Below are 208,201 nucleotides of genomic sequence, written 5' to 3'. Positions count from 1 at the left end.
ATAAATGTAATTTATACTTGTTATTTTTTCCCCTCTCATTTTGCCATTTTTCTGAAATATCATTAGAGCATGTTTTTGCTGGGAGCAGATTTGGTCCACTAGGCAGGGGCTACTTTTGAAGAAACTGACAAACTGTAAAGAAACATGCTAATATTCTTTATGCTAAACTAGGACCTGAAGTCAGAATCCAATTTTCACTGCCCACTGAGAGAATGGGAGAAGTTTCCTTTATGTTGACTTTGGTTAAACGCAAGACAGTAATACCGAGCACAGACTCCGGCCCTCCAGAAACTTAATCCCCTTTCACCTAAAGATGTGAAAGGTGAGTTTTTTTCCCCATCTCCTTTTCATGTTCATTGTTCACTTGAGAGAGAGTGAGAGTGAGAGCGTGTGAGTTGGGCATATAAACTATGCTTAAGTGCAAGTGCAAGAAAGCGCACATTCTCTACGATAATAAAAACCTGGCCTTTGTCCAGAGCTTGGATTGTTTGCACAGCAGGCCCTCATCTCGCCCACTCTAGCCTTAATTATTTACACCAAAACCAACTCAGAACAGACAGTCAGCCAGCAGTCACTCTTTCTGCCAAGGTGAGAACAGTGGTACACAGAATCAACCGAAAAAATCAAACATGCAAAATAAACAAAATCAAGCAGCAAGGATTGTGATTTCCTTGATTTAGGTTTCCCAGCTGACAAAGCATGAAATACTGAATATGTAATGGCGTCCTTCATGGCAAATTAACCGCTTAACCGCTCCGTAATGACAATGCCCGGTTCTAGCTAACATGCCTCAGACAGCCTGTTTACGAGTGAAATTAGGCTAGAACAGATGGCCAAATGGTGGGATGGGACAGCGTGGATGATTATTAGGGGTTTCAAAACAGAAGCTGGGCTTCTCAGTATCTGTGCATTATATCTGTCTCCTTTCTCTGTATGTTACTGGCTGAGTCGATTTAGTACCAGCATAGGCACCAATGGGGACTACTGGTACCCAGGGACAGAGCAACAAACAGCACTGGCAATTGCTAATTGTTTACACATAGCGCATAATACAAAAAAAACCCCACCATATACACAAACACCTTATTAAAACCCACAGAATTATAACAAACAGAATAAACTAAACCTGGTTGATTATTTGGGATATAAAATGCATAAAATCTCAATCTCAACCTGCACAATTGTTTATTAATTTCTCGAAAATCGCATGTGCCTTATTATGTAATTTTCATTGTCATTTCTTTTATCTTGCCATTATTGTTCACTAAATTTCAACACACTTTCAACAAAGTGCATTTTCATCAGTAACTTTGGTAGTAGTGATATAAGCAACTTAATCAAACGGCCAATCAGACAAAGGAACAATGTTAATCAATGAAACTTCTTCCATGTTGAACGTAACACTGGTGTCTTTACATGCCCTAATCAGGATGTATCACTTTAACTGTAACCATTGTGAGTAGTCTTGTTGCTAGAAGGAAAACTAGTATATGTAAATGGAAGGACTAGGGCCGTTACCACCAATAAGAGCAGGTCCTGAAGTGTTTTATTCCTCTTATGCCACAATAGTGCTCCAATGATACAATTTGTAATTTATTAATGATAGACTTTTTATCCCTTTAATGCTGTGAAATGTCCACAGAACAAATTATTCACTTTAATCACATATTATCATATCAGTTATAAACAACATTTGTTTTGGAATGTGTAATGACCAGTACCCTTAAGAACATGTTTATGTGTGTGTGTGTCTGCATGTACTTGTGTTGGACACATGATTATTCGGTTCCAATATCCATGTAACATCTTTACATTAAAATAGACATCTGGGCATGAAATTAAAAATAAACATCATGTATGTGTACTGTATATGTATGCATCTTGACTATGTAAGAATGTAACACTTTCTAATGCTCAAAGACCAAATTGAAAATAGCTTTATAATTTATTACCCTACTTGGAAAATGGCTCTATCAATGTATCTGCCGCCTTTCTATGCCTTCCTAAGGGATGCATCTGTTTCAAGTCACACTCCCCCAACATATGGAGATGCTTTAATGACATTTAATTACATCAGTAGACCACCCAGAAGTCTTGTGCATTATAGTGGTCTTTGAACCAGTGTACATGCAAAGACTCCTTGTATCCAAACACCAGAAGTCACATGAAAGATGACTCAAATGGCCACGTTTTCACAGTTCATGCTCTCACGCTCACACATTTTTGTGAGTGACACCATCTTGTCTTGAGCTTTTCATTTGCGGAGTCAACATCATTTTGTGGCAGGGTAAAGTTTGGACAGAGTCCATCAGGTGACCAGCTGTGTTTGCCTTGTCAGCAATAGCAGAGCAGGACGCCCAATAGTGTTTCCAATGCACTCACATGCCTATATAAACAGTCACATAATAAGCTCCATCAAATGTCAGAGGAGAAGAAACTGGCTAGTATGTAGACTGAGCGCTCTTCAAAAGTCCTTGCCTGTCGTCTGGAGATCATTTTTGGCTACATGCCCCAGTTGTATGTTGGTAGATGTGTAGCCGAAAGCAAGAAGAGGCTCCACAAGTACAAAGCTTAACATCTGTTTTCACAACATTAGCAAGTGGGATCCTGTACACCAGAACTATGGCGCAATGGCACCTCTGTGGAACTCCCAGGAGGAAGCTTTGAAGTGATGCATGGGGTCAGTCAGAGGCTGGGGGAAGGGTGGAGAGCCAATATTGACGGGTGAAGCTTAACAGCTGTTAGATACCCCACAGTGACAACACACCTTTCCATAAACAGTCACATACTGAGAGCTATCAAGGTTACAGGACGAGAAACTTCCCCCAAATGTCATCAGCAAAAGATATTTGGTGTCTAATATTTGCTTTAGTTTTGCAATACTGCTAAGTGTCTAATGTAACTAACATGTGATGGAAGCCTTTGTCAGTAAAAATCTTTTCTGTAGCCTCAAACTATATCCAAAAGACTTGCTGCTATGGTTCAGGATACAGTGTCACTTTAATCTATGAACATGTACACAACTTCACAATGTAGCTAAACTCTGGGGGACAACAAGAATCGCTTTTTCCATAGTGCAGTTTGGTATTATTCTGCCCCCTATGCCCCTCCTCATAGCTATTTTACCCAACAGAGATTAAAACTATGTTGCTTGAAGCAAGTACATGAAGATTTGGGTGTGTATTTACAGAAAAGCGTTTGTACAAATCTAACAAACCAAACACATCTTGGCTAATTTCTTACAATATTACATAAAGGAAAAACTTGAAAATTGTTAGATTATATGGGTGTAAATCACGTCAGGGTATGTTTCATATCAAGGATGCGCCATACTCGGAATTGTTCCTCTTGGATATGCTGATTCCCATTAGTATATTTGTACTTGTTGAAAGCATAGAGTCCTTGAGTATTCCTCAGACATGTACTGCATCTGGTAACTGTTGAGGCTTGGCTGTTGAACACACTCAGCTTGTTGACATAGCCACAACTAGCACAGCATAGCGATAGTCGGTTATGGCAGGCCAAGGCCACTTGAAAAGAGAATCAATTGTGGATCAGCTGTAAGAAGACTGCCTGTGGCCTGGAAAGAAAGGTTATTTTTCAAGCAAATGCCTAGACACACTCTTCTCAGACCAGACCACACGCCTCAGGATTAGAGTGTGGCCTACACCCAAATGACCAGTCTTCCTGAAAGTTACACCTCAGACACAATTTTGAGGCAGTTGCTGTGAAACATGATAGCTACTGGGGTGTTTTTCTTGATTACCCCCCCCCCCCCCCCCATTCATTTCTGAGTGTGCAGTGGGAAATCTGGCACTAGGAACTTGGGGGGAATCCTTTTCTAACCCCTCCTGCCTTCCCCCTGTGTGAATAAACTCAGCTGGAGTTGGGAGATCAGAGCAGAGGAATGTAGTTCTCATGAACACCACCTTGTCTCTGACAACTTGTCTTTGTTATGGGACCCCTCCTTGATAATGGCCATGCCAGATCAGCCCCAAATTCCATCTACAGGAATTTCTGATGTGTTGATGAATAGTAATAGATACATGGATGCAGAGCTATTCTATCTCAGTAATATCACTGATCAAGAGTTTACCTTCAAGCCAAGGAGTTACCAATGCACGCCTTTGTTATGGTTGAGCCTGCAGGGTTTAACTGTATTTAAGTGCTAATGAGGCATTGTTTAACACCTCTCGTTACAGGGTTGCTAACTCATCATGATAAGTGATCATGGTCACACCAGGGTGAAAAGTAAACCCTCAAGGTCAGAGAACACAGGTGTGAGGAATAATCTTGCTATCTGATACAACTTGCTAATTAGCCAAAGAATCTAATCATGTCAGACCAAACACATAATGTGCCAACCCTCTAGGGCATTCATTTTAGAAAAAGTCAGTTGTAGAACAATGGTTAAGTTCTGTGGTAATGTCCAGAATCTTGTGTTCAGTTTCATCTTCTGAACAAGAGCCTTAACCCTCAGCTACTTACTAGCAAGTTGCGTTGTATAAAAGCATCGACTAGAACCGTAGTGGGACATATTTTCAGTCCTCATGGAGTTATATGATGGAGACACCAATTTTATTTTATTTTTTTGAAGAATTTTTTTAAAAAGCGCCTCAAATCCATTGCCCATTTTATTTATGAAAAGTGCTAATAGCCACTTCTATTAGCCAGTACCTAACTTAGCATAGAAACTTGTGTTCTAATGGATTTACCACTAGAAATTTCTTCATTCTCATCCATTCTAATCTCATTTATTTCATATCACATGATAACTGCTTCCCCTTCCCCTTCCCCTAACCCTTAATAGTTGTATGTAGAACTGTACAGAGGTCTCTCCTTTAAGAAAATGCTTCCCAGTAAATCACCATTAGAGATTAATTATAATCATTAACCATCCAAGGGACCTTTGATGAGAGTATAAGCATTCTTCGTACATCCTTCTTCTATAAAAAAAAACTTGCTTTCTCTAATTCATCTTTGTTCTGTCTTCTTGCTGCTGATATCCAGCTATAGTAATTATCTACACTGCATTTCTTATGCAAATGACTGCAGATGCCGAAACTGATCATCTCTACCCATTCTACTCTGAAACTCATTAATTGGCCAATTGTGATTCAAGACAACCCAGTAAAACCAATTGAGAAGGGGCTATTTACTCTTTTAAATGAAGGCAAATATAGACATATATAGTGTTTCCTATAATAGACATTATAGTATATGTGAGCATTTTTTTGTGGAAGAATCCTGGCTCTTGTGGTGAATTCTGTCTCTCAAACCTCCTCAACCTCAGTCACATTACTTGAGTTCATAATTGGTGTCAACTAAAGATATGCACAGGACTGTATTGTTTAAATAGTTATGATATTTTATAACAAATTTGGTTCTACTTCACAAAATATAGACCACTCTTTCCCTGACCAATTCCTGATTCAATTCCTACTATGTAATATTCCTTAATAATAGCACTTCCTCCAAACCTTATGCTTAGTTATTGTTTTCTCTGCTCTTCATACATTATTTTGCACTTGATTAGTTAGTGGAAATTACGGAAAACTAAGGTCTGGTCTGCAACATTTATATCACTTACACCTCCTTTATCACAGGCTTCCCCAAAGCAGGCCATCACAAATGGCAGACGTTGCACATTTTTAACGTCTTTCCAAGGGAATCGGTGTTCCTTATTGCTTGGTTAATTATGTGGGGAACTGGAATAGTGCAAAAAATTGTGGCCTGTCTGGTACCCTGTTGATTACCAGTTTGGGAAATACAGCTTTATATGACAGATGCTTGAACTGCATTATGTTGCTTCACTTGTAAGTTGCTTACAGTATCTGATAAATGAATACATTTTAATGTAACACACTGGGCAACACACATCTTTAGTTGAGACCAATTATGAATTATGAATGACCAGTTGTGTTTCTGAAGGCAGACTGGTAGGGTTCATATTCAATAATAAAAACAAAAAAAAAATCCCATTACACCATTCCCACTTTGCATTTAAATCCTAATACAGCTACAGATACAGATATTGGGAGCATTAAATAGATACAGATGCAGATTGTATCATCGGGTTACACCCCTATTATAAAAATGATTAAAAACAGTTGATTTTTTTCATTTTGTATATAGGATCCCTTAGGCATATTGGTACACTGACACTTATTTAGCATTCAAAGCCAACTCTCACCATATACATATTTCATATAATTAATTAAACATTATAATTATAACCATATAATTAAACATACTCATTAGTTTAGAAATTGCATTCTAGTTCTAAATTGCATTTAATTTCATAATGTTACTTAAAGTTGTTTAGAATCCCAATGTTATAGATCATGATTTTGTCATAGCACAACCTTCTGTTTTTATTAAAAATGAAATAGCTTAAAAGTAACATTCATGGAAGAATAAATGCATATATTCAGTATTTTTCATGCTATACACATTAGTTGTTGTCAGTCATCACAGAGGAATGTGGATGTGGATTGGAAACACTTTTCAGAGCACAACTTGAGAAGTTTAACACTACCATCTTTGTGCTGCTCATACTGTAGTTAACGAATATCTGTTGTCTGCAATCATTCAAAGGGAAGTCATATAAATGCTTGCTGAGTGAGTATTGCTTTCAAGTTTTTTTTTTCAAGTTCTTCTGCTAATTTGTAATGTCCTGGCACAGAGGATAACAAAACCATCACATGAACTAATGTTTGCCTGTTAATTAAGGCCATATAATTGCAGATGAGACTTTGCTTGAAAAGGATGACATCATGACCTCCTCAACGTTTGTGTTTTAGCACACACACACACACACACACACACACACACACACACACTCACTCACTCACTCTCTCTCTCTCTCTCTCTCTCTCTCTCTCTCTCTCTCTCTCTCTCACACACACACACACACACACACACACACACACACCTGGTGTACAGTATCATATGGATTCTCCTTAACGAGTGGTTCTGTATTGTGCCTGTATAAATGTGTCATTTAATACATAAATTTGTATATGGTAATATTCTATTATGTATCATTTATCTCATTACAGATAAAATTAAAACAAATGTTTCTGTCTTAGATTTTTACATCTCCATCTTTACTGTTTTCCAAATATTATTATTTGGTCTGCAACAAAGTTTAGGTAAGTGGTACTTGTCAAAGTAACATCCACATGAATGCCAAAACCCAATGTTTCCCAGCAGAACATTGCCCAGAGCATAACACTACCTCAGTCTCTTTTTCCCATAGAGCATCCTGGTACCATCTCTTCCCCAGGAAAGTAACGTACACGCACTTGGCCGTCCATATGATGTAAAAGAAAATGTGATTCAACAGACCAAGCCACCTACTGTTATTGCTCCATGGTCCAGTTCTGATGCTCACGTGCCCATTGTAGGTGATTTTGCTGGTGGACAGGGGTCAGCATGAGCACTCTGATTGGTCTGTGGCTTTGCAGCCCCATACACTGCAAGCTGCAGTGCACTGTGTGTTCTGACACCTTTCTATCATAGCCAGCATGAACCTTTTCAGCAATTTGTGCTACAGTAGCTTTTCTGTGGGATCACACCAGATGGACTAGACTTCACTCCCATGTGCATCAATGAGCCTTGATCACCCATGACCCTGTCGCTGGTTGACAGGTTATCCTTCTTTGGACCACTTTTGGTAGGTACTTACCACTGTATACCGGGAACACTCCACAAGTCCTGCTGTTTCGGAAATGCTCTGAATATGATCACGTAATATATATATCCATACATCCATCTTCAACTACTTACTCCTTTTCAGGGTCACGGGGGAACCTGGAGCCTATCCCAGGAAGCATCGGGCACAAGGCGGGGTACACCCTGGACAGGGTGCCAGTCCATCACAGTATATATATATATATATATATATATATATATATATATATATATATATATATATATATATATATATTGCCATTGTAACAAGATAATCAACGTTATTCACTTCACTTGTCAGTGGTTTTAATGTTATAGCTTATCAGTTTATGCTTCCTACCTGTCTTCCTTTTGTATTTTTCATCACTTTGATAATTTTATAATTTTATTAAAAAAATTTGCTTATACTGGCTGCAAGGCAAATCAATGGTATATATTAATGCACTCATTATTTTTTTTTCTGTCTTAACAACTTTCACAGGGATATATGGTGGATGCTTCATATAATCTAAGCATAATAATACTCAAATTAATAAAAGGAATAACACAAAAATGCATAATCATTGATATGGTGAAGTTTTTTGTAAGGAGATAATTATTCAACATTTATGGAAGGAACCGCCATCACAAGTTTTCCACTATGTGAAAGTCTTCAGGACAGAGGAGTTTGCGGTTTCTCTGTAACATGACAAACACTGGACTTTTAATGGTTCTACCTGTCTAGAAAGGCTCCGTTCCGAAAGATAAACCTGCTGTTGTATGTTTCCACACAAAATATTTGTAACAAACTATACTTTGACGTTTTCATTCTAGGGTGTAGTAAGCAGAGTTAGCTAGCTCGCTAAGCATTTAGAGGTGAAGATTAAGCAAAAACATCTAATCTAAACCCTTTATTAATTTAGGTTAGGCATGTCATAATCATTCAGTTAAGTCAGAAATAGATTCAGATCTTTTCCTAAGGTTGTTTTTTTTGCCAGATGAGAACTATTTGACATTTGCTAGTTGGTTTTTGGTCAAAATGTAATCGTTTAAAACTATCAGACTGTGGTTGTGTAATGACCAGCTAACTGCACACCAAGGAGGCACATTACCAAGCGCACATGTTTAAATCCTCCCCTCATTTTCCCATTTCACCATCAGTAGGCTGTTAAAAAAAGGCTGACGTTCCTCAAGAAATGGGTCTGATTCCACAGCTGTGCTATCTATGGCTTGAGGAGATCATATTTTATTGTTTGAAGTTCACTGATAGGTGTGTCCATATGATGGAGCATTCAGAGGGATTAGATGTAGATTTAATAACTCTGTGAAAGAGGATCAGATGAGATTTTTAAAAAGATCATAAAAATTATGTGAGAATGGATACAAATTAAAATCCCAGATCAAGGAATGTCAGGAATGTAGCGATACTTGGGAAATACTTAAATAAGTTTTTATCAAGTTCCTTACTTAGATTAAAAAAACAAAAAAACATTTATAAACCTGCAGCAACTCTGAGGAATGCTGCTTCATACAACCAATAAATGCATTTGGAGTAAAGGAATTTTTGAAGCCTGTGCTTTTAAGAAGCATCATTAGAACTGGAGAAGCTATTTAAATATGGCGTAAGGTGAAGTTGAGGAATGAGATCAGTGTGTAGTCTGATATGAACTGCAGCGAGGACATTAGACCACACTCAATACACTTTCTGTTGCTGGTGCAACTTAAAATTGGCATACGATAAGGATGAATATCACGTTATCTAACCATAACAGTATGTGGAAAAACTCCAGAGTAGATAGGATGAATGTTAAAGGACAGAGATGAGTTAAAATTATATTTTTTAAATACAGTTTAATTTTAAGAGTTACAACAGTACTAAACAGCAATCACAGAATCATCCATATGCAGTTTCTGAATGTGTCCCAAGTTTCTAAATGTGTCATAAGTTTCAGGATGTATCCTGAGTTTCAGTATGTGTCCTGACATTTGTAATATAACATTAGTATGCTGTCTACATCTTGGTCTTATTCACATTTTCCATTATAAGACAAGTAGTTCCACATGATAAATAATTCAGCAAAGTACATTAGTAAAATTGCCCTCTCACAATTACACACACATGGTGTTAGAATAAATTCAAAACCCTCTCATTAAACTTCCATTTAGCCTACAGTTATGTAATGCTTTGTATGAAGTAGCATTCTTATTTACTGAAATATTTCCAAAGAAAGCATAAAAACCATCCTCAATCACTCTCCTGTCAGTTGTCTCTGACAAAACTGAACTCTGTTATGGATAAGGTTGGGGGAAACCAATTCTGTCAAAGGCTGTAACATGCTCGGAAAGCAAAAGGAGAGCCAATCTCATCTGAGAAAGCAGAACCACACTCCAGGTCCAAATGTTAACTCCCAATGAAGACTGAGCTATTTTGGGGGGATTTGAAGGTTACACAAAGCTTCATGGTGATTCATTGTACACGGTCAAGTGAGGACTCTAAGAACAACTCGTGCCATAAACTAGTTATTGCCTCCTCCCTTTTACAGTAATACAGTTTTACATTTTAACAAGGCAATATAATTCCCATCCTCAACAACTGGAACCATTGCTTTGTTTAGATATACACTTTGCCTGTGTTCATGTGATGACATTATTTTTTTTATTTTTTTACAAACATTAATATATTTTACAGACATTTATATAACGAAAGGGTCTTTATTACAGAGCACATTACTGAGTCATTTCTTGAGACCCTGAAAGGATGTGAGAAATAAAAGCAGTACCCTCTAGTGTTGAAATGTTGAACTGCAAGCTTTTTATTTCTCAAAAAGTGATGAGAACCTAAAAAGTGTAAATTTAGCTTCCTACCTCACTATCCACACCTCAACACCTCAAGTCATCAACTCAAAAAAAAAGAGTTGCCAAAAATCACATTTTCGATCAGTGTTTTTACTGATGTTTGCTTCAATAGTTGTACATTTGCGTTCAAAGCGATATCACTAAGGTAGCTAACCAGTGAATGAAAATCTCTCAGCCAAAATAATTTACATAATTTTTTCTGAAAATATTTTAATGCTCATTAAAAGAAATTTCAGTAATGTCACACAAACTTGCCAGTGTGTTTTTAAAAACAGTACAAAAGATACTGGCTATAAGATAAATTTACTTTATCTCAGTGTTTCATTCATCTTAGACTACAGCAACCTGCAGCATGAACAACTTTTTATCTATTACTTCTCTGATAAACAGCCTCTATTTTCTCTCGCTCTTGAAGTAAAAAAAAAAAAAAAACGCAGTTTGTCACATTAATGAGAAACCACAAAGCACTCCATCTTGAAGACTGTCCCATTTTGGATAAGTCGCAGCATTACCGTACCTCCGCCTGACACTGCTGACACTGGAGACTCCTTCCATAAATGTAGAATAAATGCATTGAAAGCTTCACCATGTTAACAATTGCACACCTTTTTAAATCAGTGTGTATGTGGAGGGTCCACCATACAAGTTCTTGTGTAAGTTGTTACAGTGGGTATGATGTAATTCGGTAAGCTCTGCATGTCTCGACTTCTGACAGTTTTAACGCAGATATATATTTAGACAGATCAGCTCTTTTACAGCTCTGGAGCAGAGATTGTCAGTGCCTGGATAAACAGAAGGTTTGCATTATTAACACCTGCAGCATTCCAGAGGGAATATACTACTTTCTCTCTGGAGGAATCTCTGTCTCTTTAGGGTGACACACTGGAAATTGGCATATGTACTACCCAGAGGTAACAACCACAATTTATTGTTTCATGTTATATCACCATAGTTTGAGTGTGTAAAGCACGCAAGGGCTTTTTTCTTTTGTATAGAGAGTTGTGGGTGGTGGGTGTATAGTTGCTGATCTGTTGGGGTTCGGCAGCTCCTGCCAAAAAGAACAGGAAGAGAAATAACAGTGGGTGGAGGCAGGTTTGGCGGTGACAGCAGTGGGTAAAATGAGCAAGAATTTTCTCCCTTGGTGAGCTCACAAGCTTTGAAGAAATGCCTTATTTCTAGACTAGAATAGAGGCGCCATTGTGCTGGGAGTCTGAAAAAAACAGCCAGCCGTCTGGCAGAGGGAAGCAGGACTAACTCTAGTGCAGGGGGTGGGAACCTTTTCAACTACCAGACCCAAATTAGTCCAAATTATTGGAGCCAATGCATTTTTCAAATAAAAATATAATAACAATTATTTTTTAAAATGACTTTATCATTGGTAGATTTTTATTAATGGCCACAGTATGGAAACTAGAAGTGCACATTGTATTATTTTTCCTTAAAGATGCAATTAGTAATTTTTTAATTGCATCAAGACATATTATTATTATTATTATTATTATTATTATTAATAATAATAATAATAATAATAATAATAATAATAATAATAATAATGCCGACTACCCCTATCCAGTCCTTTTTGATTACACAGTCTAATTCCTGATCACTTGCTTTCACTCAATTCTCATTTCCTACACTTTCCCATTCTGTGATGAAGAGGGCTCACTCTGTTTACTTCATACCAAGCTTATATTTACATGGCTGAAAATTTGTCCACCCTCAGATGAATCACAGACTTGAGCACAGTGGTCTCAAATTTATGTGATAACAACAGTGTGTCTGGGGGGGATGTGTTTCCTCTCTGGTCCATATCTTTCACTGAGGTTCCTGTGGAAAAGACAAATCTCCCATGTAGACTATGTAAAGGATGGGTGTATTGGCAGCTGAGCATGTTGTGAAATACAGTCATCCTCTTGGCATTTCTTGGCATTGCTGGGTGTTGATGGGGCACCAGACGGGGCCGCCCTCCTACTGTAACTTTGACGCAAATTCGCCCCACACAGCTTGAAATTCGCCCCACTCCAGCATTTGCTTTGTTTTACCAACACATATGTTTTTCCTTCTTTCAGACCGTGTCTCACTTGACTAGCTCTAACTAGCTGAACTGAGATAACCTCAGGATGGAGCAAGAACACAAAGAAAACACACCCTGGTGCAAATTATTAATGTAAATCTTTTGTCTTAGAGTGATCATAGTTCTCTTTGATAGTTGTAACAAATAAGTCCATAAAATCCATAACTAAAGAAACACCATTCTAATTATGTGATCTTCATTCCAGAGCCAGGACGTCCCCATGGAGTGGGTGAAGACGAATTACAGGCGGTTTCCACAAACCAGTGCTCTCCAGGCCTTCAGATTTTTATGGCAGGTTGTGATTGGCTCTGGGTCAAGTTATTTCCTCTAGAAAGCCTTACGTCTGGTTTACAGCTGCTTCTTGCTCAGCCATCCAGCAGTGCTGAACCCCACACTGACTCACTGTGGCTTTATGTTGCACCAAAAACACCAGAAATTGTTACAGTGACACACGCCTTAAATCAGGATGTGTCAATGCGCAAGTCCAGGTCCAGTGCTCTGGTGTGTCTATATGTCAGGTTGAAGAATTTGTTAGGACGGCAAAATTATTTTTTGTATTTTTAGCTCTATCATAAAATGGCAGCTGTAGTTGCTGTCTAACATAAGCTAGCATTAGTATATTCAATAAGCTGAAACATGAACTAAATTTGAATAAAGGACTTTTTTTTCTTTGCTTGGAGACTGTAATGAAATGACCCAGGGTGAAGAAATCTGAGCCTTCCAAAAGCTCACAAAATTCTGATTCATTAACAGCTTTTCTCAATGAGAACATGTTAGAGTTAATCACATAGGATGTGAATGTAGAATTTGTGGCTAACATGCTAGGAAATATCCCCCCGTATGTCTGGACTGTAGTTAATGTAATGCTAGTATTAACTATCGCTAGCCTTGCTAGGCAACAATGACAGAATAACAGGAGATAAGTCAGGACAGAAGAGGATACTGATGATGTAGTTAGCAAACATAATCCATCATTAGCATATACTATGTTCACTGCCTGATTACTGTAGCTACCATAACAGCTAATTTCCCCCATTAAAAAAAAAAAGGATCATATTGCTACACAGGAATGATGCAAGAAAAGTAAGTCAGTACAAGAGAATTCTTTTGTAATAATTCTGTTGGTTGGTGTACTTATCAAAATTTATCTAGCATTAGCATGTGTTCATGTTAAGCCTTAGCACATAATTTCCTAAGCTTTATCATACCTAAAGCAGGTTGTGATTAATTATAAAGTGAAATATGTATTAAACACGACCATTTTAATATTTTAAATTAATGCTACAGCAAGTTGGATAAATCTGGGTTCGTTTCTCCCAAAATTCTTACTAGGATGTTGATGTGAACAGTTTTCAAATCAGTCATTTCACTCACTCCTATTTGACATGAATACAACATCTGTGGCCTACATGTCCAGAGATATCCCATGCACTGTATAGTTCATGTAGCAGCTATTTTTTTATTTTATTTATTTTTTTTTTATGAGAATGTAAGTCAATACTAAAAAAAACAACATTTTACATTAAAAAACATCAATCTAGTCACTATGGGCAAATAAATCATTTAATTAAAGTACATGGTAAATTACATTATTACCCTCTAACAGATCTACAGGGATATTGTGCTTGTGTTTATTCCCGTCTTGTCTCCTTACACTGTAGTACAGATACAGAGGTCCAGTGAAAGTGTAAGCTGCAAGCTGTGTGTCCTTTAAGAGAACTTCAAATTCAGTCTTGGAGCCTTTATTGCTTTTGTTACATGACTTGCTCAGTATAAAAAAAATTACAAAACACTACCATGTATGTGGGACTGGGTCCCAGATATAAATTTGGTTTAATACCAGATGTGTCTTGAAAAATGTCTTTAAAATATTCCAGAGGAAATTATTCCCAAAGTCAGCAGGTATCATAACAGTGTTCATGTCACGTGATACCACCAAATTTTTTTTTGTTTTTGTTTTTTTTTTTTATCTGAAAATTATAAAGTATTGTACCTTTCAAAATAATTTAAGCTACATCATTTGTCCTTAAGGGCAAAAAGGGCAAAAGTTTGTGGACACTTGACCATCACACTCATATGTGGTTCTTCCCCAAACTGTTGCCACAAAGTTGGACACACACAACTGTGTAGAATGTCTTTGTATGTTGTAGCGTTACAATTTCACTTAACTGGAACTAAGGGGCCCAAGCATATTGCAGCTGTGCACAAACCTCAGCCAACCATGTCCATTTTGACATGGTTTACCAAGGTTGGAGTGGAAGAATTCGAGTGGCCTGCACAGAGCCCTGACCTCAACCCCAATGAACACCTTTGGGATGAACTGGAACACTGATTTCACACCAGGCCTCCTCACCCAACATCAGTGCCCAACTCTAGTTGAAAGCCTTACTTAGAAGAGTAGAGATTATTATAACAGCAAAGGAGCACTAAATCTGGAATGTTAAAAAAAAAACACACATGGGTGTGACTGGTCAGGTGTCCAAAAACTAAATGTACAACATATTTACCCTTCATGGTACCACCCTTGCAACAAGGGAAAGTAGAGTTTGCTAGCTGTGATGTTAGAAATGCACTAGCTTAATTATGCGTGTGAGGATTTAGCCATGCTAGTTTCCATGATGCTAAGCCTGTCGCTATAGGCTTCCCTTATATTTTAACTGCATTAGCCTCAAAGTTCAAGTGCAAAGTTGAAAAAACAAACTCTGCACAACCAAGATATACTGGCTGATCAACTATATTTGAGCTCAGTGTAACATTGTGCAACTTACATTTCAATTTCTGCCAACTGTTCCTTTAACTCATGAAACAGGTTTTCGCAAACAATACCAATACACCTACTGGTGAGTCACCTCCAACATACCAGTATCAAGAATGACAGGTAAACTGCCATGTTTGAACAATAGTTTTACTTTAGTCTGTCAGGTGTTATAGCAATAAAATGCTTGGAATTCCTCTGAAGACGAATCTTGAGGATTGAGAAGATCTACACTGATTACCTTGTACATATTTGTGAGTGTATACATTAAGATAATAGCCAAGCTCAACACCAAGGACTGCAGCTGATGTTTAACCTGCTCCAGGGATTATTTTGTACAATTAGCAATTAGCTATCTCAGTAAGCTCACCTGACGTTTTAAATTTGAATTCTAATATACTTTCATTTAATTGCACAGTAAAAGTACAGTACATTCCCAGTGTGACGTAAGGTAATGTACTGCACTTTTACTGTACAATTAAATGAAAAGATATTAGAATGTTTGTATGTAATGTCTGTTAATATTGTGTAGGGTTTTATTGTATTGTCCTTTGGAGACAGGTCTGTTGTACTTGGTGAGCATTTGAGCTGTTTGAATGCCAATTCTTTGATTTTGTAATCTTGTATTGGTGACTGATTTCTGGTGTAAAGTCTGAGATTAATCAGTGTGTTGCGGTGCCATAACGAGAGAGGATTTGGGGCTTTAGCAAGTGTTTCGTGTCATTGGTAACCACACTGACTAATAATAATGATAATAATAATTAGGGATGCACCGAAATGAAAATTCTTGGCCGAAGCCGAATATAATGAAAAACTTGGCCGAAGGCCGAATACCAAACATGTTTTTTCCCGTTTTTTCCATTTATTTTGCCATTTTTTCACCATTGCATATATTAAATAGTCAAAATGTGCTTTTTAACAATTTTGTCTTGCTTTTCAAAGAAAAAAAAATCAATTACAAAAACTACAATTTCTAAATATTTATTTAAGACTGAACATTTTTTTTCCATTCCAGCAGGCATAGGCTACCAACAAGGCACGATATAACTTTAAATAAATAAATTAGTAAAATACAAATATTTTCATGTGGTCATCTTTGAGCCCCCCTTGAATAGCCTATGTTAGGACTATAACTGACTGCTGAAAGAATGGAAAACTCTGTAGCCTACAACAAAAAGTGCATTAAAAAGTGCATTGACAAGAGTGCAAAAAATGGTTCTATTCGGCTGATTATATTGGGGATATATACCGCTCGCGTCCCTGTACACCTCGCGGAGTATTATAGTAGATATAGTATAGTTAGATACGTTGTTAATGTTATGTTCCTTGATAGATAGTTTATGTCTGCCGATCGCCCGTCCCTTTGCCTGTCTTAACTACGTATTTGGATTACGATTTGGATTTGTCTGCCTGCCCTTAAATAAATACGTCTTTACCTGCTTCCATACTCTACTCCCTTACATCTCGCGACGTAACAGAAACAAATCAAACGCACGTTTACAGAGTAAACAATGTCACGGTTGTCAACATCCGAAGAGCATACGCTCGATCACCACTCGTGTACGTAGCTCGTGCATGCGCGCGCCCCCTCACCTCTCCGAGCGCGCTGCCGGAAGTAGAGGTCGTGACATTCGCGCGTCTCACTCTGGTTGCTAGGCTATTTAGTCGCGTCATCAAACACGTCACTATTCTGTCAAATTTATTCGGCCTTTTCACTTATTCGGTCGAACACTGAAAGTGCTTTTTTTCTTTTTTTTTGCTATTTTCGGCCGAATAATTTCGTTTGCCGAACATTCGGTGCATCCCTAAAATAATCATCAGCATCCTCATCACAGCACCAGATTCTCCTGTTTGATCCTGATCCTGGGTTACTGTCTGTGCAGGGTTTCTGTGCATATTCTGCCTTACCAGGATTCATTACTGAAAGTAAGTGATGATGTTTTACTGGGGTGGCCATGCTTCATGCTAGAGTGGCACTGGCCACCTCTGCTCACCCCTTGTCCCGTCTCATGCCTGTCCCTCAAATGTCTTGCGTTGTAAGTCAGAATTTGTTACTTGGGTTTATACCATTACTGGCCAGCAGATGGCGCAGAATATCACCTGCACCGAGAATTGCACCTTATACTAATGAACTGAAAAGGGGGTGAAATTCCATCGTCTCCAACACCCTTTATTTCGCTCTCTCTTGCTCTCTCTCTCTCTCTCTCTCTCTCTCTCTCGCACACGCAGGATATTGCTCATTTTATTCGGTTTTATTTTGAACATTAAGATTATATATTTTGTGTATTCGGGAACTGAAAGACTGTCGGCGCGCGCGTGTGGGTCGCGAATGTTCCAGAGAAAATGACGGTTATTTATTTATTTGTTTTAAATCGTTTATGAGAGTCTTGGAATAAAAGGTTTATAGAGGAAGAAGGTGATAACGGTGAATAATTCAGACTCTTCTGTTTTACTCCATCATCACCATAATCGAACCGTGGTCAGGTAATGGAATTGAAAATAATCGTTCTGTTATCTATAGTAGGTAATAACAGGCCATTGGTATTGACTGAATTCAGCAAGATGTTCATGTTATTCGGGGATTACATTCCCCCTGAATATGGTTTGTCCATATTTATTACCTATATTTTATAAAATGGTATGTTAAATGTTGTTGCTATGATGTACACGAGCTGTGAGGGTTAAAACTCGCAGGGTGGTGCTGACGTCATGGCTTTGACCTGCTCTACCAGCAAAAACTGAGCTGTTACACAAGTCTCTTTTTTTCTTTAGATTATGTCTCTTTTAATGATATTATTATTATTACTCATTACTATGTCCAGTAAATAATTCATTCATTCATCTTCAGTGACAGCTTTATCTCTGTCAGGGGTAGGAGACACTGACAAGATAGGACATTCTACCCTGGATGTCAGTCCATTACAGGGCAACACACACACACACACGCACACACACCTTCCTTGGGGCAGTTTGAAATCATCAGTCCATCTAATGCCATGTTTTTGGGAGGCGTGAGGAAACAGGAGTACACTGAGGAAACCCACATGGACACGGGGAGAACGTGCTAAAACCCCTGTTCCAAAAATAAACCGAGTTTAGGATTGAAACAGGGACCCTGAAGCACTTGAAGCCACAACACTACACACTGTGGCACTGTGCTGGTCTTAAAATAATTGATCCTCTAACGAGTCTTTTTGTCTCCTATCTGTTTGTAAGATGGAGAAGCTGCTGAATCAGTGGTTGTGGTCGCAGGAGTTCTGGCTTCCTCCAACTATTACATGGCACGACATTGACAACGGCACAACGGGGGGCAATCACCAGCCTCTTCCCCGCGACCTGCTTGTCGCTCTTCCTCTGGCGCTGGGGTTCATTGCTGTCCGCTTTGCTTTCGAAAGGTCAGTAGTTGCTGGTATGGAGGTGTTTATGCAGATGCGTTTAGGAAGGGAAACATGATTGTCAAAATAAAAACAACAATATTTTTTTGAAAATACAACTGGACCTGACAACAGCATTTGCGTTCTTGGAAGATTTGGAAATTAACACACAGTACAGCCATTGGTTTTCAGTCCAGCCGACTGGAGATGTATTTGGCTACATGTCTAAATGCATGTGGTTGATATCCTATCAGGATACAATCCATATACAGGAGCAATGAAATAGGCAAGTGTACATGCAGTCCTAGTATCACTATACATTAATGTAGTTGCTCAAAGCAAGCTGGGATTCAATCTTAAAAACATGTAATGAAGTTTTGGGTGATTTTAAACAGTGTTTAATGTTTACAAGAAGAAAAACATTCTTTAGCTTAACACTTTTAGTTAACAACATACAGGTTGTTTTTTTTTTTGTTTTTTTTTTTACTGAAGTTAGCTAACCGAATTGGCTAGACCACAATCAAGCGGTCCAGTTCCTGCCTTAGTCCTGAAACTGGAGCTCTCCCTGTAACTAACCTTATCACCAGATCTTCTGATTGCCTACTCTCACCTAATCAAGCCTCTTGAATTACACATACACACCTTGTCAATCAGTGTACAGGATGCACTTTGAGGCCATTTTAGTTTTAAGCAAAAATGTCTGTACTGATGTAGAGGAGAAAGTGTCAGGCCTCAGTGTGTTGAGGCACTGAGACATTAATTTGACCTGTGGCAAAAGTTTAAGTCTTTTAATGCTAATCTGTCTGTTTTCTCAGGGTGGTGGCTCTGCCCCTAAGCAGGAAGCTGGGAGTGTTTGACAGGGTGCAGGTCCGAGTGCTGCCCAACCCCAAGCTGGAGGCTTTTTACATGCAGAGGAAGAAACACTTTACACAGGTCAGTGGAGAATAATGTTGTAGTTGTGAGGGATTCTATTCAGGGGGTTGAATAATTTTGAAACTGGAGAAATCATTATAAGTTGCATTTTCAGTTGAATTTGGGGAAACAACTTGAAGCATTCATCGTGTTTAACTATTTCAATTGCTTTTGTTTGATTTGTTCATTGCAAACAGCTGTAAATTTTGACAATAAACCTGATTTTCAATGGGGGTTGAATAAGTTTGATTGCAATTGTACATATATATATATATCGAATAAGGTATTAAATGTATCTATGTGGGCTGTGCTGTACAATGTGCAAAGTGGTAATAGTTTAAATACTCCATGCTGTACTTTTAAAATGTGTCCTGCTTTGGAAATTGAACAACGAACTATAACTGCATAACAGGACTCATGAGTAACTGAGTCATCTTCTATCACATTGTAATGATCATGTTTTAATTAATTTAGTTTTTAGTTTAAAAAAATATATTATTAAAATTTTACCTAATTTGAAATTGACATTTCCATAACGGTCTCATGACTGTGCTAGAGCAATGTACAGTGCTATGATAATTGTAACTTAAACCCCTGTGCTTCAGTCTTATCCAGCAACATCCTGCAAAATAGTTTAGCTAGTTTCAAAATTAAAGCCAATATTCGTGGAAAAAAAAATTGAAACAACTATACACAATATAGCTCTCAGCCCACATGTATTAAACGAAGCGCATTAAACATGATTGGTGACAAAAGTGTGCTTTTTCAGTTTGCACTTATTCTATAAGGCTAATGTTACAAATCATGCAGTCCCCTTGAAAAACATTGTATGGCTCAAAGCACTTCTACTTAAACACTTTCATAAAATGTTGCAATAAGGGTTTATTTTACCAAATAAATGTACGAATCATGCTGAAATTAGATAACCATCTAAAATCACTTCTATTATACAGATACACCTTTCAAAATAACTGGGTGGCTGTGAGAGAAGTGGCTGTCACTTTCATTTGTATTTACACCCATTTTCAATATGAATTCTGCTGTAAAACTCTCATAAATTCCCAGGAAAGGTTGCATCCAGAATGTAGTACCAGTAGTGCAACTTGCCCACAAGTTACAACAAGGCATAACTTGCCCAAATTCATGTGCAAGATTGTAGAGACTTTCTGTGTGATTTGTTAGTTTGTGTCACTCAAAAGCAAACTTGCATAATTTATCAGCTATTCCTAAAACAGGACTGTAGTGAGACCTTTTTTTTTTCATTTGACTAAAGTGTGCTCTGAGGTAAAGGATTCTTCGTTCTGCTAAGCCTTGTTGCTTATTTGCAAACCTCATATTTTAAATTTCTGTTTGCTCATGGATCAAATGCTCAATGCTGAACAGAGCAGTTTGTCATTTTAGTCCATATTTGACACTGTCAGATTCTTCCTGGCATGACCTTTAAAGCACATATTAGCAAGCAATAAAACATGCCTTCTGTTGGAAATATAATCAACAACAGAGTGATGTACAGCCACTCTGGAGTGTCTTCTACCACAGCAATATGCCAACAATTTGCACATTTATAATTCTAACAGATTTGATCGCTTTAAGGACAACGCATCATCATTTTTACAATCCATTTGTAGTTACATTTAATGTTGTAAAATTGCCAGAAAAAATTGCCCCAGTTATCATCTACATTGTAACAGCTATTAACAGTCATTCCCTCACCAGCTTTTATTTTTTTAAGTTAATGAGACAAAAAAAAATGCAGGTTGTCATGTCACTGAATCCCCACAAAACACAAAGGTATTTGCCCTGCAGACTTCCCCTACACCATGAAGTTTAGTTTACATGAGCAGCTTCCCATTTCACTTAAAAAGTCCTAACACTGGAGTCTTCTTACATCCCATTGTTCATCCTTCCTGCCAAATTCTTTACCATATCAACTTGACAATGATTCTACAGTTTTCTTTAAAACATTACTTTAAAAATGTATTTTTAGGCTTAAATTATGTGTGCCTCTGCTATGCAAATGCCTAGAGAAATGTCTTGTAGCCAGAACTACCCTGAGAGCTGCTGTTTAAGAAAATGAATCAACAGCTTCTGACCAATCAGAATTGAGAATTTATGGCCCACAATTCTACAGGCCATTGCATAACTCTGATTCAGTGTTAATACAGGTTTCATGCATTATTAGCCATCAAAAACTACATTAGTTTGATTGCTGTAATAAAGTAACAGTGCCATTTTCCTCCATTCAGAGCGAGCTCATGGGCCTGGAGAAGCATTGTGGACTCACAATGCGTCAGATTCAGAACTGGCTCAGGCTTCGCCGCAACCAGGACAAGCCGAGCAATACCAAGAAGTTCTGCGAAGCTTCGTGAGCAAATTTAGCCTCTTCACACATTAAACATGGTTGTTAAGTTGAGTTGACTCATGCGATTGATGAATGAAAATGGAGGAAGAGAGCAATGGTGATATATTTCAAACAATGTGTCTCTGTCTCTATTTGCAGGTGGAGGTTTGTTTTCTACCTCATCGCATTCACGGCAGGACTCACCTTCTTGATTGATGTGAGATGTCAGATCTATCACCTTTTTTTCCTCTCTGGGAAATTTAATTAGCCACATTACAGTCTATGATGCTACCAGCACCATGCTTCACCGCTTTTTCTCAACTGCCAATGTACCTAAACATGTAATCTTGTGAATAGTTTAAATAGAAGATAAATAACCCATAATATTGAAGAACAAATTTTTTTTTTTTTAATGCAAAAAATGGTGCATAAGAATTCACCTTCATGGCTGTGAAACCCCTAAATTAGTTCTGCTAAGGGACTAAGTGTGAATTGTTTTCTTCTCTCCCACACAGACAGCCTGGTTTTGGCACTACCGCGAGTGCTGGCGTGGATACCCCAAACAAGTGAGTGGTCTTTGCATTTCGTCTTTTGTGTTGTTGGTATGTGCTGAGGAATTAAATGAGAAAGGCACAGCTTTGCTTTTTTGCTTTTCATGTGCTCTAAAGCAGCACATGGAAATCAGATCATAAAAAGGAGTAGGGTATTTATATCTAGCAGTTTCTCACTGTGCAAACTGCAAAATAAAATCCTAATAGACTTACCTCAGGAGATATCATTCGGTATGCAAGCACAGGTTTTGCAGAAAAATGTGTTTCTGGCTATACCTTTTTAACATTTTGTCCATCTTTAGGGATAGAGAAACAACAGAAGCATGTGTGTGAAGTGTGTGTGAGATCCAAAACAATATAGCAAGATTTAAGAGTGTTTGATGATTTAGGCATGCAGTTTGCACAGTCCTAAACTGGTAGCAGAATTAGAAGTATGGAGGATTCAGAATGTAAAACAATAGAAAAGAGAGTGTTGTAAAGAGCTGAACAGGTGAATATACACATTGTGTTGTTCATGCGTCATTCATTTTTTATTTCTTCCTCTGTCTCTCCCCTTCTGTTTGTGCCTCATTGTAGCCTGTGGCTGATTCGCACTACTGGTACTACATTCTGGAGCTCAGCTTCTACTGGTCGTTGCTGCTGTGTGTCTCTGTGGATGTCAAACGCAAAGTGAGATCAGTGGTGTATCAGTTGATCAGATTTTTATTAGGATTTTTAAGCTGACCCTGACAACAGACATCTGATGTCTAATACAAGGAAAACAGTGAAAGAGGCGTGGTCTCTGTGCCTGTCGGTTACAGTGAAGGTGGTGTGTCACTGTTACTTACAGAGACAGAGACCACACAACCTTAATCAGTACTGACAGACATGGAAGCCACACCTCCTTCACTGAGACTGGCCCATTGATAAGGTGGTCTTGTACAGTATCTCACAAAATTGAGTACACCCCTCACATTTTTGTGAATATTTGATTATATCTTTTCATGTGACAACACTGAAGAAATGACACTTTGCTACAATGTAAAGTAGTGAGTGTACAGCTTGTGTAACAGTGTAAATTTGCTGTCCCCTCAAAACAACTCAACACGCAGCCATTAACGTCTAAACCGCTGGCAACAAAAGTGAGTACACCCCTAAGTGAAAATGTCCAAATTGGGCTGAATTAGCCATTTTCCCTCCCCGGTGTCATGTGACTTGTTAGTATTACAAGGTCTCAGGTGTAAATGGGGAGCAGGTGTGTTAAATTTGGTGTCATCGCTCTCACACTCCCTCATACTGGACACTGGAAGTTCAACATGGCACCTCATGGGAAAGAACTCTCTGAGGATCTGACAAAAGAATTGTTGCTCTACATAAAGATGGCCTAGGCTATAAGAAGATTGCCAAGACCCTGACACTGAGCTGCAGCACAGTGGCCAAGACCATACAGCGGTTTAACAGGACAGGTTCCACTCAGAACAGGCCTCGCCATGGTAGACCAAAGAAGTTGCACGTGCTCAGCGTCATATCCAGAGGTTGTCTTTGGGAAATAGACGTATGAGTGCTGCCAGCATTGCTGCAGAGGTTGGAGGGGTGGGGGGTCAGCCTGTCAGTGCTCAGAGCATACGCCGCACACTGTATCAAATTGGTCTGCATGGCTGTCGTCCCAGAAGGAAGCCTCTTTTAAAGATGATGCACAAGAAAGCCCGCAAACTGTTTGCTGAAGACAAGCAGACTAAGGACATGGATTACTGGAACCATGTCCTGTGGTCTGATGAGACCAAGATAAACTTATTTGGTTCAGATGGTGTCAAGCGTGTGTGGCGGCAACCAGGTGAGGAGTTCAAAGACAAGTGTGTCTTGCCTACAGTCAAGCATGGTGGTGGGAGTGTCATGGTCTGGGGCTGCATGAGTGCCGCCGGCACTGGGGAGCTACAGTTCATTCAGATCATTCATCATGCCAACATGTACTGTGACATACTGAAGCAGAGCATGATCCTGGGCTGGGCTGACCCTGGGCTGCAGGGCAGTATTCCAGCATGATCACCTTGTTAAAGAAGCTTAGGGTGAAGGTGATGGACTGGCCAAGCATGTCTCCAGAACTAAACCCTATTGAGCATCTGTGGGGCATCCTCAAATGGAAGGTGGAGGAGCACAAGGTCTCTAACATCCACCAGCTCCGTGATGTCTTCATGGAGGAGTGGAAGAGGACTCCAATGGCAACCTGTGAAGCTCTGGTGAACTCCATGCCCAAGAGGGTTAAGGCAGTGCCGGAAGATAATGGTGGCCACACAAAATATTGACACTTTGGGCCCAATTTGAACATTTTCACTTAGGGGTGTACTCACTTTTGTTGCCAGCGGTTTAGATATTAATGGCTGTGTGTTGAGTTATTTTGAGGGGACAGCAAATTTACACTGTTATACAAGCTGTACACTCACTACTTCACATTGTAGCAAAGTGCCATTTCTTCAGTGTTGTCACATGAAAAGATATAATCAAATATTTACAAAAATGTGAGGGGTGTACTCACTTTTGTGAGATACTGTACATCTGTCATTTGTACTAAATGGGGGCAGGGCAGGCTCAGGGCAGGGAAGGGTAGGGAATTAAAACCAAGACATCTGCACAGTAGTGAATCACTTTGTTGTCATATTGCATTGTATCTCATCTAAATTTAACTGGCTTCTTTAAGTGTATTGCGATGCATCGTATAGGTTTATAGAGTCTTATAGACTAGAGATTAGGTTTATATGGCAAGTTGTTTTGTAACTACTGACATATTAATTAGAAATATGGCAGTTGGGGAGTTATTTAGACAATAGTAGTAGCATCACCATTTTTATTTAATACTTGTTAATACACAGGCTCAATCCCAAATAGATTTGTATTCACTACATATGCATACTAGATATAGCATAGTAGCATTGAGCCTATGTAGTGCATTATATCCACAAATGTAATAGTATTTGAGATTCAGACACAGTTAAAAGAGCCATAGAAAAAGAGAACACTGGAAAAAGCTATTATCTACATTAAATGTAACTATTTACCTGTAAGTTTACTTTTATTATATAGCTGTTTCGTGTTTCTTTTAAAAAATGTAATAATGCTTAGATGGGTTGCTAAAGTTGTCAGCTATGATTGAACCCATTACCACATGAGCTACAGCTTAATTTCATGTCTGATGCCTGCAGGACTTCAAGGAGCAGATCATCCATCACATTGCAACCATCTCACTGATTAGTTTCTCCTACTGCGCCAACTTTGTACGGGTTGGAACAGTTGTGATGCTGCTGCACGACTCATCCGACTTCCTGTTGGAGGTACTCCACGTTACATTCTGGTCGCTCCTTGTGACTATTTCTTCCAAAACCTGCTTTACCAAATTCTCTTCCCATGACAAATATAGTATCTAACAATTTGAACTATGTGCAGGTGGCGGAAATTTCAGCCTGTTTAAACTACTCTTACTGAAAGCCACAGGGAACCTGAATTACCTTCTAATGTGGTTAATGTTGGTATTTAGGACCACTATATGTAGTACAATGTATGAATAATTTATGATGTCTGCTTGTACTTTACCAGACTACTGTTATCAGTCCTGATCTTGTGTAACACTTGCATAAAAATGATCCCCTCACCACTAACAATGATGATATTATTTTTGCTGGGGAACTGTCCATAATCTAAAATATAAAGAACCTCAGTGTAATATTTCAGCAGGAATAAAAATGTATTTAAAGGATTAAGCGAGGAATACAACAGGACTAGGCATGCTGGACACAAAGTGTAGTTACTGCTACCACCCTGAAGTGGACTCTTTTCTTATAACAGCACATCCCAACAGGTTTAATTCTTCTTATACCACAGCAGTTTGCAAATAATTACAATTTGAATTTATTAATGAACGACACATTGTGCTTTTCAACCATTTCTAGTTACAGGTTAGTTCCTGTTATTCTCTCACGTCATAGCAGCTATAAACAGTTGTTCCTTCACCAGATGCATTTGTATCTCTTCTCTGTCCTGAAGACATTCTCTGAAGACTCCTTCCAGAAATGTTAAATTAACATCAGCTTACAGAAAACGTCTCCCATGTCAACAATTATACATTTGTCATATTATACAAGATACATTTTTTACATTATACATTTGTTAAATAACAACATATTTTAATCCCTTCATAAAATTTATAGCTATGAAGTATGTAGATTACATATGTAGATTATTCATTGTCTTCCGAGTACTGTAGTGTAGTAACTGTAGCTTTTATTGTAGAAACGATAACATATGAGAATGAGCACATTAATATAAACCTATCATATGAATTACAGCTGGCACTACTGTCAGAGCTGCTGTTAGAAAATTAATCACCGCCGAGAATTCAAAAGCACTGTGGTCTAATGAGGGTATGATAGAACAATGTTCAGGCATCAGATAAACTTGATGATCGGACAGATCTGATGTGTAGTCTAATATTTTAATGAGTAACCTTGATTAACAGCCCTCTATCCAAGAACCTCAGCCTGCTACACCACTCAGGCAGACCTAAATACAACAACACAAGAGTCTTGAGCAACCTACCCAATTATCACAGTAGGCTAGGCTTTCTGGGTTAGTGTTTTTTTTACTTGATAGGTTATCCTCAGCCCTCCTTGTAAATTCACTTGTAGTGATTTTATCTTTTCAGGATGTGCCACCTGCCTGTGATAATCTTTTTAAAAATCTCCCTGGTGATTACAATCATGGTAACATCTAAGTGTTTTCTGTGACAGTTAATTAAGCCTAAAAAGCCTGGTAATGTTTTTAAAGGTTTTTCCTCCATTCTAACTACTCCAATTTAACCATGTTGATGTTGTATACACTTTTTAATTGCTATGTTAGTTTTTATTATTTAAAAAAAAAAAACATTTTCATTTATTGGAAATTTGGAGTCATTTCAAATCTTTTTCTTTTTTCTGTTATGTTCAGTCTGCCAAGATGTTTAACTACGCTGGCTGGAAGAAGACATGCGACAGCCTCTTTGTTGTTTTTGCTGTGGTTTTCCTGGGAACTCGCCTTATTGTCTTTCCATGCAGGTAAATGTGCCAATATCACTGTAAATCTGTGAGGCATTTTCAGTCTGTGAAAAAAATAATGAGAAGACTTTTGTCTCTTTCAGAAGATACAGTCTGTTATTTTTTAGAACTGATCATTTTGATGAATCAACGTTTTTGGTGCTGCGACTTTGTACTGATTTCTATTATTTGCATTTTTCACAATGCCATGTTACCGCATTTTTGACTGCAAATAGCTAAAACAATTTTTAAAAAGGCGAAGGAACTGAGTTGTAAATCCAAATCAAATCTTTAGATTATTAATACAAACCAGTCCCTCCAGGATTTTTGGATTTTGCAATTGCAGAAATTAACGCAAAATCAAGCAAACTCCACAATATGTGGAGGAGCTTGCAATTTTTCTAAATTACCACAGAATTTCTGCAGATTTGAGCCAAGACACATCATGTGACATGCATTCAGCCAAAGCCCTCTTCGATTCACATGCGTCAAACGTGAGTACAGCTAAAAGGTCACATTTACCAACAAACATCACCACGAAAAACCATGCAAAGAATTTTGTGCAATTGCAGTTTTGCCAATTCAAGTAGTTTTCCACAAAAAAAAACCCCACAAAAAACACAAAAAAGTTGCATCGCAAATTTTGAAAAAAGCCGAAGTAAAATCAAGCATTTTTGACCACAACAATCACAAAAAAACTCAGCGAAATCCTGTACGGACTGACAAATTACTCCTCCGATGTATTATGTCCAACTTTTCAAGCCAGGGTTAATGCTTCTCTTGCTGTATCTGTAGCCCTGCCTCAATCCATGATGCAACAGGGTGCATTTGTTCCTCTGTTACATATAACTGAGCCTAACTGGCACAAATCTAGCATGTACAGTACATACCTGTGATATAAAGTCCAGTACTGCAACTAACTCGACTTGGACTTGCATAAATTTCACATGCTCTGATGCAGAAATATGATATGAAAATTATTCATTGTTTATCATAAGATAAAGACCACACGTGTCATTAAGGTAGCCATAATCTTACAGATAATTTAATAAATTAATGAGGCTCCATTAAGGATTTGATTTCAATTTGGCTTGAGAAGTAGTTTACAGATCTGAGATATGATGAGATATGAGAGCAGAGATAACCCTTTGTTCACACTAACAAGCAACAAAACAACATTTGTGAGTGCCATGATTTCAGAAACAGCAGCGAGAGACAGCACGACAAGCAATGTTTGAAATTTTTTTTTCTTCAATTCCATGCAAATTAGGTATGATACAGTAAAGTGATAAATGCAAACAACTGGCTCATATAATTCCTCTGACCAGTCCTCTGGAGCTTGTGGTCCGACGCTTCTTCACTTCCCCACTCACAACTTTAGTTCATACCTGCAGTTCCCATTTACTGTTTAATGAGGAAAAATTGAAGAGTGAACAGTTGTTCATCTTTTCCTGTCATATGGAACCTCTATTTAAATGGGTATACAGACATGACAAAGCAAAATAAAGCTTGGAAGGAAGTAGCAGAGATTGTTGCTGCCTCTGGTGTAGATAGCTAGTACAGTTAGCTTGCTTTGCTAATCGACCAAGAAAGCTAGTACGATGCCTAGTAATTTACGTGTAATTCAAACTTAATTATATTTTAAACAAGTGATGTTTACAAATCATATAGTGTGCTGTAGGCTTTACTTCTGTTTGTCATTGGAACTAAAAAAAATAAATAAATAAACGCTGTACAGTGCATGCCCACAAGCGACATTACCGGGGGCCACATGTCCACAAGAGACAAACTATGATTGACACGAGTGACTTGTTGCTTGCTAGTGTGAACGTGAGACTTGAGGGACTGGACTTGAGAGTAGGATTTGGTTCTTAGTTCATTTTACTGGACTAATCTTTTCTCTTGGCCCACTAGGGTGCTTTACTCAACATTCGTGGAGTCATTGGATTTCTTCAAGCCATTCCCTGGTTATTACCTCTTTAATGGCCTCCTGCTGGTGTTGCAGGCACTGCACATTTTCTGGGCTTATCTCATTCTGCGGATGCTCTACAAATTCATCTTTTTGGGCAAAGTATGGAATATTACCAAAAGCTGTTGTTATAAATGTAGCAGGCAATATTAGTACCACTGAGTTCATAACATTTTGTACTATGCTCAGGTGGAGAAGGACGAGCGGAGCGATGATGAGAGCGATGTAGAAGAGGAGGGAGAGGACAGTGGCATGGAGGGAGAGTGTTGCTGGGAGCAGAGCAACGGAACCCTCAACTCCAAGCTCGGCTCACTGGCTGACAACTGTGTCCTCAACAACCTGACCCATCAGAGGAGAAACATGAACAGCAGACTGCCCAAAGCCAGATAGTATTCCTCCTCCACTTCACTGTTAATATTTATTACAAGCCATCCTTACATAAAAAAGACACATAAGAGCATTTTTATGCACTGTTTTAACAGTATAAGATAGGAATTTCAGGTATTCTTGAAATCTGTTTATTTCTCATGAAAGGTACACAGCAGCAGTCTTTGCTGTGTTTTAAAGGGATACTCCAAGTCTTTTGAATCTAATCTCTATCCATTACATCTATATTGCATTTAACACAGTTCATCAGTTTGACACTTTTCCCTGTACTAAGAAAAGAATCAAACCCTTTTTGGGTTTGTGCAATTGTTATAATATATTGAAAATGTGTGAATTTATTATGTGAATTAAACACTACAGCCTTTACACAGTACAGGTTTTAGGATGAGGCAGACAGTTTAATGGAAGACTGGAGCAAACATTCATCCACTCATTTTTTCAGTAAAGGAACTTCAAAATACTCCTCCATGGTCTCATCCATGGCACTTACAACACACATGCAAAAGATTTAGTGTAAAAAAAAAAAAACTGGAGTATTCACGTAAACATTCTAAGCGTGTTGGTATTACTCTCTATTATAGAGAGTATTCTTACTCTATAAAAAGGTGTGTTAATTGTGAAATAAATCCAGCATATGGAATGCATTACATTCCTAGCAAGAAATAATGGCATTTTAAAAAAAGTACAAACAAAAATAATCCTACAATTTAGGCGTAGCTCAGAAAACCTTTCCATATAAACTTAATGTTGTTTAATTGTATGTTTCTAATGAAGTTATTCAGTGTTATAATGTAGAAAAGACAGATAGCATTTAGGTAGCTTTTTCTAACAGAGGGATCCCAGTATTTCATTCTTTGCACTGTTGAATTTTCACAATAGAAATCCCAAAATGGCACTGGTTTACCTTCTTAAAGCTGAATCATCACCAATGTTTTCCTACATATTCATATGTTCATACTTTTTTCTTCTTTTTTTATTTGAGAAGACTCATCCCCGCCTAGTGATGGACTCAGCACTGACCTTCTTGACTTGGCAACTTCTCTCTATGAAAAATGCCTTTCATGATTTATTGATTCATGAGATCTTAGTGCTTTGCATTATGCAGACCTGCTTGCTCAGCTCTTTCTGCAGTATCTGCAACTCAGCTTGCCTTACAAGACCAAAAGAGTCCTTGTTGTGTCCATATAATCTGAGCAGTGTGTTTGCTCTTAAACATTTGGTCATCTTATTATTACGAATACTAGGAATAATAGCATTGTCTGATAATTTGGACGGGACTGCTCATTTTGCTTCTTTAAAACAGATTGGCTTTGGAAACAGTTCAGGAGCTGATGGGAACAAATAATCCATACCAATATTTAAAGCATAGTTTAGTATGTGCCCTTACCTCAATCATTAACAGTATAGTTTAGACAAAAATGTTAACAAGGCTAGCAACAGTGAGTGTTGCGATTCGGACTGAACAATGCCTTGAATACTGATGTATAGCTCTAAAATCACCTTACCCAGAGCCATTTTATTCTGAAAAGTATTGGTATGACTGTGGTCACATAATGGCCCCCTGAGTTTAATTTGCTTGAAGCGCATTAAAGAGGAAGTGGTTTGTATTGTGCTATCCAATAGGCATGTGGCCGTTCTACTGCAGGTGCTTACTTAGCTTGTCTGTTATTTGCACTGTAGTTAATACTGAACCTTCTGCTTGTGAGCCACTATCTGCAGGGCCTTGTACTTATGAAATGTCTTAAGAGTACAGTGCTGGTCTGGGGTCAGTTTTGCCTTTAATGACCTAACAATAGGAATACGCTATGGAGCTGGTCCTGGCCCTTGTTCTTAACTGACTTGTAATTTCTTTCTGTATAAATAATCTCAGTTACTTCACTGTGTAGTTGAAGCCCCATGTTTGTTGTCATTTATATTGCAGTGATACCAGACAAGGCATTTATTGGTAAGTCTGTGAGGGAAAATGCATGGCTGGGTGTGGTGATATGCCACACCCGGTTGTTATACAAGTTCCAGGTGTATTCTCTTTATTTACTTTAACATAAATAAATCAGTACAAAAGTGCTAAAACAACCACTCCTTTTTCCTAATTGATAGGATCTGACTCTATATTTTTTTTAAAAATTGCAATTGAAAAAGTTTGTGGTATTGTTTAATCATGCATCTGAAAGAAATTATGTATAACAAAAACTGTAAAATGACCGATGAAGGATGCAGCATGGTATTGCTATTAATGTACCAATTTACAATCTGATTCATCTGTCCATCAAGCGTACCGTGACACAACCTCGTATGGGGACAGGGCATGGTATTGCATCATTTATTTCTATGCAAGTATCAGTGTACAGGTCCAAGAGTACCATGTTTGTAGAAACTTTGTTAATCTTTCTCTCACTAATCAAGTAGATTTGTCCATTCACAGTAGAACAGCCAGTGAAGAACTTTCTGTCTAGAAATTCCTCTTCCAGCACAGTCCACTCGTCAGTATCAACATCCAGCCGCAGCGCCTTACCTCCAAGCAGATAGATGGCACCATTGAGCTCAGTGGCAAGAAGGTCATAACTAGGGATGGATGAGAAGAAGCAAAAGAAACACCACAGTGATATTGTATCCATGTGCACAAGTAATTGACTGATATGAATAAGGTATCATTTTTTTTTAAATCGCGGTGGTGCAAGGAATTGAATAGAATATGACTTTTTTTTTCATTAAGCTGATTTGCCAAAGCAGCTTGGTAACATCTGTATATTTCTATTAGCTGTCAGTGGCATATGCTGTAGATTAGTTGTTAACAAAATACTACAATTTTGTTTCCGTACCGTGGAAATGGAGAATAGGAGACTACATCCCACTGGTCGACCTTGGTCTTATACCTCTGAATTCCACTGTATACCTCTCCGTTTTCATCCAAACCACAAGCCACATAGATACAGGAGCCCATAGCAACCGCAGCTGCTCTTTCTACTGCTCGTATCATGGGACTAACACTGTCCCAGCAGTCTGCTCCCAGCACTAGCCTCTCCACATCAGGTGCAAGCCCCTCATCCATGCTGCCTCCCAGCACAAAGACCTGGAATTCAAGTGCCACTGAACAGTGGCTGTGCCTGGATTTCTGCAATGCTGGACCATCCACCCAATGCTCGTTGCTGCACTCATAAATCCGAACCCAGTCCACACTGTACCACAGAACCTCCCGGAAGTAGCCACCAGTCACCACCACGTTGTTACCTTGAAGAGGTTGATGGTGTTGGTCAATCTGAGACAGCGAGAGCTAAGATGTTTTATGAAACAGAGTCCAATCCTGCCCCTGGAAATGTACTTGATCCAGTTAAGCAAAATATAGAGATGTTAGACTAGGTTGCAACTTAATGTAGCAAGAGTGTTGATCTCCTGGAGCAGGGTTGGGCATTAGTGGACTGAACAACTTTTCATATAAAACCATAGATCCAAAGCAGTGATGATGTCATGCCAGATATATAGTGAGTGGTAAAAAAAGATTTGTTACCTACTGCTGCTACTGAGTACTGTGTTAAGCACTTCCTCTGTAAAGGTGGCAAAGACTGCCACCTTCCACTGTGTGGGTTGAACTGGTAAAAAGACTGCTGGTCCTGTTCATGTGGTCCACCAAGCACGAACAGCGTCTCTCTTGACCGAGTTCTGGGCATTGATCTGCCCATGGTCCAGCTGGTGGGGATATGATTGTTCAGTTTGCAGATGAGCTTGGCACGAGGGTCAGAACTTTTCATCTTGGTCAGGAGATCTGTGATGTATGGCAGACTCAAACTCTCAGGTCTAACCAGCCCTGCCAGCTCCAGGAAGTCATCCTCACGACTAGGGTCATATGTCGCCCAGCGCAAAGTAACCTCAAAGGCCAAGTCTTCCCGTGGAACAAAAAGGTCATCACTAGCAAGGAGGTCGGCAATGGTCTCCTTGGAGAGGTGCATAAAGTCCTCCTCAGAAACTATAGCTGGCAGGTGGGTGAGAACCACTTCTCGTGCAGCAGCATAAAGCTCCAGACAGCCTAGCTGCCATGCATAGGCCATCATGCCTAAACAGTTGCTCAGGTGTAACTCTCTCTCCAGGAACTTGCAGCATAGAAGCCTGGCTTTTTCCAGCTGAAGGAAATTTGCAGTCTCAAGAACTCCCAGGACGTTCTTCCTGTCAAGATGTAATCTGAGGTTCTGAGTGTACTCCATAAGACTGCGGAAAGGGTCCAAACCTACACCTTTGATTTCAATGTGCCGCTTGCTGCTCTCTCGACCTCCACCAAAGAACAGTGCTTGGAAGTATGGACTCACTTGGGCCAGTCGCTTACGGTTTACAAAGAAGGACTCAGTCTCCACTTGAAGCACAACATCTGGCATCAAATCTTCACTATCATCTTGGACCTCTTCATGGAGCTCTTTGTCATCGGTCCCTGGACCTGGACATTTGCTCTCTACCACTTGCTTTTCACAAGCCATGTCTCTGAGCTAATACTCGTAAACTTGTTGCTTGGGGTACTCCTGTTCTCCGTAATATTTATAACCTCTCCTAGATGATCACTGACACTGGGGATGGGGTAAGCATGCAAGAGAAAAACAGGGGCTAAATATAGCCACAAACACTGCAATGTGATAACCCAATGGTTAAAAGCATGCTGCTTATTTGTATATGCATGTCTGGCATGTTCCAGAGATGTCAGGATAAGTGTCACTTTAACACATGAATCCAAAGAAAATGTAACAGCTAAAACAGTATGTGCAACATGGGTATTTTTTTAAAAAAAAAACTCTCTGGAACTCATGGCATTCATCTCAACTGTTCCAAAAAATGCTAAACAATATTTTCCTGTAAAGTATACTTCATGATTATTAAAATATAAATAAAAGGGATTAAAGTATTTGCAATATATATATATATATATATATATATATATATATATATTTAAATTAAACAATTCACAATAAAGCCTTAACTACACAGAGTACTCGCAGCTTTTTAAAATTTGTACTAATTTAATTTTATTGAACCAGCTAGCTAAACTACAGGCAAAAGGTAAATATATAAGTTTTAAAATGAAATGTATAGTGCTGAAAGCAACAATATATAAAGTGACATAAATATATAAAAGCTAGTAGTATGTTGATGAAAAAAAAACAGAGGGAATGTCTAGCTAATTCATTTGTTTTGGTATTTTTCATTTAAAACATAAAACAGCCGATTCTCATATTCAGGCGCTCCTGTTGAATTACTTCTCTGAAATGGTTAGGTCCATTAAAAAAAATAGTAAGAGATTGCCCTCAACAAAAATTAGGAAAAGGGTTTTTCTCCATATAAAACGTCTTTGGTGCATATGTTTGCCCTTTAGTGCATATATGTAAACCCATTCAAACTTAAAGAGTTACATGCAGGTGAATTAGTATGAGAATCCAGACAAGTTTTGGCATCCCTGTTTATTCAGGTGCCTAGATAAGACACCAAACACTGTCAAGACTTTTAGCAAGAGAGAATGGTTTCAATATAATTTGTTGTCTATTCACTGGACATGTGGTAGTACTGTGTTATTTCCAAGCCAATGTCATAAAATGTCAGTTCCTTAAAGAATGGTACATCCCATTTGTGACTACAGATTATAGAGCATTTGTGAAAATTATCAACAAAAAAGCAAGACCATGTGCCACACATACTGTAAGGACACGATGAGAGATCATACTCAAGGGTCTTTGGGTCTTGGCAGGATTTAATTAATAACTTAGAGCAGAGATAAAAACCTGTAAATTCACACGGCACGCTCAGCGAGAACAGCAGCAGAGACACGCAGCCTACAGTCTAAGTGAAATAATCTAATACAGGCAGAAATCTGATCTCTGATATTAGAGTAATTCACAACATGGCTTTTCTCTCCAACATAATGTACTCGCAGTCGCAATTTAAAATCTCCTCTCAAACTCTGCCACAAGCGCACACTACACACAAACTAGCACTCTCAGTCTCTCCAGCGCCCCCTAGTGTTTCAGTCCACGTTACACATTCACTCGTCATCGAAGGTCTGCTGGAGCAGGAAGTTGGCTGCTAGGTTCTCGTTTTTTTCACAGGCGAAATATGCCTGAATGACTAGTCCCTCAGGGAAGCCCAAAGCTTTTAACTGCAGAACACAAACAGAAACACAGGCATGAACAATAAGGGTTTGGGTAAAACATTTTCCTTTATATTAAATGTCTAATCAGGAATAGTCTATAACTGCTTTTGTTCTAACTCACATCTTATTCAAAAGCCTCTGTTAGAGCTGGCATAAATATATGACAATACTATTACAGTTTCAAAAGACAACAAATAGTTCTGTTTAGGCTTGCTAACAAAGTGCCAAGAAAACAGTAGTGGCAAATTTATATACATATGAAAGACTAAATGCTTTTTAAAAGATAAAAAAAAAAACAAAACAAAACAAAACAAACAAACACAAAAAAAAACACATTCAGGCAAAATATTTCACATAATTTTTCCTCTTACCCCAATGGTATTCGATCAGCCAAAACATGTTCTGCGTTTGATGTCTGTGTCTTTAGTTTTTCTCTTAAGCAACAAGTATTGGAAGCTTAATAGCATTGTACAAATTGCATATGTAAATCATCACGAACCTGCCTGTCAAACTGTGTGTATCTCAAAGACTTGCTTTACACAGCTATCTATAAAATGGACAAAATGACATTGAGATAAAAACAGTCTTGGCTCCAATCTGAAGCGGAATCAGTTTTTTCTCAGCACACAGATTGGTGTCACTCAACACCAGTATCAGACTCAGTTAGTGAAGCTGAATTTTATGTTGGACATGATTCAGATGATATTACAACCCCTGGCAAAAATGATGGAATCACCACACTTAGAGGATGTTCACCTGGATTTGTTTTTACTTCATAGCAAATAAATGAATAAATTCCTATATTTTTTTATACTACTTGATCTGAAATAAATTTGCCATTAATTAAAACAATTTCATTTAATTAGTTTGAGGTATGTTTCACAAAGCCAGGATGTTCAGCTATTAAAGGAAAATTGTTTTGTGTCATGTCTGTGATTTGTTTATTTGCTACGATGTGAAAAAGCCGAGTGAACATCCTCTAAGTGTGGTGATTCGGTACATTTTGCCAGGGGTTGTGGATATAGTATAAATATTTTTTTGGTATTTCATTTTTAAATGTTATTATCTGCTAGTACTTTGAAATTAATTATGTACAATTGGCTTTTCAGAGCCAAATGATTACTTTTGAATACATGCACTTTGCACAATGCTGCCAGATATGAGCTTCCTTACTTGTTAGCTAAATTAGGTTCATAACACCAACGCAAAACTAAAGAAGCATTCAACTACAAGTGAAGTAAGGGTGACATTACATTTCGTTTCATTTCTGGCTGAACTATTCCCTTAATGTCTTCAAAAAATACACTGGGAAAAAGTAAATGTTAACATCTAATCAAATACCTGTTAATGTGTTAAAAAATACAAAGATTAATCCTGCAAGACAGACCACTAGATTTCACTAGACAGTCTTGTACCTTTCGTCACTAAATGCAGACAAGAACCGCCTACTTTAACAGGAAGAGCCCATTTCACAGACTTTTCCAACAGCCTGCAAAATTTCGAGAGGATCGGCTTTAAACAAAATTCTTAATATACTGTGAACGATAGAATGCTGTGAACAGTTTTCAATCCAGTGACTTATGTTTTCGAACAAATCTGATGGAAGTAGTCGTACCCTCTCGATGGCCTCTTTCTCCTGCTGTGTGACCTGGATATAGTTAGTGTGAGGAGCTCCCTGTGCCTCTGCTGCCTCCGCTTCTCCTCCCAGCGGCTCATTAAGCATCTGGACAAATCGCTCCTGGTGCTGCGTGATTTGCTGTAAACAGAACTAAACACTGAGCACATAACTGGCCAAGCATTTGTGGCTAAAGATGGACAGCTCGGAGCACCAATCACCTGCAGGAGCTGAGGGTTGTCCCGGCCCAGTTGCTGCAGCAGGGCCGGGAGGAGCGCTGGGTTCTGCTGGATGATCTGACGCATTTGCTGGAACTGCGGCTGGTTCCTCAGGAACTCCAGGGGGTTAGCTGAGGCGGGCGGGGCCTGAGAGGGTGTAGCACCTGTTTACAGTATAGAGAGGGCTGTACAGGAGTGTGTCCCGGGCCCAAACAAAGCACCAGTGGACCAGAGTCAAGACTGTGCATTAGCGCAAATTGACAACTGTTGAAGTGTAACACATGTATTGTGCTCATCAGATATTTTAATTTATATATTTCAGATTTTGATATCAAAAGTGAGGCAAAGACTGGAGTTTCTTGCCCACAAATTTCTTCCTTTAATTTGAGCTCCACTTTGCCCAGATGTAGTCAAACAAGCAAGACATGTTTGGTATCTGATGTTTGCTTCATTCAAGCAATTGAAGTATATCTCAACCAAATAACTGGACCCAGGTTAAGGCAGAGAAATATTTTCAGTAAGGTAGACTTCCATTGCTTGTTAGCTATATTATCCTCGTAGCTCCAGTACAGAACTAAAGAAGCAAACCTAAGACATTGAACATGTCTTTACTGATTACATGTGCTGACTACAGTCCCCTCAGAAAGTACTGAAACAGCAAGGACAATTCTTTTGTTTTTGCTAGACATGGAAGACATTTGGGTTTGAGATCAAATGATGAGTATGAGATAACAGATCAGAATTACAGTTTTAATTTCCTGATATTTACATCTAGATGCGTCAAACAATTTGTGGCACCTTTAGTGCCAGACCACCCAATTTATAGGTGAGCAAAAGGAACAGATAGTCTTAGGAACAGAACAGTCTTAAAGTAAATAACACTTAATATTTGGTTGCATATCCCTTGCTTGCAATAACTGCATCACCAAACTGTTGCATTTTTCTTTTGTGATGCTTTTCCAGGCCTGTACTGCAGCTTCTTTCAGTTGTTGTTTGTTTCGGGGGGTTTCTCCCTTCAGTGTCCACTTCAGGAGGTGAAATGCATGCTGAACTGGGTTACTTTCTGGTGATTGACTTGGCCAATCTAAAACCTTCCACTTTTTCCCCTGATGAAGTCCTTTGTTGAGTTGGCAATATTTTTTGGAGCATTTTTTTGCTGCATGATGAAGTTCCTCCCATTTACACTGGAGGCATTTCTCAAATTGGCAGACGGAATGTTCCTGTAAACGTCTGAATTCATTCTGCTGCTACCATCATGAGTTACATCATCAATAAAGATTAGTGATCCTGTTCCAGTAACAGCGATGCAAGCCCCAACCATGACACTATCGTCACCATGCTTGACCGATGAGCTTGTATGTTTTGTATCATGAGCAGATCCTTTCTTTTCCCACACTTTGGCCTTTACATCATTTTGGCAGAAGTTAATCTTGGTTCCAGAACTTTTGTGGCTCATATTTCTTTATTTCTTTGCGAATTCCAATGTGGCTTTCCGATTCTTACTGCTGAGGAGAGGTTTACATCTTGTGGTTTTGCCTCTATATTTCTGCTCTCCAAGACTTCTTCAAATAGTGGATTGTGATACCTTCACCCCTGCCCTGTGGAGTTTCTTGGTGATGTCACTGACTGTTGATTTTTTTTCCCCTTCACAGTTCTCACAATGTTTCTGTCATCAACTGCTGCTGTTTTTCTTGGCCGACCTGTTTAGTGTCTGGTTGTTGGTACTCCAGTTAATTAGCTAAATTATCAGGGAATGAAAGCTGAAATTCTGATCTATCGTCTCATGTTCATCTTTCGATTTCAAACCCAAATGTCTTCATTGTATAAAAAATTGGCCTTGCTGTTCAAATACTTTCAGTGGGGACTGTATATTTGGGGTAAGTGGAACAACATGTACATTTGATTTGTTGCTGAATTATTCCTTTAAGCATCATATACCGTTTCTCATCAGAACGAGAATTTTTTACAAATATTAATAAATCTTGAACAATTAATCAAAACTATATATTTTTTTATTTTTGATACTGTTTTTGATTGAATTATCAAAAAAAAAGCAATAATAACAAAATTGATCTGATATTATGTTTAAAGAATAATAAGGTAATTAAAAGCCTTAAGGAAAAAATGTGTAAACCTGTTACATAAAATCCTGTGCGCACACGCCTGCTACCAAAACGCTTTTAGTGCTTTATTACCGTTGATATTTTTAGCTAACAAGTGAATATGCTTAGCCACTCCAATACGCATATGGAAACTCACCAGTGGCTGCTGGTGGAGGCTGAGGTCTCTCTGTTTCTTCAGCGGGTCGCACTGCTTCCTGTGCAGGCTGCTCTGGCTCAACAGGAATACCCTTGAAGACCACAAATCAATATGAAATATATGCTCTCAGTTTTCATAAGTGATTGCAAATCTATGTAAGGAACAAAACACTTGGGGGTGTGCATTTATAAGACAATAATCAACAACAGGGTGGTGTGATGTGGCCCAAACAAAGCAGAGTTACAGTTGATTACAGCTCCAATTACAACACTTCCCAAAGCGGTCTGTTTCTCTTATACCACAGCAATTTGCCAATTATAAATGTATGAACGGCATGTGTGTTTCGATAATAAATAAAAACATTGTAGTTACATTTAATGGAACATCCATGAAACAACCGTTAGTTGTTATCAGTTATAGCAGATAAAAAATGCCCTTCACAGCCTCTTTTTTTTTCTCTCTCTCTCTCTCTCGATGTTAATAAGGCCAAAGAAATGCAGCTGGTCATGTTACAGATGAACCGGAAAGCGTAATGTCGTCCTGTCCAGAAAAGTTATAGACTGTTACGAATCTCCTTAAAAAAAAAACTTCACCATATCAACAATTTCACATTTTTCATTAAGAAATAACACCACTTTTTAGTCCCTTTATTATCAGTCTTAGATTATGTATGAGCGGTTACTATAGAAACGATAACATTTGTGTCAGAAAAGTGGTTTTGGAGTAGGGCTGAACGATTAACCATCTTTGTATTGAAATCGCGATTTTCTTTAGCTAACACAATGTTGAATGAAGGTTTCCTTTAATACTATCCGGCTGTGTCGCCTAAATACCTCATTTAATTTAAATTAAAACTTTATTTTTTCACTCTTGCTAATGAGCTGATTAGAAATCCATTGAGCACACTTTCTATACGCTGCACATTTTATTTATTTACTTTATTAACAAATTTTGTTTATAATAATGTCACCACTTCAACAATGGTTCTAGTACCAGCTGGCCTCTGAGGACCCTGAGGTTCTTTTCATGGAGAAACAAGATTGTAATTATGTCTTGTAGATATATAAACCACTAACACAAACCTGGAACTTAATTGAAAACAAAATAATCGTAATTCTAATCACAGTCACAATTTTACTTAGAAAAAAGGCAATTACATATTTTACAGAAAAAAAAGTGAGCACCACTTTGGAGTGGTTAATTAAAGCGTACGCAAATGAAACAAACTAAATCCAAGCAAGAAGAGTAATGAGAGTAATCAGTGAGGCATGCGACCAGATCATGTGACTTGTGCTGCTGGGACATGAAGTCATTTTCTGCCATTTTGTGGCCGAAACAAGTGCTGATGCGACAATCTGAACGAGCGCCTTAATATAAACCATTATAAAATCGCTTGAATTACAGCCAATACTACTGTCAGAGCTGTACTGTTACGCAACATTAAGCAACACCTTCTAACCAATCAGATTTGAGAATTCAGTAGCGCTGTGGTATAAAGGTTAATATTACTCAGTGACCTAATTACGCATTAATGATACACCAGACAAGATGTGTGTCTCACCATGAGCAAGTATTCCACCGCTCGGTCAGGGTTGTTGAAGCTCGCTCTCAAGGCGGCGACGACCTGCTCCCTCTCATATCCCATGGACATGATCTCTGTCACCAAATTCTCATATGCCTGTCCTGTGACTAATCAACATGAACAAACATGATTCAGCGGAACAGTGTGATGTTTATAAGCTTTCTGTAATTATATACCTGGAGAAATCAGTTTGCATACCAAGTATTGATGCTGCTTCCTCTAAAAGGCCCAGTTCATCCATAATGCTAGAGTGGAGAGGAAAATAATCCCATGTTAAATTTAGCAACATACACTTTATAGCCTTTTAATTCTACAATCACAGTACAGATTAAAGGAAATAAAGGAAAACTCCACCCTGAAACATGTTTATAATTAAGTATTTATGTTATGTTTTGTGATTCTGGTAACCAATGTGAAAACAGACCATCATGTTGATAAAAGCAAAAAAAAAAGTGAACTCAGTATATTCATAACACCACTGAGGATCACGTGTTAATTATCAGGGTGGATTTTTCCTTTCTGTCATAGCTCGTACCTGGCAGCTGAGAGAGCTGCAGTGGGGTTTGATGGCTGCTCCGGCTCGGCTCTCTGCGGCTGATCTGCAGATGCAGCCTGGGAGCTTGCACACTCTGTCTCCGCTGACTCCACACTGGCAGCAGGGGCAGCAGCAGGGGGTGCTGTGGCTGGAGGAGCAGGAGGCTCCACAGACTGCACTGGTTCAACAAGCCCAGGTGTGGGTGTAGGTACTGGGGCAGGGGCAGATGCAGGAGTGACTGTGGGTGCAGGAGCAGTTGTAGGGGTGACTGTGGGTGCAGGGGCAGCTGTAGTGGTGACTGTGGGTGCAGGGGCAACTGTAGGGGTGACTGTGGGTGCAGGTGCAACTGTAGGGGTGGGTACAGCAGCAGTTGCAGAGGTGGGGGTGGGTTCAGGAGCTGCTGGGGCAGATGGAGGGGGAGCAGGTACAGAAAGGGGCAGAGGTGAAAGGTCAGGGAGAGGAATAGGAACGACAGGAGGAGCTGCTGGTTTCGGCTGCAGAGATACAAAGTAGCATTGTTCAAATAGCGAGTAAAGGCAGTCAGCAAGTAATGACCTAGTAATGGATGTTTACTTTAGAAGTTTATTTAGAAGTTTAAATATTCTAAACATTTACAGTGGCAATCAATATTATTCAATCCAAATCAGAAATCAGGTTTATTGTCAATTTTACAGACTTTCAGCTGTTTGCAATGAATAAATCAAACAAAAGCAATTGAAACAGTTCAACACAACGAATGCTTCAAGTGGTTTCCACAAATTCAACTGAAAATACAACTTATGACTTATCCAGTATCAAAATGATTCAACCCCCTGAATAGAATCCCTCACAACAGCACAAATATGCAAAACTGGTGTTTTCTCAAGCACACCTGATACAACTAATCAAGGGTTTCATTAGTTGCACTAGGTGTGCTTGAGCTGGAACACATGAAATACCTGAACTGGCTAGGGGCAGAAAATAAATGAAATACCTGGACGGGGCAGAAAAAGGAAGACATCAACAGCTGCAAGCAGATTTCTGAGAAGGCAGGTTGTGAAAAACTCTCGAGTGACTGCAAAAGACCTGCAGCAAAACTTGGTGGCAACAGGCACTGAGGTATCAGTGAGCACAGTAAGGCGCGTACTAAACGCAGCAGGTTTCCAAGCCAGAACTCCAAGACGTTCACCAATACTGAACCAACAGCACAAGAAAAGTCAGCTCAAAATCATATAAATAAGCCACAGAAGTTTTGGGATTCAGTTCTGTAGAGCAATGAAACAAAACTGGAACTTTTTGGCATGATGGACCAGCAGTATGTCTGGAGGAAGAAGAATGAAGAAAGAACACTCTGACCACAGTCAAGCATGGTGGTGGCACGGTGATGCTCTGGGGCTGCTTTGCATCCTCTGGCACTGGAAACCTGCAGCATGTGGAAGGCAAGATGGATTCATTGAAGTATCAGGAAATCCTAGGAGAAAATGTCATGCCGTCTATGCGGAAGCTGAAGCTTGGGTGTCACTGGACCTTCCAACGGGACAGTGATCCCAAGCATACCTCAAATTCCACCAAGGCTTGGTTGAAGAAGAAGTCCTGGAAGATTCTACAGGGCTATCACTGTCACCTGACTTGAACCCCATAGAAAATCTCTGGTGGGATTTGAAGAAGGCGGTTGCAGCACACAAACCCAAGAATATTACTGAACTGGAGGCCATTGCTCATGAGGAATAGGCTAACATTCCTCAGGAATGCTGCCAGAAGCTATGCATCTCGTTTGCAGCAGGTCATAACAGCAAAAGGTGCTCTACTAAGTACTAAAGATGCTTGCCATGAAGGGGTTGAATAATTTTGAGACTGGAGAAATTATTATAAGTTGCATTTTCAGTTGAATGTGCTGAAACCACTTGAAGCATTCGTTGTGTTGAACTGTTTCAATTGCTTTTGTTTGATTTGTTCATTGCAAACAGCTGAAAGTCTGTAAATTTTGACAATAAACATGATTTGCAATGGGGGTTGAATAATTTTGATTGCAACTGTAGAGCCTTTGGCTATCATGTGAAAATCTCTACATCACTGATAGTATAGTATGTGATGAAGTGGTCTGAAACAAATGGAGAAGGAAAGATTAGTCAGAAGCTTTAAAGAACCAAGGGCACCATAATGCCTGCGTTCATTCTTTGTAGCTGTTAGAGGAGAGCCTCCAGTGACTGAGCAGAGTATTACACTGATGAATCAGGACACTGCACTCAATGAACTTTATTTATACAGTGGGGTCCAAAAATCTGAGAGCACTAATGAAAATGCTTCTTCTATTTGCATTATTTTCTAATTTAATACAATACATTTCATTACAAATGATATTACTGCATTGAGTGAAAAGTAGAATATTTACATGAATTTCAGAGTTTCTTAGTGTTTGTTACGTCCCCTTTTTGCTTTAATGTCAGTATGCACTTGAGCCGGCACAGACTACACGAGTTTGTGCAAAACCTTATGTTCCATTTTAGATAAGATCCATCAGAGTGTCGTCTGAACACGTGCTTCAGTAGAAGAGATTAGACATGAGGAAAATCTGACCTTTTGTACAAAGCAGTTAACATGGTCAGTATTACACATTTGCTTACATTGAAATACAGACCTACAAATCTTACAGAATCTTGAACATTAAATATTCACAATACTGAACAGTTACTTTGTTTTTAATATTTCAAAATTCTAAAACCTTCTGTTTATTTCCAATTTTACATAAATAAATAAAACCCAGATTTTCAAAGTGCTCTCAGACCTTTGGACCCCACTGTATTTTTTTTTTTTAAAAAAAACAATAACAAAAATAATATACTAATATATTAATATATTAAATTTACATGTATTAACCTGAAATAAGTCCTACCTTAGTTACCATGACCACAACAAAATTCTTCTCTTCTATTTTGTATTCTTTTAAAGGTATGTCATCATTCAAGATTTTACCTAAAACGAATTAAAATGTTAGCAACTCAATCTGAATTCAATCAAACCACTTACACAATCAATGAGATAAATGCAAAAATCATTTATACAATCAACACAAAGTGAAATGCAGGAAATTCCAACACACAGAATCAAATAAAATGTTGTAACTTAAGACAAATTTAACATTTCCAAAAATAAGCCAAAAAAGATGGATTTCTGACCTGCATAGATGAGCTTCTGTCCAGCTATGGGATACGCATCCTGACCCTTTTCAGATTCAATCTTCTCTTTAAGAGCTCGTACCTAAAACATAAAAGCAAGCAGCAATGGAAATATACATTAGTAAGATTTTTAAAAATCTTAAAGCTATCGTTTTGTCAACAATTAAATGTATACATTGTTTGTTTCCCTCGAGTAGCCAAGATATGTTTGATGTCTGGTGTTCGCTCCTTTATGTTTTCCACAAAATTAACGGAAATGTACAGCCTCCAATCTGGCACCGTGTAAAATTCATACCTAAATCATTACACACTCACCTCAAAAGATGTTATTTGGCTCAGTTGTGTTATTATAATATAAAGTTTCATAACATAACAGAAGTCGACAATAAAAAAAAATATATGAACAATGTTATCTTCCAAATCACTTCTTTTGATTGAAGTATGCTGAACTAGGGATGGGTGATATCTTATTTGAGATATACCAGTAGAAATTCTCCCCACAATAAGAATTAGTCTTCACGTGATAATAACGATAAAGCCTAGTTGATGATGTATTTCTGTGTGCGACGGTCTGCAACCCATTCACAGCTCACGTGCAGAGCAAAAACAAGTACGGCAGAAGGCGGGCATGAAGCTGAGGAGGAGTTTATCTCTAAACAAGGAGCTACCTCTACAATCTGGAACTGGTTTTATTACAGAAAATCAGTTTTACTTTTAGATCAATGTTTGTTTCTGAGGCTCTCAAGACTGCATGCAGCTGTCACTTGTAGCCAAAAACAGTGGTGAATTGTACTATATTTATATCGTCACTGATACTGTTATCACAATAAATACCAGAAAATATTGCGATATAGTTTTAATTCCATATTGCCCATCCCTATACTGAATGCTAAACTGGTAGCTCTAAGCTTCCATTACTTGTTAGCTACATTAGCCTTGTCTCTGCAGCACACAACTGAAAAAATTAAACTTCCAAAACCTCATTTGTCTTGCATAACTGATTACATTTGGGATAAGAGACAAACAGTATACATTTATTATTATTTTTCACTGAATTATTGCTTTAAGTGTTACTGATGTTAACAAAAGTAAAACAGTCTTTTATTAATCCTAATTTTACTTCTTTCTTTTTTTTTTAATCATATTATATAAATTTAACATAATGCATCTACCGTTAATAGTTGCTCTCCCAAAAGCGTCTGAGATTTGTATGAATTACTTTATTACGTATGCTCTTATTATGGATAATATACACACAATATTTGATTAACTTTTCATATTATTGTCACATTTTTTTACTACCGTTTAACTGGTGGCTTTTTTTTAAGCAGCTGAATACACACATGCCTGAACAGTTGTGGCATTACGAAGTCTTAATCCTAAACATCTCCTTACTTCCTATATTGGAGCACTATAGTGGACATGAAATCATGGCGTTCTACACACTATTTAGTGCACTACATGTCCACAGCCGAGCCATTTGGGATTCCGCCTATAACGGAGCCTGATCTAATGTCAATAATAATGCGTGGTCATTTCTGAGGACAAAAGTTGGTATGTTAATAAAACTACACAGTAGTATCGCCATGACATTGTTAGTATAGAATATGAATTTAATATGTGACATGTTTAAAATAGGAATTTTAAGGCCCCTTGTTTTTCTCTTTCTCAGACGCCTCACTAGAACATATTTAGTCGAACAGGGGTAGCTAACTTCCACTTACCGTCAACTCTTCGTCTATTTGTATCTTAAAGGTTTGCTGCTGTAGAGTTTTCAGCGTAATCGTCAACATGGTTCAATAATAGCAAGAAGAAATAAACGCAGAAATTCCGTCTCCTTCGCTGTTAGCGTTAGCAGCAGCCGCGGCATTTAGATGTGACTCAGCTTTCTTCAGTGTGTGAAACGGCGCCGTGGTACAGCGCCACCTGCTGGCCGCCAGAGACAAGGGCAACTTCTCAAACCGCATACTAGCCTACCAGATAGTACGTTAGAATAGTAAGCTACCTGCAATGGTTTACTATACTGCTTAGTACGATAGTTTTAGGGTTCTGACGTAACCACGGAGACCTGTGAGAAAGAGACCGCTTAGCATTTGTTTTAAAGCGCTGTTATGAACAAATACTGAAAAAATGGCACGTGATGTTTACTAAACAAGCCCCAAGTAGTCCCTTACCCCGTTTTGATTAATAGAGGTGTCCATGATTCCACAATTAGATTTTATTTATTTATTTATTTTAATTAATGCCAATGTATCAAAAATGCAAATACATAGCAAAAATTAAAAAAAATTACATGCAATGAAATGATAACGAAAGCAAAGCATCATTTATACATATGCATATATATACACACTTATACATAAAAAAAACAGAAAACTTCACTGAAATAAATTAAAAAGGTGAAACAAGTTTATTGTCTTAATACTTAATAGCTTTAAGATTTTTCAATGATGAAATATTTTGGATGTACTGTTGGACCTCTTCAAAAAACAATGAATAAGCGATTTTGATGAGTGAATTTACTGCAGTGAATGTGGAATTTTGCAAGGAGCAATAATAGATTAATAATAAAGTATTTATTAAATTTTGCTTTTTTTGTATATTAAAGAAGCCAAACAGTACATACTTAAAAAATAAAAAAATTAAAAAAAAAGAGAAAAGAGGAAGCACACTGCAGTTAATAAACTTTTAATTTGATCCAAAATAGCTGTGTGTGAGGACAATCCCAGAAGATATGAAGAACAGTTTTATTAAGGGCACCACAAAAAGAACAACTTGTGTCTATATCTGACTTAAACCTTTTCAAAAAATAAAATAAATAAAAAACTTTAGCCAGGTAAAATTTGTGTAATAATTTGAATGAAATTTCTCTGACCTTGTTAGTTATTATGTATTTCAAAGGCAGAGTCCATATTTTTTTCCAGTCAATATGGTCAACCAAATTCTTCCAATATGACACCCCACATGGAATTGTTACATGCTCCTTTTGAAAGAGAGATCTAATTCCATAATTACATGATGAAGGATGAGACAAAAGCACAGTTATCCTACTGGGAACTTAAATGGGTCTAAAGAAATGGGTAAAGTGTTAGATGACTCCTTTAGAAGTATAACGACCCCTTTAGGAATAGTGCCTATTACAGTGAAAAATTCTTTGGGAGTTACTGGGAAACTGAATTTACATAAAAACACTTCATAATTTAAAATAAGACCTTCTGAGTTAAATAACTGGGAAACAGTCAAAAAAACTTTCTCAAACCAATTACTAAAAAACAAAGACTTATTCTTATATACAATATCTTGATTGTTCCAAATAACGTACTGATGAGGGGAAAATTTTCTAAAATATTTGCCGATTTCAAACTCCAACAGCTCCCACTGGCAACAATATGAATCTAGCGCTAAAGCTCTCTTCCAATACTACTCAATCAATAATGTAGTATTCTTTTTAATATTTAAACAGGAGAAGATAATTGTTCAATTTCCAATAAGGAGTTGCACTGAAATCAAGGGATGCTGAAAGACTTTAAGAGACCTTAAGAGAGATATCACTGTGGTCTGTAAGGGGCATAGCATGAATGGTCACGGAGTTACAACTGTTTGCTAGGCTTTGGGAAATAATCCAATAATCTATTTGAGACTGCTTAGAGTGGTCCTTGCTGCTCCAGGTATAGAGTCTCTGCTGTGGATACGTTTCTCTCCATATATTAACAACAATAAATCGCATCATAAAAGCATTCATAATTGGACTTACAGAAGCAGCTCTAGAAGGAAACTTATCCAAATCATTATTTAATATCATATTAAAATCCCCACCCAAAATAAGAACAGCATTGGGGTATTTATGTATCCAGTACTATATATTATCACTAATCACTTCCATTAAGGTGGCATTTTCCTTAGAAAAATTATATCCATACACATTTAATAGAACTGTGATGGTCCGGACAAGTAAAACAACTAACAAAATAAAATGAACATTGGGGTCACTGACAAGGTGTAATATTTCACCAGCAAACTTATTTTTCAAAATGGCGACACCTGCTGATCTCTCTGTGCCGTGAGACACTCATATTAGTGATGGGAAGTTCGGATCATTTTACTGACTCGGATCTTTGAATCCCGTTCAGCAAAATGAATGAATCTTTTTTCCAAGTCATTTCGTTCATTTCAGCAGAATATAATTAAAATGTTACATGTTAAATTCAAATCTAGTACTTACGCAAACGTTGATCACATTTGGAATAAAAAATCATCTATAGACTAACGCACCCAAGGCCGAATTATGAGAAACAGAAATGATTCATTAATAGTTTAGCATTAGGTCTTCAGACTATGCAGTCTGTTAGTTCACCTTACCTCCCGATCCGAGTCGTTCTTTCTTTTGTCACGTCACATTTGTCACGTATGTTCCCCGGAAACAGAAATGATTAGTTCACCTCTCCGGTCTTCGGGTTAGAGTCGTTCGTTCATCATGTCACAGCCCCACTGTATTCAGCCTATGGGGCGGTCACGTAATGAACGAACGACTCGAACCCGAAGACTCAAGAGGTGAACTAATCATTTATTTTTCCGGTATAGAACATATGGGGATGTAACAGCGCATGCGTGGTCAAAAATGAACGGATCACTCTGAGACAAATCGTTGTTCCTGAGTCATATTAAAGATTTGTTCAAAATGAATGAATCATGGTTGAACGACACATCACTAATCCCTATAATTACTGCCCCACTGGGAACTCCAAAATTTTGCATCATCCTGTGTGGAATGGGTTTCTTAAAATAAATAAATAAATAATCTGATGCGTGGTTTTTAACTAACAAAAAAGGGCTTTGCGTTTCACATTGTTTGTTAATCCCCTAGCATTGGGAGAACTTAACAATATCGACATTAATAAATGAATTTAAAAAAGAACAATTATTAACACGAAGCTGAACAAAGGCAAAAAGTCCAAACTGACTGGTAAATAAGAAGCAAATTGAAAAGAACAGAGCTTAAGTGACAATTTAAAATGACCAAATTAAAAGCTCCAGCTGTAATATGATAAAAGCTCAAATGCCATAATGACAGCTAACAGTCCCCATTTTAGAAAAACACTTAGGCCTTTCATATGTGACTCTCTTGAAGGAATTCACAAAGTGATCACCACACTTTCAATAAACCTTCAATAAACGCGCGCTCCGATGTAATAGGCAGTTTTCCCAGCAGCCCTCGCCTCTTTTACTCTTGGCCACAAGCTCTTCCGTCTCTCCTGGGCTGATGAAGGCGGACAGCCCGTGAAGTAAACTGCATAATAATGGCGGGGGCGTTGCACTGTCACCTCTCCTCCATAGCCAATGCACAGTGTCAACAACGTCAGGTTACTTGCTCTTGGCCTCGGGGTAAATCTCGCCGCAGATACGAACCACCTCGGATCTGATATCTTCCTTATGAGTTTCAGGCACCCCAGACAACATTCCAGATCAGAAATGTGTGTTTCACAGGTAAATGGCGCACTTATATAGCGCTTTTATCCAAAGCACTTTACACCATGTCTCATTCACCCATTCACACACACACCACTGGTAGCAGAGCTGCAATACAAGGCACTAACTTGCCATCGGGAGCAACCTGGGGTTCAGTGTCTTGCCCAAGGACACCTGGGCATGTGGAGTCACGTGGGCCAGGAATCGAACCACCAACCCTACGACTAGTGGACAACCCGCTCTACCACCTGAGACACAGGTGCCTGTGAGACGTTCTTGAGCTTTAAGCCTGACATCTGCATCTTTCACATGTATCTTTAGATCTTGAACTTCGGCACACACAAAGTCTATCGTCTGCTTCAGCCCTTCTATCTTAAGAGCACTGGTGCTAATCATTCCTTCAAGTGCGTCAGACCGAGTATTGATGAATGAGGAGAGTGTGGAAATGACTTCAGAATCAGCCTGCTCATCTAGATCTGCATATTTACCTTTTTAATGGACGGGTGCCTTGCTTGGAGTGACAAGGAGCGAAGTCGCGCAAAGATCTATCTCGTTTCCAGCAGGAGAAGCATGATCGTGGACATCCGTAATGTGACAACATCAGTGTCTAGTCGCTTTTTGCGGTTTTCAAACTTTGGCATGTTTGCAGCGCTCGTAATTTGATGTACTGACGCCTGATCCAGCAAAAACATTACAAAGTAATAGGCTATGTACATAGCCTTTCTAAAACAGCAGAACTCTGGAAACTTCGTCTTAATAATGCGCCATCTTGAACCATCCCTACACTTAGATTTTTCTGCACACCTTGTTTTCCTGCTCAGCATCAGAGGATGTTAGTGGTTTTTGGTTTTTTTTAAAAGGCCTATATCCATTTCTCCTCACACTGACTGTGAGCTACCGTTTAGCAGAATTGAGATCTGTCAGCCAATAAGACACGAGTATTTCCATGTATTTTGCTGTAAACCCTGTCTGATTGCTCTCGCCTCCGTTCACTGAAGAAATAAAATTACAGATGTTCAGTTCTGTAGTGATAAACCGCTCCAAGTGGAGAATTATTCGGAGCTAAAGAGAAAATCTTCAGGGCAAAACGAGATTTATTGTAAAAATGCATTTTACTTAATATTGTTTTCTTAACAATAAATTTGTAACGCAAGTATCGTAATTTTATTGACATCAGTAATTGTAATCAAAGTACATAAACTTAAAATGTAATGCGTTACATTACTGCTTTATTAGAAAAAATCATTAGATTACAGTAACGCGTTACTCTGTAACACTTTACACCCAACTCTGGTCCTGATGGCCATGAAAGCTAATTTCTGCAGATGGTAAGGGAAGCTCGGCATTCTCTGTTTTTCGGTGGTGTTTATCGCGCCTTTTAATTCAGCTACATTCAAAACATCTAACCCTAACCCGATTTCCCCACACCCAAAACATCTCAGGTGTTCGGTGGTGGCAAAGACGGTGTAGCTGTTGTCGCCGTCTTTGCACTTGAAATTTACCTCCAGTGTTTGGTCTCCCCTCCGGCCTCAGAGGCCATTGCGTCCCGCTCTCCCGCGCGCCCGCGCGCAACGTTTACCGGCTACTGATACTCACATACCTTAAAACATTCAATAATTAAATGAAAGAAAAGTAAAAAGACAAAGTCGCAGAAAATTTTGCCAAAACGCCAAACTGTTTTTACGCGCTCTATACACCACGCTCACCGCACAGAGAGAGAGAGGGAGAGAGAGAGTGAGCTAGATTGATTTGACTGAACAGGCCGTATACTCCAGCTCAGTTGATGGCGGTAATGTGCCCAACTCCTGAATCGGCATAAAACATCAAAGAAGAAGAGAGCAGGCGCGCGGCTCTTGTAGATGCACTGGCTATTTAATTGTTGATGTGAATTGTTTAATAATTGTAATCGCTAATAATTTAACAAGAAAATGATTGTGGAAGTAGTTGTAAATAGACTGTTCATATTCACCCTTTCTTCTGTTCCAGCATGTCTGATCCTTCTGTTCTGATGTCAAGTTTTTATTTATTTATTTTGTAAAGACTTATATGGCTTTAGAATAAAAGTACGTCAAAAATAATGTATATACGAGTGCAAATTAGAAAATGAGTGAATGAGTGAATTTTGCCTACAATATAAATAGGCTGCAGTGCATTTCGTCTTCCGCTTACGGCCATACCACCCTGAATACGCCCGATCTCGTCCGATCTCGGAAGCTAAGCAGCGTCGGACCTGGTTAGTACTTGGATGGGAGACCGCCTGGGAATACCAGGTGCTGTAAGCTTTTCCACCTTCAGAGTCTCTTGCAACTTTACAAACGCAAAAACCGTTTTTGTTTTGTTTTTTGTTCCACGAAAAAGTACACAAACACGCCATGGAGAGACACATCTGATAAAATCTAAACAAAATCATTCAAATGAACAGAAAATTCTTTTATAATCGTAAAATTATCTTCACATCATTCATGTTGCCTTTATTTAGGTCTTTCTTCATTCATTCCTTTCTTTTGATCATAGAATTTTTATTGAAAATTTACATTTTACATAACACCCCACCCAACAACCCCAACAAACAACCACAGCCAAAACCAAAAGAAAGGGCGAAACAAAAAACAATAAACAAACAACCAAAGAAAAAAAAAACAAACAAACAAACACACACACAAAAACCTAACAAACATAAAAACCCAAAACAACAACAACAAAAAAAGGGGTAAGATGATCAGGAATTACAGTCCACCTCTCCTCAATCCACCACCAGGGTGCGTACATCATTGAAGTAGGTAATAAATTATGCCCATTTTCCCAAAAATTAGTCACCCCTGCCTCTGATGTTGTACTTAATTTTTTCAAGTTTTAAAAAGAAGATTAAATCTTTAAGCCAGACTAATATAGAGGGGGGTTGTTGAGAGGTCCAAGACAACAGTATTCTGCGCCGAGCAAGTAACGATGCAAAGGCCACAACACTAGCTTGTTTATGGTTCAGAGGTTGACGCTGAGATGGAACACCAAAGATGGCAATTAAAGGACAGACATCTAATTTGATCTTAAGAACGTTGGACATAGTTTCGAAGAAAGAGTTCCAAAAGTTCTGCAATTTGGGACAAAGTGCAAACATATGACTGAGGTTACACAGCGAAAGTTTGCATTTTTCACACGTCAGGAACATTGGGATATATTTTAGACAGTTTACTCCTAGAGAGGTGAGCTCTATGGACCACTTTAAACTGTATGAAACTAAGTCTAGCACAAGACGTGGCAGTACGTATATTATCTAACGCTCTGCCCCAGTAATCATCCTCAAGCTCCAGGCCCAATTCCTCCTCCCAAGCACCAATGGTTTTGATATTGTAAGAATCGTCCTGTGACCAGATCGTTGCATATATCTGTGAAATAATGCCACCCTTATTAGGATTCAGCTTGAACACCTCTTCCCATGCAGACTTTGTAGGTAAGGAGGGAAAACCAGTGAATAGGGAGGAGACACAATGCCTAACTTGAAAGAAACGGAATAGGTGAGACGGAGGCAGGCTGAATGATGAGGATAATTCAGAAAAGTTTGCAAACACATTATTAATGAAAAGATCCTCAAAGCGTTTCAGACCCTTCTTTTCCCACAAAGAGAACGTGGAATCCATAAAGGAGGGGGGAAAGAGGTGGCTATTACATATAGGTGCCATGGTTGAGGCCGAGATGGATTTAAAATGACAGCGAAACTGATAGAAAATTTTTAGAGAGGTACATACTATTGGATTATCCGTGTATTGTGAAAGGGCTATAGGAAGGGAGGAGAACACCATAGCAGGGAGGGAGGTTGAAGTACAAGACTTCGCTTCTAAGTGGCACCATGGAAGAGAGGGGGCCTGCACCCAGAGCACCAGTTTATATTAGAATATTATAGAATATTACAGAATATTAGCCGCCCAATAATAATACATGAAATTGGGCAAGGAGAGGCCACCACTTAGTCGACTCCTCTGGAGTGAAAATTTGGAAACCCTGGGAGTTTTCCCTGCCCATACAAAAGAGGAGATTAATTGGTCTATATTCTTGAAGAAAGATTTGGGTAAAAACAAAGGGATGGACTGGAAAAGGTAGAGGAATTTTGGAAGAATGTTCATTTTTACTGTGTTTATTCTACCAAGAGGGGATAATGGCAGAGCTACCCATCTTTGGAAGGCCGACTTCATGTATGAAATTAAGGGTTTAAAATTCGCCGCCATTAACGCAGAATAAGAACGGGTGACATTAACTCCGAGATATTTGAATTTAGAGTCCTCCAAATGAAAAGGTATTTCAGTCTGTTTTATTTTTTGGGCAGATTGGTTTATGGGTAAGCATTCACTCTTCTGTAGGTTCAGTTTATACCCGGAAAATTTCCCAAAGTCATTTAATATGTGTATTATCTCAGGACTAGATGCAATCGGATCTGTAACATAAAGTAGTAAGTCGTCAGCATATAGGGCTAGTTTATGTTCAATTCCTTTGCGAATTATACCCTGAAATACAGGAAGAGTTCTAAGCGCCATCGAGAGAGGCTCAATTGCTATGGCAAAAAGTAAGGGAGACAGAGGACATCCCTGGCGCGTACCCCGTGACAGAGTAAAATAGTCAGACTTAGCATCGTTGGTATATATGGAAGCCTGCAGTTCCACATATAATAAACGGATCCATGATATCAGTCCATCCCCAAAGCCGAACCTCCTTAGCACCATAAAAAGATATTCATTCCTTTCTTAAGGTGTGAATTCCTCTAGATTGTTTAATTCTCTATATGTTTTTTAAGCACATTTTTGGGATAAAGTTAATTACTCATGATTGTACATCAGTACAATGTATGTGCCAAGATAAGATGGGCTTCTCGTCGCAGATATAATAGTCACAATTCTTGTGATTATTGTTGCTATTATTATTATGATTCTCTTTACTGGTAGTAGTAGTATATTATGACTTTCTGTTACCATGCTCTGACAGTGCCACATGCAGTCCAACACAGATATATATATATATATATATATATATATATATATATATATATATATATATATATATATATATATATATGTATGTATATGTGTGTGTATATATATATATTTTATATATATATATATATATATATATATATATATATATATATATATATATATATATATACAGTATCTCACAAAATTGAGTACACCCCTCACATTTTTGTAAATATTTGATTATATTTTTTCATGTGACAACACTGAAGAAATGACACTTGGCTACAGTGTAAAGTAGTGATTGTACAGCTTGTATAACAGTGTAAATTTGCTGTCCCCTCAAAATAACTTAACACACAGCCATTAATGTCTAAACTGCTGGCAGCAAAAGTGAGTACACCCCTAAGTGAAAATGTCCAAATTGGGCCCAATTAGCCATTTTCCCTCCCCAGTTTCATGTGACTTGTTAGTGTTACAAGGTCTCAGGTGTGAATGGGGAGCAGGTGTGTTAAATTTGGTGTCATCGCTCTCACACTCCCACATACTGGTCACTGGAAGTTCAACATGGCATATATATATATATATATATATATATATATATATATATATATATATATATATATTCTATATAAAGTTGAGGTCATAAGTTTACATACACCTTGCAGAATCTGCAAAATATTAATATTTTTTATTTATTTATTTATTTAAAATATGAGGGATCTTAATTTTTTTTATACTGCCCTGAATAACCTATTTCATATAACAGATATTTACATATTGTCCACAAATACAAGACACAGTAATAACTAAATTTACACAAATAAACCAGTTCAAAAGTTTACATACACTTGACTCTTAATACTGTGTGTTGTTACCTGGATGATCAACAACTGTGTTTATGTTTTGTGATAGTTGTTCATGAATCCCTTGTTTGTTCAGAGCCATTAAACTGCCCATTGTTCTTCAGAGAAATCCTCCAGGTCCTGCACATTCTTTGCTTTTCCAGCATCTTCTGCATATTTGACTCCTTTCCAACAGTGACTATATGATGTTGAGATCCATCTTTTCACACTGAGGACAAATGAGGGTCTCGTACACAACTATTATATAAGATGCAAACATTCACTGATGCTCAAGAAAGTAACACGATACATTAAACCGGATGATCCGTGTAAATTATAATTTTGTCTTCTGGGAAACATGTAAATATCATACGAGCTTCTGAAGGGCAGTACTAAATGAAAAAATGAGATCTTTAAACAAAATAATAAAATTATTTTTAAATTGGTGCAAATTGTTATGAATGTGTAGCTGAATGATTATGAATACTGGGGCAGCCATCTTGGACAAGTGGCAGATGATAATATAGCTCCACTTTGAACTTACATTTGTAAATACAGCCTCAATCATTTTGGGGGAAAAATAGCAAAGTATTAAAAGGAGCAGGACAATGTTATTTGAAACAAGGTTTTATAATAAATAAATAAATAATATTTATGCATGTATTGATTAAATAACTGGTTGTAATAGTATCCTCATAGCTCAAGTGCAAAAACAGACAGAAATGCTACACAAGAAACTTGCCTTGTCTGATGAGCTACACGTGTGGAAAGAAAATTTTTCATTCTATTCCTTTCAAGTTCTTATAACTATGTTTCTGCTAAATAAAATAAGTTAAATAATGTTTTTAGGTAATAAATGACAAAGGTAAGCCAGGCAATGGTTTAAGAAAATCATTTATTTAAAAAAAGTGCAAATAACCTAAAAATGATACACTCATCATTTTTCCCCCCTCAAGACATGATGGCAATAATCCAAACTCTGTCTAATTTAGTTTTACGTGTGACTTTGGGTGGGAATTGGAGAAGCCGGGTAGCAGCAGTAGAAAAAAAAAATCCAGGGCACGGCTAATATCTCACAGGATTAATTTATGATTGAAAACAAAGGGGCACGGCAGTGGGAAAACAATCCTCACCATCTGAACTGAAATAAAACCACAGCACACCCTTACTCTATTGTCCTGGTTGGGTAGTTAGAGCCCACAGAAAGAGCTTCACTGAGTGGGGGAGGATCAGTAGGTTCTCCTAAAATGCGCTCGAAAGCTCTGACACCGTCTACAATTCGTCTTTAGAAGGCTTATCTTCCTCATCTTCTTCATCGTCCAGCAGGTTGGGCTCCTCTGGAGTTTCCTCCTCCACGTCCTCTTCTTGTTCGTCTTCGGGTTCGTCGTCATCTCCCTCGTCACCTTCGCTTTCCTTCTTGTTCTTCTCCTCCTCTTCCCTCTGCTTCCTCTCCTCCTCTTCCTGCTTATCCTTCATCTTCTTCTCTGGGCCCTGAGGTAATGTGACCATTATGAATGTTTGTACAAAAACAATATGCAAATACTTAAAATATTATGAAGAATTTGTGCCAGTGGATATACCTTTGTGGCTCCCCACGTCTCTTTGCCAAAATCTTCTGCCTCCTTGACATCGTCAGTGATCAGGAAATTATCAAAGATGGTACCAGATTTGACCTACACGTATAATACAAATATGATTTATAAACACCATCACCACTGCATAGTATTTATGGTATATATCTAATAATGACAAATGAACTTTTATAGGAACAAAGGGAATTTGCTTTTGTGTATTGATGGCCAATGACGATCCATAAAAAGATTGTTGATACTGCAGGTTTATATAACAGATTATTTACCATTTTTAAATAATTTGTTAAATAATTGCCCATCAAACCATACCTGCCACAGGTCCAATCCGAGAACTCCAATATTGTCATATTTGTAAATTGAAGTATCTGGTGTATAATCTGGGTTGTTGATCTCAGGATGCTCCCACGTTCCTTTGTAGTTGGGGTTGTCGATCTGCTTAGGTTTCCATTCACCCTAAAAAAAAGAAAAAAAAAAGAAAAACAACCACACAAAATGGTGTTATTCAAAATAGCAGGGATTTGACAGCTGTACAGTGGGCAAAGGAAGCTGGAAATAAATCTGAGTTACTATGTAACAACTCAAACATAACCAAACTGGATTTTTAATATTATAATATTGAATTTGAAATATTTTGGGATTTAAAACAAACAAACAAACAAAAAAAGACAACAACAAAAAAAAAGCCAGTGAGATATGCCTTATGCGTTTGAAGATTAAATGATCTTAGGAGATGAGAAGTAGGTGTTTTTTTTTTTTGTTTTTTTTTTTAAAAGGATGTAAGGATAGCATCATTATCTTGGTGGATCTGTATGCTCTGTATGTGGTATAACTATCGTATATGATTGTTTTCATGATATCCTATTTTGCAGAATTGTTGATTCTGGCTGGTCAGAAGGATTTTTATAACTGCAGCTCTGACAGTAGTGCAGCTTCACAGCAAATCAGAGGTTTGTATTAAAGTACTCGTTCTAATATAGTATTATTTCTTTCATTTTCAACTTTCTTTAACAATTAACTACACGGGGGGGGGGGGGAGAGGCTTGTGAGAGAATAATCATTTATAGCTATTCATGGACACAAACTAGTTTTGCAGACATTCCTGTAAGATTAACTGTAACTATAAATAGATAAAAAAGTATGACATGTCATTTTTTAATCAATATAAATGTGTTACGTGTGTACTGTTAGTGGTATGAGCCATATAAAACACATCAGGACGTGCTGTTAAAGGAAAATAATTCACTTTGGGGTGATAACAGTAAATCATATCATGCAATTATTAATTATTTTCCCATAACAGCACACCTGCAAGATTTTAGTCCTTACTACCATTACATGATAATACGATTTGTGTGGCTATTATGTATACATTGCATTAGCGGGTTTTTCTCTATTTTTCATGTTTTAGCCCACATTCACCAAACTTAAACAATTATAAATTTCCTCAGCACGTTACACAAATTTTATGTATTCATTTTAAACATCACATATTTTTCATTTTACAAGTGATTAATCCGTCAATTAATCAAACAATCAAACTTTATCTATCCCCAGCGAGCAGTTTAAAGCTGGATCTATTCATCAGCAGGAATAGTTTTATTTTAACTACACTAACCACATTAACCACACTCCACTAGTCTCTTGTGTTTCGTTTTTCCTTTTGGGAACCTCGAACAAACGACAGCCTGACTACAGCCATTCACGGCTCAAAACAATATATGACAACTTGATATCTGTTTATAAAGAGACGTACGGGACCTCAGAGGAACTCCAATTATTTTGGCACACATGTGTCCAACTCCCTGAGAGCCAGAGTATCTGAGCCAGAGTCTCAGAAGAGACCTGCTTTGTATTGCTTCAAAGAACTCAAGCCCATATATCTAAGGAACAAACACAATTCAATTAGGATTGGATTTGTGTTCTTGATCTTAATAAGTAATTTGTCCTGTTTTGATCCTAAAGCATTATTTGTGGTCATAATTAAAGGGCAACACCAGACATATGATTGAAACCTGACACTTGATTAAAAAATATAGACTCACAAATATTCCTTTTCCAGCACGTCTGCAAAATCAGATCCAAATCACATACTTCTATTTGAAATTTGTATTTTAAACTATTCTTAAAGTGTTATTTAAAAAAAAATGTTGCTTAGGTGGAAATGTGAAATTGATGGAATTGTTAATAAAAGCTCAAAATGCTACATGATGTACCTTGTACTCGGGGTTAGGGATCATGGGTGGCTCCCACACGCCGTCCATATCTTCGTCCCAGTCATCGGGCTTCTTGGCATCAGGATCAGGAATGTTCTCGGGTTTATCCCAGTCCTGACACAAACAACACAGAGCAAGCAAGGTTGGGATTTAAAGAAATGTAATAATATATTTTGGGCAGCTAACTGATTAAAACAGAGCCGTGATGGACATGGCAGTGTTTAGCTTTTTTTGTTTGTTTGTTTGTTTAACAATCTCTTGCATTTTAGATCAGCTTCAGGTTTGTTCAAGGACCCCTTGCTGCCAAACCAAAAGTTCAGGGGGTGGAGTCAGACTTGATCAAGCTCCTCCTACCTGGGTGGAGTTGAACCAAAATTCAGGGGGTGGAGATAACTTCAGGGTGTTTTAGGGAGCGTGTCTGATGTTCCGTGTTGTACAGCATCACATGAGCTAGGGCTTAGAGATCAGGTCAAGTTCCACCCCCTTGGTTCTGCAGCAAGGACTATATCAATTTGTTAGCCAGTAAAGCCTATTGCACAGGGTAGCAAATTATTGCTGGTCAGAGCACCTATTTGTGCCAATATGAAAAAAGTGGCTCGTGTGATGCACAATAACCATAACAACGCTCTTAAAATTCCTAGTTAGTATCGGCTAACTAACTAGCCTAGCTATTATCAGTAATAAAGATCAGGGTATGAGGAGGGTGTTTGCCTTTCCTGTAGTTCTTGGGGAAGAAAATCAGGAGAAATTGCTCTGCTTGTGTGACTTTACTGTATGCAGCCACAGTTAAAGTGAGAGGTCACATCACATATTGGTGAATGTCCCAAAAATAGAGAAGTTGTTTTTTCGTTGGAAAAAAACCACTGGAATACTGGCAATAAAATATTTTCAATTCAACATTCCATAAATCTCCTCATATTTGCTCACAAACACATTTTTTTAAATCCAGCACATTTTCCTCAATGCTTGAAGTGTGAAAGCAGCTTATAAGTACTTAACACATAATGTTTAATAATTAGGAATTTAGATGTATGAATTTATGTACAACTTGTCTGAATTGCACTCCTGGCTGAGACTAACCTCTGGTTTTGTGTCCTCAGGATCGTCGATTTTGGCGCGGTCGTCCCAGTCCTCAGGCTTCTTTGCCTCTGGATCCTTGATCTTTTTGGGAGGAAGGAAGTCCCAGTCCTCCTCCAGAGACCCCGACTCCACTTTCTCATTGTTGATTTTCACTTCGTAGGTCTGGTCGGGCCGCAGGATCAGTGTGTACAGGTTTGTGAACTCGTCATCCTGATAAGAGAGAGAGAAAGGCACTACTCAGTAATTCCATTAAACATATCTTAAAGCTTTGCAAATTAGACAAATGAATCACTGATTCACAAATTTCAGTGATCCACAACCTTTTCATTAAGGAAAAACAACAACAACAACAACAACAACAACAGTTGTTCATTTTCTCCAGTGCTGCTGCTATTTTGTAATTATTGTTTATACTGCTTTTTGTGTACACAGCATGTTTTACATCGGTTTAATGTTTGTGAGTAGTAATCCACATATTGGATCAGGGCATTCAATTCTGTACTCATGAAAAACATTTACATACAAAAGGCATTTTTAAGAGACCGACCAACAGATACTATGCCCTGAGAGTCTACTCACATATATTATTTGGAATACAAAAATGGAAGCAGACATTTATCAACAAATGTAAGTTAAGGTACAAAACATTTTAAGTAACTTTTTGTAAAAATAACTAAAAGGAAGAAAAACAGGAGTGATGCAAAAAGTAACCAGTTCCTTGTTTTTAATCATTAACACAGGAAATCAGCCCTGAACCCTGTTTGTAGTACATGTACTGGATTGGTGAAGATCTGACACGATCCTGTTCTTCATTGTCCGTTCTTTAAAGCTTTGCATGACTTGTTACCAAGACAACAAGTATGTCAGCTGAAAACCAGGCTCAATGTAAACAAGACTAAATCAGTCCTCAAATTATTCATGAAATTCTTTTTTTTGTTCATTTCTGCTTGCTTTAAAAATGCCCACAAGCGCAAACAACCTTACAGCTTGAACGTTGTTCGTGTGTCATATGTTATGTCTATGGACAGATTTTTTAAATTAAATTTATAGCATGGGGATAAATATGAGACACTGCCATTGCTACCTAAAGCATAATTATAAGCATAATTGAACTACTGCACCTTATACACATTTTTCTTTGATGTGCAAAGATGAATTAAAACACTGACACAGATTTATTAATTCATGAAATTAAAATAGGACATTGCACTAAATCTAAACTTTGTGTAAGCATTATGATTCCCATTAATAACATTTTAAAATAAACTTATGCATGTTTTGTTATAATATGTGCAAGAACAAACACATTAGCCAATTACTGACTCACAGATCATGGGTTTGAGTTTCAATGCACTTGTCCTTTCAACTCATTCTGGCTAATGCAATGCAACTTCTCAGGTACATTTAAAAAAAACCAAATGACCCCAAAACATGATTAATAAATGTGAAATACCTCATCTTAGCTTGTTTTTTTGTTTTGTTTTGTTTTTTTGTGGTTGGGGATGTGGTTTGTCATGTGCGAAGAATGGGCCCCCTGAGTCATGCATTTGTAATTACTTGTATTTATAAATTATCCTACTAAACAAAGTCACACTAAGTGCAGTGTGTAAATGAAACTGGCTTGGGGATTTTTAAGTAGCATGGGGTATAGAATTATGATATTTGTTCCTGTTTGTGTGTCAGTAGGACACTTTTGGTTTGGTTTGTAAAAATGATGTCAAATTGTACTCCAAATAGCCATTACCATCATTATCGTTACTGTAATTGTGGTACAGCGAACGTAAAGACATTTTTACTTCCAGAACATTCTCAGCTCTAAAGCATGTGGTTATTTTTTTGACAATATTCCCTCTAAAAAAATATGCTTGGTAAGCTGACTTTTATAAATGTATTACGATTCATCACAACGTATTTAGAGTATTGTTAAATACAGTAACTCACTTTGCATCGGATGTCTTTCTTGATCAGATGGTTCTGTCCTTTGTAGTTAAAAATGACGTGCACTTTCTTGGTGCTGTAGCCACAGATGTCAGGACCTAGTGAAAGCAAAAATAATCCTCCATTTTAGGAAAAGAAAAATATTTATGCTTTTTACTTGAAACAATTATGCATAATTAAGCTAATGTGCTACTGAACAGATCCTCACACAGGTGTAATGAGGTGGTGAGCGTCATAGTCGTGTGTCATCACAGCTTACCAAACATGAGGTAATACTGAGATTCGCCATGCATGTCAGCCTGGTCCAGATCAGCTGGGAAGATTTTTACATAGCCACCTCCGCAGTCGATCTTCTGCTCGTGTTTCACTGTGAACTGAATCACCAGAGGTTTACCTTCATTGCTGAAAGGCTCAAACCGACTGGACAGGGCATAAAACCGGGCATCCTGGCTTGTCTGAAGACCTTTGGTACAAACAAACAGCAGAATTCAATATCAGGAAAAGCTATAATATACAAATTTGAATCAGTGGTGAATGTAATAAAGGTGACTAAGTTGCGTAAGTGCTCACAGTCAATTTGCATGGTTCTCTCTTTGAAAGTGAATCTATTTGCTTAGACAAAGTCATGAAATGTCTGAGTGCAGCTGGACGAAAATGAAACTTCACCTTTGTCGAGCTCTGCATCACCATAGAACTTTCCTGCAGAGAGTTTCCACTGTCCATAGTCTGATTTGTGCTTGGACTCCAACCATCGACTTTTAAATCCTTCTGCAAGAATAAAACACGTTTTATGATGTAAAAAATATGTGGACGTGAAAGATTCGTGCAAGATAAATATTATTTATCCTTACCGCAGCCTATAAATAAAAACCAAACCATAAGGCTTATATTTATTAAGAATTTTAGAGCACTGATACTTTTGTTTATTTATTTATTTAGTTTTATGTTGTGGGAAAAGTCTAGAATACAAACAGATCATTGACTCACATATTATTTTTTTTATTTTAAAGTCAATCAGCTGGATTACGATGCAATTATCTTAACTGATTAACCTAATAGATATTGAGGTCTATAAGACATGACATACTTAGTATCAGCTAATTTATATTCCGTTAGTTATAATATTTCCCAGGACTGGAGGGTCGAAATGAGTGAAGGAAAGCAAACAAGCGCTAACGTTACCTCCATCCAGAAACTGCTCCTTGAAAAACACCGTCGCGTCGACAGTGATACCGACAGCATATACGGCAAAAAGTGCAAGGGAAATTTTCATATTTGCACCTGTATATCGAGGTAATTTCTGACAGCCTCGGGCGACAAAAATGAGCGAGTATTAAAAAGGTAAAGAAGGGAAATGTGCCTCCGTCAGCTATCTGTTCCTGCACAGATGGCTGCAGTTGATTGGTCCGACGCTCAGCCAATCAGAGGAGACCACGAGTTAAACGGCAGCGTCGCGCGCAGAGACAGTGGGTGGTGATGTAGCCCCGGCCCATTAAAAATAGTATTATTACTATATTATTAATAACAATAATCATTTCAGTATTTTGTGTTCTGGTCTTTTGGACTTCTGGTATCTATTCTGTTTTATGCGTTTTTTGTGAGATTTCGTTATATTTTATATTAAGTTTTTTTTTCTGTAGCCCAATCAACGGTTAAAAAGCTTTATGTTCCATAAACATGCGCTGTTCATATTGTAGCTAATTTTTTACTGACCAATAAGTTCATTGGTCTGTAGTAACCGATATGCTCTACTTTTAGATGCATGAAAAAATATCAAATTAAATCATGTATATAATGTATAGGTCCACAGAAGTAAAGCACAAAGGATAGTAAAAAAAAAAAAAAAACCCGGCACATACAACAGAAACAAACTCGAGTAACAATATTGTGGATTTACTTCCGTAAGTCATGTGACGCTACTTCCGTTGTCCGGACGCTTTTTTGGTCGTTATGGTTAACTGGAAAAATCACAGTTCGACTTTTTGTTGTTGTTGTTGTTGTTTATCTTAATACAAAAAATGTTTAATTTAAGGATACTGTAAAAGTTGTATTAGGTATTTTCTTATCTGAATGCTAATGTTGCTGCACAATCATGTGAGTTGTCGTGATAACGGGAACCAAATTAGCTGGCTAGCTGAACTAGTTAATGTTTTATCCAATAAGGAAATGTTTTATCCAATAAGGAATATATAGAATGAGCGACATCGATAATGACAGATAAACATAATCCGTCACTGTCAGTTAGCTAACACTAGTCGGTAATTAAAATACAACGCAGTGTTTCTATACAGAACTAACTATCTAGCATCTCGTTGTAGTAATAGTATTGTGTGCGAAAAACAACAGTATTTATTATTTAAAATGTGGACTCGTGGAGGCATCCGCAGTTCAGCTCTGGACAGGGCAAAGGCTCAGCTCTCTGGACAGAGAGTCACAAACAGCGGAACATTAAGGGATGATAAAAGAGAAAACGTGGTCAGTGTAAGTAACTCAGCCTCATAACTCATCTGCTGCTGTGGATGGTCTCACATCCATGCCAGGGTTTGAAATTTTCACGGTTTGATAAACCTAGTCTAAAAATATCACACAATTAAAACCACACAAGCCAGTGGTGAAAAAATTATAACTAAATAGTTGTACAAAAGTATTTTTACACATCCTTGTATAAATACCATAAACAAAAGGCAACAAATATCCCCTAATTGTTCTTTTTCAGAAAGATGTTTGATTTAGAAGATATAATGAGAGTTATTTATCTGTAAAATCTCTTACACGCGCTGTATTTATCGAATTGTCCTTATAATTGGAAAGAGAGAGCGGCTTTAAGGACAGGAGGCATGCTGAGCCCAACAAAAAAACATCCCTAACTAGCATGACAGTGTACATCACTGCTTAAGCAAAAACCTAAGAACTTAAGAGCTGCTGCTGTAATCCTAAAGACTGTCCTGTGCTCTTATTCACTCGTATTCACAATAAACTCCTATTGAACAATTTTTCAACACACTTTCAATACTGTTTCACTTTACAGTATACTGTACTGTTGTAGGAGAGGAATGGTTTATAATCCCACTCTCTGGGTTTCCTTTTTTCCTCATGTGGTCACAGGGACCTCACCTCTGTTGCCTCTGGCTTTATTAGTGAACCAAATCTACATCTGGATCTCTATACAGCTGCTTTGTGAGAATATCTGTTAAAAGCGCTGTACAAATAAAATGGAATTGAATTAAATGAATTGCATAATGTGCTTCCTTTGTCAACAATTGAACCTTTCTTGTGTTCTCAGGCCAGCTTTGGAAAAGTCCTGCAATCCAGACAGATGCCTGTGCACAGCCTAAGTGATCTCTCCTCAGGCGCTGAAAGTGAAAAGCAAAATTATCATGCTCATCCTGATAAAACAGAGCCAGTAGAACAGTTTGGCATGGGTGGTGGAAGTAGATTTCTAAAGAAGAATGTTAACAGACAGTCGTCATCTGCTGACACAAGCAAGGACAAGTTCATCCCTCAGCGTGGCTCACAGAGTGTGGCACTAAGCAGACTCGTGCTGATCGAAGACCGCTTCAGAAATCGTACAAACAGCAAGCTTGGCGTAGACACTGTTGCAGACCACAAATCCAGTCTCTCTGTCCAGTCCAGCAGTGAGCTGAGTGCCACCAACAGGAGCCATTTCCTTAAAAAGAAAACATCCAGTCCTAACAGTCAGAAGGAGTCTGAGAGGCCACATACAGATATTTGCATGGGCCCTACACACTCAGTGTCTCTTATGCAAAAAGGTGCGAGTGTAGACAGCGATGAAGAAGACATGCGTAAACTCCTAGGAGAATCCTTCGAATCACCAGATGGAGTCAAAGACATGAGACGGACAGAGACGAGTCCTCAGCGGGCTGTTAAGGTAAAGCTACCTTTGCAGTGAATACTACACTTACGCTCATCTAGATAGACTGCAAAATGAACAAGCAATATATACTAAATTGTCAAAGATTTGTAGACACCTGACCAATCACACTCATATGTGCCTGTTGAACCTCTCATTGAAGATTTAGCCCCCGTTGCTGTTATACCAACATCCAGTCTCCTGGGAAGACTGCTTGGCTGTGGGGATTTGCTCATTCAGCTACCAGAGTATTATTGAGGTCAGTCACTGATGTCGTGTGTGGTGGCCTAGTGCACAGTCAGTGTTCCAGTTCATCCCAATTCATCCCAAAGGTATTCAGTGGGGTTGAGGTCAGAGAGCTCTGTTGAGGTTTGTGCAGGCCAGTCACGTTCTTCCACTCCAAGTCTTGGCAAACCATGTCCTCATGGACCTTGCTTTGTGCACAGGGGCATTGTCATCCTGGAACATGTTGCAGCATACAAAGACATTTAAGAAAAAAACCACATATGGGTGTGACGGTCAGGTGTCCACAAACATTTGAAGGTTGGAAATATAGTGTATTTCCAACCTTCAGCTGTCCAGTTTGGGTGAGCCTGTGATTCTTGTTTTTGGCTGACAGGAGAGGAAACAAGCCATCTCGAGGTTTAACGTGCATTCTGAAATGTTTATTTGTTCATTGTGGTTGTAATGTGTGCTTATTTGAGTTACTGTAGCCTTCCTATCAGCTCAAGCCAGTCTGGACCATTCTCCACTGACCTCTCTCATCAACAAGGCTTTGCTGTCAGCAAAACTGCCTGGAAATATTGTTTTTTTGCTTTTTTGCAACATTCTGTGTAAACTCTAGAGACTGTTATACTGTTATCCGAAATTCTCAAACCAGCCCATCTGGCACCAACAACCATGCCACGGTTACTGTCACTGAGCTCACATTTTCCCTCACTTTTTTCCCTCTGAGTATTGTAAAGAGCTTCTTGTTATTTATCTGCTTGCTTTTTATATATATATATTTTCTCATAATGTATTTCCATATACACAGACATACAGGAAAAATAGTAAAGAGGTTGACGTGCCTGCTCCCGAGCATAAAGAAAAGCAGCCAGTTCAGTCAGCATTCGCAGCACAGCATTATAAGAGCCCCTCTCCATCACCACCGTCATCTCGTAAAATCTCCTCACCCAGCAGGCCTTTCTCCCAGAGAGCTGACCTCAACTCGTCACTGTCCTCAGCGCCAGATCACAGTGAGATTAGGTCCCTTGAGGAGCTTTTCCCCATTGCCTCTGATCATGATGACACGCAGAGTGAGAGAAGTGTGCTATCTGATGGTAAGAAGCAAGATATACACTCTCAGCATTAATCCGTAGCTACAGATGAGTGACAAATTATGCTCAAAATTTTACATTCATCGAACCATTCTTGTGCTCTGTGGATGGGGGTGGGGTCATCCTGGAAGAGACCACACTCTTCAGAATAGAAATGTTTCATCATGGGTGATCTGTTGTAAGAACTGAGGGGACAAGTAAATTGCCAGCAAAATAAATTAATGCCCCCACTGCATAATAACCTTTAATTTGTCACCTGTTTGTAGGTCAATCAAAATAAAACACATCAAAATTGAATACTGTTTGACGTTGATCCAAATAAATTTCTCATTAAAGGGATAGTTCACCCAAAAATGGATCAGTTACTCACCCTCATGTCATTCCAGACTATCGTTCAGTGTCGGCACACAAATTAAGACATTTTTAATGAAACCTGAGATTTCTGTCCCTCCGTTTACAGTTCAATAACCAAAACTTTCAAGCTCCAAAACATTCATAAAGGCATCGTAAAAGTAATCTGTGTGAGTCCAGTGGGTTAATCCCAAATTTATGAAGCGAAACAAATGCTTTGTCTGCACAAAAAGACTAAAATTAAGTCTTTATTCGCAAAATATCTACACTTCTGCACTTCCTGCGGACAATTTTTGTCCGCTCTCGACAAAAAACATCTGCGCTTGTGTCAACACAACGAGCATGCGTCATGGTTCTCTCGTGAACATGCATCAGAGATCTATGCTGAAGTGACGATATTTTGTGAATAAAGACTTAATTTTAGGGGTTTTTTTGCACACACAGTATTCATATCGCTTCATAACATTGGGATTAAACCACTGGAGTCACACGGATTACTTTTAAGATGCCTTTATGAACTTTTTGGAGTTTGAAAGTTTTGGTTACTTGAACTGTAAACAGACGGACAGAAATCTCTCGGGGTTTCATTAAAAATGTCTTCATTTGTGTTCCGAAGATGAACAAAAGTCTTATGGGTTTGGAATGACGTGAGGTTGAATAATTGATGACAGAATTTTCATTTTTGGGTGAACTATCCCTTTAAGATGTGTTTATTGATCCATTAGATGGAATAATAATCACCTGTAAACCTTTGAACATGATTACTTTCACAGAATCCTTGTGTGCCTTCTCAGTATTTGCATCATGATACACAAATTTGAAAAGATTTATAAATGACTGAGGTCTTTATATTTTATATGATATTTAGGGAGATAGAACCAAGTTCATTAGAAAATGTTGCAGTTCGGTACAAACAAAAAACATCCATGGGATTGGTCAGAATTCCTTCAGGAGCGGAAGGGAGAGATTTTAAAAAAATTATTAAATCAGGTTTTAAAAACCTTACACCGTTTAACATCAGTGTATGTTCAGTTTTGCTGAGATGGAGATCATTTTTGGCTTGCAAAATAAACAAAACAGGCAGTTGTTTTTGATTGTTCATGTTTCCACACCTCTGCAGATTTCAAGTTAAATGTGATGACGCTGGACGATTTGGCTCCTGATACCCTTAATATAGCTGGATTATCAAAAGAAAAGGTAGACCCAAGATCATATAATAATATATTATTAGTTATTCTGATATAACAATGTAACACGTTGTGTTTGTTCATACACAGTCTGCTGCGAGTCCCCGGGAGCTCAGTGTGTTCTCAGCCGGAGAGATCCTGCACAAGCCTGTGGATGAACCAGCGTGGTACGAGAGTGACTTCGAGAGTGAGATCCAGACCGAAATGGCTCAGAGTGTGGACGACATCTCCGAGCATCTCTCTGGTGGAAGTGAACATTCCTTTGTAGCTTCTGAGCCTCAGTCTCTCTCAGCTAAATCAAACGGCGATGATGATGATTACATGCTCTCAGGAAAGCCTTCCAAGTCCGAGAGTGTCCATTACAGTAGATCTGAGTCCAGTTTAAGCCACGGCAGATGCTCTGACACCCCGTCCTACTCCAGTGACGCCACGCATACTCACACCAATCCACAGAGTCCCGGTGTGAGACGACCCAAGAAGGATGCCACAGTGCAGACGCAAGCAGAGGGACTCGCTTATATGTGGTCTTCTGGTAGGTCTTTAGTTGTTCCTCTTAAGTGAATGTGCTACAGAAATAACTGCAATCAGATGGACAAGAGAGTTCTCACTTAACTTACAAGTACATAATTGGGTGACTAGTTGGTCAGTTATCAATTAAAAAAAAAAAATCCAAAAAATGAAATATCCACAATTTCCACTTATCCCAAATGTAGCCAGTCAGCCATTTATAATATCAACTTTTTTTTTTAGGTACCGAAGCTAATAGGTTACTGATGATGACAAGGCTAATGAAGATAAGTAATGGAAGTTTAGCATCGTCCAGAGTTTACCAATGGTGGAACGATCCCATTAAATGTATTCATGGATTTAATGCAGAAATTGCCAATTGTTAAATAACAATCATATAAGTGAAGAAAAAAAAAACCCTTTGGGCAAATTGCAGGAAAATAATATAATGCCCATAGTAGCTCTGTCACGATACCAAAAATCTAGTAGTCGGTACCGATACCACCAAAAGTACACGATACTCGATACCACTGTATGGTATAAAAATAAAATTTAAAAAATTTAATTAAAAACTCTCCTGGAGGACATCCTCCTCTGGCTGATACTGAGAGAGAGAGAGAGAGAGAGAGAATGAATGAATGACTGAATGAATATGAATGAATGAATTGTAGTTATCAAATACTGTCTGACAATGATTGGAGTTGCACTCTTGAACGCGCGCGCGCGCACACACACACACCTTATACTCTGAATGCAAGCATTAGTTTAAATTCACTGATATGATGGCAGGCCAAAAAGATTTATTAAAAGCATGAACATTTGAATAATTATTAGTGACATTAGGCTACGTTTAGCTGACAGGACACGGGCTGAATGGCGATGTATGGTGGCCCATTCGGAGGTAGTCTATAACATTGCAATGCGTTGGCGTCATTAACAAATAACTGTCTATCGCAAACATTACATGGAGCATAACGTTAGCTGGTTTCACGGCCACAATGCAGCTGCCACAAACATAATATAGGACCGTCTTTCAGGTGCTTCGCCAAATTCCAGGTGTTTCCTCGCTTTGTTTGAAATGAACGATAGCATCTGTTGCCCACCGGAAACCGATACTAGCTTTCCTCTCGAGTCGGGGCGGAGCTAAACTTGTTAAGCTAAGCTAAACTTCTGTAGTTTTTCCCATGTGCTTGTAGGCGTTCCTCTTCTTCTTCACCACTTGTGGACCGACTAAAACACTTGCGCGTATTTGCTGCCCCCATCAGGTCCGGAAGAATCGCAACCTCGGTACCTCCATTAGAACCGGGTCCAACGCTAGTGCAGAAAAACAAGTACCGTCACGTTTTAAGAATGTTGGTACCGAAGTATCGGTTCTCGTGACATCCCTAGCCCAATGCAAAGACAGTTACTGTTAAGTTTGTTTTTGTTGTTTTTTTTCTTTGCAATAACAGCACATCCCAAAGTGTTTTTTCCTCTTATACCACAGCAATTTATAATTGAAAACAATTTTTTGTAATTAAAGAATGATCAGTCTGAATCCATTTATAGATACACTGAATATTGTAAATGGTCATGAGACACGTTAGTTCCTGTTATCACTTACGTTGCAGCAGCTATAAACAGTTGCTCACGCACCAGCCTCTTGACATTAATAACACAAAATGTAGCTTGTCATGTTACCAAGAAACTGGAAAGCACAAACTCCTGGCAGAATACTTCAGGAGACTTCTTCACCATATAAACTATTACCTGTTTTCATTTGTGAAATAACTGAGAAAAAGTAATATGTTTTTAAAATCTGTTTATTATTAGGCTTACATTATGTTGTGTGTTTGCCACAATCTCTGTGAATTAGTTGTTACTACAGAAAGAAGTGCATTGAGTTAACAACCGTCAGAGCTGCTGTTATAGAAAACTAATCAATCAATCAAACCTCTCAGATTTGATTATTTAAAAATGCTATATAGTGTGTATGGTATACAACCAGGGGATATATAAACCAAGTGGATATGTGACTGTTTCCTGAGCAGGTCAGTCTGTACTGGACCCATCAGTAGGAATGTCCTACACGGATCCAACGCCTGTGGCGAGTCACATGATCAGCACTGAAGCTATGGAAGGTAGGAGACCCCAAAAGCATGCTATTTTGTCATTTTCCATGATTCAGTTGCACAGCATTTCCTGTGACACATCAAATCCACACAGTGCTGTTACTCTGATATTTGAGGTTCATACTAACCAGGCTAGTTTCCACCTGGAAGCTTTCAACCCCGCAGTTTATGAACACAGCTGTAGACTGAACATCTGTGGGCTCTCTTCTGTCCTGCAGCATTAACGGCGTACAGTCCTGCTGTGTTTGCTCTGAACGACATGCTGAGGCAGCAGCTCACACTGACCAGGAGCTTCATCCAGTCCAGCAGGCATTTACACCAAGCCATGCTTGAGTCCCTGGGGCCCGCCGACTACAGATACACCACGCTGGAGGACACGAAGGAGGTAAAGATCTCTTAAGAAGGTGACTTTTTTTGGTAAGTGATGAGGAGAAATTCGCAAATATTTTGTTCACTCGACTGTAATGTCTAATTCATGCAGATGCAGTGTGTAGACATTTAATCCTTGCTAAGTGGTTTCAAAATTTGTCATTAATCGACATGGGGCTGATGATATGATTAGATATTCCCATAAATTATGTCTCAATATGTTTTCTGTCAGTATCACTAAGCATATCACAGATATTTCAGGATAAACATTAAATCTGTTTAAGTACAAATGCATTACTATGTTACTGACGAACCTAAATCTTGGGAGTCATGAAAAGTCTTGTATTGTGAAAGAGGTAAAATATTTCTGCCATGTCACCAAGTGCTAAATCTAATTACATTTGAGTGTGTGTTCCTAACTGGATCTCTCTCTCTCTCAAGTTTATCCGTTGTAACAGGCCTCCTAAGCTGACCTTGGAGGATGCACTGGAGGAGGTGCTGCAGGAGATGAGGGACTATCACTATATTTGAAGTGCACATTTACAGAATTGTAGATGGAACAAGCTGCACAAGGAGAAGCTCTCATTCACATACTCAATGCTTCTATGTAATGCAAAATGCAGGTTATTTTTTAAATTGTTACTTCTGTGAGGTTTTCTATGGTGAATTTTCCCATGCTTTAAAAGCAACAGTTAAAGTATACTGCATAAATGAGGTAAATGGAATTCGGTCTGGATAAGGGCTTCTACCAGATACCGTAAACGTAAGCAACATTTACACATAAGCATGATGATGCTCAGTGCCTTCAGCTAAATGAGGATAGGAAGGTCAGTGTTGTTCATTTAACCCGATGCAAACCGGAGGCAACTCGTGTAATCAGGGTGAGACTTCACAAGAATTATGTACCATACTTTTTGTGTAACATTTTATACATTGAATTGTTTGTTTATTAAAATATTTCTACATGAATTTGACTCTTTTCTCAATGTTATAATGTATAAATAATATATTATGCCAACTATAAATGCATCATTTGTAGATGTCATTAACAGACAAACTGTATGAAGGCATGATTAAAACATCTTTATTTCCTTGTGCTGGGTATTAAATCTAAGCTAAATCCATTGGACTGCAATGACACTGATGTTCATACTACACATGAAATTTTGATTTGGTACAATGAAAACAGCCAAAGGCCAGATCAATTTTCCAAACAAAAGGGCAACATCAAAGACTGGGGCTTTCTCATGTCTTTAAAAAAAAAAAGAAAAAAAAAGGGTTATGGAGAATTATTCTGTAGCTGGAGATTCCTGTGTGTCCCGACTCACTGAAAATAAAAGGAGAGGAAAAAAAAACCCAAGATGAGCTTCTAAATAAAAACCACTTACATTAAGATATTTCTATTGATGAATTAATATTATGAGTGTTTTATCTGTCATGAAACACAATATTGTTATTAAAGAAACATATCAGCATGGGAATCCACATTTAGCAATACATCAGATTTATTGTTTAAACTTTCTTGTATATTTCTTGCTATTTTTGAAGGTCATTAACTTGATAAATAAAATGGAAATGTGATTTGCACTAGGGACTCTGCGTTCATGAAGAAGACAAGGAAATGTCTTAATTTGTCTTAAACTAACAACAGAATATTCCTACTTTTTAATCCAAAACATTTTTTGAATTTCCATTCTTTTTCAGGTCTGGAAATGAGTACCTGTAAACATTTAAGTTAAAAGTTACAACACCACCAACAATGGCTACTGGTTATTTCATGTATGTGTTCATGGTGTTGTACATTGTTGTTTGATGCTGTACATATAGTCCAATTAATAACTAATATACTCCACTAAATATCCATCACAGGCTATTTTGTGGTTTGATATCTTACATAGTAAGACTTAACAAGGAACCAACAATGTGCAGCATCATTCCTCCTGTGTGTACTGACAAACAGTGATGCTACCTTTCTCTCTGGCTTTCATCCGCGCAACAAAGTTGTAGCTTTTGTTTCTTCTGTAGTTGACATATGGGTCATCCAAGGGAATTCCGACGCCTTTGAACTGATCCCACCTGTCCCGCACGTCGCCTCCCTTAATAGGATCCTGAATGCCCTGCTCTTTCACTCCGAGCCCTCCAGAGCCGCTCCAACCTGCATACAAAAACAGACTTTTTTGATGTTGAATTTCTCACAGGTAATTGCAGGTAAATAAAAATAGTGTTGCTGTATCTGCTCTAGGTCAGGGGTTCTCAAGCCTGTCCTGGAGGACACCCAGCACTGCACATTTTATATTTTGTCTTCCTTATGTGACACAACCAATTCAGGTCTTGCAGTCTGTACTAATGAGCTGAGGAGTTGAATCAGGTGTTTAGATTAAGGAGACATACAATATAAGCAGTGCTGGGGTTCCTCCAGGACAGGTTTGAGAAGCACTGCTCTAGGTCATACAAACATCCAGTTCATGGAAAGCTGTAGGCGTTAAAAGCACAAGGCTACAGATTACTGAGCAATGCTTCACACAGAGACTTTCATTTCATACACAAACAGTCGTAGCAACTAGACGAGTTGCTGTAACTCTTACCCATTTTCATGAGCATCTGATGGCCCTTGTTCTCCTCACCCAGCCTCTGATCTGTAGGTTGAGCTGGGGGTCCAGAGCCCAAGCCGGAGGTGGACCTGCGTAAACACAACCACACACAATTCTAGCCTCTGCGTTTTGTCTTAAATGTGTCTATGGGTGGTTGCTGTGGACACTTACGGTGGCGTAGGGCTACGGGACTTTGCAGCTTGTCGTCGTCGGTCAGGTGAGCGTGATCTAGAGCGTGATCTGGAGCGAGAGCGGCTTCTGGACCTTGACCTGGAGTGGCTCCTGCTTCTGAAAGGTGCAAATGCAAAAACACACACAATACATTGTTATAATGTGCTGCAACTTACAGAGAGATGCATTTTATAATCTTTTCATTAACTTATTGGTTGTCATGACACTGCATCAGTTACAGAAGGTTATTGGGGGGGACAAAATCTTACGTAACACCCATGATACACATTGTGTTGTCTTCCCAGAAAGAAAAATCAGACCGTGATGTCATGTAATGCTAATAAACTATTTTCTATCTTGAATATAGAAAGAATATGAATATTGGTACATGTTAATGCATACCAGTGGAAACAAACAGTAGCAGTGCCAATGAGTGACGAGTATACATAATGCAGTAGCATTACCTGGATCGAGATCTGGAGTAGGAGCGCGATCGTGACCGGGATCTGGAAGACCTGGAGCGCGACGATTTGGAGGAGCGGGAGCTGGAATGCGATGATGATCTGCCTCGACTACGGGACCGGCTCCGTGAGTGACTGCCTCGTGTGCTGAGGAGTCATTAAAAAAATTTTAATTATTCAGATTAACATGGCTGCATTGGAAAAAAATTATGAGGACATTGGAGAACGACTGAAAAAAGACCTATAACTAAACATTAAGACATAAAAAAAAAAAACCACAATCCACACCTGTGATTTCGACATGGATTTGATAACACCAATGCGAGCCTTAAATCAGCTCGATTTAAGAATGAAAAATATTTTAGCTTAAAGTATAAAAAGGCAGACAGTGAATCCTCACAACACATTTTGCCAGTTTCTGCAGTACTGACTCATCTGCTCTGATATCAGTACTGTACAAAAATGGACAAAACGGTTAAGCAGGGATGGAGCTACTCTTAACATAAATTTTTTTAAATTCACAACAATATTTTTTATTACAGCGCATACAAACCAAGAATCCACTGAAGCACCAATCGCACAATGCAATACTTCTCAGTCTAAAAGTCATACAGATGATTACCTGTTGCGTTTCTCTTGTTCTTTTTTTCTTCTTGCTCTCATCTTGGCTCTGAAGAACTCATACAGGCCGTTCTGCTCCCAGCCCTCACTGGAAATGACAAACAGCAAGAGTTTCATACACTGTAGTAAACAACAGCATAAACAGATTTACCATGTTGTAAAGTGTAGCTGGTGTAGCCAGAGGCAACATACAATACTTCCACAACAAACAAATGGTAAAGGGCTGTGGCAGAACGGCTTAAACGTTGTGAATATTAAGCTGCTTATATCGTTTTACTTGTAAACAGCAGTCGCTCAAGCCTGTGGTGTACTTCCTTTTTTTACGCATACGCTAGTGTAGGTGGTCGACGTGCATTACGACAAGTTGCACTACTCTCCTGGCCTACAAGAGTCAGTACAGAACAGTAAAGCAGGTCTTCTGGTGTGAAGGGCGACAACGAAGAACAATGCTTGGGCAATCTCTCACCACGTTTAGCACCCATAGACAAATCCTTATACACTTTAAGGCTAGAATTATACAAATGCCGGTACTTTCTAACCTGCACTTGTTTCCGTCTATTCTGCTTTTTTCTTCGATTACCTTGAGAATTAACATTCCTGGGTTACTGTTGCCACATTGTGGAACAACTAAATAGTGCAAAAGAATTAAATATGCATGTGCGACCTGCGCTTAAAAAAATCTAGCAGCACGTGTACAGTAGACCTGTACTCTGCTGATGATGAAATTTGTATCACGCTTCAGGCTGTATACGTGCTCACACGGGCCACATCATTAGACTGCAAAGAGAAAATATACGTGTGTGTGCTATTGCTAACTATTAGACTGAAAGACTGATGTTATGCCAAATACTGGAAAACAGTGAGGAGTGAGAATGTGAGTGAGGAGGAATTGGTACTGAAATTCGGCTTTTCAGTTTCAAACAAGATAACCATCTCAGTTTCAAGTTTTATGTAAAATGTGTCAGGCAGCAATGGCTTTGAAAAATAAATTGTACTTCTAAAAGTAGTGTTACTAGGAATCTTTAATAGAAACTTTTTAGTCTTGTTCGAGTAAATATGTAGAGAGAGTGAAGTACATTTACTGCGTACATTCGGTGCTATTCTCCATATTTTCAAATCACTCATATCTCAAATCATGTGCACTACAGTTTCTTCATGCAAAGTCCATAAAGGTCCTACAGCCTCTTTACTGAATCCTTGGTTAGTAGTACAAAGTGTGTTACATTAGGCTTGAAATAACTATTACAATTTAATTTACAAGCAGGACAGAAACCAAGAGGTTTTGTTACAGAAGTACAATTAAACAAATTATCATTTATTAAAAAAAAAAAAAAAACGTGTGCGTGCGTGTGTGAGAGGGAGTTAGAAAGAGGTGGTGACCTGTTCCTGGGTCTGTCATGGGAAGGTGGACTGTAAAAGGCCTCCACAGCAGCCAGCAGACGTTCACTGGGAGGCATGGGAGGAGGCAGGCGGATGTCTTTGGGATCCAGAGCCTTGTAGTCATGATCTTCCAGCTGGGCAGAAAAATATCATTACAGGTAAGATGCAAGAGAAAGACAATTAAAAAAAAAACCTGTATTACTTTCTACTACATTACTTTGATGGTTAAGCTCATAGATTTAGGCCAGATCTGCACGCTTACTTTCACAAGAGGGGCCATGAGGCCTGCGGGTAGGTCGAAGTAGGGAACGTTGGGCACCAGACTGGGGTCATCCTGGTTCACATGTGAGGGATTCTGCCGTCTCATGTGGTGTGACTGGCCATTAAAGCCGTGTGGTGGGGGCCCAAAGTCTGGGTGCTGGTTACTTCCCCATGGAGGATGTTCACCCATTCCTGGGGGAGGAATCCTCTGGTTTGGGTGGTGGTGTGGTGGACCCATTTCTTAAAAAAGCATCGTACCAAGCATCATTATTATTTAATACTTTAAATAATTAAAAAATAATAATAATTCTATATTCAGTGCAGCTACAGTAAGTATTTCTCACCCCCTGGAAAGTCCCCCTGTGGGTAATCAAACCGATGCGGTGGGAACGGTGGCCGGTCAAAGTGATGCCGGGGTGGGAAGTCATCCTGCATGAAGCGTGGAGGGAAGCGGTTGAAGTTGTGCGGTGGAGGTGGCTGGTTGAACGGAGGTGGTTGCTGGTGTGGGGGGAAGGGCCCCCGGAAGTGTGGGGGCCGCTGCATGCGGAAAGGCGGTTCTCTCTGGCTCCAGGGTGGCTGATCAGGCTGATTGCTCCAGGGTGGCTGGTCAAACTGTCCGCTCCATGAGGGCGGAGGCTCGTTTTGGCTACTCCATGGGCCTCCTGGACCTCCAGGGCCACCATCACGAGGGCTACTCCAGCTTGGCTCCCTCTCATTCCACATCCCCTCATGACTGTTCCAGGGTGGGCACGGAGGTGGAGCTTGAGTGGGGTCAAACGGTGGCTGAGAAAGGGAACAGTGCAGTTAGCTGTGTGCGTGGAAGCTGACAGTGAAGCAGTAAACTAAAGGGACTTCGGTTGGATTTAAACTGAGAGAAAATGTTCACCAACTGGTCTGAGCTGATTAAAATTTATGCCAAAAACAGCATTCGAAATTGAAAGTAAAAGTGGGCAAAATGTAAAACAAAAGAGATCCAGAAACTTGTAGTCATTATGATATACATTGTGTATCACAATATTTTACTTTGCTACAGTAGTAGTTATAAAAGACATCACACTGCACATTTTACAACCATTAGTCACCACAGCAATAATATATATACGTTCAGCGTTTTTTTTGATATAAGAAAGGACTCACAGGTTGCTGAGGGTTCCATGATGGCATTCCATGCTGGGGATCGAACCAGCCAGGCTTTGAGGATGGAATATCAGAGGAGGCAGAAGGATTGGAGTCAGGTGGTCTCGTCTGAGAACCATCATAATCACCCGGAGGTGGGCCTGTCATTGGAGGCTTCACATCTGCTGATAAAATCACCAGTAAAAGTAAATAACATCCTGGTTTCAGAACATTTCAGGTGGCATTAGCAGTCCAAGAATGATTTTTTTCCATTAATGCAAAACTATTTAGGTGCTGCATAATAAACGTTGGCAATACTGACATATCACTGGTTTAGAAAGAGACAGACTTCCATTACTACCGTTTAGCAGAGGTTCTTTTGTAAAGTGCCATCATGTCTCTCAGGAAATTTGCGGAATTTTTGCTGCAATGCCTATTTCAGTTCTCTAAAGCTCCGTAGCAGGATTTACTCACCGGGCTGAGCAGTCAGAGAGGACTGGTTCCCTCCTTTAACCTCAGGCTCTGATGGTGCTAACTGGCCTACAGCAGCTGCTGCGGCTGCCACAGCGACACTCTGCTGCTGCTTCAGGTTGGCCACAAACTCCTCGTGCTGAGTCTTCAGCACCTGGATCTGCTGCTGAAAGGCCAACTGCACCGGCTGCACCACAGCAGCATACTCCGTAATGAGAGATGCCTAAAGACATGGGACCTTCAGCTTTCATGAACAAAAATGCTGTCAACTTTTAGGAACATTATTTACAATAGATGCCTTTTTTGGTGATCAGAAACACCAAAAGTGGAAAAATGGATCAGGAAATATGTTTTCAAAAGGACCCATATTACTGTGGATTGTACTTTATAGTCAGAGTGAAAAAAGAACTAGCTAAGCTCTTATAAATACAGTGGGGGAATAAGTATTGGACGCATCAACATTTTTTTCAGTAAATATATTTCCAATGAGATTATTCACATCAGTATTAACTCAAGAAATCCGCAAATATAAAGAATTCACAACGCTAAAGTCCGTAAATAAAAGTTATGTGTAATAATATGGAATAACACAGGAAAAAGGTATTGAACATGCTAAGAAAAAGCAGTTCTCCAAAGCAAGATGAGGCAAGGATTCAAATGAAATCCATAAGTAATTATACCCCCTATCTGTGCAAATTAATATCAGCAGGGTTAGTAAATTGATGGTCTATAAAAAGGCTTTTTGTTACTAAGGTGTCACACAAGAAACGTCTCATGATGAGTAAAAGCAAAGCGCTCTCCCAAGACCTTCGCAAACTTATTGTTGCAAAACATATTTATGAAATCGATACAGACGTATTTAAAAGCTTTAATCTCTTTCTGGTTCAGTACACAACCACAATCATGGGGAAGATGAAAGTAAATTTTTACATTTAGACATCTTTAGGCAGACCGACTGTTTTTAATCAGTGCATTTGTTAATCTGCTTCCTCACACAACATTCTCTTTTCAGAAAGCCTATTTTATGAGTGTACCTGATACTGTCCCAAGCCCAGGGCCGGACTCTGGAGCTGCTGGATGGTGACCTCGTCGAAGTAACCGTTCTTCTCCCATAGCTGTAGCAACTGAGAACAGCAAACACAGAGTACGTGAACACACAGTGTGCACTTTGTAGTCTGGAAAACATGAAAAGAGAACTGGTGGTTCTCCGGATCACTATAATATAATATTAGTATCTTATGAGATATAAATTATAATTAGAATCTGTAGCCACTGGTGGTTCTCTGGATCACTTTATATATATATATATATATATATATATATATATATATATATATATATATATATAAAGTGATCCAGAGAACCACCAGTGGCTACAGACTCTAATTATAATTATCTCTCATAAGATACACACAGCAGGGAGGGTTCACATGAAAGTAAAGCACTGTGCATTTATTCAATGCATTCACTGAATAATACAACATTATATTAGGACATGTAAATTCAGGTAGAAATAAAATTAGAGCTGCAACAACTAATTGATAAAATCGATAATAATCGATTATGAAAATCTTTGTCAACGAATCTCACTATCGATTAGTTGGTCTGCACGCGGCACGGGGGAGATTTATTCATTACTTCTCTTCCGAAAACACGCTTCAGAGAGTAAATACTAATGTTGTGTCCCAAATGAAGTATTGTACACTTACACTGTGCACTCTACCGTCTAGTGTGTGGATTTTAGAAAGGTAATATCATCTCAAATATATCAGTAGCTGTTTTCTTTTACTAAACGGAGGTATAAGCCGCTTCTAGGCGACAGCGCATGAGGTCATACGCACGCTAGCATTAGCAAACACCCAGATTCACAGACAATTACTTTCTTCAGTTTACTTTCTGTCAGCTTTATCTTATATTCCCAACATGACCTCAGTCACCATCAGTGTGGAAGAATTGAGGAAGAAAGTCCTCTAAGGCAGGGAGCATTTTATATTAAACACAGCAGAGATCAAACAGTGCTGCACAAGCACAAAGTCATGTTTATATCCAAAATGGTCTACTGTGTGTAAGGGGCAGGGGAAACTGGTGCAAGCTGCTTAAAAGGTTTAGTTTAATATAAGTTTATTATATGTCATTATATGCTGTATTTGCATGCTTGCAGTGTAAATTCTGTTGTTTATTATAACGGAAGTGATGTGTTAGTAACGAGGCCGCATTGCTGATCACGCGCAGTGTAGACGCACTGATACAGAGTGTAGCGCGAGTAAGATCTGTAATGTCTCATTAAAACATTATGATCAAAAGTAAACACAAGTGAAATAATATTCCTAAAGACAGTGAGTAACAGAAACCACAAGGTGCAGTGAAAGTGAGATTTTATTATTAATTTAGGACTATACTTTAATTCAGTGCTTTTTGTGGATCCATAAAAAATAACATATAAAAACTTATATACAATATATACTAAAATAAAGGAATGAATAAAATAAATAAAAAAAATTAAAAATAAATAAATAAATAAGTTTTAGTCTGAAGTTTATATTTGTAACACTCAGTTTGTGGATATTATTTTAAATAAACCAAAATTATCGGCCAACTAATCGATTATGAAAATAATCGTTAGTTGCAGCCCTAAATAAAATATAGTCTCAATAGTACATAAAAGGTTAAAGCATTACACAGAACATGCAACACACTGCATCATACCCGTGTGATTTTCTGCTGCTTGTCTTCCTCCACTGCCAGGAAGCTGGTGCAGTAGATGGGCACAACAACCTTCTGCAGGGCAGCCAAAAGATCCCTCTGGTTCTTCCTCTGACTGAGAGACCACAACACCACATGTCAGTGTACTTGACACAACAAACACACTGCAACATTACAGTGTACTATTATAATCATTACAGGAACACAATGCAGCGCTAATTGTTATTTTTAAACATGCCGTTATGATATAGATGCTCTTACCAGTGGTGCAGGACATCGTTTATGAGATAGATAAGGTGTAGGCGGAGCTCAAAGTGCGCTGTATCTGCTGTGATGCGGTTGCGGAGGTGTGCCGTCATCAGTTCACAGTGTTGTGGGGACTTGGCATTGTTGAACATCCAGTTCTTTCCAGCCTGGATAGAGAAGTAATAAACATCTTATTATACAACAGTTCGTTCCGGTCCACTAATTTGATTGGTCGAGCGGCATTCCAAGAATGCTTATATTTACTATAACTGCACTGGGAAATTCGCCACATCAAATTCCACTTCCTGGGTTAGAAACAGTTTATGCAATAGCGTTAGCAACATCATCAGTGGATTTGGCAAACGATATTTTCAGGAACATAACTTTTGACTGAAAATACAAAAGCCTGTCTTTTGAGGCTAAAAAAGAAGGCGGCACGGCAATTTCTCTGGAAGCACGTTTAACAGGAATGTACAAATCAGTGAGTGTGGTCTCTTCGGGAACTATTTCCGCTACTGAAACAAAAATAAACAGAACATTTGGTAATATTGTGTATGAAATGTCACTCAATGTTAATTTCTTGTTTATAGACCTGTTGAATAAAAGCAATATTGCATTTGTAATCATGCTGTTATACTCAATATCGCCACGTCTGTTATAACCTACGGCCAAATCACAGCCATGTCGATATTCAATATAACTGCACACTTAAAAGCCATTTCACTAATGCCATGTTAGGCTGTAGTAACACTAGTGAAGTGTTTTGTGCCAATCTAAAAAGACACAACCATCTGTCTACATTTGATTAAAAACACAAATTATAATGATTATAATTATAAAACTTTAATTATAAAGGCTGGGTGTTTCAAAAGCACTTGACGTCATTTGGCACTTACGGAAATGGCATCCTTGGTGCATGTGTCAATGATCGGCTGAAGCAGGCTGTCAAACTCGGCCATGTCCTGCTGCGTTTCCACCAACAGTTTCTGCATCTGCTGCTCCATGGCAAGCACGACGGCTGCATTTACCTGCTCCTGGAGAAACAGAAAATTATAACCTGTTAGAAGCACAGAGGCAGATCCCTGTGGATTACAACAGAGCATTGTCTTTTCCAGAATTTCAATATTATGACCTAACTTCAAGATGCCTTTCATAATTTGAGAGCATGGATAAGAAATGTCAAATCAAGCTAAATACCTACAAGAAAACTTCACTACAAGTATAGGTAAATAAAACAATATGCAGGATCACACATAATTTGCTGAGCTGAACCAAACGGTGATGTCAGTCACAACATAGTACTCGACTTTCTGTGCCTGCCAGTAGCAGTAAATTAGGAGTGGCCTCTGTGCCTGTCAGTCACAGTGAAGGAAGTTAGTCTCTGTGCCTGTCAATCACAGCGAAGAAGGCTAAGTCTCTGTGCCTGTCAGTCACAGTGAAGGAAGTTAGTCTCTGTGCCTGTCAGACACAGCAAAGAAGGCTGAGTCTCTGTGCCTGCCAGTGAAAGTGAAGGAGGTGAAGGAGGCTGAGTCTCTTTCAGTCACACTGTAAGAGGTGTGGTCTCTATCCCTGTCATTCATGGGGAATGGACTTTCTGTGCTGGTCAGTCACAACAAAGGAGGCTGGGTATCTGTGCCAATAAGCCACAGTGTAGGAGGCGGGTCTCTGTGCCTGCCAGTCAATGTGAAAAAGGCGTGACTTCTGTGCCTTTCTCAGTGAAGACCACCTAATATCTAACACGTATTTTGATTAAGACCTACTGTTTGTACAATATGAAGTCATAATATATCATGTCATAGTTATACTGAATATATTTGTCATATATCCTGATGGTTGATATCACATCGAGATCATCATATCATATCAGAAGGGGACATATACATCACCAACGACATATAAACGCAAACAGGCAGTTGCAAATCTGACCACTTGCATTGATGTAAAGGCAAAGAAGAGTTACCTGTCGGAGACTGTGCAGGTGCTGCTCCTGCTGCTGCAGGTTCCACTGACTCTGCTGAATGAGCTCCTCTACTGAAGGAGTGCTGGGGGGGATAGGAGGAGGAGGAAGCATCGTAATCGGGGGTGGTACATCAGGAGCTTCTTTACCCGGTGGCTTACAAAGCACTGCAATTCAAAACATCCTCAATGATTATTATAATCAATAAAAATAAACGACAAACATCTGAAGATCACTGTCAAGAAAGCTAAAAGTAATTGAATGCAAAGGCTCCCTTAAAAAGATAGAGCACATCCAAGATTATGAACTAGGACACACGCTGGAAGAAGGAAAATGACTTTGTTGAATGTACATAGTCAAGCAAAGCCATTCAGCCGGGATATTAACATGCACTCTTATTCAGACATGCTGCCGTGTTTTTCACCATGTAAAAATTGCCCATGAAAAAACAGAACAAACTGTACAGGGGGAAAAAAATCAGCTGTGGATAACATGGGGCTCTAAGTCATACAATTCAACTGAACTATACAAAAGTAAATGACGTAAGTAGCAAAAAGAGAAAATTAATGCTGACTGTTTAGTCGGTTTTGTGTCCAAATGAAAATGAATTTTAGAAACAGGACAACAGACCGGCCCTTTCCATAACCTTGGACAAAACATAAGACAAAATGTCTGATAAAGCTCAATACGAAAGGAAAGTCAGAAGCATCAAGCACTGATGATGCAAAAACACCAAATTGCTTCAAATCACCAATCTAGTAAATACCTTCCATTTTATATTCATCATCATGAGTGGTTGGATCTATGAGGAAAGAATAGGATCACACATGTGTACTTGTACAACTTTAATAACAAAGCTACATTGGTAAAAAGCAGCGTCAAATTCACACACACACACCTGGGGTCTCATTTATCAACTGTGCGTACACATAGTTTTGTGTGTAAACACTGTATATGCATTTTTCTATGAATAGAATGTGATTCATCAAGTTTTGCTTAAGCATGAGGAGGTGTATATATTTCCACACACTCCTGACCAGGCATATGAAAAGCAAAAGTGTGATAGCAGCTAAACTGATTATGAGGAGCTTCCATTCCACCTGCTGTCAGTCATATCATCATAAAAGAGAACGTAACTACTGATTTCGGTGCTCACTAGCTGAGCAGAGAGGAGACAGACCAAGTTTAAAGTAAAATCGTGTAGACAGCACATCTAAAGATTGTTTGGGATGATGCCTCATTTGAAGATTTGGCTCATGCGGCTTTGTGGAGAGTAGAACGTGTTTTAGGCACCACTGGAAGTTCTATGCGGAGAGTGGATCATCAGTCCAGTTCTTTGCCCAGTGCAATTTTAGTTTATCTAATGCTAGGGCTTTTAGCCACAGGCACATTTCAAGAGAAACTGAAGACCAACTATGAGTGACAATGACATGTCTTATCTTCATTCTAGCACTTATGCTACATTACATTTCCAAAACCGGCAATGGGAAAGACATCAAAAACGACAAATTTGCACACCATTGCAGTTTCTAAATGTCACTGGGACAATACAATGCACATTAAATCTTTATTAGATCGTATTTATTTATATTATTAATTTATTAGACAAGCAGCTCGTAAAAGTGCCAAATAAACCATTTCTATTTTACTTTATGCAACGGAATCTCTACTTCATTGTTGGGGAAGTTCACATAGACTTTTTAACATGCTCCATGTCATCTCCTACAAGCAATGCCACAAGCCAATTACTGGGCTTTTTAAAGGGAAGTTGTTTATCATATATGCTGATTTAGTGGGCGTATCTTTATGCAAATGAGAGTGGCAGTAAATGAAAGTGCAACAGGTGTAGCCTTGTGGTGCTTATGTGCAAATTTCATCCTTGTGCTTAGCATGATTTAATAAATGAGACCCCAGGTCACATTGTTTTCTACGGCACAAAATACAAAAAGGAGACTACTTCAGTATACATACGCTGCTGCTGTTCAATCGCAAGCTTGTACTTGTAGTAACCAAAATACTCCCCTCCAAAGAGAAAAGAGAATTTTGGATTATCCTTCTGTTTCTCCATGGTCATCTTTTCAAACTCAGGTCCGTTGCGGGCCACGAACTGGGCCAGTTTGTCGATGACATTGCGAAGCTCTTGGTCTGTGAGGACACAAGAAAGTAAGCACAAAATTAAGTAATCAGGGACTGTGTGTAAACTCTATATAAGACAGTCATAAACATAGCCAGAGGTCAGTGATTTATTTTTTAAACTTAGTTACAGTGGTGGAAATCATGATTCACCCTTATCATATCATATTTAATACTGCGTTCCCATTGTTACAGGTGACGCAAAAAGAATGGATTTAATCCAAACCGCAGTAAATTAAAAAAAAACAACAAGTCAGCCTACAAATAATGTCAACTTGGAAGTAATATGTTCTCTCAGTGGAAAATTCAAAAAATATATGCCACACCCCTGCCGAATTTAAACACAGGTGACAGTAGCTTAACAACCTAGTTAAATAATAGCGTAGAGTTTAACGAAAGCCTTTTTTCAGCTGCGGAAGGTTTCTCACCACTGCCTTTACCCACACCAGTCCATTTTAACCAGGATGATATCCAGGATGGCATGTGTTTTTGGATCTATGCTGTATATTTTTGAGGTCAATTGTCAGTGGTGTTGATGGTTATGGAAAGCCACAGGGTCGTCACCGAGACCCATCTTACACGACTAAGTGTTAGGCTTACAGCTTAAGGGTTATTTAAATATTACGTTACTTTATCAAACATTATTATCACTCTGACTGATTAAAAAGCCATGACCATGTATAAATACCGAATACCAGTCTAGATCAGTCTGAGGCAGCAGCATTCCTGCATTAAACAAGCCCACTCTCATCCAAATAAATAAACTCCACCCATTTATTCTCAACCAAGCAATGGCTGGAAAAGGGAATAGTGTGCACAGCCAAAAACAGACCAAAGAACCATGTTTGCTGGTAACAAGCTGCTACTTTAGAGCAAGACACACCCCCATGGGTGGGACATATACAATCTAGACAGCATTTAATTGGATAAACACATGACTAGTACAGGTTGAGTCATAGAAAAAAAAAACTTTTTCCCAGAAATAATGAACTATAACATTAAAACATAAAGAATATCCCTGGTCACAATTTTTGTTGCCATTTTAATTCAGATTATACTATCGTATAGTGGTCCAGAACACTAAGAGACACGTACAAAAAGTTCTGAACCACCAGTTTTAATTTCAGAGGCATTTTATATAAATTTACATGACATAAATCTGCACTGAGGGACACTATTTCACTGTTAAAGTTGAGAACAGATGTCTAAATAAACACCGACTCTCAGTAATACGTTTTCAGTAAAAAGAATTCTTTCTCTGCTCCAATTCATTCGTTTACATTTATTAATATTAATTACGCTGCTCTTTTCAGTATAATAATAAGAGCTGATCGTCGAGAAGTGCGCTCTTGCTTTTAACATGAGTACTAAGGTATTGGCTAAGCTAATGCTAACCATTAGAAAAGCGCAGTGTCCATTCAAATAATTTAGACTGTTATAAACACGTATTTTATCCGTGTGGCTTTTATCGCTACTTATTTATTACTATTGCTGTTTGTAATGTAATTCGGGAATGTGTTGAATAAGTAACCTGTAACTATCACAACCAACAGTGTTGTTATTACGCAGCGCGAAATACAGAATGGCTTGGCTAAGTGTTGGCTAAGTGTTGGCTAAGTGGCTAACGTAATACTGAAGCTAGCAGTTAGGAAAGTTCGTTTAGCTGTTTTAGCGATTACCTTCTGGAGGCGTGGAAATATCCATAATCTTCAAAGCCGGTTGTGGTCCGGCGTAACTACTGTTCTGTGATAGTTACTTATAAGAAAAAAATGCTCTTCACCAGAGCTGGCTAAGAATTTTTTTTGCATGAATTAGACCCGAATCTACCGGAAGCAGAAACATCTGCTTCCTTCAGCGCTCAGTCTTCTTCTTCATCGCTTCTAAAATAAAACATGCTGCATATCGCCAACTAGCGTACAGCGGTGCAATTTACACAAGACCTCTTCTCTTCTCTTCTCTTCTCTTCTCTTCTCTTCTCTTCTCTTCTCTTCTCTTCTCTTCTCTTCTCTTCTCTTCTCTTCTCTTCTCTTCTCTTCTCTTCTCTTTTTCTTCATCTCTTCTCTTCTTCTTTTCTTCTCTTCTATTCTCTTCTCTTCTCTCTTCTATTACAAAAGGTGCAAACATTCACTGATGATCAAGAAGGTAACACAATACATTAAGAGCCGGGGGTGTAAACTTTTGTGCAGAATGATCGTTGTAAATTGTTACTATTTTGTCTTCTTGGCAACATGTAAATATCTTATATAGCTTCTGAAGGGCAGTACTAAATGAAAAAAATAAGATCTTTAAACAAAATTATAACAATTTACACCAATCATCCTGTTAAACTATATTGTTGTGTCTTATATATGTACTATGTGGACTATAAGTAAACATCTGTTATGTGAAATAGTTTATTCATATTGTCATGCTTTCCCTTCACGGTAAGCGCTGTAGCACCCAGTGTGCTCGAAAACCTGAAGCGCGAGCTCGAAACGCGACCTCAAAGCGCGAGCTTAAAGCAAGCGCACGCTTCTGGGTTTTCAGTGACCTTGACTTTGTTTACATTTGACACGTGCATCTATGAGGACTTCTGTCCTGTCTCTGCCCCTGTATTTTCACTGGTTGTTTCCTGTATGTGCCATCATTGTTCTCAGCTGTCTTGTGTTTCACCCCGATTACGTTTGTTATTTAAACCCCTTGTGTATCTATGTACGTCGAGAAGTATTGAGTGTTATCACCGTACCAAACATTTGTACCCTGTTCCTTGGTTTGTTTCATAGTCTTTGATCTTGTTTCTCATTACGTGCTTTTGACTTGCCTGTTTAATGCCTGTTTGCAGATCGCCTGACCCGTTGCCTGTTTCTGACCACGCTTTTGTTTCACAATTTGGATTTGTCTGCCTGCCTCTCTTTAATAAAGCTCTTACCTGCAACAGACAAATTTTCAAATGAGAACAACACCATAGACCACTACTGACCTACCTCTGCATATCTTCCATGTTTACATTTTCTTCCATGTTTACTTTTTCTTGCACATGTATTTATTTTGTCTTTTTTTTCTTGCACTATTTGTAATTTATGTTTTTGTGTTTCCTTATATCATGTTTAAATTATATCAGAGGTTGTTGGAGGATTCACAAAGTAAGAATCTCATTGTACTGTGTACCAGACGGTTTCCTGTATATGACAATAAACTCTTGAATGTTGACTCGAAACTTTCAATATTGCGTAATGTTATTTGAAATATAGATTTCAAATAGTAGTATTTAGAATAATACTATTCTATAATAATAATAGAATAATAATAGTAGAATAATTTTTTCACCCAATGTAGGCCCAGTTTCCTGGTTCATTTTAATTTAACGTCGCTTCATGTGTTTTTCTTCACTCATCCAGAAGAAAAGAGGACTCAAAAAACTGGCGCCAGTCCCCAAATCCACAACCTCTTCCCCCCTGTCCTGCCTGACCTCCAATTATGTCATGCAAGAGAGCTCTATTGAAAAACTCCCTCAATCAAACCCAATTCATTCCGCTCTTTTGCCTTATTATTCATCCCTGGCCCCTGAGAGCCAGGCCAAATAACAGATTAATAGATTAAACCATTCATTAGTCATTAGAGATTTAATTGTTCTTAATGAGTACAAGCTGGGGTTCATGATTCACAAAGTATACACTTCCTTTTTGTTAATCTCTAAGCAAACAATTAAAACTACTACTACTACTACTACTACTACTACTACTATTATTATTATTACTACTACTACTACTACTATTTACTACTATTACTACTCTAGTACTACTACTATTACTACTATTACTACTACTACCACTACTACTGCTACTACTCTACTATTACTACTATTATTACTACTACCACCACTACTACTACTACTACTGCTACTACTACTACTACTATTACTGCTACTACTCTATTACTACTACTATTACTACTACTACTACTACTGCTACTACTACTATTACTACTGCTACTATTACTACTACTACTACTACTACTACTACTACTATTATTACTACTGCTACTACTCTAATACTACTACTACTACTACTACTACTATAATTACTACTGCTACTACTCTAATACTACGACTACTACTATTACCACTACTGCTACTACTATTACTATTACTGCTACTACCACTACTGCTACTACTACTCTAATACTACTATTAATACCACTACTACTACTATTACTACTACTACTAATACTATTATTATTACTACTATTATTATTATTAGTAGTAGTAGTATTATACTACTATTACTACTACTACCACTACTGCTGCTACCGCTACTACTACTCTAATACTACTCTAATACTACTACTACCACCACTACTACTAATATGACTACTACTACTCTAATTCTACTACTACGACTACTACTACCACTACTGCTGCTGCTACTACTACTACTACTACTCTAATCCTACTCTAATTCTACTACTACCACCACTACTATTAATATTACTACTACTACTCTAATTCTAGTACTACTACTACTACTACTACTACTACTACTACTACTACTAATAATAATAATAATAACTTCAGCCCACAAATTGAGTCTGTGTGGCACTTTTTATTGCTTGTATAGCTGTCAAAATTATCATATCATTCCTTAAAAAAATCTGATAAATATTTAGGAAATATTTTATTTACAAGTCGGAATTCTTCTGCTGCTTCCTGATTACCCAACAGTAAAAGATTAGACAAATGTGGTCCTATTTAATGGAGAAAATATTATCCGTTGGAAAAAACTGATCATATGGGACAATAAAACAAATAAACAGACAGACAGACAACAAATGATAGATTTGTATAAATTATATGTTTATGTAGGAAACATTCTAAACATGATTAAACTTAAACTTTTACAGTAGGAACAAAAATCAAGCAAACAGCAGAGTCTGAACCTGTTAATACACGTGCTGCTTTTTTCCCATGCTCTTTTGGTGCCAGTGCAGCTGAACGCATGCCTGCCCTCGTGCCAGTGCGTCTAGGGAACAGTGGGATGGGGTCCTGGCCTCATTCCTAATCCTCACAGTGAACTCATCCTGGCCTGCAGAAAAGGGCACTAATTGGGGGATTTTCTTCATCATTAAGCCAGACAGGCACTGTCACCTCCCTCTGAATCCATTAATACTTCCTCACCTTGCTGTGGAATACTTCACCCGTGGCACAGGAATGTTAGTTTATGCTGACTGGATTGGTTACACTCTCGTTCAGTCTTGGCACAGCTGAGAAATACCTTGAAGATCTAAGAATCAATGCATTGTAACCAAACTGTTATGCCTCAACAAACAATAGCTACAAAGAACTGATTTAATTCAATTTATTTATCAAATATTATCAATTACAGCTGTACTCACATCACATACTTATTTATTATTCTATTCTAGATTATTTTTGAGGACACAACTAACTACTGTGTTTACATTACAAAATACAAAAAACTTAATCCACTTATCCTCGGTAAGCCCTTTATCCTGTTCAGGGTCGTGGTGGATCTGATGTCTATCACAGGAACACTGGGCACAAGGCAGGAATACACCTTGGCTGGGACTCCAATCCATTGCAGGGAAACATGCACACACATCATTCTCACTCTTTCAGGCTTAGGGCAATTTACAGTAACAAATCCACCTACCAGCATTTTTGTTAGGTGGGAGGAAACCAGAGAACCCCAAGAAAACCCATGCAAATTTAAGTATCATATGTGACACTCATTACATTACAAACAGTTACATGTGCTCAGGATCGAACCTGAGACAAAGAGCTGTGAGGTGCTCTGGTTCGATCCTGCTAGCTGCTGCATGTACGCTGTAATACGGTAAAAGGAGTACTTGCTAAACAAATTAAGTACAAAAGCAAAGGACAATTTTTGTACTAATACATTTTCATGTAAGGCTGTAATGTAACAAAAGTAATGCTTTGTTATTGGGGCTGGGTAAAAAATATCGATTCTCCGATTTTAATTGTGTCACGATCTTGCGGGCAGATGGCGCTGCGGCATCGACGTGCACGGACAGCTGGAGAGCGCGCGCGTGCACAAGATTATGTAATGAGGACTGTTTCCTATGGACACGTGCCTTTGTTTTGGTTCTCTTCCTGTTCAGGTGTTGGTTGATGTTCGAGGGTGTGTCATTATTGGTCCCAGCTGTCTGTGTTCAGGCGTGATTATGTTTGTTATTTAAAGCCCTCGTGTTGCTGTGCACTTCCCGCAGTATTAACTGAATAACTGAATGTGTAGGTGAATACGTTTAAGTATGCTAAGCGGTCGTGTTTTCGTGTCCTGTTCTTGTTTCATGTCTCGAATCTAGTTTCATGCTTAAACCTTGATTATCTCTTCCAGTCTAGATCACGTTTCATGTTTATTGACTTCCGTTGGAAAATAAAGACTTTGATCTGCGCTTGCTTCCGTTCATAGTCTCATTTTGTAACAAATTGATCTTCAATTTAACTAAACGATATCGATTCGGGAAATCCCGAATCAACTCTTAATGCGCATGCTTTACTTGAGAGGATGTGAATTTTATCTGTAGTTCGCCTCTTGTCCTGAACATGTGGCCATCTTTGTTAAACATGTTTTAAGTTGTTAATGAATTTCACTGTTGCACATTTACAATGTTTTTTATTTTTTGTACAGTAATGTGCAGTGTGCCGTTTGTGCTTACCTTGTGTGCATTGTATGCACATATTTATGATTTCTTGTTATAATGTTTGTTACTCAAAGTAAAAGAAACACTATTATATAAGTGTTTTTATTAACTGAAAGCAGATGTAACATCAATGTGTAATAGATGCAGGAGTGTATTAGCAAAAATCAGGTCTTAATCAATAAAAGATGACACTAAACCAGGGAAGCTTAAAAAAAAAAAAAGAAGCTTCAAAATGATTTTTTTTTTTCAGGGTTTTTCGAGCAGGGATGGGAATCTGTTTGTACCTCATAGTTTCAATTACATTTCCATTCAGTGGACTATAATGCCATTATAAAATGATTCTTTATGTTATAGGAATCGTTTAGGAATATTTTTCTCGATCCCTGTGATACAGATTTTTTTCCCCCAGCACTTGAAGGTTCCTCATTAAATAAGGTTTTTATTTAGTTCCTTTGGTGTTTAGTGATTTTCCATCAGAATGATTTGGTTTTATTGACCAAAACAAATTATGTATAAACAAACAGTATGTAAAAGTCAGATTATGACATTTTGTGCATTTATGCAGCACCTTTCAAATCATGATGCATATAAGATTTTTTTTTTTTTCAATTTTTAATAAATTTTGCACCAAATTCTGCAGATGGTTTTGGGACCCAGATGGTGGTGGTGAGACATCACTGTGGTGTCCCATCTGTCTGCGTCCACCACACGCACGGTAAGTGTGGCTACAACAGGACCAGAGAGAGCAGAACATGTGCTAAAGCAGCAAAACCCAGGGGAATTACCCCTAAAAAAAACCCTGCGAGACCTGATTGATTGGAGCTTCATCTTCCTAACAGGCTGGCAGTTTGCCAACAGTCAGGAGCCAGAGAAGCAGGGGGCGTGAAGAGGAAAAAGCAAAAAGTATGAAAGAGTTAGATGAAAGTTATGAAAGTTGAATGTTATGAGAGCAAAAGATAAAAAAGGAGAAAGACAGTACGATATACAGTGCCCTCCACTAATATTGGCACCCTTGGTAAATATGAACAAAGAAGGCTATAAAAATTGTCTTTATTGTTTAACCTTTTGATATTTTGTTAATACTCACAAAAATACTCTACTCTCATGTGTTTTGTTTGCAATTGTGTGCTATCCATGAGAGTAGAGTATTTTTGTGAATTTTCTGAACAAAATATCTAAAGGTTAAACAAAAAAGACATCTTTTTATAGCCTCCTTTGCTCATATTTACCAAGGGTGCCAATATTAGTGGAAGGTTCTGTAGATGTGTAAGAGGACAAATATGAGGTCTAAGAATTATAAATATTTGTTTATTCCATTAACAAATTAACAACAAATAAACAAATTCAGTTCCCAATGAGAGAAAATTAAGGGCAAATTTCTGTAAAGTATGCAAAACAATACAAGAACATGAATATTGCATTACGAGAAATCTATTGCATTTTTAAATGTGTGAATTGTGGCTGATTTACATGAGCCTGCTTAATTAAATTCATGCATTTTCTTTGTGAGAGTCATAATCATTCATCATAACTTTGGAACTTGAATGAGTGAGAGGGTAAAAAAAGGGGGAAAAAAAAATCATGTTTAAAAATACCTATAATGCCAGTATGCTGCAAATATTCATGTTGTACAGTAATACAGTTTGGTGTTGCTGCTGAGCTCACAAAATGCCCAAAAAAAAAAAAAAAAGGTTATTGCCCAGTCTGTGAGTTTCATTTCAAAATACGTTAACACTAAAAACATGGCTTAGGTCATAGTTACATAAAGCAACATGGAGCTTGCCAAAATATATAAATCATGGTGCATTGATAAACATAAGCATGGCTGGTGTTTGCAATATGCTATATTAAATTACATCATGCCATGTTTTTATTATTATAATGTGTGTATTGTCAGTACCTCTAGGGCACTGATCAACTACATGTTTTATTTCTAAAAGGATTTAAACCAGTTATAGAGCCTATTAACAATCAGTGATGTCACAATAGAAAAATAAATCTTCCTAGCAACAACTACCTGATTGGATGTTTGGATTGTATTTTCTTCATTTAAATAATTTGATTGTTGTCTGAATTGTTGTTTTAGAAAACAAAATAAATATTGTAATATACTATATGTATTGTATATCATAAAATTGTCAAGTAATATTTTACCATATTGTGACAGTTCTTAAAGACTATTAGAAAACTGCAGCATTTTGTCTGTAGTGCTAGTTGTAGTGTAATGATCTCATGCACCAGACAGAAATGGCAAAAACCCAGACAAACAAAAAAACTAAACAAGTCACACATTTCAATACCATGGTGAAAGCTCTATTATTTGCTTGATGACGGTTTTGTTTCTTTTTGTGTCAAAACAAAGAAGATGGGCTCGGGTTGTGTAAGCTGAACAGCTCTCTGCACGTAGCGATCATTACTGAGGGAGTGACCTGCCAACAGGTCTTCTCCTTTAATGAGCACTGAGGCGCACTGGCCTCTTTCTTTCTGAGTCATCATGTCTCTGCTCTGCTCGTTATGCCTGGGACAAGCTGTCCTCACATGTCCTCACATGCTGTGCTCATGGACAATCAAGACCTGATTTGACCAGTGGTGTGGACAGTTCTATGTGCTTTGTGTGTCTCTCTGAAGCAACTGAAGGACACCCGTCAGTTCTGGGAATTAAGAATGGATCACCTATAAGTAAGTTAAGTGGATATTAAGAGGTGCTGGAGTCATATGGTAAACCAGGACACTTTGTAAATCAGACCTCACCTTAAAATCACAAAAAAATCACTTATTACTCTCTATACACTGTAGCCTATAGATCATTCCATTCTGTGTGAGTGACATGTTTCATTTCATTTTGATAATGAAGTACAAATATAGGCTTTAGGTTATTGGTTCATCTGTAGTAGCAATTTGTAAATATAGGCCTAGTCTAAACCGTAAGTATATCATTTTGTCCTTATTTTTTTTCTCATTTTCATTTACAGTGTAGGCATCCCAGTATAAAAAAACCCCATCTTCCAGCCAATCAGAAAGAGCATTTTCTGTAGCCATAGCATCACGCAAGACATTTAAATTGCTCAATCTGTAGCACAATATTAGCTTTTCTGAAGTATAATTGCTGTGAAAAGAGCAAAATTATACAATTTTATTTTATTAAAATATGTATAATTTTATTATACAATAAAACATGTACTTGATCAGTGTTACAGAAGTACGAATGATACATCTGATATACACAGAAAAGTGTAATTTATTGCAAAAGAAACAACATATTGCTTTTAATAGATAGTTCAACAGTGATATAGTGGCTGTGCTAGCAAGCCCTTCTTTTGACTTGTTTTGATCAGTTTTCAGTTTTTGGGACATTACTGTGCTCAGCATGCTGTCATTTTCTAGATGACAGTGAAAAGCTGACCTGGCTACATGCTGGTAATATGTCTCAGTTTAGCTTTCTTGTTTCGACTTAAACTGACTGGATAACACATTTAGCTGATTTGAATGTTTGTTGAGTGGTTTAGAGATCTAACAAGTGCAACTAAATGTCTTCTTCATAGAAGAGAAGGAAATAAGCAATTAATTGGGCTACTCTTGAAGAACAGAATTAAGTATATTACAAAAGGAAATAAAAATGACAATATACACAGTTTCATTATAAATTCCAGCCATATGGCGAGCTCTATGGTTCGTTTTCTTTTTTCCAAGAAGCCACCTAAGGGCAGACAAAAATATAAATAAACATGGTATCCAGCTTATTACCATCAGATTCTTCACCTGAATTAACAGCCTAGATTGAGGGAGGAAGCAGCAGATTTAAAGCCTACAATACCATTTGGGTCAGCTTTCAGAAAATTAACACAGGATAAGCTCATCATAAAAATTGCTTTCTTATGTGTTCTATGCAGTCCGAATACCACACGTCCTTAGGTTTCATCATTTCACTGAAAGTTTAATGAGCTCATTGTTGTCAGATTTTGTCACTTTACTCCCTCTGTCCTCAGTTTTATCTGTTTATTTCATATACTGTTATAATGCAGCAAAGCATAACACCTTTATGGTTTTTGGCTCAGCCCTGTCACATGGACTGCCATGTTTTGTCCATGGATTGAATATGTTCCTTGGCTTTCATCCTCAGCGCGGTGATGCTGAAGCTGCGTTGGTCAACTTCCTCCAGGGAGAATTTATCAGTAAACACCGGAGGGCACTGATACGGAGGGGGTGCCATGGGCTGCACACTTTGGTTCATGACCTGAGGGGGGTTCAGGAAGCTGTGGCTTTGATATCCGGCCTGCAGACCCTGTGCAGACCCCATGAAGTCTGGAATAGCATGCATTGGTGTAGTGTTGTTCAGGGGAGACGCTAACCAAGGGTCCAGGGGCAGCGAGTTACTCATGGGGCTCATGCTGGTGTGCATGGGTGGTCGACTGAAGGAGAGCATAGGCGAGTCATGAAGCTTTACAGCGCTGGCGTCCATCTTCTCCTGACGCCTCCATTTGGCACGACGGTTCTGGAACCACACCTGGATTAAAACATGGACTTCAGAGACTTATGTAGCAGTCCCCCCTGCTAAGCAGGTCTTCTCCTGGACTCTACATGATGTATCATTGTGTTTGGCTACTTCACTAATGACCTCTTGGTGTTACAGTGTCTTGTCATATTTAATTACTATAATGGAACAATTTTGTGGCTTCTGCTACAGTATATACGTACCTGTACTCGGACCTCAGGGAGGTTGACCTTCATGGCGAGCTCCTCACGGCTGTACACATCAGGGTAGTGAGACTTCTCAAAGGCGCACTCCAGCTCATGGAGTTGGTATGTGGTGAAGGTGGTGCGGTTTCGCCGGTGCTTTTTCTTCGGTTGCTCCACATCCGACTGCTCTGGAGAATTCCCGTCACTCTCAGCCGTTTTCCACACCTCTCTTCGCTCAGACTTACATATGTCAGAAAATGTTTCGGGTACTACAGAATCCACAACAACAAACACACATACAGCATGAGGAAGACATTATTTACAGGGAAATGTGGCACTCTTATTACACTTTATTAATAAGTTCCAAAGGTAATACCTGCAACATCTCTTATGCATAACATAATAATAGCACAATAATAATAATAATACATAAAATATAACATTTTTTATGAATAAATTTACTGAAACATATGCATCCATAGTTCTTATTTAATTCTTAGTGTCTATTTGGTGTTAGCATAGCACAAATGTGTCCTTACAACAAAGGTCATTTTGGCTTGCTCTTACAGTTCCTCACCTTCTAATCTAAGTAGTAACAGATGTAGCCTGCTAATCCTAGTAAGATAAATGTGTCCAGGGGAAGGATACCTGTCTGTAAGAATTGCTTTTAATTAGCCATCTGCTACTCAAACAAACCTGAAATAAAAACGTACGCATATATTTGGGCTGACTGTGCTGATGTGTATGAGGGGTAAAAATAAATATATGATAAATATGTATTTGGCAAAAAAATATATATACATGTGGAGTAAAATATTGAGTTGATCAAAATGAATTGAATTAAAAAACCATGAATAGTTATTTTGATTTGATACATTATAAGATGATTTGATTAAAACAAGTAATATATATATATGCAATATAGCAAGGTGTGATCCACTGTGACCCTGACCAGGATAAAGCAGGTAAAGAAAGTGAGTGAATATATAATAAATATTCTTTGGCAATGGTTTTACAGTTTATATGATAATAATTGATTTTTTTGTGATACATTTTGACTAGATTGATATACCTAGTAATATTCTTACCTAGTTTACTTTCACTCCACATGTGTGCAGGTTGGTAAATCAACTCTCAAAAGGCTTTTATTTATCTAAATCATGTTCTCATTGCAATCACATTGCACAAGAAGGCTTGCCTCTTGCAAACTATCTTAAATTGTTTGTTTCAATCTGAGAGTCTGAACTCAAGTTAGACTGCTGTTATTTGAACGCACCATGGACACCAGTGGAATGGACAAAATACTGAATACAGTTCACCCTATAAAGGAATCGTAATTATTCTCTGCCTGTGGTCCAAACTGCTGGTTGTACAACAAATTAACAGGAGTCCAAAAGTATGTGCCCTGTTACACCCATGAGGAACTGACCATGAAAAGCAGGCAGCTCTGATTTGTCTCTCGGAGACACAGTGCCATAAGCGTGCACGATGTGATCTTGCTTTCCTGCATCCCCTGGACTTTCCACAGTAACTTCAGGAGGTACAACGTTGACTCCTGGATTGAGCAAGGGCACGGGGTCCTTTGTGAAGCCCAGGATCACATCAATGCTGTGGACATGGGTCCCAACAGACACCACCGTTCCTTTTACCATCTCATGGAAGTTGCCTGGAGAGGGGCAGCTGTCATCCACCATGTTAATAGTATCTAGTGATAAATGCATCCGAATGCTGGGACAGTCCTGGTGGAAAAACAAACATGTGGAAGCTGATCAAAGTTGGATTTCTCCTCTGAAATGTCTACTTTGGCATGGCAAAAAAAAAAAAGAGAATGAGAAAAAAAAATCATTAATGAAATATGATAGCTGAGACGTAAATTTTCTGTAAAAAAAAAAAAAAAAAAAAGAAGACTATTCAAAACTGTACAATCTCTGTGTTAGTATGACTAGGCTGTCAAGCATGATTAATAAAAATCGTCAATAATTTAAATGAACAGTGTGCCTGCTTTATTTATCTTTTAAAATAAAAAGCAAAATTAAAACCAATGTACTGGTATATAGGTTGTAAAAATAATAATAATAGTAAAATACTACTACTACTACTAATAATAATAATAATAAATTATATATATATATATATATGTATATATATATATATATATATATATATATATATATATATATATATATAGGCCACAAAATAATGACTAACGGAGTTGTTTCTCTTCTGAACGTATTAGAAGGCTATATCCCAAACCGCATCCTACACTGCTAAATAGTATATACAGAAGAAGTCTAAAAAATAAAGGCGTATACTTTTGAATAGCCTACTATTAAGCCCCCTTGTATGCGGTTTGAGACGCAGCGGAAAAGTATCGCTTTACCTGAGGCGGGAGGCTCCCGGCGCGCGCGCAGTTATCTTTAACAAGTGTTCACCTGTTTCATTCAGAAAGCTGAAGACTGGAGCTCACAAGAAAATGTACCTGGGCTTTTAAGCAACCATTTAACCTTACATTCACCATTTTGTCACGTTCAGAAGTTAAAATCCACTCTTCTCCGTTTCTCCTCCGGTGAAAAGCCGTGCTCTGTAAAGATAATCTCACGCGCACAGTGACACTCGAACGGCGTCCCGAACGATGCAGTAAAATACAGAAAAGTACACTTTCTGTATTTCCAGTTCGACCATTTTCACGCAAGTAAAGTACAATAATAAATACCTCATAGCACTGTCAAACAAGTATCTTCCTGAGCTAGCTAGCGAACCAACATTACAGTCTGTAATAGATGAGTACACCAAGTAGAATGTTAACAACTAACATCGGCTAGCTACCTATTTTGCGATCGCTTTTCTACTGGTCAGTAATAACGCTTTCACGAACACTAAACGTTGACCAATCACAGATAAAAACTTTCTTCACGAGCGTTCTACACTGACCAATTTCAGCGAATCAGGTTGAAGAAGGGCTTTGCGTGGGCGTGGTTTAGAGCGCCTCAGAAGGATGTTAACACTCGAGTAATTCCAGTACGAAAATGAACAACTTGGTGTTCAATCTGTGTGTTATTCACGCAGAACAATACGAATAAACCATTCCAAAGAATATAAAAAGCATCCCAGGGATAATAGGCGCTCATTAATTAGGCTTTCTTCCCTTGTAAGAATGACTGACAGCCGGTTTATGGTTGAATAAATACTTTAAACATGCCTGTGCTCGCTACACCAAAGGAAGACCAAACTAATGAAGCTACATAATAGACTTTATTTCACAGTTTCAGAGACAAAGGACACTGACATATTTTGCAAATCCTTTAATTGTAAGAACTTTCTACTCAGCAGAACCATGTACTATTACTGAATAAAATAAATGAAACAAACTGACATGCATAAAACCACAGCCACAACCACATCTATCAACACAGCCTATTTAGTGACTATTAATTCACAATGTGGCGTACAAGAAAATTAAACAATTTGGACTAATGATTCTGTTCATGCAAAAAAGAAAGAAGCAAAAAAAAAAAAAAAAAGAAAAAAAAAGAGGATTTTGCATCAGTGTGCATGTGAAGAGATGCAGCAATTAACACAATTAATATTACACCTTAGTGGCCATCATGGAGACTGTGTTAGGCAAATCACGATTATTAAAGCGATTAAATCAATCTTGCTGCTCTCTGACAAACTGAACAACTTATTTTAATCCAACTTGACTAACTGTTTAATTGGCAGTTTAATAATTAGCAATAATCCAGAGATGACCTCACACATTTCTTTACTGTAATATGAACTTATATTAAAGTCATACTAACCATGCACTGTTGTTATTTTTCTGTTGTTATTAGCAAATGCTTCTTATCTGAGATAATGTTAAATGTAGACCATGTGACCACTCCCCTGCTTCAGATCATTGAGAATGAACCAAAATGCAAGCTAAAATGCCTCTAGATGAGAATAGATAAACCAAATGCAGACCAGCTGTATGTGGTTATGTGGTGTCCCTCATATGAAAGTCATAGACCAATATTACAGTTAGGAGATATTATATTACAGTTAGTTGCTTGTATGATGCAGCGTCTCATGTGAAGAATGATGGGAAGTGACATCTCACATGCATGGTGGTCATGCCCAGTATAAAAAAAAGCACACTTTTTCTTTTAACAACGTACATTACATACAGTACGTTTCAGGTTTTTACCTAAACAACATGGTATGTCTTTAGTCATATGTTGTTTCTCATTCCTTGTTATTCAAGTACTCATATCGGAGTGTGCAGCCTTAATTTCCAGGAATGCATGCTCGATATGAGAGGATCTGTGGTCCGATCTACTTCACGTGTAATAAGTCACTCAAACACAGACGATACAGGCAATCAATCTATCAAGTTAATATATTTCCCCATGTTCTTGGCTTGTTTCCTCATTATGTTAATTGAGTTGAAATTAGCCAAGGTGCTGCGCAGCTATCAAGCGGCTTAAGTTTTATCAGATGACAGAGTAAGTACCCCTGATCCTATTAGTGGCAAAGCAGCTAACGGTTAGAAGTCCTCTGTCAGCTTAGGAAAAGAGGGGGGATGGTGAGAGAAAAGCAAAGAAAGAGAGAGTGCAACAGGAGAAAAAATTCTTGTCTCATCTTGTAAATCTGTAACTTTAATAGAATATTGTCCATTTACCAGAATTCTGTTGTCTCTTGTGGTTAAACAAAAACAGATATAGTTTCACTCTCTGTGTTAAATAAGATTCTTACTTTTTAATTTGAGAATTTAAAATGTTAATCAATCAATGAACCAAATGAACGCAGGTTGTGCATGGAAGCCATCTTGCAGGTAAAAGGTTTTCTGAGTATTGGAGATCCCACATGGCTGCTTTAGTACTGTGAGTGGCATTAGCATTTGAATACATGAACTCATTACAGTTTCAATTAAATGCATTATTTAAACACTCATAATTATATAATTTTATGATTTGACTGACAATCAGTTAACATAAAATGCACTTTGCCTTAAAATGGATGTAACCGTCTGTCCTTTTCGGAGTTGGTTCTTGCCTCAGTTGACCTTGGTGGAGTGTGGGTCAGTAGAGAGGCAGAAAGCACTACAATGAGAACAGCATGTGGGGTTAAACCCACTTCCTTAACACTTCATCCGATTCCCTTAAAGCCATTAAGAAAGCTCTTCCTGGAGAGACAGTGACATACTTTGGCAAGTAATTGTCTGATTAAACAACTCACCTGCTAGTCATGTTCCTCTCCTTCCACCATGGACCCCTGAACTCCTATATTGATATTATTTGGCCTTTTCAAGGTTGTAAACAAATTTAAAGGTGTATTGCATATGGCTTGCAGAAAAGAATCATGTGCAGGAAATTCATATACAAAATTTCTGAACCTTTATGGGCTTTGAAAAATGGTCTTTTCATTACCTGTAAATCATCAGGTCTGATCTCAGTTCAGTGCCTGAATCTCAGGTCATCACTGAATCACTAGACAAGAGGAAAACATGTTGGTAACCTACTGCAGGTTATTCTAGGTCAGCCGTAAACACATATTTTTACCATCTCATTCATCATTTTATGATGACTTCCTTCTTCGTATGCCTTCTGTGTAGTGGATTACAGTTCAGCCGGTGAGGATTAGGACCAAATCAGAAGGAAAATATAAAGATCAAGCCAAGAGGCTCTGCTCTAATCTCTCCTTCTTGTAAAACAAGGCCCCAGTTCTGTGTTCCCTTTCTCTTGCTGTTGTATTTGCTTTCAAACAATACAACGTCAATTAATTTACAACTGCAGTTATACTTAGTATCTTAAAAAGGGGTCAGGCATTAGCTGTACTCTGCTTTCATGGATATCAAACAAACACAACACAGGTTTATTAAAAAAAAAAAAGTGTTAAATATGTGAGCAACAATTATTGGCACCCGTATGAATTTATATCAGAAAAAAAATTGAAGTAAATTTTAGATTATTTAGTACAACTTTAAATTTTGTAGTAACAGAGAGGTAGCCGTATGGAAAAGTACATCATGCCCATGGTTAAATATGGTGGTGGCTCTTTAATGTTTTAGGGCTATTTTTGGACCTGAACATTTTGTTAGGATTAAATAAGAAAAAACTACAGCTTATCAAGATTTTCCCATGGCAGTAAACATAAAGATACAACTTTAACTTTAAGCGCTAACATTGAAGAGTCATTCCATAAATGTTAAATAAGAATAGTTGAAAATTTGTCTTTTTTTATCCTAAATGGAAATGAGTTACAATGTGTGGTGTTTGGGGTAAAGAGAAAGCTGTGTAAGTTTTAATAGAAATCCTTCAATCAATATCAGCTTCAAACCACATCCAGTTGTTCACTGGTCACATAGGCTTACTGATGTGGTTTACGACACAGTGTGATGTACTGTAATCTACAGTCCCCTCTGAAGGTATCGGTCTAAAAAAGCATCTGCCAAATGAATAAATGTAAATGAAAAAAAAAAAAGATTTGTAAAGGATAGAGCTGTAATAATCATATGAGAATGTCTTGGCTTGGTGTCTGGTGAACGTACATTAAGTACTTCACCAGAGAATAGGTGCAATCTGATGTTATTCTAAGATTCTGCATGGATAAACCACAGTGAGTGTAATTCCTTTCTTATATCAGCAATAACATTACAGATTTGTCATGTTAAGCTTAGCATATTCCGAGACAATTACAACATGAAACAAGCAGATACTCATGATCTTGAATTTTAATTCCCAGAAGAGTCTCTCTCTCTCCCCCTACATTTCTGCTGTTCACATTTATCTTCTGAAGACAGAAAGGGAGATGAATTATCTTAGAGAAATTTTCAAAAATGCAGTATAGAACAAAAGTTCTCAGCAGACCAAATTGTAGCACTGAGTGTTGTGATGTGTAGATTAAAGGGTGATTCTTCTCCACTAATTTCTCAAAGGTTTGCTCCTTAATTTGAACCTCTGCGTTCATCTGAGGTCATATTCCTTCCATATATCCACAATCCATAGCAACATTTTATAACCGTCTTTTCAGAGGCCTGTTTCACGAAGCGAGGTGAACAAACTCTGTGTTGCAGAGCAAGTTTTGAGTTGACAAAACCAAACAAATCCAATCCGGGTTAATTAAGGTTAACAGTTTTCATGATGCTGGTTATCAACTTTCTCAGCCAACCCAGGTTTAAACTCTAAATCGAGGTTTACTCAGCGTGCGCGTGCACATAAAAGCCAGACGTTTGCAACAAACAGCCAATAGCGTTCAACATGGAAAAATGCAGGTGTGCATACCTACTTCCGGTTGAAGAGAAAGAAATTATTATGCGAAAATATGAGGAAGTTAAACCTACACTAACCGCAAAAATCACACCTTTGCGGCTGCCAAAGCTCGGGAAAATTGATGACTGTGTAAATTAATCATTTTACTCTTAAAGGCTCACAGTGAGAATAAACGGATTGAAAACGTATAACCCCAACATATATCATTTAATATAAATTATTTTAATTACATATGAATAAATAAATATACATTTGTGACAATATATTAGGACAGGAATAATGCCACCACATAAAATTCTGTACCACTCGCAAAGAACCGCAAAGCAACGCAAACAGTTCGCGGAAGGCTACAGTAAGTGTGGCTTCAGTGTGTCAAATTTTTTATGTGAGGCACAAGAAGCCGACACAGATAAACTATACCATCTTCCGAATATCCATACCTTTCATACAGATGGTCATCAGGGAAAGCCAGGGGATTGTGACTGTCCCTAAAAGTTCTTTCCCTTCGAAGTGCCTTTATTATTTATTAATAATTAGCTCGCAGCTGATTATTCCAAGTTGGGTTTGAGTTTGAGCTTACCCAGAATAAAACCTGCTCTGGAGCAGGTTAGCTGTGTAGCACAAGTACCATGGCGATGAAACCTGCTAAAAACCACTTCACCTGGTTGAGACCGAAAAAACAGAGTTTAACTCAAACTAAACTCAAACTTTCCTGGGTAGCCACCTACTGTAAACCGGCTTCATGAAACAGGCCTCAGGTCTGCCAGCTTTCAAAACAAAAAGGAGCTTCATTCTGCCTTTTGCTTTGAGGTCTGCATGCTCATTTAAGTAGATTACACATCCATTATGAAATGCTCTTTTGAAATAAAGTGTTAGATATATAAAAATAATCTACAATTAAAATAAATTAGCAAGTGAAGTGTAGAGAGTACATTCCATGTCAAATCGTGCTGAACAGGTTTACAAGCAGGAACGTTGTTACTGTGTCCAGAACAGTATAGTGTAATTATTTGTAAATAAAATGTCTGGTCTGCTATGAAGAAAGCAGATGTGCGAATGAAAATAAGAAAATGATGTCAGGACTCTGTGGTGGACTCATGTTTGTTCAGCTCAGCCTGTAGATGCTCTCTTAGCTTATGGAATGATGGTCGCATTTTGGGGTCCTTCTCCCAACAGAGCCTCATGATGGCATAGATTTCAGATGGACAGTCTTCAGGTGACTCCATGCGGTATCCCGCCTCCACCTGCTCCTTCACCTCCTTCAGAGACTACAGGGAAGAACAGAAAATTAATTTTAAATGATTATACTTATTTATTAAAAAATACATTTAAATAAAATCTTTGCGCTGTGAATTCCATTATGAGCAGCGCTGTGGAAAAGCGCTTTAGAAGCTGTGGGTTACTCGTCAATATCCAGTCTTACACAGTTAGATTACAAAAGATCAGCAGTCAATACCAGCTCAATACAGACTCATGAGGTCACAGTTGAACACGGTTGAAAAACCTCTCAGACAGTGCTGCACACATCGCATCCTCTGTCCACCATTAGCCATAAGAAGCTTCCATGCTGCTTACTTTAATTTCACAATCAATTAGTTCAGCTGAGTTGCCAGCTCGTCCACAATCGCTTATTTTAAGAATTGGTCCATGATGTTATCATTTTAATCCATTACAATTTTCAAGTGGGGAAACTTGCCCACTGCTCCAGGTCAGGCTGAGCATGGATTATAGAAAGCAATGTGGAGAAGTCTGGTACACCATGGTTGGGATTTGAACAGGAACCACGGGTCACATAGTGCTACAAATTCAACCAACACAAACCTGTCAATCAACTCACCATTTTGGGGTAGGGCTGTCTGCCAAAGGAGAACGTTTCCCATAGAAGCACACCATAACTCCAAATGTCTGACCGTGTAGAGAACGTCTAGAAAGAAAAAAAGAGAGAAAACCATAGCTAACAGCAACAAATCACCATCTTACAGCAAACTGTATTATACAATATGAATATCATTTATATGTATTCCATGGAAGACTTTTTTTTATCCAAAGTCACCTATAAATGATGCTGGACATATGTAGTCTATACAGCGTAAATCTGAGCAGTTTTTTAAGTGCCACCTTGTGGCTATCTGGCACGCATGGGACTTACAGTACCTTACCCACTGAGCTATCACGGTCAATACCATTACAAATCATGAACAGATCATTAACAGAAAAACCCATTAATTATTTTTGGTGAAGCCACCAAATCATATGTTTTCATTTTTAGCAATTCATAATTTTCAGCAATTCAGAACTGCTTCCTAATTAGTGGAATTGTCTCACCTTGTTGTTTAAGGCCTCAGGTGCAGTCCATTTTACAGGTAACTTTGTGTTGTCAATGCTCTGACAGTTGTTCATGGCCAGGCCAAAGTCACTGACCTTGGCAACATTGTCGTCAGATATGAGGATGTTACGGGCAGCCAGGTCCCGGTGTACAAGTTTCTTTGACTCCAGATACTCCATCCCTTCACACACATCTCTTAAAACCACAGGAATACATGTTGAGACTCACAACCACACAAACAGGTACTATGTGTGTGAGCATTTAAATTATTCATTAAGTACTGTATTCATATTCCTGAGTTCTAATTCTATAGTGAAAGTGTGTTGAGATGTGATTCATGCAAATGTTCATGTATATACTGTAGCCTCTGGAGTAAAAGTCAGTATTACAAATAATTTTGAGAGTGAATGAGATGAATGCGATCACTTTGAGAATTAATTACTTATTTGTTGCTTTATAGACACCTGTGGCAATTTGTATAGTTAAAAATGTGGATGTGGTTAAATGCTTACAGAGCGTATTGCAGGAGTTCATCTTTGGTGATAACTGAGCGTCCTCGTGATCGCAGGTAATTCACCAGATTACCCTACAGGAAACATCACCGTTACTGCATATACTAAATCAGCAATATATACAGTCCTCTGTAAAAGTATTGGAACAGCAAGGCCAATTCTACTGTTTTTGCTACACATTGAAGACCTTTGGGTTTTGAGATCAAAAGATGAAGATGAGAATTTCAGCTATTTCCTCATATTTACATCTAGATGTGTTAATCAACTTATAACATGGCACCTTTTGTTTGAACCCACCCATTTTTCAAGTGATCAAAAAATATTGGAACATGTAACTTATAGGTGTTTCTGGCTGCTGTTAAATTGATTGATTGAGAATTAATTACTCTGAATGCCTACTCTTCATTTGAACCATAGGTTTTGCCTGTGAAGTCTGCATATGTTTTTAAAAAGGATAAATAAGCATGAAGACCAGGCAACTGTCTATGGGAGTAAAGCAAACCACTCTGAAGCTGAGAAAAGAATATATCAGTGCCATTCCATAAGTATTGGGCATAGCCAATACAAGAATTTGTAATGTCCTGAAAAATAAAGAAACCAATGGAGTACTAACAACCAGACATGGAACAGGTTGGCTAAGGAAAACAACAACAGTTGATGACAAACATTGTGAGAGCTTTGAAGAAAAACCCAAAAACAACAGTTAGTGACATCACCAACAACCTTCACTGAGCAGAGATGAAGGTATCACAATCCACTATTAGAAGAATACATCAAGTGCAGAAATATAGATGCCATATCACAAGATGCAAACCACTCATGAGCAGAAAGAATCAGAAGGCCAGACTGGAATTTGCAAAGAAATACAGAGACGAGCCACAAAAGTTCTGAAACCAAGCTTAACCTCTACCAAAGTGATATAAAGGCCAAAGTGTGGAGAAAGAAAAGATCTGTTTATGATCCAAAACATAAAAGCTCATCGGTCAAGCACGGTGGCGGTAGTGTCATGGCTGGGGCTTACATGACTGCTTCTGGAACAGGATCACTAATCTTTTTTTATGATGTAACTCATGATGGTAGCCGCAGAATGAATTCAGAAGTTTACAGGAACATTTTATTTGCCAATTTACAGAGAAATGCATCCAAATGAATTGGGAGGAACTTCATCATGCAGCAAGAAAATGCCCCAAAACACACTGACAACTCAATAAAGGACTTCATCAGGGGAAAAAGTGGAAGGTTTCAGACTGGCCAAGTCAATCACCAGACCTTAACCAAATTGAGCAGCATTTCACTGAAGGGAGAAACCCCCCAGAAACAAACAACAACTGAAAGAGGCTGCAGTAAAAGCCTGGAGAAGCATCACAAAAGAAAAAAAACAACAATTTGGTGATGTCACCGAGTCACAGGCTTGATGCAGTTATTCCAAGAAAGGGATATGCAACTATATTAAGTGTAATTTATTTGAATTTACTTCAAGACGTATACTTTTACTCTTCTAAAAATTGGGTGGTCTGATACTTTATGTTTTATGCTGTTTAACAGATCTAGATTATGCTAACAGATTATGCTGTTTAACAGATCTAGATATAAATACCAGGAACTAAAAGCTGAACTCCCAAACTCTCGTCTCATATCTATCTTTTGATCTCAAAACCAAATGTCTTTAGTGTCTTTAGAAACAATTGAATTGGCCTTGCTGTTCCAATAGTTTCAGAGTACACTGTAATAAAAACTCTACCTTTAACCCTTACATTCTTTTACATTTTAAATTTTGCACGATATTAAAACTACTTAAAACTACATTAAGACTTAAAAATGTTATTTGCTTGAGTCATCATCCCTAATTCTCATAAGAATGTTATGTCTGTAGTCCTATCTAAGCTGAAGCTACATGCAAGTGCTGGAACATACCGTACCTTTGCCATAAATTCTGTGATGATGTAGAGGCCATTGTGTAGAATCACTCCTAATAACTGCACCAGATTCTTATGCTGCAGTTTTCTGTAAAATAACAGTTTAAAGAGGTGCATCAGCATCAGGGAGACATATATACAGTAGATAACAGCATAAGTGATGGAAAGTTTCAGGGAAATGCATGTTGAGACACTCACGTCATAACAGAAGTTTCATCCAAGAAAGCTTGTGCAGTGACATCAGACTTTATGTTTTTCACTGCCACCGTCCTGCCCATGTACTCACCCTGAAACACAGCTAAAAATAAGAAGCAAGGGCTGTGAGAGTCTGGCCTATATATATATTCAAAAATTTATATATATATATATATATATATATATATATATATATATATATATATATATAAAAAATTATATTATATCAAAATTAATCATGAATTGAGCACAAAGCAACATATAACTGGAATGACTGATGATTTTAAGTGTAAACAAATGGGGGCGCTGTAGAGTTTTATCCTATAGGGTTGTGAGGAACTTGGAGCCTGTCCCAGGGAGCATGGGGCACAAAGTGGGGTACACCCTGGATGGGGTGCCAATATATATATATATATATATATATATATATATATATATATATATATATATATATATATGTATATATACACACACATACACACACACACACACACACACACATCTCTCTCTCTCTCTCTCTCTCTCTCTCTCTCTCTGTGGACATATATCGCCATCTAGTGGTAAAAGTAAATGTAGTTTAGACTGACCTCCAAATTCGCCATGTCCAATACTTTCTCCTAAAGTAAGTTTTGAGAGATCTAATAGCCAGCCCGCTGAGAGAGAGAGAGAGAGAGAGAGAGAGAGAGAGAGAGAGAGAGAGATGGGGAGGGGAGAGAGAAAGTAAGAATGACATTCAAATACAAACCTTATAAAGCTCATTTTAACAAAAGATCAACAAAACTATGGCAGTTACTTTTCGATAGCTGCAGTGCAGCTGACTTAGTTCCCTCTTTCTCTTTAGGTTTCTGCAGTGTGGTAGCAATAATGCCTTTGTTCTTCGAGTAGAACTGAAACAAAACAAAACAAAAATATTTTGATTTAATAAATTTATTGTGATATCAATATTACATTACCACATTGCCCTTACTGCCAATGACTCAGGCTCTTGGTAGGCTTGGTAGTATTATTATTATATTTTTTTATTACAAATGTCACATTAAAAGCATATTTTGTATACTATCCCATTGTAGAGAACCAGCTGTGTTGCGTAATTACTTTGTTTTACTCTGATTGCATAATCGCAACTGTGCATGTTGAACATGTGCAACCTGAAATCGGTTGTGTGTATTGTTTGTAAGTCCCTGATGGTTACCGCATGCAGAGATTTTGACTTTTGATTACGGCTTGATTAAAGGAGAATCGCAATGAGCTCTATTATATTAAATACTTTTAACATTTATCAGCCACGGTTGAAAATATGTATGAAAAACTGGACAACATGATTAGTCAGATGGAAAATGCATTGCACATTCCATACAGGATATCGCCGAGGTTTTTTTTGTGATTTCTGATGCCAAAAATGCTTGATTTTTGTGTTTTTTGTGGAAAAATATTTGAATTTGCGAAATTGCAATTGCACGAAATTGCTTAGCTGTACACATGTTCGACGCATATGAATCGATGAAATCCTTGAGGGACTGATTTAATAACCAATCAGGATAGCTTCCAAGCTCCTATTCCTTCTTCTTCTATGGCGTGTGATAATCTGCCTGTATACCATCAGCTCTCCAGGTCCACATTAAAATATGCAAAAAGAAGTCTTCTAAAAGAAGTCACTGCCTGACTATTATGTGATAGTCCGATGCATGACATCCCCACTGGGTGCTGACTATCTGGTCAGAATGTCACTTCCTCAGGAAATCAGTTACACCACAGGAAATGAGTTGCACACCAACTGTGCAGAGAAGATACCTACTTCAAGATGCTAAGCTACATCCAGCTACTAAACTGAGGTTATAATTAGTACTCTCTCCCTGCCTCTGAGCACTCACCTCCACCATGTCGATGAGGTTGTAGAAGTACTGCGTCCCATCAATTGTCAGCTTGGATTCCTGGTAGATCACATGGTAATGAAGGACCTCTTGTTTAAAGCTTACGCACAGGACGTAGTCACCGGGGTGCCGAATGGACTCGCGCACCAGAAACAGGCCGTCCTCCTTCGGCCGCAGTTTGCTGACAGCCTCCGGACCTGAGATCTTCCCATGGAACCATCTGGAATGTAAATAACAGCAACTGGAAAATTATATATCCTGTAATATAAAATGATCTCCTGGGATACTCTGAAGATTCTCATAGTCATTGTTTCATCTAGCTCCCTAAAGGATTCTTCAGTTTGTTGCTTTAGGGGAAGGTTCTATGTAGCATTATAAAAGAGTGGGTTTCTCTTTCAGGAAGCGTTTCAAGTAGAATGTCTGTACAAAGACTGAATCATTTCCTGTTCAACATGTTCAATCTGCAATTGTTGCAACGTGTTCAATCTGCAACATGTTCATAATAATATAAATAAATAAGAGGAATCATAAAAATAGATTTTTTTTATTTAGTGCTGCCCTGAATAAGCTATTTCACATAACAGAAGTTTACATATAGCCGACAAGACACAATAACTGAATTTACACAAATAAACATATGCTTGATTCTTAATACTGTGTGTCGTTACCTGGATGATCAACAACTGTTTTTATATTTTGTGATAGTTGTTCATGAGTTCCTTGTTTGTTCTGAGTAGTTAAACTGCTCACTGTTCTTCATAAAAATCCTCCAGGTCCTGCACATTCTTTGTTTTTCCAGAATTTTCTGCATATTTGACCCCTTTCCAACAGTGACTATATGACGTTGAGATCCACACTTAGGACAATTGAGGGACTCATAGACAACTATTACAAAAGGTGCAAACATTCACTGATGCTCAAGAAGGTAACACGATACATTAAGAGTCAGGGGGTATAAACTTCTGAACAGGATGATCTTCGTAAATTGTTACTATTTTGTCTTCTGGGAAAAATGTAAATATATTATGTAGCTTCTGAAGAGCAGTACTAAATGAGAAAAAAAGATCTTTAAACAAAATAATAACAATTTACATAGATTCCACTCCTTTCAGCCAAGTACATGAATCGGAGGTTACAGTAGGCCACAGTGGTCACAGAGCTTGTACTAGAGTTAAGCTAGAATAAAAATACTAAATCTAGAAAACCCAAGGGTTCTTTGTTTTGTTTCTCTGTGGGAAGTTTCAAAGGTTCAATGTAGAACTCTACAACAGACAATTTCCTTATCCAAGTGATCTAAGTAGAGCGGTTTCAGAGCCCTACAAGGCTCCACATCCAAATAACACGAACAGGTATGAAAGGACCTCAAATAAGCAGATGTTTTACAAGCACAATTAGAAATAAATGTTCCATGCAGCACCCTACCCAAAGCGTTACCCAAACAAGAAGCCTTTGAAGTACCTTTTTCTCAAACATTTTTAGACTCACACATGTTCCCCAGCCACCCATGTGCAACCTGCAGCCTTCCACCTACTAACCACACAACTAACTGAGACAGGAATACACGTGACTTAATTTGCCTACACACCTCTATAATTAGAACTTTTCAAAACAGATTATAATAAATCAGAGTATTAAAGCAAAGGCAGTGCAAAAGAAGTCCACCTTAAGGTGTTACTGTTAATTCTGGGAAACAGAGAATGATAAGCACAGGATTTTATTCACACTCATATAGCCTCTTAGCATTGTATGCACTTACCCTATCTAACACCTTTTGGCTCAGTAATACCATTTGTACATAAAAACTTTAATAAGTTTGTTTTTAAAAAAAAATAATTATGGCCTAAGCACCTTCAATAGTTATATGTGTGTGTATGTGTGTGTGTGTGTGTGTGTGTGTGTGTGTGTGTGTGTGTGTGCCTGCTTCGCACTGGCTAACTTAGCACTCAAAATCTCTATTAAATTAAATATGCGAATCAAACTGGAACTCACTTCATATGTGTAATTCCATACATTGTGGTGCTGGTGTGCTTTAACACCAAATGTGTGCTGAGGAAAAAATGTGTTTTTATCATGTGAAGTTGGCCTCTTAGCTTTGTGACTCACTTTTTCATTTTTATACATAACGAATATGTCAGAAACTACATGTTCACAGAAGTAAGTCTGAGATACTGAACAGTGCGACACTGAGACAAGGTGTGCAGTTTACAAAATGCTAAACTGGAGGCTATAATGTTCCTCTTGTTAGCTACATTATCATCGTAGTTCTCCAGTGCATTCTCGAGTGCTAATAAGGTGATATATTCAAAACCATGATAGTGATTTAAACAGTTAACATACCCTGGTTGTATCATTCTGTTTCTCAAGGTGTTTTGATTTAGACCAGACTTACGGCATAAGGCTGAGACTGGGGTCTACACGGAGGGCTTCACGTTCTCGCATGTTAGAAGCAAAGATCAGACCTTCTTCACCTGTCCTGTTGTGCTTGGCCCGGTAGATGGCCTTCCCCTGTAAAATAAAATGGCTTGAGCGTTCCTTCTGCTAACATTTCAGACTTTCAGATAATCTGTTTGTGGATTCAAGTCCTCAGAGCCTCTCCATCATCCTAATGCAGGGTAACCATTTATTTATACTTTTTGAACACCTTGTTCAAGAATGGTTTTAAGTTATATAATGTAGAATGAGAAAAACTAAGTAAGAAATATGTATAAGTGAACTGAGAAATGTTTGTGAGTTTTATTTTATCTGTAAAAAAAGCTAACTGGATCACTGTAATTAGTAGGGGTGTAAACCACAGGCTTCCACATGCTACAATACAATTTCAATTCATAAGTCAATAATTCAATATTTGACATTAACGCTGAATGATCTGATACAATACCATATGATTCTATTTATTAGCCTCTAATCAATATGTGACTAACTTTGTTCTGAATCTGGGGTTTACCTTCTCTTAATTCGCGACAATGATTTTGTGATGATGTACAGAATGACAGTCTAAAAAAGTATCAGAGTTATGTGCAAATCATCTTGCGAGCCTATTATATTATTTACACATTAGTTTCCATCCATCCATTTTTTGTACCACTAATCCCATGCAGGGTCGCCGGGGAGCTTGGAGCCTATCCCAGGGAACTCAGGGGACAAGGTAGGGGACACCCTGGATGGGGTGCCAATCCATCACAGGGCACAGTTGCACACATATTCACACACTACGGACAATTTGAACATGCCGATCAGCCTACAACGCGTGTCTTTGGACTGGGGGAGGAAAGTGGAGTACCCGGAGGAAACCCCCGAAGCACGGAGAGAACATGCAAGGTCCATGCACACAGGGAAGAGGCGAGAATTGAACCCCCAACCACAGAGGTGCGAGGCAAACGTGTTAACCACTAACCCACCATGTCCCCCCACACATCAGTTTAAAAAGATTAATTATTTTTATACATGACAGTTAATAATAATTATGAATAATAATTGATTTTATGATCGTTTCCTTGATTAATTTCAGTTGTTGCTAAATCATCCGATTGTTACGCAGCCTACTAATTAGGCACTTGTAGCACACAATGTATTTGACTAACAGTTGATATTGTCGCTGTTCTAATATCAACTGTAAGACACATTTGTGATTACAGCAACTGCTTCAGCAAACAAGTGCACTCGTCTTTAATAAAACATTAAGAGTCCTGTTAGAATCTGAGAGCAGATGATGAACAAAATTTGGATATTTGATGGAACACTTGCTTATTTTTTTTCCCCCTTATTTAACTGTCAATAGCAAGTAAACTGTAATGAATGAAAATGAGAGTAAAACCCAGCAAAATTGCAAAGTAGGTAATGATGAGCTAAGTGTTACAAATTGTTATTAAAGTCTTATTAAAGGAACAATATTGATAAGAAAGCTTCCTTTCTGATCTTCTTCTTCTTCTTTTTTAATCTGTTCCTAGAACAGGAGTTATAACAATCCTGCCCTTTCTTTCTTTCTTCTTCTTTTTTTTTTTTTTTTTTTTTTTTACTATTTTTAGTCAGCTAATTTTCAGTTAGGCTATTGTCAGTACTTGTTCATCTGTAAAATACAAAGTGACAATTAATATAATGCTAGCATCATTAGCAGGCATGATTTCAAAGCATTTTGAATCAGGATCTAATGTTATTCAACTCCTTTGACTTTTGAAATTTAGATGATTGTCTACATTAAAAGTGCATGAGAATTTCAATGTAGAAAAAAAAACGTAAAAGCTGCGATTTCTTCTTTATCATGTAATAACTGTTTTTATTCAGAGGATAATAAGGTTTCATATGAAATGCTAACAGTTCACACTAAACAGATATGACAACACTATTTGGCTGAGGATTTTAGCTTCTTAGCTCAGTGGTGTTCTATGCGTTATGGTTCTAGTAACTTCTGGTGCTAAGGACACTAATGCTATTTACATAATGCAATGTAGCTGCACATGTTTAGTTGTAGTAACATTAACACAAAAGTTTCCATAGTACCAGTAGTAAAAGATTATCGCAAAACGATTATCACAGCAGTTACAGTCTAACCTCCTCAGAACCTGAGGAGGAACCTGCTGAGAACACTTACTAAACATTCCAATAATGTACTCTGTTAGCTGGGCACATGGTACATCATGTACCACGAAACAACTGAGTGTCACATCAGTGATAATGAAATCTAACAAATTTTGATTTGGACTGAACCCAAACCCAACTGCTGTCCTAAAATCTCTCAGTATCACAAAAAAGCAGCTTACACTTTTCCACATTTTGTAGTGTTACAACCGGGAACTGAAATGGACTTAATTGGGGTTATATGTTATCTACATAAAAGTTGTGACTTTTGTAAGTATTCACCCCTGTTGTTGCTGTAAAACCTGTAACTTAGTTCTGGTGTAACCAGTTGCCATCAGAAAGCACATAATTAGTTCAAAGTGTCACATGATCTCAATATTAATTTACCGAATCCTGTAAGAACCTAGACATTGTTAGAGAACATACCTAAACAATCATGAAGACCAAGGAGCTATCAAAATAAGTCCTGGACAAAGTTCGAGAAAAGTATCAATCAGGATTTCCTTATTTTAAAAATATCCCAAACTTTCAACATCCTGCAGCGTGCCATTAAATGCAGTATTGAAAAATGAAAGGGATTTGGCATGACTGTAACACTGCCTTCAGGAGATCATCCACCAAAAGACTGAGTAAAGAGGGGATTAGTCAGATGAACATTTGAATGACATTTCATTTTTAAAATGTGGGAAAGTTCAAGGGGTGTGAATACTTATGCAAGCCACTGTATATGCTCTTTTCTACAAGAAAATAAAACCCATAGACTTACCATCAACAACTCCAAACTTAAAATGGTAAGGATGTCTCCTTTGCGATAGAAGACTTCATTGGGTTTAGGTTTTGTGTGGTCACTTTTGGCGACACAGTGCGTACCAGGAGGCCACGTTTTCTATAAAAACAAAATAGTCTTTAGATTATGTACACATGCCTTCTGCACTAGAAGCAATCATTGATGTTATAAGTGTATGTTTACCGTAGACATCGCTAGAGAGAGGAAGCTTAAATCAAAGTTAAAACCAGGCCAGCAGCATTAGATTTCCTGCAAATATAAAATATAAACATCCAGATGCAAGGCTTCTTTGACAAACAACAATAATAGTTTGATAATAACTAAGTATATAGGAAAATCAACCTAAAATCTGAAAAATAAAAACATAAATATTGGCAAGTTAGAACATTTCTTTCTTCTATCTCTTGTTTGTGATCAAATAAAATCCAGCCATAAAGTTAATACGGCTTCATGCTTTCCATGTCATTTTTTTCTCCCTGTGTATTTCCCACTTTAGTTTCGCCTTCCAGAAAGGATTTAATAGCTTCAGTTATTTTCAATTTTAAGATATATTTGTTTTTGGTTTTCTTTTTGTAGTGGCTATACTTCTATTATCTGTATTTACACTCAGCTAACATTGTAATAGGATTATCCAAATACACCAATCAGCAGTGCACTGCATACAATCATAGAGAAACAGGCCCATTAATGTACATATTAAACATCAGAATGGGGGAAAAATGTGTTTTTATGACTTTGGCATGAGTGTGACATGGTTACTGGTGCCAGATGGGCTGATTTGTGTATTTTAGAAACCACTCATCTCCTGCTGATCACCTGTTCCTGGAAGGCTCCAGAGTATGTTAGAGAACATTCCTAAACAAACATTATCATGAAGGTCTGGAAACGTATTAATCAGGGTTTGGTTTATATATATATATATATATATATATATATATATATATATATATATATATATATATATATATATATATAAAAGACGCATCAATAAATCCATTATTAAAAATGGAAACTGTACCTCTGAAGAATGTCTGCCAAACCTCACTGTCTAGGTAAACAGGGGATTAGTCAGAAAAGAAAAAATTCAACAAACATAATTAAAAAAAGTTTTTTTACATTCCATTTGACTAAGATAAATTATAGCACATTGAAGATGATTTCTTTTTCTTTCTTTTTTCCACACATGTAATTGTCATTTACCAGACCTCTGATTAATTTTTCTTTCCCAAAATTACATACATGTGACACAAAAAACATAAAAATTCTAGAGGTAGTACGTTATCCAGCATGAGATGGAAGTCTAACAGTCTAAGATATTTATTTATTTATTTATTTATTTATTTATTTATTTTTTTAAGAAGATCGCATTTAAATAAGCCTATTGTCGGAAAACATTAAAGAAGCCTACTCAAACATTTTTTAAATGTGAAACTGTATTTGCGCAGATGACCGGTTTCAGTTTGTCATGTTTAATTTGCATATTTTCTAACGTTTTAAACTAATTTGCGTTATTAATGTTATATTACGGCTTCCTTTTAATAGTACATCATTACTGTTTTCGTACTACTGTAATGATCATATCTGACACCAGTTAAATGTAACTCGAGAAGCTGCCTAAACGCCATCTCTCGAACTGACAAAAAAGAAATAACTAAGATCTCATTAGGAGCTGAAACACACAATACAGACGGGTTACGACTTACCACACACTGCAGACAGCTTACTACTCCATGTTCGTGCAGCGTTCAGCAGCGCACACTCAGGATATGATGATCTGAATGTGGTTATCTACTTCTGCTGAAGTGATGTCGTTCTGCTCACTTCCTCATCATCTTCATACCAAAACATCAGTGCAGTACATCACTCAGCCGACAGGGGCGAAGCACAGAATCCTCAATGAACAGGAGTGAATGGAGCTGAACTCCTAAAATTCCTGTGAAGGTTTAAGGTCAGTTATGCTGAAATCTGATTTTGTTCATGGGAAATATAATTATGTGTTTCACCAGTTAATTTCATTGACGGATGGGTAAAAAAATAGAGGAAATACAGTCATGTGGAAAAATAAGTACATCCCATGGAAATTGTTGGCTTTTTTTTTTGCATATTTGGACAAACAAACTTTTGATCCTCTTTGAATCCGTGGCTATTAATAAAGTTGATACACTCTATCAAATGACACATAAAATTAACATTTTCAATTAATTTTCACAAACAAAAAATAGATCAGTCACATGGAAAAAGTAAGTACACCCCTACATTTATCACACCTTCAAATCCATAAAATTAGAATCAGGTGGTGAAGATTGGGTGCCAGTGATTAGAACCTGCTTAGGGAGTTCAGGTGTAACCTGTCTTATTTATACCCCTCTCATATCTAGTATCTGGTGTTCCCTTTGCTATTGAGGTGTGTGGTGTCATCATGCCAAGATCTAAAGAGTTCTTTAAGGCCTTCAGAAAAAAGGTTGTGGATGCCTGTGAGTCTGGCAAGGGATTCAAAAAGATCTCCAAATGATTTGAAATACATCTTTCCGCTGTAAGGAAAATCATCTACAAGTGGCGCAGATTTAAAATGACCAATTTGTCCAGGACTGGTTGTCCCAGCAAATTCAGCCCAAGAGCAGACCATCTGATGCAAAAAGAAGTCTCCAAGAACCCCAAAATTTCATCACAGGATCTGCTAGTAAGTCTTGCAACTGTTGGTGTCAAAGTGAATGCTTCTACATTCAGAAAGGGATGCACAAATTTGACCTGCATGGAAGACGTGCCAGGAAAAAGCCTTTGCAAGACTACAGTTTGCCAATGAGCATATATCGCATGAATTCTGTGATGAGGGAGTTCAGTGGCTCTGTTATGCTTTGTGGGGCATTTATTTATTCATTTGGCTGGAATCATTTGGCACAGCTTTTCCTCTTAAATAGAAGAGTCAGTACAAATCAAACCAGAGTTCTTCTGGCTGATCACCAGGATGAAACATTTCTATTGTAATGGGTGTGGTCTCTCCCAGGGTGACTCCACCCCCATCCACAGGGCATAAGGGGTCACTGAATGGCTAGATGTGGATGAAAATGATGTTAATCATATGCTATGGCCTACACACTCACAGAGCTCAACTCATTTGAATGTCTATGAGATTTTGGTGAGATGTGTTAGACAGTGCTCTCTACCACCATCATCAAAATACAAACTGAGGGAAAATCTTTTGGAAGAACAGTGTTCATCGTGCCAGTACTGTTTCAAAATCTTACAGGGCTCACGTGAAGATGTTCTGATGGCTCACGGTGGCCCAAAACCAAGTGAGGAATAACACACAACAGGCCATGCTGTGGATGACATTTATATGGAGTTGTCTGGAGTTGTTTGGCCACTTATTTCCAGTGAAAGGAAATTGTAATGATACAAAGACATTGTAGACGGTTGTGTGCCTCCAACTTCGTTACAAAGGTTTGGGGAAGGCCCACATATGGGGTCATAGTCAGGTGTTGGTCATAAAATGCATCAATAAATAAATAAACTGAGGCAGAGAATTGGTAAGTTGTTTGTTTTCTTTCTCATAAATCATAAACAGAATCTAACAAATCAATCAACAAAAGTGACAATTTTGTGCATATAGGAGTTTAATATGTATAATTTTAAACAGAACTACAAAGATGTTCCAAATGGTTCACACCCTTTACCAAAAACATCAACAAAATCTGACTACTATAACATTCTGCATTTCTACAGAACAAAAATTCAGAAAAAAGATAATTGTTAATAATAATAATAATAATAGAGACTACATATTGCATATCTTATCACAGTATGAAACAGTTACTAACATCTTCACCCACTTTGTTTCACAAACTTAAAGTGCACTTTATTCTGCCCCTCTAAGCTCCCTTAATTTCACTCCATTTCTTTATGTTTATATAAATCATTAATTTTTGTCTTGTTTGTTAAGATTGCCTCACCTTTAGTCAGAATGAAAACGATACTCTACATTCATTTACAACAAAAAGAAGTGACTTGGATTTCAAACTTAATGACCAGGTATTAAACGATCAGAGCAGGTTTTTTAAGCTCAACCTTAACGTTTCATCTGTTTAATTCACTAAATTATACACTTCTCTTTTGGAGAAAACAAACGTATATTACTTTCAATAAGCTCTTGGTGTAAATAAACTAGTTTTCCTGTGATTAAATAATAAATAAACTCTAATCTCTTTGCAGTAGTACAGTACCCATACAAATTATTGACACTATTGTCTAGAAGCTAAAAATATTTTTAATCTCAGATCAGTCTTAATTTACGTCCTTATCAATGGACCAGACCCACTGTATAAAATGAAAAATAAAGCAACTGGGACTAAATAAGGGACTAAAGGTTTGTTGTTGTTTGTTTTTTTTTAAAGAAAGTGCAATTATTGAACTCAATCTGAGTAAACAACAACAGATTATCAGTCCTCAGTGGTTTTTAAAATGTAATATTTTCTCACTACTCTATAAACGGTATACAGCGACCTGCTCTGAAATTCTATTTTCAGTACAACTGTGATAAAACAAGAAAAGAGGAAACATTACTTCTCCATTTTTGTGCTTTGTTGTAAAAAGATGATGTCAACACCATTGCTTTCTTAGGAAGAAATACTTCTACATTATTAATTACGCATGATGTTTGTGGAATTTTTCAGGCATCTTAGAAATCTTTTTTGTTCCTCTTGCCCTCCCCCTCCACCTCTTCTGCTTTGTCTCTCTGTCTCTTCCGGTTGCAAGTGCTGGCCTTAGATACCGGTAGTGAGTCCATCCCTAAGAGCTTGTGGATGTGACGAAAAGCCAGCAATCGCAGGGCATGCTGAAAGACAAAATATGACGTTGGTCTCATGATTGCATATGGAGTGACAAAACAGGAAAATATGAACAATTGTTTTCCAGTAGTTAATGTCCTAAAGAACAAAAGGTTTGACCCTTGCACTGGTATAACATTTTCCATGACAGTGCGGGTGCTTGTTGGATTCTGACAGCTGAACCATCATGTTACTAGAAACTGATTTGTTTAAAAATATTATTCCACAGCACTGTTGAATAATTTTCTGTAACAGCATCTCTGACTATAGATTCAGACGAAAGATTATCTTTTCTATAGTAACAACTTAGCCTCCGGGACTTGTAGGGTGTTCACTCCACATGAACAGAATAAAAAAAGATGTGCAGTCATTCATATGGTGAAGTTTTCTGTGAGGAGGCTGTTATTTAGCATTTATTGAAGGTGTGTCTCCAGTGTCAACACTGACTACGTTTACATGGACAGCAGTAATCTAATTATTGACCTTACTCTGATTAAAATAATAATGTGATTAAGGTGTTTACATGAGTCGCTTTTAGAATACTCCTGTCATGTTCCCGTTTTACATGTTTTAGAACATAATTAGATTAACAGCACACGTCATTACGTCACCGTGCCACGCTGTCCAACGTCCCTCCAGAATTTCACGTATCAACATAAAGTTCGTCTTCGTTATGGTACCGTATACAGTTTTGGGTGTTTTTATTTAATTTTTTTTACAAACGCTTTAAGTGCAGTTAATTATTTGTCATGCTATACGTGCTAATAGACAACTGTTTGAAGCCGTGGGCTGCATCCCAAACCGCATACTTACCCTCTATATAGTAGCCGAGATACATGTATTTTTCCCCACTACAGGCCTATAGTAGGAAAATATGCGGTTTGGGACGCAGCCAAACTCTCTTCTTCGCCGTAAAACGTAAAACTGCCGTGTGTGATCGTGTCCTGTCGCAAAATGCGGTGAAAACTCTCACACGACGTTCATAATGTGATTAAGGTGCTTACATGTCTGTAATACACGTCCATAATGCGACTAAAACAGGAGTACTCCACCTGTCTTAATTCAATTAGAGCTTAATTCGAGTATGACCTTAATTAGATTAAGGCAAGTAAAAATTGCTGTTTACATGGTAGTTTCTTAATCAAAGTATGGTCTTAATCGGGTTAAGAGTGGATTACTGTTGTCCATGTAAACGCAGCTACTGTCTCCAACAGTCAGAGATAAAGCTGTATGTAACTAAGGCCTGCTTTGTGCTTTTACAGTAACAAGCTGTATTTTGTAATTAATTTCAAGAGAGAATAAAAAGAGGCCGATGAGAGAATGATTGTTTATAGCCGTCATAAATACAGTGGCAAGAAAAACCTTGTGAACCTTTTGGAATTTCATGGTTTTCTGAATAAATTTGTCATAAAATGTGATCTGATCTTCATCTAAGTCAAGGGTATTGACAAATATAATGTGCCTAAAATAATAACACAAAATAAATTCTGATCCCTCATGTCTTTATTGAACTCACTCATTCAACATTCAAAATGGCAGTGGAAAAAGTAAGTTAACCCTTACAATTAATAATTGGTTGACCCCCCCCCTTGGCAGCAATAGTCTCAACCAGGCGCTTCCTGTAGCTGTGGATCAGACCTGCACATCGTTCAGGAGGAATTTTAGCCCATTCTTCCTGGCAGAACTGCTTTAGCTCTGTCATACTCTTTGGACGTCTCATGTGCATGGCTCTCTTCAAGTCATTCCATAGCATCTCTATTGGGATGAGGTCTGGGCTCTGACTTAGCCACTCCAAAAGGCGGATTTTGTTTTTCTGAAGCCATTCTGTTGTGGACTTGCTCCGGTGTTTTGGGTCGTTGTCCTGTTATCATCACCCAACTTCTACACAGTTTCAGCTGACGTACAGACATTCTCACATTATCCTGAAGAATTGTCTGATATACTTTGGAATTCATCTTCCCCTCAATGATTGCAAGCTGGCCAGGCCCTGATTCAGCAAAGCAGGACCAAATCATGATGTTTCCTCCACCATACTTTATGGTTAGGATGATGTTTTCATGATGATATGCAGTGCCCTTTCTACGCCAGATGAAATGCAGTGTGGTTTTTCCAAATAGTTCAATCTTAGTTTCATCAGCCCATAAAACATTTTGCCAATAATGCTGTGGAGTGTCAATGTGCTCTTTTGCAAACTTCAGGCGTGCAGCAATGTTCTTTTAAGTAAGCAGTGGCTTCCTTCGTGGTGTCCTGCTGTAGATACTCTGCTTGTTCAATGTTTTACGTATTGTACACTCATGAACAGAGATGTTAGCCAGTTCCAATGATGCCTTCAAATCTTTGGCTGTCATTCGGGGTAGTTTCTTTACCTCATCAATGGAGTCTTCGTTGTGCTCTTGGTGTCATTTTGACTGAGCGCCCACTTCTTGGTAGAGTAGCAACAGTCCCAAAGTGTCTCCATTTATAGAATGTTTGCCTAAGTGTAGACTGGTGAATTTCTAAAGTCTTTGAAATCACTTTGTAACCCTTGCCAGCTTTATGTAAATCAACAATTCTTGATCGTAGATCCTCTGAAAGCTCTTTTTGGCAAGGCATGGCTCACATAAGCTTGTGCTTCTTGTGCAGAGCAAACTCCAAAAGTTTTAGGGGTTTTTAATCAGTCAAAGTAGCTGTAGTCCACACCTCCAAACTCATTTTCTTAACGAGACTCCAATTAGCTTTTTTGAGGTCATTAACTCAAGGGTTCACATACTTTTTCCACAAGCACTATGAGTTTTTTTTGGTTGTTCAAAATAAAGACATGAGGGATCAGAATTTTTTTTGTGTTATTATTTTAGACACATTATATTTGTCAATACCCTTGACTTAGATGAAGCTCAGATCACATTTTATGACCAATTTATTCAGAAAACCATGAAATTCCAAAAGGTTCACATACTTTTTCTTGCCACACTATAACATAACAGTTTTCAACTTCCATTCCACAACACTAAACATAACTATAAAAAGCACAAATAATTTCGTTCATAACTTCGTTTATTTAACAAGCTTTAAAGCTCTCTGCATTGTGAATCTTTTAATGGCAGTGGTGAAAATAGCTGCTCAGCTGTTGTTTTAGTGATAAAATGATCTGACATCTAAGTTTCTGCTGCCTGGAGCTTTCTTAAAGCCGGAGCAAATCTGAGTTTGACGTCCCAACACTTAATTGTGGAAAAAGATTAAGCGCCATCATGGTTACATAGATGGGAATGATGTATAATGTGTGCCTTTTATATTAGCAAAAGGTCTTTTTTAAATACCTGAGCACTTGCTGTTACATCCTCTCTGGCTTGCTTGGTCATGGTCTTGAGTGCATCTGTTTGAACTTTTTCACATGGGTCAATTAACCCTGGACCATCTGACAGCAGAAGGAATAAACATTTTAAATATTGATATGGACCAAATTGTACTGCAAGCTATGCATCATCTTGAGAACATAATTATAATCTGGCCTTTTAAATCCATGCACCTTGCAGTAGGATTCCACTAGCCATACACTCCAGAACTCTGCGCAAGGCTTTTCCTGGACTCAGAGGAGTCAATGCACTGCTGAGGGCTTTCTCAATCAGCAACTCCATGGCCTTCAACAGAAAACACATCATCATTAAGCGCAGTGGAGAATTTATTCCTCACTGCAGCTAATCTGAAAGGTGACTGATCAGAGTTCAGATGGCGTAAATGCCAAGCGCTCACCCAGTCGGGCATCTTGCTCCAGGTTGGCATGCGCTGACAGAGGTCTCGGAGTACACGGATGATGATCACACAGGACTGGAGACCGTTTGCCCGAGACTGCTGACAAAACATACTGAGACCCCATACATACAAAACAAACTACGCAGCTTCAGGTCTAAAAAGCAGCATTCTTTATTTTAAGTTTATCTTCTATATTCAAGATGTAATGTAATATTTACACAGGGCAAGGACATATTTTCTGGGATACGGACATACTGATGCATGTATGGTCATCACACTAAAAACTCCATGTGTACTACATGCAGCACAATTTAATACAAACTGACTGTTTTGACCTTTATTTATTTATTTAGGGTTTATGGTGCTTGATCACCTCTGCTAGGCACTCAAGAACTTACTTAAGTTACTTACTTCCCTGACAAGCTATTTTAAAAATCATCTATATTTTATTATTTTGCATTTTAATCTCAGCGAGTGTTAGGCTTTGGTTTGGCTTTGGCCATAAACTAAAAAAGTGAGCTTCATTTACCTGAAACCATTTGGTATGTCGAAGTGCAGCCAAATACTCGAGGCACTTTGTCCTGTTTAGAGCATCTGCAGGGTCTTCAGGCACTAGAAACAGACAAACAGAAAATATATTAAATGTTCTATTTTTATTTTCAGCACCGAAGTTTAAGGCAAAAAAATGCAGATTTTTCTGCTTTACACAGAACTGCAAACACATTTAATACAAACGTAAATCAATCAAAACGTATAAAATACAAAGAGAAAATTTGGCATTAAAGAGTTCTGCTATTAGCAAACATAACAGGAATAGTTTCCACAGCTCCTGGTTCCTAGAAATTTTTGCAATGGAACAAGTTATATAAAGACTGACTTATGTAAAGTTAGTTGAATGTTACATACAAATGAAATAAGAAAAAACTGATAAAACTCAATACAGCTGTATAGTTCCAAATGGGCTTCATAATAATGTTTAAATATTATCAATCAGATAAGCAATGTTTGGTGTCTGAGCTATCCCTTAGAGATACACCAAAAGAGGAGTCTCCTCCCCCCAATAAAAAAGGAGATGGACACATCTGCATGGAAATTTCTGTTGCACAGGATGTATTCATAATGCCAGCTTTGCCGCATCTTTTTTTATAAAAAAAAACAACAACAAAAAAAACACACCACCACTTTTCTGGCCACAAGCTTCAGAATCTTGAAAGTTGCATTTTAAGTATACAAACCTCTTAAAAACAAACATTTGAACATTATGATTTGCACAAGTTTTGAACTCTCCAATTCTAAACTCTCCAATGTTAGCTGCCACCGCCTGGAAGCCTCGCCCCCTTCCCCCCTTATATCCTCTTAAATGAACTCACGTAGGTTTTTGTCAAGGTAAATGGAGAATGTTTTGAGTTCATTAATGTGGAATACAATATATTAATGTATGTTTGACTATTAGACAAGTATATAATGGATGCCACAGGAAAATTATGGCTGAAAATGGTCAAAAATGCCACTTTCGGGTTTGGAAAAAAAAAGGGATAATAAAGGTTAAATAGCCCTAGAATGAAGTGTCAAATCGAACACTTAAAATAAATAAATAAATAAATAAATAAATAAATAAATCAAATTTAGAAAGTGGTACAAGACAGCATTTAAATATGCTCTCTTCAAATGGCAGATCAACAGAAAAATTGTCAGTCACGTTAACATTAAATAAGGGGTTATATGGAAAACGTTGTGATTTATTATTTTTTTTTTTTTAAATGTATACTGCGCATTACTGAAGAATCACCTATAAATCAATCATCCAGCTGAATTTTCACGATTGGTGCTGCTGGCAAGCAGTTCCTGACTACAAAGCTATTGTGCTGTCCTTAAACCTGAAATGCTCATTTTCCTCTCTTTTTTCAGGCTACTGGTTCTGGAAGATTAAATCCTTTATCACATGTTTAAAATGGTACATCACAACCAGGGAAAAATCATTACTGCACAAGCCTAATGTACACCTACTATAACATTGCAGTAATGTACAGCTGGGAAATGTGTCAAGTGAAATTACTAAAGTTGGTATTTGCTAAAATTGATATTTGAAATAGGTTTGTTCTTGACTCCTTCAATCCTTGTTTCCTTTCCTTGCGTGCGAGACATGAGACATGTTTGTTTAATGAGACATGTTTGTTTAATATGGATGGAAATCTGCATACTCCTTCTTTACATACTCACCCCATGACACATTACCCTTTCCTTGTATATAATTATAGAAGTCTGCCTCCCATACACTGAGTAAAACTCATCTGCATCTGAGTCATGGTGCTTTTACGTCAGTGGCATAATGATACATACAAAAATACAGAAAGGTCAGAGATCCAGCTTTAGACTCAATCAAAGCTAAATTATAAACCGAGGCTGGCCAATTCACTTACTAACAGATGTTGTAAATAGTGACACTGAGAAACTAGTTGGGACTGAAAGACATCCCATCTCAGTTAGAGCCAGATTTATTTTAAATTTGGCTTCTTCTTCTTTTTTTAATGAAAAGGAGACATACAGTGCAGTCGACTGGAAGCATGGGTTCTCTAACCTTTCTCAGGCAGCTTGTCACCTGCCTTTCCCTCCGTGTCAGGCGCAGGCTCCTCACGCATCACTGGTGAAGTGAGACAGACGGTCACCTGCATTTTTGGTTCCTTGCTGGAAATAATGATGATGTTGGCTTCCTCAGGCTGAGCCTGCACCACATACTGATCTTCAGAAAAGGTCTGCCGGTTAAAAGGACACGCTGCATTACTCACTACAGAGGAGACAGCCGGGCTGAACATCCCAAATTATATCAGGGCTGTAGCCCCTCAAAAAGAATGAATCAGAATTAAAAGTGACAGATTTCACGATCAAAGTTTTCACAGTCTACAAACTTATTATGAGAATGGAAATTTCACTCATGTTCTCTGCTTTCCGTTATTTCAACTTTGAGCTTGCTGTATGTTATAAATAACCCGGGCTCTCTCTGTAGGGTTTAGGTGTCAGAACCAGGCAGGGGAACTAAAGATCAGTTAATAGCACTTAAAATGTTTATTCATCACCATCTTCACATTTATTTGGATATAGCCTTGAATGAAGTAAGACCACAATGTAAAAACTTAAATAGCAACAATCTCCTCAACCTGCAAAAAAAAAGGCACATTACACTCAAAATTTGGTTGGTCGTCATGTTTACTACCACACTTTGTGTCATGGGACTGTCAAGATTTTATCAGGAAGTACAAAAAGGAAAACAGAAAGCAGAAGAAAACTTCATTGGTAGCATTTCTTTCGTAAATGGGACTTTTTAAAAAACAATTCCTAGTCACACACAAGATGCCATACATAATCAATTTACTAAAATAGGCATGGCATTTTTACCATAATGCATGACTACATGAAGTTGGAACATGGATGCACACCTTAATTTATGCATAAAAGACTTGTGAGCGTGCGGTTATAGGAAAATAATCAGTGACGGGGTGCTGCTACCCAAGTTACTATTACCACCTCAAAGTTGATTGTTTTCCAATAACAGGATGACCTGAAGTGTTTTATTCCTCATATATCACAGCAATTTGCCAATGTTAACCCATTTATTATTATTATTATTGCTAAAACAGTTTTAACAAGGAATTTTCATGGTTCCTACACATATTTTTTGTGTATAGAACCAGGTTATGCATATAATTTCTGGCCTTTAACAGTGTGAGCTGTGGTCTGTGCAACAACACTCCACATATTGCTTCTTCCAGTTAAACAGTTCTTATCATGCTCTAAAAATGAAGCTCCTTTACAGTGAATTTCTGTGTTAAAATTGTTGCTTGTCCAAGAGTTAATGGCTAACAGGAACAGGCTGCTGACTTACCCTCAGTTGTTTGGGAAGAAGTTGAGCGATACTGTTCAACAGGGTTATGGTGGGTCTCTTAGCAGTGAGGAGGATGAGCTGAATGTTCCTGTCTCCATGCAGCAGCAGGCCTTTGGCCAGGATCCCCACCCTCATCACCCCCTTCAGCAATTCGGCCCTGCTCCATCGGCAGAGACAAACAACAAGCTCCAGTCTCCACGAAACATATTACAGACTAACAGGTTACAAAAGAGACCAAATAGTGGTGATTTAAGTCAACTAATTGATTGGTTTTGCCGATTAATCAGCACCAATAGCCAATTGCTATCGGTTAGAAAAAATCCAGCAAAAAGCCACACTGACTGCGTCCGTTGCAGGACTGGCTGAGAAAAGTCTGCTGTCATTATACAGTACGTATTTAAAAAAGTACAGTACATTTTCATGGTACAGTCAAAACTGTTTATTTTTTAACAAAGTTTTATATATTATATATCACACACACACACAGTATCTCACAAAAGTGAGTACACCCCTCACATTTTTGTAAATATTTGATTATATCTTTTCATGTGACAACACTGAAGAAATGACACTTTGCTACAATGTAAAGTAGTGAGTGTACACCCCTAAGTGAAACTGTCCAAATTGGGCCCAATTAGCCATCCCCCACCGCCCCCCCCCCCCCCCCGGTGTCATGTGACTTGTTAGTGTTACAAGGTCTCAGGTGTGAATGGGGAGCAGGTGTGTTAAATTTGGTGTCATCGCTCTCACACTCCCTCATACTGGTCACTGGAAGTACAACATGGCACCTCATGGCAAAGAATTCTCTGAGGATCTGAAAAAAGAATTGTTGCTCTACATAAAGATGGCCTAGGCTATAAGAAGATTGCCAAGACCCTGACACTGAGCTGCAGCATGGTGGCCAAGACCATACAGCGGTTTAACAGGACATGTTCCACTCAGAACAGGCCTCGCCATGGTCGACCAAAGAAGTTGAGTGCACGTGCTCAGCGTCATATCCAGAGGTTGTCTTTGGGAAATAGACGTATGAGTGCTGCCAGCATTGCTGCAGAGGTTGGAGGGGTGGGGGGTCAGCCTGTCAGTGCTCAGACCATACGCCACACACTGCATCAAATTGGTCTGCATGGCTGTCATCCCAGAAGGAAGCCTCTTCTAAAGATGATGCACAAGAAAGCCCGCAAACAGTTTGCTGAAGACAAGCAGACTAAGGACATGGATTACTGGAACCATGTCCTGTGGTCTGATGAGACCAAGATAAACTTATTTGGTTCAGATGGTGTCAAGCGTGTGTGGCGGCAACCAGGTGAGGAGTACAAAGACAAGTGTGTCTTGCCTACAGTCAAGCATGGTGGTGGGAGTGTCATGGTCTGGGGCTGCATGAGTGCCGCCGGCACTGGGGAGCTACAGTTCATTGAGGGAACCATGAATGCCAACATGTACTGTGACATACTGAAGCAGAGCATGATCCCCTCCCTTCGGAGACTGGGCCGCAGGGCAGTATTCCAGCATGTTAACGACCCCAAACACACCTCCAAGATGACCACTGCCTTTGCTAAAGAAGCTGAGGGTGAAGGTGATGGACTGGCCAAGCATGTCTCCAGACCTAAACCCTACTGAGCATCTGTGGGGCATCTTCAAATGGAAGGTAGAGGAGCACAAGGTCTCTAACATCCACCAGCTCCGTGATGTCGTCATGGAGGAGTGGAAGAGGACTCCAGTGGCAACCTGTGAAGCTCTGGCAAACTCCATGCCCAAGAGGATTAAGGCAGTGCTGGAAAATAATGGTGGCCACACAAAATATTGACACTTTGGGCCCAATTTGGACATTTTCACTTAGGGGTGTACTCACTTTTGTTGCCAGCGGTTTAGACATTAATGGCTGTGTGTTGAGTTATTTTGAGGGGACAGCAAATTTACATTGTTATACAAGCTGTACAATCACTACTTTACATTGTAGCAAAGTGTCATTTCTTCAGTGTTGTCACATGAAAAGACAATCAAATATTTACAAAAATTTGAGGGGTGTACACACTTTTGTGAGATACTGTGTGTGTGTGTGTGTGTGTGTGTGTGTGTGTGTGTGTGTGTATATATATATATATATATATACACACACACACACACATATACACACACACACACACACACACACACACACACACACACACACACACACACACACTTCAGGCTGGAAGATTTGGAAATACTCCAGAAAGACACAGTGGAGCGACTCACTTGTTATCCACTGCTTCTTTGCCATCCTGTTCCACCAGCAAGTCGGACACCAGTTTGAGACCTCTCTCAGAGTGCGATACAATGCGCTGTACGGCTTCCAGCTCCTGATCTGCTGGGTAGATGCTGGCATGCTTGGCCATGATGTGGTGGTCATCTGGGGAATCAGGCCTGCGAACAGGCTGCAGGGACAAGAAACAAAATCCAGATCATATTAATGAGTCCAGATCATATTAATGTTTAATTATGACTAAGCCCTTCGCTACTTACAAGGTGCTGGTCCTCTGTGCCTGAACCTGAACCAAGCTATGCTCCTCTACCACAACGTTCTTGTCTTGCAAGATTTTTTTTTTTTTTTTTTTTTTTCTTTTTGTGTACCAAGAACTTTTGTGCTTTCCCAATAGGAAAATGCTGCTGGTCTGGAACCAAGAACTGGTGACATAAGAAGCCTGGTGTTGTAGTCATTATATTGCCACTGAGTCCCTTGCGAAAGTAATAGAATGGCAAGGTCAATTTTTTTAGCTATACATGGGAGATGTTTGGGTTTGAGATCAAAAGATGAATATGTGATGGTGGATCAGAATTACAGCTTCCATTTATTTAGATGTGTTAAACAACGTAGAACATGGCACCTTAGACCACCCCATTTTTAGGAGAGCAAAAATATAGGAATAGATCAACTTAAAGTAGATTAAACTAAATAATGCTTAATATTTGGTTGCATACTCCTTGCTTGAAATAACTGCCTCAAGCTACCGACCCACTGACATCACCAAACTGTTGCAGTCCCTAAAACAGCACCCAGTACCAGCGCCCTGCCAGTGAAACTTTTTTAATGAGGTATAGGAAACTATATGTTCCAGATCCAGAACTGGACTTCTGTTCACTTGCATGTAACAACTTATTCACATACTACAAAGTCCTGTGAGCCACTCAAGTACATGTATGTTTAGGTCTGTGGCTACCCACAAGATGAATGTGAAATGCATCAAGAGCAACAGCTTAGAGTCATGTCAGATGCATCCGCTTGCTCAATGTTTTGCCTATAGCTAGCGCTTGTGCTGTACAAAAATAAAGAAATGCATGCTTGAAAAAAAAGAAACAGCTGCCAAAAAATTAAGTTTGTTCTTGGTGCAGTCTCTGCCATTTTAGACCAAGACTGCCCCACCACAGGACACTGATAAGCAAGTAAAAAAACCTGATGCAAAAAGATCTATTACAAAAACTGTGTTTTGAAGGTCATTTTCTACATTAACCATTTTTTTTTAAAAACATATGGCAGTTCTACAAAAACATGTCCTGTGTTAGATAACAGGAAATATAATAGAAGCTCCAACTAATTGTGAAAGTCCCCAGTCTTACATTCCCCCACCCATTTCCCCTAACAGGACATTGCTGCACAGCCTACGTTTGCATACTGAAATACGACTGGCTCATGTCTATTGCACTCACTTGTCTCATGTTTTTTAGGCTCTAGATTTTAAAATGAGATTTTAGCTCCCCTGTTACTGAAACGTCCATGGCAAAAACTCTAGGTTTTAATCAGAATCATTTTGTGATGTTTAGGGTGACATTCAGGTTGCCACTAATGTGGATCAAGTTCTTACAGATGCTGTAACTTTTGTCCTTACCAGTAGAGGGGGCACAGGCATCCCAGAGTGGTTTGTGAACAGTGGGGGTGCTAGTCGGCACCACTGTTCCTCCCAGTACAGGTGCTCCTCCTCGACTCTCCTCCAGCACATGTCCTCCTCATATCTCCTGCAGAATATTAACAAACATAACATTTGACTGTATGCACTAGCAGGGTCTCTTTGTGATTAGGAAACCAAATGTCCATTTTTGTTAGAGAGCAACTCCAGCAGCCTTTTACCCTGTTGGCACACTCCCATATTCAAGCATCACTACAACTTCTGTGTACCTGTATTTTCCAGCTCGTCATTTTCTGCTCTGGATGATATACAAAATGGTTGCACACTGTACTCGTGCTGTAATAAACCATTATTTTAAACCCAAAGTGCAGAAAGTGGCTTTGTGCACCCTATTTTTAAACTTTATTTGATTGTGTACAGTAGTAATGCATGTTTGTAATAATAGGACGATCAACTACAGAGAATTTGCATGATACATTTACCTAGTCATAGTGAGAAAGCACCTAAATAAAGCCCCAAGTTCCAATGAATGAAAGACATCAGTCCATTGTGAAATAAATGAATGAGAAATGTAATAATTTTACTCAACACTCAATGCCAAAGTGTACTTCCTGGTTCTGCACTCTACAGAAAACCATGAAAGGAAGCAAAAACAAAACAAAACATATCTTATGGTGTTCAGAAACCACAGCTGTATGTGTAGCGGCTTTGCAAAAAGTTTTGTATCAAAACAAATAAGTCAGTTGCCTTTATAGTTTTCCGCTAGCATGGTAGAAACGGAACATTTCTCATTTACAGATTACCAGTAAACTTCTCACCACTACCCAAGTCTAAATCAGGGATCACCTTTTTCATAAAATGCACAATAATGGAATATTTATCAGAATTTATACGGCTTAAGGTCATGTTTTTGTGTGATAGGTGATGTTTCAGATATAAATTACACAGTTAAAACTCTGTTCTTATTTTACCACTGTGGTTTCACACCTATTTACACCTCTAGAGTCAGGTGTTAACCTCACATCACAAGAAGTGCTGTCAGAACTGTGTGAATGCTATTTGAGTTATGCAAAACATTTCTGCAAATATTAATGCACAATTACTATATATTTGATAAACTAAAAAAATAAAAATAAAATGGCATGAAGTTTTTTCTAGGATGAACCTCACACAAGGTTCGTTCTTGAGATTAGAGGGGACACACACACACACACACACACACACACACACATACACACACATACACACACATACACATTATTGGTTTCTAATAACTGAAGTGAAGGTCAACCTCATTTCAATGTGCCAGCGCTGCTCGTTCTCAAGCTGTCTCTTCAGCACGGCTTTCTGATTCTGCTTCCTCAGTTTATCTTCCAGGAGCTTCCGTGCGCGGTTGCTTGGCTTGATCTCCACCAGCAAGTCTGGATTCACCTTTTTCTGCAAAGGGTTAAGACAAGTGACTAGAATCCACATAAGAATTTTGGATTGCTTTGGATTTCATTGGATTTCGCAACAAGTCCCTCTGGACTTGCCCTAAATAATATAGGAAAACCTTTGCTGGTTACAATCCAGTACTGCTGTAAACACGCTACACTGCTACCTCTGCTGAGACTCCTTTAAATGTTCATAACACAAGATTTTATTTTTTAAACATTTGTAAAGTCATTCTCAAAAATGAGGAAAAAACAACAATTATGGGGTGTGATATTTGTTTCCTGTTGTTTTTTTTATACAAGGATGTGCAAAGAGACTTTTGTATAAAGGTTTCGTAATCAATTTGTGTCAACAAAATGGTGAATTTATATCGTTCTACAGTGAAGCCATTTTATATTTAGACCAAGTTAGCATACTGTGAGAGTGTAGTGTTCCATAGTAATATCTTTGTGTGAAGAGTGAGTGAAGAATCCTACCTTATACTGAAGCCGGTGTCTTCTGCCCTTTAAGTGCATGTCTTTGGCATTGGGATCATTGAAGCTGCACTCACACAGCTTACAATGGAAGCGAACCAGCTTTCCTTCATCACTGCAAATCTGAGAGGAAACAAACATGAGGTTTAAAGACCAACTGAAAAAAATAAAGGAAGTGTAAAAATGTAATATATTTACATTACGTCTAGGTAGTCTGATATACATTTACAAAGGTTCTTGCTATTTCAAGCCCCAAATAAAGAAACAGTTTAGCCTCACTGACCTAATAAGATACTGTCTACTTCAGTGATACTATTTGTACATACAGTACAATCCAATATAGAAGAATTTGAACTGTATTGAATAATAGATAAACAAGATACGCGGCGTAAATGAGAATTATATTATCATCCAAATCACATCTAATATACAATTCCACCTTCAATGTTTGGCCCATATCACCTACACGAGTGTGATCCTGGCACTAACTATGGATGGGGAAAGAAAGCGGGTAATTTGGCTTCAAGATGGAGCTATAGACTGCAGTGTCAGAAAACAGATACTGTGCAATTTGATTGGATGCTCATAAACTGGTGGCTGTAAGCAATCATTACTTGTTATGCTAGACTCGCCTCATAAGTCAACTAAAATTGAGACTACTATTGAGTTAAGGTGAATGTATATTTGATTTAATTACCTGGAATATATAATAAATGTTACTATAATGTGGAGCTTCCATCTCCTATGGCATCTGTAATCAAATATCCTGTGAAGAAAGTAAATTGTGACCTACCTCCTCTACATAATCATGGCCAACAGGTTGGACATTTCCCTGAGCACCACCTCCACATCCTTCATCTTCATTCTGAAGGTCAGATTTCAGCACTGCCTGCTTCATCTCATCAACACTCACCAGATCTGGAGCAGCTGCTTTGGCTTCAATCAAACAAGAAACCACATAAGAACAGTGCAATATTAGCAGCAATGTTAATTAAACAATCAAATGCAGTATATACAGATCCATCCATGCTTCCCTGCAAATCTTTAGATTAATTTAGATATGTGATGGGCAATAAACAAAACAGTGCACACTTACCAACAACTATGGTTTTGGAAAGAACACGTGTCTTCAGTGTCTCCGTTTTGGGAGGCTTTAAGAATGGGAGTTTCTGTGGCATTGCAGAGGAAACAGGAGCTGTGGCAGGTTTTGCAGCGATTGTTGTCATGGGAACAGAGGCAGAGTTCACAAAAACGGGCTCAGTGGAGGGTATAGGTTTGCCAAGTTTTGTGTGCAGCTTCACCACCTAGCGACAATTAAAAATGGAGCATGTCAGGGGATAATTCTTTGTGTGTATGTGTGTATGGGGCTATGTGGTAAGCTAAGATCATTATTAGATCATACATTATGAACAATATTTTTATGCAAATGTAGTTATAAACACTTGTTGAGTTTTCGCTTCTTATTCATGAAACAGAATACGAAAAATGGCATACACTTTGCAGATGATCACAATTAAAACCAAAACACAAGCGTAGATGATCCTCACCAGGGCTCAAAATAAACAATTTTATTTAAATAACACATCAGTATATAATTTATCCTCTTCTTTCGGATTCAATTTAACAATGATTGAGCGCACATAGTGCACAGGCTTCCATTCCTATGGAGTTTTACATTTTTTTTAGGAATGCTTGCCTCATCGTTATGGCAACAGTTTGTGCCCAGGTCAGATTATGTCAGAGTTTATTGGAAAATCATACCACACTGCTCAGACATTCAACAATCGGCAAACAACTGAACATGTTCAGTCGGTGAAAACAAACGCGACCAACGACAACAGATGCCAACAGGGTTAACACACTGATCCGACAAAACCCAACAAATGTGTCTGCTGGCATTGGTCAGTTACATTTTGCACTTTCCTAGACACTCAAAGTGCTTTACATAGTATGGGGGGGAATCTCCTCAACCACCAATAGTGTGTAGAATCCACCTGGATGATGCGACGGCAGCCATAGTACACCAGAACGCCCACCATACACCAGCTATTGGTGGAGAGGAGAGGAGAGTGATGTAGCCAATTCAGGGATGGGGATTATTAGGGGTCAATGAAGGGGAAATTTCACCAGGACACTGGGGTTATACCCCTACTCTTTTATGATAAGTGTCCTTGAATTTTTAATGAGAGAGAGTCAGGACCTAGGTTTAATATCTCATCCGAGAGAGACAGTGCTGTTTTTACAGTATAGTGTCCCCCTCACTCACAGGGTGAGCGCACCCTGCTGGCCTCAATAATACCACTTCCAGCAGCAGCCTTAGTTTTCCCAAGGAGGTCTCCCATCCAGGTACTGGCTAGGCTCAACCCTGCTTAGCTTCAGTGGGAAACCAGGTGAGAACTGCAGGGAGATATGGCTATATGGCTTAAGAAATCATAACACTACTGAAACCAGCCACCTTTTAGACCAGCTCATAAAATGTTCCTACACATTCTGCTCTGCCATTTTATTGGTTTCCCTGCTGTAACAAGCTTCATTCAGCTCAGCACATGAAATGTTTTAAGGCACTCAAATTTGAGGACAGACCTTCAGGTGCTTGGCCCCCCGGATGTGTGCTTTGTAGGCGTCCGCACCAGTGCAAGAAACATCACAGAGCTCACAGCGCAGCTGAATCTGAACACTGTGCGGCCCATTAGTGACCTGACTGCTACTCTTCTGCAACACCTCCTTCTTTTTGTGCTTCTGACCTTCCAGGTGCTCATGGTAGGTCTGCAGGTGAGAAAGAGGAGTACTGGTTATTATTTTAAATATCATCAGTACATATATTTATGCCATTTTTAGTCTTTAAGTGGTGTCTTGGAATGTAATATGTAATGTTCCTATGCATTATTCTGATTATATGGATATGGAGGATATGGAGCTGTATTGTCATAAATGTCATGATTAAACTGATCACATAATAAAGGATGATAATAAGCACTCAACAGGTATTTTGTTAACAAGCAATAACAGTCATTTCTTAGACACCATACATAATAATAATTTTTCATTCAAACCCTTTAAATTCCAATCCAAATCGAATAGCTAGGGACACACCAATCCAATACTAAGGATCAGCATCAGCCTGGTACTGGTCTGTAAAGCTGGACATATTTTCCCAACAACTATTTTAAGCCATGACCATGCACGCTGCTGAATTGATACCCTGGGGGTTTTATATTTCCCAAACTTGCAGAAAATTACCAAGAAAATATCAGTATTGGATCAGTTTCGGGTATCAGTGAGATATCAGTATTGTAATGGAAAAATGGAATCCATGTGTGCCTACCAATTACACGACACCTCACCATTTGTAAATTGTATTCCTCTAACAGACTTTAATGTACCTGTGAGCCAGCACAGCTTATTTTGCAGATATCGCAGTAATGAAGCTGAGGCTGTTTGGGAGGGCCTTTAGGCTTTTGGACTTTATTCTGACGAAATGTGGGTTTTCTGTAAGTACTGACAGCAGAACCAGTGACCCTTGAACTGTTCCTTGAGCTACTCCAGGACAAACTGGTGAGCTGCGTAGCAGGTGTCTGGGCTTGCTGTGGGGGAAGTGGGGGCTGGTGGGAAGAACCCTGGGGTTGATGGGAAGAACTTTGCGGATGATGGGAAGGACCCTGGGGCTGGCTATGGCACTGAGGGACAAGATGTTGGGTTGCTTGATAATATGAGGGAGTGGAGATGTAGCTGTCGGGGTCATAACTGGAGTAGCTGTGACCTGCAGAAACAGACAGAAGTCAAGTTAAGTAAATAAGACAGTTGAAACCGATGTCACAAAATAATTTTCATATATCTCACCATTACGACCAGATATGACTGCTTAATGTAATGTACTGTGGAAGTAAGCTGAAGCTAGCACACTGTACTCTCAAAAACAAATGGCACCAGGTTAAGAATAGTTTAAAAAGCACGTATTACTGCTCATACAGTATTTAAATTTGGACACCCCAATTTCATTTAACTTTTAAGCCTGCATTATGGATGGCCATTCATGCTTTCTGTGTGTTTGAATTTGCAATGTGCCTACTGTAATAAAGGCTTCTTTTTTATTATTATATATTAAAGCCTGTATCACATAAAATGGACTTTGAGATATTTTAAGACATTTTAAGAAAATGCCTTCCGATAACATTTTGGAACACAGGCCCAACCGTGATCTAGTACTATTAATTATTATATACAGTATTGTGTAAGAAGGAAACCTCAACTCACAATTGTATGAAGTGGCGGCTGTTGAGTTATAGGTGGAGCTGGGGGTAAAGGTGGAGATGGAGCTGGGAGGTTGCGGAACGGTTGTGGATACAGGGTAAACACTGTAGCTGGTGGACACAGAGCTAGTAGGAGGCAGGGTTTTGAGCACTGTGGCTTGTCTTTGAGGCGGAGACTGGCTGTACACTGCACTTACAGGCCTGTAATCACTTTTCACACCTGAAGGAACAACAGCAAATTTCATTAGTTAGCGGAAGAAAATCTGGAATATAATACTGAATAAATGTGTCCAAAACACCAGATTTCTTACTAGCAGCAAATACATGCATACATATACATTGATTATGAGGTATGCATGGTTGTCACAAAGGGTAGGAGAATGGGGCGGGGCTACATGAGCTAAAATTATAGTAAGAGACTGTGTGTGAAATTGAGGTTGTGATAAAACTCTGCAATAAGCAAGAAAAATGCTATGCAGACACTGAGAATTCTAACAAAATATTTCAGAAGCACTATTTTTGAAATCATTATAGATTAAGCATTAAATGTTACTCAGAGCACGCTTTACCAGACAACAAATAAAGCAACAGCTCATTTTGCTTCTGCTGGAGTGAGGCTGACAGGCAGTGAGGGAGGCGTGTAGAGGGGGAAATATTTTTGGCGATGATAGAAAGCGGTAACTAAAATAAAAAGAAGCCAGATCTATCATAGCACATATGAGAAATGATTGTGTTATTCATCATAGAGAATGAGTTTTCAATAGAAAGAAAAAAAAAACAAGGATATCTGTAATCACAGACAGGTTGCTCTGCTTTATGAAAAGCCCATTTTATTTATTTTATTCACTTGTAATGACCATTTTAGGGCTTAAAATTACATTCTATTAAATGCTATAGAAATATATGTCCTGTCGAGAGTACTGAATCCTATCATGTATGCATCCATTCACTCAAGATCATACCTGCATATCTTTCACTTTTCACATGAAATTTTCACAAGATATCAGCATTAACTCAAGAAATCCGGAAATATAAAGAATTCACGACATTAAAGTCCATAAATAAAGTTCTGTGTAATAAAGTGGAATCACACAGGAAAAAATTATCGAACACAATAACAGAAATTTATTTAATACTTAGTGGAAAAGCCTTTGTCTGTAATGACAGCTTCAAGATGCTTCCTGTATGAAGAAATTAATTGGCCGCAGTATTCAGGTGTGATTTTGGCCATTCTTCTAAACATATTGTCTTTAAATCTTGTTCAATTGGATTCAAGTCAGGTGATTGACTGGGCCATTCTGGGTCTTGCAAAAAAGAATACCACCCTGGGGCCTGTACATCACTTGAGACAGTTTCACTCCACTTCACTGTTTCACTCCACTTGTCTGTGTTTGATACATAAAATTCCAGTTGTAGCAATAGTTTGTTACACTGAAACCATTACAACATTTACTACAAGCTGTCAGTCAGTTGTTGCATGGGAACACACTATCCAGCTGTTACTTCTTTGGGAAGTATTTTCGTGAGGAAGCAAAAATAAACATTTGGCCATATGGTGTCTGAAATATCAGTTACTAATTCTTAATTTCTTGTTTATAGAACTGATGTATAAAACCAATATCACACTCACAATTGTACTGTTACAGTGAATATCAGCACTGCTGTGATTATCTACAGCCTCAACGAAGCCGTGCTGAAATTCAGAACTCTTGCTTGTGTGATGTTGCTTAATTATACAGTATAACAAAGTTGAGACCTCACAGAGGTATGTAGATATGTAAATGAGTATTAATTTGACCACATAAAGAAAAGAAGTCACCTGTTTGAAAGAAGGCATCCAATGGACTGCACTGAGGAGTTGTGTCATTCGTCTGATAGTACGGTTTATTCTCATAGCTGCTGACCAGTGATGGCTGTCCGTAGCTGCAGATCCCCTGTGTTTTCAGCACAATTTTTGTACAAATAAAAAAAAAACATTTAGAATAAAAGTGTAACAACGAGTAACATCACTATAACTATATTATGCGTCAAAGATAAATATTGAGGCATGCTGAGAAACTAAATATATTGATAGAAAAAAGAACATTAAAAAGTTAGTTCCCACTTAAACTAAGACATAAGTGTCCAAGTTTATGTAGCTAATAAGCAATGGAAGTCTATCACGCCCAAAATGTTTCTGTGTACATTTCTGCCTCAAACATCATCCAGTTCTTGGTATGATATCACAGACTTGCTGATGTTGTTTAGAATACAACGTAACTTTCTGTGATCTACAAACATGAACAAAACTTCACTGTGTATCTTAACACCGGAACATTAGAGGGGAGGCCATTACAGTAGGCACACTTTTTTCCTCAGCAGTTTGGTATCATTCCATCGCTCCACGTTTGAAGGCAGATTTGTACCAGCAAGCTGAAGAAGCCCACATGTAAAATCGACAAAAAGGAATTGTGTTACTTTCTACCCTGTGATTCAGAGCAGCACTGACCAAGCGTGGGCTTCTGTGAGCTCATATAAGCAGAAAAGGACATTTAGTGTATCCCTCTGTGTGCTCTCTGACGTGGCATGAGCAGCAGTTCGAAAAGATGTGCCTTGGTGAAAGCACATGCTAGCCGTCGCCCTCCCTGGTTGGTAGCTGTTATGTGTTGGGCAGAAGTAGCTGGTGGGTGGAAAATTGCAAATGACCAAAACAGGAAGAAAAATGTGAGGGAAAAATATAATGAAGTACACAAACACACACAGGAGTGCTGCAATATTCTGCACTGTGACGTGAGGATAATACTTATGATCTAATGCAAAAAAAAAAGATAGAAAGAAAGAAGCAAAAGTTACACCTATCGTGTCTCAATCAACTACAACTGCTGTCCTTTAACGCCACAGAATTCGGTGTATATAATCGGCCATATATACAGTCTATGGTGTACACGTGTTTATCCTCTGCTGCTCCATAAGCTAGTAAAAGAAAGACTGACCCCTTCACTGAAGATCTGATAGGTCTGAGAGGTGCTGCTTTGTTGAGGTGCCGCTTCTTGCTGGCCAAAGCTGTAATTCGGAGCTGCCTGTGTCTGGTACGGTTGATAGGTTTGAGACACCACTGGTTGTGGATTGTGTGCTGTGGCTGGAGAGAACGAGGCTGTGTAAGCTACTGCAGGTGCAGGCTGGACACTGTAGCTACCACTGGTTTGGTGGGAGTATGCAGGGGGTAACTGGATGCTGAAAGAAGGCAATACAGACAGTAACAATTAATTTCAATAAGAGCACATGTGAAATAAAGCCTGGTAAACAAACAACCAATGTAAAAAAAATAAAGGTTTTGGAGGGTATCAAATTGGACCAGTCATGTCCGAGATTAGATCATCAACATGCTATATTGTAAATTTTAACTGCAGAACTTTGGTGATTGTTGTGATACACTATATGGCCAAAAAGTATTTGGAGGAGGCCTGTTGTGCATTCAGTGTTCCAGTTCATCCCAAAGGTGTTCAGTGGGGTTGAGGTCACGGCTCTATGTAGGCCACTCAAGTTCTTCCACTCCAACCTTGGTAAACCATGTCTTTATGGAGCTCGCTTTATGCACAGGGGCATTGTCATCCCGGAACCGGTTTGGGCCTCTTAGTTCCAGTGAAGGGAAATTGTATTGTGTGGTAATAAATTTAAGACACAGGAAAGCTTAAGGGTAACAGAGTATGTAGTTTATTGAGAATCACTATCATACACATCATACACTGGGGAGGGAAAAGGAATTGTCAGAGCATAACCTGAAGGTGATGGGTAATATGGTGCTGTGTTTGTAGCAAAGCTACCATCATCATCAGAGGAAACAATAAATAGCCCCTCCACAGAGGTTATGGGAAACAGTTGAGCCTCAGTTTGAGTAGAAGCATGAGCATAAGTCACCGATGGAATTATATGATAAGCGGGAGGATGAGGAAACCCCGGTGGAACAGGTGAAGAGCAGAAACGTTCCAGCAGAGCTGCAACATCCACTGCCAAATGCGCCAGCTGAAGACGTAGATATTCACCCAGGCCCGAGAGATTAAGCAGCCGAGAGAGAGAAGGTCCAGCTGAAGGAGGGCGTTGGTCAGCAGGACAGAGATCAGAGAGAAAGAACAAAAATTAGATAAAACAGTAGTGGTAACACTTAAAATATATCCACATATATACATGTAAAAGCACATGCAAAGAATGTAGGAAACAGGTATCAATACATTGCATGGAATGAGCATAAAATTGAAAACACACACACACACACTCACAAGATGCTTAAGAAGCACCAAAAAAAGGTATAACAGGCTTAGGATTAGAGAATAAATATGTGTAACAATAGGCAATAATAAAAATATATCTCACCCATTATGAAGAAGTGGTAAAACATTCAAATTGTCCAGGACAGCGGTGCAGTGAGATGCGCACAGCTCAGTTACCGGAAGTGGGTATCCCAGAGAGGGACTTTTAAAGGAAATTTTAAATACTAGAAAGAAAACCATGGAGACAAAGGGATGTCCAATGGCTGAAAATGGTTTTTAAGGGGATTCCAAAGTGAGAAAAATTTATTCTAATGGTATTTAAAAAAGAGATAAGTAGAGTTTAAGGGGAAATCAAAAAGACATTATTAAAGCATACTGGGGTTTAAAAAGGATGAGATAATTGGGCGTAACCTAAAGATAAGACTGTATAAATAGGGCATTGAGTCTGATTGGATCTCGTGTTGTTTTTTTGAACAATAAACTGGATTTTTGCTTCTCTCATCCAACGTGTTCTAGATTTTTACTTTCAGTTGTGCTTTTGAGTATAATCACTTATGGAAAAAGGTCATTAGCACCACTAGTCATTTTTGACACGACATTTGCTAAAGCACACAAAGACCTTCTACACAACTGAGTTTTTACAACTTTAAGGAAATGGTTTGAGGAAGAACCGCATAAGGGTGTGATGGTCAGGTGTCCATACAGTTTTGGTCATATATTGCACATTTTAGGCAGTTGTATATAAATCCATTACAATATGATGATGCAAATCAAGGCTCACATACTGAACTCATCAGCACTGTGATATAAAATCACATGAATAAGTTTGTTATTCTGCACATATTGTTTTATTGTTTACATTAACATGTTCTGGGGTGCTTTGCAGATCACTATGCCCAAGCAAATATATAGATAGGTGACAAATTAAAAGAAAATGCTAAATAAATGAGTGAAGAAACATAACAGGTGCAGATCCTTTCAGACAGGTATACCGCATGATGAACACCATACCATACTCTATGGCAATTATACAATGCTGAGCAGGGCCAGTTGACCAGTTGACCAGTTGGATTATGATGGCAAGAGCAAAAGATCTAAAGAACATTGGAAGAGGGTTCATTAATGCAAGTCACAGAGACTCACAGAGAGTGCCCAATTGGCTGTGTTTCAATGGGAACAGTGACTAAGAACACACCTAAATTTGGAAATTGTGGTTGAAAGTGAAAACAGAAGTGCAACTGCTCTTTAGGTGACTGAGAATATCTCACACTATCAGCAAGATAGTATCATGCTCACATTATCAGCAAGAATTACACAGGCAGCAATACTGTAGTAGGGTTGCAGTGCATCCTCATTATAAAGACTACAGACCCTGGTCTACAGAGATGTGATGTTCTGGTGAGATGACTCGTGCTCCCCCATATTCTCAAGAAGTGGGAAACTGCATGTATACCAAAGCGGAGCACAGGCCTGAATGCTTGACTGCTATGATGAGGGGATCCAATGGATCTGTTATGCTATGGGGGCATTAATGTGTTTATTTTGATGGCATGATTTGGCACAACTTGTTCCCTTAAGCCCTTAAGGCTTAAGGGATGTGTCACTGCAAATCAGTGAAAAGTTCTTCTGACTGATGATGAAACATTTCTATCCTGATGGGAATCGTCTCTTCCAAGACATTTGGTGGAATATATTTTTGAAGAACAGTCTTAATCTCTCAGTTCATCTCTCTCTCACACTCACTCTATCGATTTAACCAATGCACTGAAGGAACACTGACTGAAGATGTTCTGGCAGCTTACTGTGGCCCAGCACCTCACTGACACACTTTTTCCCCCCATTTAACTTGAAAGGTGTGCATTATTTCCGTGTAACAACACAGTCTGTCCTGTGTTATTCCTTACAAATGCACTCAACCTGTAAAAATGAACTGACATTTAGACTCAATATTGCTTAACCTTTAAATTAAAATAAATAAATAAATAAATAAATAAATAAATAAATAAAAACAGATTTTAAAACCTGAAGAAGAAATGGTTGGAGGTCCCTTTAACGGTGCCTTAACACCTGCCCATTAAACAGCCCGTTACTAAAAGATATGTTGAATGTTAATGTTAATATTCAATTGTTTGCCCAAATTTCTGAAACTTCTTCACATTTGTTTAATTATTAACTTCATGATATAAACAAATTGAGAAGACATAATGAGAAAACCCTGAGGTCAGCTAGTAGCAGGCTACTTAATCCAACTGACTTTCCGGGCTAGTTTTGCTAGCTAGCTTAGCAAAATAACTTTGCTAACTGGTCTTTCTCCCCACGCCCGTATATTTAAAGCAATTATTGGCAAACGCCGCAGACTTCTTAAAACTGTGCAATAAATTCACCGCTTACTCTAGAATAAAATGCAACTCGCCCGTATTACCTGTATTGCGGTGCAACGGTTCCATATGCATATCCATAATAATTACTAGCAGCCATTTTAGTTCCGAGTTACTGCATTTCCCACCGGTTTTCCGATAAATCCCACCTTATGCGATAGGATTGGCTAGTAGGTCTAACAAGCAGTCTGTCTATTGGATAATGGAGACGTCATTCACCATAGCAACTTAAACACTACTAGTAGTTCATTCAATGATTAATTCAGTGGTACGATGAATTATGTTATTTATAATATGCTTGTATTGTACTGGTTTAAAATTTATTATAAATAATATACAGAACAACATAGATAAAAACCAACATCCAGCTATATTATACATTATACGTTTTTAAACTAGCAAACAACAACAACAACAACAACAACAACAACCGTCTTGTTCCCTACAATGTTACTTTACTTTATTGTGGAAGTGAGAAAACCTGGACGAGGGACTCGTTTATGAATAAAATGATTCACTGATTCAAACACAGATTAAACACTTGTGAGTCGAGACTCGGTCGTAAATGAACCGATTCAATGACTCATACAAATACGACTTTTCCCAATCGACAGTAGATTAAACAACATAGAGATATATAAAAATATGACGAAAAATAATCGTTCCAGGGAGTTGTGTATGTGTAAGGTGCTTGGTTTGGATTATTCATTTAAAAAAACTTTACAGAAAGGTGTAATTTATGTGTCAGCAGTCTACCAGTAGACCTCAACCATGCTGTTTCCATTTTTTAAATCAAATTTCAAATCATACCTTTATTCCACAGAACTTGGGGATTGTTGAGTGCATATTTTGTGTGTGTGTGTGTGTGTGTGTGTGTGTGATTTGTATGTATATGTAATGTATGTATATGTATATGTTGTATGTAAATGTAAATACGTTGCAGCTGAGAGCAGTAACTGGTGTCATATTTTTGTTTGTTTAAAGCACATCGTACAGCACTATGGTTAACAGACTGTGATGAAAGATGAATAAAGTTTGGTCAGTAAGTCACCAGACAACTTTTATCATTTAACCCTTATATTATTATTATTATTATTATTATTCAATAATTCATTCATTCATCTAGCCCAGAGGTTTTCATTCCAATCGAGCAGGAGCCACACCAGACTCCACCTGTTTAATCAGTTGATCTTGGCTTCTGCTTGGTTGGAATGAAAACTTGCACCCACAGCTTCCCTTTCCAGATAAAATTGGACACCCCTGATCTAGCCACTTTATCCTGGACAGGGTCATGGTGGATCCAATGGATATAGATTTTAATTACAAGCAACTCTGTACATTTTGGCACCTTTCATGAAGAAAACCAAACATGAATATTTTAAATGAATAAAACAAACAATGAGAGATATTTGGGAGACTACAGGTGCAGGACTGGGAAATCATTGTATGTGGACATTTCTTGTAGTTGTGCACCTTCTAGGCTTTGAAAAGAGGAAGTGCCAAAATTTATATGATCAGTGGGGAAAACAGAGAAAGTGCCTTCCAGTACTCCAAATCAGATGACACCTATTTGTCTTGGGTACTTACTGTATTTTATATCTTTTGCAATAATGTGTTTGCATTAATTTTAAAGCATTATTTTTTGTGAAAAACTGAACATTACACAGAAAATTTCATAGGTAATGGACCATATTATGTAATAAGCCATGCTTCGGACAAAAACATCATTGACGCTGCTTGTAATTTTACCTGCAGAGCCAGAAGAACTGTAATAAGTTCTTCAAGAATTGATTAGTCTTAGAAAACTGCACAACAGTGTACCTTTAAGAGAACTTGTGTGCTTCTTCAGTTTTACAACTCATAACTGAAGTCTTGAAATCTTATTCAGAAAACTTGTATTGAAATACATGCTTAATCATTCATTTATTTGTTTCAAACAATTTCATTAAGTGATCACATGATTAGTAAGTGGTCGTTAAGTGATTATGTAATTAATTATAAAACTATATTTTTGGGAACATTTCAGAGATAGTCTGTATTACAAATTGTATTTGTAGTTATACGATTATTTGTAGTTATACAATTACCCCCCCCCCCCTTTTTTTTTTCTTTTCTTTTTTTTTTTTTTAAGTTCTTTGCCATTCAGATTATTGGCACCCTTTATAAAATTAGCAAAAATGGTGGTGTAAAATGAAAAATCCACTCAAACAGTAGGGGAAAATATTTATCTGGTATCTTATAATTATAATTTTTTATTTTCTGTCAAAAAGGCTTAAAACCTATTGTCTGAGAAAGAGTGATGCACAAACCAAAGAGTATAAAGAAACACACGGTATGATAAATACACGGTAAATAAAACTATTCACTGTCCCTTTGATATTTGACCTCCACATATCATTTGGCATGTGTTATTCATTTTATACATATACATTTTTGCACATTTTTATAAAGGGTATAAATAATTTTGGAGACCAGTGCAACTGTCTAACCAGGTATTAGGTATTATCCCTAGGTATAGATTTTTCTGTCTGTTTTTACAGGTTTTCACTCCATAACCCCCGAGAGCATGCACATGCCAGACCTGTTGCCACTTTTGGACCATATAGAAGGTATAGATGAGTGGCAAGACGATGACGTCCCCAGGTGTGGACGGATTTAAAATAGTGTAGTGTAGAGTGGAAATGTATGTGAACAACCTTATATCAAGGTTTACATTACAACCACTATTTGCTTTCATCTTCACATTTTCAGAAAAGATATTAATGCAGAAGCAGTGTGAGGCTTGAATAATTTGTTGAGGGAAACCACAAAATATTTGTAAAGAGGGACTGAAAAGTCTTACACTCAGCCTTCATTAATTAATCAATACACTCTGATTTTCATTTTTTTACAAAGTGGGATAAAACTCTATCCACCCATCCACTACAAGGGACATTGTAGTTTCATTTATTCATCAACTAATAACATCATTAATTCGTTCATGACACGCTGCATTTTTTTGTCTTATTAACTTCCAGTGAGAGAAAAAAAAAGAGGCTGGTGAGGGAGCAACAGTTTAAAGCTGTTATAAAATAATTGATAACAGGAACTGACTTGTTTCACAGACATTCCACAGCATTAAATGTAATTATAAATGGATATACAGTCATGTGAAAAAATAAGTAAACATGGAAATTGTTGGCTTTTTTGAGATATTTGAACAAGCAAACATTTGATCACATTTGAAACAGTGCCTATTAATAAAGTTGATATACTTGAACAAAGCCAAAAGGAAAATTAGCTTAGAAATATCAATAGACCAGGCTTGCTGGAATTTCTGAGCACTCTTCCATGCAATATTCTTTCAATTGCAAGATGTTTGAGGGTTTTCTTGCACGTATTGCCCGTTTCAAATCCACCCACAACATTTCAATGGGATTCAAATCTTTGACTAAGCCATTCCATAACCCTCCATTTCTTCTTTTTGAGCCATTCCATGGTGGATTTGCTAGTGTGTTTAGAATCATTATCCTGTTGAAAGGTCCACTTTATAGTTCAACTTTTGGCAGATGGCAGCACATTATCTTTAAACACTCTCTCATATGATGCAGAATTCATAGTTGAATCAGTGAATGCAAACTGTCCAGTCCTTGATGCAGCAGAACAACCCTAAACCATAACGTTTCCACCACCGTGCTTCATAGATGGTATGAGTTGCTTCCTTGAAAAGTTGTCTTTAGTCGGCACCAAACATGTCTCTCCAGAGCACATTATTCCAAAAGACCTGGTTGTTGCCTATATGCTCAGTGTCACTGTAGTCTTGCAATGGCTTTTTCCTGGTACGCCTCCCATGCAGGTCAAATCTGTGCAATCTCTTTCTGATTGTAGAAGCATGCACTTTGACACCTTTTAACAGTTGCAAGACTTACTAGCAGGTCCTGTGATGAAATTTTGGGGTTCTTGGAGACTTCTTTTTAGATCAGACGGTCTGCTCTTGGGCTGAATTTGCAGAGACGGCCAGTCCTGGACAAATTGGTCGTTTGAAATCTGCACCACTTGTAGATGATTTTCCTTACAGCGGAAAGATGTATTTCAAATCATTTGGAGATCTTTTTGAATCCCTTGCCAGACTCACAGGCATCCACAACCTTTTTTCTGAAGCCTTACAACACTCTTTAGATCTTGGTATGATGAAACCACTCACCTCAATAGCAAAGGGAACACCAGACACTAGATATGAGAGGTTTAAATAAGACAGGTTCCACCTGAACTTCCTAAGCAAGTTCTAATCGCTGGCATACTATCTTCACCACCTGATTCTAATTTTATGGATTTGAAGGTGTGATAAATGTAGGGGTATACTTACTTTTTCCATGTGACTGATCTGTTTTTTGTTCATTTAAATTGTAAAAACTACTAAATGTCAATTTTATGTGTCATTTGATAGAGTTTATGAACTTTATTAATAGGCACGGTTTCAAAGAGGATAAAATGTTTGCTTGTCCAAATATGCTAAAAAAAAAAGCCCACAATTTCCATGAGGTGTACTTATTTTTTCACATGAACGTACATTATGACATGTTGTTCTTTAATAAATTAAAATTGTTAATAGTTGTCAAATAAAACATTTTGAGATGTCATGTTATAGGTAATAATCTACTTCAGCATGGTAACAGTACCTCTGCTTAGTGTCTGTATGCATCACACTACCACATTGTTGATTGGTTTACTATAACAGCACACCCCATTGTGTTTTATTATTTACCTATCAATATTAGGATATGAAGGTGATAATTAGTATTATATCTAATTAGTATAAAATGTGTAATAGTACACAAAATTGTAGATCATTTATGAAAGGTAATAAAGGTAGTTGCTTTATGACATTTAAAACATTTTAAAACATTTAAAACATTCATATAGATAAATACATTACGTAATATTACTTCAGCAGTACTCTAAGAGTAGAAATATTGCTTAATTCCTTGTTATGGTATTCATACTAAAATACCATTACAGCTTTAGTGTGGAATGGATTTGAATGATTTTATGATATTAACATGAATCAATACCATTTTCTTCATAGAAAATGGTGCATTTAATTTTATATATAGTCCTAAGAACAATACTGGATTATTTTATTTAAGGTGTGTATCAGATTTCTTCTATTTCATGACTAGTCAAAGAATGAGATCATTGGTTTATGAAGGTGAAATATCCATCGAAACATATTGGTGCTGGAATTTCCCCCTCACTGACTTGGCATTGGGCAGTGAATCTCTGATCCTAGGTCAGCAGCAGTGTGATTTCTGTGTATCATCACATGGTGCCTCTGTGTGTGAAGAGAGAGGGAGCAGGTGCAGCTTTCTCCTTAAATGGTAATGAGCCACGTCATGTGACGCAGGACAGAGCCAACAACACAGCATCACCAGGAAAATGGAGGCAGGGCACGCATAGAGAAACACACACAAACACACAGTTTCAGTATCACTGGCTAGAAATGATGCTCTAAACATTAACAACAATTGAAAAGATGATATTTTGTGATATGAGAAAGTAGTGAAGTGCGATTTGAAAAGGAATCAGTAAAATCTTCATTTCCCTGATACAAAGGTAAGTGATGGAGCAGCTTTGATTTTCTATATTTGGCTTCTGCTTATGGCCTGCACTTAAATCAAGCTGAAGTTGTGTGTTTGATATCAGGAATGTTTATCAGCTCAATGCTGATTTTTTTTTTTTTTTAAATAATGTGTTGATGCGGTGACCATGATTACAGGATTACGATTATAATGACATTGAGAAAAGCTGTCACACACACACACACACACACACACATATATATAATATACACACACACATACACACACACACACACACACACATATATATAATATGTGTATGTATGTATATATATATATATATACATATACACATACATACACATATTATATATATGTGTGTGTGTGTGTGTGTGTGTGTGTGTGTGCTATTAAAAGATTGGGATCATACTATCATACTGGCTTGTTTTGTTTACATGTGCATCCTGATCTCTCTCTGTCCTCTCCCTATATATTCACTGAATAGTGTGTGTGTGTGTGTGTGTGTGTGAGAGAGAGAGAGAGAGTTTGGGGATGTTGCACCCTGTGCAAGTTAAGCAGCTGCAGGCCGCACACCAGTGAACCCTTCAGAGCATGATAAGGCGCTTTCTCTCTCTCTCTCTCACTTTCAGGCTGCTCATTGTCATATCACTGTCTCAGCTTCATTAAACCCAAGACCCATTCAGAGCAAAGATGAGAGAGTTTGATAAATCATTCATCCATCTCTCCTTTTTTAGCCTCTTTAGTCTATCTATAAATGCGATGTTGAAGACTGCAGAGATCTAACTGGGTTTGGGTTGTCTGTGTGTTTGAAAGGCCGCTTCCAGAGGAGGGAGATATGGATTCTTCCTGCACACTTGGTGAGGAGAGAACATGTAAGTGCACTGTATGTATGCCTGATTCATCAAGCATGTGAATATGAAGCCCAGAGCTTTATTGACTCCTTCATGAATATTTAACCCTTCCATCTTTCTCTGCACTTCTTGTTGTCCAGCTCCTCCCAACTCACTTCACATCAGTGGAGCTGGTGGAGGTTCGGGTCACCGCAAACGCCGCACCCTTGTAGCCCCAGATATTAACCTGTCCTTGGATCAAAGTGAAGGGTCCCTGCTTTCCGATGACTTCCTGGATACACCCGATGATCTGGACATTAATGTTGATGACATTGAAACTCCTGATGAGACAGACTCCTTGGAGTTCCCAGCCAACGGCAATGACATGGAATGGGAAGGTGAGGTTTGGTGCTCTCTGTTTCTCTCTGAGCTTGTTCCTGGTATCAACAGATGAATGAATAAATAAATACATTTATAAATAAATTATTTTTATATTCTTTGTGTGCAGATGACACGCCAGTGGCCTCAGCCAACTCTGGGCCTGTTGAAGGGGCTGAAGATGAGGGGGATGTTGGAAATGGTCGTTTGTGGAGGACTGTCATCATCGGCGAGCAGGAGCACCGTATCGACATGCAGCTCATTCGGCCATACGTGCGTGTCATATCTCATGGAGGTGAGCCCTCATGTGTGAATCTTCTTCTCTTGTCTAATGCTTATACTGTCATTTACCACCATGTCACTGCTTTCCTTTCTTCTGCTCTGGTTCCAAAGGTTACTATGGTGAAGGCCTGAATGCCATCATTGTGTTTTCAGCATGCTATTTGCCTGACAGTAGCTGTCCAGATTACCATTATATCATGGAAAACCTCTTTCTGTGAGTAGCCACTTATGACATTTTATGTATGTAGAAATAGTGAGGTCTGTGTCTACCAGGATATATTTTAGGATCTTAAATAGTAGTGTGGTCCACATAATAAATAAATGTAAAAAATATATAAAAATAATAAGAAAATGATATTGTTGATATGGTTATGTTTTCTGTAAAGAGATGTTGAATCTTTTGGAGAGAGTCCAGGTTCAACACTGTAACAATCAGTCAGTTTTCTGCCATGTGTCATGGTGGAATCCATGGAGGTGGATGCAAATGCAGAACTTCATTTGCTAAAAGAACAGAGCACAGAGAAACAGACGCAAGGAACTAGAAAACAAGGAGGGAAACAAACTTAACCTGAACACAATGCTCCAGCAACAAATGCATGAAAACAGGGAACTTAAATAGGATAACTAATCAAGAAAAACAACAAGCAGGTGAACATGGTAAAACAGGAAATGAGGGAGACAACAGAAGTAGTAGTTCTGCACAGACAGTGTGCCCCCCTCGTGGCCCTAGCTGGAACTGCCCCTGCAGACCATGCCACCATGGGGATGTCTTCTGATGTTGCATTTTGCAGCATTTTCTTAACAAGCTGCATTTTTTAAATTATTAACAATACAACAAGATATATTACCGCAAGTGAGAGAAAAAGACAGGAAGGTGATTTAATCACTGTTTATAGCTGCTATAACGTAAGTGATAACAGGAACTAACTTGAATTGTGGACATAAGTGTCACATACTGTTCATTTTAAGTAAAAAATTGTATCATTAGCCAATTTCTGAGGTATAAGAGTCATTTGGGACATTCTGTTATTGGAAAGTGTTATTGGGGTGGTATGAGTACTTGTGCTTTTTGGCAGCCTGCAACATGCCACCCCATATTTTTCCACACCTTAATAATTACCTGATAAGATGTATCACATTGCAAGGGGTCTCTGGGATTGAGTGTGGATGTGGAGATGAGATTTCACTGTCACTCTTCCTTTCATCAAGTAATCTAATGCCCCCAACAAATTCCTCCTTACATTTGAGTGTAGGTATGTAGTGAGCAGCCTGGAGATGTTGGTGGCAGAGGACTACATGATAATCTATATGAATGGAGGAACGCCACGCAGCAAGATGCCTGGTATCAGCTGGCTGAAAAAGTGCTATCAGATGATTGACAGGAGGTAAAGACACTTACAGCTGCTTGTACATTCTGACATTTTCAGGCTGTGAGATAATGGTTAATATGATCATCACAATTACTCTGCTTGATATTTAATCATATCATAATTATTCATGAAAGAGTTATTCATGCAAATTAGGAGCAAAACTGGTTCATCTAACTTTTTGTTGTTTTAAATAAATAGAAAGACTTTTCACCCTGCACATTATGAATATATTCTTTTGTATACATATTGGAAAGATGGATGAATAGATGGATGGATGGATAATTAAGCTAACGAACACACTTGGTTTTGTCTAGGACCTACATATTATCTTTAGTTTGTCCCTCTAATAAGGAACCCTTTAATGATTCTATGTAAAACCCTACAATACTGGTTGGTCCTTTCAGATACAGCTACAAGCAGAACCACTTTAGAAACTATACAAAGAACTTTTTTCTTTCTTTCTTCCTTTTTTTCCTCCTCCTTCTCCTAAAAATTGCAATCAGTGAAGTGGTCAGAAAGAAAATGTTAACTGCATGGTTTAATTGTGCAGCACTTGATTTTAGACAACATTGTAATACTACGGAGATCATGTCTTAAAGCATTAACATTTTTTTAATAGACTGAGGAAGAACCTCAAGTCTTTGATCATTGCACATCCATCCTGGTTCATACGCACAGTCCTGGCCATCTCCAGACCCTTCATCAGGTAGGAGCTGTCATCGTCATCGTCATCTTCATTCTTAACTGACTATGGTAATAGTAATACAATCAGGGTTGACCTAGATCTTTTACACCAGATATATAGACAGTTATAATTGAATAACTAGTAATAGTAATAATACAAATAATTACAGGAGAAAGGTAGTGAAATGTTTAATGAAAATTCAAATGTAAAAGCAAATCTATTGTTAAACAATAATTTGACCAAAAATGTCATTTACACAATGTTCAATTTACCTAAAATATATGCCAAACATATTTGGTGTCTGACATTCACTTTTGAATTTTTATATTCAAGCTATGAGATTAAGGTAGCTAACAAGTGTATTGTGTATGCTTTGAACTACGTCAAGTGTTTAGTCTGTCTTTGTGCAGTGTGAAGTTTATGAACAAAATCCGCTACGTGCACAGCTTAGAGGAACTGGAACAGATCATCCCCATGGAGCACATCCACATCCCCGAGTGTGTCATACAGTAAGTGTTCTCACACAATGATCATTAAATCCTCTGAACTAACATGGCTAGCATGTTGGTGCTGTATATTTTTGATTTCCATGAGAAGTTGGTGGTTGTGTGTTGCCATGATGTCACAGAGTTATTGTTATTGCTAACGCAGTTACAATTGTGTTTTATAGGAGAACATTTACAATTATTTCAAACATAAGTTCTGATAATGGACAGGTTTCACTGTTCGCTCCTAAAAACAGAAGGCCTTCTTTTCTTACTTACCATTTTCCACTGATGTTCAGTGTCACATTAATTATAAGTCCAGAATATCCAGGTGTTCATGTTGAAACTTGAGTGTGCACTAGAGCGTACAGATGAGGAGGTGAGAGAGCTGGACAAACTAAAGGACTACTGCATCAATCACTTTATGTAGAGATGATGCTAGGGCTAATGCTGCATTTGTGGTGATTAATGTGCTCAGTGTTACAGATTTACGTTTATGGCATTTGGCAGACACCCTTATCCAGAGCGGCTTACGTTTATCTCATTTATACAACTGAGCAGTTGAGGATTAAGGGCCTTGCTCAAGGGCCCAGCAGTGGAAGCTTGGTAGTGCTGGGATTTAAACTTACGACCTTCTCATCAGTAGTCCAAGGTCTAAACCACTGAGATACCAAATTTAACCAAGAACTATGCCTGTATATTAACAAACTGTTCACAGTGTGCATAGCCATGTTGATTTGATGTTACTCCATAAATGGTGAAAGAACTGGTAGTAGAGAAGACCTCAAGTTGACTATTGAATAGCAGACGTTGATGGTGAGGGGTTGATTTAGATAGTTTTTACAGGTTGTAAGTGGAGAATTACAAGTTTCAACTTTGCCTTGAATTCAGCATAAATCCCACTGCACCACTTCAGAAGGTAGTTGAATAGCATTGTGGGTAATGTACGAAACCATTAACCAAGTAAAAATAGACCAAATCAATTCAGTCCTGGACACCACTGAAGATTACATGTTAATTAATATTGATAAAGACTAATATGTAAATCATTCATGGTGGATATTTCCTTTAATCGCACTAATGTATTGAGGTGTATGATTTAAGATGTCTTTCTAAAGTCAGTTATTTTGCTTTTACTGTGTTGCAGGTATGACGAAGAAAGGATCAAAGCACGAAAAGAACGGTAATCATCCTGAGATACAGTGCCCTCCACTAATATTGGCACCCTTGGTAAATATGAGCAAAGAAGGCTGTGAAAAATTGTCTTTATTGTTTAACCTTTTGATATTTTGTTAAAAAATTTCAAAAAAATACTCTGCTCTCTTGGATATCAAGCAATTGCAAACACAACACAATGAAGCTTTTTTTTTTTTAACGCTCAACAACCTTTTGCCGCACATCACTGCTATATTCCTTGGTCTTACCTGTTGTTATGAATGATTAAGGGAATTTGGCCTATGTGTTCCCTAATATTTATACCTCTATGAAACAGGAAATCATGGTTGAACAATTTTCTGTTCCTGGTCACCCAGGTGTACTAGAAAAATGTAAAATATCAATGGTAATATACTTCAAATATATTTTTCTCATATGAATTCATAGAGGTGCCCAGTTGCACACATATTTAACAAAGATTTTTTTTTTTTGGATAAACCTGTGTTGTCTTAGCAATTGTTTGATATCCATGAGAGAAGAATATTTTTGTGATTTTTTTTTTTTTAAACAAAAGATCAAAAGGTGCCAATATTAGTGGAGGGCACTGTAGATTGAATGAAATGTATTTGGAGGTGGGTTTGAACTGCACAGAATGCTACAAACACATTTACCCATAATGCCTGTGTGCATTTAGGATGGAAGAAGAGGGGGAGCATCAGCTGCAAGAAAATCAAGAGTCAACCAATACAGATGGGTATGTAGTTAATCCCAGTCACTGTCACTTTGGCTTCTTATATTTTATTACAGCTTATTCACTACTACTGCTGCAGACTAAGGCAAGATATTAAACAAGTGTTGCACCAAATACCATATCATGTTTTGGAGGCTTATTAAAAGGCTGATCTCAGGTCATTTTATTAAAGGCAGGTGCAGGAGGAGTAATAAGCAGTTAAGCCTATGAATAAAAGACTCACAAGTAGTGTTTTTGTGCTATTACGCTGGGCAGAATGTATCTGCCTACTCTATTTATCAATGACATTTATGTGGAAAGACGAGTAATTCAGTAGAGCTCACAAACCTTTTCTTCAACTGTACATCTAAATTGTTAAAGAAATGGCTCCTTGACTCTAAATCTCTAAATACTAAGACTCAGAATCACAATTTAACCCTAGTTTATACCTACTACAGATAAGTCCATTGGTTTATGCTTGACATAAAATATAATATAGGATCTTGATTGTCAGTGTAATTATTAAAATAGTATTTAGAGCATGGTCACAAATCATGCTCTGTTGACTGCAGAAATAACTCTAACTACTAACTAAGTTTTGTCTTTCTCAGACCATCAGCAACAACCACAACAAGAGTAGAAGAACCAGTCCTGTGAGAGACGCCTTTCCATAAAAGTCACTCTTATCTGCTGATCTAAATCCAGCTTCCACTTTCACTGGCCTGCTCTGGTCTGTAATCACACAATTCACACACTGGTTCCAGGTCAGCATAAAAGGGTCTCTTTTATCACAGGTTTCTTAAAACTCCACCACCAGGCGGCACTCCATCCAGAGAATTATTGCTGTATTCAGTAGCAGGATGTATGTAACCACAACCAGTGTATGTTCGCTACCGCAGCTTCCCAGTTAATGACAGACCCTGATGTCCACTTTCTGGCCAGTGCCATCTTAAAGAACATGCTGTCACCTGCCTATACAAATCATATGTGTGTTTGCTCAGGAGAGATTCTTTAAAGCGATGCATGCAAAGTTGACCTTTCCTGTCTGTGTGTACACATGCCCAGCTTGAATGTGTTATTAAACTCTGCTGCTTGTTCGTATGGCTATTTCATGTTTTGATTTTTTAAATGTTTTGAATGCTTTCTTCCTCCAACAGTATTGTGGTAAATTATTGCTTTTTAAGTTCCACAGAAGTGCAAACCAATACGTCCTGGAGAATATGGCTTGTCACAGATTTTGTTCGATGGTAATTTTATGTTGCCTTAAGTTCTGAATGTCAAAGTTTCAAAATTAAACAGTAGTATATGAATGACATTGACTCGTTTTATGCATTTCTCATACCAAAGTAATGTTGTTAATGTTTTTTTTAAGGAAACGAAAAGATCATACAAGATTTTATCCATCAAATTCCTGTCTGTATTTGTAAATTTTATATTATTAAAGATGTGGCCATGGAGATAGCTGGTTCAGGTTTGATCCAACTATGCAATCATCTCGTTGATTGCTCACTATCTGAGCCGATTCTCTACTGTAATGCAACCCAAATATGTTGTGCAGCTGCAGTGTGTTCTGGAAATTTTGCTGTCCCCTCTAATTCTCATAAAAATTAAATTGAACATCACTTTAGAATGGTGAATGAGAAAAGAAGCTCTTGCTCTTTTTTTTTTAAATTTTTTTTATTATTTATTTTTTTAAAAGAAGTTAACAGATGAACTGACCCCTATCCCTTATGTAAAAGAATATTTAAATCCCATAGACAATATTTGAAACAAATTTTGAATTTATTTAGATGTAGACTATGGCCTTTTGTTGTTAAGAGCAGTAGTAGTCATCATCCCTTAATCCCAAATCATATTCTGAATTCAGTATTTTTTAAAATTACACAATGAAAAGTTACATTGTTTCTGAAGGGTTGTAGAAAATGTATTATTTGTAAATATGCTTCATCACTATGCTACTTATGAAAGTATAAAACACAAGCTCAGGAAGTGCATATGTGGGGGGGGGGGGTCATAAGACTTATTACTATGTACCTGTGACTACCTAAACACTTCGCATTCTCTGACACTGGCTACTTCAGCATGTTTACCCAAGTTACATCAAGTGTCTGCATAAATAGAAATTTCACTCTCCCTGCCTTTGAGCCACATGCACAAAGAGCACATATACACCCACAGTAAATAAAGAATGACACTTACTGTCACAGACAGCACTTGGACACTACAATTAGCACCTAGCTGATATGTGAGTGATAGGAACACTTCTCTTGGATTATCGCTTGATTTATAGCCCTTGTCCTTTGGAATTAAAATTATTTTTTTCAGTGTTGACTTTAAGAAACATGAATTTAATTATTCAAAAACAGGTGGTAACACATCTCATACAACAATCTCTCATTTGATTCTTTTGCTTCACATTACCCTTAAATGAGTAACAGGGTTGAATTTTTTTTATAGCAGAAAAACAAGCAAATACACAAAATGTAGTTAACTAGCATTCATACTAATGGCATGAGGATGTTAAAGAACTTCTAATGATTTACATAATTCTTTTTTTTTAATTACTAATTTACTTTCAGTCTATAATTTGGGTAACAGGGTTAAACTTTAAAAGTGACCTCTTTGGTCGATAGCAAAATATTATTGAAAATAAAGAATGAGAGAATTACTTTTCTTATTATTATTTTCAGCAAAATTAATTATGCTGAATTATGCAACTTCCTGTTACGTAAATGTTTCAGGTAACAGCATTGAGTGAATGTCGTGGAACTAAAAAGCTAGAACTCTGCCACAGAGTTACAGTGCCCTTAGACCCTTTCACCTACATGCCATGTCTAAATAAGCATGGAATCGCTATATATAGACCTCCAGATCCGCCTGGAATGCATGTTAAACATTGCAGCTACAAGCACTGGCCATTTGGTCAGGTGCATACAGGTGGGGTGATTTTGTAAATGAGCAGTTGTCTATAACCCATCTGTTGCTATGTACAAATTGCATCTATCTTGTCTGTCAACCTTTTAGGTGCAACATATACATATAACCTGTGTCAGTGTCACGTCGGTGCTGAAAATTAATAATATCTATTTAGCTGGGTTGGTAATTTGGTCCTTTCCCCTGAAGCAAGGGATAGACATATCTGATCTACAGCCTCAGAAGCACATTGTGTACTCTTAAGTTTCTCTGTTTCTTTGTGTACTCTTCTGTTTCTCTGTTATTTTGTACACTCATCTGTTTCTCTGTTATTTTGTGCACTCTTTTGTTTCTCTGTTATTTTGTGTACTATGCTCAACTACAGTCACCCGTGATAAGCATTCATAATCATCTAAACTAGCAGTTTCTAACATAGCGCTTTCACTTTTCAGGGAAACAGGCTGGGTTGGTAAGGTAGTATTTTGGGGGTTGCCCGGCAGCCAATAGTCACGCCCCTCCCTGCACGTGATTTGTTGATCCTAGAGGGGCAGGCCTTTGAGTGACGTACCGTAAGCTGCTCATATAGCCATATGCAGCTCCATGTTGCTTGATGAAAGTGGTGTTGTCTGATCTCTTATAAGGTTAATAATACACGTTTTGTTTAATTACTTTCTTGCTGTTAGTGACGAAAACAGAACGGACAAAAATGAAAATTATTATAGGAATCGGCGGGTAAGTGACGAATTGTTCAAAAGCTTTAATTTCAATTAACTGTTGTAATCTATCGGTGATATTTCATATTAAACCTTTTTTGTTCATATAGAAATATAAGGTGTTTTTAATAGAGAATATAATAGATGTAATATTTGAATCGGCAATGTTTTCGCAGAATAATGTTTAATAATAACAGCTGTGAGTGAATGAGTGGAGCTGATGAAAGGAGTGGCGCGTGCGGTGGGAAGGAAGTGATTTTAAGCGGGAGATTTAAAACCGTGCGCGCGAGGACCGTGTTTAACACAACCAAATTAACGAAACCCAACTTAACTCACTTTGTTTTGTCACATGTTTTAAATTGTAAAACGTTTGTGATGTCATTTGTATATGAAATAACATTTTAAACAAAATTCTCACCTGCTGTTAGAACAAATGAGTTAAGAGAAGGCTCCGGGATGTTTGTTTATATATTATTGGCGATACACAAGTTGTATTCTGGCTTATTGATGACTATTCCTCGGTCTTTCACTCTAAATAATTTAATAAAATAAGGTCTCCACGGTAAATATGTTGGACATTTGCTAACTATTTTGTAATATTATTATAAAATATTGGGAGCTGGCACCAAGTATAGCTTTTGTCATGCCAGTTTTATTTATCCCGCCAAATTGCTGCATCTTGCCAGCTAACAAACTAGCACTATTATGTTCGTACAATTCACCTCAATTTAATTACCAAAGTTTAATGAAATTTTGTCCAGGTCTATCGCCCATTTTAAGCACTTTTTTCCTTTCTTTAGCGTGACCAATGGTGGAAAAACCACACTGACCAATAGGTTAGTCAAAGCCTTGCCCAACTGTTGCGTGGTGCATCAAGACGACTTTTTCAAGGTGAGTAATCAGTTTTAGAGTTGTGTTTTTCATTTTTATTGTATTTAGCTTAGAGATACAATGCACATGTGCAGTTTTGTGTCGAAAGGACAAAGCTATTGCAACAAGTATTTACTCCTTAGCTGCTTTTCACGGCTCTGAGGCCTCTGCAGTGTTTTATTGGTCACTGTTATTTCAGCCTCCGGATCAGATAGAGCTCGGAGAGGACGGCTTTAAACAGTGGGATGGTAAGAATGAGATTTGGCCATAGGAGACCAATAACTCCTTTCACTGTAGACACTGTCCTTAACAAAAGTCATCTCCAAATGTAATTCCCCATCCATTTCCCATCGACTTGTGTGCAGTGTTTCAAGAATGATAATTCTGCCTTTTATTGGATTTGTTTTATTGAACTTTTCCTCTTTTTCTTCTTAATAGTAATAACATCACTGGATATGGAAGCCATGGTGAATACCATCAAAGGCTGGATGGAGAACCCAGTCAAGTTTGCACGCTCTCATGGCATCCAGGTGACCCCAGTGACAGAAATGGGACCCCCAGAGGACGAAAACCACATTCTCATCGTGGAGGGATTTCTCCTGTACAATTACAAGTGAGTGTTACATAGCTGTACTTGCTGTACTTGCATGGTCATGTGAATTTTACTTAATGAAGATTATCTTCTTGGAAAGACATGTGGGTCATGTGATGCTGTGAACTTGTGGGGAGGAGGTTCATTGAGTGCATGGTGCAGTAGCTTCTTGGGCAGGTCATGTGACCTGCCTCTGCAGACCCACTGATAGTGTAGTATCAATGTCTAAGGAGTTTTCTGATCTGTGCCTCGGAACTACATGTACCCTCTTTTCAAGTGATATCTACTTAGTGACATTTTCGTTTCCTTGTTGCCCATCTTCAAATTCTGTACAACTGTGTAATACTGATAAATATTGAGAGCTGTGACCTGGGTTCCTTTAAACAGGCCTCTGATGGAAGTATTTGACAAGCGTTACTACATCACCATCCCTTATGAAGAGTGCAAGAGGAGGAGAAGGTAAGGGGTGTGTAAAATGAATGGTTGACCCTATAAGACACCCAGGCCTACACTTTTATAGTAGTGTATTAGTATACAAGTATAAAGTAATCCATGTCTGGATTCTATAGAAATGAAACTTTTTCAGTACTCATGATAAAAATTGAAAATAATCTAAATGTAGTGAATTACATGAGCAGATCAGAACAAAAGAGTAACATGAACTTTAAAGCTCTGTATGAACTAGGATGCATGGTAATGGCTAAAATGATTGCTTTGAGTACTCGGTGAAAAAAAACACTGTCCTCACAGTTACATTACAATTAATTGTTCAGTTCTGTTATAACTTAATAAAATGATTGAACACATGAACTAATTCTAAGGGTGCATCTGAATTGACACTATTTTGTCATCCATAGTACAAGACGGTACATCATCCCTGACCCTCCAGGCCTGTTTGATGGTCATGTGTGGCCCATGTACCTGAAACACAGATCAGAGATGGAGGAAAGCCTCTTGCCAATTGGTTTGTATTCATATCCTATAAATTCAACATATTTAAAGTTTTTTCTAAAGTAAAATCACTGAGATTCTAACTGACATTTTCCATCATGCACTAGATCACCTGGATGGTTTGAAATCTAAAGATGAGATCTACCAGCAGGTGTATGAAGACCTCAACAATACACTTTTGAATCATTTATAGGTAAGAGGAGACAGATCTTGGTGTCATTGCACAATCATTGAAGTGAATACATGTTGTTGATGGGACATTGAACAGGGAAAAACCAGTACAGAACATTAATATGAGCTCCACAATCTTAAACCTCACTGCTTTGCATACTAAATGTACCTTGAAGCAGAGTTGTTGTTACCACCCCCCAAGTTGATCATTTTCCTATAATGGCATGTCCTGAACGGTCCTGTATTGCAGAAATTTGCCACTGATTACAGGTTTTAATTTGTTAATAGTTGCATGTAATGTAGAACATCTATGAAACAAATCTGTTCCTCGTATCACTATATAATATAATAGCTATAAACATTTTTTCATATGACAAGCCTCTTTTTTCCTCTTCTCTTAAAGCTAATAAGATAAGAAAATGTAGCTCGTCACATTAATGAAGTAAATATCTGCTTAAAGAAATCTCCGGAGCAATGTTTATACTTTGCAGTTAACACTTTATCCTGTTTTTACAATTAAATTGTAGTTGCCCCCCATGCAAGTGCCTCATGACATTACTATAGAAACATACTTGCATGAGAACATTAAAATTTACCTGCAGTTTGCTCTATAGTGAACACTGTTATAGCTGTGCAGTTATAGAAAATTACTCGACGCATGAGCGATCAGACTGGAGAATTTAACAGCACTGCGTTATATCCCCTGTTAAACTGCACATCTTGAATTTAATAGTTAATTAAGAGTGACAAATTTCAGTACATGCAAAGCCTCTAATAGTTATGTGAATGTTTATTCGTATATTTGTGAAGTACACTTAGGGAAGCAAATTTTGAGACTTATACAGGTAGTAAACAATCTAGTCAATTTTCTGAGATGTAGCTTTAGGAGTCTTTGCATTTCAGTGGCAGTTGGTGGGGGATCGAGTGGATTGGCCCATTGCTCTGTAACTATGGAAGAGTAACGGGGCCGTTCCACTTAACTCCATTTGAATGATTTAGGCTACCATTGTTCTTGTGATGGGAGCTCTTCAAAGTTCTTTGATTAACATTTGACCCTTTTCTTTTCTTTCAGCAGCAGCATCCTGGCCAGCAGTGCCCATGTATACAATTGTAAATAGCCCCTCATGAAGAAGTTGTCTTTCTTTCCTTCTTTTTCTTTCCTTCTTATTTTATTTTTTAATACCTTGTTTTAAACCAAATGTAATTGTAAATATGATGATGGAATGTTAACTTATCACTTTTTTGAGGAACCTTTTTTATGTTTTGGTAAGCCTTAATGTTGTTCTGTCCATTTGAGGATGCTGTTCTGTGCACTATCTATGCTTATTCCATGCAGACAATTCAGTAATGGATTTCCAAATAAATTTCAGGTTACCTGCCCATCATTGCTTTGTTCTTGGTTATTTCTTTACTTGTGTTCTAACCGTAGAACATGTGAAACATGTTTGAATCCATACTGCACATGATGCCCAATTACATTTGTTGTTATTCTGAGGAGCATTTTCTATTCCAAGTAATCTTACATCTATGGAGTGCCCTTATGGGCTGATTTGATATAGTGTATGTTTCAGGATCCTCTGCTGTCTGTTGCTGTGGCTCAAATTGCAATTGCACAAAATAACTGGAAATTTTCTAGTATAATTTTAGTGTTGATTGGTTGCAGATTGCATGCATCATGTATATCTACTCTGGTGTTATTTCTGCCAGACAGGGATCAGTATTGGCTATGCCTGTGACACGTGTACACATTACTGAGGGTGTATATTTATCTTTAGAGCTTCCTGTCATGCTTAGACAGGAGAAATATTTATATAACAAGTGAGCATGTAATCTCTCTTTTCTTAATATGCAGTTTACCCTTGTGCGTCCTCATGGACATTTTTGTCTTTTTAATTATTATTTTTTAATAATCTGGTGTGTTAATGCAAACGGCATAAATTTTGCAAAAGGTATATATATATTTTTTTTTTTATTGGAATTTTAATTTCACCCTCATTTGCTTTCATAAATCTATTTTAAACTCTGTACACAAAATAGTTACACTCAGGACTTTAAGGATAAAAATGTCCCCACTGAACCCCATTCAAACTGAAATCTTTAATCCCTGAAGAACTGATGTTGGTAAAAAAAAAAAAAAATGTATATAATTTTGACAGTTTTTGGACATTTGTCTTCTATGGACCTGTGTAATTTTTTTTTTTTTTTTTTTTTTTTTTTTTTTAGACACACAAGGGTTAAATATTACTATTAACTGCTTTTTGATCATGTTTGATAGCATTCACTGCCTACACGTACTTAAAATCAGAAGGAATTTAATTTTTCAATTATACACTAATCTCCATTTTGGAATTGTGATCTAAACCAAATCTATGTCTTTCTCTTGTGCATTATTTCTGGGTTGATTGCTTTGTCTTTTTAGATTTGAATATTAGAATTAATAAATAAATTCCTCTTTAATGTCACTCACTATATTTTATTGCTCTTTGACAACCCTATATTTAAACCTGATGACCATTACAACATATTTGATTAGCCTGGAATAGTAGTGTGTGTGTATGTGTGTGTTATATATATATATATATATATATTATACACACACACACACTTGCATTTATGGCATATGGCAGACGCCCTTATCCAGAGCACCTTACAGAAGTACTTGGAAGTCTCTATCAAGAAATACATCCTGTATTGGTTTACTAGGTCACAGACTAAGAATTCCATCAGTCTTAAAACTCTTGGGGAGGTAATATAGTTAGAAAAACACAGAGATGACACTTTTGTTGTTTTTTTTTGGGTTTTTTATATGAAAGTGCTTTAGAAAGAGGAAAGGCTTTGGACGTGGTTTGAAGACTGCTAGAGACTCAGCTGTTCGGACATCTAGGGGAAGTTCATTCCACCACCTATAAGGTGCCAGAACAGAGAAGAGTCTTCGCCTTCCTTGTATATAAAATAAAAATTTCCAGAAAGATGCCTTAATATGTCATTTGTATCCACTAATTTATATAATTACATATCTACATTAACAAATTTACGATTTGAACAAAACTAGATTTTTTTCTGATAAATTTGTGTAGATTTTATTTAAAGCTCTGATGGTGTTTTGTTCATTTTACTTTTTTATTGTTATGCTTTTTCTTAGAGAAATTATATTTGTAATTTAACTGTTTAATATTATTGTACTTTAGCGTTATACCGTTATTGCTAAATCAATCAAGCAAGCAAGCAATCCGGAAGTGTTTAGTGAAAGAGCTTCTTTGCATGTCCACTAAGGCGTGTACAATTTAAATGGAATGTAGCTGAAGTTATCTTGCAGTTTCCACTACTGACCAGTAGATGGGGAAAGAGCGCTTACATCACAAGAAACAGAAATAATTAACTACTTTTTGAGGAACCCACCATATACAAATGTATATGCATACTTATTAAATAGCATATACACAGCAACAAATGATAATGTATAAAATATAGAAGACAAAAAAAACAAAATACTTCACGGGGTGCTGTGGAACGGAGTACCCATTGTTGGGCATGTGGAGAGGTGTATTCAAACTGCTATAAGAAAGATACAGAATTGGGTTTTGGAATGGGGTTTTCATTTCTCAGTGGCAAAAAATTAGGTGATCTGTTTTGAAAAAAGAAAAATTAGCACAACAATAAATATTAAAATGTATGGACTACAATTGGAGCAAGCATCAGTAGATTCCTTGGAATGTGGATGGATTCAAAATTGAATTTTAAAGTACATATTCAGAAAATGATAGATAAATGCCAAAAAAGCAATAAATGTAATGAGCATGCTGTCAGTCTCTTAAAAGTATATATTCTGCTCTAAAATAAGAGCTGCTATTGATCATGGAAATATGGTGTCTTGGACTTGGAATCTTGGAATCCGTTCAGTCGAGTATGACTCTCATGGCTTCTTTAAATTCTGCTATGTTCAGTCCAGTATCTTTTTTGATGGTATCTAGCGAGCGAGTTCTTTGGCGGCCTCTTCCTCTTTTGTCACCGATCATTCCAAGCATGACGTCCTTCTCAAGCGACTTACTTCAAATGATGTGACCAAAGTAGGAGAGCTTTTGCTTTGTTATCTTGGCCTCCAGAGATATTTTCAGTTTGATCCATTCCAGAGCTGCTTGGTTTGTTATTCTGGCTGTCCACAGAATGCATAGCGGATGTCTCCAGCACCACAGTTCAAATGCATAGATCTTTGGCCTGTCTGCCTTTGTCAGCATACATGTTTCACAGCCATATGTTGCTACTGGAAAAACTATCGCACTGACCAATCTGCATTTGGTTGCCAGGCTGATGTCTTTGCTCGTCCAGATGTTGTTCATACTGATCATCGCATTTCTTCCAAGTGCCAGCCGTCTCTTGATGTCAGGGGCGCAGATGCCATCATGGTCAATTTCGGAACCAAGAAAGATGAACGCTTCAACCACTTCAATTTCTTCATTGTTGGTCTCGATATTAACGTTCGCATTTTTTCTGTTGTCATGACCTTTGTCTTCTTGATGTTCATGCATAGTCCAGCCTTCTCATGTCTTTCTTCTTTTCAGCCAGCAGGGTGGTGTCGACAACGTATCGGAGGTTGTTGATGTTTCTGCCGCCTATTTTCATGCCAATTTTGGACTCATCCAGGCCTGCTCGCTACATGACAGCTTTTGCGTACATTTTGAAAGCTGCTGGTGACAGGATGCATCCTTGACGTGTGTCCTTTCCAATCTTGAACCAATCCGTGTCTCTGTATTGCATTCGGACTTTAGCTTCTTGATCTTGAAAAAGTGATCTTATGAGTTTGGTCAGGTGTGGTGGTGTGCCCATTTCCTTTAGGCAGGTCCAGAGCTTCTCGTGTGTGAACTTTGTTGCTCGGTTCCTCCATCTTCTGGCACTGTTCATTCCAGTAGTTCTCTTTGTCCTTTCTGGCCTCTCTTTGGAATTCTGCATTCAGCTTTCTTAAATCTTCTCTGTTCCCAGTAGCTTTGGCCTTCCTTCTCTCTTCTGCGATGCTGATGGTCGAATTGGAAATCCACTGGGCTGATTTCGATGGTTTCTTGTATTGGACATGTTCTAAGGCTGTTTCGACATGCTTTCACTTCTTCCCACAGTTTGTCTGTGTGCCTTTCTTCTGTAGTGAGGAGGTTGAATCTGTTCTTTACTTTGACTGCATAGCTGGGGCTGATCCTGTCTGTGTCAAATGACTGTGGCTACCAGCAGTTGGTTGATCTGATCTGCAATCAGCACCAGGATATGTCTTCACAGCCAAGATTGAGCTCTGCCACTTCTTCTAACACAGGATGTAGTCAATTTAGAGATGGACGAAATGCCTCTAGAAATTAGAAGGCTAAAGCTAAAGATGAGATACTGGACTAATATAAAAGGTCACTCGGATAGTCATCCAGTTAAGAAATTCTTGAATGATTGCTGGGAATATGAGTATAAACCATTAACAAGCTTACGATGGACAGCCAATAAGGAAGCACAGAATATAGGAATAAGTGATATCAACATCGTTCCTTCTGTAGCTATGTCAGAAATACCTCCTTGGTTTTTCCTTATGCCTCTAGTGGACATTCAGTTATATGAAGAAAAGCATAACAAGGAATGTTAGAAAGTTTAGCAGTACAACAATATATTGATGGAACATATTATAGCGCAGTGCAAATATATACAGATGGCTCAAAGGATACAGATTCTGGAATTACAGCAGCAGCAGTTTTCATGCCCCATTTTAAAGTTAAAATTTCAAAAAGAATCTCTGATCATATCCCTGTATTTACTACAGAATTAATAGTAATATTCCTAGCACTTCAGGGGTTAGAAGAAGTACAACCCACAAGGTCAGTGATATGTACAGACTCGCTTTCAGCTATCAATAATTTGTCAAGTGGAATATCTGTAGCAAGACAAGATTTGATATGAAGTGAAGAAGAGTCTATTTAGAATAAGACAATCTGGATGCATAAACTTTTTGTGAGTACCATCACATATGGATGTAAAAGGAAACGAGGAGGCAGACCATCTGGCTAAGCAGGCTTTGAAATATTCACAGAATAGGGAAACATGAGAATGATAAATGTGACAAATGTGGTCAAGAAGAATCAGTAGAACACGTAATTATAACTTATGAAAGAGCAAGATTTCATCTAACTCAAGCTTTAAGATCTCTGGGAGTAAATAATGCGTCACTTCAGGTTTTGTTAGGAAATGGCCCAAAGCAATCAAGAACTTATCAAGAATTATTTAATTACTTAAAAGTACTTATACTTATATTATATATATAATTCCCAATCATTTATCGCTCCACACTCCAATACAGTAGGTGGCGTCAGGGCTCTCAAGTTTCATGCATTCACCGTGAGACACAAGCGTTTCAACCAGTTCACACGCTACACCTTGTATTTCTCACGCTGAGAAGGGATAACTTGTCCCGCTATATACTGTATATATACTGACGAGGCGGCTGTGGCTCAGATGGTAGAGCGGGTTGTCCATTAATCGTAGAGTTCGATTCCCACATGATTCCACATGCCGAAGTGTCCTGAACCCTAAGTTGCTCCCGATGACAAGCTAGCACCTTGCATGGCAGCTCTGCTACTATTGGTGTGTGTGTGTGTGTGTGAATGAGAACCAGTGTAAAACGCTTTGAAACCATTAAGGTTAAAAAGCGCTATATAAGTGCAGACCATTTACGAGGCGCAGGTATACTGAGTTTTCTGCCGAGTTCATAGCTGTCTCGAGTCTTATAGAGACTGTTAAATACCACCAGCCAATCAGAAATTAGAATGTGTTGTTTCGTTACTAGGCAACACGGAGTGAAAGTTGGAAGAGCAAGAATGCCGTAGGTCAGAGGTTCTCAACCTTTTGTAACTAAAGCCCCCCCCCCCCCAAGGCTTTAGATACAAGGCCCCCTATTATGTGGCACGCCTACCCTCCCGCATATTGGAGGAGACCAGGTATAATAATGATCTATCTATCTATCTATCTAATCTATAATGTTTTTGATATTTTTTTGTGCTTTTTTTGTACTGTTTTAATTACTTTTCATAACTTTTATGATTTTTTAAAAATAACTTGTATGACTTTTATAAACTATATAACAGACAGGTATGGAACATGAATGATCAAAAATGTTTCTGAACACTATAACTACTTTGAACAAGAGGACTAGGTTGTAATAACGTGGACTATTTTACATGTAAAACATGTTGCATTACATTCGTCTTGCATTTTAAAAACATTTGCCTACGAATGATGTAAATTGGGACAAACGGCGCATCTTGTTATCCACGACATTCAGTACGTTTACATGGACAACAATAATCCAATATTAACCCGATTAAGACAATACTCTGATTAAGAACCTACCATGTAAACAGCCATTTTTAATGACCTTAATCCGATTAAGGTCATATTCGAAGTAAACACAAATCGAATTAAGACATATGGAGTACTCCTGTTTTAGTCTCATTATCGACGTGTATTACAAACATGTAAACACCTTAATCACATTATTAACATCGCGTGAGAGTTTTCACCGCATTTTGCGACAGGACATGATCACACACGGCAGTGCTCAACCGTTTTACGGCAAACAAGACAGCAGGCTGCGTCCAAAACTGCGTACTTGTCTACTATAGGCCTGTAGTAGGCGAAATACATGTATCTCGGCTACTATATAGTAGGTAAGTACGCGGTTTTGGACGCAGCCCGCGGCTACAAGCAGTCGTCTGTTTGCATGTACAGCATGACAAATAATTAACCACACTTGAAGCGTTCGTAAAAATTTTAAATAAAAACACCCAAAACTGTATATGGTACCAAATTGAAGATGAACTGTATGTTAATACGTGAAATTCTGGAGGGAACGTCGGACGGTGTGGCGCAGGGATGTAATGACGTGTCGTTAATCTAATTATGTTCTATAACATGTAAAACGGGAACATGAAAGGAGTATTCTAAAAGCAACTCATGTAAACACCTTAATCACAATATTGTCTTACTCAGAATAAGGTCAATAATTAGATTACTGCTGTCCATGTAAATGTAGTCAGTACTGTTAACTCTCCGGCTCTCAGACACTCACTGAACAGAGCAGATGCAGAGAGAGGTGTGAGTGCAGTGGGAAAGCAAGACCTCGCACTTGCAGTACTGGTGTCATTTGGAAAGTTGCTAAGGTTTGTCCAAAAAGTTGCTAGATTTGTCACTAGGCGCGTTTTTTTTTTGCAGAAAAAAAGTCGTTAAAGGGGTCTGAAAAGTCACCAAGTTGGTGACACGGGTCTGCACTGACAGCTAGATAAAAGGCAGGCTAATCTCCACCTCTCCTGAGCAAAAAGAAAATACAGAGGGATAAGGAACGTGGAATTTTTCATTTATGCACATTCTATTTGAAAAACAATAAAATAAACAGAGTACCCAAATGATGCCCTGTCTGTGTTTTTTTCTTGAAAACAATTAGCAACCCCTTCCGATCATGTCTGGTTGAGAACCACTGCGGTAGGTAACCCCTTCATTTTTCTTCAATTTGAAGAAATTTTACAATTCCTGGACAAAATCACTTGCCTGTGATCAAAGATAGTAAGAGCTGATGTTGGGGAATACAGCCAAATTCATGCTAAATTGTTTTATATGTCATCAGTGAAAAATAGTGTAAGATATACTCTACACCCCTTGACATTTACTTAATCAACTTAATGAATGCAAAAAAAAAAAAATTAAGAGAGCAATTAGGCCTCCTTTGTTCATTTTTTTTTGAGGGTGACCAGTTTGAGCAGATTTTAAAGGCTGTCTAAGTTGCTAAACTGGTTTTAGTCTTTCCCCACTCAAATGCATATATATATATATATATATATATATATATATATATATATAGAGAGAGAGAGAGAGAGAGAGAGAGAGAGAGAGAGAGAGAGTTGATTTACTTAATCAACTTAATGAATGCAAAAATAAATAAATAAATAAATAAATAAATAAATAAATAAATATAGAGAGAGATAGTTATTGATATTTATCCATGAATCCAAACAACAAAACCAAAACTAGGAACAGTTTGGCTCTGGATGGATTTCAATCATCCATCATGACTGTGAAAATGGCTGGCCTTGATCCACAGTGCTTTAAGTTGTAGCCCCCAACCCCTGTCATCAAGGCCTCAAAATGTGCAACAAACACTTAAGCTGAAATGTGTACTTTCTCTTTCTTTCTCTTTCTCTCTCTCTCTCTCTCTCTCTCACACACACACACATGGCAAGTTCTGAAATCCTACTGTATGTGTACAGTATGTACATTGAGCACTGCTGTTCAGTTGGCTCATTTGGGGCCAAATATCTTTTTATTTTTGATACATTTGTATTTTTGAAATGTATAAAACAATTTATTTTATTTGGATGAATTTGTCTGTCTTTTATGATATTTACCAATTGTTATAATTTCTATTTGTGCTGGTCAATTATAAACAACAGGTAAAATCGAACTCCTAGCAAAAACTTGAGAGAATTGGGTGGGCCGAGGGGCCGCTGCTGCAAATATTTGAGTGGCTCCTCCCCTAACAAATAATCTCACTCCAAACCTTTGATAAAATTTGAGAACCCTGGGTGGCGGGAATGCACTAGTTAATTTAAACCGCCATAAAACACCAGAAGAAGAAGATGGCTGTGTCCGAAATCGCATACTATGACAGTACGAACTAATCAGTATGTGTGTATTATGACTACAATCCCGGACATACTACATCCGCCATGTTAGCATTTGTCATGTGACCTTCGACGTCATCAAAACAAGTTAACAATTTATTCGGGTATTGTTCAGAAAAAGTCCTGTTCAACCAAGGTGTAATACTTAAAAAGAGCGACGCTGTCTTCCTCGTTTTTTACTGAGCTCATCCGCACCAGTGCCGTTGCATCATGGGATTGTAGCGAGCATCGGTTGCCTACTGCAAAATCTCGCCGGAAGCAGTACGCCATCCGGGTATTTCTCGCCTACTGAGAATTCAGACATACTACCCGTTCTGCGTACTGCTTTTCGCCTACTATATAGTAGGTAAGTATGCGGTTTCGGACGCAGCCAATACTTCCGTCTCAGAGTTTGACACTGCTCGCGCGTGACACTGGTAGCCAATCCTAACACAAGAGGCGGGGTTTTCCAGAATACGGGTAGGAAAGACAAAAACAACACCACATTTAAATAGAATGAGAGCGTTGGCTCGCTACATTCCGTATACAGCCATGGATTTCAGCAGCTCAGCTTTTTCGTTTTGGGCAAAATCGATCATTGTGTTATCTGTATTGTTGGCTGCTAATGCATCTAGTGAGAACGCTAAAACAGTGGAGTTCAACGTTAAGCCAGGAGGTGTGGTGCATTCATTTTCTGAGAAAATTGTAAGTAAGTTCCGTCTACACAGTGAAATTACACAAGCTATAGTGTTGAGCTATACAGTAGAGTGCATTTTGATAAATGTGCATTTTTGTGTGTACATTAAAACCTAAAACATTAAATTGTGTTAAACAAAGAGGTACTACAGGAAGCGTAGTATTGTATTACTCCTCGAATGCATCATGGGTGTTGCTAGCTGACAGCCAGAGTGAGACTGCATCAGTTAATGGTCCTTGTAAATAAATATGTTTTGAGGTGACTTGATAATTTGCTAACATTCAGTCCTATTAAAACTACTCAAAAAAATAAACGTCTTCTGAAATACTAGCTGAGAGTTGGATGCGTGTCATATCTTTGAAAAGCGTGTCACGTGGTTAGCGCGATGCCACAAGTCAGCTTCTGATTGGTCAGGAGGCGGGGCATCAGGACTTTGTACCAATCGAGTACTTGAAGTAAGATTGTCATACGGAAGTAAATTATCTAATGTCTTCATTAAATCGTTTATGTGTACACCTAATTTTTTTAAATTATTGAATGATAGTTTATTTACTTCCTTATTACGCATTTTATTTAACGTGTTAAATTAATTTAATTCTCTAAAACATTTCAAAAAAATTAGTATAAAGGTTATTTTCCCAGTCCCGCCGGGGCCATGTGTGTGCGGAGTTTGCATGTTCTCCCCGTGCTGCGGGGGTTTTCTCCGGGTACTCCGGTTTCCTCCCCCAGTCCAAAGACATGCATGGTAGGCTGATTGGCGTGTCTAAAGTGTCCGTAGTATATGAATGGGTGTGTGAGTGTGTATGTGATTGTGCCCTGCGATGGACTGGCACCCTGTCCAGGGTGTACCCCGCCTTGTGCCCGATGCTTCCTGGGATAGGCTCCAGGTTCCCCGTGACCCTGAAAAGGAGTAAGCGGTAGAAGATGGATGGATGGATGGTTATTTCCCCCTCGCTGGTTTTGCCGTCGCCTAAAAACTACACCTCCCATGAACACCCGCTCTTCAGCCTAGCTTGTGTTAGCGATTGACTAATCTCTACTAATGCAGTAGTCTACATAAACTTTCATTTTCTCACGTAAAAGCAGAGTGTATAGGGCATCGCTGTTATTACGTTCTAGCAGAAATACATAAATAAAAATCTCCAGCTTCAAGGAAGGAACAAGGGTGTTGAGAGGTTTGAATACCCGGATGATAGGGCGTCATCTGATTGGTCCAAAACGTCCCGCGAGGCTTCCAGGAGCTTTTGGGCTTGTGAAAATGAACTGCTTTATTTAAACTGTAGAAAGTGTATAAAGCCCGCACATTCGTGTAATTAATAATCTCTGTCGCGATTCTTTTCACAAGGGTTATATGCTTTGCTGTGCCAGCTAGTTTACTGAATACAAAAAACGTTGTTCAAGATTTTAAATTATGGAAAAACTGTTTTTATTTTACAGAAAGAGTATGAATGCACATTCACTTATGCTTCTCAAGGAGGAACCAATGAGGTAAGACAGATGTGTCTTTTGCATGATGTATATGTGTAAACTCAGCTGTGTCGACTGGCTGATCTACCATGTGTGTTTAGGTGTGTGTGTGTGTGTGTGTGTGTGTGAGAGAGAGAGAGAGAGAGAGAGAGAGAGAGAGAGAGAGAGATCGAGAGATCTATTTATAGATAGATAGATAGATCGCTTTATTCATCCCAGAGGGAAATTCACAAATTACAGCAGCACAGAGTGTTAGAAAGTATACTAACAGTAATTACCATTATAAATGAAATAAAATAAGAATAAATATTCTTATTTTCATATATTCATATTAATTCGTTCGTCTTCAGTAGGCGCTTTACTCTCATGGTGGACCCGGAGACTATCCCAGGAACACTGGGTTTGAGACTGGGTGTGACTCTACTTTGGATGAGATGCTAGGGCATGACACAAATACAGTCACAAACTCATTCACACCTTGGGGCAAGTTAGAGTAGCCAGTCCACCTGCCTGTGTGCTTTTGAGAGACGTGAGGAAACTAAAGATCCCCCAAGGAAACCCACTCAGTCACATATGGTACACCTCACAGACAGTAACCTGAGTTTAGATTCGACCCTGGAGCTGTGAGGCCGGCAACACAACCTACACACATCTCTGCGAGGTGTAATGCTGCTATCCAATTCATGAATCTATCTCTGAATTTATTCATGATGATTTTGTTAAATAATTATGATGTAGACATTTTGGCCAAATCTATAGAGCAATTATGAAGCCAATACAGTGATGTCACCATGTGGTCATTTGCTTTGCACAAATGAAAAATGAACAAAAAGAACCTCCCCACCCAGAGTATTCAAATATTATAGACATTATTTAAATGTGTAAAATTACATTTTGGGCATTTATATAAGCTAGTAATAATAAGAACTTAATGAGAACTATAACAGCATTGATAATGGTGGATTGTGATTTCCACCACTGAAACAAAAAAAAGAAAAGTAAAAAGGACTGAATCCTAGGTTATGCCCTCCACTTGGAGTACCACTGCATAGACAACTGGGTAGTTCCATCCTTAAGTATACTCTTACCTTTGCTACATGTATACAAACCGTGCCACCCCACTACCTCAGTTATAACTGGTGGGAAATGCCCTCTACTGCTATTCACACCTGTGACATCATGAGACTGACATCACGCTGCAGTCCGGAGAGGTGAATTGGTGTGATAGCTGCCATGATAAACGTGCCAGAACAAAATATTTATCAGCTGGTTGGTAGGGTGTAGACTTGTCTTGTTCAGAGATGATTTATTCTGGTTTGATATAGATGCCCTTCTTTATAACCCTTTTTTTCTTTTGTTTACCATAAAGTAGAACTGATTAAGTTTCTTGGATGACTGGCAAAACATTTATATCAGGGGTATTCAACTAAATATAGTGGATCAGCCAAGACTTCAGCATTACATTTTAATGCTTAACTGTGAACAGTGATTAGTTGGTGGCTATAAATGTGATGGTTTAAATGAATTGTTCATGTTTCATGTGACCATTTTTGACTAATGCTTCATGTTACTACTTTTGACTAATGCTTCTTGTTACTACTTTTGACTCCAAACAGATGACACCTCTGTTTTGTATTTGGAAATAAACGAGTTCTTTGTCTTTTCATCTTTAGACAAAGAAACATTCTATTTTTTTCATTGACATATTTTAATAAGTAGTAGCAAAACTAGCTAATGAAAATAATCATTTATGCACTTGATCGGATAAATCGCAGAAGAGGATCTGCATAAGATACAATGAGTTGTGTGGGGGAAAAAAAACACACACACAAAAATCCACCAACAACCTGGTGTTGCTGAACTGTGGCCTTTTTTTTGACGTTGATCAGTTCTGCTGTGGGATTTTTTTTTGCATGTTTGGTTCAGTCTGTTGAAATACTTTGCAAAGGCTGCATCCGCTGCATCCCTGGAGGACATCTGCACATTTTTTTTTTGCACTTTCCCTGATCACAAAGTACCTGACTCATTAACCAGCAGTATAGGGGAATTCCAGGAGCAGGATAAGAATGATAAGATCTAAGTGAAACAATTATAGTGTTTTTGTTTACACATGTCTGTGGTAACTGCAAAAAACAAAAAAAAACAAAACAAAAAATGAGACAGTAAGATTGCCCTTTGTTTTTGGCTCATTGGTCTGGGCCATATCATTCTCACTCCATGGCTTTTGTGATAATACTATTTATTTTTGCAGCTTTTATTCCTCAGAAATATCAACATTTCAACATTTCAGAAATTTGCTATTTAGAATGTGGCACAGAGAATCAACCCCCTCACCATTTAAATACTGATGCATTAAATTAACACTGTACAGTATTATTATATCAGGCAACAAATCCTCTTAGAACTTTCATGTGTATACTTCATTGGTTTAAAAATTTTTTTTGGTGTGTTTTATCAAATATGTAAATTCTACTTCTGTGTGTGTGTGTGTGTGTGTGTGTGTTTGTTTGTTTGTTTGTTTGTTTTCCCTGTAGCAATGGCTGATGAGTGTGGGTTTGAGTGATGATGACAGACTCTTCTCTTGCTCAGTATGGAGGTAAGAGTCCCATGTTGGTGTAAGGTTTGGGATCTCCAGGGAAGGTTTAATGTATACGGTCAGAATTGAGGTCCTGTACAGTCATGGTTTATTTTGAAAATGCACAATACATTATTTGCATAATGGTAATCGATGGCTGTTTGTATGTATTCACCATTAGGAAGATTAGCATTAGTTGGTCTGCTCCATTAAGACACCAGGTGGTGTGCTGATTCTGTCTCTGAAATGATGTGATGCACACAGAAGTTTGTTGACATCTTGAGTCTTTGTTTTGTTTTCATACCTTGTCATGCATCCTGCGATCGTGAGATGAAGGAAATATGATTGATTCTTTTTTTTTTTTTTTTTTAATCAAAGGCCCCAAGGGAAATCCTACTTGTTTTTCACACAGTTCAAAGCTGAGATTAAAGGAGCGAAGATTGAATACGCCAGTGCATATGTGAGTATCATTCATCCTGTGAACAACACTCAAGATGCGGCATTATCTTCAAAGTTTCATGAAGAAGGCATGTAACAAATCAGATCTAATGCATATTGTTAAATTAAGTGCTCATAATGGGTCTTGTTTACCAGTTTTTAGTAAAGTTGTGTCTTAAATGTTTTCGTAAGCTAAACCAAACAAAAAATTCCAGCCAGATTTACAAAAGTTTCTGTAACATTTATTTTCTTCGCACCCATGTGTGTATGTTAATAAATGTTGATCAGCTGTAAATGACCAAGCATGTTTATGGCACAGCTGATTTACATTTAGTGACCCCCACAAAACTCCATAAAAGGCTCACAGAGAGCCGAAAATGATAACTAAATAGTGAAAGAACACCTCCTAAACATGTGCACTAAAACTTCCAGTAGTGCAGCACAGCCATTACAGTGCATCAACTATCAGAGACAAACACTAACGCTTCCTTCTTTTATATTGTGGCTTTAATTTTGTTCTAATTAAACAGGTAATTTAATTTGTCTTAATTAATGGGTTTCTTTTGGGTCGCTTTTTCAAGTCATTAATATGAATTCCACAAAATATACATTACATTTGTGTGTGCTATGCAAATAAATAATTGATTTAAACATGACAACATAATATGTATATAAAATTAGAGTAACTAGAGTAATTTATGTGCTTTGAAGCCTATCACTCAAGCTTCATATTTGTGAGTCTCCATGTGTGTCAATTTGAACAAACTCTGGAGCTCTTGTTTTACTTAACTGTAATTTTTTTGAATATCACATTTCTTGTGTAAATGCTCATTGAATAGGTTTATGAATATATTTGTGTGCATCAGTTATGACACATGGATAGTGAATTCAGTAGACACTTTTTCATTGTGAATACATTTTATGTCATAACTTCTGCAAAGACATAACCCATTTACACCATTTTCCTCCCTGTAAAACCAAAGTAGACAATGCCAAGACATGTGCTTCTTTAGTTCAACACCGGAAGTATGAGGCTAATGGTTTGACTCCACTTGTACTCTTAATTTGAAGCATCACTGCAACTCAATATGATGTTCTTCTAGCTGATCATCTTTATTATATGATGAAACATTTCTATCCTGATGGGAGTGACCTCTTCCAGGATGACACCCATCCTTCTTAGTAAAGTGTTAAATGTTGTTCTTCCCTCCAGTACAGTTCCAGAGACTTATTAAGACCGTACTACTCTTTTGTTAGTTTTCACCCTCTTTAGCCTGGTAGCTCCAGCAGAAAACTAGGCAGCAAACTTCAAATCCCAAAAATGTCTTGGCGAAGGGACTATATATAGAAGAAAATGGTGTAAATTGGATAAAATTTTCCTTTTGAGCTTGGCTATGAATCAATCCTTCATTTGACTCCTAACCCTCGTTATGTCGAACAGATCAAACAGATGTGGGCTTTTCTTTGGAGCTATTTCAGAGCATGGCCTCATCAAAAAAAAATTAATTCTGATAAGAAATCAAATTGCAGGCGTTGTTTTCTCATGCCCCAGGCTTCCTTGGTGTAAAAAGAAAAAGACCTGTTCAAAAAGAATAGAAATAATGGAAGAATAAATCATATTCTCTCTCTCTCTCTCCCCTCCAGTCCCAGGCGGCTGGAGGAGGTTTAAAGGATGTGGCCCTGAAGGAAGAAGAGTTCATAATTGGTGACTCCACAGGTGAGCTGACTTCATTGCTGATTACTGCACATCCTGATGATGCTGTGAGTGACAGGAGTTCCTGAGTCACCAAGGGTGGAGCCTTATTGAAATGTGCTCTGTTCAATGTAAACCTGTGCTGTGTTCGACTGAATTTTATAACTGAATTTATGACCTCTTACTAGGAAGCACCTACTCAACTTGTAATTTCTACATGGAAAGTTGGGAAGGTGTCTTTGACTCCTGCGTTCAGCATATGACGTCATGTGAACATGGCCATTCACACGGTCATCACTAAATAAAATATCACTTCACAATGTGAAATTAGTTTTTATTTAATTTGTATAGCAGGACCTCTGTATCCGCGGGGGATAGGTTCCAAGCCCCCCAGCGGATGCTTGAAAACACGGATAGTGGCGAACACTATATACTGTACATACCTAAGATAAAGTTTAGTAATGGCACAATTTTTTTTTTTTCTTTTTTCACAATTTCACGGGTAGAAGATTTGTTCTTACCATACATCCTAGCTACCTCAGCATTCAGTTTATATTAATCAAGAATTGTCACCTTTTCATTAAAAGGAAGCACTTTACGACTTCTCTTTGGCACTGATCTGATTTGCCAGCTTCATTACTATTGCTCTTTGGGGTCATTTTTAAGCAAAATACGGGCTACTTGAACACAGGTACTGGGATACTGGGAGAGTTGATGTGGTAAACGAGACTGCTACTAAGTGACTTATGGCTGTGTAGCGTATACGTTTGCAGTTTTGAGAAAGTAAATATATCGTAAGCTCATGATCACTAATGTTAGCTGGTAGCTTCTTAATAACAGGAGGTGTTTTTTCCCCACTTTGTAGCTTGATCACACAGAGCTAAAAAAAGATGTAATTCTGAGTTCAGATTTCCCACATCCGAGTTGGAATGCTGTATTGCTTAGTGTAAATTACTGTTATTTTAACAGTATAATAAATAAATAAACAAATAAATACTAGCTGAACTTAATTGCACAAATGCGCATAATTGCCAGGGACATCAAGCAATGAACAGAAAAGAAAGACATTGCTGTTTTTTATGTTGTTTTTGTTTGATTTATGATCCTTTGTTGTCCCAGGTGTGCCTGTCATTTGGCAAAATCTGGATGTTGTATTGCTCTGCAACACAGCTTTCACTTTTATCTCTTCTGACAGTATGATTGTATCTGTGATTGAGAGCCACTTTGATCCTTGAAGCCATAGTTTGTGATGGATGTAATTGCAGAGAGCCCTGAGATTCACATTTACATTTATTCATTCATCAGACACATTTTAATACAAACTGTAATTACACAAGTGAAACTCAAGTCAAGTCAGTCATACAGAAGTGCTGTTTAGCATTAAAGCGTCTCATTCAAGCACCCAACATTGGCTCAGTGGTAGTGAACTCGTATAAACTTCTGTTCACTAGTGCAGAACCTTAACAGCTGAGATACCATTGCCTGCTGAGGTTGCTCATGTTTTTGATTTTTGTTTCCTTCAGTGACTCACAAAGATGGAAAATTCCGGGCTGAACTCTCCAAACTGACCGTCATTGGTAGGACACGTCATGACGAGCTCTGATTGGTTGAACTCTGAGACGCTTACCCTTACAAAAGGGGGAATAAGTGGATGGATGTTGCTCTAGTCCTGGAAGCTCTGTTACTGAACTGTTCCCTGACATCACTGAGCAGCAGAGATTTAGTCAGAAGAAGAGATGAAATATGTTCTTTTTTCCTCCTGTTGTTCGATTCCTCCACTTTCAAAAACAAGCATTATTGTCATCTGCCTGTGCCTGAAGGGGATTACAACAAAACAAAACAAGAGGTTCTACTTTTCTACCACACTTTGACATAGAAATATATTTTCAGTTTCTGTTTTCATGATCTGGTAATAGTGTAAACAGATTTGAATAAATAAGTTGATCATGGATTGTGGGATCATCACCCTCTTTTTAATCAACAGAAGGCTGTGGTCAAAATGTTCATGTTGGTACTTACCAAACTACAACGTGCATTTTTGACCGAAGATCTGTCTGATTTTGCCAACAATGTTTTTATTTTTTAACCATACTTAAACACAACTTTTAAGAAACCATAAATATATTTAAGCAAAACTGAATTTTTCAGCAAAAATTTTTTTTGTTTACTTTTTAATCTTGCCTAGGCTATCCTATTGTAAAGATCATGTTGTATAAGGAGCCCGTGTAATAAATGTGGTGGTAAATACAGTGTGATTTCTTCACACAGTGAATTTGACACTTTATTTTTATTATTATTATTATTATTATTATTATTATTATTATTATTATTTATTTTAAATCAAGTTGATAGCTATGTGCATTAGTAAAACAGACATGCGTCTGATTAATTCAGTTTATAATCAGATGCAGACTATCAAAATGTCAGTGATGGTACTGTGCTAAAGTCAGAATGACCTATTTAAATCCAATTTTGGAGTTAACTAGACTTTAAAATGCTATAACATTTACTCAGGGCAGTTTCTAGATGTAAACAGTATAAACCCTTAGGGACCCTGAGCATCATGCAAACTGACACTAAGGTACATTGACCTCATTGTTGTTACTGTGGTTCAGGTTTTCTTAGGGGGCCTCCTTGTGGTCTGAAACTTGAGAAGTATGACTGGGGTGGAGGGGGTGCTAAGGGCCCCCAGAGCTTCAAGAAACAGCCCTGATTGAACTTGAGTGAGATGCATGCAATGGAGCAACATGGTGGAAAATCTAATTCAATTCACTTTACTTAATTGCTATTTCTATTTGCTAATAATGATTTTAGGGTAGGTGTACTACACACAGCTATTCATTCTAAACAGCAAAATACTGCAGTGATGAATATAATACCACAGTGCTTTTGAATTCTGGAATCTGATTGGTTAGAAGATTTTGATTCATTCAAGATTTTGATTTCCAACAGCCACTCTGAAAGTAGTGCTATCTGTAGTTCAAATGCTAGGAAGGAGTCTCCAGTGTCAGTGGTTTGTAACAGACTACATTTTCATAAGAACGTCAGTTTCTTGGTAACATGAGAAGCTTTTTTTTTTTTGTCCCATTAACGAGACAAAAAAAAAAAACGAGTTGCTCTAGAGGAAATGTCTGCTTATATGTAATTTGTGTTGCAGACATTCCACAACATTAAATGTATCTTTAAATGTTTAAAAAGCACTACATTTCATTCTTTAATAAATAATCTTTGGAAATTGCAATGGTAAGTGGAACACGTTGGAACATGTTACTGGAAAATAATCCACTTTAGGGTGGCATCACACCATCCAGTCCTGGATTATTTCCTGTAACAGTACACCCACCCTCAAGTGTTTCATTTCTTACAAAGCTAACAATAATTTGCATGCAAAACTAATTGTGATCACTATAACAGCTATTATAGTTTTGTGATTCTAAACCACTTTACCGTTTTAAGCTCGAATGTAGCTTCAAAATGCCCTCATGCTTGCTGATAATGGAAGCTCATTCTTAATGCAAGCAGTGCTCACATACAGCTCTGTTATTTTGTTTGTGGTTTCATTTATCTGGTTTGGTATGAGGTTTTTCTACTCATGTCAGCAAAAAGTTTGTGCATATAACTGTGTTCTGTACAATAGCACATCCATTATTCCTCTCCCCCTGTGGTTTGGAGCCAAAGCTCTGCCATCTTGGTGTTCCTCCAGGTGTTCACATTAATCAATTAATTGTAAGATGCAGTGTTTCAGCCTGAAATATCCAGCTGGGCTCCGAATGCTTGACTGAAGAGGCCTGCTTTCAGATGATTGAGTGATTTGTAATGAAGCTAATTCAGAGTTGTTCACTTAAATAATAACATTTCCTATTTTTATTCCCGTATCATGAAATGCATAGCAATAAATGCTGCCCAGCTTTCGCACCATGGGATTTAAGTAATAAGCTCATATGCACGTATTTGATTTCCTGTCAAACATTTGGAGAACATACTGCACAACTATGGATGAGATCTCTGCTTCCAATACTATCGAATAAACAAGGCTTAATGCATGGTCTGTGGTCATTAGATATATTTAGTAAATTTATTAGTTTTAATGTGTTTTGATACCTTCAGGATTGTGCAACATTGATCTATCTTATTCCAAACATAATGTTAGTTTTGAGGCATGGGAGGCTACACCTTCTCCACTGGAAATGTCAGCCGGAGAGGCCATGCTTTCTTTGAGTGAGTACAATGGGAAAGTCACAATTCTTGATAACATTACTAGATAATAATATACTTATAAAGGGCGGCATAGTAGTGCAGCGGGTAGCGTTGCTCCCTTACAGCTCTAGAGTCCCTGGTTCAGTCCTGAGTTCAGTTCCTGTCTGTATGGATTTCTACCATAGTCTGTGTTGGTTTCTTCCTGGTTCTCCGGTTTCCTCCCACCTCCCAAAAACTGGTAGATTGGTCATGCTAAATTGCCCCTACATGTGAATGCATGTGTGAATGTGTGTGTGCATGGTGTATTGTAATGAACTGCCATCCCTACAGGCTGTATTCCTGGCTCACACCCAGTGTATCTGGGACAGGCTCTGGCTCCACTATGACCCTGACCAGAATAAAGAAGTTTCTAAAGATGCATGAATAGACCAGAAATACAAATGTGATGTGGTACATGTGGTGGTAGATTTTCCCAATACAATGACCCCTTAAATGATTCAGTCATATAAAAATTGAGATAGGTTCACCTCTAATCTGTAAACCTTGATGACTAAACTATATTGTAAAATCTCCTACTGTCAAAACTAATAGAAATAAAAATCCTTATTTCAGATTATAAATTGTTACTACCTAAAAAAAAAAGCAGTGATTATGTAATTACATACTTCTCAAAATGTCTTAGACTGGCACTAATGTACAAGCACCTCCTGACTTTTTGTGACAAGTTGGCCTCAAATAGCACAGCTGAACACATACATACAGTATGCAGACACACCATGGTGCATACTTAACATGCACTCAGAGTGAATCGTGTTTGAATAGTGAGGTGCTGATTCAGTCGGCTGCATGCAGAGACGCTCAGAACATACTTACTTAATACTACTGGTCTCCTTGGATACCAGCTTCTTCAAACTGTAATCTTCCCCTAGCTGCCCTCAAGCAGCTGCCCCATTACACAATTGTGGACAGCAGTCTTCTTCTGCCTGCATAACAGGGAGTTTTTTCTTTATTTGCTCTCCAGGTTCTGCTGTTAAGGGGGTAAGGAGGAGGCTTCTGGTTTCTAGACAGAGCACTGGCCTCCGATTTTGGGCCCTTAATTTGGGATGCTGTTGTTCCATGATTGAATTTCAGCCCTGAATTGTTTATAGATGAAAGTGCAGCTGGGTATGCTGGTGGTGCAACTCTAAGGGGGCCTTCACGCTGTGTATGGTCTTTGCTACCTGCTTCAAGCCTTTTGGCACCCCTTGGTAAAGTTGACACAAGACCTGGGTTGTTTGTGTACCCAGAATTGTCGATGCTGGTTTCCACATGCTTTGCTTCCTCTGATGCAGAAACTTGCTCACTGGGGCTGCAACGTCCAGAGGCCTCTCCGCTGTCCTCCTCTCCCAGGTCAATGATGGAGGTCAGCTGGTCAATTTGCTGGACCACCTGAGTGTCAGAGCAAGACATCACCATATGGCAGCTTTGCTCAAACCATCCAGCAATATTTGCAAAAGCCTGAGATCCCTGAACACGTTCCCAGTTTTATTCCAAACAATCAGTACCACATGAAGATAACATACAAGGACACCAATGGGATGCATTTGTGTAAATGAGATTAGGCCGCAGCAGCATGAAACTAAAAATAGGCAGTCGCCCTGCCTTCCAGCTGCCCCACTCTATTCGCTCCAGCTGACAATGGATGATAAAAAGGTGCAGCACAGCATCCTTTACAAGCACTGCATTCACCTCAGAAATGGAGCAGGTAGTTCAAATTTTTTTCAGTACTCCCTGTGTTTTCTCTCAACTACAGCACCTTGGAAAAAATTTTTTATTTTGTAATTCAAAACTCAGAGTGTAGTACTTAATTTATGGATTTTACAATGCTGTTAGAAGAGTAACTGATACATGATTACCAACTCCCATATTATGAATAGACACAATTCTACAATGAGGCACATGTCTCTTCTAGTCATTATCAAAAATATCTATTAGCACATCTGTAAATTTTACTAAGTCAGAGATTTTACCTCCTTCATTTCCAAATGCACTTCCTTCAAGCCACGGAGAACTTCCTCAAGATTCACAACCACTTTACGGATCTGGTCCTGGAGAACCCTCTGAGTTTTCTTTGATTTGAAGATGTAAGCATCTCCACTCAGGGACGTCCCCCTGTTGTCTGACATATTTTGCAAATCCCCTTTTTGAGAGCTCTTATTGTGGTTGATGGTGAGGTTTTGAGGAACTTCTGTAGAGAAGAAAACTTCATGCATGGACCTGTACCCATCACTGTCTTCTGCTACATGTCCCATTGAGTTAGGGAAATTCTGTCTTGCGCTATCCACACTATAGTGTTCTGGATTTCTACTGCAGCTGGTTTTTGGCGTCTGACGTTTGTCAAAGGTGTGTTCATTTGCCTCAGTTTGCCCAGGCGCCTGTGACTTTCTGACAGAGTCGGATTGTTGTGCCACCACGCAAACAGGCACTCCACAGTTTCTTTGACCTATGAACTGCGTCGGCAAATCCAGAGCACATTTCCTCAAAGGGAGGGGAGTCTGGGTTTGGTGGAAGTTATCCACAAAGCTGCATTCTCTTGAGCCGTCCCTCACAGAGGCGCTGTTGTGTTGTAATCCCTGCCCCTGACACTTACGCCACCTCATACTGCTCGAATCAGTTTGACAGCTCTCACCAGTCCTAAAGAGCTTCGTATGCCACTTCAGAGTGGTAAGAGATACCCTAGAATGGTGACTGTATCCATTATGCACCGTCTGCTTAGATCCATGAGAACCCATCTTCTTGTATTCCTCAGGCTCAAAACTAAACAAAGATTCCTTCGCAGTCTTTGCTGAGTGTCCCATCTTGGTCTTCTTCTGTGGGAGCCAGAAGTGACGTGGGATGGTATGTCGCCCAAGCCCGCTGGTATCAGTAAACATAACAGAGGCAGGAGAGAAGCTTCATATTGAGACTCCGGCACAGATTCGTCTTTCCTGCACGCATCGTTTCCCACCACTCCTGGCTGGATGGTATTGTCATGCAAGTTCTATCCCTCCTGAAGCCTGAAACTTTTTCGTCAGCATGTTCCTTGACTTACACCCCCACCCTCTCGCTCCGTTTCCCGTCAGTGCCTGTTTCTGATATTATCCCCACGTTGTTCTCTGCTGCTGGACCGTTGACAGCCTCCCTCCCTCCTCTTCAACAAGCACATGCTGCCTTTGCTTGTATTCCATTGCCCCTGCATTTGGCTGAGAGCCTCCGTATTCCACCGCTTCCTCCACTCTTCCTGCCTTCCAGGTTCAGTGGCTGTTGCATGTTTCCTGTCTCTCCATCGCTTGCTCTCCCCCACCCCATTCCCTCTCGCTCTCTCTTGCTTCCCCTCACGCATTGCACTCACTCCCTTTCTGGCGCTTTCTTCCTCCCACTCCTTCTCATGGCTGTTCCCTTTCTCTCTCCCTCTCTCTCCCTCACTTACTCAGTGGCAGGATCTAGTCGACTTCAGTCAGGGTTTAAAAAAAAATCCACCATCAGCACTGTCTGCGTGTGTTGCAGCTCTAATCTCTGATCTGTTCGAGTCTGTCCCTTGCTTCATATGCCACAATTAAAGCAAGGATAGCCTCTGGGAGGGAGGATCTCTCTCTTCCTCCCTCTCATTCTCTAAGGGATAGAACACGCACAGCTTCTCCGCAAGGAATAAAAGAAATTATTTAAAAAAAAAAGAATGTCTACATCTTGCCAGACTGGATCTTTCCATAATTTTTTCCACACCGCATTTTACAACATTTTCCTTAAAACTTTAATAAAAATAAGCTGTTTTCCTGCAATAATTGCAGACTTTTTTAGGCTTATTCTTTTCAATTTCAATTCAAAACCATTTCTCATGTTCTTAATCCTAATAAATTAATTCTCTTCATTAAGCCTCTTGACATTTTAATCATAGTCTAGTGCTAATTACGTTTAAGTAAAAACCAGTGGAGAAAAAGTCAAGTACAAATCTTGATTATTTGATTCAGTAAATTTTTTTTTTTTTTTTTTTACACAAATCAACATGGAACATATGCAGCGAGTGATACACTTTCCTGTGTAAATATAACTGTTTGAGGCAGAATGATTGAAAACTAAAATCAGCGAAAAATCCAAAAGCTACAATAGCCATCTCCATGAGTGTTGCTGATTTGCTCCTTTGAGGAAGCTCTCAAAAGCACGTTCTTCAGTCTTGCTAACCCCTCACAGCGATGGGGTCAAAGGGCCCATCTTGGGACTCAAGTAATGAAGCTCTGCTTTCTGTAAACAGTCAGCCTTCAAACTAATCACCCACTTGCTGCATGTGAGAGCCAGAAATAACTGGAAAGCTTCACACTGCACTTGATCACAAATTCAGTTTGGACAAGTGTGTGTTGTTACATGCTCAGCTGCAAAGGAAATATTTCTAACAGCCTGCCACACACAGTGTCCCGCTATAGCTACATTCCCAGATTGTATAATAAACCAACAGGTTTTGGCAACAACAATTAATTAATTGGACAGTCATTTTTATAACATAAAACATGACATTTATTTATTGCTTGTCTCATATTAGTCCCACTTATACTTTAAGTAGTCACTTTAATGGGACTGGGACTCCTGTGTGGTTTTCTTTTTTGCATCATGATTTGGAATGTCTGGTATTTATCTGCATGGTATGTGTGTGTTTGTGTGTGTGTGCGTGTGAAGACAAAATTGACTTGGGGGGGGGATACTTCAGTTTTGATTTCATAAGCCTGTGTTCGTTTGAAAGCTGTATCCTCTGTTTACAGGAGGTTGGGTAACTCTACACTTTCTGCCCGTCACTGAAGCACCAGGTTAATGATAATGTAAAAGAAAGCAGCATGCATTTTGCAAGTGAGGGCTGAACAAAGACTGGACCTTTCCTTGGAACTTGGCTTGCAAGCTTTATACAAATGTAGCATATTAGTTACTGTATATTGTTAGTCATTGTGATTGTGATATAGCCATAGCTTTAAAATGATGGAAATTGTGTTGCATCACAGTTTTACGGTTTGGGAGACTAATTGTTTTTTTTGGATCATCTAAATGTCACAATTTATCAAAACACCTACAGACAAGTTATCAGGAACCTGGAAAGGCCAAATATTAGTCAGAGCGCTCACAGAATCTGATTAAACATGCACTCATTGTCCACTTTATTAGGAACACCTGCACATTCTTGCAATTATCAAATCAGCCAATAACGTGGCAGCAGCACAATGCATAAAATAAAGGTCAAGAGCTTCAGTTAATGTTCACATCAAAATGTGATCTCAGTGAGTTTGAGTTTGGCATAACTGTAGGTTCCAGACTAGTGAAGAGTATAGAGCTATATTATCTGCTCAGATTCAGCCAAATGCTTACAAGCTCATTGGATGGTGCTTCACACTGCATATGGACAATGACCCGAAGTGTATTTCAACCCAAGACATCTTTTAAGGCAAAGATATGGAAAGTTCTGCAGTGGTCAAGTTGATCAGCTCACCTGAATCCAATTGAGGTGAGCAAAATGCCCCAAGAAGAAGCATATCCTGAAGACATCTGCAGTAAAAGCCTGGCAGAGCATCGCCAAGGAAGAAACCCAGTGTCTGGTGATGTCTATGGCTTCAGACAGTCATTGACTACAAATGATTTGCAACCACCTATTAAAGATTTAATTTAATTTATTATTGTTAGTTTGTCCAGTCACTTTTGGTCTCTTAAAAAGTGGAGGAACTCATTTAAAAAAGTACAGCAATTCCTACACCGTGCACCTGACTTGGATGTAAATAACCTTAAATTAAAGATGAAAGTCTACATTTTGAGTTCATATACATTCATTTTATTTAAACTCCACTATACTGTGGTAGACAGCTAAAATATCCATAATAATGTCCAAATATTTATGGACCTGCTCTATGTTGTACAGCACTACTGGGGATTAGAGGGTTTTATTTAAATAAATCTGAGACTTGAAAAAGAACCCCAAAATGAAAAGCCATCCAGCTTGCAACTACCAAGAACCAGCACCTTGTTCATTTTGACCTTGCCCTTCGTTCATAACTTTTAGAAAACACATTCAGAATATTAACAAATTTGCGAGTGCAATCCATCTTTTTTGCATCACTTCTGGCATTTTCTCAGCACTTTCAGCTTAAGACAAACATGTCAGTCTTGACTATTCTCAGAGGATGATCTTCGAGTTGAAGGAAAACAAAAAGAATTTGCCTGTCTTAAGAAGCCGAGTCTCAGGTAACCGTCACATCTCAAGTAGCAGCAGCCTGAGGGGAGAGGCATCGGCATACAGGATGGAGAGGATGTCACCTAGGCAATCCGCAAGCTGTGAGGGGAATAATAAATGACAGAATGCGTGCAGACGTTTTCATAGCCTCCTGCTTCCAGAAGCATGGCTCTTGGTTCATTCTTCACACTAAAAATGTCCTTTCGCTGACGTACCGCAATGCTATATTGAACCTTATCAACTGTTAAATGAACAGTATTCTGGCAGCAGTCTTGTTGTTCTAAATTGGATTCTTAAATACAGTGCAAAGTGACATGGACGTCAATAGGCAGACTCATTTTCAGGCTCAGTGGGTCATTTCCTTTTTCATTTCTACTTGTCTTTCAGGAACTGACTCACAAGCCAACAGCTTCCCTAAATATATAAATAAGTTAGCTTAAAAAGAAAGAAAGAAAAAAAAGAGGATTCTGAGTCATGAACTACAGCCTTTCTCAGTGCAACCTAAACACAGCTGAATAGGTAATCAGATCACATATCACTCGTTGGACCTGCGTGACCACATGAAGTTAATAAATAAATAAATAAATAAATAAATAAAGAGAGAGCCCAAGCTGATTTGCTTGAGTGAATCATAGCCATACAAAACAGTTACACAGTTTGTGGATTAGGAGGATTAATTCAGGCCTGACAAGCTATTTAGCCCTCATTAAGAAAAAGAGACATCAACAACAGGTCAATTAAAAACAAGCATTCCTTATATTATATTATATTTATATTTATATATATATATATATATATATATATATATATATATATATATATATATATATATATATATATATATATATATAACACATATACACACACACACACACACACACACACACACACACACACACTTCTATACAACAGGTCTGGAAAGATGAAAGCACATCAGACAAAAAACACCTACAAGTCCACCTACAAGTCTTTTCGGTGGTTAGCAATTCGGGACTCTTTAATCCTTTTGTGTGCAAGTCGGCTTCAATCCTGAGAAGAAGTGCTGTGTTTACTATTAGGTTGGTTTTCACTCAACTTCAAGCTTGTTGCCTTCATGACTATAAACTTTAGTGTCAGGTGGGGACAAATTCCATTTTTTTATTTTATTTTTTTTAAACATACATCATTTATTTAAAGAAGAGGAAAAAAAGAGAATATAACTACTGATAAGTGCATGCATGCTGTAAAACATTTATGGGTCATGTTTATCTTTGGATGGTGAGTAGTAATAACACCCATCATTGGTTATACAATAGATATGCAATGCAAGATGGTGATAACTTTGAAAGCAAACATTTGTTTCACCTGGATGCATTGGGCAGGATCTCTGCACACAAACGGAGTATCCTGTTCACGTAGGTCCGTCAACAGCTGCTCAATTTATCAGGGAAATGTAAGTGGTTTAAGATTCAAAATCAACTCTTACATCACACATCTTTAAATATATTAGGACACAGGCTGCTGAAGTGTCATGTGCTGCTTCTGGGAACTTGAACCCCTAGAGCAGCTACTGGGGTTTGTTCCTTCCTGCACTTAAAATAAAATGCTGCTTAGCATCTCTTTGGCAGAGTTGCTTCATTTACACTGTGTCTTAATCAGAGCCATGGAGGTGACTGTAGTAACTCACGGATAGCCACACACAAAAAAATTAAATAAAAGTATAACAAAACAGAAAAAGGCTCAGTAATAAAATATAAAAACAAACTTATGAAATAGTAGTAAAATTAATCATTTTGCCTTCATTCCCACTGAGGAACTGCATCAGGGTGAAAAGGTCATCCGTCACAGCAAAAAAATGAATCAAAACGTGACAGGGCCATGACCATTTCAGACTTCACTAAACCGGTTTCTCCTCCATATACAGCTCCATTCTATTCATGCATTCTCATGTGACTCACACAGGTATTAAACATGTAAAAGACTATGAATGTTTGCATTGAGAGATTGCTTACACTGGGCTTTTGAGGACAATTGGAGCTGACGTTTTTCAAGCAGGAACATGAAAGTGTACAATGTAAACCTCAATCTAATGCTAGAGCAAAACTGTAATATCTGCTTCAGCTTGATTATTTTAGCACATGAAATGACAAGTTTTGTAATGCATCTTCTCATCAAGGAGAAAGGAACTTTGGGAAAGCATGTCCATGTGCTACTTCAACTTTAAAACTCAACCAGCACCCTTGAACAATCCTTCCAGCTATGAGCGAGTGTTTAAAGTCTGGGTTATGCACGTCTTTTAATGGTTTAAACGAGGGTGTTGTATTGTCGCGATAAACACACAGCTGTTCAGCCCAGTCAGAAGGACAACAAGAAGTCAGAAAGAGCTTCGATGAAGGGTGCTGGGTGTGGTGTTAAAAATAACAAAAAGCCACACAACATAAAAATATGAATGTGAAAATATTCACATACAATAAAAACCCAACAGAATATAACAAGAGCTCAGTGAGAAAAACGAAGGGTCAGAGGTTGCCTTCGTCCAGCATTTTGTTCACGCCGTCACATATCCGCTGCAGGTGGGCGCGGTAGACCTCAGAGGGGCTGTAGAGTGCTGCCAGGAAATCACAGTCGGAGAAGTGGTTGAAGACGTGGTTGACGCGGGCATGTGATTTGGCTGTGAGGTGCCTGTTGATGGCCTGGTGCAGCAGCTCGCGGCAGTCGTTCAGGAGGCTGCTCATGACACGCCGGTCGAAGGTAAAGTCGATCTGGTGGAAGCTGACTGCAGTCATGGCCAGAGTGTGCACCTTCTTGCGGAAGCGCTCGATGAGCAGAAGCTCCTCACTGCTGAACTGGCCGTTGCGGTACAGCACGCCCAATTTGACCACCATCTTGATGAGGTTCTTAATTATCTTCTGCGCCTCCTTGCGGTTGCGCGTGTACTCCTTGGTAGCACGGTACAGCTCATCCAGCACGTCGCTGCTCGTGTCATCAATGAACAGGTTGGCCACCGTCTTGGTAGCCATCTTGCTCATAAGCTTCTTCTGGGCCTGCAGGGCCAGGTTCTTCGTGCTGAAGGAATCCATATTTTCTGGAAACAGAGGACAAATTGAGACATGATTATCCGGTGGGGACACAAAAAAAGATAGGAGTGGGAGGAACTGGGGCGGTACATATTTTTCAATTCTCATGCATCCAAATTGTTGTTTGGATGCTTTCCTCAGAATACCCTGTGTGAAAGCATATGGAAACAGGAGGCATACAGATAGATATATATAGATAGATGTACATGAGAAACATAAGCATGTTGAAAGGACATCCTATCTTGGAATCAGAGCCTGCAGTGTTTTACATGACTCATGCTTCAAGGCAAAGGGCAAGTGTGAAAATTCTCACCACACAGTTTCATTGACCAAGACTGACATGAAAAACCAGAGTGTTTGCAAAAGATTATGCATGTATAATTCATTCCTGCCCTCTATAACCCACAAAACAACTCTGAGGAGGCAAAAACGATAAGAGACGAGATGCTATCTATAAGCGGTGCTTTTTTTTCTTACTCCAGCTATTGCTCACATACACACAGGGTTGCTACTAAGACTGAACACCTCCATTGTGGAGAGCTGTGTCACTGGTGTCATTTAATTTTCTGAAGAGTTGGATTGATATTGATTTGCTCCCCACTCACGACATCCTGCCAAATGGGAAGCACACTGGTGCAAATTCCAGTTCTGTCTGTGGCTCTCTCTGATCTCCCACAGTTCTCTGCACAAAGCTCCAAAGCTATTCAATTCTTTACAGAGCTTTATACATGAGTTTGTGAGCTGCCTACAAACACGTATTATTACAGATATGATGAAATCCTAGCATCTAGTGGAGTTTTTTCTCCCTCATTACAAATCACACAGACTCAGACATAGGCTTTGTTGGAAAAAATGCTTCCCCCACCCTCATGTACTCCGTATCAAAAGCTGAAAGAAGGCTCCTGTACATTATCATCACAGTGAGGTCATGAAAAAGAGGACTGAGCAGTAATTCCAGTGTAGCTCTTTAATTTAAAAAAATAAATGTCTTAAATTGTGTCATTTCCATTTGAGTTTGGCATTATGTCCAAAAAATATTGCCATAACAATATAATGATTTATTTTTGCTCAAGCTGAAGTGCAAGAAGACACGACTCACTAGCAAAACAATAAAAGAGGATTTGATGTGCATCCAAAAAATGTATCTCTGAAGTGGTTAAGAAGCAAACCATCAGCCCCAAAAAAGACAAGTTCCTCCTTATATCAAAATGCAGTTGATCAGACATATCTGGTGTGTGACCTTTTCTTCTTTTGTTCTTCCACTGAAGCTACCGTAGATAGCAAATACAGGAAGCTTAACTCTTCAGGTTCTGTAAACTTCATGACTAAATCATCACACACTCACCTCAGAAAAAAAAAACAAAACAAAACAAAAAAAAAACCACCAAACAACCACTGTCTGGCTCAGTAACAGTGAGCTGTTCCAAGAAAGACAGCAAATCTGGTTTTAAGATGGCTGCAACGACAACTACATGTTCACTGTATTGGAAAGCTAACGTATACATGGATACGAGACTTCAAATTCTATTTTGACGAAAGATAAGCCCAGACATCAGTTGCAATAATATTCATGAAGGAATGTTGACTGCTTTTGGGAATGCAAATATGTGAAAAAACAAACATTTATTCAGACAGATTTGACGACTTAAGCAATGCAAAGTGTAATGTCAAAAAGCACAAGGCAGGCAATATGGGTGGAGAGAATATCTTAATTTTTTGCAAAGGAGAAGTGAATATCATCAGGCAGCAACCAATCAGATTATTGAGTATGCAGCAGTCAAACCATATGCTGAATTCAGTAAAAGACGGAAGAGACGGACAGCAGTGTGGAAGCAATTATCTGCACCAAAGCGAATCCATCATTACAACAGCACAACGACAGGAAGTGGCTTTATATCATAGCCAAGTCTAGTCCCAAAAGACCTTTAAAACAAGCAGAAAATAACTGCAGTATTAAAAATGTATTTTTATTCATACTAAAAAGGACACACTGAGCAGGAAATAAATAGATTAGATTAAAATGTAGATATATTCAATGTTTACAAACATACAAAGCAACACAAGTACATTGGGATGGATTTAATTAAATTTTCAGCAACTCCAAACATAATCCTAAAAGCTTCAGCATACTCAGTCCATTTTAAACTCTGTCCTGCTGGGAGACATAACTATTACTGCATGACTTTACTCTGGACATTTAATAATATTTTAAATCAGACAAAAATGGTAATTAGACAAAAATGCAACTTGTGTTTCAGAGAAACCACAAGGAGCAAAATCCTCTGCCCTTAAGACTTTGCCATGACAGAAACTTCCTGACTGTTAGAAAGCACAGACACTGAAGACTCCTTTCATAAATAATTAGATATCTCCTTACAGAAAACTTATTTTCCTTGATTTGTTTATTTTAATAAACAAGATATTTATTAGATTATGATCTTAGATCAGATTGAGTATGCCCCATACAAATCAGCATGTAAATTGTTACTTTAGAAAGGATAACGTATTAGAAAAATGCATTAGTAATACTATTAGTTAGCATTAGTGATGTGCCTTGCAAACAGCACTACTAAACAAACAGAGCTGTGGTTAGAGAAAATTAATCAACACCTACTAAGCCAGTGCTGAAGGCATCTGATTCAAGAATTCAGCAGCACTGTGGTATCACATACTGATAACATATCTTCATATTGCACCCATCTCTTATGTATTCATTTCAAAGCACAAGTCTAATCAGCTCTTGGTCCTAAATGGAGACAGAAACTGAGCTACACATGTAGACACGACAAAAAGATCTATCCTTCTGCTCCTTCAGAGAAGCCCCTGTTTTAGCCAGCGTGAATAACATCACCTGAGATCAAAGGGAGAATCCTTTGAAGAAATCGTACAAGGTGAGGTAAGGTTGAAGAGATATGAACTCTTCATTGCAAAAAGCAGAGATGAGAACAGCACAGTAACTTTAAAGGAGCACAATCAGGTCAAAACTTAAGGCTCACTGTATTACTCTGCTGCCATAAAACACCACTTATATTACATTTTACCTCAACAGTGTCTCACAAGGAGAATGAGGATCCCACCTGTGTCTGGAGCCTAAGATAAAGCCTGAGATTAAAAAAAAGAAAAAAAAAGGGGTGGTAATCTAAGTCAGTGCTGAATGCATTTTTAAAGAAGTTAAGGTAGCCATATAGCATGCACGCACTGTGTTGAAATTCTGAAGCAAGCTTCTACCAAGACATGAGAACATTGCCAACTGTGGTGCAGGAATATGGTTTTGAACTTTGTCCAAGCAACTACTGGGCAGCAACCAACTGTCAAGCACTGTCATTTGTGGTTAGTTTTACACAAGTGCAAATAAAAACATTTCATGGTCGTAAGGAATGTCAAGAGGAACAACAGCTGTTCTTAGTGTACTTATGTATAAATTTCAATTCTGCTACAGTAATAAAACTGTGAAAAGGAGCAATTGTGAGCTCAATGATGGGTATTAAACACCAAACTAGGCAACTAGCACTACCAGTTCGATATGCAGTATCTAAAGCATTTTATAGCTTGATTACAAATGCAGCTGAAGTTGTGCTCATACTTGCTTTTCCTAAATGTTTGACTGACCATAGAGTGATTCAAGGTAAAAGGCCAGTGGTAGAACTAAAACCCACCTTCATGGGGGTGTAATGCTGCCATCTCCACGTTAAAAAGCATCTATAAATAACTCGAATGGGAGCAAAGCTAGAAAGCTTCCAGGCGGGACATGTAACCTTGTGTTTGTGTGTGTGTATGTGTGTATACCTTGATTGCCTCAGGTGAGAAAGGGTGTGACTAAGTAGATGCACCTGATTCTTGCTTCCACCATCTTTTCTTGCCCTGCCCACTCCATACTCCTTCGTGGTTCTTTTTAAACAGTAAATGTATGCTTTGCTTGACTTTCAAGTATAAAACTACATGCAATAAAGGATGTGCTGCTTTCATCAGGTCTGCTTATGTAACCGAGTTTGTAAGTCATTCCTCATTTCCAGAGGTAGGAGTGTGTGTATTCAGACATCACTGTCTCTTCACTATCAAACAATACAAAAATATATAATATGCTTTTGTTCCCCCCATTTAGGCCACACAGGTCTACCGAAGCCTGGGGCATAATTAATTATTCAAGTGTGCCACTAAACAAGCCATAGATTAATAATTCATGCTGCATAATTTGAAAAAATAAAATGCCTACTAAGGATGTAATTAGCTAAAGGTGATAGTGACCAGAAGCTGCATAACAATGAGACACCAGAAACTGGGACACTCATCAGAGGTGTGATTTTGACTGAATGTTTGTTTCTCATGTGAGGAATAGCGGTACGTGCACACAGCGCATTTGTTGGGCAAATGTTATGGAGGAGACCACAGCCAAAAGCATTTCCTGTACTCTTTGCAGTTGCACAAAAGTATCTCTTGTGTGTGTGATTTTGTGCAGCAGAACAAATTTGTATGTTTGAGGAGGGGAAAGAAGTGAGCTTTCTATTCTACAATTTGGCTCGTGACAAAGCTTTCTCTCAGGGCTTTTAGGCTATGTAACAACACACAGAATAGCCTTTTTGTAACTGCCAGATGAGGAGGATTCACTGATCTTGCCGCTCAATGAGAAACGTTCATTTGTTTCGCCACACAATTAAATCTGGTGTATAAATACATAACATACAACTGGTGGTGTCGCACATCATGTTAAAGGAATACTTTAGTCAAAAAGTAGGGGAAAGAAGCTTTCTTCTTATGTGAAGGTAAACTGGTAGCTTCTGTTAAGCTAGTAAGCAGATTTTTGATTGTAGGAGTATAGCAGTCTTTTAAGATTATTACTTATCAGATTACATAAGATGATCCCAATAAAATCTTGGCTGAATTTTATAAGATTGTTCAACAATATGTGTACTCCATGTCAGATTATATGATGAAGATACTCTAAGGTAGTAAAAGTCTCATGCAGAAAACTGGGTTGCATAAACAGAAATATTCAAGGTGAGCTTGAGGTAATGAGGAATTTACAGTTTGCCATTTGTAGCTGTCCCATAAATTTTGCATCATCCTATGCTATCCCTGTCCTCCTATTGGTGGCTTTTAAACACACATCACACCAGAGGTCACTTTGAGATTTGAAGCAAATATTTCTGCCGGAACTTTGTCATTGGCTGTCTTTGGTCACTAAAGGCACTAAAAATAACTAAAAACTTCTTAATGTGTGACTGGAAAATCATACATAAAATTGCTGACTGATTACATCCAGGATAGAAGCAAAGATTTCATGCATATTTAATTTCTCTAGGGATGAAACGGTTACAGGTTTCACGATAAAATTCCCTGACGGTTAGTATTACAGTGTAACATTTATTTATCGCTAAAACTGTGCAAGGTTAATCATGATTTGTAAAACTTGCAATAATTGCTGTCCACACGCAGCCAGCATGAGTCTGACGCAGGCGCAGCAAGCAACATTGATGTTTTCTGAGCGTGAAAACATGGCAGAAGGCGGTGACAGTGCTCGGGAGATTTTGGAGAAACTTTTACCTCTCATGGCTACATGGTGCCACCTTTAATGTTATGTTTAAGCTGCTAATTTTATTTGCTGTTTGTTGATTTTCAAATATAAAACCTGTTTAAATGATTTCAGTGTGTGTATCGATATTTTTTGTACATTTTCACAATACCGTGATAATACTGATAACCGTAGTTTTGCTCACGATAATCGTGATAGGAAACTTTCATACCATTACATGTCTAACACACACATATACATATATACACACATAGGTGTTTCCTGGGTTACAGATGAAGGTGCAATGCACTTCGCAGGCTAGTAAATCAGGTCACGTCACCTCCACCCTGTAAATAAGTTACCCAGGTTCTCAACACATCAGGTTGCCACCGCTGTATAAGCCATAGATGCTTACTGCAGTATAAGCTAGGCCTATATTCCATATACACTCTCAGACAAAATGGCACTAAACTGTCTTTTTCCTCATCACTTAAGTGCAACTTTTGTATCATTAGTATGCATCTTTTAACTAGAAAGATGCTCGTATTATGGGCTACCTTTTAAAGCCTTACTATAAAAGCTAATTACAGTCTAATTGTGTAAAATAATTTTTAAAAAGGTACACTATATTGACATTTCCAGGTGAAATACATATTAACTGTACAAGAGATAAGGGCCAAGTAAAGATACAGTTGATCACTTTTTTGTTTTCTTTCTGAGAGCTGAGAGTGTAATAAGTGAGAGTTAAAAATGTAAGGAGGCTGCCATGACTGAAGATTTATTAGTAATAATATCATCATCATCATCATCGGAGTCTAATGAGGTGTCCGCATATCACATTAGCTGTGTTCTACCTATTCATTCAAAAGAAAATCACTTTATCTAACTTATATGACAGGGAGCAGGCTGTAGCTCATAAACTGTGTGATAATGTTATTTCTGCTTGTATCTTAAGTGCAGGATAATGCAAATGACTTGATCGCCAAAACACAAGCAGCTATTAAAATATGCTGTGTTCTAAGTAAGCCATTAGAAGTAGACGGCTGTAAATAGCTCCTGTAATCAGAGTGTAATGAGAGCTTTTCACCACCAGCACAAAGTTAAAGATAAAACACCGTGACCTCAGACTGTTTCATAGTTTTGCAGCGCACTGTGAACTCCATGAACTCCAAGTCTAACGCATAACGCTCAAAACTGTGTAGACCTGGCTATCTGAATAAAGCAAATATACCTTCTCTCCGACTGTTAAAGCGGATACGGGGGCCGTCAAATCCGTGATCCACTCCGCAACCTCCGCTCCTCAAATCTCCATCTAACAGCAACAGTTCGTGGCAGCCATCTCATAAGACCTCTTATAACCATTGGTTTAAAAACAACAACAATACCAGCTAAACATTCTAACAAAGATTAGTAACAAAAAAAATCCCCGCTGGAGAGCTCTGTAAAGCTGTTTACTGTCGTTGTGAATAATTGAAGAAGTTGTGGACCGTCCTCCGCCTCTTCAGATCGGTTACACGAGTTTGTGTTACATGACTCCACCTTTAACGAAAAGTTTCAAACTCGAAGCTCTTGGAGACCGGATGATTGATGTCATGTTTAACCAATAAACTGTTCGAGTCAGCTGCTACGCAACCAATCAGAATGAAGAACAGGACGTTAGAAACCAGTTGTTTCCCGCCCACGGCTCTAAGGTTTCCAGTGATTAGCAACCCTTTTAAAGTTCCAAAGCTCACAGTTTAGATTTTTGTTAGCTAGCGATAGTGGCAACCGTCTGTCATTCAGGTGAATGTAATAATTATACAACCAGAACATTTGTAATTGAGACAAATGTTAGCTTATTTCACTTAGAAATTGACATTTTAGTGCATTTTCTTTGTTATCTGTAATACCTTAAATTTTTGGCGTTTCATAATTATAGAACTTCTCAGTCTGTTTCTGCAGTGTTTTGTTCTTTACATGAAGGCTGAGAATTTCCCAGAGGAAATGGTATAGAGAACAATGAAAAAGGGGAATTCATGGACCCTGTTCACTTTTTTTTTTCTTCTACAAAACAATTGGATGAAGACTATTTAGATGAGTGGGAGGAAGGAAATGACATTATGAGCTTTTATAAATCCCTCTTTTGCAAGCTGCTCACACAGAGCAGAGACAGGTGTAGGTAAACAGGAACATGTACCATGAATGCACAATATTGACAAAATACGATACTGTGATTATTCTACTGATAATGTATTAAAATTGCATTCAAATAAATATTTTTTTTATTAATGCATTAATATAAACTGTGCTGGTAGAACTGCTGTCTGAGCCATGCTGTTACAGACAGTGAATCAACACCATCTCACCAATCAGAATTGAGCATTCAACAGTACTGTGGTATAAAATATATTTATTGCGATGATTAACAAGTAACATACATATTGTACACCCAAACAGGTAACCAACCATTTCCCCATTACCGGATGTTTTCCTTGACAGAATGAAGGCCTACTCTTGTTTTTTCCGTTCTGTGAATAGACATCCCAAAGGAAACAGACTGACTTTAAACAATGCCTATATGACTTGAATAAGAAGTGTGAACCATATGACATATTCAGTGTGTGAATATGTCTTAACCAGAGTTCTCATGTTGGTGCCTCCACAGGGTGGTGACAAATATTCTAGTTTTTAACAATCATATACAGATCCCAGATCCCATGATAAGCCTCTTTTCATCACCCTCAACGTGGAGTATTGTGCCCAAGGTGAAGAAATGAATTCTCAGAAATGAATTCTCAATTGGTTCTGTGTGCAATATCATTGAACCAGTGAGCTACACTGTTAACATCAGTTTGTTAGAACGGGACAATGCTAAATGAGGGAAGATTGAGAAATACAGTTCAGACTAACAGATATAAAACTGTCCATTTAGACAACCAAACAGGTGTTTATACCAACTATTCGAGAAAGATGAATAAATGTATCTCATGCAGTATAGAAGAGCAGTATCTTTATTTATTGTAATACTACATAGGAATTATTCTCATCTCACATCCCAACTCCACCTGTGACACACGTGAAAGAAAGTTCAGGGTCATAATACATGGTCAGCCTTTTGGGTGGCCTTGGAGCACTTGGCCTTGCTTAAGAATCCAATCAAAAGTAAGGCAGGATTTAAAACCTTCTACTCATGGATATAGAGATACAGGAAAATAGAAAAAAAGAAACTCTGTTTGTAGCTAAGGGCTGCCATAATCATTAGTTGGAGTGTTAGATTTGTGGATGCTCTGTCTTGAAAAAGAAGATTCAGTGTCATCATTACCACCAGGCCACCTCTCCTTGCTCATTTTGCTCCTCATAGTCTTTTCACCTTGTCTGACTTGACTAACATTTTTTTTTTTACCCAGCCAAGTTTCCCCTTTCTGCTAGGGAAAGATAGGAGAACAGACATATTTGTTGGTTGCTCCATGATTATACAAAAATGAAAATATTGCAGGTGTGTTTTTGCCCAGCAGATGGTGCTCTAGCTCTGAGCTAACAAATTTTTTATTGTCATTATCTATGAACGCATGATTTTTAATATTGCTTTACTCATTATTACCTACTTTTTTGGAGGGGCTTTCCTGTCTCAGTTGACCATTTTATGCTAGATATTAAAAAAACTGGACTCGACTAAGTTTGACAGTGTTATTTTTTTGTTGGCCAAAGGAAATAGAAAAACTTGGTGTGGCTCTTCTTCTAAGCATCCTGATCTGTTAAAATAATTGTTGCTTACTGAGTGCTTTGCAGATGTCTTCACATGGAATACATCTGCTCTCATCCCTTCCTGACTCCCAGAGTTGGTGGACCTGAGGAGAAGCTCTTAAGAAAGACTTGACATTTTTCTTAAATTCCTTAAATTCAAGGCAGTGATGCAGCACTGCTGGCCCATTTTGCCCAGACAAAATGGATATGAGCCTGAAGTGGCTCACATGTAAAATAGAAAATATGCCCCAAATATCCCAAATCACAAATGGGCCTTTTTAGGCAAAGATACGGTGCTCATAGCAATGTGTAATCTGCATGTGACCCTAAAGTGGCCCATGTGATAAAGAGTGAATATGCCCAAATATCACAAAACAAATGTGGGCCACCTTTGGCAAAAATGTGGCACATGCAGCATTGCCTTTTTTTGTTCAACCAAGACTTACTGTTTCACAAGAGTATAAATATGAGGTAACACATAGGCCAAATTCCCTTAGTCATTCATAACAATGGGTAAGACCAAGTATTATAACTGTGATGTGCTTCACAAAATGGGAAGTGACTAGAAAAAAATAGCAAAAGCATAGAAAATGCCCATTTCCACCATCGGGGCATTAATTAAGAAGTTCCAGTCAACTGGAAATGTTATGAATCAATCTGGAATTGGATGAGTGTCTATATTGTCTCAGCGCACTGTGAAGATGGTTCAAGTGACCAAAAAATCTCCAAGGACCACAGCTGGAGAATTGCAGAAGTTAGTTGCGTCTTGGGGTCAGAAAGTCTCCAAAACTACAATCCGAAGTCACCTACATCACCACAAGTTGATTGGAAGGGTTTCAAGAAAAAAGCATCTACTTTCAAGTGTTTTCAGTTTGCCAGACACTACTTCAAATGGGATGGTCAAATGAAACCAAAATAGAGCTTTTTGGCAATGAACACCAGAGGTGGTTTTGGTGCACACAGAGAGTTAGCCATATGGAAAAGTACCTCATGTCCACGGTTAAATATGGTGGTGGCTCTTTAATATTTTGGGTCTGGTTTTCTGACAGAGGATCTGGACATTTTGTTAGGATACATGGCATCATGGATTCTATCAAATATAAACAGATATTAAATGAAAACCGACTGCCTCTGCCAGAAAGCTTAAAATGGGCTGTGGTTGGATCTTCCAGCAGGACAATGATCCAAAACATACAACAAATTCAACACAAAAATGGTTTACTGACCACAAAATCAAGGTCCAGCAATGACCATCCCAGTCTCCTGACTGGGGTAAACTGAAGAGTAGAGTCCACCAGCATGGACCTCGAAATTTGAAGGATCTGGAGAGATTCTGTATGGGGGAATGGTCTCAGATCCCTTGCCATGTATTCTCCAACCTCATCAGGCATTATAGGAGAAGACCCAGAGCTGTTATCTTGGCAAAGGACGGTAGCACAACATATTGACTAAAAGGGTGCCAGTAATTGTTGCACACCTATATTTAACAAAGATTTTTTGATAACTGTATTTTCTGTGCAATTGTTTGATATCCATGAGAGCAGAATATTTTTGTGAATTCTTTTTAGCAAAAGATCAAAAGGTTAAACAATAAAGACAAATTTTCACAGCCTTCTTTGATCATATTTACCAAGGGTGCCAATATTAGTGGAGGGCACTGTAGAGGGTTTCCTTCAGAAAAAACACAGCTGATAATTGGCGCAACATTTGATTGGCAGTTACCATATTTAAAGATGTGGCTTCCATAAACTGATCATTTTACCTCACAGGTCATGATGATCCTGCTGTATCCCTGCTGTAGTCATTGGGATGCTGGAATGTGAAAAAGTGTAGTTTGTTCCCTGAAAAAGAGGGGGAAAACAGCGGATTATGAGCCCAATATCTAACAGGATTTTCTTCCAATATTAAATTTAAGGCACAGTTGGTAAATGTAATCTTCCCTTATGCAACAAATCCCAGTAGTTTCCCCCCCTGTGTGTTATTCAGTGACTGAGAATTATTATACATTTTAAGCCTTTGATCATGATTCAAAACAACCAACATATCCTTAATGTTCCCCTGAATAATACCACTAAGCAGCATGAAGTAAAGAGATGGTCCAGGCAGAACTCATCATTATTGCCCAGTACAGTGGTATGTGGAGAGGAAAGCAGCTTTAGGCAAATCTCATCACTACTATCCACTAAGACTGTAGGAGACACAGCAATCAGGGTCGTCCAGCAAGTCCAGTTGCTCTTGTGCAGGAAATGGAGCTTTCTAATGGATTTGTACTTCTAATGGTTTTTAAATTTAAATAGAGGCTCAAAGCATATTTTTTTCTGAGAGATGTAGAACATTAACTTACATGTACATTTTTTGAAACAATGTTGTGAAAAATAATGACTTAAAATGTATTATTTGGAGGGGACATGGTGGTTTAGTGGTTAGCACGTTGGCTTCGCACCTCCAGGGTTGGAGGTGCTTCCTGTGCGTCGGGGGTTTCCTCCCGAGTCAAAAGACATGTGTTGTAGGTTGATTGTCATTTCTAAATTGTCTGTAGTGTGTGAATGGTTGTGTGTGTGATTGTGACCTGTGATGGGCTTGCACCCTGTCCAGGGTGTCCCCCGTCTCGTGCCCAGAGTCCCCTGGGTAGGCTTCAGGCTCCCTGGGATAGGCTGTGACCCTGCGTAGGATAAGCGCTACAGAAAATGGATGGATGTATGTATTATTTGAATGCATTTGTAATTTTATTCTGCTTGAGAAGATTTCTATTTTGTAAAAACGATAGAAAGCTGAAATTGTGTGGAACTTAATTCTTTCAGGTTAATTTTCATTATTTACTTACAGTAATGTTTTATTATCTTGATGTTTCTGGCTGAATATTAGCAGAATTTTCTTGTCTTTTTCACATAGGAGTATTTTATTTTGTCAAACATTGTTCAACACAGAAACCCAAGGTGTTCTTTTCAGTTTATAAATATACTATTGCAATATACACTATATACTGTATATACACTATATACTATAGTGTATGTCATAATGGTGTATCTAAGTTGTGCACTATTTGTCTACTCAATCACCATTTGAGATTCAGGAAATTGGAAACTGGAAGAGGGAAAGAGTGTCATTGAATTCTTCACTGTCTTCTAAGTCAGGGCCATATAGCAGATATTTAAGTGTAAGTCAATTGCTGAAATAGTGACATGAAATAATATGAATGCAATAAATAAATAAATAAATAAATAAATAAATGAATGGTAAAGCAGTGCTGTAGTACTCCTTGTTACTGTTTCTGTACCGGTGCTGCTGTAAATTATAGGTACACACCGCCATCTTGTGTACGGATGTCTACTGTGCATTTACACTGCACTGCATTTACACTGTGTGTAAATGCTTTATATATGACCAAATCTTAAATGGTCTTCTAAGCTATCCCTGCTGATAAAAAAAGAAACCTTCATAGAATTTCTAATGTTTTAATGGTTATGAAGTAGAATCCTTTATTTGTCACATATACATTACAGCACAGTGAAATTCTTTTTATTCGTATATTCCAGCTTGTTAGGAAGTTGGGGTCAGAGCACAGGGTCAGCCATGATACGGTCCCCCTGGAGCAGAGAGGGTTAAGGGCCTTGTTCAAGGCCCCAACAGTGGCAGCTTGGCGGTGCTGGGGCTTGACGTTCTGATCTGTAACCCAGAGCCTTAACTGGTGAGCCACCACTGCCCAACATGAATTTGACTCATATTGGTATTTAATGGAAACTGTAATGGTCTCTGTGGGTCTCTAATGGTAATTTGTTGCCTTCTATTGGTGGCATGTTATGTCTAGGGAATACCATTAAGGACCAATAATGGTAATGGTATTTGTAGTGGAAATCATTAGAATTTCTGTGATGATTTCTATTTGTTTAACAGAGTTTGACACTGCATAGATTCAACAAAACATATGCCTATTAAAAAACAGTTTTCACTATGCAGTGTGTCTATATAGTGGCGGCTGTGTCTCAGGTGGTAGAGCGGGTTGTCCACTAATCGTAGGGTTGGTGGTTCGATTCACGGCCCACATGACTCCA

At 38.2% G+C, this 208,201-nt stretch overlaps 14 protein-coding genes and 1 non-coding gene across 36 annotated transcripts; 6 read left to right on the top strand and 9 right to left on the bottom strand.

The window, feature by feature from the left end:
- The first annotated feature begins 15,518 nt into the window (after positions 1-15,518).
- On the top strand, positions 15,519-32,494 carry cers4a (ceramide synthase 4a). Of its 10 annotated transcripts, none has more exons than XR_008386892.1 (13): positions 17,299-17,843; positions 18,576-18,754; positions 19,549-19,666; positions 21,892-22,010; positions 22,146-22,203; positions 22,502-22,552; positions 23,114-23,206; positions 25,714-25,842; positions 27,491-27,597; positions 29,491-29,647; positions 29,735-31,877; positions 32,204-32,240; positions 32,355-32,494. XR_008386892.1 is itself a non-coding variant. In XM_053634398.1 (11 exons), exons 2-11 carry the CDS (start codon positions 18,576-18,578, stop codon positions 29,933-29,935), a joined length of 1,212 nt encoding a protein of 403 aa, XP_053490373.1. In that variant the 5' UTR covers positions 15,519-15,613; the 3' UTR covers positions 29,936-32,108. The 10 variants fall into 10 exon arrangements, 3 of the variants coding, with proteins under 3 accessions (XP_053490373.1, XP_053490372.1, XP_053490374.1); XR_008386895.1 differs by lacking the exon at positions 32,204-32,240 and having other exon boundaries at positions 29,735-31,577; positions 31,854-31,877; positions 32,355-32,489; XR_008386896.1 differs by lacking the exons at positions 32,204-32,240; positions 32,355-32,494 and adding an exon at positions 27,992-28,070 and having other exon boundaries at positions 17,294-17,843; positions 29,735-29,875.
- LOC128613532 (kelch-like protein 24) lies at positions 32,188-34,395 on the bottom strand. Its single transcript, XM_053634401.1, has 3 exons — positions 33,438-34,395; positions 32,752-33,160; positions 32,188-32,494 (listed from the first exon to the last, which is right to left on the bottom strand). The coding sequence occupies exons 1-3, from the start codon at positions 34,393-34,395 to the stop codon at positions 32,188-32,190; spliced, it is 1,674 nt and encodes a 557-aa protein (XP_053490376.1).
- A 640-nt stretch (positions 34,396-35,035) lies between these two features.
- On the bottom strand, positions 35,036-47,483 carry rad23ab (RAD23 homolog A, nucleotide excision repair protein b). Of its 2 annotated transcripts, XM_053634395.1 has the most exons (10): positions 47,142-47,483; positions 45,418-45,499; positions 45,135-45,214; positions 42,263-42,756; positions 41,926-41,972; positions 41,707-41,834; positions 40,146-40,236; positions 37,890-38,050; positions 37,669-37,809; positions 35,036-36,059 (listed from the first exon to the last, which is right to left on the bottom strand). In XM_053634395.1, exons 1-10 carry the CDS (start codon positions 47,208-47,210, stop codon positions 35,946-35,948), a joined length of 1,407 nt encoding a protein of 468 aa, XP_053490370.1. In that variant the 5' UTR covers positions 47,211-47,483; the 3' UTR covers positions 35,036-35,945. The 2 variants fall into 2 exon arrangements, with proteins under 2 accessions (XP_053490370.1, XP_053490371.1); XM_053634396.1 differs by lacking the exon at positions 45,135-45,214 and having other exon boundaries at positions 47,142-47,207.
- A 5,563-nt stretch (positions 47,484-53,046) lies between these two features.
- Positions 53,047-53,165, top strand: LOC128614287 (5S ribosomal RNA). The gene has a single exon (XR_008387025.1). It is a non-coding gene; the product is annotated as a 5S ribosomal RNA (ribosomal RNA).
- Positions 53,166-57,562: 4,397 nt separating this feature from the next.
- calr3a (calreticulin 3a) lies at positions 57,563-64,915 on the bottom strand. Its single transcript, XM_053634518.1, has 9 exons — positions 64,692-64,915; positions 64,176-64,277; positions 63,769-63,972; positions 63,513-63,607; positions 61,572-61,781; positions 60,492-60,605; positions 58,588-58,731; positions 58,267-58,359; positions 57,563-58,177 (listed from the first exon to the last, which is right to left on the bottom strand). The coding sequence occupies exons 1-9, from the start codon at positions 64,780-64,782 to the stop codon at positions 57,959-57,961; spliced, it is 1,272 nt and encodes a 423-aa protein (XP_053490493.1). The 5' UTR covers positions 64,783-64,915; the 3' UTR covers positions 57,563-57,958.
- Positions 64,916-64,963: 48 nt separating this feature from the next.
- Positions 64,964-73,805, top strand: c10h19orf44 (chromosome 10 C19orf44 homolog). Of its 2 annotated transcripts, none has more exons than XM_053634516.1 (8): positions 64,964-65,990; positions 66,793-67,398; positions 68,417-68,702; positions 70,171-70,247; positions 70,328-70,769; positions 72,775-72,864; positions 73,074-73,240; positions 73,666-73,805. In XM_053634516.1, the coding sequence occupies exons 1-8, from the start codon at positions 65,871-65,873 to the stop codon at positions 73,753-73,755; spliced, it is 1,878 nt and encodes a 625-aa protein (XP_053490491.1). In that variant the 5' UTR covers positions 64,964-65,870; the 3' UTR covers positions 73,756-73,805. The 2 variants fall into 2 exon arrangements, with proteins under 2 accessions (XP_053490491.1, XP_053490492.1); XM_053634517.1 differs by having other exon boundaries at positions 73,074-73,272; positions 73,666-73,749.
- A 487-nt stretch (positions 73,806-74,292) lies between these two features.
- cherp (calcium homeostasis endoplasmic reticulum protein) lies at positions 74,293-89,354 on the bottom strand. 3 transcript variants are annotated; one of them, XM_053634513.1, is made up of 19 exons: positions 89,015-89,354; positions 87,174-87,347; positions 85,969-86,004; positions 85,206-85,369; positions 84,142-84,279; positions 83,261-83,412; positions 83,003-83,114; positions 81,331-81,420; positions 80,300-80,519; positions 79,847-80,010; positions 79,054-79,492; positions 78,711-78,949; positions 78,449-78,582; positions 77,070-77,156; positions 76,451-76,594; positions 75,987-76,103; positions 75,810-75,904; positions 75,194-75,379; positions 74,293-74,551 (listed from the first exon to the last, which is right to left on the bottom strand). In XM_053634513.1, the coding sequence occupies exons 1-19, from the start codon at positions 89,037-89,039 to the stop codon at positions 74,514-74,516; spliced, it is 2,754 nt and encodes a 917-aa protein (XP_053490488.1). In that variant the 5' UTR covers positions 89,040-89,354; the 3' UTR covers positions 74,293-74,513. The 3 variants fall into 3 exon arrangements, with proteins under 3 accessions (XP_053490488.1, XP_053490489.1, XP_053490490.1); XM_053634514.1 differs by having other exon boundaries at positions 79,847-80,007; XM_053634515.1 differs by lacking the exon at positions 85,969-86,004.
- A 7,873-nt stretch (positions 89,355-97,227) lies between these two features.
- rx1 (retinal homeobox gene 1) lies at positions 97,228-100,749 on the bottom strand. The gene is made up of 3 exons (XM_053634961.1): positions 100,087-100,749; positions 98,691-98,941; positions 97,228-98,499 (listed from the first exon to the last, which is right to left on the bottom strand). The coding sequence occupies exons 1-3, from the start codon at positions 100,391-100,393 to the stop codon at positions 98,056-98,058; spliced, it is 1,002 nt and encodes a 333-aa protein (XP_053490936.1). The 5' UTR covers positions 100,394-100,749; the 3' UTR covers positions 97,228-98,055.
- A 2,869-nt stretch (positions 100,750-103,618) lies between these two features.
- On the bottom strand, positions 103,619-120,084 carry matk (megakaryocyte-associated tyrosine kinase). 4 transcript variants are annotated; one of them, XM_053634958.1, is made up of 14 exons: positions 119,808-120,084; positions 119,123-119,152; positions 118,288-118,353; positions 118,084-118,203; positions 115,132-115,247; positions 112,743-112,962; positions 111,665-111,758; positions 111,459-111,524; positions 110,875-110,974; positions 110,680-110,764; positions 108,761-108,834; positions 108,248-108,443; positions 107,760-107,846; positions 103,619-107,190 (listed from the first exon to the last, which is right to left on the bottom strand). In XM_053634958.1, the coding sequence occupies exons 3-14, from the start codon at positions 118,294-118,296 to the stop codon at positions 106,999-107,001; spliced, it is 1,359 nt and encodes a 452-aa protein (XP_053490933.1). In that variant the 5' UTR covers positions 118,297-118,353; positions 119,123-119,152; positions 119,808-120,084; the 3' UTR covers positions 103,619-106,998. The 4 variants fall into 4 exon arrangements, with proteins under 4 accessions (XP_053490933.1, XP_053490935.1, XP_053490932.1 ...); XM_053634960.1 differs by having other exon boundaries at positions 119,123-119,148; XM_053634957.1 differs by having other exon boundaries at positions 119,123-120,084.
- A 1,540-nt stretch (positions 120,085-121,624) lies between these two features.
- zfr2 (zinc finger RNA binding protein 2) lies at positions 121,625-147,784 on the bottom strand. 3 transcript variants are annotated; one of them, XM_053634829.1, is made up of 19 exons: positions 147,244-147,784; positions 143,547-143,787; positions 142,394-142,508; positions 140,579-140,794; positions 139,708-140,084; positions 138,908-139,090; positions 137,421-137,628; positions 137,118-137,260; positions 136,328-136,447; positions 135,709-135,854; positions 134,400-134,526; positions 132,772-132,950; positions 130,537-130,693; positions 129,235-129,409; positions 127,186-127,268; positions 126,657-126,794; positions 126,433-126,544; positions 126,224-126,321; positions 121,625-122,935 (listed from the first exon to the last, which is right to left on the bottom strand). In XM_053634829.1, exons 1-19 carry the CDS (start codon positions 147,297-147,299, stop codon positions 122,780-122,782), a joined length of 3,030 nt encoding a protein of 1,009 aa, XP_053490804.1. In that variant the 5' UTR covers positions 147,300-147,784; the 3' UTR covers positions 121,625-122,779. The 3 variants fall into 3 exon arrangements, with proteins under 3 accessions (XP_053490804.1, XP_053490805.1, XP_053490806.1); XM_053634830.1 differs by having other exon boundaries at positions 121,626-122,935; positions 126,657-126,755; XM_053634831.1 differs by having other exon boundaries at positions 121,626-122,935; positions 126,657-126,752; positions 147,244-147,783.
- Positions 147,785-152,341: 4,557 nt separating this feature from the next.
- Positions 152,342-161,061, top strand: atcaya (ATCAY kinesin light chain interacting caytaxin a). 2 transcript variants are annotated; one of them, XR_008387014.1, is made up of 11 exons: positions 152,342-152,791; positions 153,592-153,650; positions 153,770-154,006; positions 154,117-154,281; positions 154,380-154,482; positions 155,522-155,653; positions 156,258-156,344; positions 156,734-156,832; positions 157,956-158,038; positions 158,658-158,717; positions 159,305-159,322. XR_008387014.1 is itself a non-coding variant. In XM_053635549.1 (11 exons), the coding sequence occupies exons 2-11, from the start codon at positions 153,614-153,616 to the stop codon at positions 159,348-159,350; spliced, it is 1,002 nt and encodes a 333-aa protein (XP_053491524.1). In that variant the 5' UTR covers positions 152,342-152,791; positions 153,592-153,613; the 3' UTR covers positions 159,351-161,061. The 2 variants fall into 2 exon arrangements, 1 of the variants encoding a protein (XP_053491524.1); XM_053635549.1 differs by having other exon boundaries at positions 157,956-157,991; positions 159,305-161,061.
- A 1,099-nt stretch (positions 161,062-162,160) lies between these two features.
- On the top strand, positions 162,161-166,283 carry mibp (muscle-specific beta 1 integrin binding protein). Of its 3 annotated transcripts, none has more exons than XM_053635189.1 (8): positions 162,161-162,338; positions 163,120-163,210; positions 163,389-163,437; positions 163,628-163,802; positions 164,169-164,240; positions 164,639-164,745; positions 164,840-164,925; positions 165,979-166,283. In XM_053635189.1, exons 1-7 carry the CDS (start codon positions 162,313-162,315, stop codon positions 164,923-164,925), a joined length of 606 nt encoding a protein of 201 aa, XP_053491164.1. In that variant the 5' UTR covers positions 162,161-162,312; the 3' UTR covers positions 165,979-166,283. The 3 variants fall into 3 exon arrangements, with proteins under 3 accessions (XP_053491164.1, XP_053491163.1, XP_053491165.1); XM_053635188.1 differs by having other exon boundaries at positions 162,168-162,338; positions 165,976-166,283; XM_053635190.1 differs by lacking the exon at positions 163,389-163,437 and having other exon boundaries at positions 162,320-162,338; positions 165,976-166,283.
- Positions 166,284-175,050: 8,767 nt separating this feature from the next.
- Positions 175,051-183,693, top strand: mydgf (myeloid-derived growth factor). Its single transcript, XM_053635451.1, has 6 exons — positions 175,051-175,279; positions 176,709-176,759; positions 179,273-179,334; positions 179,692-179,773; positions 181,396-181,468; positions 182,968-183,693. Exons 1-6 carry the CDS (start codon positions 175,091-175,093, stop codon positions 183,045-183,047), a joined length of 537 nt encoding a protein of 178 aa, XP_053491426.1. The 5' UTR covers positions 175,051-175,090; the 3' UTR covers positions 183,048-183,693.
- An 833-nt stretch (positions 183,694-184,526) lies between these two features.
- On the bottom strand, positions 184,527-189,414 carry LOC128614281 (uncharacterized). The gene is made up of 2 exons (XM_053635681.1): positions 187,651-189,414; positions 184,527-187,069 (listed from the first exon to the last, which is right to left on the bottom strand). Exons 1-2 carry the CDS (start codon positions 188,551-188,553, stop codon positions 186,593-186,595), a joined length of 1,380 nt encoding a protein of 459 aa, XP_053491656.1. The 5' UTR covers positions 188,554-189,414; the 3' UTR covers positions 184,527-186,592.
- A 3,326-nt stretch (positions 189,415-192,740) lies between these two features.
- Positions 192,741-202,252, bottom strand: tnfaip8l1 (tumor necrosis factor, alpha-induced protein 8-like 1). The gene is made up of 2 exons (XM_053635440.1): positions 201,658-202,252; positions 192,741-194,925 (listed from the first exon to the last, which is right to left on the bottom strand). Exon 2 carries the CDS (start codon positions 194,918-194,920, stop codon positions 194,360-194,362), a length of 561 nt encoding a protein of 186 aa, XP_053491415.1. The 5' UTR covers positions 194,921-194,925; positions 201,658-202,252; the 3' UTR covers positions 192,741-194,359.
- Positions 202,253-208,201: the final 5,949 nt, after the last annotated feature.

Source organism: Ictalurus furcatus, chromosome 10, assembly GCF_023375685.1.
Source record: "Ictalurus furcatus strain D&B chromosome 10, Billie_1.0, whole genome shotgun sequence".
NCBI classification, from domain to species: domain Eukaryota; kingdom Metazoa; phylum Chordata; class Actinopteri; order Siluriformes; family Ictaluridae; genus Ictalurus; species Ictalurus furcatus.
This window is presented reverse-complemented; position numbering and strand designations above follow the sequence as displayed.

Bases quoted from the DNA above. Each gene is read 5' to 3' on its own strand.
- rx1 (XM_053634961.1), bottom strand. From the start codon at position 100,393: ATGCATTTATCACTAGATACTATTAACATGGTGGATGACAGCTGCCCC. The intron at 98,942-100,086 runs GTGTAACAGGGC...TGGATTCTGTAG, and splicing joins TCATGGTCAGTTCCTCATGG to TACCCGAAACATTTTCTGAC. The intron at 98,500-98,690 runs GTACGTATATAC...GTTTTAATCCAG, and splicing joins TCCCTGAGGTCCGAGTACAG to GTGTGGTTCCAGAACCGTCG.
- mibp (XM_053635189.1), top strand. From the start codon at position 162,313: ATGAAAATTATTATAGGAATCGGCGG. The intron at 163,211-163,388 runs GTGAGTAATCAG...CTGTTATTTCAG, and splicing joins ATCAAGACGACTTTTTCAAG to CCTCCGGATCAGATAGAGCT. The intron at 163,803-164,168 runs GTGAGTGTTACA...TCCTTTAAACAG, and splicing joins TTTCTCCTGTACAATTACAA to GCCTCTGATGGAAGTATTTG.
- matk (XM_053634957.1), bottom strand. The intron at 115,248-118,083 runs GTAAGTCTATGG...TTTATTTTACAG, and splicing joins TAAGTTTGGAGTTGTTGATG to GGGAAGGCCATCTACCGGGC. The intron at 111,525-111,664 runs GTAACTGCCATA...TCTCTCTCTCAG, and splicing joins TGCACTGCAGCTATCGAAAA to CGGGCTGGCTATTAGATCTC.
- zfr2 (XM_053634829.1), bottom strand. From the start codon at position 147,299: ATGGCTGCTAGTAATTATTATGGATATGCATATGGAACCGTTGCACCG. The intron at 139,091-139,707 runs GTACATTAAAGT...TCTCACCTGCAG, and splicing joins TAAGCTGTGCTGGCTCACAG to ACCTACCATGAGCACCTGGA. The intron at 126,795-127,185 runs GTAAATGAAGCT...GAAGCTGCGTAG, and splicing joins GACATACCAAATGGTTTCAG to TTTGTTTTGTATGTATGGGG.
- calr3a (XM_053634518.1), bottom strand. From the start codon at position 64,782: ATGAAAATTTCCCTTGCACTTTTTGCCGTATATGCTGTCGGTATCACT. The intron at 64,278-64,691 runs GTAACGTTAGCG...TTATTCTTGCAG, and splicing joins GGAGCAGTTTCTGGATGGAG to AAGGATTTAAAAGTCGATGG. The intron at 61,782-63,512 runs GTGAGTTACTGT...CTCTCTTATCAG, and splicing joins AGAAAGACATCCGATGCAAA to GATGACGAGTTCACAAACCT.
- c10h19orf44 (XM_053634516.1), top strand. From the start codon at position 65,871: ATGTGGACTCGTGGAGGCATCCGCAGTTCAGCTCTGGACAGGGCAAAG. The intron at 70,770-72,774 runs GTAGGTCTTTAG...TTTCCTGAGCAG, and splicing joins CGCTTATATGTGGTCTTCTG to GTCAGTCTGTACTGGACCCA. The intron at 72,865-73,073 runs GTAGGAGACCCC...TCTGTCCTGCAG, and splicing joins CAGCACTGAAGCTATGGAAG to CATTAACGGCGTACAGTCCT.
- rad23ab (XM_053634395.1), bottom strand. From the start codon at position 47,210: ATGTTGACGATTACGCTGAAAACTCTACAGCAGCAAACCTTTAAGATA. The intron at 40,237-41,706 runs GTGAGACACACA...GTGGTCTTCAAG, and splicing joins CGGTGGAATACTTGCTCATG to GGTATTCCTGTTGAGCCAGA. The intron at 37,810-37,889 runs GTGATTGGTGCT...TTCTGTTTACAG, and splicing joins ACAACCCTCAGCTCCTGCAG to CAAATCACGCAGCACCAGGA.
- atcaya (XM_053635549.1), top strand. From the start codon at position 153,614: ATGGATTCTTCCTGCACACTTGGTGAGGAGAGAACAT. The intron at 156,833-157,955 runs GTAAGTGTTCTC...ACTGTGTTGCAG, and splicing joins ATCCCCGAGTGTGTCATACA to GTATGACGAAGAAAGGATCA. The intron at 157,992-158,657 runs GTAATCATCCTG...GTGTGCATTTAG, and splicing joins ATCAAAGCACGAAAAGAACG to GATGGAAGAAGAGGGGGAGC.
- LOC128613532 (XM_053634401.1), bottom strand. From the start codon at position 34,395: ATGGCTTGTGAAAAGCAAGTGGTAGAGAGCAAATGTCCAGGTCCAGGG. The intron at 33,161-33,437 runs GTAACAAATCTT...AACCTCTTCAAG, and splicing joins GTACTCAGTAGCAGCAGTAG to GTAACAACGTGGTGGTGACT. The intron at 32,495-32,751 runs GTACGGAAACAA...ATCCATCCCTAG, and splicing joins TCCTATTCTCCATTTCCACG to TTATGACCTTCTTGCCACTG.
- LOC128614281 (XM_053635681.1), bottom strand. From the start codon at position 188,553: ATGTTTACTGATACCAGCGGGCTTGGGCGACATACCATCCCACGTCAC. The intron at 187,070-187,650 runs GTAAAATCTCTG...TCTGACACTCAG, and splicing joins TGCATTTGGAAATGAAGGAG to GTGGTCCAGCAAATTGACCA.
- tnfaip8l1 (XM_053635440.1), bottom strand. From the start codon at position 194,920: ATGGATTCCTTCAGCACGAAGAACCTGGCCCTGCAGGCCCAGAAGAAG.
- cers4a (XM_053634398.1), top strand. From the start codon at position 18,576: ATGGAGAAGCTGCTGAATCAGTGGTTGTGGTCGCAGGAGTTCTGGCTT. The intron at 19,667-21,891 runs GTCAGTGGAGAA...TCCTCCATTCAG, and splicing joins GGAAGAAACACTTTACACAG to AGCGAGCTCATGGGCCTGGA. The intron at 23,207-25,713 runs GTGAGATCAGTG...TGATGCCTGCAG, and splicing joins CTGTGGATGTCAAACGCAAA to GACTTCAAGGAGCAGATCAT.
- cherp (XM_053634513.1), bottom strand. From the start codon at position 89,039: ATGGATATTTCCACGCCTCCAGAAG. The intron at 83,413-84,141 runs GTAAGTGCCAAA...TTCTCTATCCAG, and splicing joins GCACCAAGGATGCCATTTCC to GCTGGAAAGAACTGGATGTT. The intron at 80,520-81,330 runs GTACACTCATAA...CCATGTCTTTAG, and splicing joins TGGGCTTGGGACAGTATCAG to GCATCTCTCATTACGGAGTA.
- mydgf (XM_053635451.1), top strand. From the start codon at position 175,091: ATGAGAGCGTTGGCTCGCTACATTCCGTATACAGCCATGGATTTCAGC. The intron at 175,280-176,708 runs GTAAGTAAGTTC...TTTATTTTACAG, and splicing joins ATTCATTTTCTGAGAAAATT to AAAGAGTATGAATGCACATT. The intron at 176,760-179,272 runs GTAAGACAGATG...TTTTCCCTGTAG, and splicing joins CTCAAGGAGGAACCAATGAG to CAATGGCTGATGAGTGTGGG.